Source organism: Tympanuchus pallidicinctus, unplaced genomic scaffold (assembly GCF_026119805.1).
Source record: "Tympanuchus pallidicinctus isolate F22 unplaced genomic scaffold, pur_lepc_1.0 scaffold3, whole genome shotgun sequence".
Lineage (NCBI taxonomy): Eukaryota > Metazoa > Chordata > Aves > Galliformes > Phasianidae > Tympanuchus > Tympanuchus pallidicinctus.
Window position 1 is genome coordinate 101,611,171 of NW_026294747.1, and position 261,184 is coordinate 101,872,354.

Sequence of the window (261,184 nt, forward strand, 5' to 3'; positions counted from 1 at the left end):
AGCCTATCCTTGTAGGAGAGGTGCTCCATCCCTTGGATCATTTTGGTGGCCCTCCTCTGGATGCACTCCTGCAGGTCCATGTCTCTCCTGTACTGAGGACTCCACATCTGGATGCAGTACTCCAGGTGAGGCCTCACCAGCACAGAGCAGAGGGGCAGGATCACCTCCCTCGCCCTGCTGGCCATGCTTCTTTGGATGCAGCCCAGGATACAGTTGGCCTTCTGGGCTGTGAGGGCACAGTGCTGGCTCATGTCCAGCTTGCCATCCACCGGTACCTGCAAGGCCTTTTTGGCAGGGCTGTGCTCCATCCTTACATCCCCCAGCTTGTACCGTTAGCAGGGGCTGCCACAACCCTTTTACAGTCAGCCAGACAACTTGTAGAATTCTGTGTGTTTTGATAGATATTCAAGTAGAAGCAATAGTGATAGCTTTACAAAAAAACGCAATTTAAACAAGGAAAGTTGTTGGATGGGCAAAATTATACAGACATTTCCCTTTACATCCATCAGAGGGCTTAAAACATTATTTAGTTCATGCCGATATAAAAGAAGTGTAAGAAATGGGACCAGTAACACCAGGTATCAGCAGAACAAAAAAAGAAAGCACAGCTAACTTGCAACACACATGCAAGAGGCTGGTAGTCTCTTAACCCCATGTTCTCAACCCTGATGTGCTCTCTCCTGGGTAGCTGCTGGGATTCCTCCTCGATCTTCTCTGTGTGGCATCTCCTCTCCCTTCTATGCTGGCAACCTCATTTATGTTAGGCAGAACTCATCACATCAAAATATGGATTAACTTACGTACTGTTGGGACATGGTGTATAGGCAAATATAGAGATAGTCCAGCCATAGTATGATATGGTATAGGCAAAAACTGCTTTTAACATGAGGTCATCTGGTCACAATACACATAATCATTTCATAATGAGAAAAAGGCATACATTTGCTACATACTTTCATGAAATTCAGATTTTCTACAATCATTTCTGAGAGTAAAGCTTGCTAAATAGCCATTGTTAATATTCTGTGTATGTACAGACTAATTTTTTTTCAAATCTGTAGTATTCAAGTAAGTCTAGTTTCCACATTTGGAACTATTTAGCTTGTGATTCATGAACTAATTTCAGTTTCTTGCAAATTGGTTGAACACTTAATCTGCGCATTTAAAAATAATGTATTCGTTCATAAACAAAAATATAGGATTGTCTGTTTTGTTTAAAAAATTGTTTTTAACACACATAAATCACAGTTGTGTAAATGTAATTGAAGATGTTTTAGTTTAAAAGCTACAAAGAGCTATATAGAAGAACTATGATGGACATTTTAGGGAAATTTTACCTCTATCATTGCCATTCATCCCACTGTTAAGGACTTGCGCACGCTCTAACAAGACTTCTCTCAGCCTCAGAAGTTCATCTCGAATCCTTGTTCCCTACAGAGTGGACAGATCAATTGGTTCTTCTCTACCAGAAGTCTGCAGTCACGCAGACTTGTTTCTCTCTGCTGTTGGTGTGCATCTTCATGCACTTTTCTACTTAGTTTTCTCTGTCTTTCTGTCCTTCTGTCTTATATGTTTTTCAGCACTGAATTTTTGTTCTTGTGTTCTAATGCCATGATATTTTTGCTCTGTGTCTTCCTCTGGCTTTGTGGAACTGAAAGCTCTTTTTTTTTTTTTTTTTTTTGTCCTATACCAGTCTATCTTCACTTTCCTTCTCCTTCTCACTCCATTCTTCAAAGCACAGAGCAACCTCTGTTCCTCAAAAACACTTCCCTTTCACCCTGCAGACCCTTCCTCCTCACTGGTCTCTTGGGCTGATGTTACACATTATTATAATAATTAGTGACTTGCTGCTGCTCAAAGGATGGTTCTGCCTCTTGTTTACCACTGCACAGACTCGTTCTTCTTCCCACAACTTCTGTTTTGGGACTTTATCAGAAAAGTATCCTTTAAATCCCTCTGATTTACCTCACAGTCCAACCCACATCACATGTATAGAATACTGGGCACAAAGGAAGCATTGCAACATGCAAGTGAGTGTGAGAAGTGGAAGGGTTTGGGTTAAGGTGACGCCCAGGCGCTGAATTTCTTAGCAGTAGCATGAGATTCCTACTTTTGGGATAGTTGGTTTGAGTTGGTTTGAGAATACTGACATGATGTGAGTGCAGTGCTACCAAAGGAATAAGGTCCTCCCGTACACACAGCTTCATCTCTTCATTTATGTTCCCTCCTGATACTCATATGAGCTGAAGGCTAACCTACTTGTTTCACTAATTTGGCAGAAAATATACAAAGACAACATTGGTTCTGTCATGTTGGTGAACTGAATCATGACTCAAACAGCAGGAGTGGTGAGGGCAGCCCTAGGGAAACCCAGCAGTGACTGCCTGGCTCCTCCACGAAGCCAGGGAGAGCAGGCTGCTCCTCTGAGCAGTTTTCCGTTTTCTGTCACCCAAGCTAACCCGTGTGTCTTTGTTTACATAGGAAACCATTGGGCCATTTCTTCTTATGGGTTGTCCAGAGTCAAACCCTGAATCCATGTGTACTTCGCTGTGTTCACATACATCATGTGCTTCCTGACTCCTGTCATTAGCACCGCTGCAACGTTCCTGCCTTACAGCCTCAGACGCAGCTCTGGTCTTCCTCACTAGCAAACAGTCCCTCCAACAACAGATAGCTCGGTGAGCTGCAGAAAAGGCGAGCCGTCATTCCCTATAGTTTGCTTTGTTTTACGATCCATTAAGAACCCAGACCGAAGCTTTTCTCTGTCGGCGGGGCAAGACCAGAAGCCCTTCCCGTGGGCATTTTCTGGTATTGGCGCATCTTGCCCTCACACCGCAACTTTCCGCCAGGACACGGGCAGCACTCCTCCTCCCAAACTCGCAGCAATACCCACTCGGAGCGCCTAACTTCCACCACCACCCCAACTCCCGCCTCGCTCGACCCCGTCCCCCGGCACCCCCGGATCGGGCGGGCCGCCCCTCCCGCGGCGGGGCCGGGCCATGAGGTAATGGCCGCCGGGGGTTGCGCCGCGGCCGCCCCTCGGTTGCCCGCCCACCGAAGACGCCGCGCGGCCCGGCTGCACGCCGCCGGCGGGAGGGGTTTGCGGCTGTCTGCGGGCGCCGCGCGACAGCGGGCGGCCGGAGAGGCGAGAAGAGCCGGGAGCGGCGGAGGGCTCATGCGGCGCCGGCGGGCGGAGGGCGAAGCAGCAGCCGCAGCAGCGCGCCGGCCCCAGCAGCCCCCGCGCCCTGCCCGCGCCGCTGAGGGGCCGCGGGCCGCGGGCCGGCCGTGAGGGGCGAAGCGGCCCGGCGGTGGCCGCCGCCGGCAGCCGGGCTCCCCCCGCCGGCGGGGGTGCCGCCGCCTGCGTCCCGCCGCCCAGGGGGCCCGCAGAGGGGTGAGTGAGCGGGGCGCGGTGAGCGGCTGCAGCCGGTGGGGGGGGTGCGCGTTGAGCGCAGGTGAGCGAGCGGGAGTCGGAGGCGAGCGCGCGGGGCCCGCTCCCTTGGCTGGGCGGCGAAGTGGGTCGCCGGGCGGTACGACGCGGCTCCCGCTCCCTGCAGCCCCCGGCGACCTTCACGGCCGGCCGGCTGGGAGCGGGCGGGAGCCGGGCTCTGTCGCTCGCGTGTGCTCTTTTGTCCCCTCCGGCCGCTGATGGAACGGGGCAGCCGGGTTCGGCTGCTCACCGACGTCGGGGATCGCTCGCTAAACTGGATCTGTAAATTATCGACAGGTACGGCGCTGCTGCCGTCAGCCGGGAGGATCCCCCCTAGAGAGGGAGCTTTCCTAGCCGCTGGGGAGGACTTTAAATATTGACTTGGTTTCCTTAGTGTCGGGGATTACAGATAGCTTTCAGAGGTTCTGTTTAAAATGACTAAAATATTCCATTATATTTTTAGCAGGGCTGAAGTCTCAGCGTCCGCTGATTTGCAGCTGGCTGCTTTGAACTTCGTGTTTAGATAAGCTCATGTTTTCTGTAAAATTAGGAAGCAGGAGCAAATGTACAAGGAATGGAGCATCTGTCAGTGGGTGGGAGGCCAGACTTCTCCTCCTGTGCTTGCGTTTCTTTGTGAGAAGCTCCGTGTGGACGCTGCCTTGGCAGCTGTAGCCTTATTTGAACCGTTCAGTCCACTGAGATTAAATCACAGGCATAAAGACCTTTGGAGAGCAACGATGACAAAAAACAACAGTTCTGATGATCAGGTGCATACTTTTACTGTTGTACATTACACAGTTTCATGTTTCGTGAGTGGGGCCCTTGCTTCTGTCCATACTGGAGTTGTTTAATGGCATGGAGCTGTGTCAGGAGAGGGTCAGGTGAGGAGGGTTAGGGACAGGTTCTGCATCAGAGGACAGGGAGTGTGGAACAGGCTGCCCAGGGCAGTGGGCACGGCCCCAAATGCCGGAGTTCAGGGAGTGTTTAGATAATGCACTCAGACATTGGTTCTGAATTGTGGCTGGTGCTGTGTGGAGCCAGGGGTTGGACTCAGTGATCCATGTTGGTCCCTTCCCACTTGGGATATTCTGCTGATATAACGTGATCCTACGTTGCTTCTGTTAACTGCTCTTCTGGAGCTTCCACAAGAAGTGTGGTGGAAGGTGTGTTCTTTCCCACCCCAGAAGCTGGATGCACAAAGCTGTGCCTTCTCTTAGGCACTGTGACCTGTTACAATTAAGCCTGATGTCAACAGATAAGAATAATTTTAGCAGCACATATAATATTAAACCATGATTACAGCTGTTTGTCTTCTGTTTTCCAGTGAGCATCATTGTGGAGGAGCACATATTGTAAATATTGTAATCGAAGGCAGAGTTCTCAGCCACTGTGAGCCACTGTGTTAAGAGGAGCCCAGGCAGCTGAATACATGGATAGAGTTTGCCTTTCTGTTGAAGTAAAACAAAAGTTTCTGTCAGCTGCATGCATGGGTTCTCACTTAACAAAAGATTTAACCATGTGTTGGATGACAGCAGTAGAACTAACTCTCTGGATGTAGGGCGAAAAGCAAACCAACAAAACTTCTTAGTGTGTTGAGAAAGTGTTCACGTCATTTGGCGCATGTGTAAACACCTTCGGTGTGCCTTGTTTGTGTATGCGTAAAGTCTCAGTAAAATGTGAAGCTATTGCTGCTGTGTCTGATCATTGGACTGGTTTAATCCAGAGTTCTGGCTAGTGAAGCAATACTGGCATGTGATCTGCAAGTCTTGCCATGTATTTTAATGGATGTTAATTTGGCACTTTATCAGCTTCTGGAATGCATATGAGAGTCGGTGACGTTGCCTGTGGCAGAGAGCAAGATCAGATGGAAGACACGGTCTAGAGCAGTTTGGATGTCCTGCCTGCAGGTTCCTGGTGTTCTCTGCTGCAGCTCACAGCTGAGCTCCTTGCTGCTTCATGTGTTCTCTGTCCTGTAGCAGTGCCAGCTGCTTTTGTAGCAGTAACTTGATCATAGCTTTTCCATGTCCTCTAACAGTTCCTTTTGTGTTCTGAAATATCTAACCAATCCATGTAGGGATAGAAGAGTGAGATTAGAATTGGACAAATCAGTACAGGTTAAATATTTTTGATCAAAACTGTGTTTTGTACTGTTTTCACTGTATGAGTATGAAGCAGTTAGAAGGAAAAATGCTGAAGCTTCCCACTATATCTGCCATGGTAGTACATTAATGCAAGATTTATTGATTTTTAATAGTTTAGTAGAAAGCATTCTTAGAACGAGTGCTGTTGAGGCAGTATCTGCAACATTTAAAGGCAAGAAGTTAAAAACAAAGCTTTCACTCTCTGATAGCTGTATGTGTTTTTTCTTGATTATTTCCTATGTTCTTTAAACCTTCCCTTGGGAGTGGGGAAGAAATAGGGGGGAAGTAAAAGCGTAACTTACATATTTTTTCTTGCTTTGCTTCCTTGTATTTTTATAAATGCTTTTCTTTGCTGAGTCCTTAAAATATTTTTCTTTAACTTCCAAAATTGGGTGGTTTAGCACTCCTGCTACTACCATCAGAAGTAGTATTTGTATCTCACCTTTTGTTCTGAGTTACCTGGATCTTGTACAGTGTGTGTGGTACTCAGGGTTAGGGGAGTGTTTCCTGTTTGTAAAAAAACGTTATTTGCTTCAAATTTTGGAAGAAACATTTTTCCCTCTGACCCAGTAATACTATTCTGTTTACAAAAACTGCTTCCTCTAGCAAGTGTCCAATTCTAGGCCAGTGACATCACTGGTGTAACTTCAGGAATAACCCCATTTTAATTCTTACAAAACTTATCAGTAGCTTTTAGGTGCTGTTGTTTTTTTTTTTTTTCATAAGGCAAGAACAGATACAGGAGGTCTCATTAAGCAGAACATAGAATTAGGAGCTGTATTTTAGTTGATCAGAGAACTATTACCTGTAGGCTTTTTTTTATAACTGATTGTTTCCCTTCTGAGCTGTTTTTGTTTTCAAATGTACAAGTTCTGCTGCTGTAGAAAGCTTAGCGATCTACCACGATCACAGTTATATATAGGGAATAAATAATGCTCGGATTGCTTGTAAAGTGACCAAAGGCACAGTGCCATCTTCCTGTGTGATGATCGAACTGTTCCTCGTTTCTGCTTTGAATGAGACTCACTTCTGTGTTGTGTAAGGGCCATTAAGAGGAATAGACTCCAGACAAACAGCAGCTGTTTGCCAAGCATCTTTCAGGGCCATCGTAAAAATGTAACAGATAGGATAAATACTTTCTAGTCTTTGTACACATTCGAGTTGCAGGCAGTGCACTTAATGTAGTTGGCTTTGTCATTCTGGGACTGTAGAACTGGTTTGTGATCTACCATGCCTGTGCAGTGCAGGTACATGTTTCTGAGTCATGTCTGTGTCATTGAAATTCCATGAGCAATACCACTGCCTCCTTGGAATGCTGCTCTTGTGTGGAGGGGTCAGCTTTGTGGATTCAGCTGTGGGATCAGGGTAACTGGGAGAGAGAAAAACATGGAAAACTAGCTTTCTGTTAATGTAGGTACCTCTTAGTGCCACGTGCTGACTTGAAGCTTGCCTGCCTGTCTGGATTGATTGAGATAACTAGGCAAGTTCACAAGCATTCTTATTTTACTTTATGGTGAGTGATGTGTTGTCAGCTAAATTAATTTCAGGTGTTCACCATTAATATTCTTTGTTTAAAACTGTCCTTTATTTGAACTTTGATTCATCATTTATTTGCATTGATTACAGTGCAAAAAGTCATGCCCTATAGTCATCCTGCTTATGATTGTCTGGCTAAGAAGCTTATTGATAGCACGAACAGATTAGCTCAGAGTCTTAAATTCTATTATGTTGGCAGATTTGCTTTAGTTAAATTAGTTAGTGACTGGAGTCGATTCTTTGCTTTCTTACTGCGTCTCTGGACAGGATTGTTGTCTAACCTTGCAACTTGCAATCCATTAGATGCTCTAAACCCCAACAGTACTGTGACTTGTAGCTGTCCTATTTCCTTGAGAACTCTTTCTTTCCCTTTTTTCTCCTGCCCCCCTCCCCCTTTTTTTTTTTTAAAGTATTCTGATATATACTAGAGCTCTTTTGAGTCATAAAATCATTGAATAGCTTAGGTTGGAGGGGACCTTAAAGATCATCTAGTTCCAACCCCGGCTGTGGGCAGAGCTGCCAGTCATCTGCTCAGCTACCCAGGGCCTCATCCAGCCTGACCTTGAATGCCTTCAGGGATGAGGCATTCACAACCTCTCTGGGCAGCCTGTTCCAAATTGGTTTTGCTTGCATTTACGGCAGAATTTCAGAGCAGTGGAGGAGTCAGAGAAATAGAAGAAAATGTCAGAGGAGCTTGGTGTAAAAGCTCTTGCAAAGTTTTGTTACCGGCTTATTGTGACACAAGACCATATTGCTGCCTATTGGGGCAATCTGACTGCAGATTCCCTTTCCCACCTCTTCCTGTATCACTGTGCTGGGAAGCAATTTCCATGATTTAGTTGAGAACTGTTTTTTTGTTCGTTTTTTTTTAAAGGTTAGTTTTTAATAGGATTGTCTATCTGATCTGATCCAATCCTTTGGGCAGCTGAGCACGTCTTAGCAGTGAGGCAAAGGAAGCAATAAGTGGCTGAGGCTTTGGTGTCAGGTGAGAAAGCCTTCAGTAAGCATAAGCTGATTGTGAAACTGCTACACTCTGAGCTCTAATATAATCAAAACCGGTTACATGTTGGTAGGTAAGATTTTAGTTTTAGTGGCTAACATTAGCTAGCATGTATTTGTGTGCTTATGAAGTAATCTTAGCTCCCAACACCTATCTGAACAGAAGGGGGGAAATACTGAAAGTTTTTAGGGTATACGTATGTATTTTCCTTTGTGATATGAAATGAGAACTTGCTTAAAAATTAATTTGAATATTTTAATTCCAGTAATTTTCGGTTCAGACTGTGTTTCTGAGTACCCTTTCCTGAGCAAGATGCCCACAAATTATATTCTCTGTTGTGAGTAATATTATCCTCAAACTTAATGTGTCAAATGTTTCTAGATGTTTGAAGTATATGCAAGCTAACTGAGAGACCAATTTCTTTATGCCTTCTTCATTTATTTGTTCTTAGCAAACTTATTTGGAAACATTTTTAAAAGTCAAACAAAACTGGCACAGCATTTTTCTCTGGTCTTATGGGGACACAGCCAGCCCTGGGAACTAGCTGAAAGCAATGGCCCTGTGCAACAAGAAGGGATGGGACCTGGTCCCTCCCCTCGCTAAACCTCAAGAAAGGGCTGGCTGCCACACGGGAAAGATCCCTACCTGGACGTCCTTATTTCTGGAGTATCTGGAGAGCCCTGATCCTTGGCATGGGTATGCAGATGGTCACAGTCCAGTTAAAGAAAGAAACATCTTCCTTTTTGGGGGTAATTTAGAACTGGTTATCTGCTATTGCCTTTCCTTGCAAAGGTGTTATTGAAATCAGAGTAGACAATATACACTTCTCTCTCATTATCTGGATTGTTTAATCTTAGATGCTAATCAAGTTGTTCAAGCATGAGTTTCCCTTAGTGAATACGTGTTGATTACTACTAATGACTTTCTTGTTATTCATGTGCCTGGAAATGGTTCCCAGGATGAGCTGCCAGGGATGCAAGCGAGGCTGGCAGGTCTGTAGTTCCCCACGTCTTTCTCCTTGCCATTTGTGAACATGGGAGTGATATGATCTATCAGAAATCATCAGGAGTGGCCTCTCTGTGTCGACTGCCAGCTCCTTCAGCTGCTTTGTTTTTCTGTGGCTGTTCAAAGTAATACTGGACTACCAGAAGCAGCTGTGTTTAGTCCTTCTGAAGTTAAGGGAAGTTTTCTGCTGATAGATTTCAGAAAAATATTATAAAGTGAAAGGCAGTCCTGAAAATGCTCCTTGAACAATATGTATAAACAATAGAGGGATGCAGAGAATGCCTAAGATTAGACTTAAAAATGTTAGTATTGTTCATTTATTTCTGTAGATAACCTTGTCATCTAGTTTTCTACCTCTATTACTAGCAGGAGAGGAACCACACCCCCTCCTCCTCCAGTGTAAGAATTGCAGTGCTTCAGACAAAGCAGGGAAAAACTGCTTATTGTCAGTGTTCAGTGCAGTCCATAATAATGCTACATTGATTTATCTCATCCTTTATTAGAAACCAAAGGTTAGGAAATGTTCAGAAAGTGGAAACATTTATGGATTGTAGGGGAGAAACAGTGAAAACTGTGGATAAATTGAAATTCCCTATAATTCCCTGCACCTCTTTGGGGCAGTTGTGTAAGTTGCTGTAAGTGGTGATCGCTCAGCACACGTCAGTGTTGCATGTTCATATCACCTGTCTTCCTTTTTAAATACAGGTGCTGGTAATGTCATACCGGACTGCAGCATCATGCAAATCAGGACTTTCCATGAGTTGTGGTCACAGCAGCCATAATTTGTTGTCCTAGAGAATACTGAAGCGTGGTTGTGTTTAAGAGAAGGCTGTATTCTTAAAATGACTTCTTGTTAGTAAGTGTCCATGGCTTTTTGTAATGGAGACCTTTTCACTTACTGTTTGCAGAAGTGGAACTTGTGTTATTACTAATGAGTGCCATCCCAGGAAGGTTAGTTTGACTGTTGGACTCTGCACAGCCACGTGCTTTGCAAGAAGGGCACCGTCTGCCTGCCGCAGTGAACAGAAACACTGCAGTTCAAATCCCTAAAAGACACACTGCCCCAATAGTACTTGCACAGTGAGCAGAGCTGGAAAACACCAGAATACTATCAGGATCCTCCAGTTATTTTTTGTTTTGTTTTGGACCTCTCTTGGATGGAATTTCCTTCTGTAAAGCTCTGACTGTCTGGAGTAGCTGTATTTCTGAGGGCTTATAGACATCGATGTAAGGTGATGGGGAGGAAATCAGCCTTTCTGATATTGTCATTTCTTTTTCTGAAACTTCTGTAGCACAGTAGCCACAGATTGCTCTGCATTCACAAAGAGATGATAGACTTTTTTTTTTTTCTTTCTGTAGTGATACAACACTGATGATCATTTCCAGGAAGGAAACGAAGGCTTACTACATGGAAGGGATGGCTATTGGTGTTTACCAAAACCATTACTTTTTTTAAGGCCTTTAAGGCCTACATGATCCTGTAAGAAATTCTGTACACCCTCACATGTGAAGGTCGTAGCAAGAGCAGTGCTTTTATAGCTGCATTTCCTGATTGTTATGTAATCTCATCAGGTGGTAGATAAGCACTTGTGGTTTGACCTGGTGACTTGTGGCTGATCTGAGAGCCATAAATTTCCAGTGTAAGTGATTTGAACTGAAAATATTTCTTCTGACTGTTTGAAATGTTTGTAACCTTTGATTGTTTTCATATTCCTTCCTTGAATATTAGTCCATAGCAGCTCTCTCGAAGTCATGTTTTGCAAGATAACTTCTTTCTTAGAACAAAAAGACTGAGAAAGGTTGGATGCTTCACTCATGAGGTAGAATAAAATACAGTCCCGTCCCAAAGTCCAAAGCAGTTCCTACTGTAATCCTGTTGGGTATTTGTTATGCTGTCATTTTTTCTTTAGGGAACATGAAGTTCTCTGGCAGTCACTTGTACTGATTTAATCAACTAAAGGAGATTTCATTTAGAAACAGTTGCAACTTAAATACTTTGTCCTATTGCATTGTGTAAGCTACAAAGTATTCAACTTAAACTTCTAGTGAATTGAGTTTTGTTTACTCACAGGTCAACAAAGTGAGTCTTCTCTCTCTTTGCAAAGAATGATGGGGTCAGCAAGATCAAAACACTTGACCAAGGTCATTCAGGAGTCAGTGCCAGTAAGAGATGTAAATCCGGTTCTTGTACGCCTCTGTTCTGAGCCTACCAGTCACTTAGATCAGTGTGTTGGCATGTTCTGCTGTTAGCACTGCTGGACCTGTCAAAGTGGAGTGTCTGAGCCAGGCAGCCTCAAGGGACAAGAGCTACACCTGCCTTTTTATAACACTAGTGAAATTGGTAGTGTGTGTTACTAATTCCTCCTACTACAGAAAAACTCTGGATAGGCCAGGCTCTTCTCTGAAGAGCATACAAGTTGTTCAAGCAATGGAATGCATTTTACAAAAGCTTGAAACAACTCATTTTCTTTGGGAAAAGGCAGTGCTTGTATAACAGTAGTGATTTGAGTGAAATTTATGTGGGAAGCTAACCTGGGTGTATTGCTCTGAAAAAGACCAGTGTTCCAAATGAGAGGCTGGGATTTTCAGATGCTGAGAACGCAGCACAGCCAGGACAGAGTGCCTTCTTGCTTTGCTCACTGTTGGCTGTTCTGTGTAAATCAGCCTCATAGCTTTTTTGGCCTTGTTATCTCTCCCCTCCAGAGTAAACACTGCACTCATTCTGCTCCATTCTATTTATTAGCTTCTGGAAGATACCTGCTATATGTTGCATTATAACAAAGCTTGCAATTTTATTTCATTTAATGTCTTCCTGTACTTATGTAAGCATAGGAGGAAAGAGAAGAAGGAATTTTGTTTTTCACTTGAAGTATCTGCTTCATGTAAAAAAGCTAAATGTCTGAGCCTTGGTTGAGCAGGCAGCTTGATGCCATTATGGGTGTGGATGCTAAATATAACCCCTGAAAATAGAGTGGACTTCTTAAATTCAACATTCGTTGCTTTATTATGATCTTAGCTCATTCACTGGGAGTTATTTGGATTCTTATTCTGTTCCCAGGTTATTGTTGATGATACTTGATGACAGAAAGCCTATACTAGTATACACTTAACTGTGTTTTTTTTTAATTGAAAAAAAATAGTAGAGATGCAACGTGTTACTCTATGTGAACAGCGTAGGAATTAGGAACTGGAGTCAATTTCACATATTTACAAATGTAAAATGGATTGCTCTTTAATATTTCTTTCACATTGCTTGTCATCTGGTATTTAGACAGAAGTTGCAAAATTAACATGGACAAAGAACAGTTCTTTTTGTTCATCATAAGCAGTTTTTTTCCCTTCAAGAAAGAAACTCAAAACACTTGGAGTTAAAGTTTGTCTTTCTTCCTTTGTGTCAGCTTCCAATTGTGCCAATTCTTGTATCTGTAGGTCTAGCACAGCTTCTTTACCAGCACATACGTATTCAACAAAAACAAAATCTCTCTCTGCTTGTCAGCTGCCTGTCAGTTTCACATGACAAAATCATCTGGTTGAATTGAAAGCATGGTCTCCTCGTATCTCTGGAAGAGGTCATTGCTTTCAAGCCTGGGCTTAAGGCTTGTGGAGATCCTGTGAATTCTGGCTGTACTGACTCACCTGGTGCTTCCCCTCAGCCCTGTAGTGCCATATGTAAGCACTCAGAGTGCTTAACATGCATGCTGATGATTCCATCCCACCGGGGATTACTATTCTCTTGGCAGTTAAGTGTGGAAGATAACACTGCAGCAGCACCAATATGAAAATCCTTCACATTAACTTTGGGAGGTGACTGTCTAGGAAAAGAAAGAAGCAAAGCCAAGAGTGGTTTAGACATTGGACTCTTAAGAATTGTGGTTTCCTGGTAAGCTATGGAAGCTGCAGAAGAGAGCTGCTTCCTTCTTCCCCATCCACACTACTCCTTTAAGCACTGGTTCCTGTATGGCCGTGCAGTGGGCCAGCTCAGGGAGCTGAGTTAGCTGAAAACTGCTTTAAACCAGCAAAAAGCATGGTTTGCTTTCTGCCTTCTTCCCATTTCAACCAGGTTCTTTCATTCACAAGCACTAGTGTTTGTATGGGGAAAAAGGAACAGTGGGAATATATGGCTTAAGGGTAGGTGTTTGGTAGGGCAGGGGTGTGCCTTCAGGACAGCCTGAAATGGCTGGGGAAGTGTGTGTGAGAGAGAGGCTGTGCCTGCAGCTGGGTCAGCCTGGTGTGACAGCTTGCTGCCTCTGCTGAGGATAGTCCTGCCCTCCTCTGTCCCTTTACTGCTTCATCCTCACATCGTGGTGCTGACTGTTACCAATGCCTCTGTGCTTATGTGCATGTGTGTTTGTGTATATATACAGACACATATAAGAATGCAGTAAACATCGTCTTAATAATCTTGATTAGCAGAATTCCCCAGGGAAAATGGAATACCTGGTCCCATTTCTGTTATGTGAGATAGTAGACTAGCACTAATTACCTCATCAAGAAGGCTGAAGAGGAAATTCCTAAGTACACCTAGCAGCAGGCTTATTGTTTGGATCTTGTGACCAACGGGAAGGACTTGATGATAAAGGCATGATATAATATCATAGCAAGAGAAATGAGTAAGAGGAAATAGGAGGGGCTGCATGGTCGGGATTGGCTCATAGTGTAGTCTGTTCTAGCAGGTGGAGTGCTGTGTTCTGTTTGTTTCTCAGACTTTTATCTGAAAAAGAGAGGATAAGCAAGCAGTTGTTTCAATGTGGGTAGTAAAAGATTTCTTTTGACTTAGCAAACTCTTAGACTGAACAGCTATAGAATACTTATTTCTAACTGCAGAAATCTGGAAAGCTTGAGATAAAGAGCTTCAGCCTGGTCTGGTTCTGATTTGAACCAGAGTTCTGCTGAATCCTGCAGCAGGTAATTCATTTTTCGTCTGAAGAGGAGTTGGTTGTTACTGATTGTCCTCATTTCTAACTGGAAACTGTTGTTTGTTTCATGGCAAAAAGCTAATAATGCAGTGGTGTGGCAACTTGGAACTGGCTGTACATGAAGCTAAGGAATAGACCTGTTTTTGTCACTGTGTTGTTCAGTGGTTTTTGTCAGTTATCACTGAAGATGTAAAAGGACTTTGAGATCTTACATTGTCTAACTGAATGTCAATTATGAGGAGCAGAAGACAGCCCTGTAACTCAGGAATGGTTCCTTGAGTAAATTCGAGATCGTGGGGTTGTGTATTACCAGTAAAATTTATTTATTTGTTCTTGATTTTGAGTCTTCACGCCTGCCTTTTGGGAACTGACTGCAGGAGCCAACCAAATGAATTTGCACTCTAGAAGGGAAAAAGCAGGCTTTGAATCACAGTGAATCACTCGGTTGCTACTTGTTTCTTTTTATGTGGAGATCAACCATAATGTGCCAGCTGTGAAGAGGCTGGAGAAGGAAAAAGAAATGTAGTCAAAATTGGGGGTGGTGGGTTGTTTTTTTTTTTTCAGGGAGTGGAATTTAGGAAGATCTATTACATTATAAAGTTGTGACATTTGTATCAGAATGGCTGGGGTTTTGTCTAGGAAACCTGTAATGCATCTCTGGGCTGTTCTACTTTTTAATTTTTTAAAAAACCAACTCAGTTGCTGTTGCTAGATACAGTAATGCGTCAGGCTAAATATAGTTAGTATCTCCTGTGCCTCAGCTGTGGAGGCAGAAGAGTCTGGAATCCCTGATGCCTTGGATGTATCTCCAAATCGCAGCGCCTTGGATCTTGCACCCTGCAATGCCCGGACCAAAATGTCAGCAGCTGTTTGCACATTTGTAGCGCTGACAATATGACCTTCAGGTTAAGAGATCTCCACTGACGTGAGCTCTGCCCAGGGTATGTTTGTTTTGCTCTGTATGGAGCTTTTGTACTTGCGTTCCTCCAGGTGACCACAAAGCAAATGAGAGTATGAAACAACTGAAACTCTGAAAGCTCTGCTTTGTGCACTTATGAATGGCTGTTGTAGGACTCCTGTACTGAGCTTGTGCTTTTTCTTGGTGCCCTGGGCTGTGGTAATTTGTGGTAAAGTATGCGGACAACTGAAATGAGAAGAAAGCATGAAAAGGAGGAAATGCATTTCTTAGCAGTGCCAACGCTTGTTGGATCAGCTTCTGTTTGCACCTGGACGGGAGTTTGCTTAGGAGATGGTGTAGATAGGAGGGCAGAGTTGGTCTGTCTGTCTCGTCTCATTGCTGGTAAACGCAGTTAAGCATAGTGATGCTGTCTTGGATATTTTGCCCAAGTTTTGCCTCTTGTCTACAGAGCATGGCCAGCTCAGAAATCAGTACAAAGCTGTAACAATGTGAACGTGCTCAGCACTTCTGTTAAACATTGCTCTGATATTTTTTCAAGATGATGGCATCAGATAGCATGGACTCAGTGAAATAGCTGATTAATAACTCATAGGGTTTGTTACTCTAAATTTAGCCAAGTGACTTGAACTAGAGCCTATCAACTCTTAATGTAAGTGCTCAGCTGATGTGAATCAAACTGCAGCAGCTCTGAATATTAAGGTTCTGTAAGGGGGAACTTTCCTGTTACCACGCTTAGTTGCAGCTTGGAAGGCCCCTGGGCTACTCTGGCTGCACATGCTTGTGATCTGGTGTGATTTATGAGCTTTGTGATTACAGCATTCAAACTGCTCCCACGTCCACCCTCAGTCATCCACGTGTGGAGGAAAAGACAACATTTTGGCAGTGCTGTTGGTGAGGTACGTTCACAAAAATGGGAATTGTGCCAAACTGCAGTTATTGCAGGTTACGGTAACTCTATCTATCAATGACTGTACTTTGCAGTTATACAGTGTTTGCATTGTCTGTCTTTGTTCCCTTACGTATTTGTCTTGCATGCCAACCTTCTGATTTTTCAGTTTCCTGAGTAACAAATGGCAAGTTCTATCAGGACAGCAGCTGAATAAGGTATATGTTAAAATACTTTGGAAGGGAAGCTTTTTTCTCAGAAAATGTAAAATCATAGAGATGGTCTGGAATGTGGGCAGGTTGAGATTCCTGGTATCTTCCATTCAATGCCTTTGTTCTGTAAGTGAAATAAAGCTGATGTTTGTAAATTGTACACAGACTTTGTTGTACTAAGTGAAATAATGTGAGTACAGTGTAGATGGTTAAGCGCAGTTGCAGCCTCTTTGAAAGTGCTAAACCACTTAAAAGGACTTCTTATTTTTACCCACCTTCTCCCACATAGGTTTTGATGGAGCTACTGCATGTGGTACCAGAGAGAAGGGAAAAGAGCTGGGGCCTATTGGAAGCAAGGAAATAGTTGTGTCCACTCTGAGCCAGGAAGTGTGAGCTGTCTTAGAACTTTTTTTCTGCACACTATGCCTGAGACGTTATGGAATCATGAGTTGTTAGAGCTGGGAGGGACCTTTAAAAGTCATCTGGTCCAATTCCCCTGTGTCTGCAGTAAGATCATGTTGCTCAGAGCCCTGTCCAGCCTGACCTTGAACATTTCCAGGGATGGGGCACCCACCACCTCTCTGGGCAACCTGTTCTGTGCCTCACCACCCTTATTGGAGAAGAAAAAAAACATAAACAAACAAAAAACTTAGGTCCAATCTATTTTTCCCCTTTTTTAGTTTAAAACTGTGTCCCCTTGTCCTGTCACAATAGACTCTACTAAAGAGTCTGTTCCCCTCTTTCTTACAGCCCCCCTTTGGTTACTGAAAGGTCACTCTGAAGTCTCCCCAGAACCTTCTCTTCTCCAGGCTGATCAGCCCCAGCTCTCTCAGCCTGTGCTCATAGGGGAAGTGTTCCATCCCGTGGATCATTTTGGTGGCCCTCCTCTGGATGTGCTCCAACAGGTCCATGTCTCTCCTGTACTGAGGACTCCACATCTGGATGCAGTACTCCAGGTGAGGCCTCACCAGCACAGAGCAGAGGGGCAGGATCACCTCCCTCGCCCTGCTGGCCATGCTTCTTTGGATGCAGCCCAGGATACAGTTGGCCTTCTGGGCTGTGAGGGCACAGTGCTGGCTCATGTCCAGCTTGCCATCCACCGGTACCTGCAAGTCCTTTTTGGCAGGGCTGTGCTCCATCCTTTTGTTCGTCAGTCAGTATTGATAGTGAGGTTGCTGCAACCCAGGTGCAAGACCTTGCTCTTGAGGGAACTGTTCAGAAAAATCTGCCCTTTACTAAACAAGCAGAGTTGAAGGGCATCAGGTATCTTATTTGTGGTTACTGTTACACAAGCAGCAGCACAGCTACAGACTTCTTAAATGTGTCTGATGTCAAATTTATTTTTAAAAAGCCATGTCTGGTGCCAGACTATGCTCCAGCCAGACTCAACGCTTGTGATGCAGCTTTTGCTGCTGTGGCTCCTAATTGCAGTTTAAGATTGAGATGAAATGGTTTTCCCTCACTTGTTCTGTCAGAACTCTACAGTATGACACATTCAGTGTTCTGTGAAGATCTAGAACTAGGTAGTGGTGTTGTGTGACTTCTGGTATTGTTATAAATGTTAAACTTTGGATGAAAAGGTAGAAATTTACTTAGTTCCTTAAAATTTTTTTTTTTTTTTTTTTTTTTTTTTTTTTCAATATGAAGTCAGAAATAAGAGTGTATGTTTAATAAACTTACCTGTGAGACTCCTAAAATCTATCTTGATTGTAGTGGCTCTGAGAATCATTAAGTATTAGGTAGAGGGCACATGACTGTCAGTATGTATGTCACAGCCAAACTGACTGCTGTAATGGGAACTGATCTTCTGTATTAGCCTTGTTCAGATCTCAGTGCTTCATACAAACCAAAAAGTAACCCGTTCTGTATTTTCAATTCTTCTTCCCTTTGTTGTTCAGTGATGTGATGAAAATTAAGTTACCTGCCAAATGGCTCTTACTTTAAAATAAGCCAATATTGTTGGATAGTGTGGGAATATATCTGCCTTTGTGTTTGTCCCCTCTGTCCCTTGTGGGAAACAAGAATGAAAACATTCTTAAAGGAGGATGTTAGTGTCACATATGGGTGTTTTATAGTAAACTGATCAAACGAGTTAGACTTGGAATTTGGAGCTCGGTATTCAGCCTCTTGTTACTGTGGATACAGCAATTTTTTTCTTTCTTTTTAACATCTTCCGTATGTCACCATTGCTAAAGCTGCTGTTAGTTCCTAACTTACAGCTCAGCATTATTTTATGAAACCAGCAGGGTAACAGGGGTGGCTTTTTTTGTTTGTTTGTTAATTGGGAATGATTTGCATCTTCAGCTTCAGTCTCTGGTGGGGAGGAAATGAACTTACTGAAGTGTGATGATAGCTTTGGGGTGTTTTTGTTGTTTGGCTTGTGTTTCTTTCAGGAAAAAAAAAATCAGATCACTCCAACTATAGGATCTTGTGCTTGTGTGCAGTTAGAGAATTCAGAGGGATACAAGAAGTTGGTGTAGCAGTGTGCTTTGTGAAGCCTACTAGTCTGTTAGTTTCTGATGCACATTGTATCAAAAACTAGTTGCAAATTTTATGTTATGCCTAAGCAAAGAATCTAGAGCTTGATTCTTATAGGTAACTATGAAGCTGGTGTTAGAATCATTGCTTCTGCTTCCTTTTGAGAGACAAAATACAGATCAGTCTGAGATGTCACCATTAAAGGAATGAATGAATGAATGACTAAAAGGACATGACAGCTAAAAAAGTTAATGATTCAAACGTTTGATTTCCAGAACCGTTAAATAAATAAATAGATAAAAGGACCTGAGAATGGAGGAGGTGTTTTACTCAAACATCTTTCCAGACCTGTCTGAGCTCCCAACTCATGAACCTATAACTGGTGCTGCCATCCCCGCTGCCTGCAGTGGGTGCCACCTGGGGTGCCGGCCCGTCCCCTGCCTGTGCCCGGTGAGAGCTGCAGGTGCCATTGGGGCAGGACGGGGCTGCCCCTGCACGGCTGCTGCGAGGGATGAGGTGAGGAGGGCCCGAGGAGCTGCCGCTCTGCTGCCTGTGGGTGCTGGGGAAGCTCCTGCTGTGCTGGGCCGGGTGTAAATCTGGGACTTGTGTGAGGTGGAGGAGCAGAAGTGGCAGCCGAGGGAGGGGGCCAGAGGCTGGCACGTTTCTCTGTGCTTCTGCAGCAGGTCTGGCAGGATTGCAGCAGCGCTGGCGTGGATGGCAGCTTGAGATGCTGGGTTTGCTCTCTGCAAAAGAAAAGTGAGGGAAACATTTGGTTTGTTCGCCATCAGAAGAATCTAGCAAATCCTTTTCTTCCTTTATCTATGCTACAGCAGAGTCCCAGGTTGTTTCTTCTCATCCTGTGCTGGAGGATGAGGACAAGGGGAGCCTCAAGGACTCAAACAGATTCTGTGGCTCAGAAACAGAAGACCTTTCTGATTCATACGTCTCAATTTTAACTTTTCTTGTCTCGGTTTGACGGAAGTTCTCACATGGAGGCACTTCTGTGAGCCAGTCTTTGCCCTGCCCTGTTCTGTAGATGGGAAATCTGTTTTCCAAGCAACACGAACGAAAGAAAATGGCAGTGTCTTCCCAATGTGTCTGCATTTCTTGCATATGCTCCACGATTTCAATATCATGGCTTCCACAAGGCAGTAGCTGCATACCCAGGTGGTGCTCTGCCACGTCAGCTCTCTCAGAGGCTGCTCTGTAGGTCAGATGGGGGCTAGGGGAAGGTTCTGTACCATAGGATGCTGGGCATGGCCCCAAGTGCTGGAGTACAGTAAAGCATTTGAACAGTGCTCTCAGGCACAGGGTTTGAATTTTGGGTGGTGCTGTGTGGAGTCAGGACTTGGACTCAATGATCCTTGTGAGTCTCTTCCAGCTTGAGACGTTCAGTTGTTCAGGCAGCACTCCCTTGTACTTGCCCAAAGACTGAACTGGTCTGCAGAATGCTTGCACTCCTCTTGGTGCTTTGTAGAGGTGGTCAGTTAATATGTCAGGTTACCCTTTCATGGGTGGACCTGCACACATTGCATTAATTAATAAACTGAACACATGCCTGTTGACTGCAGGAATCTACCAACATCTGTGTATATGAAAGAGTAACGAGGACATAGGGTGGATAGAAGTGTAATGCATGTAGCAGGCACCCCACCCCCAGCAAGAAATTGCTTCCTTTGTTCCCACCTTCAAGCCCTGCATATTATTTGCTACTGCACCCTTTGGCAGTAGCAATCCTCAGATTGTTCCTTATAGCATCTACATGATAAATGCCTATTAATGTCCACTGCTGGCTTGGTGTGAGCTAAAATGGACGTCAGTTTCCTGAGTTCCTTTCTGTAAGAATTTTTCTTCTTCCTTGTAACACAGCTTTTATCCTCTGTAAAACTACTTTCGAAAATCCTTAAAAGAAGGCAGTTAGAAATATTGGTTTTGAAGTTAACTAAATGTACAGGAACAGAGGGCAGTCCATGAGTTTAAAAGAGTGGATGGAACAGATAATGGCTCTGTAATACAGTTAGGTGCAATTAAAGCATTTTGTTTCTCACCCTGCATCACTGAGATTGCAGTTGTTATCTTGAGTAGCTTCATTTTCTGCAATACGAAGCGCTCCGTCAAACTGGAGCGTAATGAAAGGAGCATGGGAAAATCTGATGGAAATGGTGGCTGTTGTTAAGCTACTTGAAACGTAAGCATTTCAGCTTGCTTTCTGAGTTCATCTGTGAAATGCAAATTGAGTTGAGAATGGATGAAGGTGTCCAACTGTGGAGCATTTCTGGGCTCAGGCTGGGCTGGGGGCAGTGTCAGGAATATCACATGAGTCTGTGCTGAGGTCATTAGACTGGGGACACCAGCTGTGCTATTATTAGGGGTTTTAAAGTCTGTGGCAGATGTTCCTAGGCTCTATTCCAGTCTCCAAATGAGGTGCAGTGGAATACATGGAAAAAGAAACATCCGACTAATTGTTTTTCCATGCAACAAACAGATTTTCTTCCCATGCCACCGAGCGAGATATTTTACATTAACTTGCGTGTATCAAAAATAGTTTGAAATGTTTGAAGCAGAGGAATGAAAAAAGTGATCCTATGAAAATAAATGCAAGTGCTGTGTTTGGAGAGTATGACTCAGGGGACTAGCCAGGACTCAAGTTCTTAGGTGTGCATGATCTACCACTTGTGTTTGTTTTTCTTTCCTTTGGTTCTCCTGTTTAGGTGGGGACCATTGTTGTGTTGCATTTTCTATTATGCATACGTGATAAGATGTAAGATGAAATGTGATGCGTATAGGGAAAGAGGTATTAACAATGTTGTGATTAAAATATGTTTACAGAACTGCTGTTATGGTGATACGAAAGTTTCCCTGATTGCTATATGCTGTGTTTGTGTGTGGTAGGAAAACTATATGCATGTCTTGTTTCATTTGTCCCCTCTGGAAGCCAGTTAAACAGTTTAAAAACCCTGGGAATACAAGTCCCAGGCTGCCTAGCATTGTATGGATTTCTGATGCACTTGGTGTTGTAGAGAGTGCAAAAGGAAGGTATCTATCAAAGAGATAGGCTGATTAAATGGCAAAACGAAGATACATGAAAATGAAGAATGCCAATGTTTTCTCATAGGTAACAAGTATGTCCCTCTGTTTCTAGTATTATGGATTGCTTGGACCCTGTAAGGACGTTGTTACTAAGCATGACAGTGTATGTTTAGAGAGTTCCCCAGCATCATCTTTTCTTTTTTATCTTTAGATTGTGGGTATTTTTGAGCTGAAACAGCTCAGTGGTGTCCTGTGTTAATCATGAAATCTTTGTTTCTTCTCTTGTATGTCTTGTATATCCTATCTCAAATCAGAATTCTCTCATACAGAGATTTATTTTTTTTTTGTATGATTACAAACAATAGTACTCAATGATGTAACTTGGAATTCTTGTTGAGGCTCACATGTTTTTTTCCATGTGTTTTTTGGTAGGCACGTTCCTTTCTGGTTGTTGCAGGTACAGATCGTTCAGTTGATCTAAATATCTGAATACTCATTTTCTATATTTTATCTGATAAAAAACAATGATGCAAATCTAGTTTTTTTCTTCTTTAAGACAGTGAGGCACTGGGCTCATCTCTAGTTCTTGCCTCAATGTGATTCCTGCCCGATCCCTCCTGTCCCCAAACAGTTAGACTTAATTTCTAGTAGTGATGTTTTAAACCACTGGTAGTTCTTTCCCACTGAACTGTGGGAACAGCCTGAAGAACGAAATCTCTTGTTTTCAGCGGGATCTGTGGGGGATGTGACCCCATAAGTCTTCGGTTGTTCAGATGGAGGAGTGTGGCTCTGCAGCTTACGCTCTTGTCATTTGAGAGCGCTGCTGTATGACTGCACCCAAAGTAAGCTGCTCTGTGCTGCAGCCTGGGGGCTGATTGCTTGGATTGGTAGCAGGGAGGAATCAGCTTCTTGTTGAGTAAGACTGTGGCCGTCCACCCAGCCACACAGCTCCTGTGAAAAGAACAGTGCCTCTGGTGTTAGTGAGATTATAATGCACGACTCAGAGAAAATTTAAGAGGATTAGTCATGGCATATTGCATTAAGCCTGACTGCTTAATCAGGAGGATTTTTTTTTTTCCTGAAAATTTTGCTGGCAAAACAGAGAAAATCAGGATCTTGATCTGCAGGGGCTTATTCTGAAGGCCTGGAGCAAGTGCAGTCACAGTGTGCTAACACAACTGGTTAGAACATGTCTTCCCAGGGAAGGGATGTGCTGTCAGGTCTGCACAATGGGAGGAGGCCCTGCTAAATGTGCTTGGGATTACTGTACTTGAAAGCAATTCTTTGTTGGGAGTTAGTCCTTGTTTGACTGGAATCCAGTATTTATGTATCCTCTTACATTATCAACAACTTTCTGACTGGGAAATAATTGCTTGGATTAAAGTGCTCAAGTCTTGCACTGAGAGTATTAAGCCCTAGACAGAGCCCCCTCCCCACCCTGCCGTGTTCTGAACTTCAGCAGCCTATTCAGTTCTCTCCATGTGAGGTAAGAGGGCCAGGAGAAAAGGATTTGCTAATAGCAAACTCTAGAAGTTTCAGAAGCATGTTTTCTCTTTCATCCTTCTACCCTCCAAAGATGTTTTAGATGAACTCATCCCTGCTAAACCCTACATTCTGGGCTCTGTGCAGCTCCAGTGGTGCAGCAGTTAGGTCTTCTGGCAGAGGATGCTTCTGCAATTAATCCACGCTAAACAGCTGCCAGTTACATTCTAACTTGTCTGTAAATGTATAATGCTTTAAATATGAAGATTCTCATGTGAGTGTGCATCTTCCTGGGAAGATGGATCAACCTTTCACAGATGAAGTCTCGTCCTCTCACTGGGCACATATGCTAAATCTCTTCTGGGAGAATGTATGGGATTCTGCTGGCCAATTTCTCTTCCTCTTCAGCCTTTATCAATACACTGTAAATAGCATAGGAAAAACCTTTTGGTGTGTGTGTGTATTTAGTCATGGAAGGCTAATTTAGTTAACTGGCAGACTGATAAGTTAATACATATTCCTTCTCCTTGGGGGTATTGAAGGCGAGCTGTGATTTATTATTATTATTAATTTAATTTCTTTAAGGCTGACACTTCTTTGTTGATATCTTGCTGTACAGACCATGTTCTTGCTTCAGGTCAGCAATAAGAAGATAAATTTAATACTGAATGAGTGAGTCTTGGGAGAAGCAGATCTCTTGCTCTCTCCCTCCTCCTAGGTTAAAATGAGATCTGCTGGCCTCACAGAAGGGGCTTACATATTTTGCCCGCTTTCCAACTGCCAAGCAGAGGCTGTAGTCATGCTGAACAAAGCAGCAGCATTCCTGGATCCTTTTAATGATGTATTTAGGACTTCACTGCCTCCTGATTTAATGAGTACAGTGAATGTATTCATGGCTAACAAGAGCGTGCTCATTAAACAGCAGTAAGTTAACTGTCCTATTCTCTTCTCGCAATCTGGTTCATAATTAAATGGTGCCGTGTCTCAATACGACACTGGTTTGCCAAATGGAGAAGGTAGATGTTTTGAGAGTATGCATGGTTAGATAGGATTGTTGTAGTCTAAGTAATTTAGCACAGCTTGCCTCACTGATAGGGCTAGTTTCCTTGGTGGGGGCCTTGTATTTATTCCAACCAATTGAAACATTTAGACTTAAGCAGTTAGCCAAAACATTCGTTTCAATAGCCTTTCAGTTGGTAAAGCTTTGAGTTCTGTATTCTGCTGTGTTGTACTGTTGCTGCTGTGTAAATCCAAGGTAGCATGTCTATACTAACTGGAATCACTAGGATGTGACTGAGGGCAGAGCTGGACACTTGGTTTGCTTCAGACTGATGTATAAACCCAGTATTGGAGTCATGATGGTAAAGCTGCAACATTTAAGAATAAAAAGACAAGCTCGATGTTTTGGGTTGATGGGTGCAAGCTGAGTGAAGGGCTGTGCTGCCCAGAAGCAAGAAGGAGCTTGTTGGAATTGCCCTCAGTGGTGTTGAAATAAAAGTAAAATGCTTATAGAAGTTATCTTCTCCCCGTAAGTGTACTGATTTTGACTTTCTTCATGGAACGAAAGGTAAAAACATACATACAGACAATTTACCTTGGCTCTTATTCTGATGCCTATGCTGAAATACTCTGGCTTAAGTAATGGTAAGAATTACTGAAAAAGAACAGAGGCAGAAGGAATGTGAGGCTGTGAGAGGGACAATGTGCATGTTCTGCTTTTTTACCAGCCACCTCCTGAAACTGTTTTGGGGGCTTTTAGCGTAATCAGAACAACACCAGGCCAGTTCTCGTTTTAGAAACTGCTTTCAATCCTAGTCTGCTTGTGCTTTCTTTTATCCCTCAAACTGGCTTCATAAGAAAAGCCTCAGTCTCTGGTACCTGTTTGCCATATGGAACAGCAGGCTCCCGTGAGGATGGGGGCAGATGTCTGATGCAGCCGGCTGCAGCTGCTGCCTCTTCCCTCAGGCAGTCTGTGCATGACTTGATCCGTACTCTACAGCCAGGGAACACAGATCCCTGCAGGTCCCTGCCTTGGGAATTGTTCAAAGCCTTGCAAACATGTGCTGAGTTTTCCAATAGTCATTGGTTTTGTCTTTTCATTTTTCCTTAAGAGCTGTTTTCATTTAGTTACTCTGAATAGGCAGCCTTGCTTCACCTTTGTATCAGTCCTTTTACATTAATAAGAATGGTAAGGTTCCTTTTTAGATGTAGACTTAACGGTTTTTGATCATGCGTGTGTATGTCACACAATCTATGTATAAAATAATCCAAAGTAAAACGACTAATGCACACTCTGGAAAAACATGTTCTTTCCATCATTAGATAAGAATGAGCCACAGCAGTTGAATCAAGCTGGGAACCACTTGTTTACATGGGCTGGTGTCATGTGGAGACATGCTCACAGCCACCGGTGGTTTGTGCAACTAGTGGAGGTGCAGTGAGTTGCTGTGTGCACAGAAAGAGTCGGGGGGAGCGAGGTGCCAGGGTTTCTTTGGGTTGTTCTCAGTCCCCAGTAGAACTTCCCTGCTGCTGTGTGAAATGGGTGGATGGGGTTGTGGGGTGTCTCTTGTGCCTTGGTGGTGGAGGTGAAGTGGGGTGCGTCATGGGGATGTCATACCAGATGGAGCATGGAGTGATGTTTTGTGATTTGTGGTGCTCTGCTTCTGGCCCCACTGTGTCTGTCCCTATTATGCAGATTGGCAAAAGGTCTGGGTGCTTTTTCCCTTGTGGTGTTGATGGTAGAAAAAGACTATTTCAGGAACAAGTAGCTTTTATTTTGTTCTTATTTTTGGCCTTGAAAAGCTTGAACTTATTTACTACTGGACAACAAATGTACATTAGAGAAGAGGAGGAAAGTGGAAGCAGTTCCTGTAACTGTTTACAGTGCTCACTGCTATTTTTTGTAAGATCTTTCTAAAAGCATCCCCAACATTGCCTGCATTATGGCTTCTGACTTTCTTACAATAGCGTATCACTCACTTCATAGTTCTGGTGCTAAGGCAGTCTGCTGCTCTGCCAGCTTGATCAGAAAATCTGTTTACTGACTGTGCCTGGGGATTTCAGAGGCTGGTAAACATTCTAATTGTTCTAACTCTGAATAATAATTGATCCTGCCTACATAGAGAGCTTTCAGAGACGCTGCATTGAACTCATATTTGCTTGTGTGGGTGTGAAATGGCTGTGTAGGGGATATTCTTTGCAAAATGATGCATTGCTCTATCTGTAAGCTTTCTTGCCACATCTGTTCTGTTTGGATCTTCATATCCACCATATCTAATAACAGGACATAGAAGATATCAAAGTTACATTGCATTAGTAATGGTGGCACCAATTGTTGTTAGCACTGACAAGATATCACCTTCTTCAACCTCTCCTTAGGTTATTTTCAAAAGTCAAGGACCTTTTGCTTGCTCGCTGCCCTGGTGGTGTGCTGAAACAGTGCTGGAAGTTACACTAAAACTTATCAAAGGAAACAGTTTAGAAAGGTTGAGTTGAAGTACACTGCAGGTACAGGAAATCAGAAAAGCTTGTGCTTTGCATGTAGGGCTTTTTATGAAGATTGGATTATTTTTTTCTTTTTCTTTTTTCTTTTTTTTTGCATTGCAAATGGACTGTGAAAAAATCCATGTGCCAGAGAATAGATTTGGTCACTGCAGAGATATTTGAATAAACCCGTGAAAACAGTCCTGAGAATATGCAGTGAGTGTAGGTCATGTAGTCCTGCATTGTTTCTACTGTGGTGGCAAAATGTACTGTGGGTAGGCAAGGCACAACAAATGAATCATTTAAAGATGAATGGAACAGATTGTCTTTATGATGTGAGGTGTACAGGTCTGGCAATTCACATCCACAGTTGCACAAGCACTTCTTGTGCATGGAGCTGCTCAGAGTACATAGGAAGCAAGGAATTGTATTTCAGAATAAACTCTTCCAAATACTGAAGCTTCTGTAAGTTGCTTGGATTTGTTAGACAGTCAGTTGTAGAGTTAAATTCTAATTTATCCTACTGAATATTTAACAATGTCACAGTCTGGCAAGGGATAAATGGCCTTATTGTCTGTTCATTCGTGATGATAGTGTCAGCAAATCTTCATGCTGTTAAAGATGCATGGGCAAGACAGATGGAAGATGGCAATTACACGCACGTGCTGGAAAACTGGAAGGAAAAAAAAAGCACTGGTTGGAAAAATCCTTATTCCCAGAAAAAGGTTTCATAACTGCAAAATGAATGAGAATAAAAAATGGATTTTCATTAGATATTTTAGCTGCTGGGTTTTCAGGGAAATGTGGAAATCCGAGCTTGTGTGCGAAAGGTATGAACAGGAAATCTTTCTTCTTCGTTTTGCATGAAGATAGAAAGAAAAACTTTTTTTCTCTTAAATGTAAGCCTTAAAGAAAGAAGTGTTTCTCTTCCCCCCCATTCTCTGAGCACTGAAGTGCTGCATTTTTATATTGCTGTATACAAATGGAGATAGGAAGATGTCTTCTTTGAAACTTGAAACAGCTGCATGAAATACTTTCACTCGTGATGACTTTAAACCTCATTGCTTCCCTATTTGGCTTGAATTTTATTTCTCCTATTTCAGGGATTTGCCTTCAAGCTTATGACAATGCATAGAAATGCTCAGGAGAACAAAGTTATATTTGCAAATCTAAATTACCTGATGAAATCTACCATTCACCATATGGTGGATTTCATTCTCCTGTAACAACAGTCTGATGCTTATAACAGCCCTTGCACTTCAGTAAAGCTGCATGAGTCAGGGCTGTCATGAAGCAGGAAGCAGTGGTGTGAGAAGGCACTGGGAATATCAGCAGCTCTGCTGACGAAGTAAGCAATGGCTTTCCTATCTTAAAGGCTGGACTTTGTCCAGGCACGTGGTTATGCTCAGTCTTTGACTGAAGAATAATGGAATGATTGTAGATCAGCCTGAAAAACATGCGTGAGTGCAAGGGATTGATATGGTAAGAAGACAGTATGAAATGAGGATGTTTTTTAATATTGAAGTTGCATAGTCAGCATTCAAAGGCTGTTGTCATAGGAAGCACTGTAAATAACCATCGGTGTAGGTGTGAGCCTTTTTGAATAATTACAGCTGAATTTTGCCCAAAATGTGGATAGTGAGACAAGATGGGAGAGAGAACCATAATAAGCAGGCGCAGTTGAGAAATGCTTAAAACTGGACCATGCTGGGAGGGAGTTGCATTCCATAGCTGCAGTGATTCAAATGTTTGTTACTTGTGTGGACTTCCCCTTGGACCGCCAAGTTTATGCATCCTTTGTTTAGAAGCAGAGAGCTGGACCAGGCCACCAAGAGACCTGCTGCTAGACATGGCTGCAAACTTGTCCTGGGCGTGAGCAGCCAGGAGGTGGGCTGAGGTGAGTGGTTGTGATCTGTGTTGGACCAAGTTAAATTTGTCATTCCTGGAGAAAACTACAAAGCAGTTATTTCCAAATTCTTACAACTCAGAACTCGCTGTGGGATTGCTCATGCATTATATACAGATGGCATTTCAAGAGGGGCAGAACTTGTGTTTTCCTGTCGTTCGGAGCATAAATCCAGAACACCAGGGCTTGCTTTGTGGGAGTACTTGTGTGACTGCCAGATGAGCTCATGGCTCCATCGGTCCATCGGTGTGTCTGGACTTGCAGCAGAAACCTTTGTTGAAGTGTGTGCAGTTTTAAAGTGCTACTTGATTTTATTCTGTAGTTAAATGTTACTGCCTCTGTGAAGACTCTATTTGTGGTGTGTTCGTGATGGTAGATATTGCCTTGATTTTGCTTCTGATGTTTATAAGGAGAAGACTGCTAACCTCCGTTCTGTTCAGCGGGTGTTTGGCATACAGCTGTCTGCACTACTGTGTGCTGAAATAGAAATTTAGGACATGATTAAGAACGTAGATATTGTGAAGATCACGGTTCCAGTGCAGCAGACTGAAGAGAGGAGCAGTCTGAGCCTTTCTCTTTGACTCAGTTTGGTAGTTCGTGTAACTGCTCAGCCAAGAGAGGGCGAGGAAACTTGTGCGGGAGCCAAAGTTACAATAGCATTCAAATGACCTTACAGCATCAAGAACTCCTCGTGTGGGGAAAACGCAAATAGAACCGGCAGTTAAAGCAAGTGTGCTGGCCAAATGGTGAAGTTCTGGAGTGGGAAAGCAGACTCGGGAAAGGAGGAATGCTACGCAGATGATCAAGAGCAAAAAGGGCACAAGAGCAGGTACAGCAGTGGCTGCTGTGGAGTTGCAGTTCTCTGATGCTGTTTGAGCTCAACTTTGAGTGTAGTATGTGTGTAATGTGTGTGCAGATACATTGCTAGCTATGTTTTCAATCAACTCAGACAGAGAGCATGCAAGTGCTGCTTTTGTGCTTTTCGGATTCCCTTAGTCTGCAGTTCAGCTGAATATTGTTTTTCAGCTGTTTTGCTGGATAACAATGCCTGGCCTCTTACTCCAGTAACGCTGAGCTGCTGTTGTACTGACACACACAGCTTTTGTACTGTGGGGAAGGAGGAAAGACTTATGTTTTGGGATGCAAAAGTAGGGCATCAGCAGTTCACCGATGCTTGGAGGGGTCCAGCATTGCTTTTTATTCTTTTTCCTCCAAATTGGAGTTGTACTTCAGAGTCTGTTAGTCCTAGTAAAATGCCATTCTGCTTCAGATGCTGTCACACTAAGGTTTTTGGTGGTTTTTTTTTTGTTGTTGTTTTTTGAGAATAAAACAGTAGGAATTTGAGTTACTTAAGATTTAAAGACCGTGAAAGGAACTGCTTTGGGCATCAGTTATCTGAAGTCATGTTGTTATTATTAAACAATTGCTGTGATGGCAGCAGATAAATCCGTGCAAATTTAGTCTTTGGGCTTCAAAGAAGTTGCAGTTATTTGGTATATCCACAGGATAATTTATTTGTCACATTCCAGAATCAGCAACAGAAGTGAAGGGCAGTAAACATGTTAATATATGTGTGTGTGTGTGTGTGTGTGTGTGTATAATAATACATATATATTTATATATGCTAACAGATACATTGGTAACTACAAGCCTCGTTATTAAAGTAATCCTTGTCTGGCTGGTGTGCTGGGACTTTGTTCTGGTATTAACATGGAAGTAGAGCACAAGATGACCTGTACTGTACTGGGGTTTGCATCATTTTATTAAGCTCATTTGAGTTTGATTTTCTTGTCTGTAGTTAAATTTGAAACCAGAACGTTCAAAGAGGAAGAAAGGAAGAAAACCAGAAAACAAAATGGTTACAAATTACTGCATGAATTTCAAAGCTATCAATTATTTTTCATAGAGCTCTATTATTTTAAGAATAAGGGCTTAAATCTTGATGGATCTGAAAAACTTAATTGCTGTTGGAGAGTTAAGTGCCTGCATTCTGATGACTGGAAGGTGGAGAAAAATAGAATTTTTTTTCCCCCTAACAGTCATAGTTACTGTGAACTTTGAATACAGTTACTGTGAAATTTTAACGTAATAAATGAGGAAAAATATATATAATTCACTGTTTCTTTTTATTGCTCCACAATTTGGCTGTCTGAACTCTGATAAAAGAATGGGTATACTGAAGGAATCTGTAAGAATGGGCAACTGCTTCTAGTCAAGTTAAGGCAGGAATTAAGTTTAACTTTTTTTTTTCCACATGTTCTTTGTTACAAAACCCATTTTATGTCTGTGCCAAAACAATTTAAAGGGCCTTTGCATGTCTGGGAGCTTTTCAGCTTTGGAACAGTGCCTTTTAGTGCTGTTCCTTTCTCTGCGATTGGCCGACTTGAGGGAAGTTGAAATTCCTTCAACAAAAGCCTTACGTTTACCAGCCTTTTAGAAATGCAGCCGACTGGCATTACCTGCAGTGCTTCAAGTCCCCAGCACTCACAAAATCTCAGCGCTGATCTTAGGCATCTGCAGGAGAGCAAAGGGAAGGAAATGAAGAATTGTCAATTTGAGCGTCTGTAATATGACTTAGCAAATGATGGGGGTGCAATTGTAGTTGGCTGGAGACAGAGTTTGTATCAGGCAGAAATAATAACGCCTTCCTTGTTAGCTCCTTTTATGCTCCTCTTTCCCAGTCCCTACTAGTTCAGATAGGAATACACAGCAACCAAAGAGCACCTACATATTCTCATAGGAGCCCTTGTTCTACAGGGAGTAGACTAAATAAAAGGTGTTATTGAATGGAATTCATCAGGCAGATTTACCTGATCATTTTTATGTGACTCACTTTCCTCTTGTAAATTCCTGTTTTGCTCCCGATAATGTTTAGGTATTGTTAATTCAGAGTTGCTATTTGCCCTGTGTACTTAACTTACCTACCCTTCTGTTCCTTTCCACTGACTGTACTTCCTTTGGGGCTTCTAATTCATCCCACAGCCATTCACAATTTGTTTTCTTTATGGGAGAGCACTTGTCTTGCACTGGTGTTCTGTGCTAAAATAAGAGGTTTTCAACAGATTTTGAAGTAAATCCTCTCCTCTATGCTGTGGACTACTGTGGAAATAATATTTTCTGGTGAACTGCATCCCAGAATGTATCATTAACAGACTGTAGGAAGGCTGGAGGCAGAGGAAACCGCATGGAAGGTACTATTAGAAACTGCCCAGTGAGTGGGCTTGAGGTTTTGTTTAATGAGACTGGTTCTGGAGTGAAGGTGGCATGGATAAAAGCAAAGTAGGTCTGCACCAAAACCTGCAGGCTAGAAGGAGAGCTGAATAAATTTTAATGTGATCTTTTAAACAGAACTGGAAGTATTGGAACTAATTTATAAAACATTTACTAGCCTTTCTAATGAGGATTTTAATATGGATTATTCTGGGACAAGTAATTTCAAATATGAAATTAGAGATGGACATGTGGCCTTTTAGAGCTTGACTTCAGATTATTGCTAGTCATTATGGGGCTGTACAGCAATCAATAGGAAAACATGAGGATTCGAAGGGTTAGGAGGGTATTTCACACTGTGGTTTGTGGTGTTTTTAAATATTGATACTATTCTTCACCTGTGTTCCCTGTGATCACATCCCATCCTGAAACCCTTTCACTCTAAAAGAGGTGAAATGTGGTTCCTGGTGTCGTTAGGCTGCGCACTCACAGGGTTTCATCACAGAGCTGGAACTGGAGTTGAAAAATGTAGTTGATGAAGAAACTTTCAATACTTCCAATCACATGCAGAGAGAATAGCTGCCTACTTAGGCTCAGAAAATCATGTGAACTTGAAAGCCACTCAGGTGCTTAATTTAGTGGAAGACTGGCCAGAGCAGCTTAATATAGATAGCTCAGATGTCATGTGGAAATTCTAATTTAGACATGTATTGATATGAGAGACCTTGGGATTATTTTCACTCGTTCCTGGCTGGATTGCTTGTGTGTTTCCTTCTCCTTACCCTACTCCTTATTCTCAGGAAATACAGTATGCTGGCAACTGGTAATGCACAGCTACACCTAACTGTGCCAGGGAAAGTGAAGGGAATCGGGCCTACCAGCACTGATGCTCTTTCTGCATTAGCCAGTTCTCAGTGAATTCTTCAAGCTGTTTGGTCTTCAATAAACTTGTTTGGTTTCAACTCCCAGTAACTTTGACCCAGAAAGAAAAACAAGAAGAGACGTGTATCTGGTAATGATGTCCTTCAGCATGACAAGAAGTATTGGTGACTTCTGAACTGGGCTTTTCCTTCTAGTAAGTGATGCTCTTGAAGTGAGGAAAGAGAACATATGTGGTAGGGAAAACACCCCTGAAAGCTGAGAGAAAAGTAGGTAAGTTTTGATGCACATCTCTCAGCCTCATCCTTCCGGTGGAAAACAGAAGACATTTGAAAGGTTTATCCTGAAGTGGTGTGTTGGTTTTTGTTTTTAATTCTAGGTAACTGGTGGTTTACTTGCGTGCTTCCCAATGCTTTAACTTCACATCACAGCTATCAGCATCAAGAGCACAGTAATTTTTAACTAGGCTCTGAAAATTTTGTTTCTGGCATGGTTGTTAACAGAACATGAATAGGAAGGTCATAGTGCAACTGATGAGACTTGCCCTCCAATGAAAATGTCATGGGAAAAACAAATGGACGAATGGGCTCCCTCTGTATCTCTTGCAGCCATGGAAAATTCTGCTTTGCTAAAACCTCTTTGAGACTTTTGAAGAAAAAAACCACACTCTGAATCTTCACTTAAAATATCAACTTTTTTTTTTTAATATTTTGAAGTATCACTTCAACTCTATACAGGAATTTATTTGTGATAAAACTGTCCTGTTGGTCTGGAAGCACTTCTAGATTTTAGATGCACAATTAAAAACAGAGCACATGTTCACTGTGGAGTAACTGCTGATAGCACTGCCAGGCTTCTTAAAATTAGAGCTCTTGATGCAGTCTCAGCTTATGACATGTGACTGTGCTGATGGATATATAGCTTCTAAAAGGGTGAGTTACTCTGGGAGGTGGCAGTGGGAAGGTTACTGTTGTTTTCCACGTGAAAAATTAAAATGTCTCAACAGTGGAGTAAAATATCTCAAATACAGATACTGAGTCGAGATGATTTTATTTTTTAAGACGCCTTGGACATTTCAGATGGCCTTTGAGCATAGCTGTGCACGATTTCATGCAGTGTCTGAAGATGGCCTGCTTCATAGCATGTCTCTTTCATTTGTGTTTACCATAAAATTGAACAGAGTCTGTCAGTTAACATAAAACTGACATTATGAAGGGGGAAACAGGGAAGCAGTTATGTTATAGCTTTGCTGAACAGTATGTTGATGCTGATTAGAAATAGTTTCCTCAGATTTCTGAGAACATCTACATGGGGGGCAGCCTCCATCTCTGATTCATTTGCATTCGAAGTAGATTTTCTTAAAAACTACCTTCTGAAATGCAAACCAGATGTTTTTGTTCCATTAAATGCATGCTATTAAACACAACTCTTTTTTTCCGAAGGTAGAAAAGAGAATAAGCAACTATTTTTTGATGCTAATGCATTCTTACATTTTATGCAGTGCTGTGAAAATTTCCCATCCCCAGTTCTGACAGAAACATGCCCCACGTTGCTTTCAATTCTGCAGTCAGAACTTTGGGTGATGAAGGATCTCACGGTTTTTCCTTGGAGAAGAGATCGTAGCCTGCAATGACATAACACTCCTGGCACATGTACCGCACAGAAGCGACCTGGGCAAAACTTTTAACCTCTTCCTGTTTTGTTACCATTTTACAGTGAGGGAAATAACTTTGGAAATGTTGAGTGTTGCCTCTGGCCTATCAAATATTGTGTACTTCGTTACACGGTGCTTATATACATCCAGAGACTCAGAGAGGGCTGCAGAATTGCCATCTAATGTACATGTAAAGTGTACTGGAAGTGGTTGGTGGGTTTGAATTCCAAGTCAATTTATTGAGGTTGCTCATGAGGCATCTACCACCATGGGAAAAAATACATATATATTGTTCTGTCTGCAATGTGCATGCAGTAAAGGCTTCCTGACCCAACAAACAATTCTTCACTCTGCCTCTTTGGTCTCTCCGCCATCATGCTGAGCTGCAGGGCTGCTGTGAGGCCTGTGTGAATGTTTTCTGCTGATAATGCGTATGTCTTGTAGCTGAGGATATTTTTAGCAGTCTGGATAGATGCTCAGAGTCACCGAGGGACAGAGTCCTTGCAGAGAGCTCTGAAAGGGAGCTGCCCATGGTTTGCAGTGGGAAGGAGGAAAGAGGTTCCTTTCATCCCTGACTGTTTTGTCTATTTTTGACTTTTTGTATTTCCTGAAAACTTGCAAAGAAAACACACGTTTCTCAGGTTTGTTAGCTAAAGAAAGAGAGCACATATTGAGCTAGGAATAATCTCCGTGTTATTGAGGGAGAATTGCATGAAAAATTCCTTCTTGATTATAGCGAGGGGTTCTGGATCTTAAGAAACATAGACCTTTTAGCTAGAGTCAATCTCAGAGCTCTTCATATGTTAGTGGAAAGGCTCTGACCTGAGGCATTTTGGGTGAAGTGGGAGTGACAGTCGGTGTACTGCATTTGCTCATGCACAAGGCTTTTCTGGCTTCACAGTAACTAGAGAAGGGTGGTACAGATCGTGCCATCTCTGTCCTCCATTACGAACTTGAGTCAGGAAAGCTGCTGTTTTTTGCTGGTACCCAAACTGCTAGTGAGACTCCCCTGAATGCATTGCCATGCTTTCCCTGCCTCTTGCCTTTCAACTTTTTAATGTGTATTTTCATTTAAAATAGAGAGAATAAAGTTCAAAGGTTACCCCAGTGTTTTGATCTCCACGTGCATGGCTGAGTGAATGTGCTTGTCTTGGCTTTCAGGTTTATCTTTGCAAATAAAATGTGCAGGTAGGGAATTCAAAATAGAATTCCAGGCTGTTAGAGACTTCTCTAAATGACATTCCTGGGAACACTGCCACATAGCAGAAACATTTTGGTGATGTGTATTTCATTGCTTCGGGGACACAAAAGGTAAAGTAAAGTAAGCCATGTCAGTTGCTACTGTGCTTCGTAAAGTTCCATGAAATTGAACATTTATACGTGTGCTGAAGTAAAAGATTGCCTGGCTCTCTTTCTCTGCTTTATTGTTCATTACTCTGGTTTATGTGTTTGCGCTGTGTGTCATCTTCCTTCCTTTTGACTGGCAGGCATTGGCCATGCTCAGACTCCTGTGTGGGAGCTGACTTCTTGCTATTTGTGCTGTCTTGCCAGTTTTGTTGGGCCTAATCTAGTTGTGCAGCTCTGCCTCTGTGAGATGTTTAATTCTAGGAACTTGAGTTTTATTTTCATAGCTATTTGTAATGTGTCTGAAGAGCCCAGACCATAGTTAAAACCCAGTGGCTATGGTGGTGCCTTATGCTTGCACCTAGAGGAACTGAGGATAAATGCAAAACTGTACTATGGTAGCTAGACATTAAATATTGGGTTGAAGGCTGCTGGCATTCATATCTCTCATTGAGCTTGGTGACTGACTTGGGGAACAGACTTTCTTTCTGCCTTTGTAGGAGTGCTCTACCACTGTGCTCTGATGTGCATCTAAATTACTGGAATTGAGGTTTTTAAATAAATAAAGAGTAGAATTAAAATCACAGTAATCAAGAACTGAGCAGAACAGATCAGAGACTTAGTTGAGATATATGACTGTAAAAAAGAAACTTTCTCATAAACAGGAATAAACTTGTGCAAGGGGAAAGAAGAAAAAAAATGTCAGAATCTGGAAACCGTCTGCAGCAGCTAAATATGCCTGTAAATCATGTGTGGGTTTCAAGAGCAAGAAAATAGTCTTTAGTGATATTTATCTGCTTGGGTTTTATATGGCTTCTTGACTGCACTGTAAGTTTGTGCCTCTCTATAAAGGCCTTTGAGAAGTTGATGAATGGCTCTGTTCTTTGCTTGTGCAGTACATGTAGGTCTGAACACAATGTAAAGCTCGAGGCAGAATGGAAACCTATGAAATTGACATACAATGCAAAATTCAGGAGGAGAAAAGGTGCATGGATAACCCCAAAATGTGGTACCAGTTGTTAAGTGGTCTCTTATCTGCTGTCAGATTTGTTCTGTGTTGCTGCTTTCCCTCCTCACTGTAGATAGGCTTCTCCACAGCTGAAATGAATGCAAGCTTTTTTTACAGCCTTCTGTTTGTTATCAACATTGGCATGTTAGCACTTGTTTCCCAGTAGGACTCTGTGGGAGGCCTTACAGGTGCATGCTGTATTGTTCCCTTGCAATTTTATGGTGTGACTGGGGAAACTGGTCTCGTATCTGGCCTTTTGGCTCCTGTGCAAGCGATCTTAGCCTAAACCACAGATCCAAGTCAAATTAGTGTTCTTTCCTCTTCCAAGGAGGCTCCAGTCCAGTGAGAATCCTGCTACCAAAATGATATCTCTATTCTAAAGAAGGGCAATGAAGCTGTGAGGGTCTGGAGCTCAAGTCTTATAGGGAGCAGCTGAGGGAGCTGGAGAAGAGGAGGCTCAGGGGAGACCTGATTGCTCTCTGCAACTGCCTGAAGTGAGGCTGTGGCGAGGTGGGGATCAGCTTGTTCTCCCAGGTAACAGTGATAAGGTGAGAGGGAATGGCCTCAAGCTGTGCCAGGGGATGATCAGGTTGGGTACTAGGAAGAATTTCCAAAAGAGCAGTGAGGCAGTGGCACAGGCTGCCCAGGGAGGTGGTGCAGTCACCGTCCCTGGAGGTGTTGAAGGACCGTGTGGATGTGGCACTGAGGGATGTGGGTAGTGGGCATGGTGTGGGGATGGGCTGGTAGTTGGGATCTTTTCCAGCCTTTATGATTCTCCATTTAATAATATAAGCAAGTACGTGCACTTTTTTCCTTCTTTCCACAGTGAAGGACAGGCATGTAAAAACTGAGCTTTTCTGTGGTTGACGATGATTCATTAGGGACAGAAGAGCCCATAGAAAAACACTGTAATGTTACAAAGCACAGTTCTGAATTGATGGCAGAATGCTCTGCTGAGAGGAGCAGAACATGATTCTTAGTGGTAATGAGGTGCTGTGTTTGAATCTGGATCCAGAACAGTGAGGGAGGTGGGGATGATCTAGTGTGCCAGGCTTCTACTTTGTAGTAGGAATAACTGTAATGTTTAATTTCCTGCATCTTATTAGGGGAAAAAAAAGGCAATTTTTATTTTGGAAGACAGTCACTGCTTTTGCTAGAACTGGTGTATGATGGTTTGTACTGTGATATCTTTCTGACTGAAAGGATGCCCAGTAATTTGTTAAACAAATCCCTGGCTGCTAGTTGTTAGAGGGAAGCGATGGCCTGGAGATCTCTGCTGCTGTTGGACATGTTTGGTAATGGCAATTCAGTATTTCTTGTGGGAAATTCTCAATTCCTAGACCTCAAATCTCAGGGGGATGCTCTATGATATATCAACTTGCTTCTGCTTAACGCGTGGCTGTGCTTGGATTGAAAGATTTTCCATGTAAAGTGTAGAAGGAGTTAAATGAGTTGACTTCACATTTCAGAGAAGTCAGTGCCCATAGAGGATACAGAAGTATTTTTCTGAAAGTGTTGTTGCAGTGATGTGATGTGCAGCTGTTTTCAAGCTCGTTCTTCCCAGTCTACCAGGTTAGGTTGCAAGGAAGTGCTCCCCAGGCCCTGTTCAGTCAGACGTAGAGTTTCACATTCTCTCAGCGAAAGAGATGCAATAAAGCCTTGATGTCTGTTTCTAGAACGCAGTAGACAGAACAGAATTAATGAGGGCTAAGTAATGAAATTTGGGTTGCTCTCTCTCAGTGCACTTTTAAACTGGCTTCAGCTGTAAATCTTGGCCGCATTTTTACCTGTTTTCAATCAGTGAAAAGTTTGTATGCCAAATGAACAACCTGAATGGAGAATTTACAGGGTAGGTAAAGTGATCTGTTCCTCTCAGGAAATCCTGTGTTTATGCTCAAGATTGAACATTCAGGCCTGGCTTTCCATTTTGCTTGTTGATCCTCTGATGGATACTTGGTTGTTGGGTTTGTTTTTTTGCTTTGGTGCACTAGCAAAAGTTATTTAAAACAGTCAGGCAATTACTTGTTTTTTCTTTTTTTTTTTGTATTGCTTTATTCTGTTGTTGTAGGTTATCATCTTCAAAGGTAACCTGTGGTCCTGAAAGTCTTAAAGATGTCCTAAATCAGGGTAAATGTAATCATACGTAGTACTCAGTTTCCTAAAAATGAGAAATTTGCTTGTGATACAGTAGAATATGTGCATGAGTCAAGAATACAAATCCCAGTTGCTATTCTGCAGCTGACAGAGCCTTTGCTTTCCTTAGGCCAGTCTGCCACATGTGTGCTTTCTTTTCAACTGGGGGACAAAAAAAAGCATTTGTGATATTTTTCTATTTTTTTTTCCCAAACACTACTTTCTCTGAACTTGTAAACCTTCGTGTTTTTCTGTACTTTCAGCTTCACTCTGTGTTTCTACTATTGTACTGAATTTGTCCTGTTCCTTTCTATCACCATGCAAAGATTGTTTCTGCTGCTGTACTGAAAAGTGGGTTTTCAAAGAAATTTCAGTCTCCCAGTGGAGCTGTAAAGTACAGCAGAAGATGCTGAGCACAGGAATAACATGTCCATCAAAGAACTTCTCCTGGCTAAGAACTGGCTCGGTTGCTTGCCTGAGGCTATTGGTATACTCAGAATGCATTCTGACTGGGTGCTAAGATATGAATAAGTCATGAGGCATGCTGATAAGTGAGAAACTGAATTGACTGATTGGTGAGCAGTCTGCTTGTCTGTCCTACAGCAGTTCAGTCCTTTCTCCATCAGCAGAGGTTCGCCTTGGAGGTAGTAGGAGGCAGTTGGGCTCAGTGCTTGCCTGCTGCCTGTACTGTAACTAGTGAGTAAGGGAAATCCCATGTCCAGAACTACCCTTGGTGTATTCTGGAGAATATGTATGTGCATATAGGAATGTACCCAAGGATGTCTTCAAAAACAAAAAACAAAACCTCTCAAGTGCCCTATTGCACTTACTTTCCAAAATCAATTTCCAGACTTTTGGAAAACATGTGATCCTTCTCTAGTTAGTGACTTTAGATTCCTATTTTTGCAATCCTTTGGGAAAGCCACAGTGCTGGATTTCAACGACATTACATAATTCGGAAAGATGATTTATTCTTGAAGTAAAGCAAAACTTACAACATTTAACTTGCATTTTTACCTCTTAGCTTGTGCTCTTCTGTAGCTCCCTCCCTAAGGAGACATCCATAAAAGCTATATTGCATTGTTGCTATTGCTACGTGCATTTAATGCCCCTGGAATTTTCTTAAAACACTGTTCTGATCTTTGCTAGTGTAACTTTGACTTTAATGGCACTAAGCCACAGATGCATTGGCCCAGTTTCCTAAAATTCCACAGCCTGTTGTTAAGATAAACAATTCTGGGTTCCCAGGAATACAGATCCATGTATATGGTAATACACTGGGTATACAGAGCAACCTTTAAACAACCATCTGTTATTTGCCTGCTTCATTTTTCCTATTTCATTTTTGATGCTTGAGCACAAGCTTTGTAAGTGGGGAAAACGACTTGGGAGAGCAATTGCGCTAAATGATGCTTTGAGAACAGCTGTGGGGTTTCTCCCTTCTGCTGACTTGTATGGAGGCTGAAGGAAGGCAGTCTCACAGAGATGGCTGTGCTGAGATGCACCCTGGTTAGTCAGCAGCTCGTGTCCCAGTGCCGGGAAGTCCACGTGACCAGAGCTTGGGTAGGAGGCCAAGGATTGCTGGTTGCTTAGGTTATTTGTGGTCTTGTTGTGTCTCTCCTCAGCACTTGTACCTAAAGAGGCTTTTAAGGCCTGGGTGTCCACAAGAGTTAGAAGTCTGGCTCTGTGCTCCTTCATGAGGGCATCAATCTGCATTTCTTCCCAGCCCGCAGCTTTGGACATGGGCTGTAATTACAGAGCTGCTGCTGGAGCTGGGTTCGGTTCACACACGCCCTCTAAAACATGGTATCCTGTGTGGTTGAGAACACTGCTCCCATACCTAACTATGTGAGAAAAAAACAGCAAAAGGGGATGAATATGAGGCACTTTAACAGCCAGTTAGGAAGCTGTGGAATAGCTTCCCAACAACTATTTGCATGTTCAGGGTTATAGGGAAACCTCAAAGAGTGAGAGAGGTTTTCAGTGCCTAGTGCCAATTGCTGGAGCACAGGGAGAGCCTTGCTGCCTGTGAGTGCGGGCCTTTCAAGTTCAGCTGATCTTCTTAGTGTCCTGTGCAGAGCAGGAGTTGGTGGTATGGCCTGCCTTAGTGGTAAGCCTCTGGATTGGCACTGCCAAAATGGCTGCTGGCAGCAAGAAACTTCTGGTGCTCACTTTCTGGAAGAACTGGATATTCTTACCGAATACAGATTGGAGGATTTTGTTCTTTTGTGGATCAAGACGCTTCATTCTCACTGTCTCTGTGCAGCAAGAAGTAGTGAAGAAAAGCAGCAGCCTTGGTCATAGATAAAATACTGCATTTTATGTAAATGTTCTCTGAAAGACAGCAATCAATTTGAAATAACTACCCTTCTCCAGTCTTGTAAAACAGTACCTTTGTTGTTGTTGTTGTTTTTTGCTTTTAGTTACATCAACACTACATAGACTCTTAAATCACTGTGGAAAGTGGGAAAATTAGAAGAAGTAAAATAAAATCCTCCTGTAACAGGAGAAGAATGATTGTAATGCAAAACCAGATTAAAATCCACCCCCTCTGGTTTTAAATCACAATAAATATCTGGTTTGAGTCAGTCTGTTCATTGTGTAGAATTACTCAACTAAAACTGTGCCTTTGACTAAAGCTGTTGGCAGTTGGGTTTGTGGTATCTTTGTTTAAATAGGATCTGGCTGGGGGAACCACTGTTCTAGTCAGCTCTTTCAGCTGTTTTTCACTGTTTTCGTTTGTGCTCTCGCATCCTGAGGAAGAAAGGTTTTGCCTTGGAATGGTAATGTATTTTAATGTGAATATCTCTACGTGCTGCTCGCTGTCCCAGGCCCAGGTGTTGCTCAGTAGGGTTGCTGGTTTGTGTTTGCTTTGCTTTTTCCCTTACTCTTAGCTAGTTGGTGCATATTTAATGTATTTGTGACTTTTGTGGTCAAGTGCTCTTGCTTCTCCTTCCTGTGGGGAGGAAATAGGCCCAGGCAGTGTTTTGCTCTTCTGCTGTATTTTGGACAAGTTGTGGTCAGCCTGCCCCTCTCTCCTGTGCCTTCTCCCAGCTAATGGAAGAGGAGTAGCAAATACTTTTGTGGTCTTTGACATCTATGGAGGAGCAGAGAACTGGGAAATGTTACACTGCTGTGGTTTGTTAACAGTGCTTTTGGGGCTTCTGCTGACACTATTCCTATCTATATTTTTTGAAGACCTGATTTGCTGCTGGTCTAATAGTTTCCATCATACATGAGCTGTTTGACAGGTCTTTGATATCTGTTTTTTTTAAGTAGCACTGCTCCCAGTGTGCTGTTAGGCAGAATGTGTGTTAATGCACTGAAGCTGACATTCATGCAGTGTAGGTTGAGTATTGGTTGACTATGAGACAGGAGTTCATGCGTGCTAAATATGGCAGCAGCCTAATCCCAAATGATTCAGTGTTTCTGTGGATGGTGGTGGTAGTGGATTTTTTTGTTTTGGAAGTCATTAGGTTCTTTCCTTCACCAAGCATTGGACTGTGTCCCTTGAGCCATGCCCATCTTGCCTTGTTGTACCTCAGTGAGCACACTGCGTATCCAGGAGTGTGCAAAAAAATTACACATCCATGGTGTTTATGGCTTGCAGCGCTGCACCTCCAAGCTCTGTATTAAAATCTGACTGATCCTCCTCACTACGAGCCAGCTAGGCAGCATGTCTGGCTGATGTCTCCCCGCCAGCAGCACGATGCATTGCAAGAAAGGAGGTGTACTGTTTTCTGTGGTTTTGTTTTCGTTTTTTTGTTTTGAACTGTTTTCAGTTTATTTGATCACAAATCAGGATGGGGAAGAGGGGAGGGCAAGTTTGGTGGCCTACATTAGGTAAAAAGAGAGGGAGCCGGACAAAGCTCCTGATGTAACATGAGAATTAGACAAGGAAAAACTATTTATAGAGCCCTGCAGCATTTGCCTCGAGGAACTTTAGAGGGGGCAGCATGCATGAAGAGGCTGAGCACATGAGTGGGTGCTCTCAGCTGCCAAGGTCACAGCAGAGTTTGTCCTACCGAGCACTTCCACTTTCCCTTGCCCTGAGGGAAACGGGCTGATGGGTTCATTCTGAAGGCCAAGTCCTGGTGGTGAGAAACCTTGGTTTGTGGAGAACAGTGGGGGTTTTCAGTTATTTTTTTTCCCCTTTTTCTAGCTTTTTATTTGCAGTGTTTTAGCTTGTATTACTTTTTGAGAAAACATGACTCAGTCTCGGTGATTTATTAGTCAGACAAGGCCAAACAAGGTCACGGAAGCAGCTTTGAAGAGATAAAGGTCTTATGCTTTACATGTTTGTTTTCACTGAGACATCTTTTTGGTTATTGTTGATATTCTGGCTTTTGCTTCAATGCTTACTTATTTTTATATTCTAAATGACATTGCCGTATGATTGACTGTTAACCAGATATTGATCTCTCTTTTTTTTATTTTTTTTTAATGCCTTCATATGCTTGATCCTTGCTCGAGACTTGCATTTAAAAAAAAAAAAAAAACAAAAAAAAAACCACACAAAACTCTAGATGCTTTCAAGACTTCAGCGTAAAGTTCTTTAGTGGCTTCATATGAATAGCCATGGTTGGCAGGTGAAGTCCCTAACGACTGGAAGAAAGACAATATCACATCGACTTCTAAGAATGATAGAAAGGGTGACCCAGAGAATAGCTGACCTGTTTGCACTGCTACCTCAGTGCTGGTAAAGATCTTGGAGCAGGGCCAAGGGAATAGCAGAGGGAATAGTTAAGGAATAACCAGATGGCTTCACCAAGGACTGCGTGGTGTTGGAGCAGCAGATAGCTTTGCATGGGTCAAAGCCTGATGCAAAAACCCTATTGGGGGCAGGGGGGGGAGAGGAGCATGGTTATCTCCAGTGAAACCTTTAAAAGATTTTTCATTGAAAGGTTCTCAAGTGAGTTTGACACTTTGGATAATGGTGTAGTTTAAAGTTTTCCAAGGTGGTTGTCCCTTTAATTTGCTGTAAAATGGATCAATCTATTCTGACATCAGATATGCAGAACTTATTTTTGTGTAAGTTGCTGGATGGTAAATAAACTGCTTGTCTCTTTCTGTCACTTACAAGTGACATTTTGACTGTGTCTCTCTATGTCTGAGCAGTCAGCATTCTACATACATATTTAAAACCTAGCTTCTAAGTGGAAAATAAAACCCACCTAATTATATTAGGTTACATAATAAAGCACAAGACTAAATCAATTTATTATCAACAAATTATTTGGGATCAAATTCAGTCTTTAACTACAAGTGAGTCTACATCTTAAAGTCAGTTCTATTGCAAATAGTTGAGTTTTTATGGTCTGAAAAAGTGTGTTTAGATGGGTGTAGGCATTTGAGCCCACCCACACTTTAAGGGAGGAAAATAAAAAGGAAATACTGCACACATGCAAAAAACAAAACAGCAAAAACTTCTGTAGGTGCTCATTTATTTACTAATTCGTATTTTGCCAGCAGATTGCTTGAATTTTGTTAAGTTGCTTTGGTCAACACAGCCATTATTTTTGAAGCCCAGACCAAGGACTTCATTCTGAATTACAGGGGGATGTTAATCTATTTCATGATTGGAAAGACATCAAAACTGGCTTTGATTCACTCCAGTGTCTGGATAGAGTATTTTGCATCAGAAGAAAGTTTTTCATGTAAATAAGAAGCTTGAGGGTTCTTCTTTAAGAACTTAGTAAAACTTAGCAGACTTAGTAAAATAATTTGTTTACTGAATTTACAAAATGATGTACAAAACAGGAGAAAACCTTTCTGCTAGGACTCTTGCAACTGCATGAAAGGGAGAAGTCTGCACATCTTGAAACCCTCTGAAGTATATAAGCATCAGACTTAGCCTGGAGCTACAGAGCTCTGATCCTGTGGGTGCTGTGTGAAACTTCCTTGATTCTGTGGTACCCAGAGGCTCTGTCTAAATTAACACCCCTCAGCAAGGATGGGTGAGTAGATAGAAATTGTTGGTGCTGCAACTTCTCAAATCTTTATTATAGATTTGAGGGGATTATTTTAGATTAGATTTAGTTTGGCAGCCTGCGCTGAATGCCCCTGCTATCTGTGCAACCTGAAGCTTTCTGGAGGACAGTATTGTAGGTATGTGCTCAGATGGCCTCGCAATGATGTAGCCCGTATAGTTATTTGTAGCCTCGTCCTGTTCCTGTTTGGTAGGAGGTTGCATCTGAAGCATGCCCTGTGGCGGAGTTTTCAGGTTCTCTTCCTCAGTTCCTCACATGAATTGAGTTCATGTGAACTGAAGTTGTTCTGAGAAACCACCTAGCTCAACAGTAAAAGGTTTTGCTTCAGAACAGTGCTCTTGCTCTAACAGAAAAGTGTGAGAGTATGCAGAGCAAAAGGATGACATGGGAGAAGTGGGGAGATTCCGGCAGAAACACTAGAAAGATGCTTCTCTCCTTTTTGAAGAAAGTATTTATCTGAATTTCCAGTTGTTTGATCAAGTTTAATAATCAGCACAGAGGCAGTCTGTGGCTTTTGGACAGCATGCTTGTGGTAGGTGTTCCTGTTTTGTGACTACAGTCAATTGCTGTCATTGCAATCCAAGGTGGTAATGAGACTGATGTTACAAATTCTGCATGGCTGGCCTTGCTGTCTCTAGATAATCACAGCAGAGAATAATTCGATCTCTTTTGTGGCTCTTGGGGGAAGAACGACATTAACTCATTTGTGTCACTAGATTCGAAGCTAGGATGCGTTTAATCCTGGCTGCAGGAAAACTTGATGCCACTTGCTGTTCCACACTCACCTGATATGCTTCATTTATGTTTACTTTAAATACATGCTGCATGAGGCTCAGCCTTCCTCCCCTAAAACACTTTGCAAATGAACAGATTTTTTTTTCTAGCTGGAACATAGAAACTGCTAACTGACAAGGAGAATTGTTTTTTTCTTTACACAGAGCTACCAAATTTTGGCTATTCTCTGATGCAATTGTGTCTCAGCTTTGAACTGTTTTGCCTTAGTAATTAGAGCTGACTAACTTCTTCAATATAGAGTGCAGTGCTGGCTAGTCAATCTGGATCTTTTCCTTTCTTTTGTAGTCAGAGCTACCACAAGTACACTACAGTTCACTTTTTGGTTAAGTCTTCATTGCCCTGCAGTCGTCATCCAAATTATTACATAGATGGACTTAGTATTAGATGACAGTAGTATTTGGTGTATGTAGAATTCAAGCATTTCATGGAGCTAGTCTTGTGAACTTTGGATTTTAAGCATTTATTGGAGGAGGTCTGCAGGAGCAAATCTTCATGCTTGTATTGCTGTTCTTCTGAAGTGCAGGTTTTACAGAGCCACAGAATCATAGGAGCTGGAAGGGACCGATGGATGTGACCCAGTCCCAATCCCCTACTACAGCAGATCACAGTAATCTACTACAGTAGATTACGCAGGAAACCATCCATGTGGGTTCTGAATATCTCCAGAGAAGGAGTTTCCACAGCCTCCTTGGACAACTTGTTTCAGTGCTCGGTCACCCTCACACTAATGAAGTTTTTCCTCATGCTCAGACGGAATTTCCCATGTTCCTGTGGTGTGTGCCCATCACCCCCTTCTTCTGTTGTTGTGCACCACTGAAAGGAGCCTGGCCTCCTTATCTTGATGCTTGTCCTGTAGATATTTTTAAGTTGGTAAGATCCCCTCTCAACCTTCTCTCCCTCTGACTGAACAGCCCCAGGTCTCTCAGCCTTTCCTCATAAGAGGGATGCTCTAGGCCCCCTGTCATCTTTGCGTCCTCTGCTGGACTATCTCTAGAAGTTCCCTGTCTGTCTTGAACTGAGGAGCCCAGAAATGAACAAAGCATTCCAGGTGCAGTCTCACCAGGACAGAGTAGAGAACAAGGATTGCTTCTCTCGACCTGTTAGCCATGCACTTTTTAATGCATCCTGGGCTACCTTTGGCCTTCTTGGTCTCAAGGGCACACTGCTGACTCATGGCCAACCGGTTGTTTTCCAGGACACCCAGGTCCTTCTCTGCAGAGCTCCTTTCCAGCAGGTCAGCCCCTAACCTGCACTGATGCATGTAGTTGTGCCTCCCCATGTGCAGGGCAGGAGCTTGCTCTTGCTGAACCTCACGTTGTTCTGCTCTGCCTAGCTCTCCAGCCTGTCCAGGTCTCACTGAAAGGCAGCACAGCCTTCTGCTGTGTCAGCCACTCCTCTTTGCTTCATATCATCAGCAAACTGGTTGAGGGTGGACTCTGCCTTCCTCCAGGTCATTGATGATGATGTTTAACAAGACTGCACCCAATACCATTGCATCATAACCATAACCGCTAGTTATGGGCTTCCAATTAGACTCTGTGCTGCAGATTACAACCCTTTGAGCTTTGCCATCAGCCACTTCCCAAACCATCTCACTGCCCACTCATTTACCCCACGTTTCTGAAGCTTACCTACAACAATGTATGCGAGACAGTGTGAAAAACTTCTCTGAAGTCAAGGTGGACTACACTCCCTGCTCTCTCCTCATCTAAGCAGCTAATCATGGCAACATAAGAGGCTACCAGATTGGTCAGATGTGATTTGCCCTTCATAAATCTGTGCTAACTACTATCGTAACTTTCTCTTTCAAATCATTTTGCACAGTAAAATGACATGGTTGAAACCATTTAAATGGCAAACTTTGGAGAACTGCAGTCGTTCTGTAAACAAGATTACAATGAAGAAATAAGTTAACCTACCCCAAATTTAAGTGTTTTTTTGAGACCTGGGTCTGTTTATTAACCCCAAACTGTCATTTTGTTTAGACTGGTGGAAATGGTGCAATACAGCCACTGACTTAAATCACACTAGGTAGAATAGAAGAGTTAAATTTAAATCCTGTATGCAGACACGTCCTATGCTGCTGCTGTTCACATACATAGTAGAAGGAATTAAATGCATGGATTTTTCATCAAGAGAAGTTATATTTTGGCTTTTAAATCGTGTACTTGTTTGGCTGCCAGAAGGAGCAAATAGGAAGCAATGCAATGACATTTTTATGGTCTTCCAGTTACTGTATATGCTGTTGGGACTGATTAACAAGAATGTTAGTTTTTCATATTTCATGGGAATAGTAGTGTCTGTCTTCCTTTTTGGCTGTCTTGGGAGTATGGTGAATACTGCTCAGCTGTAACCTGTTTTTTCTATTCTGCAATAGGAGAATTTAGATGAAAGTTTAAAGGTTTGGTGGACAGTGTGCCCTTCATCCAGTAGCTAAGATCTGCCCTGCTGGGGAAGGTGTGCAAGCAGTGCCTCTGTGGACTTCATAGATAAAGAGCCCAAACAGCATTTTTCCCACTGTGTGTGGAAGCAGAATATTCCATGAGGTCTGAGGGGGAGCAGGCATATGCATTTATTCCTGCTTTGTTCCCTTTGTGATACGAGTTGCTAACATCAAGGCAAATTCTCTGCCTTAATCTGGAATCTGACTTTCTCACATTGATTTTACATGGGTTTCTGCAGCAGACTGGGCAGATGGATTTTTTGGGGGGGGGGTTGGGGTGGGTAGGGAGGGATGTAAGTTTTATTGTGTCTTTGTATTTGAAGCTCAGTTTGTTTATAGCTTCCATAAGTACCAACAGTGAAACAGCTTGTGTGAAGGAAGAGCCTGGATGGCTGTTTCTGAATGTCACTGTTTATTTGCTCATAACAGTGCAGTTATAAAAGGCAGAAGCTGAGCCGTTGGGGTATAGCCTACAATGAAGGAGGAAGAAGCTGAGTCCCATGGCATTTCCCTGATATGGATGTTAACTTGAGTGAAGGAAGGAGACAAAACTCATTCGCTGCAAACTTCTAATGCAATTCGCAGTGTTACATTTGGGTGAAGGTTGTTTTAGTCAGGATTGTATGGGATGTAACATCGTGAATCTGCAGAGACGATCAGGTATGTCAGGCTTGGAATGCCCCTGTGTCCAGAAAAGTTTCAAGTGAGTTTTGAGAATCTGAGCTCTTGTAGACTTCTACACACAGCTTGCACCTCCATTTATCAGTGTTGTTTCATTTGGTGGTATTTTTATGGTGCTTGCTCTCAGGGGGTGCCAAAGCAAGGCATGTGGAGGAGGGGAAAACATGGCAACAAGAGCATGAGTGCTCCTGTTGACCTTTTGTTGCCACCTCCCAGCCATGTCCTTGTTCATGTCAGTCTTAACAATTTCCCCAAACAAATGCGAATCGCAGCCATGCGGTAGCAACTATGACAAAATGGAGCTCATTTAGTTATTCAGTCCTTGCGTTTCCAGTGTGTTTTCTTGTTTATAGCTTAAAGTGTTTCGATCATCAGTGCAGAGAAAATGAAGCTTTGCATTTCGATTCCAACTGAATTTAAACAGCGGATTTCTAAAATCAGTCATCTCTCCTCCGGCTCCTACAGAGCCATTGAATGGGGGCCATTTAGCAGTAATCAGCACGAAGTGACCCCATTGTCCTTCGCAGCGTGTGCTTGGGTGGTGCACGGGTAATGGATGCTCTGCAGGGGAACTGGAAGATTTTCTGTTAGAACACTTGAACAAAGTTTTCCTTCCCACAGCAGCCGAGGTAGAGCAGCACCGTTTGTATGAGTATGGATCGTAAATCTACCATTGGATTTCAATTCTTCCTGTAGTTATTATGATTGTTAGAAAATCCAGGCTCTCTGAGTATGAGAATTATTTCCAGGTTATCCAGTGCCATGCAGAAGTACGAATATATGTCACTGAGGAAGATCTTACAGGATGTCATTTTGTGCATGAGCTTGCTTTTTATTTTTTCCCTACAGTTAATACTACCTTTCAGTTTTCCAGTTGCATTCAGATTTCAGTGCAAATGAGTTGTCGCTGGGACTCTCTGAGAGGAGAATTTTGCTTTGTTGTTCCTATGCCTGCAGTGAAAGGGAGGAAAAAAAAGGTTGAGAAAAAGGAGTGTGAAAACTGCTATAATTTAGTGCATGATTTCCTTGAAACTTTCCCCCAGGTCTGGAGTGCACAATCTGTGTGGTGGCTGATTAGAGGGAGATGCTTCAGTCTTGCAGTTTCTAGAAATAGTCATAGATGCTTTGGTGAAGCAATAACATTATTTACTGGGAATGCCAGAAGAAAAAGATGCCAAACTCCTCAGCATAACTTCAGAAATGCATCCAGATAATGTTATTTTACTGTTAGAGATGAAAGGGATTTTATATAATACCCCAGGCAACTGTTTTCTTCCTGTTTCTCAGTGAAGCACCAAACAGAACATATTATGTTGCTGCACATCCATATTGAATTGCGTTCATACCTTTTGCTTGCAGACCAAAGCACTTCTGTGATCTTGCTGACTTGGTCTCTGCTTTTTCACTGTAGTCTGAGTGTTCTTCCATGGCCTGTTCCTAAGACACCAGTTAAGCTGAGGTTTTAGCAAAGAGTTGCTCCTCTTTTTTCTCTGTCTAATTTGATCTCACTGGGTGCACTGATATTCTTTTTTGATGGACTTTGTGGCCTGTTGGAGGTGGAAGCACTGAGGGGCAGTGATGAACAGACTCTGCTGTAATGCACCTTTACTTCTGTTTGTGTAAAGGAAGAGCAGAGATAGAGACAGAGCAGGCAGCTCCAGGCTATGCAGGGGAGATCAGTGGAGAGAATAAGCTGAGGGGGACGATTAGTGTAAGATCCTAATCCTTTCTGTATTGTTTGGTAACAAGCAGTTTTGAATGCTGATGTTCCTGAAATATCAGTAGATGCACGGTGATGTGCAGCCTGTCTGCTGCGTGAGGTGGCTCATGCAGGAGGCTGACCTAGTTCACAGGGTTCTCTTTCAGCTTGAGTGAGAGAGAGAGGCAGGTGGTGAGCCAAGGTGGCTGCACCAAGCTTACGCCAAGTTGGTTTAGGCAAAATTAGCTGTTGGGAAATAACACTGTACAAGGAATAGCAATTTTCTACACTGTACAACCCTGCAAGGTGCACAAATAGCTGCTCTATATACTGTATTTGGCTTTCAGTATTTGCTGAATTAGTCAGGTTAAATTAGCGCTTAAGGAGAAGAAAATTCTTCTGATTTATGCTGTTTGGAATGGCTTGAATTAAGCACTTGTTCCTTTTGTTTTGCAGACTTTGTGAAGCCGACTCCAGCAAAGAGAAGGAGTTCTATTTCTGCCAGCCAGACCCAGTCTCCAGTGCTGGTCCCCCTGATGGCAGTTTGTACAACCCTCTGAAACCTGCCAAGCTGGACGCCACAGATTTGCACGACTGCACTTTGGCCGCCACTGTGCCTCCCTCGGAGCTGTTGAACCATGCAGTCCAAGCCTGTGACACAGGCATTCATGAAGAGCAGTATGTAAGCGAAGCAGTGGAAGATGATGTGCCAGACTGCAGAGAGTACAGAGATGCCTGCACCATTACTGGTAAGCAGTCATAGATTTTATCTCGAGAAGGCTGTGGAGATGTGTAGTTAAGCTTTCTTAAGCTTGTATCTGGTCCATGGATGGTGTTGGTGCTGCTGTTTTGCATGTTTTTACTTATTTAGTAGTGGGTTTCACTGGTACCTGAATTTTCAATGTCAGCTCTTTATAAGGCTTAGGGGTTTCACAGATGGGCTCAACTGATGATAGCTGTGAAACCAGGATATTATACTTGCATGCTTGGGAAGTTGAACCATTTGGAGCATGTCTGGAAGGCAAGACAACAGTCAGGAATGAGAGGAAAAGAGTACTGCAGCTTGATGTTATGTTCATCATAACTGGGATTTTTATGTTTGTGACATAAGAATTTATTTGTGGCAGAAGGGAACGGGAGAGACAATATGAAGCATCCAGTGTTTTGACTGTATATCTTTTCACTTTTCAAAGCCATTCTGTTTTTTGTCATGTTAGTCCTGAAACTCTAAAAGTTTATGTATAAGGAGGAGCTTCTTTTGCATGTTGTTTGAAAGATTAAGTGCCTTTTTATCATACAGTTAATACAAATAAGTGGAATGTGTATTTAAATATGACATTTTAAGCAGAGTTAGCTTCTTAGTTCTGTGGTCAGTTGACCCAATTCCTGTGTGGTTGAATAATCACTGTAGCTCAGTTTAGTCATGGATATGGCCATGAAATAAATGACAGGTAGTTTCCATTCCAAATGCATGGGTTTTAGCTGAGCTGAACTCTGTTAGCTGCAAGTGACCTTGTCAGTTCCAGGGTCTTCTGGGATTGTTTGGGAAGTCAGCTGAGTTTTCAAAAAGAAGAAATGTGAGCACTGAAATAAACAAAAAATAAGACCAGGGACCTTCTAATTGGCTGCTGGATAGCTGTATCCCAGGTAACTTCCACCATTTCTAGAATCTTCTGAGGCCAGAGAGCTGGTTAATGAAGTCTGTTGGCAGGTATTTCTGTAGTATACCTTAACCTTACTCAGCCTATGTGCTGTGTAGTTGTTGATATTCTCAGAAAAAGAAAGTTAGGAGGGGAGCGATGCTCTGAATACCCCTATTCTTTACATTCTTTACATTCCAGGATGCTGGAGTAGTAATGGCATACATACCCATGCCATGCAGAGGGGAAAGTGTGAGAAGATGACACTTACTGCTTTGGATTGATGGCTTTAAGGATAACTGTCAACAGAACAGTGCAGCACTTCTGTGAACACTAAAAGGGGGCTTACAGTGCCTGTTAAGGTGTTGCAGATGTAATTTGTGATGACTAGTCCAGAATTTAAGGTGACATATTAATGATGTGGTTAGAATAGCTGCTTATGGTTGAGAAACCTTCTGATTCACTCTTAGGGAAGGTTGCTTTTTGCAGCTAGCCTGCCCTCTGGAGTTGCTCATCCCTGCCATTATAACCTTTACTTGGTTCTCTTTAGAACACCATTACAGTTCTTTTTGCAGCACACATGCAGCACATCCCTTTCAGTCAGATGTGCTTCTATATAAAATTAAGTTTTTGGTAACAAAAGATAGCTCCTCAACCCTGGTTATTCCTCTATGCTATGCTTTCCAGGCTCCTTGTAGAATTATCTTTATTGCAAGTTCTGTTGGTCGTGTCCTGACCCTCCAACTCTGTTTTACCTTTTCCTAACTTTTCTTTAAAGTAGTTTTTTGTTAAATTGAGGTCAGTGCATGTCATCTTATCTCATGCTGTTTCAAGCATGACGTACTTTCTGAATCTCATCTTTTTCACTTATCAGCCAAATGTGGTTTGCTGATTGATCCTGTAATGTTTTTATATTGGATACCTGTTCTGCAGCAGTAAACTGGTACCACTTATGAGTTGGAGGCCAGACAGTAAAATTTACACTAGAAACAGTTGGTTGTGTTTTTGTTGTTGTTGTTGTTGTTGTTTTGTTTTGTGTTAGTTTCAACTCTGTTGTGCTTTGTAAAGGGGTCAAAGGGCAAAGACTGGGAGTTGGAAATTGGTCTTGTACTTGCTCTGCAAAATCTCTTCTTGGTCAGCAGTACATACATCTTGTATACATCTGACACAAGGAGAGGAAGAATTGTCAGAGCCTTTAATGTGAACTCTTTGTGTAGGTCTGGCAGGTCAGCACCACTTACGTTTTAAGATCTCCAGAGGAAAACAATTGTTCATACTAAGTCTGCATATGCTGTATTTTTTTCCCTACTGCTGAGCCTTTGCTTAGCCAGGAGCAGACAGTTTCAAGTACAACAATGGTGATCTGTTTTCTTTCAGTTGATGGTTAACAGTTGGATTTTACTGTAAAGGTTTTCTGCAAAAGTTGTTGTACATAAAGGCTTGTACACAGCAAGCAAATCCTGGGGAAATGAGTGGCAGTGCTCTGTGGTGGTGCTTTCTCAAATGTAACCAGCAAATGGCAGTGAAATTGGAGTTGGCCCGGATGTATCCTAACCCTATGAGGTGGTATGCTTTTTAATGTTCAAGGAGGCCATGGGTGCATGAAGAATTTTAAATTATTGTAGCTTTCTTTGGATCTGTTCTTTTTGCTGGCAGCAGGTGGGCACTCCAGTGCTCTGTCAGCAGTTCAGTCTTTGCTGCATGGGACCTAGGGGAAGATTCAGTTACAGCTGAAGGTGCACTGTGCATTCTGATTGTACTGAGCATGCTATCTTGGATACAAATTTGGCTTAAACATTTCCTGTCCCCAGCTTGTCCCAGCAACACGTGTGTGCAGATTTTTGTGGCACTGAGATTTTTGAGGTATTTTAGACAGCTGCTCCAGATAGAATCTGCTTCTCACTTGGGCAGAAGGAGTGATGTGGGTGTTGCTTTTAGCTGGGTCACATCACTGAGCTGCTTCATCCTGTGGCCTAGAAGCAGCTGTGCTGGCATAGCCAAGGCAGTGAGCTGAATGAGGGCAGGCTGGTGGGACTGAAAAACATAACAAAACAAAAAAGCAGAGGAAAGGTTTGCATAAGTTAATGTCAACACTGGTTGGAGGCAGCACCCTTGAAGACTTCTTCCACACCAAATTTGTTGGTGGTAAAGCAATCCAAAGCTTGTAGTTACTGTAACTGAAGTGTTACACCTGCACATTTGTACAGTCTGAAGGTGTGCTAGTTTGAGCAGAGGGGCAAAAGAAATAGGACACTTGATTCCTTAAAAATAATTGGTTTTGAATGTTTTAATAGCCATTATATTAAAAAAAAAACAACAACCAACACAAAAACAGAAACGAAACCAAACAAAACTGGTGGGCCACTTTCTCAACAATAATATTATTAAACCTGTAAATGGATTAAGTATCTGCTACATATAATAAATAATTTGGAATTGTTGTTCCTTTTTTTTTGTTACCACAGTTTGAATGAGAAGTTTCAGGTTCTGAGGCTGATGGACAGTGGGGCAGCACTGTATAACATGGAAACATCACTCTGCTACTACATGTGTGAAGCACCTCTCTTGTCCCAGTTGGATTTTTCCTTCGAACTTTTCTTTTTCTTGCTGCTGCCATTCCAGAACACAAAGATGCAAACACGAATATAGCACCATCTAGCGTTCTTCTTCACAGAAAAGGAACGAATGTGTTTCCAAAAATGCGTTTCCCTGTAGCTGCAGTGCGGGCCTGGAGGCCTCCAGTCAAATAGATGCTGACAGTAACAATGCCTCGGGGGTGGGACTTTCCCCTCCAGCACCTCTCACCTCCTCTTTTTGTAAAGAGAGAAGGGCTGCAATCTTGATAGGATAAAGCAGAGTATCACTGTAAGTGTCAGTTGCTAAATAATCCAATTATTACAAAAGCCTTTTAATCAGATCGCCTTTTCCATGCCCATCATCTGCTGTCAGACAAGTGCTGTCCTTCTGGAAGTGGAGAGTACAGTGCAGATGGAAATCTGAAATATCGTTGGAGCATAGAGTTACTCTTCTGGCATCTTGGCATCCATCACAATGCATTTCTGGCTATTAAATTTTTATTTGTTTCTCTTCGTGCATATCTCACACAGGATCATAAGCTATCTTCACTAAGTTAACTTTGTATGCTTTTTTGTATCTGAAGACTTTTTGCAGTGGTTTTGGCATGGTGTACTTTGTAATTCAAGAACTAGCTGTTTAATATGCTACTCAGGCTTTCTTCATCCTTCTCTGAAAAAGAAGAGAATGAATGGACTATGATTTAAATTGCCTAGCTCCCTCATTATTTTGCAAAATTCATTTGTTCATTATACAAATTACTCTTTCTGAACGTATGTGGGAGTGTATTCTCTGACTTTCAAATACTGGGCAATTCCCTGAGAGTTCTTGGAAAATGATTTATGGTGATAACCACTTCTGTGTTTTGTTTATGTTCAGTGCTTTTCAGTAAGCTGTATTCTTACTGAAGAAAAAAACCCAAACATCACCAGATAGATCAAATCACATGATCTCTATTTCTCTCATCTGAGAGATCTCTCTGAGAAAAGTTACGTGACTTGGAAGGTCAAATAACAGTAAGTTCCTCCTTACTCCAATGGTGGGCACTCAGCCTCCAGAGAAACCAACTTTCTCTTGCTCCTGCCAGAAAAGATTTTCCCTGGATTTTCATCGGTTTTCCTTAGTAAGGCTTTAATTATGGTCTTCTATGAAACAAATATTCCATCAAATGTTGAAAAACTCTTTGTGGGAATGACTTGGTCACATGTCCTATGGTAAGTTGTATAATTTTGACCATTTTTCTTCTGTAGTTATTTCATTCTAAAGGGCATCTCCAGAGCCTAAAGGATTTCTTTGCTGCTTCTCCTACCTTTGTGACAAAATTGTGTCTGTCTCCTCCAGCAGCAATTGCAGTTGTTGGTATAGAGAGCCCATGTGCAGCTGCTCTCAGTCATCTGTTCTCAGCACATGTATCCCCATCACTGTTGGGGAACAGAACTGTTGTTCAAGAGGTCTGCAGGGTACAGCCCTGCCTACTTCTCTTTGTGTCCACTAACTTTGGACTCCAGCTGTGTTATTCTAAGTCCCTTTTGAATCTGCTGATTGTATTACCATGTGAGTGCATGGATTTTACAGGCTGTGTACAGTGATACTCAGACCAGTCTCCAACTGGTTTCTGTCTGTGTTCTGGTTATGTAGGGTTTGAGTAATCAGTTCTTCATTCACCTTACTTACCACACTCATGATACAAAAAACCTCTGTCACTTTCATTCACCATCCTCCTCTCCCATCGCTCAGTCTTTCCTTGAAATAAGTTTGGGAATTGGTCTCTGAACTCCACACAGCTTCTCCTGCTTCTTCTGCTTCTTCTGCTTCATATCAGTTTTTGCCAGTTGTTTGTTCCTTTCCAGAACTTACTGTTCTTCTTGACTTCCTTCCTGTTACTCTATCTCCTAACCTGTATCCCAGGTTTGTGCTTTCTTCTTTCAAGTGTTACACATATTTTTTTCCAAGCAATTTTCTTCTCCTGTTTATCCAGTCTTTGTGCTGGCTTGCATCATACTAGCAAAAGGCAGGTATATGTTTTTTAGTGTAAATTGTCAATTCTAGAGTCAGCATAAAAGTGACTGCAGGAATTGTTGAAATCTGGGGTGATGCTTTTTACTAAGTTTCTGTATTTCTTGTGCTTTGAGAAGCATACTTGTGGTTCTTAAATTTGGAATTTAATTAGGGTAGGGGAGAGCAGAAGGTGTAAGTATTCTTTGGTGCTCTGCATTTGTTCTTTGGAGAATTAACTCCTGAGGGCAGATGCCTGGTGGTGGTTTTGTTTTTCTCTTTTGTGGTGTACGTAAATAGTTCTGGAAGACTAAAAAAATTATTTTTGTTTATTGGTGCATTTAAATATATGAAAATACTCTTATTCCATTATTTTGTCTCGCTGACATGCAATCAGGGTGAAGCCATGCACTCCCTGGATATACATGTATGTACACATCCTTAAGTTTTTTCCTGTTAAAGTCAACATCTGTAAAAAGCAAGTTACATAAGAATTAATCCGTGTTTTTTTTCCTTTGTGATTCCAAAGCATTATTGACAGCTGTTGTGCAGGGGCTGACACATCTTGTAGCAGGCCTGAAAAACAAGCAAAAGCAGACAATTGCTTTTCAGGGTTTTCCGTGCTCAGTGACTTATCAATGGGCTCCTTTGCCCTTTCAGGACATTCTCTGTCTGTCTTGGCAGCGAGGAGATCCTGGTGGCTAATGGATGTGTTTGTTCTTACTGCTGCTGAGCACTGTGCTGCCAACGTATGTTTGATGCATGAATAGCTTTTGTTCTTGCTCTAGAAGAATGGCTGCAGTGGTAGAATTTTCTTTTCTTTTCTGTTAAACATAAAAACAAATACCTTAATATGGCTGCGTATATGTAGGGAGAGAAACATTTCCATACTGAAGCAAAATTCGTTTAAATTGACTCCATTAAGATGCTGTAGAAGGGACCTAGTGGTTCAATGGCCTCTCCTCACCAAGATCTGTTTCATTCTTTTATACTCAGCAGGAACCTGTGTGTTGGGTGAAACCAAGCAGAGACATTCTAACCTAACAAACAATGATATTCTTCACAATGAAACTGCAGTTTGCAGAGGTTTTATCTTTGTTAGCTTTGGCTTTCCCTGTCTTTATCCACTGTGTTTTGCTCAGCCAAGTTTTTCGTAGCTTACCTCTTCAAGATGCTTAAGTTGCTTTCTTTGCCTTAGAAGCTAGTGACACGCTTTACAGAGTATGTGAGTTCAGCAGCGTTTCTAAGACTTCAGTATAATTAGACTTATTCTTGTCATCCTAGAACTGAAGAAGAATAGGAACATGGCGGACTTGGATTTTTGAGCTGTAGCAGGTCAACATGCAGAGTAATTTGTTAATTTACGTTGAAGACATGCTTGTAATTTGGACCCCAGTTAGTATTTAATGCCTGTCTCTGAGTTGGCCTTGGGAGCTCAAATAATGGACAACTGCAGGCTGTATTTCTTTCCTCAGCAGACCAGTAAGCAGCCTAAATGCAAGGTTCGAGTTTCTCTATGCTCTTGCTTTCCATTTTGTGTGGATCTGCTCATGGTACCAATGAGTAGTTCATTCCACGATGATCTAAATTAGCAGGAAACATCTGAAAACCATGGTCCCATGCTGCATTGAGAGACCACTTTTCTTGTTTTTTATCCCAGGAATGCAATTGGACTTTAGGCTTGGTTCTGATGACAAAGGAGAATGCTGATGTAGCTACGGCCTCCTGGTTGGTGTCCAGCTGATTTAGGTGACCCTTCTCTGAAGGAGCTTCTCAAGCTGGGTGGAATGGAATATCTGGAAACAAGTTTGATCATGGTGGCGCTGCTCATTACTTTACCTTTTCAAAAAGGAAGGGGCAGTACATTGTGAACCATAAATGGAGCACTTCCTATTTAAAGAGTAGAAAACAGCGCTCTGTTGTCTGAGGGAACACATAATACAGAGTTTTGTCATGTTACATATGGGGATACAAAATTCCCAAGTGCTTCCTGATCTTCGGATTCTGAGAACTGAAAACCAAAATGGAGTTTGTGTTCCATGCATGCATACGTTATTTCAAAACTTGTGGTTGAGATTCACTAGTATTTAGCATGCGATAGCCTCAGGTTGATGGACTTTAATTTCTTGTGTTCCATGTGGCTGGACTTTAGTCTCCATGCAGTAGCCCTGTTCTGCAGAGAAGCTTCCTTGTACATAACCAGTAGGTAGCTGGCACTGGAGTTGAACCATTTTCAGGTATGGTGTGCTTTTAAAGGAAGAAATAAATAAAAATTGTTACGTACTGTTGAGCTGTTTTCATACAGTTTTTAAGTTTGTCTGTTTAAAATGTTTGAGAACTATATGTCAAGGAGGAGTACAGTGTGTGGGGGGTGGGAAATGGGACATACTCATAGAACAGGGAGAGGAATGAGTAGATCCAGGAAGTAAAGCGGTGACTTCTTCAAGCTTTCTCCAGAGAATTTCCTTGTTTCTCTTATCTCTTTTTCTTTCTGTTTCTTATCTATTTCATTTTTCCACAACCATGCAGAAAGGCTGTGACAAGTTAGGAAGTACTCATTCTCTTGCTGGAACTGCAAGAATGTGCCTGAGTGCAGTTTACTGTATTCTTTATTCTGATTTTTGTATGATGATTTTTTTACTTCTTGTTTGTTTGTTTTAAAATCATTTTTCCTTTATAAGGAGAGGAAATTTGGAGTACCCATTCCTGGCTGTGGGCTGAGCACCAGCAGATGGGAGGTATTGGGATGCAGTAGAGTCTCGTGGAAGATGTTTGGGGTGGGTGAATTATACAACCTGCTGACCAAAACTTGCACTTTGAAGGCTGCCAAGCAGCACAGCAGTTCCCCAAGGCCAGACCTCGGTGTGCTTCTGTTCAGCATGCTGCTTCTGCACAGCAGTTGCTCCCTGTTTCTCACAGGAGTCATTTCAGGGTAGCAGAGCTGCTCTGAGCTGTTTGCATGGTGTTAACCTCTGTCAGGGCCACAGCTGAGGAAAATGGTGCTCCAGGAATGCTATGGTTTCTCTACAGTTTCTGTATGGTTTCTGAGTAGTTTTCTTGTAGTCTCAGAGCCTTTTAAGAAGAAAAAAAAAAAGTAATCCAGTGTGTACTGCACATGGTTAGTTTTGCAGAGCTACTGGTAGTATATGTGTGGAGAGAGAAGACTTTCATGAGAAATGGCAGAACTGTTATTTTTTATGTGCAGGTACTGGGTAATAAGGCCTTTCTTGCACCAGGTGGCAGTATCCACTGCTCAGAGGTGCTTTAGTGAACTGGAAAGCCCTTTCACCTTGACTCTGAGAGACTCTGCTTAAAAACAAACCAATTAAACCGTAAAGACTGAGGAGAGTTTGGACAAGAATTCGGCAGATTCTAAACTAAGCACTTTATATTCCGTGTGTGGGTTAGCTGTAGTGTACTGCTTCTAAAAACAAAAAATAAAAACCAGTAAGTACCAGCAAGTACTGGGCTTTGAGAATCACAGAACTTGTTTTCTGTGCTTTTATTCTTGTATGGTTTGTTTGTTTTACTTATCCCTTCTGTTATTTTTCTTCTCAGTTTATCAGTACTTTTGTGTGAAATTGATATTAAAATTGAAGACATGCTCCTTGTAAATGAATCCTGCTACGTATTATTTTTGCAGTATGACACATAATTGTCCATTCAGACAAAACTGTGAACAAGTGAAACTCAAAAGCCTGGTAGGGAATGGAGAGTGACAGATCAGCTGCTTTAAAGGAACCATGTTGTTCAGAGTGACATCTTCAGATCTTTCCAAGTGTATTTCCACAGTCCCTCCACCGCCTTTCTCATGTACTTTGTCCTTATTTTTGTCCTTATAGCTATAATTAGTAGTGGAGAAGACAGGTAATAAAAGCTAACTCAAGCTGAGGTTCAATTGCCTGGTGACAAGGTGTTGGCATAGTTCCTCCAATCCAGGATGCCCAGAGAAGTGGAGATACCCTGGTCAGTCAGATGCCAATGTCTAAGAAGATATGGAGCATGCTAAGAAAGAATGTTAATAATTACCTAAGGTAGTTAAGCAGTAAGAAAAAATGCAGAATCTAACTCAGCTGGAGTGTTCTGCCTGACTTTGAGTCTTCTTTATTGAATGGGAAGATTGGAAACTGAAGCAACAAAACATCAGCAAAAAATGAGGCCTCTGAAAGAAATTGGTTCAGTATGTTTTAGAAAATATGCAGAGGAAGGGGAGGAGTAATGTTAGAAAATACTACAAAGCACACTGAGCAACTTCCTTGTCTTCTTACAACTAGGACATGGAGAAGTTTGTACTAAAAAGAGATGAGATGGGGTGTTCCTGCATGTACCACGTCTCAGCTATGAGGATAGCAAAGCAGTGCAGCATACTACATGCAAAAATAAAAAAGATTTAACAAATTCACAGATTTTCTTTGTTTTTGTATAATTATTCCTACAGAGTACCATAAACTGTAGCTTTCTGCAGTGTGCAGGAGCCTTAGCAAACCTTTCTCTGTAACTCCTTGCTTTCGAAAGCCAAGGCTGTAATGACCCATGCTTTGGGAGGAATCGTGAGTTTGTAACTACCAAGAGAAACATTCAGCTCTTCAGATTGGTTGTAATTTGCTTATAGAAGTTTCTGTTAGCCAAGGTTGTCCAGAAAATGACAAGTTGAAAACCACTCAGCCTACAGAAAAAATACATCTGTAACAGAGCAACTTCAACTGTAGTTTCTTGAATAATTTATATTAATGAACGTTTAATTGGTTTATGCTTATGACGCTGTTTAACTCAGCAGAATGAAGTTGCCATGTAGGACGAGGAAAAGCTTCAGAATTATAAAGCTTGAATAATATCTCAGGTGCTCTGAGTGCTTATCTTGTTTATCTTTGCAATATTAATCAGAGCCATTAAAAAAAAAAATAACAAAACAGTCTGGAAGCCTTTGTACCTACTTGTGACATCAAGAGCCAGCATCTCAAAAAAGAAGGGGAAGAAGAATGAAGACTGCATGACTGGCACCGAGTGTACTGCCACGATTTAAATGGTGAACTAATGTTTAGTCATACACAACAATAATTGCTGTGTCCTGTTTTTCCTAAATAGGCAATTATATCAGACCCTGCACCTACTTCCTGCTGGTAAATGGATTTTAAAATCACAATAGAAGTTAGTAACAATAGCATCAGAATATGTTACCTTTAAAGATGTATCTTTCTCAGTTGTTAGGCTTTGAATTGTGTAGAAACACTCAGGATTTATTAGGTAGTAAAACAGAAAAAGTGTCTTGCTCCACTTGTATTACACTATAATTTTTAATTCCCTACTGTATGTCTGTCTGTGTTTACATGGATTTCTTTTCCACAATAAAACTGCTTGGATTTCTTTTGTGTGTGTCTGTTTTTTCTCTCAGATTTGAATGAAAACATCTTTTGCTTTTCCTATTTTGCTACATGCCAGAGCAAACCAGCTTACCTCTCTGCACAGAACTACTTGCTTGAAACTGTAAGGTTGCTCATTTTCTTCTGAAATAGCAGCTGAAATTCTGACATTCTTTCTTTTTCAAACATTTTTATTTTCCTGTTTTCAAGAGGACCTTGGTAAGGTTGTGCAGACCTCTTCTCAGAGGAGAAGAAACATTTCAGCAGGGAAAAAAAGAAAAGGCAAGAAAAAACAACCTTTCATTCTTGACAGTGAGAGCATTAGGTAACTCAGAGATACAGAAGACTATATACGTATAGGCTTTATGTCTGTATTTGTAAGGCTATATAGAAAAGCATCTTTTAAATGTTTAGTTTACATCAGCAGATGTTTCTTACAGTGTCAGCTGGCTTCTGTGAACTTAGATGGTTACAGGCACTGAAGTGGGACATGACCAGCATTTCAGAAGCAGCCAGGCAGAAGAAAGGTTTGTACTTAGTGTGGGTGCAGGGGAATAAGGTCTTGTTTCTCTGTGTGAATGGGTACTCTCTTATTCTGGTAAGTTGCTGCAGGACCTCTTGAAGTGATGTGTGTGGACTGATTTGCTCTCTGCACAGAGCTCCACAAAAACAGCAATGCTGCACATGAGTATTTACTTCTGCTAGTCTTTGTATATATATTTTTGCAGCGAGGTTTGGAGAATGCTTATGTGTGTCCAAAGGTAGCAGCACAGTTTGATGAAAGTAAAGAGAATTTAGATTGGTGGGGACCTCTGGACCTTCTACTCAAATGCACCCTTTTAAACTGGGTACTCAAGGCCTTGGCCAAGTGTATTCTCAGTCTCTCCAAAGGTAGAGATTTCTCAGCTTTTCTGGACTCTTCTTCCCATGTTTTACCATCCTCACAGCAAAAAAGTTTTACGTTGAAGTTTTCTACATTAAAAAATTGTTGTCTCTTCCTAAATTTAAATTACCAGTGTAAGTTGCATCATTTTCGCAGTTGTTGATGTCCCTCCGCATTCGTTTTTAAAACTGAATGTGAAGTTGATTTTCTTGTGAATGGGGAGGATTGATATCACAGAATGTATGTTGAGACAGTGTTGAAAGGTGCTCAAGAAGTTCTTGCAGCCTGCTTTAATGTGAGTCTTCAGTGCAAATTGTGACAGTTTGCTGTTGCAGCCCTGGATTTCTTCTGGGAAAAATCTGCCAGCAGTTGAAGGCAAAATTCAGCGATACTCAACTGCAATCAAGGAGGAAGTTAAGGAGAAATATAGAACTTGCAAACTAAAAATAATCTGTCAAGTAAAACTTAAAAATGTAAATTCCTGAATGCGGTATCGTTTTTTTCCATAGCCACAATTTTACTGCTCTTTTTGTTGCTTTCTTGCTCTCTATTTTGCCCCCTTCTCTAAACCATGTTCTTCAGTATATGAGTACCTGCTGCAGGGTTTATCCCAAATAGCAAACCCTTCCATTCTGTGCTAGTAGGCGTTAATTCGTGGATAATCTGAGCTAGTCTTGTTTTCTGAATAATATCTAGCTGTTCATGAGGAAAAATCTTTTTGATATCAAATCAAACTGGCATATTTCCTAGCTTATACAGTGTATAATACTTGGTTTAAAGTGGCTGACAGGCTGTCTTCTCTTTCTTTTGTCAGATGTGTGCAATAGTACCAATCTTCCTGAAGTTGAAATCATCAGTCTACTGGAAGAACAGCTGCCTCATTACAAGCTAAGAGCAGATACAATCTATGGTTATGATCACGACGACTGGCTTCATACTCCTCTCATTTCTCCTGATGCAAATATCGACTTAACAACTGAGCAAATAGAAGAGACCTTGAAATACTTCCGTAAGTGAAAAATTTATAAATTTTACTGAGGAATAAATAAAACTATACTATTTTTGTTACTGCCTCTGAGATACCTGTAATTCTCTTACAGTTGTGAAAAGCAAGAGAATTGTTGGTTTTCAAGCTTTATGGTGGTTAGTAAAGAAAGGAAATAATCAAAAACAGCAGTTGCATTTGTTAATCTGTCCATGTACTTCGTCACAATATCAAATATTGGTGGAACTTCAAGTCTTCTTTTTGCTTGTTATCTCTCTGGCAAGAGAATGAAGTTTCTATGTTTATAAAATGTAAAAAGCTTGGGCATGTTGCCTTATTTGCTTTTTTTCAGAATATTCTCTGACTCACTGTAATGCTGTCTGTGTTACTGTGTGCCTGCATCACAAAATGATGTCAAATCATTTGTCTACTGCTTGAGTTTTTAAGAAAGGCTTGTGAAGAACCAAACACTGAGCATTTAGTGAAGATGGTTTGTCCCCTTGTTCTTTCTTTTGTTCACATTTATACTATTATACAGAAAGGTACTGATTGTGCCTGAAGAGAAGGCTTGTAGTCCTGTGACCTTATGCATTTTTCATTCTTTTGTTTGAGCTGGTAGATCCTTTTATCATGGTGAATGGATTCGTGTCTCTATGTTCTTCTACTGTGGATGTTGACTTAGCTGTACAAGAAGGCCAGACAACTATGATTCATTCTTTAGTTGCTCATCAATCATGTAGTCTACGATTAAATGATTCTTCTCCCCTCCTCCCATTTTCATGTGAAAATGCAGTTTTGTTACACTTCTGAATCGTGACATGTTCAAATAGTCTGCAGAGCATCGAGCCAGTAGGTGATGTACTAAACCTGTAGTAGTTAGACTTGCATAGTAGTGGATTTACATAAGTTATAGTGGTAGGTAGTTTTAGGTAGTTACTAAGGAGCTGTGGGGCTCAAAAGATTTGAGTTACAGGACTCAACACAAGCCTTTGGAAATATGGCTTCACTGTCTTGTCATGCACCTGGAGAATTCACTTTCTAGTTCTGTAAGCTGTTACAAATACAAAGAACTGAGTTACTTCAGTGCCTCAACAAAAGGCATGAAATATAAAATATCTACTAGTGACTTCATTGAGATGTTATTGTGGCCTTCTAAGATTTAGTTTATAAACATGAGGGAAATCAAGTTTTTACACAGGTAGATAGTGATAGGGCAAGTAGGAACAGTTTTGAACTAAGGGAGAGATTTACATTAGGTTTTAGAAGGAACTTTTTTTTTAACCAAGAGAATGGAAAGGTGCTGGAACAGGCTGTGGATAGTCTTCTCTGAAGGTGTTTAAGGCCAGTTTGGATGAGGTCCTGGGCGATCTGATCTAGTACTTGATCTAGCAGTTGACCTCTTTGTCTGTGGAAGGGATGTTAAAACTGATGATCCTTGAGGTCCCTTCCACCCCAAGCCATTCTATGAGTTCTGTTCTCCACCTTCTCTCTAGTCAGACAAAAGCAGTGCAGAATGACAGGTGGTAATAAGCTGATCAATGGAATCAGTTAATTCTTGTTTCGTAGCAGATATTTAATGCAGCTGAAATGGTGGCAGTAGTTGGCTTGAAGAAACCTTCTGAAAAATCAGTTTTCTAGTATCTGTGGTAACGGGATTAATTGATTAATTATATCTATCCTTAGGATGGTCTTAAAAGGGGCTGTTGCATTAAGCACAGGAAAGATTATTTACTAGTGGGGAAAGAAGGCAGAAGTCTCCTACCTAAGATGCTCGTGTGATATGCCATTCAGTAATGATGCATCACTGTTGAGAATGGGTACTTAATGAAGCAACTTGCAACAGAGAAATCAGATAGCAGTAGCTGCTTGTAACTTGCGTGCTCAAACAATTTTATCCAGCATTTAGCTTGCAAGCATAATGGGCTGCAAGCTTTGCTATGTGCTGCAATTTCAAAACTTCACCCAGTCAAATAGCCTGAATGGAGGGGGAAAAAGAAAAAAGAAGAAGAAAAAAAAGTGATGTGTTTTCTGCTTTAATTAGTAATTAACTGCTTACAGAAAAGGGACTAAGCAAGGAGAACTTCTGTAAAGAAAGTTTGTTGCTTAACGCTAGTGTACAAGCACACGCTCAGCAGGCAGTGGCTTAAGAAGTTGAAAATGAGCAAAGTTAATCCCTAGACTGCTATCCTGCCAGCTGAGATCACTGCTTTTACCCTTGTTCAGTTGTGAACGACTCATGCAAAGCTGTAGTGCAAGATCATAAAACTTTGGCATGTTTGGAAGTTATGGCACTGTGCATAAACATTGCTTTATGACAAATGAACCGTGAAAATAAAGATATTAAATAAGTTGTCACAAAAGTGAATTGTACCATTATCACTCTGCAGAGTATTTTCTAGGGTGTGACTTTCAGCACTGTGATTCATTTTCAGAGCTGCAATCAGGGCACTCCTTTTGTACATGTTTATCTTGTTTTATAAACCTTGATGGAGGAGGAGGGGGAAGGTCAATATATACTGCAGCTTGTCTGTGTTAGGACTACATTACAGATTTCCATTTTATTCAGAACGTTATTCTTACGGTCTATGAATGTAGTTGCATATAAGAAATAGCAGAAGTGAAATTTATAATCTGTCAGACTTTCTGAAGTAAAGGAAGGATTCATTAATTTTATTGCAGCAGAAAAGGATTTCCTGCAACATAAATGCTATTATCAGAATTAAAATGTCCTACATGTACAGATTATTATGTCTTCCTAGGGTTTTTTAGAAGCACTTTAAGATGAGCAAAATATAGTTGATGTTGCAGTCTGAGCTTGTGCAGAATATTTTAGGTATGAAATGAAGTCTTTTCATTGCTTATGGTTCCTAGCATTCCAGTATCGATCAGCTCTGAAACCACCAGTATTATGAATAGTTGAGAAGTCAAAAGGAAGGGATGTGTGGTGGCTTTATTCAGGAAATGTTTGCAAACTGAGAAATATCGGACAGAGCCAGGAATGTTTGAGCATGTTTTAATATATGTAAATATTGTGCATAGTTAACATATGCAAATATGTATTTTGTAAGGCTTCCTGTTCTTTATGTAGGGCGTTTATCGGGAGGAGCAACATTTTGTTATCCGAACTCTCACCACACCACTTAATTAGTGTGTTATTACTTAGTCTGGAAATAATCTGAACAGTAATTCCACTGTGATACTCTTGCAGTATCAGTCGTTTTAATAATGTTCAGATACCTACAGTGAACTACTGGAATTAGGCAGAGGGAACACTTCTGGTTTTCTACTAGCTGTAAATGATGGCAGAGTGTTTCTTGTTTGACCATGGCGTGGTGTCATTTACTTATTTTGTTTGTTTTGGCACTAAATGAGAGCAGGGTTTTTTTGCCTTATTCCAGCTGCAGGCTTTGACCACATCTGTGGTCAGTTACCATTACTCAGTGACTCTTTAAGCTCTGTCGTGGTTCTGATCCATGTCTCTACTCTGTCTTGCCTCAGTTTGTGAGTTTTGAACAAGATGGATGTCTGAACCTTTAAATCTCAATACTGGATTACTTAAAAGTGCTTTGAGACCCATAGAAATAGGAAAGTGGGATGGGATGAATATATATATTATATATATATAATGTGAGTGTGTATATATTACAGTAGACACAGGTGTGAGTAAATATATACATGATATGCATGCAATTGATGTACAATTGAATTTGTAGTTATCCTTCTGAAAGAACTTTGATATGTAATGACAGAATTTTAAATCTCTACTCCAAATGAAAGTAGTTCCTTAAATGCTTTTTAGGTTAAGCCTTATAAAGTGCCCTTAAGTTCTCCATGGACTGACTGTCTATCTCTGAGAACTGCACTTCCAAAAAAAAAAAAAAAAAAAAAGCTGTTTAAAATCTCATTTGTATATGAATTATAGTACTGCTTTTATTAGGTATATGCACACAGATTTTTGACATATCTGAAGTATGTTCTCTAATTCATTCTCATTATCTAGCCAGTATTCCCCTTTCCTATCAAACAGTCTTGGTACTAGGAAACTTATGATACTACATACTCATTTGACCCCAATTTTTTCATTTCTGAATAATATATTTAATAAGAGAGATTGTGTGGTTGTTTTGATAGATTCAAATGTCTCCAAGGACCATTATCAGTGAAGGAACTTAAATCACTTGTAGTGACAGTATTCTCCAGTTCAAGTTCATCTGTGTTTGCATTTGGTCCCAGGAAAGGATGTATGAGAAATGCTACTTCCAAGAGTGATTCAGCTCATAGTGTAATCAGCAGCTGCCTTGCTGTCCTTTGAAGTAGAAGCATTGAAGTGAAGTAATGGAGTTTTTCTGAAGAGTTGGTGGGTGTTTGTAATGTTCTATCAGGCTTTCAATGTATACAGATACATTTTCATTCAGTTAAGAAGCAAATTAGTAGCAATTAATGCTCACCCGTACCAGTCCTGCTGTCACTGGACTGTTTCGGGGATAGAGGGAGAGAAGATAGCATTACATTTGTGCTGTTTCCATTTAAAATAGGAAACATATCACAAAGAAACACTTGTATTTAGGAAAATAGTCTATCATTTTGAGTGATGGGAGAAATTGTCTTTTCCAGATTGTGAACTGAAAAGAATGCCAGTGCTTTTAACAGGGCCACTGTCTTAATGGATGTCTCCATTTGGTACTTGATCTCCACTGGTCATTTCTTTAGGCTTGTTTATCCATCTTTTAATAGAGCATAATGGCATGCTGTACTGAACTTTGAAGGGCTCCTAGATTACCACCTGCTCTTTCTTGATATTTGAAGAACGCCATGTATTCTACTCTTCTGTAATTTCTCCTTAAAAATCAGAAGGTATTAGAAGCTCAAAGCTGAAGGGAGGAGGAAGAGCTCCAGTGGAAACACAGATTAAGGAGGTCAGTATAGGATAGGCAGGTTTTCAGTAACATGGAAGAAAAATATCTTGTGCAGCTTGTTTATAATGAGAAACTTGGAATTAAACTACTTTGACTCGTTTCCAGACTAGCAGGACTTGTCACGTAGAGGTCTGTAAAGCATCGGCACTTCTGCTACACTTACACAATGGTTGCTTGAATGCTTTATGCCAGTGATATGTGCTTTAATAAGACATTTTCATTCTCCAGTCCCCTGAACTTGTTTGACCTAGTTTTCTAATGACATTGTTAAAGCTGAGTCAAGATCTGACCCATTAAAATAAAAAAAGCAATGAGATTTTGAGGGGTGTTGAATGTGTTTATGCATATGGTGGTGGTGGCAATCTTGCACCTCTCTATTAATTCTTTCTTGACTATAGAAATCAGTCTCATTTTGTTAGATGACATAGTGCCAGTGTTCTAGGTTTGTATTCAGTAGGATTGAGAGAATACACTTCAGTATTTCCAGTCTGCACAAAGAGATCTTACTGAAGATTATTCATTATCAGTCTTGAGGGTTTTGGCTTGGTTGGTATTTTCAAAAGCAACTTTTGTGCATTTATTGGCTGCTTGCTGAACACTCAAATGTTTAGCATCTGGATTCTCTTTCCTCATTGCAGTTTGGTGTGTTACTCTTCAGGAATCATTCAGGAATCACCAAACATACCACAGAGAGTAAAAAAGTTTACCTTGGTCCTTTTCATGGGGAGGGGAGAAATAATCCTATTATGTGGAAAATCAGCTTTTGTCCTTAAGTAATTTAATCTGTCTGCTCCTATCTCACATTAAATTGTCTTGCTTCAGTGGGAGAATACTCAAAAGACTCCTATGAAGCAGAGATTTTGTCCAGGTGAGGTCGTAGGGCCCTTATGGTGTTTGGAGTCCATAAGCTCTGTCCATGTGTAGAAAGTACTTGTACCATTTTGAAGCCTTGGACAATAATTACATTTACAACACACTAAAGTGATCAAATCTGAAGCACTCATTTATTTTAAATGCTGGTTCTGAAAGCTGCTGATACAAGGCCTTCAGTATTCTGGTTCCACTCTTTTCAGGTGAAGCAGGCTGCTGTGACTTCTTGCTTAAGCAAAATACTTAACTGGAAGAGATCATTATCCTAAGATGCAGAGTTGTTTGTTGTTACTAGATGTGAATTCATGGAATTACTCTTGCTGCATGTTATTTTATCCAAATAACAGTTCACTTCAGTAAATTCAGAAATAACAGAATGCCAGCCTGTCCTTGAAAATCAGTTGTACTTTTAAATATGCTCTGTTTTCCTTTTTAATGCTCTTTAATAATTTAAAAAAGAAATAAAAAGAAAAAAGAAAGCAAGTGGAAAAACATCAACTTGCAAATGAACTGTTGTGGCAAAGTCTGATTAGTAGCAATACACATTGCATAACGTGGGCTGTACAGCAGTTCCTCTGTCAGAAAGGAGTCCAGCTGATGTTAGTGGGATGGGTAACTTTATCCCTTGTGTTGGTGGCTCTGGAAAGTAATGAGAGGATGTAGTGTTTGACTTTCAGGACCTGATTTTGTGCTAGAACCACTGGAAGAAATGCATCCCAGAGGTAATTAAATGGGAGCTAATACACTATTTTAGCCACTGTGAGTCCAACATGATGCATCCAGCTCTCATGTTCATTTCACAAGATTTTCCCAGAATTGGGAAAGTTTTGAGTAAGAAGGCTGAGAATGACTAAGCATGGGGAGGCATGATTGATGAGGTTTGAGATGAAGATATTATTTGCTTTCTTTGCCAGCAGAGATGACTTATGGCTTCTTTGCTCCATAGTAACATAGTTGTCCACCTTCCTTGGTGTGCTGCTACAGGTTTCTTGAGAAGCAAAGTTTGCAAGTTGGGTTGAGGCTATCTTTGTCAAATATTCTCTTTAAAGAAATAAAAGGATTTGTATTGTTTTGTGACCTGGTTAATTTGGGCAGTTCAATTCGGCATTGAGCCTGTGGCACAGATTCATTACAGCAAAAGGGAAGGAAGAAGAGAGCTCTTGAACTTGGCAGCCCGGCTTTTCTGCCTAAATATACTCCTTTGCAACTGCAAACTTGAGCACTCAGTCTATTTAGCTTGTCAATGTTGGCTGCCAGAATTCTTTATTAGTCTGGATATTTTGCTGTCTGGAGAACAAAGAAGTTTCTTTGTTTTGTTTAAACTAAACATGAAAAATGGCATAAAATGTGGTACCTGGAAGGGAAGACCAAGTGAATGTGAATAAACATATATGGATTTAGAATATGAAAAATGTCATTGCTTGTAAACACAAATTTAGTACCTGGAATCTTTTCATAGCTCAATTATCTGATAAGTATTAGGCAATTATCATGGTAATACTTCATTCAAATACAGTGTTACAGTACAGAGGTTTGAATACAAGGAGGTTTAATGTTAATAGGAGCAGTCCACCTGAAAATCCGGTAGATATTGCTTACATAAAGACTGATACACATATCTATATGAAGTAAGACTGGGCTGCAGAAGTTGAAAGATGTTTCTGCTGCTATGTGGCTGCTGTTCTGACCTGGCTATACTTTCATTTCCAACCCAACAGCCTTTCCAGCCTGACCTTCCTACAGCTACATTTTCTCATGTAGTTGAAGGGCTACTTGCATGTGGATACGTGGATTTATAGTACTCTGTCTGGGGTGTCTGTCTTCAGGCTGGGAAGATCACAGCATCTTTCCACATCTCTTGAGTATTTCTGAAATCATTTGACAGCACAATTGGTTTTCTCCACAGAAAGATAATGCCTTTCTGGATTATACCAGTGTGTTTTCAATTAGCTCTGCAGAATAATACCAATAAAGCTGAAAACAAGCAAAACCCACCACCAAATCCAAAGGAAGAAACAATAACAACAAAAACCAACACCAAAAATCTCATCCCACTTAGGACTACTTTTATCCTCTTTAAATGAAGTGTGTGTGTTGAGACAGGGAGGAAGGAGGAGTGAGAAAAAAAATTCCATCATATTTAAAAAGATTTCCTTTGTTTAAATTGTCAGGAAATAGAAAGGAGAAAGTCCTTGCAGCAATTTTGATCTGGTAGCCAGCATCCAGTCTTTATGTCTTAAATGCTGATTAAATAGAATTACCAACCTCAAATTACCTTTCAGACAAAAATAATACAAGTGGAACAAATTGCTTATGTGCAGAGCAATTGAGTTAATGTTGCCACAGAAACCTTTATTTTGTTCTGACAGTGTTTTAACAGCGTAGCCTTAACTGCACTTAACAGCAAATCCAGCTCTCACCTTGTGAACATACAGAACTGAAACTGTGGGGCTGAGTTAGAGCTGGAGTGCCTCTTCACATTCCTCTGTTTCAAGATGGTGTGTCCAACGTGAGGGCAGGTTGATCACATCTGGCAAAATTGCTCACACTGTTCAAAATGTTAATTATTTTTTCAGATATGTGTGTGAACTTGCATGTCCAAATGCAGCTAGTGGCTTTTATATAATCCTTTGCTATTCACTAACCTGAAATTGATGTCCACTTATTTTGTTAAAGTATGTGAAATGTAAAAAAAAAAAAAATCTAATTAGCAGTATGAAGCCAAAAATAATATAGGCCCAGTCAAAATGAAAGAAGGTTTTATTTTTCAGAGCCTTGTTATCTCTTAGTGTGCATCTTGAGTTCAGGAGGGCAGAAATAATCTGAGGAGTAGCATCTGTTGGGAAATAAGAATGATTTTTATGCCTTTCCTATTGTAAGGCTGGAAGCTACTGGAGCATGACTGTTTCCTGGCTTCTGGTTGGTATGGAGTGGCAGGAGCTGAAGGCAACAGGTTGGGGGCAAGATGCGAGTAAATGACTTGACTAATGCTCAGCTCCTTTGTTTGGAGGTAGCCTCCCAAGAATGGCTGCTTCCTACCTAGAGCTGCATGGCTGATTTTGCTCAGGTACCACACCAGCTCAGCTGTTCATCAGCAGTATCTAGTATACAGATGTTAGATCTCATTGTCTGGAGCCTGGCTGGTCCCCTGATTGAGGAGTGTAGGAGGGAGGATGAAGTACAGGGCCATAGGAATAAATTCCTTGAATTTTCACCCAGGAAAATCTCGTAGGTGCGAGGTAGAGCTGTATTTGCAGAGGAGCTCTAACACTTCAGTAACTTTGATGCTTTGAAATTCACACTAGTCTATTTAGAAAGTTAAAATTAAGTTTTTTCAGTCATGAGAAAGGTTCAAAGATTCTTAGTTTAAGACAATACGACAAGGAAGTAAAAAATCAGAGGCACATGAACTACAGAATGATAACTGGGCTGAGGTTGACACAGATCTCCAAAGCCATCTGGTCCAACTCCCGTTCCAGCAGAGCAGCCAAGAGTAGATTGCCCAAGCCCATGTCTGAAAAGAGCCTGTATTCATCTTTACATCCTCTGTTCAGGTACTTACAGATATTGTTGAGATCCCCTTGAGCATCCTCTTCTCCAGGCTGAGCAGTCCAGCTGCCTCAGCCTCTCCTCAAATGAAAAATGAGGAGTCTCTTAACTGTCTTAGATGAGCTCTCTCTCATTTGTCCATGTCTCCTCCTACCGAGGAGCCCAAAACTGAACTAAATCCTCACCAGCACTAGATAGAATCCTGAGCACATTGTCAAAGAGGTGACATTATTGTCTTCATCTCCTACAGATTTATTTATTTTCAGACTGAGAAACATATTGTTTTCTAGTGAAACAATGTACTTGCACTAAGAGTTGTCCTTGAGTTTGGCCCTGGACTGAAACTTTGGGTGAATAACATAATTCATTGCTGCTAGCTGCTAACAACGTATGTGAACAAATATCCTAGTCTGTGTCTTAGTAGCTTGTGGTACTAATAGGAATGGGAGGGTGGTTGGACTAGATGATCTTGCAGGTCTCTTCCAACCTTGTGATTCTGTGATTCAGCAAACAGTATACAAAAGAATGTGATAATCTCCAAGCTTGAAGTTACTGTAGTGATAATTACTTACACGAGTAAAACTGAATTACTAATATGGTCATTTTCGTATTACCAGCTTACGTATTTGTCTCTGTATTGCTTGACTGTTCCTTATTTTAATTTTTTTCTTTCTAATGTAAAGCTAAGTTGTGACACTCGAGGTGAATAAGCAGTAACAATCTAGAATATACGAGTGAGGGAAATTTAATAGAAACCTGCAGTGACTGGATTAGAAAGGAGAGAGAAATGAGCATTCAGTTCACTCAGAGCAGTGAAGCCCTGTCACAGCTGCTCATAGAAGAAGCTGTGGATGCCCCATCCCTGGAGGCCAGGTTGGATGGTGCCCTGGGCAGATGGGAACCAGATGGTCTTCAAGGTGTCCCTTCCAAACCAAGCTGTTGTATGACTCTGATGTCCAGAGCTGGAAGCATAAAATTCAGTGGGAGTGAATTTGAAACCAAAAGGTGAAAGTTACATATATCATAAATAATAGATATGTGGGTCTTTGCAGGAGGATGTTGAAGATGCTATAAATATTTCTAGGCTTAAGAACAGACAGGGTAAGTCCTTTGAGAACTGACAAGAGTGGAAATTACATCTGTGTCAGACTATCTTCAAAGCTGGAAAAAGTTGAGCTTGGCAGTGCAGCTGAGGGATAAATAGTCCAGGTTTCCCTTATCTATTCATGGTTGTTCCTGTGGATGAATGGAGTCTTTGCTTGGACAGGCAATTCCAAGGCCAGACACCAGCATGGCTTACCTTGTGTTATGAACATGTATTGCAACTCAGTCTATCCCAGTGGTTCTACTAATGTTCACAGAGTAATATAGTTGCTCAGAAAGAAGAAATGGTTTAAGAGTAAAGCAAAATGGATCAAATCCCTTGGCATTTGTACCTGTACAGATTCAGGCAAGCTCTTTGGATGGCTGTGCTTGCTGATGATTTAGGGCAATGTGTTCCTCAGATTCTCTCTTATTAGCTTAAATGCATTAGGTGCTGCATAAGTAAAGTCTTTTCTTTCATTTCCTAATTGTTGAACAAACATCATACTATCCTGCTTGAAGACCTTATGTATTTTTAGAAAGAGTGGTGAAAATTCATCCAGATTTCAGCTCAGATTCCTTAGATAGAGGAGGGGGGGAAGGGTCAGTAGTTCATGGAGAAGGCAAAAGCAGAAGCAGATTAGCTTTATTGCAAGACTCGATGATCTTGCAGGTTGTTTCCAATCTTGCAATTCTATGATAAGAAATATGTTGCTCTACTGATTTTTCTAATTTCTTCATTTTTTGTTTGCCACTTTTTGCAGTAACAGTGTGCTTGAGGAATTCTGTTGTATCAGTCCAGAATAACGTAACGAAGCAATAATGTTTCATTTTCCATGGGGAAGGCAGGCTTTTATCAGTACATGAGGGACAGAGTAGTAATGGACTGGCTTTTCATTATTAATGTACAGCATGTACCCAGTGAATTATGATGGCAGGATGCTGTTCAGCGAGCAGCCAGCAGAGAATTGGATCCTCTTTCTGTGGAAGGATTTTCATTTCCAGCATGGCCACTTCTATTCCGCAAAGCCAGAAGCAGCAAAATGCATTCTCTGCGTCTCCTCATCTCTTCTGGAGCCGGCTCATCTCCATGGCAACTCGTTAGGCTGAAGGGGATGTGGAGCCTGGGGAGGGATGGGTTAGAGAGATCCGGGCGGTGGTGTGTGGCCCCACGTCAGCGTATCCGCCTCTTGATAGGGCAGGCTTGGTAACACCCAGCCGAGGCTCCTGTGCAGAGCTGCTTTATTACAGCAGCCGCCAGCGCATCTGCTTGAGATATCTCCCTTCTGCATCCTTCTAGATATCTCTATAGTACCCGCCACCCTCCCCTTAATTACACCCTGTCCTCCCCCACCCCTTAGTTTAGTTGCAGCCTCATTGAAGATGTGCAGCTCATTTCTGGCTTCCCATGAGCTGCCTTGTGATGTGCCGTTTTGCACAGGCAGGAAGGCATGGCTGCGTTTCACTTGACCTTAGCAGCGAAGTGCAGTCTCGTCTGTTGCTGAAGGATACTGACTATGCAGAAATTTATTGAAGCAGATTACTATGAACTGGACTGGTATTATGAAGAATGCACAGATGGTAAATCTTTTTTTTTTTCTTTTTTTTTTTTTTCTTTTTCTCCTCATTTCTTGATGCAAAATCTGAAGCTTGTAAGACCGGAGCATTGTTATCAAATGTTTTAAAAATGAAGTACCTTTAAAAGGCAGCACATCTGTGTGGCAGAGATGCCTGCATCACTGTTGCACCTCAGCATCTCTTCTGAGCATGCTGCAAGAGACTGCTGTAGGGCTTTCTGTATTTCTAAGGGAGTGGCAGAGGAACATAGGCGCTGTATGAGAGCTCCTTGGGCAAGGGGAGAAATATTTGAAATGCTTGCTGTATGTATCATAATTGAGCTGGATTTGTATATGCATAATGTAAGGTGCTGTATTGGTTTGTGGTTTAAAGCTTTGTATTTTTCTGCAGTGCCATAATGGAAAATCTGTATAGTTACTGTGCTAATAGGCAATATGTGTTTTTTCTCTGGCTGTTTCTCTGTGAAAGATGTTTGTAACGTGACTTCTTAAAATTGGTTTACTTCTGGAATTGAAAAAACTACAAACTGTTTTTGAAGGTGATGTTCTGAGCCCCTTGTGATCTGTCTGCTTTTGCCTGGGTGACTAATTTTTTATCAGAGCACTTAATATTTTTATCAGACTTCAGATAGAATGTGTGTGAGGAAGATGAGTGCCCAAAATTTTGCTGTCCAGAGAGTGGAAAAATCAAGATTTTTCATCAGTGGCACGTGGTGGTAACCTGTAAAACAGCATGCAGCCTTTGGGAGGGCAGTAGTTGTATTTAGATTTTATTCTGGTTGGGGAGCTTGGCTTAAACTCACAATGAAACAAGGAACAGTAAGGAGTGTAGCTCCAGGGGGCTATGGGTTGTATGTATGTAGTACAAAGAGATATTTTATAGTGCTTTAATAAGTGCTAAGAGGGGACAAAAATAGTAAAGGTGTGTGAGAAAATTTGAGTTATTGTGGTCTTGTGGGTGGCACATTGTTCCATTTGAGTCTATGTACTGGATTTCTGAGGTGAGTACTGTGTCAGAAGGTTGTTAAACTTGAATTTCACTCTTTCAATGATTTTATTCCTGTCCAGATATTCAGGGGGTCAAAGAGCAAAGGTGCATATTTATTTGAAAGGCCTGACTACTTTTAGTAGGACTGAATCTATTATGTAACTTTTATCCTCTCAGTTTAACCCTAGTAAATACTGTAGCATCTGATTAATCTCTGTGATGTAACAGACTGGTTTGGCCTGCTTTCGGAAGCTTAAGAAATATGACAGTTGTACTGTCACCAAAAACAGTAGCTTTTTTCCAGGTTAAAGACAGAAGGCCTTCTTCTCATCGTTCTTTTTATGGTCTTCTTTCTGTCTGGTCTAAGTGTCGCTATGCAAAAGTTTGACATGTCTGAATAACTGAGCTAAGAGCTCCTTTTCTCATCAACTTGGTCGTAAGGTGTGCTCTGTGCTGGAGAAACCATGGCAGTTCCACAGTGATGGAATACACAACAGGTATTGAGCAAGCAGTGCAATCCCTTGTGGGATCAGGGCCTCCAGCACCACGGTGCTTGGTCTGATCCTGGGCTGACGAGTTCTCATGTGAGCGCTGGGCCCCCACCCAGCACGTTTTCTGCCAAGATCTCCTACAGAAAGTCAGCCAGTGCATGTGCCAATGGGAGAGAGCAGCTCTCTGAGACAGCAGTGTTGGATGTCTGACAGCAAGAAGTCTCTCCTGTAGGTAAGGCATAATGCTGCTTTGTTTTTGTTTTTTTTTAATTGAAATATTCCATCTGAAGTGGATGGAGTGATGGTGCTGTCAGTCTTATCTCAGCCTCTTAGGTGAGTGTCAGTCTTGAGGTTTAATGGAATTTCATAGCTTTTAGCTGTCTTCTCCTTATCCCAGTTAAATGTTTGAGAGTGTAGTAGAGGATTTGAGAGGTGCAGTGGAAGCTCTTTGGCCTCTGCTGTTGGTATTTTAATTTGGATTTAAAATAGCATCAGTATTTCCCATTGATGGAGTGAAGTATTCTGATGGTGGTGAGTGACAAAAGGCATTTTAAAAGCGTAGTAGAAAGCAGCTTTTTTGAAGAGCATGTGTGTCTTATGAGATGCCTGTGTCTTGGTGTTTGATATTCTTGCCATGTATTTGTCTTTGCCAGAGTCATCTGCCTGTGATTCCATTTGTATTCAGTAGAGTGATAGGCAGCTGCAGCTCAGCCAGCCTGTTTTGAATATCTATTTTAAGACAAAATGAAACATAGCTTATTTCTCTTCTGCACATGGACTCTCTGGAGCTCAGATTTGTATGTACATAGTATTACAAATCCTACCCATTTTGTCAGTTCTGGTAAATATATCATTGAAGGAGTCTGTGATACGCTGAAAATAATAGAAGACCTCACAAGAAACCATCCTACAGTGTTACTGTTTTCTGATGAAATTGTGCATTTGCTTTGTAAAAGCTGATGGGACTTGGATTTCCATCTAAAAGGTGTGATTTCATGTTAACAATTACTTGAGCTGTGTCAGGTTCCTTGTTCTTCCATAGTCATTCCATAATGATGCCAGCATATAAGGCTTTAGTGCTATTGCTCAACTCAATAGGAAAGGAAGTAATTCTCACTCTTAGCTCAGATTTAATGAACTTCTGTATGGATTGATACAGTAATGATGTCTTCATCTTGCGTTTGGTGGTAGTAATTTTTTTTTAATACCTTGCAGAGGCAAATGAACAGATGCTCAAAATTGACAATCCAGAAATCTTTTGAAACTCTCCAGGGTTGAAATAATGAAATAATACCTTTTATGTAATGTCCTTTACAGAGTTTATTTTTGGCAAGAGTAAATGGAATTAGGCAAGAAGGTGTTTCCTTATTTGAATATTGGATCACCAGTATTAACTAACATTATAGTAACTTGACACCTGTATTAATAAGAAATACTGCACCATGCTTTTTAGATGCATTTTCCAACATAACATTTTTGTATACTGTGACAGTTGCCACCTTATTTGGAATTAATAAAATACGTGTGTTGCTCCGTAAGTAATGCCTCCTATGTATTTCCATGGAAACTGCAACTGATACAAAGGGCATAACAATAACACATAATCAAATAGGAGGCATTACTTTCAGAGCAGCCCTGCTAGAGTAGAGAGTGGAAATAGCTGAATGTGTACTCGAGCAGGACATTCATTACTTTCTTAGCAGATTTTGAGATGGACAGTATTAATGATAGAAGAGGAAAAGGTGAAGCATTTGCAGGCATGTGTCATGAAGGAGAACAGTATAAATGCCTAGCTTCATCTCAGTTTCTGTGTGTTGTGTTTTGAAGAGGTGAAATAGATTCTTAAGGAACGCAGAACACAATTGAGGTGGAAAAAAAAATAATGCAAAAAACTCCTACAGACTCCCAAACAGAAAAAAAGCAGATAGATACCTGTAAGAGTCTTTATGAATAGCCTTCCCCGTGCTGCTCTCTGGGGCCAGCCTCCTCTACCCTCTCAATGAGCAATGCAAGAGAAATCCAGGTTGACTATGGAAGAAGTAATTTTTTCGTAGGGTTTCTCTCATTACTTATTTATTCCTAACTAAAATTCTCCACTTTGGTGCCTGAGAGTTCATTGCCTGTAATTCCAGGCGGCTTTGTGTATGTGTGAGTCGGTGTGTGTGAGGGAGAGAGAGAGATATTGGAACTTTCTTTTTTCTTTTCTTGTCCATGAACTTCAGCAGTTGCTTGTGGAGAAAGCAGCATCTTTATCCCTTTTTCTTTACCCTCACAGTCCCTCTGTGTCTCCCATTTGTCTCACACCAAAGCTTCTGTCCTCTTACATGTTTGCTCAAGTGACTTCATCTCCTTTCATGGTCATTCTGGCACTTCTTGCTCTGCTCCCCATCTTTTAACTCCCACCCATGCTTTTCTCCTGCTTGTACAGAAGTGTTTTCATCTCTTCTTCCGTCTGCGGATACTCATCTCTTCTGTTTTTTATTCCATTGTAACTTATATCAACAAGTTCCTGAACTTTCTCTTTTAGCTGGGCAATAATTAACAGTGCTAATGTTTATTCTCCTTGACCTGCCAGCACAGTTACTTATTCCCATTTTATTTGTAGCAGTGTGCCTTTGCAGATGTGAGACAGCATCCTAGTTGTCTTCTTTTGTGGCTACGTCTTTTTTTTTTTATTTTAATCACTCCTTAAAAGCAGCATTAGGAGAATATTTCCTATTCTGTGCCATGTTTCTAAGTGTTCTTGGATCTCCGTGGTTCTTCCTCTGTGCATCTCAGTTACAGGTAACCTTGCAAATGGCTGCCTGCTCTGTGGTGGCACAGTCAACTTTTAAGCCTGAAATATGGCTTGACTCTTTCTTTCTTACAACAGGAGTTCAGCTGATGGTTGAGCATTTCTGAATCCTCATACTGTCTCATATGTTTGCCTCTTCTATCTCCGTGCCTGTATCTCCGTGCTCTGGTGTTGCTCTGGATGTCATCAGTGAGCATTCTGTCTACATCCATGAGAACCTTACAGATGTGTTGAAGGATAATTCTAAACAAACTGAGCTACATTTGTGTTAGGTATCAGAAGAATGAATAGTTAATATCCTTAACTGGGGACATCCATCCCCGCTGTATTAGGTATCAGAAGAAGAATTAGTTTCCTTAGCCAGGGTCTTTCCAGTACCCGTAGGCCTTGAAGGGAAAACTAATTGATCAGGAGACTGCCGACTTGGCAAGAAAACCACAGATCTGTAAATCTTTACAATTGTATGAAAAATAACCAATCATTCTGAGGAGAAAGGACTGGAAAAACATTAACTTTGCAACATTTATGTATAAATACTGTGTGGAGAGTTTCACACGTGTGCTTGATTTGTGGGAAACCACTAGCACCCAGGCTTGTGCAATCCTGAGATTAATAAGCAGTGTCTCTCCTGAGTGTGTGCTTATTGATTGCTGCACACTGGGCGACAAATCACTTTTCAGACAACACTTGTAGCACATAGTCTTGGAAACAGCCCTTGTTCCCTAGGTATGTGGATCATTTTCTTCTTCAGGTTTTTGCTTCTTCATCCTTAATAAATGTAGTTGAACCTTGCTGATATGCATGCAATCATTGAAATAATTTTTCAATTTCCTTCTTTTGCCATGTTACTTCCTTTTCTTTATTCCTCTGTTGCCTCTATGTCTATTTAGACCTAAGCTACTGCTACTTGTATATTGCCTTTAAGTGGCTTATTTTTCAGTGTAGAGGTATAATTTCCTCTTGAGTCTGCTCAACTGCTATATTTATAGATAAGCTCTTTCCTGCTTCGTCCCAGTTAAGTCTTTCCAGAGACGTAAGATGCTGTCCTTTTGGCTGAAGCAAATTAATTAGGTGTGTTTTTTTAAGACTGGGAGGGAGGTGTGCAGAATACACAGGTGTACATTTGGTAAGCAAACATACAAATCTGTATGCATTTGAACATTTTAACTTTGTTTCATCGTATGTCCTAATGGAAATTACGTATCAGTGGCCAATTTATGCTCACTCCCTGGAAGACCCACCCCAAAACACCCGTTTTTCTTCATCAGGGTACTTTAGAACCTAGATGCTGCCATTTCAACCAGTGTTTTTAGGACTCGTTTGCCTATGGAGAAGCATTTTGTTCTAAATCCAGCATTGTTACTACTGATTAATTGTGGTGATTGTGTGCAAAAGCCTAGATGTTTTTACTGATAAAGGAGGTTAGAATATTTTGGGTGCACCAGAATTGCATGAATAAGTCAGGATAAGAGAGTTACATGCATTGTGTCCTGCCCCACCCTTCTTAAACTAACTCTGGGTTTGTTTTTCTTTTCTGTTGCAAAGTTACCAAAGGTAAGGACTCTACCTCAGTGCAGGAATTGCATTAGAAGTGTGCATGTGTGTTTGGCATGCTTATTTAGCAAGCTTCCTGAAAGGAGATGAATGTCTTCTGCTGAGTAGCCTACGTGCTGAGTTGATTACAGCTATTATACTAAATTTACTTTGCAACAGCAGCCCTTAAAAGTGTATATTTGTCCTGGTATGCTATATAAGTCCTTAAGTCTGTGTTTACAGAAAATATTAAAATCTCTTTTGAATTTTTCCTGATTAGAGTGTGTATTTTCAGAACTGTGTACAGTTTGGCTTCCGTCACTCCTTACTGTGTGGTACCTGCTGGAGACTTGCCTCTTAATCTTTGGCACACAAATATTCCTGCACCGGCAAAGGGGCTTAATGCAAAGTGCCACTAAAAGTGAGTTGATAGCCTAAGAGTGCAGTATTCATTATTTCCTCACCTACTATATATATATATATAGATCAGCATATAGTATGTGGTTTAACGATATTAGGAGAGTAGATACTGCAACACTTGTTTTTCTTCTGGTTTCTGAATGTCAGAGTCCGTGTTGTTTGCATTGCGAGCTGCAGTTCAAAAGTCAGCACGTGAGAATATTAATTATATTGCTGTCTATATTGGGCAGCAATATGCATGTTTTTGTGTGCCACGTGCTATCCTGTTTTCCTCATGAGTTAGCTGGCTAACTGTGGTTGAACACTTGGCAGGAACGTTAAAGTCACAGAATTTCAGTAGAGTTGGCAAGGGTGGAAGTTTTTGTCTCTAAGATTTGAAAGGTGCTTCTTGCATTCAAAAAGGTGTCATAAAAAGGTGTTTCAGTTTGCTTTAGTATTTCCCAGAATTTCCATTCTCTACCTATTAAATTGGTGAATTACTTCTTGATTATGGATTATGTCTCTCCACCCTTTTTTTCCCTATTTTTTTGAGTAGCCCCGGTAATTGCAGTAGATATGTGTCATTTCTTATCTGAGCCTTTGTGAATGATGTGTTTCTTAAACCATCCAGTCTTGTAAGCCTGCAAAATGGGGCATTTGGCTGAAATCTAATGGCAGGTGGATGTTCAGCTCAGTTGGACGTGTGTGTAATTCCCATTTCTGAGCAGTACCAGTTTTTCTAAGGAGCAAGTGAAGCAGAGCAGTGAACTGTCTGTAAGGAAAGGCAACCAAAGGCAGCGTTGCAGGGGAGGGGCTTGGATTTGTTGCAGGACCTGATCGTGGAAAGATCTGAGGTCTGACAAAAGGTATCGTCAGTTTTTATGTTTATTGCACACTCAGTGAAATTTGAGGATGATCACAAGTCCTGGAACTGATTTGAGGCCTGAGATGCTGGGGGCAAATGGGATTCTTACTGGCTGGTGATTGCTGTCGGTGGTGGTTTTAAATTAGATTTATTTTCAAGAGTTATGGTCCACTGTTACAGGGGAGAAATGGAGATAGTAAAGCTTTAAGAATTCAGATACGGGAAGGAATCTACATGATATTACTGATAAAGTGACGTCCTGCAGTCCCCCAGCTTGGCTGCTTCGCTCATGACTCAGGTTGAGGTGTTTTCTGTAGGAGGCAAAGGGCACCGGTCTGCCACAGGTAATGAGGGAGGTAACTTGGCAAACACTGAGTATCCATAGCTGCAAGAAGTTAAATAAGAAAGTTAATACTCCCTGTGTGTGTCGTGAAGTTTAGCAAAAGGAGTTTTGTTTATTGTTCAAGTAGAGGAAGATGCGCGCCCTTAGAGATGCACTAGGGGTGGTGTACATGGGCTTGAGGTGTTTCATTTCCCATAACATACAGTCAAGATGACTGTGGAAAACAAAGATACTTGATAGCCTGAGGCTGTAGTGTGGGTAGATGGCCACCACTGCCTGAAAGGGCCAGGGCTGAGGAGATGGCAGTGCCAGGCCTATTGGGGAAGGGCTGTCAACGTGTTCATTGCTGTGTCTGAAGCACACTGACAGCACCCCTGAGTACAAACTGCCCGCCCTCTGGGCTGGTATGAGGAACAACCTCAGTCTCACGGTAATTATTAGACAGATGGTCTCGTCACTCCTCCACCCTGTCTGTACCAGGCAAAGCTGCTGTGCTGAGGGCACACGCAGTCACTCGGGAGCTCCCTGGCTGAGCATGTGAGTGAAGAAAGATGGTACTCTGCTCTGTGGAGCCCTGCTACTGCTCTCCCCAGGGGTACCTCTGTGGGGGGAATGACATCCTGTCGCCTGTCAGACTGAGGCGCTGCACTGCATCTATCTGGGACAGCTTCAGCAATGTCAAGAAACGAAGAGGAAAGCTTTGAATATGAGTACCAGGAGGAAAATCAGAGCGAGAGCGCATTTAACAGGCAGAACCTTGAGATCTTGGAAGAAGGTACTTTCTACCTTTTTTTTTTTTTAATCTTTATGTTAGTAATGCATGGCAGTCTGCAAAAGACTTGAGAAGTGTGAGTGGATTTAAACCTCCTCCATTTTTCGATCCTTTTTAATGTGTACCCACTGCCTTCAGGTGAAAGAGTAATAAAATGGTTGTGTGGAGGTAGAATGAATCTTAACGTGGGTACATTTGTTAAAGAATACATGCATGACCAACAGATGTAGGCTATGCAATAGGTTTTTACATAATAAAACTGGATTAGAAAAATTACCTTTCTTTAGAAATGTAGTGCATTTTTTTTAATCTATGCAGCTCGTACATGTGTTGTGAGTCTGAGTATGTCAGTTTGTCATTCCCAGCAGGGCCTTCTAAAAAACGAGCAAAAGAACTGGGTGACAGTCTTGTGCTTATCCATGTACTTGAAAGCGTGTAGACAGAAATAATCCCAGTTTTGGGCCATGTGGCTTTACCTTTTGACAAAACAAATGGCCCCAAATCTGATCAGACGTTGTGGAAATAATAGCTATTTGTAGAATTGCAGACAGCTGGCCTGTTGGAGTGAGAGTGTGTAGGCTCCATCAGAAGAGAGGTGGTCAGCAGGGACAGGGAGGTGATTGTCCCCCTCTACTCTGCTCTTGTGGGACCCATCTGCAGTACTGTGTCCAGGTCTTGTACTGTCCCCCGGTACAAGAAAGATGGGGAGCTGTTGGAGAGGGTCCAGAGGGAGGCCACGAAGATGATCACCTCCCCTACGAAGACAGGCTGAGGGAGCTGGGCTTGTTCAGCCTGGAGAAAAGAAGGCTGCGGGGTGACCCCATTGCAGCCTTTCAGTACCTAAAGGGAGCCTACAAACAGGAGGGGAATCAACTCTTTGAAAGGGTAGATAACAGCAGGATGAGGGGAAATGGCTTTAAGTTGAGGGAGGGGAGATTTAGGTTGGATGTCAGGGGGAAGTTCTTTACAGAGAAAGTGGTGAGGTGCTGGAACAGCTGCCCAGAGAGGTTGTGGATGCCCCGTCCCTGGAGGTGTTCAAGGCCAGGTTGGATGGGGCCCTGGGCAGCCTGGTCTGGTATTAAATGGAAGATTGGTGGCCCTGCATGTGGCAGGCGGTTGGAGGTTCATGATCCTTGAGGTCCCTTCCAGCCCTGGCCATTCTGTGATTCTGTTGGATATTCTTTTGCTCACCCACTGTGTGGAGCATATACCTTCCCATTCGGGGGCTGCTCCCAGCCTCTCTAACCATTTTTTTAAGGGCATTGGGCACTGAAAGCTGAATCTACCACACATGTTATTTCACATGCTGTGAATTTTACTCTAAAATAACGATTTTTGCACTAGAGGACTGATACTTCCAAGACTGCTATCTTACAGCTGATATAAAGATACTTTGAAAGATTGACCTCATGGGAAGCCTAGTCCAAAGCTCGTGTGGACGTAACACTGTCATTGAACTTGTTACACAGGACTTACCTCTAAAGAATTCCTCAGAATGGTGTACTGCACCTGGATTTCAGTCATAAACTGTGTTCCTTGTTGTGTCTCTGAAGGAATTTAAGACAACTTGTCTATCTGTGCGTAATAGAACGGTGCTTAAGAGAATACTGATGGAAGAGCAGCTTTTAAATCTGGGTTTGGGATGGAGAGGAAACTGTTGTCTTCTTAGGAAGAAATACTTTGTTTCAAATTTGATTCTTATTTTTTTGTTGATGAAATGGCTTCTGAAACACATGTAATGGTGTTCTTCCTGCTTATTTTACCTTTCATGGAGATCTAAGTACATTCTGAGCCTGTTCTTGCTGATTTCAAGTGAAAAAGGAACATTGAGTTCTATCTGGGATAAATTTAGTTCTGTGTCTCTTCAGTGCCTACCACTCAGAAGCTCAGTATGTATCTGAAATGCCTTTTAAAGGTGCCTCTCTCTTCCACCTGCATGTTCAGGTCACCTACATACTTAATGTAGTAGTGATGTACATGCACAAAAATGATGTCTGATACTTCTAGGTATTTTTTCACGTGGCACACTTTTTAATGACCGAGTGTTTTTGTTGGGGTTGAGCCAATTCATCTTTAAGTAAAGCAGATAGAAACACTAGCTTGTATCCTTTCCCTGCTGAAGAGAAGAGAATCTGTAAGTCTAGTATAAGAGAAAACTGAAGAACATGTTTCACTAATGATTTGCAGTTTTTCTGTTTACTCTAAGTTTCTTAATGTTCTCATGGGAAGAAGGAGGTAAAAATTGTGCATTTAAGACTCAACTGTTCATCCTGTCCCCTGAAGAGATCTCACTACTTGGTTGTTCTATCCATGGTCTTTTTGACATGGTGTTTTTTTCCTTTCACAGCATTTAGAACTTTTCAGTCCTGTTTTTAAAACCTCTGTCACAGAACTAGTGTTACATTGGGTAGCATTACAGAATCAGTGCTCCTGATAAGTGTGGGAGGCACCTTCATATAGGTCCAGGCAGAACAGTCCCGAGAGTCAGGATGTTGCTTTTGAGTTGTAGTTTGTTCAACAGTAATGTTTGCTCTACATCTGATGGTGTTTGAGCTGACTGCAGAAAAGGGATAGTTGTTGATAGCATCTGTTCAGTTTTTGTTGGTTCAAAATAAAACCTTTCCGCCCTTCTTGGTTCATGCGCTGCTGGGTCAGCTAATTCTGAGATGAGACTGGGTTGTGTTGTGAATCTTTCTTTTGCAAGTGGGGCAGGAAAAGGCTATATTCCTTGTTCAAGACCTGTGATGGTACCTGTCATTATCATTTCAGTTTACTAATTAGATTAAAACCCCTCTATCTACCCAAGTTTAATTTTAAAAACTCTTATGATCACTTCTGAAATCTCAACTTCAGGCACACCACGGGTCTTAATTACAGAAAGTGTGAATTGTGCATTTTCTTACAAAGATGTTCACTAGAATTGAGCTCATAAAAGGGTCTGAATCTTTAACTACTAGCAGCTGACAATACATGGCTTTTAATACAACCTTGTGACTTTGTTTTAAGATTTTGAAAAGGTTTCGAATCCAGATTCTGGTTTAAGCCCTATGCACATTTTCTCATTTACTAGTTGTAATGGCTGTAGTCCAGATATTTCTTGACAAGAAGTGAATGAAGGAGAATGTCAGGATAATTCAATGAATAGTAGATGAAAAATCCTATTAGGGGGAAAAAATAGAAGTTCACAGAAGAGCTGTGATGGATTCTATCAGTAAATGATAGGCATTAAGGTTACAGTAAGTCATGGGGCCCAAACATTGGGGCAATTTCCTTAGTTTTGCTTTGTGGCTGTACTTGCCAAGGTACCACACTTGAAATGTGTATTAATAGATGGAACACCTATATGATATTCTTGTTGGGGGTGGAAATCTGTTGGTGTTGCCTACTGATGGTGTTGTTTGTCACGTTGTTGTGTAGTTGCTGAACGAGCCTGTATTGTTCACAACAGCGTCCCTTCAAACTCCTTGCCCACAGCGTGACTGTGAGCTGTGGGGCAGCGGCTGTCTACCTGGGCTGCACAGTGACCTCCCATCTGCCCTGAGTGCACCTGCAGAAGGCCGCGCTCCTGCCTCAGGAGAGGAAGGGCATGGCCACAGGCCTGCAGCGTGCTGCGTGTCAATTAGGGGTCCTGGCAAGCACGTTTTCCAAGCTCCTGTGACAAAAGTCTCTTAAGATGTTAAGCTGCTCAGGTGTATGTTCCCCGAGGCCCATCTGGGATGTACCAGACCTCAGTGGCCAGAAGCCTTTGCTTTGATTTAGCCAGGGCTGCTAGAAACTTCTCTTTAGCAGGGGAGAACCTTTCTAGCTTGTGCCAGAGAGTAACAACTAGTGGCTCTGGGACTGTAACTGTGAGTTTGGGTAATTCCTTTATGCACAGAATGCAAAAACTAAACCAGTGTGAGCTGAGGAGTCTGAGCCTGCCACAGACTCCTCACACAGAATATCTGCCAGACTGTGTTACTATACAGGTCAGTATTACCTTCCCTAAAAGTGGAACTTTATCATCTTATCTGCCTTCTGTTGACAGTGATGAGAAGCGACTAGGAAGAGGAGCAATGAGAGCTGAGCTTCCCTCTTCAGCCTTGGTTGCTCTCTTAGTTCTTCAACACAAGGATTAGGGTGGGATGTGTCACAGGGAGGAAGTGCTGGTTCTGGTCAGCTGGTACAGCCGGGGCTGATGTCACCTATGACTGCTAGCTCTGGTGTTGTTTTTCCACCTGCACCCCCTGTTTGGAGAAGGTAGCTCAGTGCAGCAGTTCCCAATAGTAATGCTGTTGCTCCCCTTCCACTCCTTGCCTCTTTCCTGCTCCTGGAAACAGACTTTTCTTTTAATCAGCGTGATGCATGGCTCTGTGGCTTTCAGGGCGCAGTCCGGGCAGGCATGTACTTTCTTTTTGGGCACCTTCCGCTTGGTTGGTGCTTTAGGCAGTGCAGAACTCAGAGCCCAAAGGATGCTTCTAGTCAGATGCTGCATTAAATGAGTGATGAGAAACAAATGCAAAGTAAATCTTCTCAATCGTAATCCAATTGAGAAGCATCACAGTGTGGATAACTGTTCATCTACAAGCCTTAAGAGAGAATGAAGATGGTGCTAGGTACTGTAGGTCAGAGGAAAATCTTGATCGGTCCATTTATGTGCTTGACTTTAAAAAAAAAACTCCAAAAAAACCCCCCCAAAAAAACAACCATAGCTCTGCTACCAGATCTGTTTGTTTTGTGCATTTAATGCAGTCTTGAAAATAACGATAGAAGCATTCTTTGTTCTTTGTTTTGTTTTCTATCTGTGACAGTAATTTCAAAGCTCAAGAAAAATGAATGCTTGTGAAATTCTATGCTCTACTTTCTAAGGATTATTATTATTTTTTTATTTTAGTGTTCTGTCTTTATTGCCTAATGGCTTTCTCCATAAACAGTGAGGTGGAAAGTACATTGGACTTGGATGTATGCATGCATGCATTTAGATACTACAGTCCTAATCGTCCTCAGGCAAAAATAATACTAGGTTGCAAATGAGCAAAAAGAGGTCAGTGAATTGGCACTGCTGGTTTTGCATTACAGAGCACTGTCCTTCATATGCTCTTGTTTTATCTACAGTTGTGTTATGAGGCTCTCATATTTATCAGAAAGCAAAGCAGGCTAGAAGCCTAGGGTGTTTTTTTCCTCTGTTTTTCACTCATCAGAGCTCAAAATAATGCATCTTTTTCACTTGGTAGATTTTTTTGACTACTAAGGAAATCAAAATCACTGCTCTAGCAGTTGACCTAATGTTAACTTGGAAAGCTTGACTGCATACTGAAACAGTTCTGAATTTTTCAAATGCTGCTGCTGAATTGCTTTCTCTCTGTTCTTTCTACCTTTTCTTCCCCTGCTGCCTGTGTTTCAGAGGGGGGGAGAACTATACCTGTTTTTAAGCTTGCCCTCTCTCCAAAAGCAATGCTTTCCTCTCCCTTAGTGTCAGTCTGTGCTGTTTCTGCTGGGTTGCACCTTGTGTGACTGTAGGATGCAACTGACAGAGGGTTTTATTGTATTCTATCTTTTGAAGTTTGTTTCCACTTGGATACTGAGAAGGATGAATAATGTATCATTTTGGCTTTGAAACCGTTTCACATCGTCAGAGTAGCTTGTGAAACCTCTGTGTTAACTGTGACAAACAGAAGGTCAGTGTTAGCTCTGAAACACAACTGCTGGTGACCAGATTGCTACTGCTCTACCAGTAATACGTCTGTTGTGACAGTTTCTCTGGTTTGTCAGCAGAAACTGGAAAGAAAATTAACTTTTATCTTATATCTGCTTGTTGGCAAGGTCGCCTTTCCCTTGAAACATAAAAGTTTGTATCTGTGTGCAACTCATTCTAGTGTTCCATGTACTGAAATGGCTGTTTAATAGCAGCAGGTTATCAAGGCAGTCAGATAAAGATTAAGTGGTAAAATCAGAAGGAATAGCTATGTGAACTGCATGGTACCAACCTTGATTTCTCTTTCGCTGCCCAAGTGACCTTATTCTGTCTGTGGGAGCACCGTGCTTCTATCAGCTAGGGTACATGTACACCTGAAATAGAACGGTGTGGAGTTGGCATGGTCACAATTGGTGGTGACTGTCAGTATTTATATCTCAAATGTAATTTTATGGCAGTAAGGGAATGCGGTAACCAAGGGAACTACTTACTGTGCCGTTGTTTTGGAAAACAAACCCTTGATGTCAAGGCTTCTGATAGGTGTTATTGCACGACCTTTGAACTTGTCTATTAATTTGCATCACCACAAAAGTGACGTTTTATTGTGAATTATCTTTTGTAAGCCCCTCTGTTTTCTTAAGTAGTTTCTATGGGAAACTTCTTACCTCCTTTGGTTAATACAGTTGATGTTCTCCTCAAGATACTACAGGTTATTTTCCTGTGGCAATCCTGTTTAGTCAGAAGCAGATCGTAGAGCTTTTAGCTTACAGATGCCCTGTTATCGTACAATACTATGGTGATTCTTTATATTGCTGTGTAATTTTGGTCAAGTTACTACTTTGAAGTGGACCTTCATCCCCTTTCCACTTTCAGGCATAGTTATTTGGATAAAAGCAGTTATTTTTTGCGTATACTCGAATGATGTTTTCTGGAATTCACTGGCACTGATGTACTCACATCACTGAAATGTTTTCAGGATTTGTTCCTCAAAATCAGAGCTTGAGAAACAGGAAAATAAACAAAATAAATGTGATTCTTGCTCTAGCTCAATCATTATTCTAATGTTTAATATGGAAAAACAAAACAAAACATTTCAACAGATATCAAAGTACTGCTATAGTTATATATTATTGATGTGCCTTAGTGCTGATGGACTGCATATTTATGTGCAGGTATCCTATATACTTGTAATTGGGCAACATTATGTCCTTATTGCTGTACCCAATGCACTTCATTTTTTAATCTTATTAGGCCTTGTTTTTGTTTCTCCCAACCCCCCTTGATGCATGCTGAAGTGGCATTAGCCAGTCTATCAGGCTGAGCTTTAACTGACATTGCCAAGGGTAAATCCCCTGAAGAACAATTGGCATTACAGCAGTCTGCTAGCCAATAGTCAATACAATCAGCTCAACTTTAATAAACAATCTGGTTTGGGTTTTTTTCAGAAGTACAAGGTTTGAGCAGCTGAAAACAAAAAAAATATATATGTGTAAGAATGGAGCAGGAAGGGCTATTGATTCTTGGGGTTATTTATGAATTTTTTAGAAAACTTGCAGATCTCTGTATAATTTTGTGCAGGTTCCTAAACAATTACTTACTTTGACATACATCCTTCAAACTAACAAAGCTCCCAGTTCCACCTTCGCATTTGATCACCAACACCCAGTTTTAGTAGACATTTTTACTGTGGCCGTGGTGTTGTAGTCCAAGTGTTATAAAAATGGGCTATTATTTTGCATGCATTTTGTGATGGCTTTGCTGTCTCATACCATACTGCTTAGATCTTTTCAATTTAATTGATGTTGTATTTATGGTGAACAATGTTATTAAAGTTATTGGAGTTGCTTATTCATGGAACAATTCTACTGCATACAATGCAGTGACTAGCTGACACGACAGAGTCCTATTCTTGTGTCTAAGAACATGTATTCACTTCTTCCTTGATTTGTTGGTTTTTTGTTATTTTTCCCCAAAAATTTGAGGCATTCCTTTTTGGAGAAGAAAATCTTAACATTTTAGTGACTTACTCTGCCACCAAAAAAACAGATTCCCATCACAAAAGAGAAACACCAGTGTTCTCAGTTTAACTTGGAACTTTGATATTGTATTTTTTTATGTTTTGATACACTAACCTGAAAGATGAAATAAGTAGTTTTCAGCTTTAAACTTATGTAAATGCATATTCTTTAAAGGATGTATTTTTCTCCAAGTCGTGTTGCCAATATTGTTAACATTTTACCTTATTTTCTTACAGTTTTATGTGCTGAAAGAGTGGGCCAGATGACTAAGACATACAATGACATAGATGCTGTTACACGTCTGCTTGAAGAGGCAAGTACTGTATCTCATTGAAGACCTATACACAGTATGAGAAAATAGTACAGAAATTATATGGTACTAATAGTGACTGCTGGTAGATGTATTTCAGACAGGGTGGAATAAGTGCCCTGAGAGTATGTAAACCTCATCTCATTGCTTCCTAATGGGTAAGGTAAATAATCTTTTTAAGTAAGGGCCATTTGTTTACATCAGTCATATGGGATTCATTACTTGTGCTTATTTTTCAAATTAGACCATTTATCTTATTCTTGGCCAAATATTTGCTCAAATGAATGAGAGGAGTACAAGTAAAGCCAGTACTATTGGTATTGGTGGATTATTATTACAAAAATAAATTCACAATTACAACTGTATTCATAATTATTATCTCACATAGTGTCTTTCCAGAGGAATGCACAGACAATCTTTTTTTTTTTTTTAATTTGTAATGCTCCATTCATCTCAAAATCTTTTCTTTGTAGCTTTATGTTTGGTTTTGGTGTTCTACCACTTCTATATATGTCGTCCTGACTGTAATCCTTGGTACTCAGAGAATGGCAAAAAGAAGTTGTTGAGCCACAGGGATGCTTATGTTCAAGAGTACCATGATAAATTGTTTGACTGGAATTACATGTTTTTCTGTAGTAAACTTGAATGATAACTTTCCAAATAACATTTAGGGAGATTTATTTAGATGAGAATGGTTGGAATTGTTGAAATATGTCTGGGCATAATTTGCTTACTTATTGCAATTGCCGTGTCAAAAATGGGGTCTGTTTGTGGTGTGTTCTTCCAGTTCTGCAAAGGGACAGGCACAGGAATGCTCCCATTTCCCACCTGCGTTTCATAACTCTGATCTCAGTACAATTTCAGTTAAAACAGATATTTTTCTGAAAATCCTTGTTCAGGAATATTCTAGTAACTTCTGTTAGTAGAAGTAACAGAAGTTAACAGTCTGTTAACAGTCTGTAACCTTTCTGCATCGTGCTCCTTTCTTCTTGTTTGCCTTGGATTTACTTGCATTTGTTTGCATGGCTTCTTCCAGCAGTGATGTGGCCCTTTGCCAAATTGTTTCCTCCCCGGAGTCCACACAGTCTATAGATCTAGAAGTTACACTCATGGGAACAGTGCTAGGGCACTCATGGGAACTTGCTGAGCCAACGTTATGAAGCATTTGATTTACTTTTCTGTCTGGATATTAGCAAACGGAATATGAAGGAACATGCAACAGTTGAACCTTAAATTAAAAGAAAGTATTTTCAGTGAGATTTTTGTGTTAGTTGATGATTGTTTCTTTTTTAACCACTTTTCTAGGCAGATGTATACACTTGCAGCTCTTTTTCCTATTCTGTAAATGGTCATCATCATCAGAAGAGACTGCACTTGTTGGCAGAAGTTAAGGTTTAACTCCTTCTGCTGCCATGACATAAACAAGAGAAAACCAAGCCCCAGAGCTTCCCCTGTCTTCCTGTTCTTATTGACTAGCTTCAAAAGAATTTATCATGAAGTTGGCAGGGTGGGAGGTGCAGCATTTTAGTGAGGGACAGGCAGGAAAGAAAAGATATCAAAACAACATGGGCATGTAGGCATTCTGAAAACCTGTGTCTGTTGCCCTTGAAAGTGAGCAAAGAGGGAGTGACACCAGGTCTATCTGGATATCTGTTAAGACTAGATAATACCAGTGAATTTAATGCACATAGAAGTCTGACCTTCGAAAATCATTTGAAAAATGCTCTTTGTTGATACAGCAGTGATCAATAACCCATCTTTTCTATTATTATGAAACTCCCTTTTTCGTGCTATGAAAGCCTCTTCATTCAAATTCATTTACATCATGTCAGCTGTCCTCATCAACAGCAGCTTTAGGTTTTGTAGATTTTGTCATGAATGTATGTCACAGGGTGGGTTTTAGTCATGTAATCTGAATACCTGTCAGATGAAATAATTAAGCCTCAGGTAGTATTTTCAGTAGATATCTGAAATGGAAAAAGCTGTTCCTCAAACAGTGTTGAAATAAAGGTAAGTGGTGAGTTGGCCAGTATTCTATTTTCCTGCTACTTTAGAGTTATAGTAATTGAAGAAGAAAATCATCAGTGAAAATGCTCAATGAACATTTCTATGCAGGTTTCTGTTATTTATCATCTTGTCCTAGGCAGATTACAATCCAGTGTATAGGTACATGTCATCAACACGATAGGTCTCTAATTTGTATTGCTACGTTTGTATGGTGTTTGTATTGGTAGAGTCCAGGTGGGTTATTTCCAGTTCCCTTGTAGAGATGTGTAATGAGTGGGCAAACATGGAATGAGAGTAACCATTTTGGGCAAATGTGGGACAAGGTGGTGGAATGTTTCTGTCAGCAGTCTCTCAGAGCCATAGTAGAAAACCAAATCTGGTTTAACTTGCATTGCCTGACATTAGACCTCAAGGCTGTGCTTTCAGTGTATGGTTCAATACTGTATGTGTCAGTCTTTTCTGAATAATGTTGGTGTTCTGTAATAGAAAAAGAAAGTTAGCAAAAAAAAACAAACAAAAACAACTTTACAGAAGTGAAAAAGGCTCTTTACTTCGTTCTGTTCCTTCAGAGAATAAAAACAAAAATATATTTGCTTTCTTTTCCTAATGCTTCACAGAAAGAACGGGACTTAGAATTAGCTGCTCGGATTGGCCAGTCACTTTTAAAGAAGAACAAATCACTGACAGAAAGAAATGAGTTCCTTGAGGAGCAAGTAGAACACATAAGGGAGGAGGTATGTTTTTTCTTTTTATCTGACTGATGTGTCTGCAGTGATGGGAAGATATTTTTTTTTATTCTTTCCCTTGTCCCTACTTAATTTTCCCATGCATCCTATCTGTAGCTGGTCAATCTGTATTATAGCAGTTCAGTCAGCCATTTTTATAGCAAGTACACTTTTAGACCAAAAAAATACTTGACCCACTGGGTCAAATCAGATGGCTGAGGGAAGAAAGCACCCAGGACTCTGAAACTTACTTTGCCACATATTTTATTTTCTTTTAAATTCATCTGCTCTTTTGGTTTTGAGTCACTTTATCCACTGTTTTCTCCTATTGATTTTGTCCTTGTTCTCCTCTATGCCTTGTATATAATTCCCCTCACTAATCTCATTTCCTTTGTGTGCAGCTCGCTCTTTTACTTGTGTCACTCCTGAATCTTTCTCTGTCCTCTGTTTTCCTCTCCAGTGAACGTTTAATTCCTTTTTGATGAACAATTTTCCATTTATACTGAATTTTGACATTAAGGCCACAGCGTTTGAGTTCTGCCAGTGCTTCCCTTCTCAAATAGAGTATGACTGGTCTTTTTATTTGTGGAGATTTCAGCAGTGCACATTCACTGAAATGATGTGCATTCTGCATTTTCCAAGCTTCAAACTGGGCCAGTTTGGAGATAAATAGGTCAGGTTGTATTTCAGTGATTGGTCATTATATTCAGTGCACTCTATATGAACTTACCAGTGTTTATAAGTGTTGGGTTTTTTGGGAAGCAAAGGGTGGAACTTGCTACCTTGTCTAGATGGGGAAGATCTTACAGCTTCGTATCATTTTGCTGTTTCTCTTTTCAGGAATTATGGTAGAATCTGTTGAAGCATGTATTGTTGGCCTGCTGCAGTACATAACTTTGAATTTTTGACTGCACTTGCCTTAGATTTTTGAATGTGTTTAAAATTTAATGTCAGAGTGCATGCACTTCTGAATTAGTCTGATCTATAGAAACATAACTGAAAACTTTGGTTGTTTGAAGTAATGACTTAGCTCTTGCACATATTGTTGTATTTCTAAGGAAATGTTTATGCAGTTGATATTTCTTACCATAGGAGTTGAATGTTCTATGTACTGGCAGGTAGTGGATGAATCTTTATTGGAACCATACAGGATGCTTTAAAAATGTTTTCTCTATAACTCATTGTCACTGTTTAAATTCTGCTGTCTTACTGACTGTGTGCTAGAGGCAAATGTTTCTTGTGTCCAGGAACAGTGATCTTGGTTTGTGAATCTTGTTCGTGTGTAGCCATGAGCAACAGGGAGCAAAATTCCACAGTTGTAGGACAAGCAGTAGAACAGCGAAACAGAGTGGATTAAAAGTTTTTAAAGTGTCTGTTAATAAAATGTTAGGAAAATATGGTGTTGAATTATATCCAAAATATGCTGATGAATGAAGTGTGGAAGGAGAAATTCTGGATGTATGATGGTGGTGGAGTGTGCCACAGGGAATTAGAATCTTTGAGTGTGGCCCATGCTTTATGGTGAGGAAAATGAATTCTCTTCTGTCCCACACTGTCGTCACATTTTGTCCAAGTCCTGTAATATGGCAGACATTTATTTGTGTGTTGGTTGATAGGCTTTTACTGGGCGAGGTAGGGAAGGGCATTCATACCCCATGCATCCAGAATGGAGGATTTGATTGAAGAAGGTGGGATCAGGGAATGGCTTCCTCTGACAGGACTAACTTTATTTAGAGGGACTCAGGAGCAGCATTAGGAAAAGGAGAACCAAAAATAAGGTTCTTCTTACCAGCTTGCTTGATATATTTGGCCATATGTTTTATCAGCATCCATCTTTCACACTGTCATTTCGACTCCTTCAGAAATTGATGCTTTTGAGGGAGAGCTCATGCTTTAAACTGATGGCATTTGTTTGTTAAAAATCTTCCTTTAGTAATTCCACATCTCCTATTAATGCTGAATTTTGAATATATGAACAAAACAGTAACTAAGACAACTGTCTCTACAAACAAGGGAAAAGAGAATTGAATAGGAGCTTTTAAAATTCCATGGAAACTACTTAAAATGATTTGTTTGAGAGGTATGTATTCGTAAGACAGAGACAGTGATGTGTGAAGTTAGGTTTTATTGGTGTTATGTCATGGCACCAGTAACCAGGGTGCCCAGGAGGGAGGCTCCAGCAGCAAAGTGGGCAGCCTGTGCTAGTGCTCTGCCACCCACAGTGTAAAGAAATGCTTCTGATGTTCAGAGAGAACTTCTTGTGCGTCATTCAGCCTGTGCCCATTGCTTCTTCTCCTGCTCCTTTAACAGGTTACTTTCTCTGGCTGTTAGCCTTCTTTTGAAGAACTGGAATGCTTGAAAATAGCAGCAAAATTAGTGGGCTCAGTTGATTTGATTCATACAGGAAGAGTATAGAAAAAGCTAGAGATGAACTAGTGCCCACCCACTGAAAATATCGAATTCCTTGCTACTTGAAGAGGCTGAGCTGGAAGGAGGGAGATTTGTTACTTTAAAATGCCTTTTAACTGTCCCTGAAATGGAGGAAAATGAATCTCCCCAGATGAATACGCTGAATTTGTTTCATGGCTGAAATGTGGTTTTGTGTTTTTAGAAATGTGCAGCTCCTTTTAGAAGCCATGTCTCAAGAGGACTTCGATGCCTTTCATGGAGTGTAATTTCTGCAGACTAGCCTTTGTCAAGTAGATGATTACGTTAGCTTAAATTCCTGCATGGTTTAAGTGCTTTATTACATTGTTTCAGCTTTTTGTTGACAATAATGCAGCATAAATCTATTTTATTGACAAACTTTTTTTTTTTTTTTTTTTTTTTTTTTTGCTACTAATAACTGGAAGTATTAATCTGTCTACGATACAAAAATAGAAGTCCAGTGAAAACAAATGTGCTTTGCAGTTTGTGCACTGCAGAGTGGAAACTGTGGACCAAATCTTGCAAGGAAAGAGGGAGGAGACATCTTTCTGATCATTTGTGTTATTTATACCTGTGCAAGGGAAAAAGAAAGAAGCTCTTAACACTAGAGTCTTAAAATGCAACTTTACAGTTGCAAAAGTGTTCCTGTATAACTGAGCCTTTAAACCAAATCAAAATATGAATTAACTGAGGTTAACTTTGTGGAATTACAGAAAATAATAACCACTTAATTAAATTTTGTTCATTTTAATTTCATGGATGAAACTGCCTCATGCTGTTCTGCTATGCTTATGTTTTGGAGTCACCAGCGACCCAAACTACACCCAGAAACTGGGTGGAAGCCAGAAGGGTGCCTGCCACTTTGTGTTGTTGTACAACTCAATAGGCAACTGAGTCCCAAAAGAACCTTGCTGCATAAGCACTGTAACAGTTTTATTCACAGTCTGCAAGGTCTATGTCTGATCCAGATGGTGACAGTCATTACGTAAAGTGGAAAGTAGCATTGCGTGGTTTGATTGTGTCACATTCATTTCTTGCTGTTTCATTTCAGTAAATTTATTTCTTTGAATGTGGATCTGGACTAATGCATTAGTGATTCAGGATTGCTTATCTTCCCTTTCTTATTAGGTGCATTTTTGTATATTTAAAAAAAAAAAGAAAAGGCCAAGGATGTCCTTTCTTTCCAATAAATAAAGGAGTGGTTTCCAGTACGTTCCATTTTAGGCCACTTGATTTAGTCTGAAGGTGGTGCTTGGAGGATGAATAACTAATTGATTGTGAGTTTACTTGACAGTGTGTCTAGAAAAGCAAGGTATTGATCTGCAAGCTATTTCTTTGTGCAGGTTTCTCAGTTACGGCATGAGCTTTCCATGAAAGATGAGCTGCTCCAGTTCTATACCAGTGCTGCTGAAGAAAGCGAGCCAGAGTCCATCTGTTCCACCCCGTGAGTTATCAATCTGCAACACCAAACCTTTGTCTGGTACTAAGCAGGCGTAGTTCAGACAGTTTTCATAGCTTTGAATGGTAGTTCAGTGATCCCTGTATAGGCTGGACCTGTAAATGGAATTCTGAACTCAGTGCATGGCACCAGCTGGAAAGATTTGCATTGCTGCTGTACTGGTGCAAATAAGTTAGGAGGGGAAAGTAGATAAGAAGGCTGCTGAGACAGCACTGTGTCTTTCACAGGAACTGTATCACTGTGGATATGAGGCCAACACTGATTCATTCCGCCTACAGTACTCTGCTGCTCCACATCCCTTTTGCATGCTGTTCTAGAACAGATCCACATCTGTGACCTTTGTGCTTGAGGAACCTGAGGCCACAGTGAAAAATGCCATGCTGTTTTCAATAGCAGAAGGAAGAATTTGAGCGTGGCTTATACTGCGTGTTCCAGGCAATTAGTTGGCTGAACAACATGGCAGGCTTTGAGGGGCTGTCTGTCCTTGCTTGCAAAGTTGTTGCTGCATTTTGGTGAAATGTGCAGAATTCTTTGTGGAGCTATTAAATTGCTATGGTAAAGTTTTTTTTTTTCATAGTTTTGGTGTATTTCATGTGGCTGTGGCTGTTTGAGACCTCTGTTCAGCCTATTTTCTTGTGAGGTTGGCCATGATGCCGGTAAAAATGAGTTAAAACTTGATGTTCTTTTTTCTTTTTTTAAATCAAGGCTGAAGAGGAATGAATCTTCCTCCTCTGTCCAGAACTACTTTCACTTGGATTCTCTTCAGAAGAAGCTCAAGGACCTTGAAGAAGAGAATGTTGTGCTTAGATCTGAGGTGAAACTGCACACTTTGTGTTTCACTTAATACAGTCGTTCATTTAAATGCTGGAATGCAGGTAGTGAGTAGTGTGTATTAAAAGGTTTAGAAGCATCTCACTAAGAGTATGTAATTCCATGAGTGACAAAGATCTCCCTGTAGTAAATCACTGTCCTCTATTCTTCCTAAATGAAGGAAAGACTGACACATAGGAGCACCATGAAGCTACATACCTAGCATACTCTGTTGGAAAGGAAACTGCTAGGGTGTACAGCATGGATGTCTCACCTTTTGTCATGCCTGGGCTGTAATAAGTGAAGAGGAATTATCTAGGACCCTGTCTAGGAAAGTTGCTCTTAAAGTAGTGCCTCCAAACTATTTCCATGGAAACTACAACCAGCACAAAGAGCGCAGTAATACTATTTGATAGAAAATTCTTGGCTACAAAAGACTTTTTGCACTATAGTCACCACTGTTAGCTATGCATTTTCACCAGTGATGAACAAGAGCCTGCATGCTGCACTTGTAACAGTAATACCAGCAGAGGTGACCCACTGGTGAAATGCACCACTAACTGTGCTCACATCCACTGTTCAGTCTCCAGAAACATTTAGCAAGTGTCAATGAATGTCTCTGGATGCATTTTTTTTCTGCATTAAATCTCTTCAACTGTTTTTCAAATCAGGCTGTTAATATTTTAATATTGTGGCTTTCTTGCCTTTTAAGTGTGATAGAATTGATATCCCTATTTATCAGAAATAACACTCCCTAATTGAATATCTAATCAAGAATTTTATATTAATTTTTTAATACAACCCTTAAACTTTGGGAGCGTATTACCATTTTGCAAACATGTAGCAAAGTATAGCAGATGAGATACTTTTGGGCTAAGAATGAATGTGTGAAAACATAGTATCTTTCCTGTTTTGTACTGCAAATATAGGGCCCATTGGAAATAGGTAGTTGTCACACCTTTGGATAAGACATCAGATGTAGATGTAGATACAGTAAAGGTATGCTGAGGATTGAGAGGACCACTGCTTCAGGATGTAATAGGAGAGCCCTGTTATAGAGTAACTTCTCTTATAGAGAAATGCAGTCTGTGCCAGTGAGGCAGTGTGCAGCCAGATCCAAAGCCTCTGCGCAGGGCCTTCTGTGTGTCTATGCATTGGATGTACATTACAGGCTCATCAGGGTGGTGCCAGACAGAGCCAGCTGGCTGGAGGGGAAAAGGCAAATCAAGAAAGGAAGCAACACTAAGGTTTTATGTGGAATATACAACTACAGTGTTAAGAATTTTCAAGTATGGTCTGATGGTTTTCTTTTTAATTTCAAGTATTTAAATTGTACATTTCATCAGGAAGCTACCTTTGTTAAGGTGACCAGATAAAAGCTTTGCATACGTGGCTTTTGTATTCTTAGGGCTTTTTATTTTTTAAATATGAAGTGCACAGGTGACATCTTGTGGAGATGAGGGGATACTGGTGCAACTTTGTGCAGTAGCATCTCTGCAGAATGTTCACCTGGCCCCTTTATCCAGAACATAAAGGAGGGCAGGCAAATGCTGTTATTTTTTTCAGTCTTCTTGGTGGAGTGATTAGGAAAGCTTGTCTTTCTAAAGCAGATGGAAATGCAACAGCATGCTGGTAGAGAACAAACATGCTAATGTAGCATATTTCTTGAATAGGCCTGTCAACTGAAGACTGAAACAATCACTTATGAAGAAAAAGAACAGCAGCTTGTCAATGACTGCGTGAAAGAGCTAAGTATGTCTTTTTCTTTTTTTTTTTTTTAGATCTTATGTCAGGTTGTTTGGTTTTAAAAAAAAGGGAAAAAAAAACACCCAACCACATCATCAGATCAGTCAGTCATTTATTCCTGCAACTCTTATTGTCATTATATAAATGGTTATGGGCAGAAAATTTCACCTGGCTTATTACAGCCAGAATTTTCTGCTGTAAATAAAATGTTTCTCAGGTGCAAAACAGTTTTGCATAGAAATTGTTGTGCTGGAGGAAGGACAGTCTGCTATGCAACATGAGCACTTTGTGTCTTTCTGGTTTTCTGTCCTACCATTTTTTCCAAAAGTGTTACTGTATTCTGGGGAAGGATTCTGTCGAATCATGTGACATTCTGAAAGAACATCTTTCTTCTTACTTTTCTGCCTTTGCACGTTGTAATGGTGATTGTAATCACTTATCTTAAAGGGGATGCAAACATACAGATTGCCAATATCTCCGAGGAGTTAGCAAAGAAAACTGAAGATGCTGCCCGGCAGCAGGAAGAAATCACCCATCTGCTCTCCCAGATTGTCGATCTGCAGAAAAAGGCAAAAGCTGTAAGGAATCCAGTTACTGGATCAATGCTGTGATTTGCTACCATTGTTAACTGGAAGATAAGTTGCAACTTAAAAGTGCTGGAGCCTGAAGGGGATTTTGAACCTCCTTATCTGAATGTCATTGTTTGATATTTAGTATATATCAATCTTGACTAGAAAGCATGTGAATGTTAAAAATACATATGTTAAATACCAAATACAGTAAGTACATTTATTTTCAGTGTTAAATAAAATTCTGCACTGAACTTCAGTAAAACAAGAGTATCAGTACAAATGTCTCAGTGAGCAGGTAGTCATTAGTACTGAGGTCTTGAGGGATTCATTTTGCAGAGTATTAGCTTATGCTGGGTACACTTGTGTTAGTTCCCTGTGTAGGGAACCTGCTTTGGCAGGGGTGTTGGACTCGATGATCTCTGAAGGTCCCTTCCAACCCCTACAATTCTGTGATTCTGTGATTCTGTAATGTTGTGTAAATGTTTTTTAACTAAGAATTATGGGCTAATATTGTTGCAAAGAGAGTCTTACAAAAAGAGTTTTCCCATTTACTTGTAGTATGTGATGTAAACATTACAACTACTGAGATGTTTTGACCTGCAATAATGTTTCTTGCTATATTTTAGTGTGCAGTTGAAAATGAAGAACTTGTTCAGCATTTGGGAGCAGCTAAAGATGCCCAGAGACAGCTCACAGCAGAGGCAAGTACACTGCTCAGTATTAAAATAGCTTAGTAGCAGGGCAGTGGGTGTTTGCTTTAACATGGGAGTTTTAATGTAAGCTGAATCAGAATGTTTCATATATATGTGCATATGAATGAAGTAGCTTATTTTTATGAAACTTGTAGGACTGCACTATTTCAGGCTTCTGCCTCTTTGCCCAACTTTGTTGAAGTGGCTGGTGAACTGTATAACTGCACACAGTGATTGCATGTGGTGTGTTTTCTGAGAAGGTCAAGCTATACATAAGGCATGGTGTTAGGCTGTTGGAAGTTATATAAATATATATATGTAAGTCTTGGTTTAAAAATCATTTGGTCTTCTGGGACACTGTGCAATATCTTGCTCTTTTTTCAAGCTGTTTGCCACTGTGGTCATCATGATGATAGTCAGGCAAATAAGAACTGCTGCAGATGATTGGGCAAAGCACACGTTTAGTTCCGTATCTTCTCTTTGACAATGACTTCATCTAGATAGAAAGGATAAGAATTGGAGCCACAAATTCCTTCTCCCATGTTAATCATCAGCCTAAAACTTTACATATTCCCTTTCTGTTACTAATCAATGTAGTTCATGTTTTTTAGTGATAGTAAGTTCACCCTTTGGACTTATTTTCCTTTATAGTGGGATATTCTTCCTTGAACCATTATTCTTACTATTGTTACAGTATTTTATGGTCTTTTCATGACTATAGTGCAGATCACAAGGTCTTAGACTGTTTTCTCTATGTTGTAGTTGCGTGAGCTGGAAGACAAGTATGCAGAGTGCATGGAAATGCTTCATGAGGCTCAAGAAGAGCTGAAAAACCTTAGGAACAAGACTATGCCAAATGCTGTTTCACGTCGGTACCACTCCCTCGGCCTCTTCCCCATGGTAAGCAGATGCAAGGAAAAAAAAAATTCAGAGAACAGCCAAACAAATGTGAATGTTTACATCTGAATTACTGCCCCAAGGATGAGATGCAGACAGGAGCATGGGTGAAATATGTATACGCAGTGTTACAGGGTACCTGAGTGCTTGATTCTGCATGCTTTTTGCTGTGGTATTATATGAAACCTTAAGCTGGCTGGGCTATAAGTCATGGGTAGCATTAATATATTGTTTAACAGTATGCATCTTGTGTATGGTGGGGCCTGGTTTTCAATAGGAGCTTCCTGGTTTTCTTATATATCCTTGGAGATGTAGCTTTTTGATAACGTAACTGATGGCTCGTGGATGTGGCATCCTTCTCATCACTTATGCTGTACCCTCTAGCTCTTCAGTAATTGTATATGCTACATAGACACTCTTGTTTTAGTGATACTGAAAATTCATTAAAGGAATAGTTGTTGTTAATGTGTGTTATGACAGTGCCAGTTATGGAGATCTCACTGGTTTTATCATTTAATTAATTGCATATTGTACATTTAAAGGGAGGAGAATATGCAGTACCCTTAACCAAATGAGAGAGTGGATAAAAACATCTAGGAACGTTCAATGCCTGGTTTTATTTGCCTATGTATCTCTAAAACGGTTTCATTACTTCTCAAGGCATTGGTACCAGTGAAATTTCTTTTGAGGTTTCCCTAATGTAATTAAACAACAGAATCTAGTCTGTCCTCCTTGTTTTTAGCCATGCCTCATCTTAACTGCTGAGAAAGAGCACAAATAGGTTGGATTATGCTCACAAGCAGAAAAATGCCTTGTTTTTTCACTGTCCCTTCTGAGGTAGAAGATAGGCCAATTTAAAGTGCAGACCTTTAATATTGTAGGTTGTGTCTGCACAAATACAGTTGAAAGCTGAGAAAAATATGCTTGTGCTCAGATACATTTGTGTGTTTTGTATAAAGACGTTTTCAAATGCTGATTCAGGGTACCTGGCATTTAGACCCTGTACTTCACTGCTTTTAGGCAGTAATGCATACTGACCAGCGGTGGAGAACTGAGAACCTGAGAAACTTCAACCCTACGGGGGAAATTTATTAATATTTCGTTTCAAGAACTCTTTTTTGTGGGTCAGTGGGTAATGCTGTAAGAGGAAAGAATATTTTCTGGTGGTTTTAAACAAAAAGAAATTAAGCAAAACATTTTACATGAAGGGAAGGTGTCATTGCGAAGGGAATTTATTCTTAAAAGCTGGATGGCATGGAATCTGTTGTTGCCTGTGCTGTTTTTTTAGAATTTTTGTCAGGTTTTATCATGTCTCCTCAGATGGTGAGCACTGTAGCAGTATGAAGCTAAGCTGTAACTTGTTACCTACTTGAGTATATTCATTAGTCTTCTAGCTTTCCAGTCTATTTTCATTTTTAAAACTAATTTTTTTTTTCTGGAATAACAGTTCACTATTTGTTAGCTATTTTACAGAACTAACCAATTGTTTTCTGCAGTGACAACCTGTTAATGCTAAGATATTTATTCTACTTTTGTACTTGTCTTTACCAGGATTCTTTGGCAGCAGAGATAGAAGGATCAATGAGGAAGGAGCTGCATCTAGATGAACCTGACTCTCCTGACTTGGCGTATGACTGAAAAGAATTGATTCCTAATTGATTGTTTATATCTGGAGCTAACTAGTTTTTGTTAAGAAAGGATATAATTGAGCTGGAGGTTTAGAACTAAATATTTCTGGAATAGCATCGGTGACAGAGGGAAAGAAAAACAAATCATCTGGTTATTGGGATGGTTATGTGTTTTTTTTTTGTTAAGCTTCCATAAGAAAACCTCCAAATAGAGGATTTTCCTTGCCTCATGAAATTTTTATACTCATTCTTGAGTGGTAAAAATGTGGTTCTGAGAATGAAAATGATGAGTTTTCTTGTGTGTTACCATGCTGGGTTTTGTCATTTAATGTTCAGAGGATGAGTTCAGTTCCTTAAGTTCTCTTTTCAGGTGTTAGAGCAGAAGGTACAAAGTAATTACAGATCTAATCCGATTTCTAGAGAGAGAACATCAATGTAGACAGGGATTTGGAGTGGTTGCGTACTTACAGTCTGATGCCAATCACACCTGTGTCAATTAGTTAGCTCACATTTTGCTAATGCTCTCTTGAATTAATCAGGAGTGGTTTGAAACAAGTTAAGTACTTACTAAGGTCCAAAAGCTAAAGTTAGCTACAGGTTGTCAGAAAAGGCTTTATTGACGTCAGTTGAATGTGTACTCCAACAGGTTTATCTCACCTAATTGAACAAAGCATGGACTGGTTAATTTGAAACAATTTAATCCTAATTAGGGGGGTCTTTTGAAGCTTATACCTTTTTTGACCTGTCATTTTACAAAGAAAGGACTAGCCACTTCCAGGAAACCTTCCAAGTGTATTTACAGACAGCCTGACATATGCTTAATCTTTTCGGAGAAAGAGTCTCAAGAACTATAAATGAGGCTTTGACAAGGAAGTGTTGGTTAGAAAAGTGTAAGGTGGAAAAGATGTGAGCGTGCTCAAGCTCAATGAGATTCTTTTGTCCTTCCAGACTAATCTAACTTCAGAATAGTTTCTTCAGGAATTCTTTTATATTGCTATGGATTCACCAAAGAACCTCTGTTAGCTTTAATAGCTTTCGAGGGTTTTATTTATTTGCTCAGCAGTGAAAACTCTGTGGGACATTTTATTGATAGATGCTCTTAGCTTCATCCTCTTGCAGACAAACAGCTGTAGACTTGGAGCCTGCACAAGAAGGATGCACCTGTTGAGCACTCATGGACAGGAGAAAAATTTGAATGACACTGAATAGTGAAAGGCGTGATGTCATTGTTATACTACTGCAGTGTTACCTCTAAGCTGGAAGAGATGGGCTGATCTGTTGTTCAGCCATTGTTGAAACGTAAAACAAAGCAGTAGTACTGCTGCACCAGGATGCAGAGAAAATTCATTTTGTCTGCTGAAGTGTCATCTGATCTTTATCTTGGAGCAGATAAGTTTGTGATATCAGGACGGTGGTGATAAAGAAAAAATTCTATAAGTAGGTCAGAAGTTATATTTTCAGCCTTGACAGCATCTAGTTCTTGCTGTGTTGTATTTCTGATTTGTTTTTTTAATGCTGCTTAAGGAGGTGGGAAATTCCTTACAGAATGGAAAGATGCAAGACTTGTTTGTCACAGAATAAATCCAGATTCCCTTTAGAAATAGATTATCCAGCTCATAGTTAAGAATTCAATAGGTGTTAGTTTTGTTTTTTAAAAACTTATTTCCACACAGTGGCTTCAAGGTTTTTTAGGTGACGTACTAAAATGCTCTTTCACTTACTTTGTGCTAATAGTTGAGGATATCCATACACGTAATTCTCCAGTAATCTGCCTAAAATATTCTAGCACGATGTGTTATGTTGATGGATTGCATGTAGTGGCCAGACTGCAATGAAGATGGGCCCCTACACATACTCTTTTACAGACACTATAAAGGAAAAGTAGTTAGTGGAGCTGTGGTAGGGTCACTGACAAATTGTTACCTGTAGATCTCGTTCTTTTTAAAGTATTAAGTGATTGTTAACTTTGTGTGTATGTCTTACCAGTCATCAGAAGCGGGTCTTCGAGACAGTGAGAAATGTAAACCAAGTTGTCAAGCAAAGATCTATGACTCCATCACCAATGAATATCCCAGGCTCCAACCAGTCTTCTGCGATGAACTCGCTCATTTCCAGCTGTGTCAGCACTCCACGTTCCAGTTTCTATGGGGGAGACATCTCTAACATTGTGATAGACAACAAGACCAACAGCATCATCCTAGAGACAGACTCTGAGAATGGGTCAGTACTGTAGCACTTAGCTTTGTGGGTTTGTTTTATTTTTGTTCTTAATTCTGGCATAGAGGCAAGGAGATTCTGTTTTCCTCTTTTCATCTAATATTGTGCAACTATCTTCAAATGTTACTTTTTGTGCTTTTAGTTCTTCAGCACTCGTGCTTTTTCAAAGCACTGTGTATCAGTTTCTGCAGTTTGCACCTCTTTGGAGATATGTCATCACTTGGTGACACAAAGAGAATATGTGGTTTTACATGGATCAATACTTATATTTATGTACATTTTCACAGTCGTACATTAATGCTATAGAGTTCCAGCCTTAGATGATGCAGCTGCATCCAACTTTGGATCTTAAAGTGGTGAATGTGTAGGAGGATGTCGAAGACCTACTATGAAAACTTATGCAGTAAACCAGTCAGTGAAGTTAGGATTTTACTTTCCAGCTACTTGTCTCTTCCCTCAGTGTAGCTCCAGCTTATGCTTCATATACGTCATAGAAAAAAACTACTTAATGTCTCAAAACAAGCAGTGAATGTTTATCATCACTGTATGCTTGTGTGACTTAATAATTTATTCTTGCAGTGCTGTCCCTAAAAGACTTGGCCTTCTCACTTGAGTTTATATGATCATAAGAGAGAAACTAGTATACATCTCTCAGTTCTTAGTAAGAGGAAGTTCTTAGTTAAAGCACAGCTTTTCCAGCCAGGAACTAGGATTCAAAATGGTTTTGATGGTAAAAGAGAGAAAATATTGGCATTTGCTTTCGAGCAGCTCTCTTGAAGTGTGGCGAGTTGTTTCTAAGCACAGTAGTGTGAAGTTTGAATGTCTCAAAACTGTCACGTGAATATGGTAAGTTTCTCAAATAATCTTTTTCCCACCCCTACCTTTTTTTCTTTTCTCTTGTCCCGTTATGCTCTAGAAATGAAGACAGAATGAAGAAGCCTGGAACTCCAGGAACACCAGGCTCCAGTGACCTAGAGACCGCCCTTCGCAGGCTGTCCCTTAGGCGGGAGAATTACCTCTCGGAGCGGAAGTTCTTTGAAGAGGAGCAGGAGAGGAAGTTGCGGGAGCTGGCAGAAAAGGGTGAACTCCGTAGTGGCTCCGTTACTCCCACAGAAAGCATCATGTCTCTGGGAACTCACTCCAGATTTTCAGAATTCACTGGATATTCAGGAATGTCTATCAGCAGTCGCTCCTACCTACCAGAAAAGCTTCAGATTGTGAAACCACTAGAAGGTGATAACAAAGGGCCTCGGCCTTTATCTGTTCTTCTAAGTGACTCTTTGTGGTCTCTTATCCATTATCAGAAAGCAGGAAATCTTTGCAATACATATTCTTTTTACTTTAGGGACAGTAATCCACGCTGTTGGTTTGAAATCTTTTAGCTGCTGCATTTTTCTACAAGCCTTAAAAGTGTTAGGAAACAAATCCAACCAAGGGAAGAAAATATTACAGGCTATACATGCATAAGCAGTCCACCCTCACATGTGAGCTAAATCTCAGTGTTGCTGTTTCATACTTAGAAAAGGAAGGTGTTTGTGTATCTGAAAATGAGTAACAGAGTGTTAGTTCATCCGCTCTCATTTCTGTAGATGTCTGCAAAGACCTTTGCTTTGAATAGACCAGTTGGTTTAATAGGACTACCTTTGTGATTAAAAGTGACCTTTGCACTTTTATTGACTGAGTGGCCACACGCGTCTCTATGGCTTTGGTTTCACATGTGAAATAGGGTTTCTTTAGCCAAATTTTCTCTACGTATTGTTGTCAGCACTAGAGCTTTATTTCAGAGCAAAGTGCAGTTTTGTAATCTGCCTAACAAAGCTGGTGGTACACAAGAATAGCATAGTCAGACTGGCTTTCTTCAGAACTCTCAGGTTGTTCTGGCAGTGCAAATTGAATAAATTCCTCCAGATTTTAAACAAAAGCCTATAGCACTGCAGAAATGACAGTAGTTATGCAATGTAGCTTTGGTTCCTTTCTGTTTTGGTCCTTCCTCCCCTCAGACAGAATTTCTCTGTTATATTATGTTGTCTGTGTCATTTGTTCATCTTTTTAGAGTTTTTTTTTGTTGTCTATAAAAAGCCTTTAGCGTAACACATACTCAGAAGCTAAATCCAACCCTTTTTGTATCCTGAAGAAAGTATGTGCTGTATCTGCCTATTCAAATGAAACTATAGCCATAGCCACGAGTCCATGCTGTTTTGCAGATTGTAGTAGTTTGTTTACATGATTGCTTTTCGGTGGTCATAGAAAGCATGTTACATCATGAGAAAGGGGATGATCCAGCTTCATTTAAGTTACTGTTTTTGCTACCGTTGTAATAGATTTCTGTCACCATCCCATTATATCTGCTTTTTTTCTTCCAATAAACTCTTTAATTCCTTATCATCTTTCTATCTGACTGTTTTGTTGGATTTTGTTTAAATAATTTTGTTTATTATTCCCACTGGGTGATTTTTTTCCTAAAAATTATCTGCTGAAGTACTTCCAGCATTTGGTTTTACTTCTCATTTATGGTATGTTTGTGTCTGCCTGTTTCATAGATTTATTGTTTGTTGTCTTTTATTAAACACGTTTATTATTTTGTTCCTCACTTCAGCACAGTTTCTTTCCCGTGTGTTTTTCATGAAGTTTGATTCTGTTTTTTGTTTTTGTTTTTTTTTTTAACTTCATGCTACTGTGGCAAAAGAGTACCTGCAAACTGCTACCAGTAGTTGTGGTTTTGTTTTGTTTTATTTTCCTAAGGATACTCATGCCCTAAAATGGGGTAAGAAAAGGTTGGTTCTGTATTATTCAGGTTAGTGCCTTCTCCTTTAAAGCAGTCACGTCCCACAGTAAAATAAATAGTGTGACAGAGGCCCTAAGGAGTGAACTATTTTTTCTTTGCATCTTTTAAGAACAGAATAGAATGTCTGCTCAAATTGACTTGCTTTAGTTACACTCTGGTGAGGTTGTTTTTTTTGTTTTTGTTTTTTTTTAACTAAACAACTGTATTTGTAGCTTCTTGTACCTTAGGCACAAAATATCACTCCTTGTGGACTATAAGAGAACTGGTGTAACTTAGGAAACTGTCTAGTGGGAGTCTGGGATTGAATATAAGACAAGGACTCCTCCCTTCATTTGGCTTTTTTTGTATTTCTTTAAGTCAGTTTACAAATGAATGTTCACAACTATTAATTGCTTTTTGCATTTGTGTTAATTTTCTCTGTGGAAAAGTTAAAGCTCGCTTACACACATAGTATGAGATTGAGGTTAAAGTAATAGAGGTGCATAGAAATGCTGATGTCCTCCTTTCCAAAAGAAATTGATAACATGTAGCATCATAAGAAGTGTTAAAACTCGAAATACAGTTATTCTGCTGAATATATTTCCTCAGCAAAGATATAAAATATTATTAACCTGGTACATTTATTCTGCAGAGTTTCTCTCAGTTTTTGTGACACATGAAGTGAAAAAGGTTACATCTTCAGAAGCTTGTTGATAGAAGTTCATTGGCAACAGGATTTTACACTTACATGCAGTACAGACAGAAATGCTGATTTCTGGCATATTTGTTAAAGGGCAGTGTGAAGGAAAGAACTTGACCTTTCTGACAATTCAGAAATAAGAACAAATTATAGGAATGTGTTTTGTTTTTTTTTACTGTTATTTATTCTGGCACAGTAAAGATCTGTGTCTCTCAAGCCTTAAGGGTACCAATCAGTCTGAATCCTCCATAGTCTCTCAAAACTTGCTAAAAATGAACAGGACCATAATCCAAAGTAGCCCAGCAGATCCAATTATTCTGTACTGTGGAATCTTTTCACGTTGAACTAAAAATTACAAGTTTTAAAAAGTGACGTAGATAGACATCATTGCAGCACTACCCACTGAGCTCAGCTATTGCAAGGGAAGATATTTTCTCAGTTTATTTCCTATTTACAATAAGCTTCCTGCAATGCAGTACGCTTTTTGAGAAATCATTTGCAATCAATGGGATTTTTCTTTCAAATGCAAAATAATGTTCCTCCCCTGGTTATTGAAGTGTGTTAGGGTTTTACATATACCGTGCAACAAATTGAACATCCTTAGTCTTTTAATGGTGGCGAGACATTGTATGTCTGTTTATTGAATTGAGTCACTGTTCTGTTTTGGGGAGAGAAGGCAGGAGCAACACCACAAAAAGCACTCTGATTTGAACTGACAGAGATGAAAATGAAGAAGCCTTGTTAATAAGACCTGGAAAGTATAGTTTTAAGCTACATGTTACACAGTTGTGACTAATAGGCACATATGGGAAAATGTTGGCTCTTGCAAGTGATGTTTAGCTGGTGTTTGAGGAATCAACCAAGGCCTTCCCTGATTTCAGTGGGCGCACCTTGGTATATCAGTTTAATCTGGCGTGTTGCTATTTGTGACTCATTGTCTCGTGTTGAACACTGTATGTTGAATGCTTTTCTTTGGAAAATGCACTCAAAACATTTTTTCTGCCAAGGATGAAGCTGCAGGTATGGTAGCACTTAGTTACGTAGTAGCTGACTGTGTGTAGCGTAGAGGCCCTGATAGGCTCCATCTGAGTATTTGGACTGGATGTATAGCCCAGAAGTCTTACTTGCTTACACGTGCTTGGAGTTGTGGCTTTCTAACACATTAGAATGCTAACTTTGCTGTGTCCTCCTGTCAGCGACCAATAGTAAATACTAGCATGTTTCTAGCACCTTTCTTAGTGTGAGCTTAATGCGGGAGTATGTGGTTTCTGTTCTTAAAGCTTTCAGTTCAACTCTTAAATATAATTTTTTTCTACTCCTGCTTAACCCTGTGAATTTAAAGAGATGAGGATAATGATGGGGAGGAGATGTGCATGTGCACAAGTATGCCACGTTCTGCCACCAGGCTTTGCCTAAGTGCTGATGTGATCAGTTTATTTCCTACTGATCTGGAAATGCTGAAGCAGCTTTGCCTTGTAGCACGTCTTTCTAGAAGTATTAAGACTGGTTCTTGGAAACTCCAAATTATTAGTGAGTCTGAGGCTTGGACTTCTGGATAAACCAAGTGAGATTTTTGGCCATTTGGATTCTGGATTGGTTACTGATTTATTTGTGGTTGTCTTTTTGTTCCCTTTCAAGGTTCTGCCACTTTGCACCACTGGCAGCAGCTGGCTCAGCCTCACTTGGGTGGGATCCTGGACCCGAGGCCCGGGGTTGTCACTAAGGGCTTCAGGACCCTGGACCTCGACCTGGATGAAGTGTACTGCCTTAATGACTATGAGGAAGATGAGACAGGTGACATTTCTTACAAGGGCCTAACTACCTCGACGCCAGTTCAGCACACAGAGACCTCAGGTGAGAGGTCACAAGCACAAGTGACTGTTTCAGACAACAAGAATAATCCCCGCCAGTCTCAGGCTTTCACAGAGGAGGTGCCGGAGTCCGCGGCTGACGATGATGAGGGGTCTGGTGAGGGAAACTCATTAAGTCCAGTAAAACTGACATCTTTACAGGATTTTGATTACTGGGCCATTCTCACATCTCTCCAGAACAGCATCCATAATATCGCTTTGTGTGTAGCATCTGCACGGTAATGTGTGCGGTGGTTAGAACGTAACCATTCTAACATTGGCTCAACAGTCCTTTCTTAAATAATCTTTTAGTTTGACACTTTTTTTCAGTAACAGAATCCGTGGTCAATATTTTACATTATTTTGATAAGAGAAGGCTGCTAAAAGAAAATGATTTATTCACAAATCTCTGTGTGGCACGTGTGGGACTTGTATGTGTACTGAGTGCACACTCACTTCAGTGTGTATTACGTATAGACAATATGCATTTTGTATGCTTACAGTGTAGATATTTTCCCAACTTTTCATAAAGGGTGATTCCATACTTCAGATTTTATATTTGGGGAGGAAAAACAAAAAAGATGAAATGATGACAAAAGGTGCATCTGAATTGCCCTTGCTGAAACAAATGGAAGTGCCTTAAAATCAAGCAAGGAAATTCTTGCGAGTTTAATTCATTTACCTCAGATACAGGTACCTGGTTTTAAATTTTCTTTGGGATAAAACTTAAATTGAGATAAACAACTAACAGGATGTTTTGGTGCCAAAAATAATGTTTTCCTCACTTCCTGCCCATCACACTATTCTTGACTTCTATCCTTCATATTTATACCACATAAAGACGTTTTGAACTGATTCAGAGCAACGTGGATTATTAGATGGCTCTGAATGGATGTTTTCAGTCCATTATTGTATGAAGTTGCAAGTTCTCAGAGTATAGATGTGTTGTGAGTTTGCATGATTTCTTTCTTTGTTGGTTTCATTTTGATTTATTAAGCTTCATAAGATTGCTCCATCTTTAAGATTTCCACTGGTAAAGAACTTTACTTAGTCCTGAACTAGAAAATTACCAGAACTCCCTTCAGACTTGTTAATTCGTAGCTACTTTAAAGAAGGATGCTTCCTTCACCCTCTTTTTTTTTTTTTTTTAGAATAAATCATAATTTATTATTTGACTGATCTTTGAAAGATCAGATGATTTCTCAGGGCTAGACAGCAATATTTCTGGTTTTTTGTTTGTTTATTTGTTTGTTTTTAAGGGTTGAATATCCATTGCTCTCATTAACAGGGCAGTTCAGTGTTGTCAACCACAGAACATATCAGTCAGTTGTAATAAGGCTAAACCTCATCCAAACCCTTCAGCTTCCCTTTCCATTTGCAAAAATTGGCTTTATTCTATGAAATTGTTCTGGTATAACAGTGTTTTTAATTTTTTATATTAATATGGATATAAATAGTGCCTCCACAGATGTGTACAGTTTTGTCCAGGTATTTACTTTTCGAAGAGTCTAAATAATAACAGCAGGAAAAGCACAAGATCTAGGAAACATGGACTGAAATAATCAAAGACCGAAGAAATTGAACTTCTTTTTGGTCTACAGAAGAAAATATTCAAGAAAAGATATGATTTATTTTAAAATGTGTTGCTACAGGGAGGAAGGGAACAAGCAGTTTTTCCATGTATTGAAGATAAAATGACAGTGTGAAAGTCTGGGCAAAGAATCTTCCAGTAACAAAAGCAGTCAACACAGGAACATGTCAAAGGTTGTGAAACTTTATTGTCATGGTCTCTGTATAGAGAGGGGTGTAGATAACAGCTTTTTATTCTTTTAAGAACAGATGAGAAAAATGTGTGTGTAAGGATTTGGAAAAGTTGTTTATTTGGAGGACAAATATGAATTTAGGCCTGTGTTATAGTCACAAATTGGCAGAGAAAGAGTTGTGTTCATCTCCGTTTCCTTTCTTGGTTATGGTTTCAGTGCCAGTCACTGTAGAACAGGCATTCCCTAGCAACTGCTGATTTTTCCTGGAAGACTTTAGTTATCTCAGACATTTAGGCATATTCCCCACATTATAATTTGTGAATAAAATCTTTGAAGTTATGCTTGTAATCTTATTTGGATTGTTTGCTGAGTAATTTTGATACTTTGCAGAGTTGGTCAAAATGATTAACTTTTGTCTAGGACAAACAAGTTGACTGAAAACTTACTTCCTGTTCTTTTTCCTTCATCCACATTGCCTGGCTGCTTAGGATTTCAGAGTATCCATAAGCTACCACGTTACCTATTTCATTGCTCAGATGAAGTAAGGATACTGCTGTGTCTGCTTTTTGTTGAAGCAACTTGTCAGGTGGCACACAAGATACACTGGATGTTTTGAGAGCAGGCACTTATTAATGTGGCAGTGTTTTTCTGAATCCACTAGCTGTCCACTGAAGAATAATTTATGGGAGCAGAAAGATGTATTCCTAGCTTGTGGCTTGATTTTGTATTTTAATATTGAGCAGCCACTCTCTTGAAAAGTCTCCTCAGCATTCTTTGTGCCTATCCTATCTATCTATCCTATGTAACTATCCTAGGTTTCTTGTTAAGAATTGCAGTGCAGGGGTCTGTATGGACGCGTGTGTGGTACCCCAGAAGGCTGTCAGAGCCACTAGTCAGCACCTCATTGCTTGCCTGGTTCCAGGAGCCGTTCTAGGCTGTGGTGTACAGAATGTGAGAGAGAATTGGAAGTAAAATAAAACAAAAAGGGAATGAGATAAATGTATTGGATACAGTGCTTGATTGCTTATGATGCAAGATAGATCCGTTGTGGAAAAATCAGATGTAAGTGATTCATGGATGGCAGAAAGAAATTTCTACAGATGCTGTTGGAAGACCACAGGAGGAGTCACTGCAGAGCTACAGCTCTACTAACCTAGAAGCAAAATATCTTCTGAAATAAACAGCCTATCAGGACCATTTCTAGCAGTTGTAAATCATCTTAGCCTTTTGGGTAGTCACCTGCTCTGTTTGTGTGTATGCTGTGAAGGTATCTTACCCTTTTGTCTTCTCTGGTGCAGTACTGTGAGGTCCTGTTCCTCTTGTGATGTTGTTACCATGTAGAGAGCTGCTCTGGGTGAATCTGAGAAGAAAACAAAGTCGAGTGTCCAGAGAGAAGAAATTCCTGGTAGTGCCAAAGATGTCTTGTAGCCAAAGTAAACATATTCAGAACAGAATATCAGTTGCATCTTGTGGAGTGATAGAGTCAGAAATTAGTGTGACTAAATAAGAAACTTCATGAAAGTTACAATCCCTATTTTTTTTTTTTTTTGTCCCACTGTTGAGAAATGTAGTACTAATTGACATGTCAAGTAACTTCCTTACCACCATATACAGATTGTATCCTAATGATGGCACTGAATATTTCAGAAGAAATTAATATGCATGCAGTTTATGATCTGTATTCGGTCTGTTGGAGCTACATATTATGTGTGGGCTCAGTAACTTGACAGAGGATTGATTATAAATTCCTGAATTGCAGATTTAGCTAATACCAGAAATAGATTGAGATTTGCATACCACTTGTATGGAGACTCTTCAGCATTTTTGGAATGGTAAAGAAGTTACAGGACAAGGCTATGGTAACGCCATCTGGGAGGGTTAACTTCTTCAGCACAAATTTTTATTAACCTCGGCATGTTTTTTATTCCTTGAAACTGTAGCATATTTTAAAACTGTCTGAAGTCTGTTGTTTGTTAGTTTGTTGTTTTAATTTGCTGCCTTTCAGGTACATGTTTCCCTTCAACAAAAAAGAAAAAGCAACAAAGCAAAACAAGCCATTCAAGCACTTAACATTCTTCAAGTTGAACTACTGTGACTGTTCTTATTTTGGAATTAAAAGGACTACTAAATTAAATTTTGGCATATATGTAATTGAGTGTTAATCTTGGGTGCACAAACTGATTTTCCAGTACTTGAGTTTGCTAGGTGCACTGATGGGTTGCTTTGCTTTCAACAGAGTATGTGTACATAACATTACAGGATCAGCCTCCTGTACTTCATTTTTAGACATAAATAATGGAGATCTTTTCAAATAGATGCCTAAAAATCACAAAAACACATCATGAATGTCTTACATTTGAGTTGTTTTAAGAAGAGTTACTATATATGCTTATAGTAAGAGGTTATCATTGTATAGAAAAGCAATAAATTGTGTTACTGTTAGAACTAAGATATGGATGCATATTTAAATATATATTTTTTTCAAATAGCATGAGTATGTCACAGATTTTTTTACTTGATCAGCATTTGCTGTCTGTGCTGTTGAAATGCCAGAATTTCAGTTTGGGGACGAAGTCATCATGTTGAAGCCATATTAAATACGTCAGAAGTCTTTTCACATCTGTATTCTGTGATTATGTGAGAAGGAGACCTGAGCCAAAAGAAAGCTAAGGAAATCCTGTCAGAAGGTATCTGCCTTTTCTGAGGTTTCAGTCTCTCTCTCTTTCCAAAGGCAGAATAAATAGGAAGTTTGAAAAGTTCAGGAAGAACTTTTGACAGGAGTAACGTTCCTGATAGAGATATATGCATTCTCAGAGGTTTAGAGTAGTCAGGCTTATTCCCAAAGACAATGTTTACCAAAGTATGTCGTTCTCAGGAGGCACTTAAACCACTGTAGCACAGCACTATGCGCACATTGTGGAGCTTTTAGTTTACCACCTAACTCTGTTGTGTTTCAGTACTTAACCCCTCTATCAGATTCAGCATATCCTATATTCTCTCTGTCATATCAGCCAGGAGATTTTGGTGCAGGTTTTTTTTCTTTGCACTGAGCAGATGGCCCATAAACCCTGAGTGCACTCAGAGTGGATCTGAAACAGCCCTGAGCTACAGAAAAATCAACTTTGTGTTTTAAGTAGGGAAGGTTCTATTTTACCACAAGATGGAGCTCTCTGCAGACAGGTTCTGGATTAGTATCTGGGTTTGGCTTTTTTTTCTTTGGTGTTTGAGAAGATGTCTTTACTGCAGCGTTTGTGCTTATGGGAGAGTTGCTGTGAGCTGTAATGTTTTGCATTTTTTCCCAAATGCCTAAGAATTTATAGAATAAAGCTTAAAAAGGTAAAGCATATTTAGTTACTACAAGCCAAAACACAATACAGCTGCAATCTAGGGGTTAATTATATTCTTAATTCAGGGGAGAAGTGTGTGTGCTATTTAGTTTGGAGCTATTCCTAATGGACAAGATTACGTGATTTTTCTATAAGTTTTGTTGAACAATTATGTACAGTTTGTTTTTCATGCAGATATGGAACTTGTGAATTATCTACTTTTTGGAAGAGGAAGGTATAAATAAAACAGTCACGGGAAACAGATTTTCCTAGGATCAAACCTGTGTAAAACAGATGGAGGAAGAGTCATTCAGATACAGTCTCTTTTAGCCATTGGTATTACAGATGTTTACTGGCAGTGCTAGCTTTGTACATTGAAAAAAACAGTTTATTCTTAAACCCCTACTGCTGTTTTCTTTACTGCTCAATGTTACAATTTTTGCTGTGTATGTGAAAATAGAATTATAAAATTACATATGACTTATTCAAAACTTTATACCAATTCAGATTATGGCCATTCTTATGAAAAATTACTGGGTTAGGAGTGAATCGTTCTGTTTCTATTTTATGAACTTTGTTCATTTACAGCCACAGGTTCTCACTCTCTTTGTATTGTGCCCAAAGGATGGAAAATGCAACAGCAGTATGATTCATCCCATTGTTGACTGTTGGAGGATGCAGCTGGTACAGAACTTTCTTAGTGGTATTTGCGGATGGAATACATCCTTGGAAATCGATTTTTATTGATTGTTTTGATTTGCTTCCTCTTACTAGAGTCAAGTGATTTCTCTACTTTTAGCAGCCTTCTCCTATCTCTGACTCATTAATAACAATGAGTCTTGCTTTTGCTAATGCAGCTGCATATCTTCAATGTGCCTGTTTCCAATCTGAGGAGATACCCAATGGATATTATGAATGAGGACGATTCACTTACTGTATTACAGCTATGTGCTTCTTTGGGTTGAGCTTGCAATCTGAACTGGCATTGCTTTATTTTGTTCTCTATTCATCATCCAGGGATAACTTTGTTTCTACTTGATTTATGTCACAGTCCTTCGTTTCCTCTAAATAACCAATTTTCTTTCATGTCTAGTTATTCGAGCTCTTTCTCCAGACTTTCTTTAAACTCTCTACAATATGGAGAGAATCATGATTGCTAGGCTGTGCTCCCTTGTAATAACTTTATAGTGCTCACACTAATCTCTAAAGCAACTGGATTCCTGAAGCGTCATAATTACCATCTCTGGAGGTGAAGTAGAGCTTGTTGTTACGTTATGCTGTGCTAACATTTGAGTGCATTAACCTGACACTCCAGTGGGGTTCATTTTTTTTTTTAATTATCCTTCTTCAATGTACAGCAATCATTCTGGTACTTATTACAAGTTAGCTTGACTCACATTGTCATATGCTTAGCCACTTCTGCTTCCACTGTTCACACTCCCTGTGCTCTGCCCTTCACACAGTGCTTATGTGTTCCTAAGGGACTACCTAAGCGTGCACATTATTTTGAGCTGTGATACTTTGTACATAGAAAAGGGAACACAGCCACAATTTAGACCAGCCTTGCTTCTGCTAAGCATCTCCGGGAGTTGGGGATGGTGTCTGATCTAGTTGGTCTGTCTTGTCTGTCCTTTGCAATGTGTTGGATATTTGTTACTGTGGTATTGAAACGTGGCTTCCTTGGGGGAATGGCTCAAGAGGATTGGGTAGAAACAAGAGGGAGGGAACTGCACACAGTTTCTGTTGCGCATGTCTTTTGACCACTGCTAAGTTTGGATATTAACAGAACCTATGCAATCATGATATCTTTGATGTAATACTTAACTCTGGGTGTTCTTCAATCAGCTTTTCAGATGCATGGCTCTTAAATTCTCTAGTTATTTTGCAATGACCATGGCTGCATTATACAGCAGATTAATGCATCCGCAGAAGTATCTCTACTAAGAGGAAGGCAATTGGACAAAGTCCATCAGCTTTTAAACTGTGAGCTTCTTTTCCCAAGTAATGATACATTAACAGAGGGAAATCTTTACAGCCACAGTTACAGGGGAAAGTGCTTTACTACTACAGTTTAAAAACTGCTGTATTGTGCAGCTGAGGACATGCATTCTTAAAGAACCTAAGCACATGCATAGGGGAAATGTCAAGATGCACAGTAGTGGATCCAAAAAATCACCACTTTCCTTACCATGGATGTGAGAAGAGAGAAACAGCGCTGTGTGTCCACCCCTCACTGCCCCGACTTTTTGATCTGTTCCTGTAGCACCAGCAAGCTGGATCCATTACTGAAAAGTGATGGGGATACCTCTCTGTGGATCAATCTCAATGCAGAAGTGCATGAGCATTCAGCAAATCTTAGTGCCCTTTAGCTGCTGGTACTAGAGAATGTTTGTTGTTATTTCCTGCCAATGAAAGTTGCTGGTTTAGATGAGGGCTAGCATTTCAAGTGTTGCCTTGTCTAAATCTGTTTTCAGCAAGACTTTTCTGCAGTGGTATTGATCATGGGGAAGCTTCAGAAGAACATCTTAGCATTGGCCTTGGAATCTTAGATATGTTTGGAGAAAAGTGTGTTATAACACCATAGCACTTGTATATTTCACTTCTCTTGCATTGATCCTGCCTGAGGTATCTCATCACTTTTTGCATCTGTCTTATCAGTACACAGAAGTTTGTTTTTTTGTTTTTTGGGTTTTTTTTTTTTTCCTGTATAAAATGCAAAGAATTTGCTTTTTTTTTTTAATTTAGTACCTCATCCTGGGAAGTGCATGTCACAAACCAACTCCACCTTCACCTTCACCACCTGCCGCATTCTGCACCCTTCTGATGAGCTCACACGAGTCACACCAAGGTAAGGGTTTCCCATGATGGCAAAGCCTTCAGCTGTGTCAGAGAGTTTCCCTATGAGGAAATGCAAAGTAATGGCATGAGCAAAAGCATCAGCCACACTGGTGAATTAGTGCACTTCTGAAATTGTTCCTCCTCTTTTCAGTTGCCTCAAGCTGATTTTATTTGGCAGGCACTTATAATGTTTTAGACAGCCAGTCAAAGCAGCTTAAATTTTATTATCTGCAGTTAAAAATATTGCAGGTTGACAAATAATGTAAGCTTGTTTCCAGTATCCAAAGCTAGCTATCCCAAACTAGCCACAGATGCTATGCACGAATGATCAGAATGTGGTGTTGACCCAAGTGTGCATCTTCTGTCTTGTCTAAAATAAAAAAAATGAAGGAGATTTTTCTCTAAAGGACAAACTGAAATCTGTAGTGTGGGACAAAGAGAGATATGCCAGTAAAGAAACATAGAGGTAGATGCTTCAGTAGTACCCAGGAAGTACATGAGGAATGGAGGAGGAAACACAGCTTAATCAAACCAGGGAGCTGTCTGCTCTATCCCTTGGTTAACTTGGAAATAAGATCTTAGCAGCCAGACTAAAACCAGTGGACTGGCTTGATAATAGTAGTTGGTATGTATGGGAAAACCCTTACGGAAGGCGTAGAGCTGAGAACTGAGGAGGGGGAGTGAATTTCATACCTAGAGAGGACAATTTCCTTCCTTAGCAAATCGGAAGTTAAAGTGTGTTTTTCTGTTTAGAAGGACAATGCCTCATTGCTTTCTCTATCCCTTTCAGCTCCTATGGGGGAGTGTACCCCTGTGTAGGTACCCATTCAGAGATGGTGTGTCTAGACTTGTTTAGACATCAGATGGGCACTGGCCACCTAAGGAACGCGTGAGAAGTAAGGGTATTAAATATGAACACCTCTGAGGTGATAAATACATGTAAAGGAAATAGGTGATGATTAAATGTAACTTTTGTGCTTCCCTTTCCGACTGTAGTGAGCTAATCGTGGCCTGGCTCGTTTTTCTTCATTCTCTCTTATCTTTCTCCTCAACTCTGCTGCTGAAGAGACCCCTTTATTTGGCTGCAATTCTATTTCATTCTTTTTATTGTTGAATTGCTGTTAACTGTGGTTGTAATAAACTCCCTGATCATGCTGGTTACTAAATCTAACAGATCAGCCATAGCTGACAGCTAAATTCAGTACATTGCCAGGTCACTTGATTACTCCAAAATTCATAACTGGTTCGGGAGGAAAAAGACCAAAATAAATGCTGTGATGTATTCAATGGGCACGTTGAAGGAGCTCCTCCTTACCGACTATGAATGATTCTTCACAGGTCATGTGAGAAGGATGAGGAAACTGCATTATGTCACGTTATGCTGAGAGGAGATGTAGGGCAGACTCTAGGACCCAGCGTGCAGGGGGTGAGCAATGCTGCCTGTGCTGGCAGGGCCATGTGGAAGGAATGCCCGTGTCTGTGGCACCAGCTAACCCCAGCAGTTCAGATACTCTCCTGACTGGTTTCATTTGAACCTGGCCTCTAACCCAGGCTCTGCTCTAACCTGACTAAATTTCAGCCAGCTCCATGAGTTGCTCGTTTGTTTGTTTCTTCTCTCAGTCTAACTCTGGCACTGTCCCTGGGCTCATTTGCTGAGCCTAGACTGAGCCTGTTTCTGTGTTGCTCTGCGGTGTTGGTCAGTTTGAAGGGGAAAGTATTTCTCATTTTAAGTAATACTGAAATGATCAACCAACCAAACAAAAAAAACCCAGCACCTACATAATACCCACTTCCTTTCAGGGATGTGTTTTTTTAACTGCACTGTAATGCATACCAGTACTGACAAATGCGTATAGATGCTATTCTAACTACTTCTGATACTGAAATCTGGGGCTGGGGGGGAAGAAAGCAATTCAAGTGCTGTAGTTTTCGTCTCATAACTAGGACATCTTAGAAGCTTCTTGTCTTGAGTTTCCAAAATGCACTTCATCCTGTCCTGCAGGAAGTCACTTCACAGAGTAAGCTCCCTTCCTCTTTCTGCTCCCTCCGTTGTGCTTTTCAAGATTTCTTTTGCACTTGCATTAGGGGAGATGCATCACAAACTGCAGTTGCAGCTGTGAAGATGTAGCTTCCATCAGTGCTTATAACAGGAGCCGTGAGCTAACTCTTTGTTTGTGCTCAGCCTTACCTTCAGAGTTTTGTGTGTGTGGGTCCGTGTGGTCTTAGCTTTGCTGGGAATCCTCCCCTGCCACTGGCAGTTCTGGCAAAGTGAAGAGGATTCCTAATGATACTTTCCTGTAGCCCAGCTGCTGCCTGTACTGACTGCCACAGCCCACAGGGTGGTGTGAGACGACAAATTTGGGGGCAGCTCAGCGAGGCTGCTTTTCAAATTATGCTATCCTACATATAAATTCTCTCAAAACTGTTTCACTACATTTTACAGGTAGGAATATGTGGGATTCCTCTTGCTGAATTGTAGGAGGAGAAAAAAAAAAGAACCTTTATAATTTTACTGCTTTTAGTAGAAGTTGTTGCACTTCAAATCATGGTAGTGATAATGTTGGTTAGATTTAGCCAGGAAGACAAGACCTGAGACTTGCTAACATCAAGTCAGTATTTCATCATTTAAGGAGTACCACAGAGATGTTAGTGCTGCTGATTCTTAGGAGATCAGTGGACTAGAGTTTGTCAGCTGATAGCTGTATGTGATCAGACAAAGCTCTCATCAGAAACTCAACAAAGCCTCCTAGGATTTCCCATTTCAGCCATAGTAGTGCTGATATAAGGTTAAATTAGTCTGTTATTATATAGGCCCTTTTGTCCTTACGGAAAAAAAAAAGATGCAATTATTTTGCCTGAGACGTAGCTGCACCTGGAAATCCAGCCAGATTATTTCAGTATGGCTGTTTGATTCATTCCTTGGTGCGGAGAACCCAGCTGCAGTTGAAGTTGCATGCTATGGCTGAACCAACACAACAGCTTGGCTCTTTGGAATAAAGAAATCCCACCCCTATCTCTGTTCCCCCTCCCGCCTGCTTGGTTTATCCCTCTCTTGCTTTGGCTTTGGTGTTTGTCTGACTCTTTGCTGAGTGCTTTCTATTTGCTAACCTGGCACGGTAATGAGGAAGATTTCCATCTTTGAGCAGTGATAAGCTCTCAGGTCAGTAAATTCTTGTTAGCATCAGCTTTTGCATTGTTAAAGACTTTGAGAATGCCACTAGAGGAATGAATCAATGCTTAAGGTAATATTACTGTGGAAATTGCTTTTTTTGTGTGAACATACATGGCGAAAACGTGATATCCTCAGCATGGTTAGAAATTGCCAGAAAACTTCTTTTTAAAGCTCCATAGAACCCGTGGGATTCTCCCCAAAAGAAGTGAACTTGAAGAGTTATGGGTGACCTACACACCTTATTTCTGCAGTGACTGAGTACACCATGGCTTGTTGATGAACGGTGTACCTTGGACTGCCACAGATTTTGAGTTGGGATTGTATGCAGGTAGATGTGTCTTTGCTGACCAAATCTGTGACTACCAAGTATTTTATTTTATTTTTTAATTTTTTTTTTTAAGAATGAGTAGTGTCAGAAACACTCAAACTTTCAGCATCTACGAGATGTCATACTATGGTACAAAGGATTTAGGATGCCTTTATACCGATAATTCATTTGAAATAGATGCTTGCATTAAGTCTTTGTTCAGATAGTTGACTTACTAGAAAGAGGATGATCTAACAAAATGAATGCTATTTGATGTGCGTTGAGAAATTTCAAACTCTAATAACCAACTTAAGAGAGAAATACTCAGTAAGACAGCAGTAACCATAAGTATGTAATGTTTGCCACTTATTCTAAATACAAATTACCAGTGTAAGATTTGCTTACCCTCTGCTTAAACATAGATTATTTTGAAAAGAAAGAACTAGATCTGGGAGGAAATTTAGCCATGTTTCAAACTGTAGAAACCACTATTTTAACTGACTTAACAGTAGAACGGCTCTTTGTCGTGCTTGGCTTGCTCTTAGTTATCAGCTACGTGCTGGCCAATCGATGACCAAGAGTTTGACTATTTTTTTTCATTTTGATGGTTGTTCACACTACTGTGTATCACCATCAAAAGTCAGGTCCCACATCCCCTTCTCCTTAAACATAGACAAATTCTACATAAGAGAAGAAGGGCTAGACCTTGCAGAAGTGCATGTTGGTGGTAACAATTCCAAATTCCAGAAGCATTGCTCACAAATGCTTCTATAGCTAATATGTCCCCCTCTTCCCTTGGCTTTGCTGTGACCCAGCAGTTAGGTGCACTCAGAAGCCACACTAGAAGACTATCCCTTTGTTTCCTTGTCTCACGGAAGCAAGTGAGAGCTTATGGCTAGTAGATAGGGAAGAAAAGCCAAAGAAGTTGATCACAAACCTCTCAGTTTAGTAGTTTATCAGAAGAAATGTTGGGGTGGGTTGTTGAGGAATGCACTAATCCCTTGAAACTGCCTGCATAGGGGAGAGATGCATTTTGTAAGAGGTGTTTGTGTTGTGAGGTGATTGCATTTGTGAGGAGCTGGGAAATTTACATTTTCCCATGCGCTCTCAAAATGGATAGAAGTCCTTTTCTCAAGGCTAAAAATCTTGCTTACAGTTTTAATTCCTTAACGAGAGAATAATTTGACTGCCTCTTTGCTTTCAGCCTTAACGCAGCACCTGCTCCAGCTTGTGGCAGCGTTAGCAACTTGAAAGGCACCCCTGTGGCTACTCCCTGTACTCCTCGGCGTCTGAGTTTGGCCGAATCCTTCACAAACCTGCGGGAATCCACGACGACAATGAGCACATCTCTGGGGCTGGTGTGGCTGCTGAAGGAAAGGGGCATCTCGGCAGCGGTGTACAATCCGCAGAGCTGGGACAGAGCCAGCAAAGGCACCCTCCTGAACACGTATTCCCCTAAGATGGCAATCATTCCTTCCACTCCACCAAACTCACCTATGCAGACACCTTCTTCTTCCCCTCCGTCTTTTGAGTTCAAGTGCACCAGCCCACCTTATGACAACTTCTTGGCTTCGAAGCCTGCTAGTTCCATCTTGAAGGAGGTGAGGAACAAAAAGAACATCAGGAACAGCGAGAGTCAGACCGACGTGTCTGTTTCCAACCTTAATCTTGTGGACAAGGTCAGGAGGTTTGGTATTGCCAAAGTTGTGAGTTCGGGGCAAGCGCCAGCTCCTCCTTTAACTGATGACCAGGGACCTCTTGTCTGTGGGGCACAAGGACAAGGGAGGGCGCTTGTTCCCAGAGGCCTGGCACCAGACACTCTCCCGCTGGGCTGTCCTGCTGTGACCAGTGCCATTGGGGGCATCCAGCTGAACACTGGCATCCGAAGGAACCGGAGTTTCCCCACCATGGTGGGTTCCAGCATGCAGATGAAAGGCCCGACATCCCTCACCTCGGGGATCCTCATGGGAACCAAGCTCCCAAAGCAAACTAGCTTACGATGAAGGACTTTTATTTTTACAGCTAGTCTTTTTAAATGGAAATACTCAGATTCTTTCTCCGGTCCTCTTTTCCTCTCCCCACCTCTTCATTGCCTCTTGAGTTTGACAAATCAACTTCGTGCCTAACGGGAGAAATGTGTAAACTTTGTATAAATGTGTAAATACGTACCAGTTCCATTGTAACTAATTGGATTATTTTACGGTTTGATTGAGTGCAAAAGGCTCTACATTACGATTGCTGTATTAGGGTTAACTTGCTAACCTTTTGAAAAGGTTTTTTAAGATGCACTGAAAAAAAACAAGTACAAAAGAACATAACCAAGACAACTTGACTAGGAAAAACATGAATTCTGTAGCTAGCCTAACTTGAGTTGAAGGTGCATGGGAAGCTGTTGAGTATGTTATGTGAGAACTCGCATTTCATCACTTGAAGCATGGGAGCATTTATGCTTTGATAAAGCACTCAGTTTAACACTTGATAGTTTTTGATTTTGCTTTTGTAGATGAGTTGAGCTGAGTTATTGGAGTGCCTGGCTGTTATGCCTGAATGGATGAAACTTTTCTGTTCTGCATTCTCCTCCTCTTCGATATGATAAACTTGAACTAATACTGTGTAGAGGTCAGCAGGCCTACTGGGTACCTGGAATATTGACATATTTCTACCACTGCTGTCTCATTTGGCATGCTTACATTCTGTGTGACTTCTTTGTAGTTTTCGTTTTTCAATGCTGCACTGGGTTGTGAAAGGGGAAAATGCTTTACTATGTGTTGCTGCCACTGAAACACGCTTTGTCAGTGCGCCCAAAGAACAGTTTTCACAACTCATGAGGTAAACGTGGCTCTGACTACCTAGAAGTTGGAGTTGCAGAGTGGATTGACAGATAAGAATGTTGTATGAGAACATGTAGCAAAACCAGTGTTAGGAAGAGGTGCGTCCTTGGAACCTCGGCAGAGAACCACATAAACATTTAGTAATGGAATGGTGCAAGATGGGAAATGCACCTTGCAGTCAATAAGCTGATCTTCAGGTTTTGTGCTGCAGAGGAACACGGTCTTATAAGCAGAGTGAGAATATTCCCTGCCTAGTTTCTGTTTTCTTTCTTTCAAAGAAACCTTCTTCCAAATTTTGACCCTAGCAGAGTGTGTGAAATGATTTATTTTGCAGTGGATTTAAATTGGAAAAACAACAAAAAACCCAACTCCCAATGCCAAATCTGTAACTTCAGTTAAGAAACTAAAGACATCACCCACCATTGAGTTGTGGCCAAATGATCCTAATTTGACTTGCAGTTTTCTTCTCCCAAACCTCTGCTGGGTGTTTTACAGGGAATGGAAAGGAACGGGAGCGGACTGGAGGGAGCTTGTTTCATTAGCTGAGCAGATCCCCAGCTTCTTTTTGAAATGGGTGGGGGGAAAGGAGCCCATGGGGCTGTTAGCTTCTGCTTTCTTCTCCTGGCAGTTCTGGTGCCATCTAAACCAAGCTCCCTGTTTGTTGCCACCATAATCACACTCCGTGTCATTGCCGTGAATTGAATTTGTACCAGACTGTTACTAAATTATTAGCACTGATAATTTCTTGTATAAATGAAGCTGTCTTTTAGTCTTTGTGACAAGAGATAGGTGATTTTTCTCTTTTTTTTTTTTTTCTTTTTTTTTTCTTTTTTTTTTTTTTGAATGAAGTAGTTTTTGCAGTAGTGCTATGGACACTAAGGATATTTTTTGAGAAAGAAAAAACACATCGGTCAGTTACTGCATGTGTTTGGAGACTTATATTTATTCTATGAACTTAAAATGTTTTAGTAAAATGTCATCAGCTCTCTTTGCTGTTGTATGTGTGCACTTATTGCAAGTAAATTTAAGTACCTTTTTATTTGAATGTATCTTAAAACAGTAGATAGAATAACAGTTGATTCTGGAGGATCATGAACTCAATGGACCATTTTATATACCCAGAGGAAGAAAGCAATACTGTATGAGAACTTAAATTGTAGAAACTAATCATACAACTGGGAAGCATTATTCAGCCTTTAAATAAGCAGTCAGAGCTGTTGGCCCACCAGAAAAAGCAATTGTACCACATCAGAAAGATGAAATTTGAATTTTCTTCACTAATATCAATAAAATAACAAAAACAACATCAACAAAAAGTTGCATTGTTGTGCATTATTCAGCTTTTTGCTGTTCTCTTATGGTGATAAATATTCCTCCTTCTCCTCCTGCTTTCATCTCTCAGTCAAAGCAAAAGGAAGAGGCCATCGCTATGTTTGGATTTTAAGTTCCTAGTTATAGAAGTGGCTGCAAAGTTCCGAGACTGGGAAACTGCCAGAACTGATGAACATCAGGTCAAAACAAAAAAGTGAAGTAAGTGCTTTTTGTTTCTATTAGAATTCCAAGAAAGAACGACCAGACATGATGTGGCTTATGCATATTAACTGGGAGAGGGATCTGAACTCTTCTTAATATGATGCAAAAGCCATAGTGCCAAAATGTGCTGGATGTGGCTCTGGGCAGCCTGGTCTGGTGGTTGGCGACCTTGCACATAACAAGGGGATTGAAACAAGACGGTCATTGTGGCCCTCTTCAACCCAAGCCGTTCTATGCTAAGTGCAGTGATGAGTAAGGAGGGACTTGCCAGGTTCTGCTGTTGGCTGTGGCACTGACCTTGGCACTGGGAGAGAAACAGCCCCCTGAATGAACTGCAGGTGATGAGAAAGGGCTGCCTTGTGGTTGCACAGTTGCTGTCAAATGACTGATCAGAGCTCTTGCTCCATGCTCTCAGCAGCATTCCCATTCACGCACAGCTCACAGTTTGCCTCCCTGCCCGATCCCCTTTCATGTCTCTCTCAGCCACTGTTGCTCCTCGCAGGGCTGTGCAGGTGCCGTGGCTCTCTGGTGACAGCTGGGGCCCTGGCTGAGCTCTGTATCTCTGTATACCACAGGAAGCATCTTTTTGGGGGTATTGCCTTTTCTACATCTTGTCTCCCTCCAAAAATAATAACTTTTTTCTTTCCTTTTTTTTCTTTCTTTTTTTTCCCCCTAACTCATCTGTACTGGTGCAAATGACAGCTTCTGCAGTGACCTAAATCCCTGGCTTTGGAAAGAACAAAAGCATGGGTTTGGCTGCTTGTGCTGTATCATTATTTTCTGACTTTTTACCTGGTTACAGGACAGTTCTGCTTCGTGGATGTGTCCCCAGTGACTGCAGTGGATTTTGCAGGATATGGGGGATATAAAACACCACCCAGTTTCTGCTTCTGTTAACAGTGCTGGTAATGGGAAGGTTTCCTGGTTTCTCACTTCAGAACCAACTTGTGCCATGGGGTAATGAAAACTGCATGAACCACTTGGAAGCTCAGCCCCTGTATTTAATGTACTTAGGTAATTTCAAAGCAGAACAGAACTAGAGCATGAGCTCACAAGGCCAAATGGGTGAAGAATTGCTGCCTGAGCACAGCAGTGTTCCTCGTATTTGCAAGATCCAAATATCTCAGAAACTCCACTAGATGCATCTTCATCACGCCACAGCAAAAACGTGATTTTCCACTTTGGGATGGTGGGTGGGAGGTAAGAGGAGGGTGTTTGCTGAGAACTGATGGAGGCAGGGCTGTGGGCATGAGAGATGTTCTTTGGGGAACATGAGTGGTATGTCAGCCTTCTGGGGTTCATTTCTCCTTTTGCATGTTTCCAAAGCACTGCATGTGGTGCTCAGGGACATGATGTAGTGGAGGGTTAAAGGTAGGGTAGTATGGTTAGATCATGGTTGGACTCAAAGATCTCTAAAGTATTTCCCAATCTGAGCAATTCTAAATTCTAAAAAATAACACAGTTGTGCACAGATTGAATGCTTGTCCTCAGCTTTCTGAATGCTTTGGTTTGCAGCTTCCCTCATTGCATCCAAAGATCCAGCACTGCTGTGAGCTGCATCCTGCTGGTATGGTCAGGGCCTGATGGCTGCAGCTGCGTTTGTGCTGAGGGCTCAGCACTGCCCAGCTGTGTGTGCTCTGACATCTCACTGCTCAGCCCTCCGGTTTGTGACAACAAATAAGCCAAATGAGTGCACAGAGCATCTAGAAAATAACGGAAGAGCTGAAAGTTACCTGAGCTGTAACACAGGCAGTGAGCTTTTAGGTGAGAAAGTCACACGCTGAGGAAATCAATAGTTTTTGTATTTAAAAGAGTATAGAGGTTTTTGTCCTGCTGGACTAAGCTTCAAGCTGTGCTGCTGAATTCAATTGCTCCTCTGTTGACACAAGCACTTAGGAATGATTAAAGCTCTAACAAGCCGACAGCCAGATTTCTGCTCTTCAAGAGGAATTTAATGAACTCAGAGGATACAAAAATCAAAGAGGAAGAGAAGCCTTTCACCGCTTTGCTAGGACATTGCTTTTCTCCTGGCCTGTGAATTCCTGCATGGGCAGGGGAAAGGAGTGCTTGTTTGGGGCTCGGGGCTGGAGCTGGGCCCTGCAGTGCTCCTCTCACTGCAGTAAGGATGGAAGATGGGGGCTGAGTCTCACCTCGGCTGCCCTTCATCCAGCCTCTTTTCAGCCCTGAGCAGGCAGGGCCCCAGGCTCTCCCCTGTTCATTTACGTGGAGTTTGCAAAGAGCTGCTCTGCTCACAGTGATGTGCCTGGCACCTGTTTGGAAACCTAATTGATAAAACTGCAGCAGAACCAATTAAATCAAACCCACAGAGACTTTAAATGCAGAAAGTTATTGGTTTGCTATTAAGCCGGTGTCCATTTAGCCCCTGTGCAAAACGTGCTTTCCTTTGGTGGTTACATCTCAGCACTCAGCGTGGAGCCACCATTCACCTGCACTGAGTGGCTGAGGCCCTCAGCCTGGAGACAAGAAAAGAAAGGAAATGATCCACCCCAGCAAGGACCCAAATCAGAAATACCACTGAGCACTCGGGGGGGATCCTAACGATCTGGGCTGGGGCAGCACACCGAGGTCAAGGAGAGGAGGTGCAGTTTTTTAAGAAGCCCTGCTGCAGCACAACCATTCAAACAGGACGGTGACTGAGAAATGAAATGGGGTTTCTCTGAGGCTCCCCAGCACCCAGGCAGTGTGCTTCCTTACAGCCATCATGCTGCAGGTTGGCTGGTAAGCAAAATAGAGCAGGGCTCTCCTAACTGCTTACACAATCAAACTTGGAATGGTATTAGAGTAGTATCAGAGGCAATTTTGCTAGTGGTCTGGCAGGGGTGGAAGCATTGTTTTGTACCTGGAATTTGCTCACCTGCTGGGGATCAGAAGGGTCCAACTGTAGTGTCTTTCAAAAGGGAGAGCAATGGCATGAAATGTCTTTATTCCTCCATTCTCCTGCCTGTAGGAAATGAGACAGGAAAAAAAAAAAGGAGGTGGGGGTTGTTTGTTTGTTTATTTGTTTCCTAATAAGAGCATCCTCAGCAGTAACATAAAATCTGTACCCACTCCCCACCACCTCGCAATACGACAGAGCTCAATGTGCAGGGGACAGAAATGTCTGAAATGTTATTTGAATGCCCCTGTCAATAAGCTGAAAGACAGTGAAGTTACTTTTAAAGAAACAATCCCCTGGGAAATGCTTTAATCTATGCATTTTTAGATTATTTGTCTAAATTTGATCTTTCTTCAGTTAAAAATATATATATATATATATATCTTGCTTGAGAAAAAGAGGTGGTACAGACTGTTTTCCCACAGGCAGCGAAGAAGACAGGGGAGATGATGCAGCTATTGAGATTTTTAGTGTTTGGAGAGGAGCTGAGAAAAGCTGGATGAAGGAGGTTGGCAAGGGGCTGTCTGGAAAGAGCTTGAGAGGAGGAAAAACGTGTGTGGGAAAGCAGTTTTGTGCTTTCAAGATGAGATCCACAGAAAGGGAGAATTCTCTGCTACCACTTGTTGAAGCGTCTCTTACACACAGATCTTTGCAGTGCTGTCTGCTCTCCCAGCTTCTGCTAAGAGCAGCTCCTTGAAATGTTATCGCTCCTGCTGTGCTCGGTGCCCTCACCAGCACCCCTCTTTAACACCCTGTGATCTGATGGCTCCGATACCTCGCCCCTTTTCCCTCAGGATCATCCTCTGTACAGCTCTCTGTGCCCCTCCCCGAAGGAAGGCCTTGCACACCACACGGAATGTTCTCTTTATTCCATCAGCAGAACTTCCACATTTAGTTCACGGTACAAAATAAATACACCAAGGAGGTGAGACACGTTGGCGTCCTTCCTCTTTTCCTTCTCCCTTTAGCCCTGGTGGGTACAGACTGCAACCACTCGGCTCTGCACAGCTGGGTCACTGTGAGGACAGCAGGACTTTTCTGGCAGTGCTGTGCTGCTGGGTTGGTGTTTGGACAAGGGCTCCTTAGAGTGTTCACAGCTATTGTGAGTGTCACAAGATTACCCCAATTGTCTGAGTACGTAACACCTGGAATATAATATGCAGGATGAAGGTGTTCTCCTGCCTCTCTGTGTATTGAGATACCCAGCGACACGCGGCCACAGGACCAGAAGGGGTAAGTGAAACCATTTTAATAGAATATCGGCGTATGAGAAACCACAAAAGAAAGAAAACATTTTTCCTGGAAAATTCTGCATATGTATGTATTGCATTGTCTTACAGACAAATTTACATCAAATACATGATATAGTTTAAAACACTGATTCAAAGAGGACAACAAATTAATTTTTCTCGTTCTGTACAGACATGGGAGTGTGATTTCTTTCCTGTTGCTATCATTTGCTGTTCTTTAGGAGGAGTACTCGTATTCTTCAGCGCTGCGGCGTCCAAAATCCATCCAGCCCATGTAGTCTCTGTCATTTATCCTGTGCGTGGGATCAATGCTCTGTACCCTGTTTCCTAGGACAGAGAATCTCCCAGTGGAACCTACAGGAAAAGAGAGTGTGAGAGAAGAAAGTAAGAAAGCAGACACATTTCCAACCATTTCTGATCTGTTCTGTATTTGTTAGCAGATGCCTGCATGATGCAGTTCAAACTGCTTGACTTCATATGACAGTGGATTTACGTGGGCTGTATAATTGGGGAAAACATCTTAGAAACACTGTGGCATTGTCCTGAAAGTGACTTCAATGCTTTTAAATTTAAAATATACAGACCATTTTCTCTCTTCTTTGGCTCCTGGGAAGGAAGAGCCACAGATGCAAGCTTGGGAACTCCTACAGTGCAAACTAAGTAACAAGAGGGGTAGAGTTAAGAATAACACTTCAGTAAAAAGTGGGAATAGCCCCAAAATTCATGAAGTTGTGTCTGGAATTCACAGCTAGGGATGTCTATTACTGCAATCACACGGGGTTTCTTACTACGTCAGCGGCCTTTCCACTGCTTTTTGAAATGTTCCTAGTACTTTTCGCTGTGGGATGGGATGCTGATCTTTGACCTCGCTTCAGCCCTTCACCCACCCCTGTTTAGGGCATCAAAAAGATTCAAATTATTTGTGGGGAGGATAATTTGATTTCATCACATTATGTAACTACAATTGCAGTGAAAGTTAAATTATTTTTCCCTATGCTCCGGGAAGAAAGCCAAAATGGACACATGCCAGTAATGAAATTGAGCATGAGCCTTGAGTGAGGAAGAGGGACAAGTCCAACAAGCAGCAGTTAATGAGGACTGAGGCTTGAAGAATGCTTGAACTGAGCAAAAAGGAAAAGGAGACCAAAGCTTACAAATCCAAATCTACACAGGTCATTAGTTTTAGAGGAACCCTTGGTGACAGTGTAATGATTTGTAATAACCATGACTCATCTAAAAACAAAACCAACGGCATTGTTTTGTTAATGGCTTATGGAGGTAAAAGTACCAAAGAAAGAAACCAAGCGTGCTTTAGGTATTTTAAACAAGATAGCAAATAAATAAATAAATAAATAAATAAACAAACCACCACAAAACAAAACACAACAACAAACTATGAAAATATGTTTGTCTACCATTAAACCCTCAATCACATTAACCTCTATGTAAATTCACATACACAGCTCAAAATACTAAGTTATATTGATGAAAATGGTTTTCTGGCACCAGGCGGGGCTAAGACACTGCAAAAGCATCACTTGGATGTTGGAGCCTGCAGTGACCTGAGGGCTGTAAACACTCCACTGATGCTATTCTGGTCTGGCAAGGGAGCAAGGGCTCCCTAGGGAACAGCAAACTGCACGTGTCAGCCACACTTCTCAATGATATGGAGCCAGATTTATGCTGGAAGCCTGTAGAAGTTAAGTGAAAGGTAGGGGTTACAACTAGCCTAAGAAATTCCCTAGGGGCACCTTAATTACTTTCCCTTAAATAACCAGAGATGTCCCCGTGGATACTTCAGCATCAACATACAAGGAGTGGTAGCATTCTGGCTACAAGGCTGCCATCTAGCCCCAGCCTCCTGGGAAAATTTAACTCTCACTGTCCAAAATAAGCCTTCCTATTAACCACAAGAGCAAATGCCATCACTGCTCATTGCTAATGCTAGCAAATGCCCAGCCTCCGTGTCCTCTGAGATGGAATTTTCTAGTGAGTGTTCAGAGAAGCTAAAACAGCAGATGTAAATGTCCTGCAGAGATTTCTGAAGCATTGCTCTGAACTTCCACGTGAAATGAGAACATAATTTTTTTGATGGGAAAACAATTGATTGGCACTGTTATAAATTAATATTGCTTTGTCGTAGTGACTCTCTTCCATACCAGCAAGTACATCTACACACTGGTGCCCAGCTAGCTCAGTCGTGCCACAATGATTCCATAATCCTCTAAGAGTCACTTTGTAGGGTTAAAAATATACATACGTGTATGCAGGCAATTCTCCTTCATATCAGTGCTTACCAAAAATACATCCTAGGTCTAAACTCTTTAAGCTATTTGGAAACAAACGTCAGCCAGGTATTCAAAGAGAATGTAGTGGCTACACAAGAGAAAGGAAAGGAAGACCTTGTAGGCTTTTGTCTCCTACAGCAAGATTCTTATTTATTAACAGCTTTAACTGTAACAGCGAATCGTGGAATTCACACAATTGTGGAATTGTGCATCTATATTGTCTTTCTATTAGATCATGTGAACTGCTAAAATACAGCACTGTGAGAATTCAGTGTGAGAAGTCCCTCCAAATACATCAGAAGTGCTTTTCTGTTGTTTCTGATTCAGCCCTCCTCTGCATGAATGTGTGTGGCAGCACATGTAATGCATAAAATGCAGGTGGCAGCTCTTTATTGCTCCACCAAAATACAGCTGAGATGCTGCCTAGCACAGAGCTCAGCAGCAAGGCTATGGAGAGAAGCAAATGATGTGCATTACAGTTGTGTGGAGAGACAGGAGAGAAGAGGACTCTCACTTACCAAGTGAATTCCATCCTAAACAAACTCCAGGGCTGGTAGTCAATTAATTTGTCCCTCCCTGTATGCCCAAGTAATCCTAACTTGTAATCTCTTTCCCTGTTGTACAGGGGATAGATGAGAGAAGCTATTGCAAGCAAACAACATCTACATAACCCCACAAGCTGTACAACCCTTTTTTCTTGAGATTTGCATCACATTCCTCCCTTGGTAGTCAGAGCAATTAGGCTGCCCATGGTGTAACTCAATTCAAATACATAACACAACTGTTTCCTCAAGCAAAGAATAAATCACACAATAAAGGTGAAGCTTTGTGATTCCCGTTCCTTACTGGGGCTTCACGATCCCATTACTGAATGCTGGGGAGGTTTTAAGTAATTGCAAGATTCTGTCCCAAAGCAACTGCTATGTAAAAACAGGTTTGGGTTTTTTTTTCCCCCCCTTAGTTTTACAGTAAGTGGGAAAGAAAATGATCTCTACTCAGGAATAGCCAGGCAAAATCTATTTCTTATCTCCTATAAGAATGCAGGAGTTAGTGCTAGATGACGGCAGGGTTAGGATGCGGGCATCTCTGAAGGAAGCGCCGCGCCACAGAGGCAGCAGCCGAGCAGTACCTTTCCGGGCTTGCTGCAGGTACTTGGCCAGCAGCGCTCCGATGGTCGCCCTCTGCTCCAAGCTGCCGTCCAGCCGCGGTGCGGGCTTCAGCGGCCCCGCCGAGGAGGGTGAGCGGGAATGCCGGCGGGGTTCTGTCAGGCTCTGCTGGAGCTCGGCAACCAGCGGGCTGCCATCGTGTGAGCCTGCGGGCTGCTGGCCGAGGGAGCTCACCGACAGCGCGGCGAGGAGCACGCAGATGCAGATCCCGCCGTACATCGCTGGGGAGAGAAAGGCACGTCAGGCGCTCGGAACGACCAGACGGAGCACGTTGAGCCTTACACCCAGCCCTGTCTTCTTCGGAGGCGCTGGGTTCTGAGGAAACTTTGAATGCAGGTAGCTGCGGGATCTGCACTAAGCTAGAAGGTACGCGTTCGCTATCTGTCGGGAAGAAGAGATAACGCCCCAGCAAACTGGTTTTAGCCTTCCTCGTGTATGCGCCGTGCCCCCCTTACGCAGTTCTTTTCTGTTTTGGAAGCTGCATTCCAGCACCAACTAAAGGAAACCTATGCAGCTCTGCAAAAATTCGCGGGGCAGCCACGTGCTTTGCTGCTGTACTGCAGTCTGCTGTTATCACAAATAACCAATTTTGGCACGTTCTGCAAAGAGCCTTTACTCTCCCACCCCTTCTTGGTTTGGAATTCAGCACTGAAAAAGCTGTCTGGTGCAAGAGAGGAAGGAACAAAGTTGTGTCACCACAGAAGAAAACCCCAAAGTCTCACACCACCCCATCACCTGATTTAACAGCACCAGGATTGATGTGCACCAGAACTGCACTCTTCTTCATCTAAACCAGAATTCAAGCAAAACAATTTTTTTACGATCTCCATAAAGAAGCAAAGATTGGATGAGACAACCCAGAGAAGCAGCACAGTTTGAGCACGGCACCTGAAACAGTACTTCTGGAAATGGGGCTGAGAGGAGAAGCGGTGCTGAGGCGGCCAACTTCCCGTTATAAAGGGCACACGAATTATCCCGCGTATGTGAAACGCGGCACCGAGCATCGCCTTTTCATTTCGGAAAAAGGGGGAAACGAAGTTCGTCCGCCCCTCGCAACGCACAGCAGCGAAGGGCGGCTGTCAGCTCCCCGCCACGCCGGCTGCTCCCCCAGCGCCCAGGTGCCGCTCCCTACCTTCCTTCTTCCCTTCCTTCCCCGAGGCGGGAGTGAGGAGGACCGCGGGAGACCGGCGTGCACCCAAGCGGGATGTCAGGGGCTGCTCCGCCGCGGCCCCTTAAATAGCGGCGGCGGTGTTTGCACAGCTCTGACGCAGCGGGGCCGCGGCCGGGCCCCGCCTCGGGGGGAGCGGGGCTCCCCCTCTCCCTCCCTCCCCGCCTCCCGGCTGTACGCTGAAGTTCGCACGGAAGCCGCTTACCGGGACGGGGAGGGCGGCGCGGGGCCCGGCTTGTCTATAAGACGCCCCTGCTCTCCTGGGAGCCACGCATGCCGAGCTGGCTACCATGGATGGAGCGGCCATTCCGCCCCACCTCGTCACCACCGAGCTGCCCCGTCGCTGCACCATCCGTGCCCCGTCCCTGCCCGCCGCCGGCCTCGGCTCGAGGGGCCCCGCTGCTCTTCGCGCGGCGGTCAGCAGAGGGCGATGGGGTCCCGCCTGGGGCCGCCCAGCGCGCCTCCGTTGACCCAGGGTTCCGGCAGCCCCTTAGGGCGGCAGGGCGGCTCCGGAGCGGCGGGACGGGACGCGGGAGGGCTGGCTTGTTGTGCCCCAGCCGCCTGGCAGAGGGAATGTTGCAGGGGATGGTGGTGTGCGATCGTTCTCGTCACGTTTCAGCCCCTGAGCAGGGTCTCTGTCGCAGAAAAGGGGGGCATAGCCGAGCAGCAGGCTGCTTGTCCTCACAGAATCGCAGGGGTCAGAAGTGGCCTTTGGAGGTCGTCTAGTTCAACCCGCTGCTAAGGCAGGTTCTCTGTGGTGGGCTGCACAGGAAAGTGTTTGGGGGGGGTCTTGAATATCTCCAGAGGAGACTCTACAGCCTCTGTGGGGAGCTTGTTCAGTGCTCTGTCACCTGCACAGTAAAGAAGTTCTTCCTCATGTCCATAAGGAACTCCCATGTTCCAGTTTTTGACCATTGGCCCTTGTGCTGTCGCTGCACGCCGCTGAAAAAAACCTGGCCTGATCCACTGACTCCAGCCATCAGGTATTTATTAGCATTTATAAGATTCTCTTTTTCTCTCCTCCACACTGAACAACCCTCAGTTCCTCAGCCTTTCCTCATAAGGGAGATGCTCCAGGCCGCCAGTCATCTCTGTGGCCCTCATCTCCCACATGAGATGGCGTTGGGTGAAGTTGCCATCCTGAGGCAGTTAGAAAAAAGAGCAAATCCCAAATCTCCTTTGAGAGCAGGAAATTAAGTTGAAAGCACATTTCCAGGGGAAGGAGCAACACTGAAACTGTTCCAGCAGTACCCATCCAAGAACCAGTTTAATGGCTGTCTCTCTCTCTGGGTTAAAAAAATAAATAAAAAATAAATAAAAAAAATAAAATAACCTAAACAACCACAAAAACAAAACAAAAAAACCCCACAAAACTGTTATTTCTGATAACTCAATTTCACTCTTTTGTTTTAGTGGAAAAAATGCTCTCTGCTTTTAGACCATTAAATAGTCAACAACGAATTGAGCCACAGGAGCCTGGGAAAAGTATCACCATCTTTCTGGGAAGGGTGCAGTGCAATAACAGTTCTGGTAGAGTCAAGACTTTGTGAAATGCACTGGAGATAATGAGTTCCCAAGGGGACAGCCCAGAGTTTAATAGAAGCGAAAGACAGAGCGCTTGCTAATGTATGCATATGCATAATTCATGTCAGAGAGGTATAAATATAAAAGCAGCCACTTAAGCCAACATATTTGTCTGGTTGAACAAGCACATGCTATAGGAGTTCATTTATGCCGAGCTGATTTTGAATATCGGTTCCATTACCGATACAACCAGAGCTGCACAAATGGGGTGAGGATTTGTGTGTGTTGATACATAGGTGGCAGCCAAATTTACTGTATTTGCTCCCATGAGCATACAGAAGGGAAGCAACATACAAAATCAAGCAGAGAATGCAGGACTGTCTCTGGACTTTTAATCACATGTATTTCTATGAGAGCTCTGATGCACTTATAGACCGTGTTCCAACGTTTTCTTGTACTTCTGAACTGCTCAAATCACTATGTTTTTAGTTGCAAGGTCAGCAAAAAATGAAGTTTTCTGCTTCATTCTGCCTACACAATCTCATACAATGACTATAAATGGTATTTTCCCATCTAGCCAACTTGGTGAATGAAGAAAACTAGTGAGGCTACAGCATGACATTATTAAAGTCAGCAGTAGTGCACTGTCCATAAGTCTGAATGTATGTTTTTGAACACTGAATTTTCCTCACCATGTTCCTTAATAATAGTACACACAGTTCTTGGAGATCCCTTTCTGACTCGCAGCATTTTCTTTGGTAAAAGATATCTGTAGCTGTTTGAAGTTGTATGCAGCTTCCAGTCCGTGGTAAATAGTTATTAATTATTGGCATTTTTGTGTTACTTTGGGCAGAGATAAGAGATGGATGAAAGCCTGTTCAGTGATATGACAGCAGGACCCTGAGGCGAGTTCCCTGCAGAAACTTAGGCTGCATATAACAATTCCAATAGAATTGGAGTTTCTTTATCCTTTGTTCCACTGCAATCAAAGTATCTCTGCTTTCAATTGTTTTCTCTGTTTTTCTGCCAGAGTTTTTCTCCCTTGCAGCGCAGGTAGCTAAAGTGTATGGCTGAACATTTGTTATGTGTTCCAGCACAAAGCTCTGAGCTGGGCTTGAGCTGAGAAGACAGCATGAGTTGTGAGGGATGCACACATCGTATTTTGTGTCTGTTTTGCGTGGAGGTGACCAGTGCCAATAGCAGAGTGCAGCAGGGCACTGTGAGCACTAATGCTTCATTCCTTTTCTGCTGTGAGATGGAGCAAAGCTGGTCTGTGAGTGACAGAGAGACAAGGTGCATGGCAGTGCTCTGCTCTTTCCTGCAGTGGTGAGCATGCATGTGCTGTGCAATCCTGTTTCGATAATGTGGATGTGACTTTTGTCTCTAATGCACATTTTTTCTTGGCCATATCACACACAGTTTGCAACTGCACAGTTATCATGTGGACAGCACAGCAACTTATGATGTCTGTTTTTGATGCCTCTTCTTCATAGCCAAAAATAAAACATCCATATGGATATTACTCACTTTGCATTGTTGTGAGGCTTTAGGTTTCATGACATATTAAATGAGGAGCTGCATACTGCCAAGTGTGAGTATATTGGGAATGTAGACCCCAAAGTCAGGCTATCCGGTGGTACTGAGGGGCCTCACGTCCAGGAGGGTAACAAGAAATACTTACTTTTGTCTGTCAAAAGTGTACTCCTGACATGAACTGTGTGCACTAATGTCAATTCATCCATTACCTTGGGATTACACACTGCCTGCATTTGTGTGAAGAAGGAAGTAAGAGGAAAATCCTATTTCCCTGGAGTTGGGTTGGATTGTTTAGGAAATCAGATTTCAAACTGTGTCCCGTGTGATTCAGACTCTTGATACAGAAGCTCCCTGCAGATCAACTGGAAAACTTACTTGTGTAGCATTTCCAAAATTGTTTCCCTGTGGTTTCAAGAGTAAATGGTGATGTGGAACAGAGAAAACTGCAGAATCACCCAATCCCAAATTGCTTGCTTTCTGTAAATATTTATATATTTTTTTCTCTGAAAGACCAAATTGATCTTATGTGGAAGTGAGCTATCTATGTTGCGAATCTGGCCACAAGATGGAGGCTTTTGTGCAAGTAGAACACTAGAAAATGAAGTGAAATTACTAGGAAAGAAATGACGAGGTTATGTAACGTATTTGTTCCTAATGAATTCTCTGTGATTCCAGCAATACTTTGAGAAGTATGGTAGAGTTTGAAAAGATGAAGGAAGGTAAAGGCAATAACACTGACAAGCAGAGAATGCAAGTGCAGTAATTGGTGAAGAATGACCATTCTGTGTAACCTCTGCTTTGTGTAATAGTCTGCTGTTTAGTCCTCACCTTTCTTTTCCTTATTGACTGTAACATACTTTGGTTATTTTGCTGTGTGCATTTCAACTAGAAGTGGGTGAAAATAAATAATGTGTAACATGTCAACATAGAAGGAAGAAGCAAAATGGTAACCTACTCTAGCTGAGCCCGAGGCAAATGAATTTATTCACTGCAGTGTTCTTCTGCTTCCTGCTCCTGTTAGGCATGCGCTTCACCCCTGAAAATACAGAAGTTACATAAACTTATGCAAATGTGGTTCATCAGAGTGGGCCGACGCAACTTGAAATACCTCCCTAATGCTCTCCTGTGACACTCATGAAAACCTCTTGTTCTTTGAACTTGTTCTTTTGCTATTTTGAGACCTCAGGGCTGTGATCTTCCAGATTTTATGGCACTTTTATGTTTACAATTCAAAATTTCATTCAGCTGTCCTTGCTTACTGTTGCTTTAGATATGTATAAAGCATCTCAGGAGAATCCTTGCCCTTCAGTGCAGAAGTTTTGAACAGACTTGTATTGTCTGCCATCAATGCAACTGCCACTTGTGTTGAAGCTAACATATGTGTTCACAAGTACTGGAAACTGTTTAATATTATTGGGATTGTTTATTGTTTTAAATAGTTGTACTTTAATCCATAACTAATATTTCTTTTTATACAGGAGAAACTAATCCAACACGCTTCAACATGTATATTAATTCATTTAATATCAAAATGGCTTAGTAGACACAAATCATAGCTTTCAAAATACTTTTTATTTTTCAGATCTCTGCTTTGCCATCTGGATCCAGAGGAAAAGCATCTTTTCTTTGTAGTAACAACAGCATACTGCAGGAGATACTGTTTTCCTCTCTTGTGAAAATGGAACTTCATTCTAAGCAACATTTATCAACCCACCTAAATCCCCAGGAAGGGAGTTCTATAGATGACAGGTATGATGTATTAGCTTCTTGTCTTCCAAACATCTGCGTGTTTCATCTCTGCTACAACCAGCACTAGAATTTAAAAGCAGCAAGCTGATTTGACACTAGTCAGACTGGAGAGCCAACGGGGTGTTTTTAGTGTCCTTCAGAAGAAAGGGAAGCTTTCTGCTGGAGACATAAGTGGATAGGATAGCTGGAGACTTGTTATTCCACTTCTGCCGTGAAATTATACTTTGTAATATGGAAAGAAATGGAATTAACCTGGATGTAAAGTATGAGTTTTTATTCTGACTATTTCTATTTGAAAGGAAATGCCAGAAACATCCACAGAAGGCATAGAAGGTATATAGCTATTTTCAGAGGCTAAAATGGAGTGAAAAAACCAGTGTCATCTTTGAAATAGCAACCTTAACTGCACTGCACTGAGCCTGTGGAACTTGTAGGAGTGCCGTAAACAAGGTCCTAGGGATTTCCCACAGGATGCAGTCAGTGCTCCTTGCATTTAACAAGGCTGCTCTTCTTATTGATGGCTTGGGAAAATCTCTGACAAGTACCAGAGGAGCGTTACCTTCCATGCAGCAGAAAACAGGACGAACAAAACCCATTAACCACGCAGCTCCGCAGTGTAACTCTTAATTTTTTGTGGCCTGTGATTTCCGTTCTCAGAACGGCTGCACCACGACCATAGCAACTGAATTACAGACTCTCGGAGATCAAATTAATTACATTTGCTCAGCTTATTCAAAAGCTGAGAAAAAAAAAAGAGTTAATTCAGAGCTTTGCTTTAAATGCATCTCAGCTGCCCCTCGGTGACTGAGATTTCCCTTTAATGCAGAAGGAAGGTTTCTAAATTAAGCTAGTTTACTGAATCATTAGGTATAAATGCATTTTTAAAGCACTGGGAACCACGAATGCACATGATAGAAATGAATTATCACCCAGATAGCATAGCTAAGTCTAAGGGGAATAATTATTTGGAAGCAAACAAATCTTTCTATATTCTGCTCACTTTATAAAATTGTTTCTAGCTGTTCATGTCTAATCTAGGATTTTCTAAAAAAAAAAATAAATATTAACCTTATTCAGAGTGGAGTGGAATTACTTCAAATCAGCTGTTCTGCACAGTGCTGTGTCTTCCATGACACATTTAATGAGACATTTAAATTAGTATGTTTTCAGGTTGACTTCCTAAAATTAACAAGACTAATTAGTGGGATTGTCCTGCATGTTAACAGTGTCACTGTTCAATAGTACCAATGTATATGTTATTTATCAACTCACTAACATTGTATTTTATTTAGCATGCTCTCAGGGGAAATAGGTAAGCTCTATCAAAAGACTTCACAGGGTCAGAGCTAACATGAGGTCCTGGTAGTACTGACCTATTATTCCTTACTGCTGGAACCAGAATAAAAGCAGTTGGAATGGAATGGCTCTGAGGTCTCTGACTCAAATTTTCCCTTTTCAACTGGGAGAGCAAGATTACTGGTGACTTCAGTGATGTGACATGCTGGCTCATTTACTTACGGTCTACTGTGAGGACCTCATGCAACAGTGAAAATGTGCTGTGAGGTGTGAAGTATGCAAAATGAAGCAGGGGTTACAGTGTCTGCATTTTCTTTTCTTCTCTGCAGTATTACGGAAGTGCACCCTGCTTCTGTTTTTTCTTATTTCTCTCCTCCATGTACTTAGCCTGAAATAAGCCACCTAAACTGAAGGTGATGTCTGCCATTTATACAGTCACTCAGCCAGTGGTTTATGCTTTCAGTATAACCTAGTTCTGGGAGGAGGGCAGTAAATGTGGGCTGGCATGACGTGGCCAGGGTGGGTGAGAATTTCCAGCTCAAAGCCTAAGCTGAGTGTGGTGATAAAGGAGTGATAAGACTGGAGATGCAGCTTCAGGGAACAGGTGGGTTCTGTAGGGAGCCAGCTGCTGGAAGTGTCCTGACATAAGAGGGTTAGGAACCTGTTGTGATTTGTTTTTAAAAAGTGGGCTTAATGTCCTGTGCCCTACATAGAATCATAGGATCACCAAGGTTGGAAAAGATCTTCAAGGTCATCCAGTCCAATTGTCCACCTACCACCAATATTTCCCCAGTAAACCACATCCCTTAGTACAACATCTAAACGTTTCTTCAACACCTCCAGGTACACTGATTCAACCACCTCCCTGGGCAGCCCATTCCAGTGCCTGACCACTCTTTCAGAGATTTTTCCTAATGTCCAACCTGAACTTCCCTTGGAGCAACTTGAGGCCATTCCCTCTCATCCTATTGCTGTTACCTGGGAGAAGAGGCTGACCCCCAGTACCCACACCACCTTTGTCCTGTCCTTTCCCCACCTGACTGACAGTGGTGGTGGTTGCCTGCATGGTGAGGTATGTTCAGTACTCATTCACACTGTTCACAAGGATATCAGTGTTCACTATATGGTCTGTGTGAGGACATACTCATATAAACGTGTTTTTGGGGAGATAACAGCAGTAGGAAGACAACAAAACAAACATGTTTTAACAGCTGTATAAGCTTTATAATAATCCTCATTCTGACAATATAACAGTTCATCTGCTGTTTAGACCAAGAGAAGTTCTGCTAGGTAGTGTTGGCTCTAGTAAGAATAGAATAAATCAGAATAATCCTTACTTGAAATATTCATACTAAATGTGTCCATTTAGTACTGGAACTGGTGAATATCTTGATGAATGTACTGCTCATTGCAACAGATAGACTGGCATTCTGTAACATTCCCCTAATAGAATTTTTTGTTGTTGTTATTTGAGATCACAAACAACATACTCTCAAATTCTTACGTGTGTCCAGTAAAATTGTATTAAATCTCTTCAGGTATGGCTGGGGGGGGAGGGCAAATATTTCAAATTCATTACTACTGTATCAGAAAACATGCAATTTCACTAAGTAATATAAGCTGCTTGATCAAAGCATTTTTAAGCTAAATCAGCCACCTGGTCTGAGGACTCTACTGAAATTACGGTTAATATCTTACATTAATAAAAATCTGATACTTCAGGCAGATTTAAACATAGTGAATTCAGTGTAGTTTATTTCTTAAAAAGCTCTTCTGTCTTATGAGTTTGAATAACTGCCTTAAATTTATTTGAAGACAATCAATCCTTTCTTTTTTAAATAATACTTTAAAAGTTAATTACTATATGTGCAAATTAAGTTGAAGCAAGTCTTTGTGGATTTATTTTTTGTATTTTGTATTTGGGTGCTTTGCACTTCTACTTTTCTCCATGGAATATGTCATTTTTTGAACTCCTTTGATAGGAAATCAAGGTTCATCACGTGTATCCCAACTGTATTTTGTCCTAATTGAGACTCTGAAGCTCACAGGAAGTATGTAAGTATGAAACAACTAAACTACAGAGGTACTGAAAGTGCTATTTGCTAATTATATGCTCCTTAAATATTCATATTTCTAAAATGAAAGACCTTTGCTTTTGGTTGAACTAAGTAAGTTTACAGATATTTGTATTTTTGGTCAGACTCACTCATGTATTTCAGCAGTTTGGGAGGTTTTTTCTTATCCCTGTATCTGCTGTATTAGTTAGGCACAGTGGGACAACATACAAGTTGCTGTGGGTAGAATCCATTGATGATGAAAGCAGTTCCTGAGTGAAGAATGCAGAGGGCCAGAATTTGCACCTGAAGACAGAAGCAGATTGCATTTCTCTGTTTTTAGAGGCAATAGGGTCAGTTTTCCACTGACAGAGGAAAGAGAAACTGGCAACATTCTGTGTGGTGGTCCTCAGTGAATTTAACAGCAAAGTGGGATTTGATGCCTCCTCTACCTGGTTTGTCAGGGTAGCAGCAACCACAGTTGTGCAGATCCTTCCAGACCTGTCTGTGTGGCTAGCCATCTATGCACCATTTTATGCTTGCTTTAAAAAATATTTATGTATCTATTTCTATTTCTATTTCAATAAATTGCATCTAAGATTTGACCATGCTTTTGTTGAGGACCAAACTGTGCTCCTTTAGAATACAGGCAAATACAAATATTCATTAACACTAAATAATGCTGTGCATAGATGTGTGGATGTGCAGGAGGGTTGCAACTAAGATTTCCTTGATGCTATTTCTTTTCAGTCTATGAAATACTCATGGGGCTGAATCTGCCTCATCCTTTCTGTTTTTCATCTCAAGCAGGATATTGATAGATATGTTTTTTCTTTGCCAAAGTGGATTTTCATTTTTACAGAGAGTAGAAGATATTTCACATTCAAATGCACTGGAAAAGTTTATGGAAATGAGAGCTTTGCAAGCAGGTTGCAATTTTACAGACTGCAGTGTTTGATATTAAATAACTTACTCAAAACAAAAGGACAAATCCTCCACTGAACTTTATTGCTATCATTATTTTGACCTGTTGAGGTCTGCTACTGTGTGCCTAGAATAAGTTAACTTTAAGAATGCTCCAGTGAACTAAGGGCCTACAAAACATTTGCTCCATGATGTAAATGTTGGAGCTGTGATACTGCTGGTGGTTAAGTGAAAATGGATCTGCAGCTCCTAAATCTTCAAGTTTTTCTTGAAGATTTCTGACTGATCTGGTTTATCATACTGCTAAAAGCTTACAAGCAGACCTCATCTAAAACCCTTCCGTAGGCATTCTTTAATTTGGAGTTGCTTTTAGTGCTGACGAGGTTTAGCGTGATTTACAAGAGGCTGCAAACAAACAATGGATATGTGCAGCAGATATTCCAAGAGGGAAAAAGATGTTTGTAGCATGATCACGTTGTCTCTAAAGTTGTTTACACAATGGAATAACAGTTCTAGCGTTGCAAATAGTGAAAAAGAGATGTTGGTTCTACTTTATATTTTGATCAGGAATATACCATAGAAAGCTATAATACCAGAAATGTAGGTCAGCAATAAGTTTGTTGTACACTTTTGTTCAGCTTTTAATTGTATCTGATGTTCCATTTGCCTGAGGATGCTAATAGTTGAGGTGGGATTTTGGATGTTTTCTTCCAAGTACAAGGAAAACAAGCATTTAGTGTGTCAAAGACAAACGTATAGACAAGAGAGAACATTCTCTTAAACATAATAATTCCTCAGTAAGATAGATGCAGTGTAAATAATTCTGCATTTGGTTTAATATTCTGCTCAGTAACAATGTAGGAAATCAGTATGGCATTTCATTATGCCACTTTCGGAACAAACTAAAGCATCTGTCCTGGTCAACTAATTATCTCTAAGACCATACATTGTAAGGCATAGCCACTCATATGCTTTCCTCATAATGTCACTAAAAGCTGTATGCTGCAGACATTGTAAAGTCATAGAATATCCCAAATTGCAAGGGACCCACGGCTATCACTGAATCCAACTCCTGGCTCCACACAGGAATACTCAGTATTCAAATCATATTTCTTTCCCTGGAAAGATCTGAGCTCCTCTGAACATGGGAGTTCTGAGTCACTGGAAAACCTCAGTGTCTCTGAAGACATTATCTGAGGGCTGCTCTGAAAGTAATGCTTCCTATTTTATTATGTTGGCTCACGATGCCACAAGTAGATGTTGGTGGTGTGGTAGTAGAGGTAGAACTTTCGTGCTAATATTCCATGAAATTTTGTTGCTCTGTGACAGATGGCAGCAGAGGGGCAGTTTGACAAAACGGTCTCTCTGTGTACAAAGCAAAGGTGCTGAATTGAATTCCTCCATGTGGAACCCACTGACACCCATTGACATTTATCAGTGCTTGCTGAACACTGATGGAAACTTGACAGAGGAGGTTAGCACAGTGAGTGTCAGATTGTTTTGGCAACATTTTCCCCACAGTAATGCCAGCATAGCAGCTGTGAAACAGTGGGTCAACTCCACAGGTGCAGATTTTGACAAAGATGGCATGCAGGCTTTTGTTCACAGCTGGTGAAAATGTATAGCTAATGGTGCTGACCGCCTTGAAAAATAGGGAGAAAATCTCAGTTGTAGGTGAGAATCTATAAAGCAGTGTTATTGTGCTCTTTGTTTTTGTTGTAGTTTCCATGGAAATAAATAGGAGGCATTACTACATAAGCGCAGATAACCTTGTGTGTATTCCCACAGCTCTCTGCTGCACAGTTCTCATTCCCCCTTGCTTTTATAACAGTTGGGCTCTTACCCCTAAACCTCTTCTAAAGCCAAATGTCATGTTTTTTCCACCTTTCACTTTGTTGTCTCACTTGCTATTTATCTTTATTAAAACCAGGCTAATTAGAGATCATTTGACATTATTACCTAACTCTGTGAAATGTACTAAGTGAAAGAATTATTAGGAATATCTTCTTAGATCAGCTTGATTTTGCTTGTTAGTCCAAGGATTTTGAAGCCAGTTGGCTTCATCTTCTCCTGTAAAAGCAGTGAGGTGTCTCTTTTTAGTCATGTGTAGTTACCTCTCTGTCTAATTAGCAGCATTTTGCATTGTGCCTGGTATGGGCTACAGAACATAATGTTTGATTGTGCTGTCCATGCTTAACTCGAGGAATCTGGATTTATTTGCTAGTAAAAGTTGAAGAACAGTAGGTATTACTGCCAGATCTAGGCTGCATAGAAACTCTGCCTATGTAAAATTGTACAGCATCAGCCATTTCTCCTTCAGCTGTGCTTCAAAACATGAACATAGATTCATGGCTTTGAGAGAAAGTCTGGAAATGGCAACTTTTAGGAGTGGGGTATGGATTCCAGATGATAAGCTATGGAAGATACCTGCCTGCAGCCTCTGAAGGAGAAAATTTAAAACACACCCTTTTGTGTACTGACTGCAGATCATTTCCTCCACTTTCTGGTTGCTGGTGATCACTCTTTATGTAAGCTCTGTATGGAAGATAGTTGCCTTACTGAGAATTTCCTCTACTTGAGGAAGCAGTAAGCTTTTAGTCAAACTGTATTATGAAGCATATTTTCTTTGTTAGTCAAGTCAGTTGTTAAGCCCACTGTACTGCTGTCAAGCCCACAGTACTTGGCTGAAGTCAACAGATGATGCTGGGCAAGTTTGAAGTATGGTTAATTTAAGATTTATCATTCTCACATCCGCTCAGGCAATTTTCCTTGCTTAGTTTGTGGTAGGGCCTGAAGTAGACAGTAAAAATATCAGTGTTTTTTCTGTAACAGGATACGAATGACTGAACATGATAAATAATGGAATTTCTTGTAATTGTATCTACATGAATATTTCATATACTTACAGCTATAAATTTATCCCATGTCTGAAAATCCTCTGCAGTATCTGACAGAGCTTAATTGTTTGCTTTTGGTACATCCCTCTCATACTAATGGCATAAGTCCATGGCTGCTTGAGATCAAATCACATTTAAAGCCTTCAGCGTGCCCATGCAAGAATGGAAAACCAGATTGAAGGCTGTGAATCTTCACCCTTTTGTGGCAAAATCTGTAACACTGGAAGTGGGAGGAAGCAAATAAAATTTGTCTCGTCTTTCTCTGAAAGTCTGCTTTCTCTCATACAGTATAGATACAATGGATTGGCTGCAAGTGTTAACTGTAAGTTTCAAAGAGCTCACAGAGGCCACTCATGAGTTCTACCTGGCAATCAGCAATGCAGGAACATGCAAAGAATTTCTCAGTGCAGGCATACATACAGTGGGAGATAAGGAGTTCATTAGTATTAGATATGTTTCCAAATACGTATTTTTAACAGTTATTGAGTAGATGGAAATTGACAAAATATATCAAAGGTGAGGATCTGGTGATGAAATTAAAATATTTTTCATCCTCTAGGAAGGGACAAAGGGGAAACAGGAAAATCAAAACTGGTATTTGGTAAGGTAGATTTCAAGAGATTTTGAGCATTTTTGGGATGTTTTGTGAGATGAGATCTGAAGGAAAAAAGAAATTAAAATGGCTCAGAGCTCCTTGATTAAATAAATTAAGGGTCCAATGTCCTACTGCAATGGAAAGACGTGTAATAAGACACCAACTAGGCTAAATCCTAAGTTCTTCACTGGCGTTTAGCACAAGAAAGGAAGTCTGAAAATCCACGTAGTTCAGATTTCTAGCACTGTGCCCCATACATCTCAGAAGGTCCTGTAGTTACAGATGTACAGATCGTTGGCACATTAGCCAACAAGAATACCCAGCTGGCACTCTAAAAGAGCTTTCTGGACTGTCTTGTGTAGTCGGATGAAAGTATTAATTTCCAACTGGAGAATTTTTGCTTTCTTTGATTTTGTCCATGCTTTGTGTTAAGCACTGCCGGTTCAGTTTTAAAAACAGTTTAGCCAGTCACATGCAGTGGCCTCTGTTTGGTTTTCTGTGGTGGTAGGCATCCAAATACTGAAGTGTAGATAAAGAGGAAATGTGCATTACCTGATATTGAACAGAAGATGTGCCATCAAGCCTATAATGAATGTTTATTAAAGCTAGGAATAAATATTGCATAAGCTTCCAGTCTTATATATAGCTATCACACTTCACTTAATAAACAGAGGAGGCTTATAGTGTTTTCCCAGCAATTTCCCAAGGTACATTTTTTACTAGACTTTGTCATGATCATCACTTTATTGTTTCTTGTGTTAAGGTCCTATATTGTCTTGTCTGTTCTCCAGTAGAGATAAATTTGCCCGAAGATCAACTGCTATGAATCAATTAAACTGTTACAGCAACACATAAATTTACAACAGCTGAAAAGTGGCTTTTGTTCTTCACAAATTGCTAACGTCATTAACTATTCAGAAGTTTTAAAACAAAAATTGTATTCATCACAGGCAGAAAAGAAGCCCTATGATTCCATTTAGTGAAAAATATACTAAAAACTTGTTTATTGTGAACTAAAGCCAAGACATTTTTGGAAATGCTACTGTATGTATATAAATGGAGAGAAACTAATTATCTTAGGAGAGAGAACACTTCAGACTATAAGGATATTGAGTAATCTCCTGATTAGGATGTGCATCTGAGATTTTAGTGCCCAGTGTTTTCAGCCTGTGCTTTGCCTGCAAGAGGGACTAGAGCCTCCTCACTGAGTTACCTAGCTGTGGAGGTGCTCCAGATGCCATCCTGTATCTGCTGTGTTTGAATTACAATCAGTATGTCTGAAAGCTATTTTTTTGTTTTGACATTCATTTCTCTTGATACAGCATAGTCGGTATTTTTTGGATGAGCTCTAATTTTACTCCAATTACAGCTGGTGTGAGAACGATGTCTTTTGCACATTTAAAAAGAAATAAAATGAAGGAAACCAGCTTGGTATCAGTTCAGAAGCACAAACGTGGATCCATGGAACACAATGTGCAAATGGTTACATTTAGAAGAGATGCTCTCTTTCTAGGCCCTTTTAACCATACAGTTCATTTACAAACTGCTCATATAAGTTCTTGATGAATGCATCAAAGTCTCTGTACACTATTATGGTCTCATAAATCCCAATTCCTGTGCAATTTCATCTGCACCGCATTGCAGCAATTGCTTAAACCAGTTTTGAAAGTCTTGCTGCTAACAACATTCCTGTGTCATTCTGATTGTTTGAATCGATTGTCTGAATGGGACAAAAATGCACTCACATTTCCCACAAAAAGGAAAAAAGAAAGGAACAAACTTAACACATACATTGAATGAACAACGAATGAAAACTGTTCTGAATGGAATCCTGGCATTAGACACCACTGAATTTCTAACAATCCGTATACGCTGTTATTTCTTGGCAGTAAATGATTAGCAGCACATCATTTATATGACTGTTCAGGTCTACAGAAATTGTTTTTAAACTGAGGGTGGAATAATATTGTGGAAATGTAGCAGAGGTATTGTTTAAACACAGGACACAACATTACTTTGGAAATGTAGCTGAGAAAGTAAATTTTTTACCTCTTTTTTTCTCCTGTATGGCTCTCATCTTCATACACATTAATTTTTCTCACCTTTAGGTCTTTTCTTTATCTTACATACGATTTTGTTACCTATGATTTCTAAATGTGTTGGATATTTCAGAGCAATGCCATTTGCACTGAGATGCCTCTACAAAGTCTGTGTTAGTGGAAGCTTAAGGCAAATCTATTCCTTGCTGTTGTGAATCTGCATGAGTGTGCTGTGCTGCAGTGCAACAGTTTTCCTCATTATAGTAAAGTCACGAAGGAAGTGTGGCAATCTTTTAGAGAGCTATCATCTCTGAATATGAAAAGACATGTCACGGGCTTGATGCAGGACATGGAAATACAGAAAAGGGAAGCAATGTCACACACAAACCTGGAATTATGTGACTGTATCTTTTCAGTTTTAATTTATGGGAAATTAGTACTTCAATATTTGCATGAAGTGTGGGGAGAGAGTTCTTGCTGAGTGTGAATTTGAGTCTGTGGCCATGAAGGGCTGACGTAACACATAAAGGAATACATGAATAGAAGTTTAATTTGTACTGGAATTGCTTTTATTATTTCAAGTGCACATTTATATACTTTTAAAATAGATTAGTGTTTGCTTTTGCATCAGATATCCCAATTGTATGTAGTGGTTGGAAGTCTTTTCTCAAAAAACACAGTGATCTTTTCAAGTCAGGCAGGTGTGTGGTTTCTGCCTCGTGTAACTTCACCTGAGAGATAACTGTGGGAGAGTGTGAGTTGTTGAGTTCTCTAGCTGTTATTTTTCACATATTTGTATAAAATATGGTTATATTCAAATGATAATCAGAAATATATAAATGTGCTGTTGTGTTTTATACATACTAAGCATCCCCAGGTTTCATCAATTTCTCTAAACAAGCATGCCATTTAATCATGTACAGACTGTTGCTGGAGAACACAGGGATAATCTTATTGAGTGAATCAGTCATTTATTAAAATCAAAATTACAAAAATGAGCTCTATCTCTACCTCTGCAGAATGACTTTGTCCTCCCAGTACTTGCTAATTATGCAGTACTTTACACAACAGCATGAGATAGTTTTTTCTTCCAACAAACTGATAATCATCAGTTACTGTCACGCTATTACAGATTCAGAAAAATAAATAATGTTACAGTATGAATATCTCCAGATGCAAATCTGCTTATGCTTAGCAAAATAATTTTAAGAAGAACTTAGTGATTGTTCTATGAAACAGTAAGATAAACTCATGCAAATTTGGCTTGTAGTGGTCTATTTTACTCCAAAGTAAGGGAGGATCATTCACACAAATCACCCAAATCCTTCATTAAACACCACTCTTATCTAAATATGAAGATTCCTTTTATAAAGCTTGATTACATCTTTGCCTGTTCACTGAACACTTTTCATATGCCACTGAAAGCATAATTTTTATCCTATCTTGCTTTTACAATGCAGGTTTTCCTCTAGCCTAATTTAATAAATCCAGCTATGTAAACAAGTTTTCAAGGACAAAGTATTTTTTTCTAGTGTGATTTTCAAGTTACTATGTTCTTCCCTCTTTTTTGCAAGTGAAACTGATGGTAATTTGTAGATTTATGTGTTGTGTTTTGTTAATAGTAAAAATGCCATTTGGGTATCAGATAAGTGAATGATAATGAGAAGGAGGGATCGAATGTTCTCTAGTGAATTCAGTTTGTGGGCATTTTTCATGGTACTGCAGAACTGGAAGTGCCTTTCCATTTACCTGCAATGAGAGGTAAGTGGTACTTGCTTTCTCAATCTGTCACAGAAAGAGGGAAGCTAATTAGCTCATCACTCTCGATCTTAGTGCCAGGCTTTGCCTGCTGGCTTCATTTTTTTGCTCTTCAATTCAATTGCTATTAAGATGAAAGCCAGGTTTAGACAAAATGCATGCTTTCTGTACTTTGTGATAGTTTTGAATGTGCTGTGTGTTCCTACACACTTTTAGACATTCTTTGCTGGAGTGGTTATAAATTGATTCCTTTCTGGTTAGACAATCAACAAAAGCACTCAGGACTTCATCTGAAATAAAATGAGATCATGGACAAGGAAAAGTTTTGAAACAGATAAGGTGTTCATGGCTGGGACTTTTTGATGAGGGGAATGAAGAATGGTTTAGTGTGACCTTTAGCTGTTTTTCCCCAATTTGGCAAATTTCCAATGCTTGTTAGGCCATAAGGTATCTACTTCAAAATACTGTCTAAGAGTAATAGGGAGATCATAGGAGAATCTTCTGCTAATTGTAAATCAAAGCTGATTTCTTTCTTTTCTCTGACTTCAGTTGTGAATCAAGACATTCCCAAGCCTTTTCTCCATAAGCTCATCCTATTTTACCAACTCAGAGTGTAATTCACTGCACTCACCATTCCGGGAACACTGGAATAGGTCTGTTCTTCAAATTGCCCAGAGCATAATTAATTCCATTATGTGGTAAGTATAGTTACTGTTACCATATTGCATTTAAAAAAATCATAATAATATGAAAGTGCTTTTGAAATGTGGCATACTTTAAATGGAGAATATAAAATTGTTTTCCTTGTAAATTGTGCTGCATAAGTGATTGCCTGTACTTATATAAAAGGGCATGGGAGTGAAGAAGGTGCTGATTTGTTTAGCTATAATCTGATTCAACACTTGATGAAGTGCCAATCCAGTCATGTTGCCTTTAACTACTCACTTCAGGCTTCTGTTGACCAAAGTGACAGACATCTGCAAAATCATTTCAAAGAACACAATCCTCATGAAATGCTGCTCCTGGAGTTCCCCTTTTGTGACACTGCTGAGCCTTGACCTTGAGGATCTTAGCTAGTAGTAGAGTTTGTTTAGTGCCCTGTAGTACTACAAGGATCATTTACTTCTCATTGAAACAGATCCTTCCTTTTGTTTCAGGTCTGAGTTCAGAATAAGGGTTTCTGGGAAATGTGTTCTTTGGAGCCATTGCTAATCCTCTGCAAGTGAAATCATCATATATTTTGCACATTCTTTAACATAATTTTGTCTACCCATACATACTCTAAGCAGGGTGCAAATGGCCATCTCTCTTGACTAGTATTTTGCAGTAGTGCTGCTATGCACATTTTGTAGCTTTCAGCAGCGTTCCATTCAAAGAAGCTTGTAACGTTTTTCTTCCTCTCTGTCCCCTGGTGCCCTCTCAACATTTCCTACCTTCTGCTGACAGTGGGCAGAAGGCTTATTTGGCACCACTCATACTAGATTGAGTGGAAATGCATCTTGGCAGTGATGCTTAGTGAACTGCGTATGTTTTGTACATGGTTCCTTCCCTGTAAAAATTTCAAATAACACTCTGCCAATTTTCTCTCTCATTTGTATTTCCTTTCCTGTGTGGTCAGACTGTGAAAGTGCACACTGGCATAATGCTTATCTTTTGCTAATTGACCTTGTGTTTAATGTACACCCTTGCTGACCAATGTTTTTGCCTCCCTCTTCTTTTCCTTGTTTGCAGAATTTTTCTGTTACACACCACTAGAAGTTTCTGTGCAAGACAACAGATTTTTACCATGTATTTTCACCCTGCCTGTGTACCCTTTTCTTCATTTTTTGAACAATGTACAAGGTTCTGTTTCTTTGAAGAAAAGAGAAAACAAAGAGACAATGTTCAGGGTTACAGTTCCCAACCTCTCAGCTGATATCCAATAGCTCTTAGTGCTGATCTAGCCTATTTCTGAATATTTCTGACTATACTGCTTCTCAATCTGTTTCTGTGGAATCCCTTTGTTTCTCTCTCATTCACAGCTCACTTGGCCAAAGAAAATCAGCTCAACTCCTTTTCCCATAGTACAAATCACAGGGGATCCATAGATGAGCAGTGCCTTCAGAGAATTCTTCCTTGTATAATTTCAAACACTGTTACAGTGGTGAAAAACTGATACTTACAAGCTGCAAAGACCTTCCATCATTCTGATTGATATTCTCTGTCCCCTATACAGACAGTTCTCTATATAACTTACTTTTAGTGCAGAGAATTTGGGAATCTATGTTTCGATGAGCTACTTCAATCTTACTAGCTTTCTTGTTTATTTGAACTTCATTTAAGTGGTGCTACAGCCTAAAAGTAATTAAATCTTCTCATTTCCAAGGGCAGCTATTCTTTATGTAACTTGTAGGAGTACTGAATGAGCATCTGCTGGTAACTCATGCTTTTTGTTGAGGGAACTATTGCAATATTCTTGTAGTTCTAAGATACATTGCTAAAATTGTTAGAATTTCTATGTGTTTAGGCTGTCTTCCCTATACTATCCTGAAGAGTCTTCAGGTATCTAACTAGATTTTCTTGTATGTGCATGCTTTTTTACAAGGATTGCCTACTGAACAGGAGATGCATTTACATCCAGTGTAGCTGTTAGCAGCACAGAGAATCCTGCTGCTCTCCTAGCCTAATATTGTTGTAATATTGACTTAAACAGATGTAGCAACAACGTGGAATTACAAAAAGTCTGTGTCACTAGTTGTCTCACTCCAACTTATAGGAGGGAGATGAGGTTCTTTTAATATCTGTATACCCGGCGTGAGATTAAGAAACAACGATTCATATGTTGGTCCGACCAGTTTATTACAAATAGACGGGGAAGGGAAGGAAGGCGATAGAAAAGATGGGAAAGAAGCAAGAATTGTGTAAAGCGGGGAGAGTCACCAGCACGATCCATCAGCGCTCCGTCGCACGGCGTTTGAAGGTCCGAGGCAGCGGGGGGCGGGGAGCAGCAGCGCGGCGGCCTTGGGCAGCGAGCGGGCAGCGGAGGCGGTTGCAGAGGCGAGCCTTGAGGAAGCAGCAGCGCTCAGGCAGCAGGCCGGGGGAGTTCGACAGCATGCAGGTGTCACCTCACGAGGAATGTGATCGTCAGGAATCCTTGATCTTCTTCACGAGGAATCTGTTGCCAGAAACCCCTCCTCATGGTTTTCGGTTCCTCTTTTTATCCTCCTCGTTCTCCTGCCTACGTGACAAGGAGGGGCCTCGAGCAACAGTCATTGAGTACCCGGAGATGGCCGTCATCCTCAGATAAGGCCACACAAAGGAGCACTTCACAGCCATTTAGCTGCAGCTCAGCTCTCTCCTTGCCCCTGGCCTTGTCCATCTTGTCCCCCACACAAAGGATCTCAGAACCCTTGCCCAGGACTTGTCCATCAAAGCTCTCCAGAGAAAGGATCTCACAGCCTTTGCCCAGGACTTGCCTGGACTTGTTCATCTGTGTCCCCAGCAAGCTTTGAGACAATGATGTAAACGGATCATCTCTTACACTGGTCTGAGCTGCAAAAGTGCTCAGGTTGGCAATGCCCTTAAAGTGTGCAGGGGATGACATTCACACGTTGCATGGTTGCTTCTGTCCAAGCCAGAAGGGAATGAACTGGTCGTGCCACTTGGGGTCTTCTGTGCATGACCACAGGCACTGTGGCCCATTCTACTCATCTAGCCGAGGGCAATTTGGGAGTGAACTGGCATGCAAGAGAACATTCCAGACCTACTGCAATGGATGGTGAGTTGTAGTTAAATTGCCATAAATGCCACAGAGGACACTTGGGAGATTGTTTTTTCTTTTTGAAGAAAACTATACTTACTGTTTTTCTTATATAAATAATTGCACAGTTGGGAAATACTTGTATTTGACTAGGAGAGGATTATCAAAAGCACAAGTGTTCTGATTTCACTCCCTTTTTGTCAAAGTTCGACCACAACTTCTGCATTTTATTTCTGCTCCTTAAAACTCACTGAAGTACCTTTTTCTGCTATGTTTAGACATGGGGAATGTGAATGGAAATTTATAAAGGATATAGTCATTGATCCCAATAATTTCCCTCAAATAAAGCTTCTCAGCAGGAATTCTACCAAGCCTTTGTTACGCGCAGAGGAGATTGCACTGCCCAGCAGTTCTGGTGTTTGGACTGGTTTTGTTTCTGTCAGCTATACATGTTACTGTAAAAAGCTAGCTGTGATTTGCATCCTTCCCAGAAAACATCCTTCCCAGTTCTTATAAGGCACGTACATATCTTTTGGGCTGGATTACTTTCCAGGTCAACACCTTTACAGGAATAACAGCTTCTATGAAGATTTACAGTAAATGGTTGTTCTAGACAAGGGCTGAAGGCAATTAGGAATACGATGATGTGACCAGCCAAAAATGTGCTGTGGCTCAGTGGGCAAATTTGATGCTACAGCTTGCCTGCAGTACCTTATATCATTGACCATAAGACCATTGAGTGTTTTGCTTTGTACTGCGTTTTTTTTTAGTTATTACTTTTTCTTCAGAAGTAATTGATCACTGCAGTACTTAAAATGGCTTGAAGTAACAAGAATATTATGATTTTATATTTTTTTGTCTGTATTTATTTTCACAACATTAACAATATAAGAACATGACTGAATAATTCATGTGTGTTTTACTGAGGCATTCTCCCCAGCAAACAAAAGCTTTCCTAATGGTTTGCCTTGACAGAGAATCCAGTCTCTGCTTTAAGTGCTTGACTTGAAGTGTCCCACCACTGTGTTGATGTGGCTTTCTTTCATATCAATCTCAGTCACATGAAATTGTTTGCCTACATTATAAACTGATGAATAATTTCCCTTCTTTGGCTCTTTTGATTCGTATGAATATTTTAAGCTGCTCTAAGTTGATCCAGATGTTCCCATTAGTGAACATACTTTTCTGACTCTACCCCTCTGATATTTAGTCAGCTCTACCATTTTTTAAGAAAACCTCAGATCACTTTGCATGCGTTTTTCTGTTGTAGCAATCCATATATGTCTGATCTCATGCACCTTATTAGCTCCACTGTCAACTACCTTACATCATGGTCCCTCATGGTCTTTTAGGCAGACCATAGTTATAGATTTCCTTTGCTGAGTATTTACCAAAAACTGTAATTGGTTGTCAGGGGAAAATGAATGTTTTCTGTCTGGCTTGTTTGTGCTCTGTATTTGAGCAGAACACTCACAAGCTCAAGCGCCTACTTTGAGCTTGTGTAAAACCTGAAAATCCCCTTCTAACTTGTAGCTGTTTTGCTGTCCTATCTGCCTCCAAGCAACACAAGTTGTGCAACAGCTTGCTTGTAGAGTATTTGTATCTCTTTCTGCCAGAAGTCTACTTTAGCAACACTTGGGACTAGTTATCTGAACTGAAATCTCTCGCTGTTCTGATATGTCCTCTGACTCAAGCACTCCATAAATGCTGTTCCTTTCACTTTCTTTGACATAATGTTACACAGAACGCGCAGTGATACGATGCTTGCTAATATTAACTGCTACCATTAACATCATTGTACTTCTCGCTGAGGCAGCTATGTAATTTCTACAATGAGTTGAAAACCATATTTTAAAAGGGGATTACCTTCAGAAACCCCTTTAAGTAGTTTGCTGCAGTGGACAAATGAGCTACATTTGCTTGCAGCTCTTAAAAAATGAGGTGGTGTGTGAAAATGTTGTATGAAACAAAGATATTCTGGTGTTTGCAGGGGGCAAGATCAGGAATTCCAGGAACTGCTTATGTTGACTGTCTCAGTCATGGTCTTTTCCTCCTGAAAAAGAAGCTTTGCAGATGTTTGTAACTAATGAAGCTTGCAAATCGATTCTGCCCTTGAATGTCTTGGAATGGGTTGTGAGAATATTCATTGTCTTTCTCATAGTCCCATTGGCTCATATTGGATTCAGGATCTGTAAAGCTACAGGTCTAAAGTCTGTCAATCTGCCAGCCAAATTGCAGAGCATGATATTCTATCCAGTGGACAGGCTAAACCCCAGAGGCAAAGGAATCTGCGTGCATATGTCCCTTTTTTGGTGTGAATTCCCAAGTGCCCGGTAAAGGCCAAGCCAAACAATGATTCAGATAGAAAGAGCAAAAAAATCAAGCTGAAATGAGTCTGCAGAATAGTTCTGCATTTTATTTATCTCCTTCTCAGTGAAAGCCAGTCCCTCAGTGACATGTCTGTAATCTTTAAACATCACTGGGGCAGAATGAGGTGCCTTAGATGAAATCACTTCGTGCTGTGCCATGATACACCAATAGCCCATTGTTCTTTCTGGAATGGAACTGCCTTGTCCTTGCTTATCGAAAGATATCTCCTGTTCTGGCCAGAAAGCTGCCAGAGAATAGATGTCAACATTGGAATTCAGTGTTCTGTCTGATTAACTTGTACAACTACAACCAGGCATTAGGTCTTAAATCTGGGGTTTGAAAATCATCACAGAACTTCTGCTTTTGATGTATATGTGAGATAATGGCTTCCTTTCCTTGAACCAGCATAGTTTGACAGCAAGCAAATGAGTGAGGCAAAGGTAAACTGAGCCTTCTTGCATAAAAGCAGTGCTGCTTGTAGCATTAATATGCTCTAAAAGTCATGCCAGAGGCTTTTAAATCTCCAGTTCACTTCCATATTATTTCATTTTAATAGTCTGTCCAAACCGATTTCATATTCCTTTTGAGTCCCTCAAGGCATTCAGATTCCACAAGCATTTGTTGTTCTACCCAAATAGTTTGAGTAAAGGCTGTGCTTAATCCAAAGAATAAGTTGGTGAAGTCTTACAAAGATTGATCTATGATTACAAAGCTGAAGATGCTTCAAGTACAGCAAGCATGGGAAGTCACAAATACATTACTTTTCTGAGAGAACAACAACAGAAATAAACTGGAGTGCCCTTTGTTGGGATTGTACAAGATGACCTATATAAATGTATAAATATCACATCAGACTCTTGTAGAAGTTCGAGTTTGCTCGTTCTGCATATAGTGCAGCCATTGGTCTCCTATCTTACTCTCCTGGACAGGTGTTTCAGATGGGGCAAGAGAGCTCCTTGAGAGCACCTTTCCCAATTAATATCATCTCATGCAGCCTAGGAAGGCTTCCTACATCCCTACCTCACTGGTCTGGCCTTCATTTTATCTTTAACTACGTCTGGTACCTTTCTCCTTGGCAGATCTTTGGGAATTTTATTAGCTGAATTAGCCTTGAGCTTTCACAGTACACAGCCTCTGTGCTCACACCTCAGTGACACAAGTAAATGCCATTTACTGGGTATTTACTGGGGTGCTGTTCTTGTCACACAGATGAGAGACAAGGTGCAGTGTGTCACATGGCTCCCTTTTGCATGCCTGTCTTTGTAAGTCATGAGTGCAAAAAGGGAAGGAGTTATGCTGCTCATGAGGGTCTTGTCTCACACAGGGCTTACTTGAATCCAGAAGACGGCAAGCATGAACTGAAATTTAGGTATGATCTGTGAGAGTTTCCAGCCCAGAACTCTCCTGGTCCTACAGCACAGTGTCCGTGGCATTTTTTGGTAGACTCATTACAACAGCTGAGAACTGAGCTGTCCTCTGTTCCCAAGACAGCACAGTAGATTGAGTTTCCTGCCCACAAGCAGCTCTGTGTTGGTGCAGTAGCATGGCTTGACACTGCTCCATGAGAAATAGGAGCAAATAGCAAGAGAGGCAGAAGCCTCACTGGTTGGAGGCAGAGCCAGAGCAGAGTGATCCAGGCAGGTCTGAAAGCTGTACACAAAGTAAGCCAGCAGCACTCACATTGCCAGAAAAGCCCATAGTGATGAAGCAGCTCCAAGATGAAGCTAGGAGGCCAATGCACAGGTCAGGGTTTAGATAAGCAAGGCATAAGGCCATGCACAGGCAACGCTGTGTCAGGGCTGAGTGCAAGAACCCCAGCTCCCTCTCAGTGACAGGGAGGGACCCCTGCTGAGGCTTCTGAGAAGAGTTCTTTGTAATTAACCTCCGCTGAAACTCCTTGCAGTTGAGCTCCAAGGCTACCAAGGCTTCTCAAATAGCTCACTTTTGTCAGCAAATTGGCCTTCTGAGCAGGCCGCTCAACTCCAAAGATGGATAAAGTGTGTACTCCAGGTCTAGCACTGTGTAAGTAGATACAGCCTTAGACTGGAGTAATATCTGTGCTCTGGTTCTGGTTCCTGGTTCTGCCTCTTGGAATGCTATTAGACTTATATAATGTATTTTTTCCAATCTGTATCTGGCTTCATCTTCTGCTGCTCCTTCACAGGTTGCCAGGTGAGATGCTGGACTTGATTCATTACTTTTCTTTAACTGGAACTCCTAATGAGTGCTGTTATCACCACCATGCTACCTGCCATGGTCAAACCCTGCTGTCATCATCTTTGGCTCCTGGCTTTTCACCCTTGTGGAATAGCTGTGTTATTCTCTCTCTGTTTTTGTTTTCTTTCTTTTTTTTTTTTAAAAAAAAGAAATATATATATATATATATTGCTGAAATAAAATAGGATGTTCTCTTATACTGAAAAAAATATATATGGTGAACCTAAAGGAAGAATGATGCTAAAGAAAAAGTGTAAACACTTCCAATTGTTCAATTCTTAGCAGTCTGAATCTGACCTAGCTTTTATTTGTCTGTGCTAATTGTCTTTGGTGGTAGGTTATTGACACCACTGTATCCAACAACCTCTTTCAAACACTATATTTCTTCTTGTTCTCCTCAGATGTGAAGATTTCCCACGAGGAGCATTTCTGAGACTGTCTATAGCAGTGATTGAGGAGTCCAGAGGAATAAATGATGAGATACTCGAACCTGCTTTCATGAAAGGTAATACTTATGCTTAAAGGAGATTGCACTATATTGGATTTCTTTTTTTCCTCAAAGGCTAAAGCTGATCATTTGTGCAAGATAAGGAGGATGAGTCTGTGCTAAATAACAACAGTTATTTATATAACTCACAGTCAATCATTATATAAACATACAGTGCACCACTCATGATTTTTTCAAGTCTCAGTGCTGGTAAATTTGAAATGGGAATGGTTTTCTTTAAGTATTTTTTTTTGTCTGTGCTGGATTTGCCTATCTCTCTGTCTTTCAAAGCTTTATCTGCATGTAGCATTGGCATTCAGCTTACTTCCCTGACCATAACCCATGGCCAACAGAATAACAACAGTAGTAAAATCTTGTTTGTGAGTCTGGAGTAACCTCTACTCTTAGAATGCTGAAAGAGATGCATAGATATTTCAAAGATGCTGAACTGCTGTTTTTTGTGACACTAAGCTCAAGCACAATTAACTGAAGAAGAAAATGGTCAAATACCATACAAAGTATATGCCCAGAAGGTCAACTGCTTTGTACCAAAAACTGCTCTGAGAGGTTTACAAAGATGCTTAGTGTTAGCCTAATTGTCTCCAGTGTGGGAGCACAGTTATTCTCTATTGGCAAAGGGCTGTTACTGATAGTGGCCATGATATGAATATAGCAAAATCTCAATCGTTCACTGAATATTTTGCTAGTAAAACTGAGGTTGTTTGAGGAAATTCTTACTGTTCATGACAGTCTCTAAGATTGTCTATATTAACTACTCTAATGCAAATTTTCAGAGTGGTTGGTGTGCAGTGGCTTTACACAAAAGGGAGAAAAAGAAGAGACAGAGAAGGACCGAAGGGTGTCCTCTGTTTTTTTCTTTAGCAGCTTCAAAGCTGCTCTTGGTGAGTGATTTACTGAGCAGAAAAGCAAGGACTTATGGGGTTGTAGAAAGAAAACCAAGTATGTAAAGGGAAAACTTTGGTAAGTCAAGTATGGAGTACTCATAGAGTCTCCTGATGGACATGAGGAGAGACCTTGTATGAGTTTCTTTCCTATCCATTAACATGGAGAGGAAATAAAGAACAGCTAATTGCTTTGAGGCATAATGTGTGGTTTTGATGAGAAGGGGCAAAATCACAGGAGTGGGAAAGAATTAAGAGGTTGCTCAGAGAGACTAATGGGTATGACTGGGTGAATGAGGAGAGGCTGGTATGCAATAAATGGAATTCAACAGAATCTCTGCAAGAGGAGAGACAGAAAGTAAGGGAGCTTTTATACAGTTATATGGAGACCTAGTATGGGAGAAGACAGAGACATGAACAATGATCCTTCTGAGGATGATAGGAGCAACCTCAGTCTTTTGTCTGAGAGACCACCAAGGGCTGTGATGGAAAGTGCATTGAACATAGGGATTCTTTGGGGAAACTGGATTTTAAAATTGAAATTTGGATAAATGTGGATCATTGGCTTAACTATCTATCAACTAGGTAATTATCAACCTGCATTTCAGAAGTACATATAGGGCAAGGGCAGTTTCAGGTCTATCAGTCTAACAATCCAGTTCTTTTATTTCGTATCTATCTTAATTGTGTACACAAGAGACTCTTAATTTCGAGCAATTAGAAGCAGATTTGTTCACTGTTCGTTGACTTAGCAAAGAAACACGTGGGTCAAAGTTTTGAGAGCAGTTAGGAATCAAAGTCCTGTGTTTTTAAAATAATCTGTAACACTGGAGTGGTTTTGTTGTATGAAATTGGTTTTCTGAAATTACCTTTGGAGGCAGGGAAGTAAACAAGCTATTGTGAGAGAAAGTAGATTGCTAGTGACTGGTTTGACTAGGAAGTTCACAAGTTGTTGCATTTTTAGGGCTCTGAATACATACCTAGACTTGCTCCAACATTCAGCAATGGGATCTGAGGCTGGTTATAGCAGTATTTCAGCTTTTTATATGGAAGGGCCAAAAATACAGAGCAGATCTTCCTTTGTATAACACATGCTTTCTGTGCATGAACATGTCAAACACAAGGACTCCGACACAATATTTACCTTTGAAAGTAAATATCTTCATTGCTAGACATCTGTATTCTTAATTCTGTTCTCTAATTAAACATCTGTTACCAAATATGTCATGCCATCTTTTTTTTCTGTTTGTACTGGTTCTCAGCTTCAGATGTTACCGATGAAATGGGGAAAAAAAACATGGATAACTAAGCAGTTCTGCTGATGACATTGTGACAATTGGCATGCATGGCAATCTAAGTATAAAAATACACTTAAGTGGATCATCCACAAATAACACCGAAGCATTTAAGAACTCAGTTTCCTTTAAAACATAAGCTAATTTTGGATGAACGTTCCTCTTCCACTGACCTTGCTATGCTCTCCCCATTGTGTTATAGAGACATTATCCTTGTTTTTTTTTGGCTTTTAGCTGACTTATTAGCATCCAAACTTAGCCTAATGCAGGAACTTGCACTGTAAAGATTACCAGGCAGGTGTATAACCATGTAACCATATAGAAGGCCTTACTACTGATCAAAATGCAGGTTGTGAACAGGTAAGATATTGATTGCTTGCAGCCTTTTGAGATGAGAATCTGGAATGTGAAATCAAAAGAAAGTGTGTCAAGGTGTAAAGAATCTGTGTAGTCCTGGTGGGCAACAAGCCAGAAATGCAGCCCTGCAGTTACAATCCTAACATCCCAGGCTGTGTTAGAAGAGTTGCCAGCAAGTTGAGGGAGGTGATCCTTCTCTTCCACTCAGCTCTGGTGAGGCCACATCTGGAGTGCAGCTCCCAGTTCTGGGCCTCATTGTAGAGGGGACAAATAGATATGTTAAAGCAAGTGAAAGGCCATGAAAATGAAAGTCATACAAGGAGTGTCTGAGAGGTAGGGCTGTTTAGCCTGGAGAAGAGAAGGCTCAGGGAGGTCTTACAAAGGTATAATAGCACCTTATTGGAGAAGAAAAGATGGAAGCAAGCTCTTGTCAGTGTTTTCCAGTGAGAATCTGTTTCGCTTTTACATTTTGGTTGAGTGTTGGAGCAATTTCCTCAGTGCCTGTAGAGCCTCCATGCTTGCAGGTTCACAGTGGAAATCCATGCTAGCTTCACTGTTGTCACAGGTACACAAAACTGGAAACACTGATGTTCATTACCTGACCTAGTGAATCCACCTATGGCTGAAATTTCACGTGTCTTTGTGAGTTCTATCTCTGATCTGAGGTTAATGCCATATAGTATGTCAGTCAAAAAAGCCTTAACATTAGCCTTGTCTTCACAGGATCTCATATTTGCACTGCTCAGGTGACTAATGTCCAAACTGCATCACACTTTCTTTTTTTAAGTGTGATTACAGGATGAAGATCATCTGCTTCCTGTCAGTGTGTTTCCTGGTGTCATATTCCTTTAAAAGAATTAATTGCAATTTAATAAATGTGCTCTCTGAATAAATTGTATGCTTGAACTATGCTCTCCTTTTGTACAAATAATGAATGCAACAAAAGTTCTTGCTATGTAAGGTTATCAGTAGTATTAGTGTTCATTGAAGCATGAAGAGATTTTTCGGTTCTCTCAATTAAATATTCTTCTCAATTGACTGGGACACTAAGAGGTGGATGAAATGGAAGCGCTAAAAGAGAACAGTCAGCAGGAATTGTGAGAGATGGTTTGAAATGTAATGAGACTGTAGTTTGTTACGCTTGTCTTGCATCTCAGCTGTATCCATGGGAGGATAACAATGACAAGAATCAGTCTTACTTCCTGTTTGCTTAAAGGCAGCAGCTCTGGAGTCTTGTCATGTTGTTCAGGTCATCCAATTATCGAAGCAGTAGCACTGAGCAGTGCCCAGCGGCATAGTGCCTTACTCTACAGCCACGTTGCTCAGGTTCTTGTGTACCACTTAGGCAGCCTCTCCCTGAGGCTTCTTCTATTTCCACTAATAGATAATTAGTCTTCTTGAGAACACGTCTTGCAGATGCTCTTGAGCAATCTCTTTCTGTGTGTAGGTGGCACTGTCCTCTGTTAACACAAGCAATATAGGAACATTCTGGACCAAATGATCCTGTTGATTCTTCTGCTTTGGTTTGAGTAGTCTTGCTTTGGCTGTAAAACATTCCCCACATCAAAGACCACTGCTTCCCTACATGGAGAAATGGAAACTGATAATTGATTCTAATATTTTCTTGTCTTCTAATATTTTCTTGTAGAGAGATTCATATTCTTGAAGGTGTAGTACTTTGAAATATAGTAGAAGCAGCCTCTGAAACTCCACTCTGTCTTCTGGCTCCACTTGACACCAAAAGCCTTTCATCAGCTTGGCTGTGACACAGCAAACCCCAAAGACTTTCCTTCTTATGCTCCCTGAGCACGCTCATGGTTTGGTGAAACAGTTCATTCAGGGTGTGAAAGAAGGAACAGAAGAAAGTTGACAACAAGCCATACTCTCTCTTCTTTCAAAGTGTCCTGCGTGGAGAGCAGGATACCACAGAATTTTTCTGCTTTTGGCTGAAGTTTTACACCTTTCCTGGCAAGTTTTCCAGCAGTACATTTGTTCAGTTGAATTTTATGTTCACTAAGAAATCAAGGCTGGACTCAGATAAGCAATTAAGATTCACTTTTTGAGAGAATGATGAGAATTTTGTGTTAAGGAACAGATGTGCACTACATTTATGAACATCCAAAAACTGCTGAAAATACAAGAATTAGAAGAGTAATTCCGTGGCAGATCATACTATGACTGAAGCCTTTCAATGAGGCAGTTCATTTGAGAGCATCACTGACAAAATAAAGGAACTTTTAGGCAAATTTTAACTGTGTATTAAGTGAAGTGTGGACCCTAAACATGTGTGATTAAGTTCTTGCTTGCTTGCTCTTTTTTTTCCATTATTTTCTTCCTTAACTCTTTGACTGTCTACTATATCATGCTTTCATATTTTACAACTAGAAGTGTGTGCTACATGAGTAAAGCTCTGGTTTACAAAGTCTGTGTACCTGCTGTTGCTTAAGAATTCTTATCAGCTGTAGAAAGCCAGTTTTAGATGGATGTCAGTGAAAAAGAATGAAACAGAAAAAGGAATTATTTAGCAAAAGTATACAATGGCGTTCAAAATTAATTTCCTGCGGGGATTTTTGTGTTTGTTTCTTTATGTGGAGACATAAACACTAAGGTTCTTCAAGAAACAAGGATTTCAGTGATATTGTTTCTGATTACTGAAGTGATTTATTATCTGGTTATAATTTGCTTTTTTCCTATAGTGATTATTAAAACTCTTGGAGAAATCCTGCAGAAACTCTAGGGGAAAAAAAGTCAGATTTATCATCTCTATAAATTGTTGTTACTGCTTCATGATATTTTAAAAATGTTTAAATATCAATAAATAGAGTACAGAATTACCAGAGAGCCATGGCCATGACAGCTTAGACTTTAAAAGTGGGACTTATTCTTTGAATGCAAACAATTTTAAATGAGGTTCACTCTAAATAACATTACTATGCTGTCCTGGTCAGATTCTGTACAATTTTCGTTCTGTGTGAATATGCTGGAGGCTCTTCTTCGATACTGTCAATTCATATGGGTTGTTCCCTTTTCAGTTATGATTCTGAAAATTAAAAATTGATATTTTATGGCTATATGCAAAGCGGTTATGAGTAAATGTAATTAGAAGTGATTGCCAACCACATTTACCAGTAGTTAACTGGGAAGGTCCCGGATGAGTGGAGATTGGTGAAGGCAACATCCATCATGGTAATGGAACAGATCAGCCTGAGTGCCAACAGCACAAGGCCAACCAGGTAATCAGACCCACATCATGGCAGGTTCTGACTAACCGTATCTCCTTCTGTGGGACGTAACTAGTGTAGTGGATGGCGGAAAGACTGTAGATGTTGTTAACATGGACTTTAGCAAGACATTTGGTGCTGTTTTCCATAGTGTTCTCCACAAGAAACTGTCCGCTCATGGCTCGGATGGATTTTCTGTTCACTGGGTAAAAAACTGGCTGGATGGCCAAGCTCAAAGGGTCGCTGTGAATGGAGTTAAATCTAACTGGTGGTTGGTCACCAATGATGCTCCCCAGGTTTCAGTACTGGAGCCAATTTTATTTAATACTTTTATCAGAGGATCAAGTGTACTCTCGATAATTTTACAGAGACCTTGTTGGGTGAATGCATTGATCTGCTTGAAGGTAGGAAGGCTCTGGAGGGGGACCCAGTTGGGCTGGAACAATTGGTTGCGTTCTGTTGTATGGCGTTCAACTCTGCTAAGTGCCAGGTGCTGCACTTGGGTCACAACAATCATATGCAGTGGTACAGGCTTGGGGGAGAGTGGTTGGAAAGCTGTCTGCAAGAAAGGCCCTGGGGATGCTGGTTGGCATACAGGTTGTTGTGAGCTTGCAGTGTGCCCACGTGGCCAAGAGGGCCCATGGGATGTACTAGAAATAGCGTGGCCAGCAGGATCAGGGAAAGGATTTTTCTCCCTGTACTCAGCACTAGTGGGACCACACTTTGAGTGCTGCTTTGAGTTTTGAGCCCCTCACTACAAGAAAGATTTGAGCTGCTGGAATGTGTTCAGAGAAGCGCAGTTAAGATGGTGGAGGGTTTTGAAAATAGGCAGCAGAGAGAGTGGGGGCTGTTCAGTCTGGAGAAAGCTGAGGGGAGACCATCTCTCTCTACAGCTGCCTGACGTGAGACCACAGTGAGGTAGTCTCTTATCAGGTGATAAGTGACAGGATATGACATAAAGACCATTGTCTGTCCAACTCTTTTAGTCTCCTAGCTAACCTTATGCAGAGCTTACTGTACAGTGTAGGAAAAGCACTGAAGAGCTTTGCCTTCAGGGGTAGTGGTTTTGCTCTCATATGCAGTGCATACTTACCTCTGCTTTGTGCCAAAAACTGACCTTAGTATCCCACAGTACATGAAGCATTTCTGGATCTACAGTAATGAATATATTTACATTATCTCAATTACCATGATAGCAGTTTTTTTTCTAATGTTAGAAATACTTGCACTCAATTTTCTTTTTCTTGGCATAAGTTTTGAGAACAGTTTATATCCTGGAGTTTTGCTGTTTCTTGATGGTTTGGGTGAGAGAACTCTGAACAGGCTAATTCTGGTGCATAATTCTGGTGTTCAGCTGAGGATTCAAAGTTCCTGTTAGAGTCATTGGAAAACTGTTGGCGGATAGTTCTCATCAGATTGATGGAAGGAAATACAGTGAGGCTGTATCAGATTGCTTAATCTAAAGAGTTTATAGCTGCAGAACTGTCTTATGGATGCTACTGCTCTTAAATAGATAGAATACTTAGGGAATAAGGCATTACAAGAAGGGAGAATTCACAAAGAGTTTGCAGCCTGGCATTTTCTGAAATACGTATTTTAGAAAGCTATAGGAGAGTTCTTGGGAGAATTCGTTGTCCTTATCAGAAACTTTAAAAGTTTCTGGGACTGACTGTCACTGTGTCCTCTTTCACTCTGGTGTGCTTGTTTCTGTGTTTTCAACCAAAACTGACATCTCTATGGTAAATATCTTGCAATTAAACACTGCAGATCAGGACATTATTTCACAGATGGCATTTTGTGAAACCTATGAGAACATTCCAAGCTTGTAGCTTAGAAAGAGACTGGAGAGGCATGGTAAGAGGTCCTTTATTTAATGAAATATTCACAGTAGTTGATATGTAACAACTTCTTTAATTTTAAGACAGTTGTCAAACGTAAAGACTCACTGTAATGCAATTAATTCATTTAATCTTGCATATCTTACATCACTGGAGTGGTTAAAGAATTTCAGATTAATACCTTTCTGTTGTTATGCCTGGTTAAGTGCTAGACATGAACATTCTATTTGACTGCTACAGGGTGCATAAATTGCATCCTTTTTATGTCAAAAACAAGACTGGGAAACAAAGAAGACTTACTTGAAATCACAGGGTAATGTAAGCTGTATTTCTGAGGCTTATGCTTCCCCAGATCTCTGACCAAACCTTAGGGAGTGTAAAATTATTGATCTGTGGACTGCATTCTGTCTCTTTCTATTGTATCCCTTTCCTTTTGCATATATGTTTTCCCATACTCAAACAAGATGACTTTGCAGTCACTCTTTTAAGCCCTTTGCTCATCCTTTTCAACTCTAATTAGAGTTTCTAAAATTGAGAATATGGAAACGTTATGCAGAACTCTGCTAAACTTTAATCTGATTTTGTTTCCTTTCTAAGTCCACCATCTGGCCTCGGCAGTTTTGAAGCCTTAGGGTGGTACAATCTTTGAATTTTGGAGTTAGGCCATTCTGTGCTGTGCAGCTTATGCATGCCTAATAGTCAGTTGAGATCTAGTTGGTACAGTCACTAAAGCACAGTTGATTCCATTATAATGTGAACGTTTAAGGGAGGCCTGCAGGATTCCACCCTGAAAATATCAATTTCTCTTTACCCATTTTAAAAAGTATATGTAGTGAATTACACAGTCGTATGCACTTAACATTCAGGAAAGTGGATCCCACCTGTAAGAAATCATGGGTGTAAAGAATGTATAGAAGTGGAGCATGCTAACTATATTTTTGTACTTTACTCAAAGCATCCACTTATAGCTACACTGACTTGATGCTGATAGAGATACTTGGGTATATGACTCCAGTATAGCTGTTCTTTAGACAAATTAGATTCAAGAAATGATCTGTGAAGGTACATGTTGTGTTCCTCAACAGACTTGTAAAGAGAACAGATAGATCATTATATCTATATGATTCCTGGCCAGAGTGTTTGGCCAGAGTGGTTCTTAAGACCATGAGTATAATGTTTTACAACATGATCAAGAGACCTTCAGTGACAAAGGGCTCATAACTCCTAGCTTACTTAAAAAGAATAGGAGATGTTTGTGTGCTTGCATAGATACATGATTTATATCATGTGATTTATATAGTTCATTATTGTTACATATCATATTTTAAAACTATGCATCATCAGTAGCATATCCAGTGCATCACACTTTCTCATAAACTTCCCAAATACTCTGTTTAGGTGAATATTACCCAAAAGTAAAGAGTATGAAGTCCAGACAGTGTTTAGAAGGATGAGTCACTGCTAAGACTCCAGTGTTTTCCTGCTAAAACCTACCTAACTTTGATGAACAGATTTATGAATCAGCAATTCTATGCTTTCCAGATCTGCAGCTTCTCATGAAAACTGTTTAGCCTTTGTATCAGTGATAGCTTTTGGCTTTATGAAAGAGGTTATGAATTTTATTCTGTGATCCTCACCATATGTGGTAGACTTTTGGCAGAGCAGATGGTGAATGCAGCAGTTGAAGACATAGAGCAAAGCTCTAGAGCAAGGGAAGGATGGCTTTCCAAAAACAGTTGTGCATCCATCTGGATAAAGGCACTTCAGGTACTGTGATTGACTTTCATAACACTCCTGAACTATTTTGCTAATAAAAATATTAAGGAGAAAAGGCTGATCCTCAAGACCTTGAGAAGTAATGCCTTTGCACCAAGTTACAAGCACAGCGTAATCTCTGTAGGGTGTTCAAAGTGTTGCTGTTACGCAAATTATAGTGACAGTGTTGACTTCTTCATGTTAAACTGTGATTTGTCCAAGAGTGAGCCTGTCACTCCCTAAAGGAACTCAATCTTTAGTGTTTTAACATTAATATTGATATAGTTTTGCTGCTGTGTGAATGAGATATGCAAAGGAAAATAAGACCCTGCTACTGTTTTAGGTTAAATTGGCTTCCACAGTTGGCTTATTGTTCCAATTAGTTTTTACAAAGACTTATGTAAACATGGAGCTGACATCCATCTGCATTCCAACCCATAAATACTCACAAAAGCTGAGGAGCATTAAAGCATTCACTAAAAGACTTTTTTGAAGGCTCGAAATCAGCAAATGCTTAAACAGAATTATAGAGGACAGCCTTAGGAATAATTAGAGACAATAATCTCCAGACATATAAAGCAGCTAAGCAAGAACATAAATACTTCATAATACTACAATACTTCAAAAACATAATTTTTTTTCATTTGATTTCCAATATAAATCTCTTATTTTGATATATTTTGATATTTTTTGATATTTCTGTTTCTTCCTTGACACCTATATTATTTTTTATTTTCTACGCACCAAGGAAAGGGTTAGGAATTATTAATAAAGGCATTTAAGAAATAGTCTTATGAATTTCTTCTTTTTTTCTGCTTTTTTTCTTTTTTTTTCTAAGATAGAAAACTGGGGAAAATTAAAGCAGGAAAGAAAAAAATGAACTATGAATACAGAAAGTTTTCCAAGAACAAATATTGTTTCTAAGTTGCTTTTGCACTTCAGTATATGTTGCAGCCAAGAAGATCTGGTAGCCCCAGCCGTGTTCAGTCATGGATGTTTTGAACCAGCTCTGAATAACTGTATGTGGCAGACAGACATGGAACTTATTTTGTAGTTCTCTGCTCCTTCAGAGCATGCATGTGTGACCTGTGTGTATTTTACTTGGGTGTTCATGTACATGCACAGCCTCATGAAGCAAATACTTCTTTCTTTGCTCTACTTCTGTATTTTTCTAATATTTTTAACCGAGTGTCCTACCTTACAGGTAGCATTCTAGCAAAGTTTTGTGAGGGTAGGCAGTTGCAAGTGTCCTATTGCTTTAGGGAAAGGGAACCTCAATCTAGCCCCTATGGTACTTTTTTGTTAGATATATATTTAAAGTTTAGAATTGCTTTTATGAAGAAAGCAGTAACGCTTATGGCAACTAAAGGAAAAGATCAATGTTCTAAATAACTCACTGAAGAGAGTAAGTGAACAATTACTCTCTTAGTGAACCATCATTGCTTCTGACTTGTCAGAAGCATTTGAAGATCTGAGAGAAAAATCTGACATCCTTGCAAACTAAACTGTGGTTCATTATGTGAGCACTGAGCTAAGTGCTTGTCTTAGGTGTTGTTTCGATCTAAAAAGAAATGTCTTCTCTGCCTTATTATCTGATAATTTTTTTGCTTGTTTTCTGTAATTATAAGTGCCAGGGAGACATTCTCTTCAACATAGTGTAGTGTTTTCAGTTCACATTACTGTGCTCTAAATGGTAAGAAAACTCAGGCATAAAAAAGCTCTAATAGTATCCATGACTGTTTCTTCAACTCTATTCCAAGAATTTCAGAAAATCAGAGCATTCTAGCTTAGTCCTTAACATGCAGTGCAGCACACCATACATCTTCCAGAGTTGTGAGGGCCATTTAGTGTCTCACCACAGGGAGCTCCAGGAGCGGGGAGCCTTCATCAAAGGGTGTTTTATAATTTGAGCCCAAATGCTCTCCTCCATTTATGAGGAGCTTTGTGTGACTTTCTCCATCCACTCTTGCATAACAGGGAAAATCAAAACATTTTTTATTCCTTTTCTATTCTTCTGCTCACAAGAAGTTGTGGGCATGCAGCTTTTCTTCTACCAGATAAAGATTTATTGCAGGCATGAGGAATTAGAGATGAGGTTGTGTATGTTTTTACAAGGGAAATATGCTCTGAGTCAATCTTGTCCATTGGTGCTTTCATCTTTGAAACCATTCTTCTTGCTGTAAGGAAGAACGTATTCAAGGTGAGAAGAGACTGCTAGATTATTTATTCAGACCTCTTGAGTATATTGGTCCATAAATCATCACAAATTAAATTGACTTGAAGAGCTTTGTAATAGTGTATCCTCCAAATAGTCTCTAGTCATTGTCAGAATGGTTTCTGAAATAGAGACCGACTTCTCTAGATTACTCTTGATGTTAACACTCTTCACAGACACAAGTCTGAGCCTTAAGCTTGATTTTGTGGTCAACTAATTTCTGTCAGAGGCAGCAACGATATAGCGGACAAAATATATACTATAGGTCTTTTGCTATGAGCTCTTTCCTTTAATTTATGAATGACTTTCAGAGATTGTTATAACTTTATTATCTTCTATGTCTTAAAAAAGAAAGAAAGCAAGCACAATACTTCAGTGTTAGTCACCTGACTGATATATTGCACAGAGATAAAACAACTTGCTTGGGTCAGAAGGTGGACCTTAAGGGTCTTATTACCCTCCTTTGTCCCAAACATGATAAGAGCTCTGCTCAGCTTCTTTCTGAATCTCTTCATTTTTTTTTAATCACTATTAAATAGTCTTCAATTGGAGGCAGGCTTTCTGCTGATTTCTAGTGTGTTTCTCCACTATCCAGTTCACTCTTCGTGTAATATGTTCTTTGTTTTTCAGTTTTTAGAAATTGGCTGTTGCACAGTACTAAAATTGCTTCTCAAATAGCCATTATATGTATGTAATATTCTTTATATAACCAGTTCTTGCACTGTATGAGTGCTTAACTAACAGAGATGGAGCTTGACCAAAATCCTTTATCAAAATAACAGTATTACCTTTCTTTTTGTGATGAGGAAGTTAATGAGAGTAAATTTACCACAGTTATCATTAAAAGTTTAGAATAGCCAGCTGTTTTAACTTGCATGTGGACATTAGTTTCCCAGTGGGAGCTGTGTCTGACATGTACTGCCAGGGTTCATATAACGTTTGAGAACAGTGTTATGAGGCAACAGATCATATTGTTAAAGGACACGGTTTTTACTACAAATTTATACAGAGGGAAAAATGGTAAGGAATTGGCCAAGCAGGAAACAGTACAAATATCTCTTAAATGATCTTCAAGTTTTGCAGGAGCAGAAGTGAATAAATTCTCATCAAAAACCAAAATAGTGTTCTCTAAGGGGAAGGAGTGAACTGGCAGTAGAAGAACGCAGACAGTGGGCACAAACAAACACAGGAAGTTTCCTCTGAACATCAAGATACACTTTTTCTCTATGAGGGTGGCCAAACGCTGGCACAGGTTGCCAAAGAGGTTGTGGAGTATTTCTCCTTGGAGGTCTTCAAAATCTGCCTGGACATGGTGCTGAGCAAGTGCCTTTTGGTGGTCTTGCTTGAGCATGGGGTTTGGAGCAAATAGCCTCCAGAGGTCCTTTCCAACACCAGCTATACAGTGATTCTGTAACATGAGGCATGAAATGGTTGGACTTAGATATCAACGTAATGAAAATGTGGTGAAGGATCTTTATTAGAGTAGAATAGGTTCTCTTTTTAATATTATATTGATGTTTCATTTCCAAATGATTTGCCAATGACATGCACAAAAAATAGATATTTCAAACCTGAGCACTACATAATGTATCATTTCCAGGTACAGCAGAACAAATTTATGAAAAGCTGTTGACTTTCTGTACTTTAAAATCTCTACGAATTGATTAATCATGGAGTTGTATTTTAAAGATTTATTAATACTTATAAAATATTTATAATAGGGATATTAATATAAAACCAGTTTCCCCTGTCATACTAGGCTGTGGGAGAAGGTATATTGATTTAATGAATGATTTATTCTATCAGTACATTCAATGAACCTAATATATTGGAAGTTAAAAAGTGGAGAAATGATATGTGATGGAGTTGTTACAGAAGCAATGCAATTGGGGATGTTCAAATCTAGAGACAGATACAAATCAACTTGTGATTAGCATAGGTGGGGCTAAACTGGGTACTGATGTGAAAGCAATGCTGTGAGTCGAGCCCAACACTTTCTCATGGTGAAGTTGAAACTCTTCTGGAGCTTCATATGACCCTTCAGACTCATTTATAGGGAGCCCCTGGAAGACATTGTCTTCCCTGTAGTTGGAAAAGAGGACGTGTGCAGCAGTACTGGTACCCAGTGACAACAGCCTTGTCCAGTGTATCCTCATTAGAATAAATTTCTGACAAAAATAATCACTGTCATTAAAATACAACTTCTGCCTGGTATTATTTAATTCCTAAACACCATACTGGACATTCTAAGCATAAATGCTGCTTGCTGGTGGAAGTTTAAATGCAGAGAAAATCTCAAGAGCGGAGGGATTGATGTGTTTTGAAGCGTAGTGATTCTTGTTTGTGTTTTGCCTTGTTTGGGACATTTTGCCCAAGGAAGAAGAAAGTTGAAAACAAAAGCCTTAGAAAATAGCTACTTTAATGGTAGGGCAGAACCTTATACTTTCACAATTGCTTTGTAATTGAAACAAGACAGATTTTAGAATTAGGCTATGGCAGTTTTCTAAACAGAAAATAGCACCAGTAATAACTGCTCAGATAATGTGGTGCAATCCAATTACATGCCTGTTTGCTGTGTTGTATCATCTTTTCATCTCAGCTATGTGTGGGTATTTTGGAGATGCCAAAATCTTCCCTACTGCTTTGACATGTTTCCTGTGCTATCTAGCCAACAGGATAACAGAAAGATGATGTTACGTATTTCCACTGTCAGTGGTGTCTAATAAACAGAGTGGGAGAAGCAGCTAAAGCAGACAGGTTCCTTGATGTTTTTACAATTCTTGGTTTCTGTAGTGGTGAGCAAAGTCCTGATGCCCTGACCTGTTGTAGTTCAAACTGTCCTGCAAAACAGCTGGTGAAAGTGAAGCTTACAAGAAGGATGCAACTAAGGAGTGCAGGGGCTGTCATAAAATGCTCCCTCCTGGTGCTAGGAATGTAAGTACTGACAAACAGAAGCATTCTTTCTTGCACTGAAAGGCACAGCAGGTGAAGAGAAGGCACATATGCCCTGGCCAGCTTTCTTGTATAGATCTAACTGTTTGCAAACTAGATTGACAGTGATGCTACTGAAGGGGAAATGCAGTGTATGATGCAGAGCCTTTTCTTAGTCCTAAAAAAAAAAAAGGCCACCCGAAGTTCCTATTAAGATGTTGTACAGTTTTTTGATAAAGCTGCACGTGAATGAACACTGTTGAATGCTTTAAATGCTCCTCCTGCTTTTTCTGTGTGAACTTCAACAAAAGGAGACTAAATGCACCACCATTAAAACAGACGAAAAAGCCTCCAGGAGCACATTTGCTGGCTGCTTTAACAAACATCCATTATTAACACTACCTTGTGAACTAAGAACAAAGCTATTTTGCAGGTATGGCAGACATAATGTGTGTAGCTCTGAAGCATGCTGGTAGCATTCTCTGCAGCAAGTATTGGTATTCAGGAATTATCTTTGTTAATGCTTCAAATTTATCCTTTTTTTTTGTGGCAGCGCAGGAGGAACACTTAATGGAATTACTCAATAGTTAACATATGGGGTGGCAAGGACAACATGAACAATCAAACCTATTTGTAAAGGACTTTATCTATTTATGTGAGTCCTTTTACTACTGCATGAGTAGTACTGCATGAGATTTTGCATTAATCCCCACTGTGCCCTTCCTGTGGGTCTGAAAAGTACATTCCTTTGATTCTGGAGATTCAGAAGCTGAGAACGTTTTCTCTAAGTCTCTATTAGCACTTAAAGCCAGGTTCTTCTGTAATTTATCTGGAAAATGTCAACAAAATGGCCCACTTACTGAAACTTAACAGTGCAGCAATATTGACTATCTAATGGATCAGTCAGGTAGGTCTGTTGGTGGGCTGTATTTAATCTTCATGTCAGAGAAGCAGTTCCATGAGAAGGACCTACAGGTCTCAGAGGGCAATAGATTGAACATAAGCCAGCAGTATGTCTGACGGGAGGATGTAACAAAGAGCATGACTCCTCCTGGTGTTGCCCAGTGAAAGGACAAGATGTAACAAGTAGGAACACAAGAAATTCCATCAGAGCACAAGAAAATACTTTTCTAAACTAAGGATGTTTGAACACTGCGTCAGGTCTCATTCAGAATTTGTGAAACCTCCATATTCTCAGTATTATGAGATGCTGAAAAACCCACCTTGACACAGTCCTAAGCTACTGCAACCTGCTCTCAGAGATCAAGCACTGCACAGTGGGGGCTGGACTACGTGATATCCAGAGATCCCTTTTAACCTCAGCCATTCTATGGGTCTATATGCACCAAGCTCCAGGGTAAGGCAGTATTGTCTGCTTTCCTGACAAGGCGGTGTTTTTCTTCCAGCCCGTTGCAGTTTATATGCATCAGTTTTATAGGTGGGGATGGTAGCACACATAATTTCTGGAGTCTTTGGACATTTCCCACTATCTGTCATTAGGTTCTCATGGTTTGCTTTTTTTTTTTTTCCTTACTACAACCTGCCAGACTGCATTAAAAAGTATAGTTTACACATCTTTAATATTGCTGCTCAGTCTTGCGGGGTTCTTTAGACTCTTCATTGAAAGATCTTGGCTTGAGAATGAGACTGCCTCATTCATTTCATCTAGGAAGACTGAATAACAACATTGTTACAAAAGGCAGAGGGGTGAAATTCTCCTTTTTTGAGGAAGATGACATCAAACTGCTAAGGTAGCATACTTCTGTAGGTCTGCCTCATTCCCCACATCTCTGTTGTGAACACTATTCCTAACCCCACCCTCCTTCTTCCAACTTGTATTTTTCTACCAGGTATAAACATTCCTAACTGATGAGCACCCTACGATGCTCAAGTGAGGTGTCCAAAGTGTCTTAAAAGTTAAAGTAGCATACAGAATAATCACTATATTCTGTTCATTGTTTTATACCATATACATTATGAATCAGAATATTTACTTAATGATTTAGTTCTTATATATCTTATATATATATCTTATATATCTTATATATGTTACAGTCAGATTGGTAGTGGTTAGCACGTTACCTGAAAGATGGTTTAGTTTCTGGTAGCAGTGGTAATGAGAAGATGGTTGGACTTGATGATCTTACAGGTCGTTTCCAACCTTATGATTCTATGAGGGTACGGAGAAGAAACCTGACAGAGAGTTCTCTGTAATTTTCTGAGATGCTGCAGTGGTGTTCTACAGAACCAAAAAATGCAATAGTTTTAATGAAATTAAATGGGCTTGAATTTCACTTTGTATCTTGTCAGAATAAAAGGCAAGCTAAAGTACCCTACATATGAGAATATATGATAGAGTATTCAGAATGAACTGTGCTTCACTGGACAGCAACGTGTAGTTCTTTAAAATGATATGAGGACAACATTGTTGGTGCTCTCAAGAGAGTTGTCCCATCACTAGCACTGTAACTAGCTTCAACAATTTAAACTACAAAATGCAAAAGACTTGTCTTTTTCCTTTAATTAAAGGTTGAGCATAAAGGCAGGCTGCCTGGGAAGGGTCTGTTCTTGTCCCAGTTTAACGAAGGTATCCTATTAACAAGTTCTTTTGGAGAGTTTGGCAATTAAAAAGGACACTGAGATAAATTTTTCTAGCATTCAGAAAAAACATTCTAATGATAAGAACATACTCACTGCCTTTCTTCCTATCTCATTTCAAATGCTTCAAAGAACTGGGACTTTATATCTGCATCTGTTGGCTTCAAAGGCAAAGTTTTGGTACAGGACAGATGATGAACAGAATTAAGAAATGGTTTCTCCTTGAAAGACTGTGTAGTCTGCCAGTCTATCTTTCAAGTATGATTAATTCTCCTAGCCTTTTTAACACATGTCTTATTGGAGGAGTATTTGTCCCAGAAAAGGATGGAACTGCATGACCTCATTATCTGACCACATTGAGACAGCAGGCAAAACTTTTCTACTTGTGGCTGTGATGATCAATATAGGAAAAGTTCCTCCGGATAGAATTTTGGTCTACAAGAGTGTCTTTGCTTTTAGTACCCAGAGAGCTGAACTGATCTGTAACTATGTGTAGGTGTTTGAATAAAGCACAGTTTGGGTGTCTGACGGACTGTCTCACTAAGATGCCATGAGTTGCAATTGAATTTGTTCTTTTATTGATCATGAATCAAGGCCGGTTTCTCACTCAAAATGCGAAGGGCCAATTTTTCCTTCCCGAATCATCATTGCTATTCCCACTTGCTTCCATAAAGGCTCTCATTTGCACCATCTTCTGACAAGATTCTTCCATTCCTTTTGTCTCTGAACACCTTTAATGTTAAAGCTGATGCCAGAAGCAATGGAAAAGCACCTGCTGAAAGTATGCTTGCAGTACTATTATGGCCTGCTCCAAGCAGTGAAAGAGTTAACCAAGGCATAGATTTACATTTACTCAGCAGATGCTTCTGATGGCTAAAGATGTAACAGTCATTTATCCACACCAAAACTTGTTTGCACTTTTTGTACTTTTGCTGAAATTAATCACCTCTTCTGGCTCACTGACAGAAGGGAATTTGCAAGTCTTCCTTCTCACTGATTCAGTGTAAATTTCACCAAATTAATTTAAGCTGCTGAAAGAGATGGTTTGAGGTAAGCTGTGACACTTGCAACCATTTGCTGATCAAATGTTTTCCTACATCTAAACTGGGTGATGATTAAGAAGGTGAAGTGTGAGAATCACAACCTCTTCTGAAGGGGCTCTGGGTTTAAATATAATGAAGTTAGTCCTGAAGCCATCCTGAAAATGAATTTATCCTCCAAGAAACTTCAGCTAGAACTCTCTCTGTTGATCTACTCATCTTAAATATAACATTCTCTTCCAGAATGTTGAAAAATGACTTTCTTAGATGTAGACCAGGTGAGAACAAAATGTCACACAGGAAAAAGGCAGAGAGAAAAAAGGGATTCTTTGTATTCCATTCTATTGTTGGGTGGTTTTTTTTTTTTGTTTTTTTTTTTGTTTTTTTTGTTTTTTAAACAAAAAGGATTTTTCAAAGAGCCTGCTTCAGGAATGGTGATATTTGGTGCTTCAAGTACTGCAAGTAGAGAAAGCTAAAAATTATATAAGATTAAAAATATTTTTGGTTTCCTATCTTTGAATAGATTCCTCAACATTATTATTGAGGTAGAAAAGTGTTTATCCCAGCTGAACTTGTCTTACTGTAGTTAAGCCAAGAACTGTCAAAAATGGGAGCATGTAGCTGTGTGAATTTTGTTGAACTGCTGAGCATCCAGCGGCTTCTATAGAAGATAATGGAAGTTATGTTTTGAAAAAATAACTTCTGTCTATGTTTGCAGCAAACACTGCTTCAAAATTTTGTGCTTTCTAAATTCTTGAACAAAGTGCTGAAGTCCAGTTCTTGCCTATAACTAGATGTTTTTCTTATATGGGTATCTTCACAAGCTGTCTCTAGCTTTTCCCAACAAATCCCAATCTGTATTTATTTTAAATAATCACTAGTAAGCTGTAAATGTGTGCATGAAGTCCAAATGAAGCTTAAAACCTGTCTGTATTCAAACTGTGAGTGTACGTGTCAGAGTGAAACAACACAGTAACTTATTGCTGGATGTTGATTCTAACACTCTTCCCGCACAGTGATTTACTGAGAAAAGCTTCCTTATCATGCTATGTTGCTATCAGTCTAGCCAAACTGTGGATAAGTAAGCAAGCAGTCCAAAAGAGTCTATAGAAGAGTAATTTGTCATCATTAGAACAAGCTAATGACATGCAAGGGGTGTAGAACTTCCTCTTAAGTTAAAATGTACAAAGATCCTTTGTCAATATACAATGCAGTGCAATTTCAAGAGAAGGAATCATTCTCACCCATACTGACAATATGGAAGGATAAGCAAGGATATGCTGAAGCTTTGATTGTAGCCATTTTTATCCAATGTTATTTGTTGTTCAGGCAAGCAAAGACCAAGAGTTTCTGTGTATTAAGGGAATTAAAAAATATATTAATCTGCATTGGCTAAATACTAGACTTACCAGATGCAATTTAATTTTTTTTTTTATATATATTTAAAGAGTAGAATTTAATGTTATGTGGCTTGCACTTTTTGGAAAATAAGGATAGCTGGAAAAGGCAGTTTTGTTCCATGGAAACAGAGAAATCCAAAATTTTGCTTCAACCTGCTATATACAATCAAGTGGAAAATTTTCAAAACATTTCTTCCTCCTTCAGAGGGAGATTTTTCTGAGATTCTGTGTGTGCAGTAGTCTGAGTGATGTGGGCAGATAACCTGTGTGAACATTTCTTGTTCTCTGGGGTTCAGTAGGTGCTTTGCAAACAACACTACTTAGGCTCTCCTGCTTTCCTGGCAAGATAGAGAGAAAGTTGAAGCTGCTTAGCTGTCACGTTGCTCAGTTGCTCAAGCCTGCAGTATGCAATTTGTGGCACAGTGATCAGAGGCTCTGCATTGTTGTAGGAAGGCTGCTGTTGAGCATGGACCAAAGAAGTCATCCTAAAAATAGTCAGTGACATCAGCACAACTCTCTGAAGCATTTCTCTTTCAAGAGGTAAATGTTTTGCACAAATTTCTGTTTTTTGGCTTGATGGAGAATTAAGCTGTAGTTTAATTTTTTCTCTCACTTGTATGGCTTAGTAGTCCTCAGTGAAAAAATGGAATTAAAAATGGAAACTAGAAGTAGCAGCCTCTGCTTGCCTTTTGTATGTGGAAGAAGTTACAATCACTTCTGATCCTGTGTTTGAAAAGGATGTCTGTGCAGCTTCAGACTGCAAATTTATCTAAGTGCAGACGCATCTCTGTCTTAAAAGGACGGTGGCAGAGCTGGTTAGGAAAACCAGTTAGACTGCTAATCACCTCTGGTAAGGATGTAATTTTATGTAGTACTGCAGCATATTCCTATCATTCATTTGTTGTACTCGTTGCCGGACTCAAAGGAGAAGTGTAATGCAACAGTAAATACTATTGGATACAGCTTTCTTTGAGAAAGGTGTAGCTTGTATAAAACATAAACACTGTTGAAGGCAAAACTATAAGCCTACGGGAAAAAAACCAATCTTTGCATTTTCAGTGAATCCAGCATTAAATGTATGTTTCACCAGGTGGAGGTTGTGCCTGCTCTTCAGGTATGGGTCACACTTTAATTCTCTGCGTTACACTCAATCTGCAACTTGTGATGGTGATTGTGTCATGCCCTCCTTAATACATAAGATACACACCCTTTCTGTGTTACAGTCATACAAATTGGATCAAACTGCATTTATTTGCTTTACTGTCCCTGCTTCATTCTGCCTTGACAACCAAAGTAAAACACCTGTTTTTAATGGCCTGGAAACGCAGTCATAAAAAAGAGTCATTTGTAGCTGTCACTGTAAACAGAATGGTAAAATGAGTTGGTAGTGCTTAGATCTTTTCTTATTAGGATTAAATTGCTTGGGATGCTGAAACCAAGAATGGGGGGTGTTACGCTGAGAAGAGATACATCCTTCATTCTCTGTTAATGAACTAAGTTAATCTGATATATCCTACCCAGTTTGAGAGATGCCTAGCAGAAAATTTAGACAATACATCACAGAACTACAGAATGGTTGAAGTGAGAAAGGTCATCTGGTCCAACACTGTGTTCAAACAGGGCTACCTAGAACTGCTTGACCAGGACCACATCCAGGCAACGTTTCCAAGGAGGAAACTCCACAGCTTTTTTGGGCAACCTGCGCTGTTGCTATTTTACCACATGGTAAAGAAGTGTTTCCTGGAAAATGATTACATTCACTTAGTGGATAAGCAGAGGTGCTTTGGCTTCATTATGTTTATCTCATGTCCATTGGTCATCCTGTAATTAAAGCACGTTCTTTTACAATGAGCACAGACCTGACCCTAGGCTTGGCCTTTGTTTCAATGATGACCTTAAAGGCAAAAAAGGCCTCTGTCGCCATTGGTCTACATAACTGTAGTCTTACTGGAACAAATGTTTTCCTTTAGTAATTGGCATGTCAGGAAGTTAATGGCAGGTTATGTCATGGTAAGATACAAAAGATGTTGAGATTTTCAAAAAATCTGCATCATAAGTGATTTTAGAAAAGCTTCAATTTGTCTTGTAAGTATAAAACATAATATGCCCCAAAAATTTTTAAAAAAATTAAAGCTCTAAGAGAGCAATTGCATATTTTGGATGTTCTGTGTCAGTATTTGTGGTTAACTAATATTTTCTTTCTTTTTGAGTCGTGATGATAAAAGACTGTTAAACAGATGATGGAAGCACTGTAAAACAAAAAGTGTAACTAAGTGAAAATACCTTTCCTTGGAGTACCTGTTTTGTATTTCTAAGAGCTTCAAGAGGAGCAAGGTCTCACCAAGGGCAGGAACACTATTCATTCATTCATGTGAATGACTGTTGAGAAATCCTTATGTCATTTGCTAGCTCCAGGAAGCCTTTAAAAAGAACAAAACCAAAATGCTGAGCCATACAGTTTGATATCATCAGACCTGACCTGATTTCTGTTAGTAATGCTTTGACTACTGAAGAAAAAGTTATTGTCCCTGTCTCCAATTAATCCAGTGGCTCAGGGAATAAAAGCAATATTGTTCAAGGGATGACCTCAGTTAAAAGGTGGAATTCAATCTCAGAATTAAGGAAGACTTAAGTTGTGAGAAATAAAAATTTCCATCTTCCAGTGTTGGAAGAAAAAGCTGTAGGTAATTCTTATGGAGCTCTGAGAAAACCTGCAAAGTTAGTTTATTTTTAATGTGAGAGCAAAAGAACTTTACAGCGGGAAGGTAGAAATAAGGGAATTGATAGCAGCTTTTTCTTATTGTTGAACAACCAAATGAAGTGGCTATTGTGGACATCTGATAAGCTGGTGACAGGGAAATGGTGGGTAGGATGGATTTGGGAGAGACAGATTGCAAAGAAAATGAAAAATTACCTGAACTTAAGGTGGCAGATGAGTCACTAATTTGAGACTAAGGGGACTTCTGTGCAGATTCAGCTACAAAGTGTACAGGAGTTCAGAAGAGCTGGACACACAAAATGATGATATCACATCAGTGGATTAGGGCTAGAATTCTGTCGTATCAGTTGGGGGTTGAAAGATCAACTACACAGAGAGAAAATGCTTAATCCTAAGTGAAGATGAGTGAAGGGAAAGGTGCTTCCTTGATGTAGTCCTATGTGGTGTTGAATATGAAATAGTCTATTGTAGTCAATTTTACTGAGGTTGTTTGTGTCAAAAATAATTGCTTTATTTAAGCCAGTGAAGTATTTGTAGAAACAGCTGCTTGGACTACATTTTAATGCTAAGCAAGAAGTATGAAAACATTACATGCATATCAAGGATTTATAATCTATTAAGATCAAGACAAGTTGCAGTCACCTTAGCTCTTTTTAAGGGTCTTTATCTATTAGCATCAGCCATCATATTTGCTTCAAGTCTTCCTCAGGGTAGGTGCTTAAAGGTTCTTTGAAAACTTACCATTCCTGAAAGAGTGAATTGAATGAAGAATAAAAGAGGCTGTGTCACAGCCTTTTGCCGAAGGTCCTTTTGTAAAATTCTCAGCAATAGAAATAAAAAAGAAGAAAGTGCAAACAAAGCAATTATCCAAGGGGATGTACTAAAGGTGTTAAGATATAGTCATCCCTGGTGTGAGCACTGTAAATAAATGGTGGTTATCAATATTCTATTTACTCTGAAATTATATCAGAGCAAGTGCAAAATTATCCTTATGTGACTGTGCATCCAGAATCCAGCTTTCCTAATTTTTTCCTCAGAATTATGTGGATTTTCAGATAAAACATATAAAGAAAAACTACAAATATATATATATATATAAATATATTTTCAGATAAAAATATTTTCAGATAAAATATAGTTCAGACTAAACACTTGCACTTACCTATCCTTTGCAAGAGTAAAAAGTATCAGATAAGCTTCTAAGTGTGTATTTTATTTTCTGGATTGTTAGTAGAGAAGTTGACAAAGTAGATGCATTAGGCTGATTATGAAGTGTTGGAAAAGTTTCTCATAATCAGCAGTAGCCCTCTGTTAACTGACCTACATGCTCATATAGTTCTGGGCGATGTGAATTCTGCAGCCTTTTGTTTTATCTTTGTGCTTTCCTGACAGTCCAGGTGACCTCAAAGTTGTAGCACCCTTGTTCATTGAAATGAACCACATTGCAAATGAGGTTTTCACTGTGCTACATTTCTATGTATTAATGTTGTAACCGTTAAAACATTAGAAATGAGTTGCGGTGACCCAGAGGAGAAGCATAACAATGCACCAGCCAGGGTAAATTTCCACTCATCATAAATAATTGTTTAAGGCTGGAAATAAGAAGCCAGACCAATGCAACTTCTTTCTTAGGCACCGTTTTCTGGAGAGTACGAGACTTCATAAAGTTTCCTGTATTTAGCAGAGCTTGTATCCTGAAGAGTTAAACTATTCTTTGTTTGCTGCATTTCAGTGTGTTTTCTTATACTTAAAGATTGAACCAAAATGAAAACTTGGCCTAAAAATGCTACATGTCCATAGCGCTTCTGGAGGTTTCACTGTGTTTTGACCCAACAACAACAAAATTGAATTCAAGAGCTTTGTCTTGTGGTGAAGTAAACTCAGCATAAACCTGTAAAGAAAATGTGAATACAAAAAGTATTTTCATCAGTTATTATTTTATCACATCAAAATTATTTGTTAACAATGTCGCAGCATCAGAAATGTCTTTATTTACCAGCCTCTCTGCTGTTCATCAGCACAAAACAGTATGTTCTTCAAGCATACTAGTATGAGTTGGGAGAACAGATCCCATTTGACCCTAGGTTGATACGGCTCCACTTGTTCCATAGAAAGTGTCGGAGCAGAGGATAGCCCGTGAGTAACTCATGGATGTCCACTTTGGAACAGTGGACATCCATACTTTGTTGCAGTCTCTTCGTTTTTGTAACAGATTGAAATTAATTTATTGTAGAAACGGGAGAATCTACACAGTATACATATAAACATATTCAAGGGATGTGAAATAGTCTTATGCTTTTCCAGAGTTTTACCAGGAGCATGATACTGACTTCAAATGAAATTGCATGAGGGTCAGACTAGGGAAGTTTTAATGTTAAATTACTGGGGCAAGAGCTGGTGAATAATGGGAGAGGCTGTACAAACATCACATTATTGGAGTTACACATCTCTTTATGAGAATCTTTGCTACAGTCCTCGTAGGTTAAGGTACAGCTCAGTGTAGGCAACTGTATCACACTGTAGTTGTTTATGTACCTGTGGCAGCGGAAATAGAACATAAAAAAAAATATTCAGACTGTAGCCCTTGGAGTCAGAATCTGGAAATGTCCTGTCCAGAATCTCCATCTTATATATCATCTTGTGATTATTTCCTGTACTGCATAGGTGAATAATATTTGATGGATTATTGTTGTTTGTGACAGCCAAATAATGGTTGGAGAGATACTGAAATTTACTCTCAAGAAGAGCTTTTGACTGGTTTTCATTAGAGATTTCTAATGACTGGATAGTTTTTTGTCTTGTTAAGTACTGAAGTAATCGATTTCATAGAATCACAGGATCATTTATGTTGGAAGAGGCCCTTAAAACTCACAAGTCCAACCATCCACTTAACACTACAAGTCCATCTCCAAATCATGTCCCTAAATGCTGAGTCCACATGTCTCTTGAACATCTCCAGGGATAGAGGTTCCATCACTTCCCTTGGTAGCCTGTTCCAGTGCCTTACCTCCCCTTTTGAGGAGGAATTCTTCCCAATATCCAATCTAAACATCCACTGGTGCAACTTGAGGCCACTGCCTTGCGTCCTATCACTTGTCACTTGCAAGGCAATCATTTAAAAGTTGAAAAGACAAAATAATGGGCCTTACTATAAACAAAACAAAAACAGAACAACAACAAACAGAAGACCCAGAAAGTTGAGATAATTTTTTAAATCTTATTCTTGAAAATATCTATAATGTACTGCACATATTTAAATAATGAATAAAGGTTGTTACTCTCAATAAATAGGCTGCTCGTATTCACACTCTTTATTGAGAAATTTTGCACTACCTCACAGAGGACGTGCTATAGCCATATCATATACTTATGTGTACTGCTTAAGCCTCCTGTAAAGTAATACTGTTTTGTGTGTAAACAGTATAAATGCTAACCTCATATAATGCCACAAGAAACACTTATGATGTTATGATACCATCTGAAATGGATGTGAAAGGTTCCTAGCATGAATGGTATCTATAGACTTCAAACTTGGTTTAAACTACATTAGAACTGATTATAATACAACATTTTAGCTTATTTTATCTATAAGCCAGGTTTTTATCTTCTATGCCTTGCTCTATTGGTGCCATCAGAAAATTCAATCATATTGAAGTCAACAGGAGTTTGCAATTAACAGGCAGAGTCAGAGGACAGGCAGCACACTGGATCTTTTTGGTTCTGATTTTGCCTGAGTTTCAAACCATCTTTGATCAAGAAATGTTTCAGTATGTCCTGTTGTATTTTGTCTGCTTTCCATTTCTCTAGTTATAAAATCTAAATCTGCTTTGAAACCAGTCTTGGTGTGGATATCAATTGAGCAAGAAAATAATTCATTCTCTAGACAGCCTATTTGTCTCTGGAAGGTCCCAGCCTGCAGGGCTTTCCTTGGTCTACGGCAATAGTTTTCTAGTAACAGTCCATCACATATAATAAGGAAACACTGGGAGTTTCTTAAACCTATGTGAGGTGGATGTACTGTGATTCATTAATTTGAGTCTCCTATGACTGTAACACGGATTTATCTGAGTACAGTACAAACTATAATTGGCTGGCTTGTTATAACACAATGCAGTTTGTTTTTCATTTGCTTGGAATATGTCTTTGAAGCATACGCTCTCCCTGCTCTCTGCCTTTCATACACATATGCAATTTTTTGCCAGCCCGTGTCATCCCTGTCTTAAACAGCCTGAAGACTAAAACAGAGGCAGATTTGTAGTGGTAAAGGTCTGTCTCACTTCTGGTAAAAGTTAGCTGTTGTCAAAGGAAAAAAAAAAAAAGAAAAAAAAAAAGGATGAAGAAATACAACTGCCTTCTATTCTTCTGTCAGATTCTGGCACCATATTAGTGGACTCCGTCTCACAGGGGAGGATTAAAGGCTGTTTGGTAATGAGGTAGCGATGAGCTTAAAAAGAAAACATCATAAACACTTTTGGCAGCTGATCAGCAGTACTGACTGGAAGATACTAAGTAAGCTGCATGGAGCAGGCACATCATGGATTTTCCCCACATAATTGTATGCAAATTTGTCTTTGTAATTTAAAAATCGAGACTAACTGAAGATGCCTTTGATATGTTTTGAGAGTACATTTGACTTATTTGCCTATTTTGACCTAAATTGTCTGTTGATGATTGTAGAATGGCTTGGTTTGGGAGTGACCTTACAGACCACTTAGTTGTAACCTCTCTCCCATGAGCAGGGCTGCCACCCACCAGAGCAGGCTGCCCAGGGCCCCATCCAACCTGGCCTTGAGCACCTCCAGGGATGGAGCACCACAGCTTCTCTAAGCAGCTGTGCCAGTGCCTCACCAACCTCTGAGTAAAGAATTTCCTCCTAATATTTAACCTAAATCTCCCCTGAGTTTTAAATCATTCCCCTTTGTCCTATCACTATCAGACTGTGTGAAAAGTCAATCTCTTTCCTGTTTGCAAGCTCCCTTTATGAGCTGAAAAAAAACCAAAACAACATAAGACAGCTCCTATAGAATACTCTTCAGATGCAGAATGCATCCAAACCGGGTTACTAGGAACCTGCTGTGTGTAAATCACTTCTTGGATTTAGGGTGGATACATCATCTTACTATAAACGGAGAGCACCTCTACGTGGATTGTATAAATGATAATATCAAATGTACAGAAAACAAATAGATTCTTGCTGTTTGCACACTGTGAATTCTGTTTGCTGTGGCTGTGCTCCTTAATGGAAACTACAGTTGCAGACGTTTTCCATTAAATGTTTTACATAAAGCCCTCATGCTGGCTTTGCAGGGCTTTGCACAACATGTTTGCCAATAAACAGCACAAGCAAATGTAACCATAATATGTTTCTTTTCCAGGGAATGGTATTTAAATTATTGATTAGAGAGCTAGTGATGAGTTAAAAGGCAAAGGTATTATATGGCAGGTCAAATTTAAGCACTACATAATCCACATCTAGGTAATTACTTTCATGTGCCTTTCAGCGGCAGATGCCACTTGTGTGCTTCAAAATCTGTGGATATTGAAAGAATAGCTGATTTTTCTCAGTGGTGTTTCTTATTGCATCATTTTTACTTTCCTTGATCTTATTTCTTGCAAGGACTCTCAGAACTGTTCTCTCTAACTGGCTTCTCATTCGTTTTCCATCTCCTTTGAAGCCTGATGCAGGGCTTTTTGACCACATAGTCCAGGATCAATATTCTCTCTGCATCTGTTTCTCATGCCTTCTCTCTCCTTGTTATTTTTATGCTCTTTTTTTTTTTTTCCCCCACAGGTCTGTTTTCAGGTAGTCCTCCTCACCTCTTTGTAACCTGTTTGCATCCTTCCACGTTCTCTATCTAGTGAAAAAAAAGAAAGAGCTGTGTGTTAGAAAAAAAGACACAAGGGTGATGAAGACAGAAGGAGTGGGAATTGGAGAAGGGTTCAAGACAACAGACAAATACTGGACTCACTGCATAAGTTCAGATACTATCTATGTATCTCTTAAGCATATTTGCTGCTTTGTTACTATTTACTGCGACAGTCTGAACTCCTCCAGATCTTAAATTTGAAGGTCCTGAAAAATAATTCATTTTCACCTGGGAGATTTTTTTTTTAAAGGATCTTACAGGGTGAATCATTGAGAAGTCTCAGAATCAGCCAAGCAGAAATTAGGGCAGTTTGTATTGGTATAGGTGAGAGGTTCCTTTTATTTTTTTTTTTTAAGTACTTTGAGATGAAAAAGAGATGACTACTGTGGTTCTGCCCAAAGACATTCTCTGTGTTCAAATCCATACTGTAGGTTCTGTGTTTTCATGGGAATGGTGAAGTATAATGGTTGAGAGATGGAGAGCTGAATAGGTAGGGCGTAGTGATGAAAAAGGGGATAGAGATGTCCACAGCTGCTTGGAGAATACTGGCAATCCATGCAGGTTGTGCCGGATTTTCAGGGAGAAATACACAAGAGCCTGCAAATTTACCCTTCTTTTGGGTTTTCACAGTGCAAATCCAACCTCAGTCAGAAGGCCACAGGGTAATCATTACCAACACCTACATCTTTCCACAGTATTTATGTCTGTTGGCAACTGCTTTTCTCTCTCTTCCTTTGGGGCAGCAGGCCCTGTACCATCTGTTCCCTGCAGTTCTAACTTTCTCCAGCCATTGCAACTTGTTCTTGCAATCCATGCTAGTTTCAAATGGTTTGGGAAGAAATTCAAGCTCAAACAAATAAGATAAATTTTAGTAAGGGTAGGATCTCTGAGGTCATGGAACTATTTGTCCATAAAAAAGACAAATGACATCACATTAATGTGCTTGGATAGAGCAGAGCACTAGAAATCAGGGTAGAGAAGATGCTACAGTGAGTAGCACCCCATCACTGGCAGGATAGATTACATCAGGGCCAGCAAAGATTGTGATTTCAGATGTTAGTTTTGTTTCCTAAGCTAGAAGTGGGAATACCAGTACAATATCAGCAGGTGTTCCTCCTCAGAGAGGCAGGATGCAGCTTGTCAGCTGGAAACTTCTGTCTCTCCCAGGTGTCTCTGACAGACTGATGTGGGACTCACCACAGAGTTTTGTGCTTTTAGGTTGGCACAAAGGGAGCCTTATCTCACACACATGCTAAGGTTATTTCTCCCATTCATTCCTACGTACAAGGCTCACAAAATTTCAGGGTATTATGAGGAATTGTATTGTTTGCTGGACGCTGTTACCCCATGGGATTTCCCTCTAATCATCTCAATCCACAGCATCTGTTGCAGTGCCTAATCACCCTCTGAGTAAAGAATTTCTTCCTAACATCTAACCTAAATTTCCCCTTTCAATTGTCCTATCACTATCAGACCAAGTAAAAAGTCAGTCTCCATCATTTTTTATGGAGTCCTTTACATACTGAAAGACTGCGATGTGGCCTCCCCAGAACTTTCTCTTCTCCAGGCTGCACACTGCATGCTGTAATATTACGTATAATTTGTGGCAAATGTGCAAAGGGAACATTATAAAAAGAAGTCTCTGCTCACAAGACAAAGCATTGGTATCCAATGTGCTACACATAGTGTAGAAGAAGGGTATTCTCTTATTTTACTTCAGTACTACAATCATCATTTCATGTTCTATTCAAAAACTATTGAGGCCACTTCATAAGTGAGAACAGCACAATGTTACTTGATTTTCAAGGAAAGATTAGAGGTTCATTTGTACAGTTTTATATGCTTTCTTCTGTGTTGAAAGTAAGTTTTGACTTGCATCAAGCAAAGGAGGTAATTCTTTGGCAAGTACTCTAATCACTGAAGCAGCCATTCTGTTCTCAAATGTGGTTTGGACAAAAGGAACCGGGGCATCTGACAGTTGCCTCTTGAAAAAAAGATGTTTAGTAGTGCTGAATGTCACCACGTGTGGAATTGAGTTTTAGTTTATATTTCCATAAATAAAAAGTTTTGCTTATGTAAAACTGACCAAAGGGAGATACAGTTTCCTCCATTTTCTTCCATCTCCTTTCCACTTTCACTAACATTTTTCCTTCTCCAATCAGCTCTCTTCATGATGCATGTATCTTCTTTCAGTTACACAACAGGTGCTTTACTGGAATCCTGTCTTCTTAACAAAGTTTTTTGGGGGTGTATTTGTTTGGTATGTTGCCAAATGTTAGAAAGCAACATGAAGAGTCTTATTCTTTACTACACAGGACAGAAAGATTCAAGTTTTTTCTCCTCTTTAATAGTCTCTTCTATTGAGTAGATGAGTGATCAACTCAGCAACTTTTAAAGAGTTCCCATTCACAAAACCAGTAGCTCAAATTAATGTGATACCTATGGGAGCTCAGACCTTTGCATTCCTTATCTGGTTACCTGCATGTCCTATTGACCATACAGGATCTTTGCAAAATTGCCACCTATGTGGAAAGCAAGTCTTTTGATGGTAACCAGATTATGCATTTCAATTTAGACGAAGATTAATAGCCTTGAAAGCTGAATCAAAATGAGGAGTCTAATGCAAAAGTAGTATTTTCTGTATTTTATCAATGCCCCAATTACGTTAACATATTAACAATTAGTGACACTGGTGTTAATCTCTGCTTGCCATTCTTTTGGCATGTATATGAAAGGTCTTCTACCAGCTGTTTCAAGCTCAAGAGAAGCATTCCCTTATTTATTTAATTTGCTTTTTGATTTAAGTTAATATTCTTTTCTGATGTAAACGCAGTGTTTTTCATAAACCTCTAGGGCTGATGTAGTTACTGGAGATTGAGTTCTTTGTTAACTCAGTCCTTCTAATGGCCAGAAGATAGAACTGTAAGAAAAATCAGGAAATTACACGTTATCAAGTATTTGTTCTATGGGAGCACTAGAAAAAATGCTTTAAAATTCAAGGTCCCAATACCAGAACTGTAAATGATGCTGTGACAACATGCATAATGGGGAGGTAGTCCTTATCTCCACATCACATTTTCATGCAAGGCAAAATCACAGGTGAAAACTGATGCAGGAACTGCTGAGAATTATCTCATATACTTGCCTAGATCTTATATTTCTCTTATATTTTTATGGTTGGAAAGATATTAATGACTGAAACCAGGCACGGAATTCAAAGATAAAGAAGGCAGTGATTAATTGAAACCCCATAACTCAGATGTTAATGTCTTACAATTCACAGGCTTCATTCTACCCCATCAAACCAGGAGATAAATCCAAGCTCCTGTCCTTCCTCTATCATCTATCAGAGCAATGTGAAGCTTTGTGCTCACTCTGTGAATCAGCCTCTGCAGTGGCATTATTAATGGCAGCATGAAGGTACCTCATACACTTACTGCAACCCTGAGTTTCAGGCTTCCTTATTGTGCTTAATGTCCTCATCCCTGTGTCTGCCAGTTTGGAAATCACCTGCAGTGTGGGAGGGTCGAGCATTTTCTTTTTCACCCTTCCAATTTTTTTCCTGATTGACATAGCCACTGTGCCGAGTTGTTAAATACATTCTTTTGTTAGGCCTGGATGGAGACAAATCCTTTAATGGCAGCAGTGAGCACACATGCTTTTTAACAGATGCATAATTGTTATTTTTATTGTCTTTTAAGAGCTAGTTTGGTATTAAGGCTGGCAGGCTGAAACATGAAGACATCTGAGACTGGGAGGATGCCTGGGAGGATGTGTAACTCCATTACACTTTGATTTAGAGGAGCCCTTTAGCAGATGGTATCACAACCATGTGATGAATTTCCTTCATGGCCTCCCTTGCTGCTTTTTCTCTGATCAGGATGTCAGCTTTCCTGTGAGATCATGGCACTGTCCCCAAGAGTAATAATGACTTGAGTTCTTTTCTGCTCAAAGTCACTCGCTTGTTTATTTATCTACTTCGTTTTAGTGTGGCTCTGATTGTTGTTTGTGTTAGAGTCATGTAGTCTTGGAATAAGAATGAAACAGTTTGGCTTCTGTGATGTTAGGCTCAATCATTTAGGAAAATCATTTGCTTCTCTACATAGTCGCTTCTGTTTTTGTTAACATGAATGACCCACTGAGCTTATGACCCAGTGAAGTAAACTGTTGCACTCTTGGTAACTAATGATCCAACTGGCCCTTTTAATGTTGCAAGTGAATACTCAGCTTCATTAGCAGCACAAGATTATGCTTCAGAACTACAGGGACTACCTTTTTCCTAAGAGTGTCAACAAGGGGCAAAGCAATAGAAGAAAGTGACAAGAGAACTTAGAAGATACAATGTTCAGATGGGATTATCCTGCCTGAGTTAAATTTACTTCTTAATAAGACTTTTTTTTTCTTTTTCTTTTTCTTTTTTTTTTTTTCCAGTAACAAGAGGCAATTGAAAACGGTGACATTTCTTGCCCTGATGTTCATTAGAGCATGGTATCTACTGTAGGCCACATGGACTGTTACAGGAAGAGAGAAGGAAAAAATTCAGTAGTGTTTCCCTGCTGCTGATACAGAACTTCTACAAAACAAAGAAACTGCATTTAGTCTGGAACTAGAAGTTAGAGTTGTAAAACTTTCCTAAGTGAAATATCATGAGATATCACTTGTAGCAAATTAAAGAAAAATCCAAGCAGGAAAATGTTATAAAGAAGGACTGGAAAGAACCTATTATTTTTTCCTTTTTCTTTAAAGCAGCTCTTCAGCTTGTAAAATGAGAACCTACCACAGATAATACCTTTTTCTGCTTGTTTTGTAGTGTATAATATCCATAGATGTTTTAGAGCTTACTCAATGAGAAAGAACTCTAAAATTAGATTATTTTGAAGGATTGCAAGTTCTGGATGTTCTGAGTGCAAGTAGAATCGAAGTTAACAAATCAGAAGGAGTTCATAGTAAATTACAGGGAAGTGATAAGATAAATAAAATATAATACTTCCAAAATTTTAAAAATGTTGAATAGATTTTATAGGAGCAACTACTTGTAGTGTTTAATACATCCTATTCATTTCTGTATTTCTCCAATACAGTTTTCACACCTGTATCCATTACAAGATCGTTGTATTAAAGTTACTGGGATCACTAGGAAAGATTTTGGAAGTGTGAACCTAACACCTGCCTTCAGCAGGTGTGTAGAACTGAAATCCTAATCCATGCATCATGTCAGGAGAGTGAAAAGTAGAGTAGCAGAATGGCTTTTTGATGAAGTTTGAGTTAGTAACTCTGATAACAACTTAGTTAAATGCGTGTTGATAGCATGGTTCGAATAAGCGGTCTTAAGCTAGTTTTTCCTGATGAGGAAGGGTAGAAGAACACACATTCACCACTGTTAAATGCACATTTCATGTTACCATTGCCATTTCTGGGATTCTGGGGTGACAAGGGAGAGCTGTTCCCTTAACAGCCTGTTCCATTAAGGCTGACAGGAATTTATTTTTTTTTTAGCATATGGTTCTAGCCTATCCTTTATAACAATCAGTAGAAATGGGAGCATGTCCATCAATTTTCCAATAAACTAAACTGAGCCTTGAAGAAAGATGCTGAACTCAACAAAACCCAAGAGCATAGAGGCATTATCAAAATGTCCTCTTTTCTGGAGAAGGAGAAAAAGCTCAAACTAATTGGGTAAAATCACATAAAAATAGAAACAAACTGAGCCATGAGTTTTGCAGACATTTTTAGAAAGACAAGATGGCAAGCTCTCTGTCATGATGCTATCGATGTGGAACGCAAATCTAAATTCAATGTCTCTGTGGGAGGTCAGTGTGACCTGACAAACCATTAGGCTATTATTCAATTTACAATAAAGTATAGATGAGGGAAGAAAAAAAAAAAAAAACGGACAAACTATTTCAGATAGGAATTCAGTATATTTCAGTTAGCATCCTCAAGGATGCTAATTTGGGGTGAAATGGCCTGCCAATTTGCTGCTGATGCTAAATTGCAGTTGTGTTAAATATAACATGACCCAAACAGAAAATTTTCAATTGCTCATGTCATCAAATTATGGAACTTTTCTGGATGTAAAGTGTGATGAAAAGCAATGGAGCTTCTGCAACTTTTTCAATTTCTTCTTCTGGAATATGTGCTCAGTGCAGCTCACTTCTTGATGGGATTGCTGGTGAACAAAGGATGACCTCTGTTTCCTGTTTTGCAGCAGGGGAACTTTGGTAAGCCATGGAGTCTTCACATTCTCTTTCTACCCACACTCTAATGAACAGAGTTTGCATCACCAGGGCAGTAGCATCATGTACATATGAACTAGGCACTTTAAGCAAGAGAACAGAAAGGAAGACACAGATAAAAATGTGTGACTTTTTCAAGGCCAAACATGGAGATGACCTTCTGATTTATTAATATTCACACTCTCCAATGTGACTATAACGTTTGCCTTGGATTGGAGGCTAAACTGCTGACAGCATCAAGTGAACATATTCAGAGTGTCTTCATGATCAAAAGAAATTTTTTTTTTTCTCCCTCCTTTAGAAATATTTGAATTTGCCTGCTTAGATACGTTCAGTAAGTTAACAACAGGTTATATTGTGGGTGCCCAACATTTCGTCTTCTCAGGGCTGCACTGAGTGAAGAGGAAGAAGGCTGCATATTTTTTGCTGTTCAAAGGAGTGTGTTTAGCCAGTGTATCAAACTGCAACACAATTATTTGCCATCACTTGAGTTAGTGCTGCCCTGTGCTCTCCCCATGTCCTGGTGTCAGCTGGGTGGGACGTGGCTGCTGTAACCACTTCTGACTGCCTCCCAGGGAGGGGATGTCACTAATTGAAACAGAAATGTTTTGCTTTAGTTATGTGTTCGTCCTGACAAATGTCGATTCTTGTTTTCAGTTCAGGTAGATACCTGTTCATTAACCGGTTGGTTGTTGAGAGGACGTGAAATACTGTGAGTTTTCTGGTTCTGCAGCTCAAGAGTAAAAAGGGCCTCTTTCCTATGTTCTTGATGATGTGTGTGTGAAATATCTCTGCCCTGTAGCAGAGGGTGCTGAGGCAGGGCAAGGGGCAGCCCCAGCGGTGTGTGCAGTGCGGTGCTGTTCCTCGGGCTGGCAATGAGGGCAGCGTGTCCTGCTGCGGGGTGCGTTCTGTGTGCGGGAGGCAAGGAGGGGACGCGGGAACCTACGTGCAAACTGTAAGGTTCCTAAAGCACAGACACAATCAGTGCTTTTCTTTTTAAAATGAAAATGTGTGTATTTTGTTTTGTGGTTTTGACTCTTTTATTATTTTGTATCACTGTTTTAAATGGTTGATTGTCCTGTCTTGAAAGAGAAGTCCAAGCAAAGCATCTGGATTGAATCTTCTTGCTGAAGTTGAGCACTTCTTTGTGTCCGAACCAAAGTGTGGCTCTCCCCAGAATCAGCTGCCTCTGTTCCTTCTTTGATTTCTCGCACCCTGTGCAGGGATGAGGGAGGAGGACGGGAAGGATGGACTCGCAGGAGCTTTGGCTGTCAAAAGAGAAGGATGATGAGGAAATAGAGGCTCTGTGTGAGCCCATGGGATGGCCCTGAGTTGGGTTCTCCCTCCCACCTAAGGGTAAACTTACGGGATCCTTGCACCCCTGCAGTGTTTGTGGTCCCTCAGCACAGCAGCTCCGAGGATGGCAGTCCCTGCCCTGCCCTCTTGCTCAGGACTTGGTGAAGAAGAGATGAGAGGACTTGGGAAGGGACGAGGGAGGGGGTCGGGAAGGAAGGGCTCGTAGGAGCCTTGGCTGTGAACAGAAGAAGGACCAGGCAATGGAGGCTCCCCGTGAGCCCGCAGGATGGCCGTGAGCTGGGGCTCTCGCGGGTAAGGGCAAACTTACAGGACGGGAGGATCAGCGCCGGCGTCGAGGCGGCCGTTTTGTGGGAGGTGGACGGATCCTGGCGCCCCTGCGATGAAATTTGGGGCGCGACCTCTTCCTGGTTGGCCTGGCAGCAGCAGAGAGATGGCCGGTCTGCCCCGATGGAGGCGGATCCACTTCCATCAGCTCATCTGCCACGGGTGGATCCACCTCCATGGGCTCCTCTTTGCTGCCAGGCGGGTCCACCTCCATGGGCTCCATGTCATCAGCCTCTTCCAGCAGCCACCTCTTCTTTAAAGGTGGCTGCTCCATCCAATCCTCAGAAATAACAAGAAATGCGAGGTATCTCTTGGAGAGAGCCTGGAGTGCTGCTGTCTCCTGCAGTGTCAGCTGAGGGACTGCGGTTGAGGGCAGTTGGGTGCCCATGGTGACAGGATTCTGAGTGCCACTGCAGGCCCAAACATGGTGGCTGGCAGGTGGGGCCTGCGGCCATTTCTGGGAGGCAGTGGCAAGGATGTAGCAAGAGGGTCAGTGGGGGCAGGGGCTTCTCCAGCACCCTGCAGCTGCCTGGGGTGGAGGAGGAGCAAAGCGTGCTGACACCCCACAGGCAGCCGAGGGAGAGGCAGGATATCCATGGGGATATCTGACCTTGTTTTTGTGACACTGATGCATCTGTCTGGTTTGATGGCATTGTCTGTAATTCTCATTAAGTTCTTCAGATATTCATTAGAGATTTCTTTATGAAATTTTACTCTTTCAGTGCTTTGTAATTGAAAACACTTTCTCAGAAATGTGACTACAGCTAAAAACAATTACAGGAATAAGACATGATTGTGAATTTAGAGGCATTTCTTTCTGGTCAGATTGGGCTTATAAAGTTACGATAAATAGACACAGTCAGGTTGTTGAGTTGAATGTCTGATTGCAGCTTTGTACATTCCATTTGTAAACGTGCAGAGAAAGTATTTATGTCAACTGAGTCTTCCATCATGAAATAATTTATTCTTTTACTGAGAAAAACAAAGAAGCCTCCTTCCATGCTGAGGGAAACTTGGGCTATTTTTATGCTGCCTTATCACAGAGATTCTGTGTCTGCTTGGGGAAGCTGGCTGAGAATGCTGAGAATAGCAATTAAGAGAACACATGGTGAAGGTGCACAAGGCCTGGGCTTCAGTTATCCTTCTGCTATTCTTTAAATATGCCACATCACCCTGTAAGGAGCCTAGAATGAAGTACATGAAAAATCACTGTATTCCAAGGCACCTTCCTGCAGAGCAGTGTGCTCTGCGTGGCTCTCTAAACAGGGAGCATCTTCAGCTGATAATGTTCCATTTGTGTCTTGCAGAGTTTCCACTATCTGAACATCTGTCTTACCAGCACTGCTTTTCAAATAGCCACCTTCCAAACTGAAATCAAGTCTTCTCAAATGAAATAAGTTGCAAGAATTCTGGCCTCTTCATTCTCTATCCCATTGCCATGACAAGTGTTTGTTAGCAGAGAGGTCAGACATGTATTTCTATCCATTGTAAACGACAGATAGTCATTGAGATTTCTGCTGAGCTGTTCAGAATCCAATAGCCTTGGCTTCTGTCAGCAGGTGAAAGACCATGTATGGTGTCCCTGATAGCAGCCAAATTTGGACCAAATATCTTAAAGGTAAGATAGTGCTTAGTAGTTTTCATATGCACAAGGTTTATATATCATTGAGTCCTAAAAGTGAGTTGTTCACAAAACAACAGCAAAATTATGCCTCACCCTCTGAAAGTGAGAAAGTTCTGTTCGATCTATTTATGCAATCACTGTACATTATCAAAATTCATTTTTAATTAACTGCAGTGGGAATTGTACATCTATGGGCTGGAACCCATGGGAGAAGACATGTAGGAGGCACTTATTTGGAGTAACAAAATCATATGCATGCCTGTTATTCTGAGATTTTTCATACTGATTAATGTCTGAAGAAGAAAAGACTCCTTTATTTTTTGTGATGAAGGAGGAGAGATGAACTGCTCAGCTGTCTACACTACAGAATATATTGTTCCATGGACCCACTTCTCTTTTGACAGTTAATACATATTCTAGGCCCAGTTCTAAGGTGCACAGGTGTATCAGGTGAATGAGGAGTGCAAGGCTGACTCATCCATCCAGCTGAACACATAAAAAATATGTTATATATGTCCCTCTGCTCAACACAACTAAATCAAAAACACCTCTCAGGAAAATACATGAAAATGTGTGACTGAAGATTTGCAGAACTGGGATTGCAGAGCTCCGCCCAAAGCACAGATGTACTTTTCTCTAAATTGGAATCATCTTGTGACATCTTTTTGATCCAGCTATTCAGCCAGCTGCTCCGTGGCTCCTCTAGCTGCTGCTTACTGTTAAGTGACAATGTGAGTGGCAAGCCTGTCATCATCGCAGTGAGCACTGTGGTTCCTCCTGCTTCTGAACGCTCCTGATATGCTTCTGTTTGAGGAATCTGTCTTTTCCTTTTGCTGCTAGGAAGAAATAGGTGCATTCTGCAGTTACATCTGACTGGTGTCAGACCTGAGGTGTGCTTGGAGGAAGGCTGGTGGGACTGGATCCCCTTATCAAGGTGTGTTGCTCCCTCTTGTTCTCGAGTAGTTCGAAGTCTCGGTCTGTGGCCTCTGAAGGCTCATTTTGCTTTAAGGCCTCTGAGACTTCAGCCAGAGCTGCTAGTTTTGGAGCAATTCATTAGCTACACAGTAGCAATGTTTCTAAGAGCGGTCATAACATCCCTTTCTGCGGTGTGAACTTGACCAGCCACCTCTGCTTAAATTTCTTCGGAAGGTGACCTTATACTCCAATGATTTTCATTAAGACTGGAATTCCAACTCCATTTACTTTGAAGAAATTCAGAGGTGGTTTTATAGCTGATTATTCTAAATCAATCTGACTGTTCATGTGGTCACCAATCATCCTGCTTCTGCTCCAGACAGGTATCCTCCACATAAATTTGCAGGGAAATTAATGCTGCAGATGCTTCTAAGCAATATTAGTAATGACATATATAGAACTAGTCTACAATTTTAATTAAAAAAAAAACCCAAACAAACACATTTTTCTCTGTCAGTAATTAGATGAACGATTGGAAGTTGGGCCAACATAAAAGGCTTCTTCAGATAGTGTTAGCATCCGTCAAGCGTCAATCCATTAGTGTCAATATCTATCCAGGAAATACATATATACTGTAAATTTGAAGTAAGGCTTCGTATCACTTCTACTACATTTACTGTTGATTACATGAATAAACATGAGAAAAAGGGTTTAAATTGTGCCCAACTTCTTTGTTGATACTTCTGTGACACACAAAAGCACTTGATTTCAGGAAAAACATGCTAAGAGGAAATCTCATCTTTGTTATAGAAAATGTAAGGACTACATGGAAAATAAAGAACAATCTCAGCTTTCTACTTTTGGCAGGTTGCTTAGAGGAAGGTTTCATATTTAATGCACAAGCCAAACCTTTGCCGGTTCTGAAAGCAATTGAAAGAACCCTGAAGTGAAAAAATATTAGTCTGCCTAATTAAGATACCATCATTAAATCAGTGGAAATATTGTGCTTTTCTATAGCTCTCATTCTGTCCCTAAGTGTTATCCCGTATGCCATAACTGGGCTGTAGGTTCCCTATGGGAGAAGAGAGATGGTACAGCTGTGATCTTCCCGTTGTGTCCTCAGGGATCTCTTTTGACAAAACGCCAGGCCGTTTTCCTTGAGAAACTGCAGTATTGTTAATTGATTTATTGCATATAAGAAATAAGATTCCTTGACACAAATACTTCTCAATTTTAAATGCAAATGCCACCAAATAAGTTCTTGTTTATTTATGAATTTTGTTCTGCAGTCATCTGGCCTATTTCCTATTCTTGGCATACAAGCCAAGAAATGTACATTTAAAATAGTAAATAAATGCTTCACAGTGCACAAATGACTTTACATTGAAGCTTGCTCAAGTTTTTCTTTGGTAGCAATACCGAGGTAGCACGGGGCCCTCCAGGGACTGTCCTTTCTGTATTTCCTCATGCACAGTTTCAGTTGCAGGATTTTCCTATGTAGCAGACCTAAAATTAAGAGAGAACTTCCTTTTCACAGAAGTGTTGTTAAATCACCTTGATCCCTACTTCTGTTCTCCATTTCATGTTTCATGTTTGTTCAGTTGTGTGTCTCAACTGCTGAAGTAGAAAAATGAAACTCACAGCACCTTTCTGGTCCGTTGCTCTGCTGTACAGCTAAAAATTAAGTGACATTAGTTTCACTTTATAATAACCCGTAAGACAGCTAAGAGTTGGCATGTCTAGGCACGTGGAGTCAGTCAGTGGCAGGTCTTAGGAAAGGTGCCACAGCACCTAATTTTGAGGTTGCTGGCCTACATTGAGACCTGTCATTTCACAACCTAGTGCCTTATGGGTATGAAGCAGCATTAACTGATTGCAGTGTGAATTATGGGGTTTTATTATCTTTACCTTTCCTCTGCCTTTCTGTAGCAACTGAAAACACCATAGTAAGCAACTATCATACCAGGGACTGGGTAAATCACTAATAGACATGCAGTTTTTACTTAGAACTTGCAAGTCCACAGAATTCTTACACTGCAGTAGATGCCATGTTCCTTCTAATGGATATGGAGTAAAATTGTTGTATAGAATGTTTCTCCTTTTGCATATAAGGCCAATACTCGGCTTTACAGACCAGTTATTCTCAAGGCATGCTATGGCTGTGAAGTACTTTATGTTCCTTACATATTCTTGTTAAACCTACCTTAATTTGCCCTCCACAGTGAATGAAGAGTATACCTCTGTGACCACAGCATTTTGCAGGCAGTTCTGTCATGTAATTTAAAAGCCATATATATTAAAAACAAAACAAAAAAACTGGAAAGCACACAGTCAGAGTTTCTTGATTTACCGTTAAATTCTGAAGAATTGAAGCATATAAAATATGAATGCATGAAAACAGTATTTACCTAATCCAAACCAATCTAGAGACTTATTCTATTGACAGTGTTGATGTAACTGTCCAATGCTTTTCTCCTAGTTGTTTTGCTGGTTTGATCTGTTCATTGATGTGAAACTGCAGTCATTTGCAACGTTACATTTTCATTCTGTTTTTATAATGTAATGTTGGATTGGTCTGCCTAGGTGTAGAAAATAATTGCCTGCTTTTAATATGCTTCAGTCTCAGCTTCAGCATTTATATACAAATAAGGAATTTCGCTCCTCTGTGGGCTGGTACCCTGCAGAGTGAGACAGGCCATTTTACCATTTTATGACTGAAGCTAACTAAATTGCTACCAGCACTTTTCCTTTCATATATAACCCTTGCTTTCTGTAGTGTTTTAGCACATCTAAGATTTGTATTTAGATGCGCTTGTGAAAATGGAGATTTACTATAACAAACCTTAGAAACTGTGCTGTTGTCTGCCAGCTAGAAATTGGTCACTAGGAAGTATCAAATCTGTTACTAACCATCAGTGTACTTCCAGCTGTCAGGTTTCAAATCCATGGAAGGTTCTCTATTGTTTTTCTCCTGATCTCTGCTCAGTTTTGTGGTTTTTTTTCTAACTTTCCCCAAATTCTGTGAAAATGGGAATGTAGTGGGAGTGAGTTTGGGTATAATGAGAGTCAATGGTGAAGAAAACTGATGTTTTTTCTCTGTTTTCTTAAATCTGTAGTGACAAATCTTTAATGAGCAATTAAAGCCATATGTAATCCTAAAGAGGTCAAACGGTGCAGCTTTGGGAAGTGGGCAAAGAAAGCCTGCTGCTTAGGCTGGAAAGTTTTGCTCATCGGTATCTGAACAGGGAAGGCACTCCTTTAGGGTGAGAGTGATTTATGGATGGCGTGAAGAGTTAGGACTAACCACCTCCAAGCCTGAAACTTGTGAAGAATGTCAGCAATGCTTTCTGAATTCAGCCACGAGTTGCTGTTCAGTCTGTAGTACGTCTGTTAGAAAGACAGTTGCACACAGCTTAAGGAACCCCTCAGATCCACATGTGAATGAATCCAATGGATAATTACCATTACTGCTGCTAGTTACCAATTTTCCAATTTACTTCAGCTCCAGCATGGCGTAACTTTGCAGCCACTGGACTGGAGCTTGTCATGGCTTTTTTTCCTGAGATTAATCTACTCTTACATTCGAAAATCCCTTCTGTAAGTAGATAGCTTATACCATGTTCAAGTCATCTTGTTATCTGCCAATAGAGATTTTAGAACTTCCTAGCTTTCAGGACTTCTTGTTTGCCAGTCACTTTATTTACCACCACCTGTGCAGCTGCCATTGAAGCTTTGGAAACATTAACACTCTAATGATATTTCACACTTCTGAATTGAAAAAGTCAAGTGCATAATGGAACACTTAGATTATACTTAGCTATCCAACAGCTTTTCAACTGTTTCTAAGCCTGCAACTTCCAAAAAGACAGAGAGAAAAATATCTACTGCATGTGATTTTGTTCCTCAATTTTTTCAACTATGATTAAGGTTGCCTGAAAGGTACTTTACAGCAAATTATACAATATATCCTTCATGCTGTGGTGTCTGCTTTTACTTCTGCTGCTTGCAGCTTGCTTTCCTCTTTGCCTGTCTGTGCAAGATCTATAGAAAATAAACAAGTTTAAAAAGTATTTTTGGAGCCATCTGTTCATACTGAAATGAGAAAGATACTTCTCCTGACCAGAGCTTTACAGAAATGATAATCCATTTTTCTTAGAAATCTAGAGGAACAGTAACTGAAATGAAAAAGTATATAACAAATTGTTCTGAGGGATGTAGATGATGTAGAACAGACGTGAGACTGAGTCTTCCATATAGCCACAGGGATGAACAGGTGATGTCACGATGGATGTGAATCTTAGAATCATAGAATCACCAAGGTTGGAAAAGACCTAAAAGATCATCCAGTCCAACCGTTCACCTATTCTCAATTGCTCCTACTAAACCATGTCCCTCAATACAACATCCAGTCTTTCCTTGAACACCCCTTCTACAGTATGCTTAAGACAAAATTTCCTTTTTATTCTAGTTTATCAGAAGGCCCCTGGCTATAGCTGAGTGTCAAACAGGACTTTTTGAATAAGTCATTGTAGTCTTGTTCAACAAAGATATGCTTTCTCCAGAGAGCAACATTAAGGAAATTAGTGATACATGGCTTTTGTACCTATATTGTGTAGAGTTTTATTGTCCTGTAGCTGACGTTGTTAATGTTGCTGCTGTTAAGTGTTGTCTTCTGGACCATATTTAAGAGGACTGAACAGTCCTGTCTGGCCACAGATCTCTGTAAGAATATATGCTGACAGTGAATTTTTTCCATGTCCTTAGCTGAAACACTTGAAATCAAAAGGTTGGTTAATTGATCTAAGAGAGTAGTAACCCATGGGTCGTAGTCTGGTGTCTGGTAACAAGTGCCTCAGGTGTGTATGCATATTCTCTTTAATGTCTTTTTCAATGGTCTGGAGAAGGCAGCTGTCAGGTTTGCACATGACACCAGATCTGGATTTGAGGAAGGAATATGGTCATCCCTTTTTTCATACAGCAGTAGCTCCGAAGAAATAGAAGTCTGACCATTTATTCACAATGCTGGAAATTGTTATGATAGCTGTGGGGGAGAATAAACTCTTCTCTGTCTCAATAACTTCCAAATCTAATTGGTGGGAATTTGGTAATATAACTTATGGTGCACAGGAAAAAATATAGTTATGACTACCATAGTAATACCATTAGTACCATAGTAAATACCGTTAGTAATAATGCTGACCCAAAGATGTACTGAGAATGCAAGCAGATTTTAATCCACTTTTAAGCGTTGCTGATTTATAGGCAGCAATGCAATTCTGTAAAGAATACAGAGCAGATGGGCCATGGCCCAAAACAGTTATCATTTGCTCAACTTCTTCACGAAAAATTGCACTTATCTGAGCCATTGCGTACTCTGTTAGAATGAATGCAAGTAGCAATGGCAAAATTGCAGCATGTAGTGAACTTGCTAAAAGAAACACAGGGAATTTTTCTCCCCAGGTAGAGAACTCATGGTTTCTTTCCTCTGGTGTCTTTCTGAGCTGTCATGTGAAGCCCATTGATTTCAGGGATCTTGAATTTGAACATCTGCTGCTCATATGATTTCACATTAAAAAAAAACAAATCCAGGGTGATTCTGAGTGCTTGAGTAGGTACACAATACTTCGTTTTAGGATAGAAAGTTAACATAAGATATGCTTTTAATCTGCCTTCAGGTTTGCCAGACAGTAGTTCTCTTAGCACATTCCTGCTGTAACTACTTTCCTGGAGGTGAGAAACAGCATGCTGTACCAGCATTTTAGCCATTAACTCAGATCTGATGAGGATTTCTGTGATGTTTTTTGATGGTAAAATCTTTCAGAAGATCCTTCATACAGTATTTTCAAAAGAAAAGGACAGTCAGTCAGCCCTCAAGGTACAACTAGCTCTCTTTCTTTGTTCTGAAGAGACCATCTACTGGTATACCTGAACTGAAAGATTCTAAGAGAGTAAAGATGAAAAAAGCAAATAAGAGCAACTAGGGTGAGGAGGGAGAGCAGGGAGGGAATGGGATAGGGCACAGCACAATGATAAAAGAAAGAACAAAAAATACCCACCTGGTTGTTTGAAGGTGGTGCCAGGTTGCCCCTGGCTAGCAGCCAAAATCTTACCCAGCCACTCACTCACTCCCTGCATGTCTCAGTGGGACAAGGGGGAGAAAAAAGGGAAAGTAAGGAAGGATAGAGCTTATGTGTTATGATGAAGACAGGTCGCTTTCCAGTTACTGCTGTGGGCAAAATGGACTCAACTTTAAATCGCTGATGATTAAAATAATTATTTCATGTTTAGTGACTGGAAACAGATAAATATTAGAACATGCAACAGAGGCACCTTTCCTCTCCCCTTCTGCCAGGCTTAGCTCCACTCGAGCCCTCTCTCTTCTTCATTGTTACTGCTGCAGGCACACTCACTGAGTTCATGGCAATTCAGCCAAGCTATGACCCACAAAAGGGAGAGTGGTATTGATTATATTCAGTACACAGCAGTTTCTCTCTGCTGTTTCTTTGTGACGCTTTTTCCCTGCTCCTACCTTGGCTCTCCATGAGATAAGTTACTTAAGGAATACCTATGTGCACCAGTGCAGCTCCTCCATGGGCTACTTGGCAAGATCTGCTCCACCACAGAGCACTTCCTCCTCCTCAGACCTTGGTGTTCCTTCTGCTGTTTCTCACTCTTTTCTTAAATACATTTTCACAGAGGTGTCGCCAGCTTTGCTGATGCGCTGTGGCGTGAGGTAAGCCACTGGAGCCAGCTAGAAATTGTTATATCCAGCACAGAGCAGCCCTGGGCTTCTTCTCACAAAAAGCATCCCTGGTGCCATGTTGTTTTCTGCATCTGACTGCTTGCATCCAATACAAAGGTAAAAACAAAAAACAGCAATACAGTGTCTGAATAGATACTTGTCAGTCTTTATTGTGATAAAGGTTGCAAAAGTCATCTTGACGTCTGTTGAACTTCTCACAGTACTAAATAGCACGCAGTTATGTTTTTAGCTTTGGCCCTTAGGTTATTCTAATTCATGTGTCCTCTTAGCCAAGACATTGGGATGCTAAAACAAAAAAATCTTTCATGCATAGCATACTGTTAATCATCATTTTATTTTCTCCCTTATCAATATAAACTTCTAGTGTGCATCTGTTCAGCTTCCCCAAGACATAATTTATTAGTGATACATAAAATGTATGTCCAGCTATGTGTAGTGCACGAAGCTCCACCCTCGAGTTGGCTGTTAGCTACTGAAGCTGCCTTTCACCTTTCAGTCTTCAGGATCTGGTGCAATAGTGCATGGGGAGAAGGGAAAGATCAGTTATGATGTATTGGACTACTTTGCCAGAATGTTTGGCAGCATATTTAGCTAAGAAGCATTCACCATCTGTTCAGTTTTGGAAGGAAGGCAGAGAAAAATAACTTCCTGAAGATTTAGCCTTTGTAAATATTTTAAAGTACTCTTCAAACAGTCTCCACTTTAACATCTATTAAATGTTTGGTTGACAACAGCTATCCAGTAGTATAGAGGGTACATAAGAGATTGTCAGTACTTTCTGACCTCTCAGCTCATGTAGCTGTTTGGATGCTCAATTGTGCCTACTGAATATGCTCTCCTTAACTGTCATTCTGGAACTGGGTTTATGCCTTTGTTTCATGATTTGAACTGCTTTGTCATAAGTATACTTCTGGTCTTCTTTTGAGGTCCATTTGTCTGTAGGGGAACACACTGCTGCAGTTACTAATTATCTAGTCTCTTCCAAGGGCTGAGTTTTGAGTCTACTTTTTTTTCATCATTTCCTCCAATTTCATTTGTGTATGAAAAGTTAAAATGTTATTATCTTTTGCAGTTATTTCTTCTCTGGCTGAGTGAACTGAATATTCGAGATCCAACTGTTGCTAGAAATATTTCATAGAATCATAGAAAAAGGGGTTGAAAAGGACCACAGTGATCATCCAGTTCCAACCCCCTGCTGTGTGCAGGTCGCCAACCAGAAGACCAGGCTGCCCAGAGCCACATCCAGCCTGGCCTTGAGTGCCTGCAGGGATGGGGCATCCACAGCCTCCTTGGGCAACCTGTTCCAGTGCCTCACCACCTTCTGAGTAAAAACTTTCTCCTAATATCTAACCTAAACCTCCCGTCTCAGTTTAAAACCATTCCCCCTTGTCCTATCACTATCCACCCTTGTAAACAACCGTTCCCCCTCCTGTTTATATGTGCCCTTCAAGTACTGGAAGGCTGCAATGAGGTCTCCCCAAAGCCTTCTCTTCTCCAATCTAAACAAGCCCTTCTTCATTGCCTTTCTCCATAGGAGAGGTGCTCCAGCCCTCTGATCTAGCAGTTCTTCTCTGGACTCGTTCCAAGTACTCTGCATTTTTCTTGTACTGGGGGCTCCAGACCTGGGCACAGTACTCCAGATGGGGTCTCACAAGAGCTTTATTTAATTTTGTTTTATTTTTCAGATCTGTAATTTTATTTTGGTCAGTGTATGACAGCTACATAATGACTCACATTCATGATATTCCATCACTGAGGAAAACTGCTAAGAATGGTCCTTGTGTGAAATAATTCCGTACAGAAACATGGAGTTGGAAAAATAATCACTGATTAGACCTTAAAAATAGTTCACTGCGTAACATGACAAAAAGCACAAACAAAGGCTCGTTCAAAAATCACAGTCATTGTTCTCCTACACTGTAATAGTTATAATTTCAGCATGATGAACACCAGACATTAAGATTAAGCTAAAACTGGTGCTTTCTTCTGCTTTTTTTTTTTCCTCCTTTTTAAAAACAAATTCATGTATAAGTGCATGTCACTACAGTAACACCCATAACAGATCAGTTTTGTTACGATCACTGTTTGGTAGAGCAAACGTCATCCCTCCCCCCTACCCCTCCCCCCCCCCCCAAAAAAAAAAAAAGATTAAAAAACTTAAAATTTTTGAACACTATTTTGTCATAGGAATACATAGCATCTACAGTGTCAGTTAATAAATTTCAAGCTATTGTATAAAAATACGACACCAGTATGCACAATACTGTATCAATAGAGTAATGGAGCAGTAATGTATTTATCTAAGGTAGTTTCCCTTTGACTGCAGGTAGACATGAAATTAGATTTACACCTTTTGAAGTTGTTTTTAGTATGGGAACCTTAACAATGATCCATCTGTCTATTTCCATTTTAGTGCCATTATTGTACAGTGCTGAGCAATCAGTCAGCTGTCAGGAAGGGATCTGCTTCTGTTTCTCTTTCTTTCTTAGAGCTGTGCAGAACAACAAGCACTTTTCCATGGCACATGCAGTCAGCCTGAGAATGCATGTCAGCTATATTTACCCCCATAGATAAGTCCATTAAGGATCTGGTAGTTGTAGCATTATGCATAAGGCAATCCAGTACATCTCTTTTTGGTGATGGAAGAACTCATTCATTAAAAGTGCTCATTTCTTTTCCAAGAACAGATTTCTGAAAGTATCACCAGTTGTAGATCCAGCTGAAGTTGAGTGAGGTTAATCCTTTCCTTGGAAATTTCTCTCTTCTCATCTTTGAGAAGCTGAATCCAAAGTGGCACAAGCAACAACTGCACAGCAGGTTGGTAGCAGAATATGAAGGGAGTAGCAGTGAAGGAAAGAATGACAAAGTAGAGGCAGAATGGGGAAAAGAAATGAAAAGGCAAAGTGAGAACACTGGGAGAAAGAAAGCAAACAAAAACTGAAGGATAACTCCATGCTTTATGTAGGAAAACATGTAAAAGAAAAATATTCTAAGAACAGAATTGAATAGTTAATTTCTTCTAGAAACTTCTGAGCTGCAGCAGTTGCTTTCAAACTACAGCACTTGAAGGGAAAAAAAATAAACTGTAGAACCTTAGAATCCTGGTTCTTAATTGTTAGCTTGCAATGTGACTGCTTTATAGGAACTTGTTCTTTAATATAATTCAATGTAATGAGATTGCACCAAATATAACTTGAAATAGAATTTGGTTTATTATTTCCCTAGTTATTGGCTAAGAAAATTGAATGTGGGGAAAGAATCACATCTGTCATTATTCTTGTGATTTATATCACAAATTGCCAATTAAAAGAGTGGCAGGGGAACAAAACACGCTTCCTTTCATTCTCAAACATGTCCATTCCACTTACATTCCAAGGACTCAAATTAAACAATACAGGGCAATTTCTTCTTGTTAGTGGCACTTCATATCATGTAAATCAATACAGATTTTGGCTTGTACTAATCTTCAACTTCTTTCATTGGAACTGTACAAACTAAACCTTGCACGGCTTAGTTGTACCTGGCTCGGTATGGATAGCTGTGAAGTTGTGATAGCACGAAGTTCTGCACAGACCAGCCACACAAGTATTCAGTCATCATCTCTAATGACTTTTGTGTGAGCTCTGTGCTGCTGCTGTTGCAATGCTAACAATTCTCCTAGCAGAAGCTAGATAACACATTAGGTGAAGTCACAGCAATGACTAGTCACTGCTGACATTGCCCAGGGCAGAACAGACAAAGAATCTGGTTCAAGAACCAGGGAGAAGCAAATGGTGATTTCACTTTAGAGTCTCTCTCATGAAGTTTATCTATTACTTCTGAGATGAAATGTCTTTAACTGAGTGATTGGATGCTTAGTTCCATAGAACAGTATCTGACACCTCACAATCATGGACACATTTTTTCTCCTCTCCTTCTGTGAGTGAACTCAGTACTAGCATTACTGTGCTGAATTTGGAAAAATGGAGCAGGGAGAGACTACTTCCAAGGCCACATGAAGAAATTGCTTTAGATGGGGTTTTGAGCAACTTGGCATAGTGGAAGAGTCTCTGCCAGCAGCACAGGGGTTGTAACTAGTTGATCTTTAAAGATTCTTTCCAGCCTAAACTGTTCTATGACTCTACTATGTATAAATTCAGCTTTCTCTGAAGAGTGATCCAGATTATGAGATTGGGGCAGAAATCTAAACTTGTAAAGACTTCTAGAAATGTGAAAGCCAGTAAGCGTTACATATCTGCAAGACACATAAGTCAGAAAACATTTATTCTTACCCCACCTGGGTTCATGTTGGGCTAGCTTGAGTATCTTCATCCAGAACAGTATAAAACATGTGAGTTACTCCAATCAACAGATAATTTTCCTCAGTAGAAGAGTGAACTTTAGAGTTTTTTTGTCTGGACATATTTTCTCCTTTATATGAAGGGGAAGCCATTTTCCACTTCCTTTTTGCTGTGAATTCTTCCAGCTGAAAGGAAACAAAATAGTTTTACTAGTATTCTCCCTCTCTATGGCAGGACCAGACCCCACAGGTCCAAGGATGTTCCTCTTTAAGGGGGAATTTTTTGTGCAGTGATAATGTATCATAGTTTACTGCAGAGTTTACTCCTCTTGTACCTGCTGGTAAGGGGCTTTCAACCCTACAAACATGAAAGAATTAGTAGATAAGGTGATTCTGATCCATTTTATCTTTCAGGAGTATCTTGTTGGCTAAGTAGTCAGCTTAGAGATCACAACATTAACACAGAAAATATGAAAAGTTTTGGTTTTCTTTTTTAAATTATCATTTTTAATAATAAATACACGTATCAGAATGCTTACAGCTTAAAGTCCACCTGGTTCAGATTTGATTTACACCAGAAATACCAGTAAGGGGGATATTCTAGAACTGATTCCTCCTGATTCACAACAAAAATTTTTTCTTCCTCAAACACCTGCACAAGTGTTCAGCAAAATGGGAACTGTCTCTATCACTTTTTTTTCTTTCTACTAGACTTAAGTTACATCAAAACATGACTAATATTCTCTGTTACGTGCATCAACACAGCTAGTCCTTAAAAGTCATAGTTTGGATTTTAGTCCCCCTCCTTAAGGACCAGATTCCCAAATCCTGCGTCTGAAAAATGTGTTTCATAATGTCTTACCAAGCCTCCCTCCTACAAATATAATGTGTCTGTATACATCATTATCCAGGGATAGCTGAGCCTTACAGCTGAAGATGCTCAAAAGGATTGCTTATGTATGTGGAATAAATTATGTTCAGTAAAATGATTTTGCATCCATCTGTTGCAGGGAGTAATGCAGGGCAGCAGAAATCTGCTTAAAACTGCTCTTTCTTTCTCAAACCATTCTGTCTGTGGGCGAGTGGTTGTTATCCTTGTAGAAAAGAGAGGGACAGAAGAGCCTTGCTTTCCACAATCAGTGTGGTCATGATAGCTAATAATCCCTTTACTATATAGTGTTACAGGTTATTGTAAATCAGCAGCTGAGAGCTAAGGTAAGGCTGACCGATCTCAAGAACTTCAGAAGAAAGTGTGCAAGTTCTGCTCCTAACGCTTCTAAATATGCACCGTGAAAGAGCAATTTCTAAGAAGTTTGCTTTGCAAACCTCTTCTAAGATATTTGTCAGACAAGCTACCAGGTGTCATTTTCCCTGTTTTTCACTGGCAGCCTTATACATTTCAGACCTTAGCACTTTGAGGTATTTTGAGCTATATCAGAATAATAGATTTAGCCGCTTTCAAGCCTGTGGGATCCATACCTTCCTGCTGGGCTCCTTTCCTGAACAGATTTTACTGGTTCATGACATGAGAACAGAAATATTTGATATTACATCTACAAGGGACTGACTTGATTATGATTGCTGTATATCTCTGTAGGGGTGAGGACAAGCACAACCTCCTCACCAAGCCTTGTGAATAGGATTGTCTGAGTGCTCATCATGTTGCTCCTGTCCAGAAAAACAGATGACTTATGAGCTGCTGACATTTAGATTGTTTTACTCTTCACTACTTTGTAATTTTTAAGCTCAAAAAAAAAAAAAAAATTTTTTTTTTTTAAATGGAGAGAGCAAATATTTTGCTGCATCTAGACCTAACTGAACATTTCAGACAGGGATACTGTCTGAGAGTTGGTCATTGATTCCCAATCCCAGCCCTGATCCTGTTATTGCCTCTTTTTTTATGCTCATTATAGAGACCAGATTTGTAACCTAAGAGTTGATTTCTGCTTGGCAACTTTCTGAAGGCATCTCTTGATCTCTAGAAGTTACTGGTGTAGAAGATTGTTTATTGAAAAGCCTTTTCTGAGTACCTAAAGTTTTTTCTTAGTATGCTCAAGAGAGGTGGGTTGTGAAAAGCAGAGATTGAGGAAAAGGTCAAGAAGAAAATTATTCAGTCAACTCAAACTGAAGTGGAAAACTTTTGGTGTTTCCAAACAAGGCAAGAGAGACAAAGCACGCTAGTTCTGTGTTCAGATTACACAGCTTACCTGACCAAAGGGTAAGTGATGTTCTAGCTTAGGAGAACTTAGTAGAAAGTTGGGATGCACGCTATAAGGTGAAGCCCTGTATAACTATTGCATCTATTTGAAGAAGAAGCAAAAAACAATTCTGTGACTTAATCAGTATTCCTGGCTATTCATGGATTTAATGCTAGTGCACTTTTAATTTTATATGTAATGCACATTCTTTTCCTATTTACTAGTTCCGTAGTGAATTATTTTTCTTGTTTTCTTTACAGAGTGGAATCTTAATGCTGGAAGAAGCTCTTGTTTCTTCAGTCATCCTTGAGGGATTTAAATGTCAATATAAAGAGAAAAAACAGCAGGATATTGTTCTTAGACAGAAATATTTGGGGTCTGTTGTGGAGAAACAGTTCTGAAAGCAGACAACTTCGCGTGTTTTGTTCCAATAGGTAAACAAGGAAAAGAAATAGTTTCCCAAGCAGTTGGTACTGGGTCCAATCTTGTTCAACATCTCCAGCAATGACCTGGATGAAGGAATAGGGTCCACCCTCAGCAAATTTGCTGATGATAAAAAGCTGGGAGGAGTAGCTGACATGCCAGAAGGCTGTGCTGCCATTCAGCGAGACCTGGATAGGCTGGAGAGGTGACTCTAAGGAGGTTCCACAAGAGCAGGTCCTGCATCTGGGGAGGAATAAGCATGTGCATCAGTATAGGGTAGGAGCTGACATGCTGGAAAGGAACTCTGTAGAGAATCTCTATGAATCAACTCAAAAAGACTAGGAGCCCAGTGGGAAGCCTGGGTCATGTGCATGACTGTCAAGGCAGGTGTATGTCTCTCTTTGTGTGAGGAATTGAGTGGAAGACTTTTGCAGAAGTTTGACACTCAGGACTGACTTTCTTTTCTGAGGACAGCAGGATTAAGAGATACTTCTGCTTCTGATTACTACAGGGCATTGAGGAGCATGCCACAGCTCAGTATTCATAATGGGTTAGCGTTCCAGCTAAAAGGAGTTATGAATGCAGTGTGTGTCGTCACATTTTTTTTTATATAAAGGCAGGTTTAGCAATTGAGTTAAATGTGATCATATGGGTAAAAAGCTGTTTTATAGAACAGCCTAGAAAAACAATCTTTAATGCATGAGGACTGTCTTCATATTGAGTTAAGGAAATCACAGCCCAGACCCGTCTACAGAAGTAAACCTAGACATGGTAGTCTTTGAAAGAATAACATCACATTCATCTGCAGGCAGCTCAAGGGAGGCACATTCTCTCTCATGCTACAAGGCTGTAGACCTGAAGCAAAGCAGGAGGGTAATACATGGATAATGTTCACATTCCAACTCACCAATTTGCATGTTTGTGAATAAAGAGTTTTTTATTATAGCTATTAAATCTGCTATTTTCTGCAAGTGCTTAACTCAAAATAATTTTCAAATTATGAGAGAAGGAGAAAGCACTAGTGACAGTTTACTTTAATATAACTCTAATATCTTTAGCTCTCTTCTGTTTATTTATTTATTTCTGTGTGTGTGTGTTGTTAATCCATGGCAGCACTTCTTGGGAATGAGTGTTGGAATAGCTGTGTAGCATATGCATTAGTGTTTGCTCTGGTGACCATGAGTGGATTGAATCACTCACTGCTCTAAGTCAGTACAGCTGCTCTGAGTTCAGTGTGACTTTTTTCTTGCTGAGGCTCTGCATGCAAATTCCAGTACTATTCTCTTCAATTTTAATCCACATAATCTCACATAATCTAAATCTTTATTAGAATTCTAAGCTGAAGCTGTCCTATCATACGTGATCTTGTTGTGCTGTTTGAAAAACTAGCCTTCTAGGGAACTTTCCTTATAAAGAAATGGAGGGGCTCAGCCCTCTGCATGGTAAATAGAAATAAATAAATTGATACAGGAGGAATTTTGGAGCTGGTGGTCTTGCTGTTGTTGTTGGGGTTTATTTATTGTTTTCCTTTTTTTTCTCAAGAGTGACTCTGATTTTTGTAACTTGAGGTGAATCCCCAGGAAACTTTAAAAGAAAATGGAAGGATTCTGTCTATTGAGAGTATATTAACTAACTTCTTCCATTAAGTAGTCCCTCAAAGAAGAAAAAGCCCCTTATTTTTCAGTGTCGTACTCTGAATGTCAAATTTTGTATGTGAAGTCCTTCTGCTCTGGAATCAGTGCTATATTCTCTTTTCAGTTAATATCTAATGTTTACCTACAGATACTGCATTGCTTTGTGTGTTGTGCAGTAGTTTCCATAGGTAGGCATGAGCACAGCATGCATATCACCAAGGTTTCTTTTTTGATGATTTTAATTTGCTGAGGAGTCACCAGCTACTCAGTTTAATGAGATACTTTTTTGTAGTCAGTTTTACGCCACTGGATAACTTTGTCTCAGTACTAAATTATCCCATTTATTCCAGGACCATTCAGTAACCCCACCAATCAAAGCATGGATGCCACGGATGACCTCCTCCATTTTGAAAACTGATCATGTATGTCTATCCTTCCTCAAAGATGATGATAACATTTTATAAAATTTTAATCTCTATCTTACATATCCCTTGATAACTGCATGTATTTAAAAGCACTTATTAAGACACCTTTTCAAAGCCTAATAGAAGTGCTTGTAAACCATACCAGCCAAACCATTCTTATTTAAATGCATGCTGATTCCCTCACAGGAGGCATTATTTCTTATGTAAACCTACATCCCATGAAGGATTTTGCTTTTCCTCAGTGTATCAGCTTTATCAGCCTTGTGTCAAATGAATTGATCCATTATTATTGTTTCCATCAACTTACCTTTTGTGGAATTCAGACTTCCTGGGTGGACTGTTTCCCAGATCTCACATCAAGCTCTTTTCCAAGATGATTGTCCACCTGTGGATGGTACTTTCCCTTAACTGAACTGGCTCATGGTTAACAAAGTGTGGTTAATCTTATCCACGTGACAGTTTATTTTGTCTACTATTGAGCAATGTCCTGAGAAACAAGAGCTTGGCGGGCTTTTAAGTGTATGAGGAGGAACTTAGAATTATAATATATTCTGGTTCAGTTCTATAGTCTTGTCATATTTCCCCCTTGGAATTAATCAGAAGTGTATATAGCCACGTTTGCCCAGATGCTGCCCTTTGTTATTAATTTGTTTTGCAATCTGTTCTTCATTATTTTGGCAGACATAACACACTGTTTTCAGCTGTCTACTTAGGAATCTTTCATGCAAACCCTAACAAGTCTCTGGTGCATTTTTCTTTTAATCTGCGTCCTTACTGATGCCCCAGCTCTTACACTGCTTCAGCGGATCGTGTTCATTGTGGCTGTGTTCCAAGAGATGGAAAAACTCAAGTGATGACAGAGAACATATGTATCTCCTTTGCCCTCTGCCCTTGGTTGTTCAGACCATGGAACAACTTGAAAATGACTGTATTTGAGAGTTACTACCTATCTGAGTCTTGACCCTAACTACTAAAATTAAGCTAATGTGAAAAATCAGACTAGAACTTCCAAGTGGATTTGTCATTGGGCTGCAACATAATCCTGTCACAAGCAGGAGAAAGTTAAGGTACAGATTTAACTGTCGAGAATTTTCTTATGGAGGTTTAAAGGAAGGTACAGTGTGTTTCTGTGTTCTTCCAAATGTCTTGCACCTCACTTATTTTCACTGTTTCCTTCTCAAATTGCCTTATATATGTGGAAATTTTGTGGGGTTTTTCTTCTCGTGTCATGCTTATGGCAATTTAAATACCTCTGAGTCAGAAATATTCTTCTGTCTCTGATTCTGTGCACCAGCTGGTCAGTGCAAAGCAGACATGGTCATTGCTGTTTGTTTCAATGCACTACGTACTGGTCTATGTCTAAATGCATTAGCAAATGTCTAATTAGTCTCTGAGCATCTGAAATAAATCGTCACCTTGCACGTTCAAGAGATTGTCTGCATTAGCCCCATTCGTTTCCTTGCAGAAGTTAATCCTTCTGACATAGACCACCACTGCTTTCAGTGGTTTGAACTCTGGAAATTTTCCACAGAGACAGAAAACTGCATGTTCCATCCCACCAGCTGAGACGTGAGAATGTAAACACTCATCTGGGAAAGCTGAGTTAGGCTGAGCATCTGACAAAGCTGCTAATGGCATCAGCTGGTTTGAGGGCTGTCCAGCTCTGCCCTCAGATATACGCTGTTCAAAGCTGGGGTCATGGTTCTGTTCTCATTGCCACCTGTGGGAACTGTCAGAACATTGCCTGCAGCTCGTACAAAAGTGGGGACAGTTGTCCCTGAGAAAGTGTGCACTGTGCACTGCAGCCACCAAGGAGAGCCAATCTCCTCTGGTCTGCTTCAGTCCAAGAGCAATGACCTCAATCAGCAGATAAAATGGTTAAAAGAAAAATAAGCGTTATGATAGGGTATACATTTTTTAGCTTGCTTAAATACAGAATGTGCAGGTGTAGAAAACCGTGCATTAGTGCTATTTAATGTATGCAGCAATACAGCTTTCATGACAACAGTTAATCTATTTTGTGCAATAAACTGTCCTCTTTATGTGATGCAATCAGCACTAATTACTTTTCCATGGGATGCGATCAATATTTACAAGTCAGTACTGCTAAATCATTCCTCCCACAAATGGTAATGGAGAAGCAGATCATAAAATGCCAGAGAATCCTTTCTCAAGAAGAAATAAAACTTTGTGAAAAACAGAACTTTTTCTTTTGGGCTGCAGTGAATTATGATCTTGAAGTGAAAATAGATTTTGAATTGAACCACTTTGGGCTTTTGCTACTACAGTCATGGAGGACTGATGCAAGTAACATCTTGCATCTGGAAGGTGAGACATGGAAATGTATTTAAAAAGGGTCAGCACATCTGAAAATCATGTGTCTCTTTTGAAAATGTGTTGCCTGTTTTTAAACTTTGGAAAAAAGAAGAAAAGAAAACCAGAAGCATCTGCAGTTTCTCAGAAAGATTGTTCAAAGATTAAGTAGCATATACATGAGACTGAGCAGCCTTCTGCCTGAAGTGCCTAGGAGCTCTTAGACCTCTAAAAGTGATCTCTCTGCCTGGTGTGTTCCAGTGAGATTTCCATAAGATGTTCCTGTACCCCTACTAGCACATCCCCACACAGCTGAAAATCTCTTTCCTGACTTCTGTCTTCTGGGGAAACAACAGCAGGTAGACTGCAGGGAAGAGGCATTAGGAGCACAAACTTTCAGCAATGTCTTCAAAGAAAATGAAAGTATTTAATAGCACTGCTGATAGGTATAGTCCTGATATCATTGCCCATTGTCTGAGAGACTGAAACCTGATTCAGTATGGGCAGCTGTATCACAGCTGTACCTTCTGTCTCATAGAGAATGAGATCTTACTCAGTAGCACCTAAGAGAGACTCTTGTTTTAAGTTCAAGGAATAGACACCATCATCATTTGACTGAAATATTCTGAATTTTGTTACAGCAAAAAGCTAGATGGATCAATAAAACCTTGTGTTCTTTCTACTATTATAAAAGGCTACTGGAAGATGGTGAGATATCACTGCATATAACACATATAATTGCATGAAATAGTATTTTAAGGTACATGGCTCTCCATTTCCCTCTTGACAAAAAAAAAAAAAAAAGATTTTTTTTTACAGAAACCTTTCAATTCAATCACTAAATTGCTTCAAATGCCACATCTTAATCCTGTGGTGAATACAATCAATCAGAAAGTATAGAGAGAACAAAGCTGTGCCAGGCTGTTTTAAAACAAACATACCTGTAACAATATTGTAAAAAAGTATTTCATTGAATACTGGACTTCCCATATCAGCAGGGACAGCTACAATGCAGCACAATTGATCAGCCTGTAATCCAGAATGAGTAAGAAATTTACTCTGTGGCCTTGTGTTCCTGGCCCATTAATTTCACAGACTATCATCGTGTGTTTATGGTATCCTGATGTCAGCATGCATCTGTGCAAGAAAACAAAGCAAATAGTCAAATATCAATGAAGATTAGGGCAAGGATATGCACTGCTTAGTGTTTACAAACATCAAAACATCTTTGCAAAAGAAAGCAGACCCCTACATTTTCAAAGACACCAAAACAGACATACAAAGCATCATCAATCTTATCACAGAATCACAGAATGGCAGGGATTGGGAGGGACCTCAGAAGATCAAGTCTAACCCTCCTGTTAAAGCAGGTTCCCTACAGTAGGTCACACAGATAGGTGTCCAGATGAGTGTTGAAAACCTCCATAGAAAAAGACACACAACCTCTCTGGGCAGCCTGTTCCAGTGCTCCGTCACCCTTACCGTAAAGAAGGTCTCTTCACAGTATTGTATTAAAATATGGTTACAACACAGATTTGTGCTGCTATATATAATTATGTTTTCTGTCTTCTTCTTGGTTCCTTGGTCCTACTAACTCATAATATTGCATTTGCTATTTGAACAGCAAAGTGAGCTTTAACAGCACTAGCATTTTTCCCAGTTTCTCCAGAATAGCTGGAGTTTATCCAGTGGCATTTTAAAAGTAGCAAATTTAAAACAAATCAGAAGAAGTAGTTTTCTGTGAGTGTCAAGAAGTTACGCAGTGTAACTCAGTGTTCCTAGATGTCATGGAAACTGTATTTACAGAGAGATCCTTCTCAGGCCAAGACCTACCAGAGGCAATAGAATTGATTTGAGCCCTAAGCTGCCAAACACACACTGGGTACTGACTGATGCTAAGGCATCCTCCAGCTGACAGAACATCCCTGCAGTCTGGAGCAAGGAATAATGAGAGAATGGGGGGGAACAGCACAGGAACTGCAAGTGGCACAGGTTGGTTCATCCCTGCAGTTCTATGCACTGTGTTGCATTTATTTGGCCAACAGCATGAGTTGATGCACAGAAGAGCTCAGTACACCAACACCTACACAAAGCAACTCAGGTTTTGTCAGATTTGATCCCTTCCTGGGGCGAGTATCTCACTCGCTAACCATGGAACACCTATCGAATACACGTTTACTGTCTCAGAAAATCAGTGGCAAAATAAATAGATTGTACTAACTGTACATAGGTCCTGCAGAAACTTCATCTCAGTTTGGAAATTGCTTCTACGTCAAAGCATATTCCCAACCCATTCATTTATTATCGTATATTCCCATCTGCTTGGTTTGTTCAGTTTAAAATAATATTTAAAAGAAGCAGGAAGAAATAATGATAGCAACACAATAGATATTTCTTCTGGCTAGGTCTAATACGGATCATGTTCGTGGTTTTCCCCAGAGCCAAAGCAATCTCTGCTTGACAATGACATTATCAGCAGCTCAGGAGAGTGATACCTCCACTAAATATCTGATAGGTTTTTTTTTGTTATATCAGAAGACTGCTTCCAAAGAAATGAAATTGAATCTGTACCTGGAGCACATACATATGTACCAAGAGCAGCCTCTCCAGAGTGTCTTCACATTCAGAAGGATTTCAACTTGGGCACTAGCATTGCTTGCCAGATGAATGGGTATGAATGAAAAAGGAAGGAGTTCTTTGCTCTGTTTGCAGCATCAGCATGGAATCTACTACCTGAAACCTTTTTTTTTGTTTGTGTGTGTTTGTCAAGCTGTTCTTTTTGGTAGTTGCTTCAGTATGTTTCATGTCAAGAAGCTGCTATCATAGAATCACATAATGGCTTAGGTTGGAAGGGACATTAAAAGACATTGAACAGGGCTGACACCCACCAGATCAGGCTGCCCAGGGCTCCATCCAACCTGGCCATGAACACCTCCAGAGATGGAGCACCACAGCTTCTCTGGCAAGCTGTGCCAGTGCCTCACTGTCCCTTGAGTAAAGAATATCTAACCTAAGTCTTCCCTCTTTTAATTTAAAGCCATTCCCCCTTGTCCTAACACTATGAGATAATGTAAAAAGCAAGTCTCCCTCCTGTGTGCGAGCTTCCTTCAAGTACTGGAAGGCCACAATGAGGTCTCCCCGGAGCCTTCTCTTCTCCAAGCTAAACAATCCCAGATCCCTCAACCTTTTTTCATAGGGAGGGTGCTCTATCCTTCTGGTTGTCTTCGTGGCCCCCCTGCTGTCCCAGTCCAACAGCTCCACATCCTTGTAATGTGAGTCCCAGACTTGGACGCAGACCAGGAAGGAAGAGCTCTGTCCTGAGAAATTCAAGTTTAAACAAGAACGTTAGTGCCTGTGCTTTGAGATGACAGGCTGGCGATTAAATCTGCAGAGTTACTGAGGTTATAGACTCAATCTCTTACCAACTTTGTTTTCTTTATTCAGTTTGTCTGGCAGACAAACAAATACACAAAATGTTTCTTGTGACATTCAAAAAACACAAGACAGGGTTCAGAGGGACTTTTTGTTTTTTCCAAGATGTCTGCCAAAGGTTTGGGCAATCCCTCAGCAAGGTGATTTCATCTCTAGTTGATTGCTGTTATTAATCTCCATTAAAATCAGCGTTTCCAAAGAGATCAATTGATAAATCTCTACTGGCTTCAAAGAGAGCAGAGTGCTAGTGCTCTTGAAAAGCTTGACTTGACCTAACCTCAGAGATTAAAAATGATCAATTTAGCAATTTGATGCTGTCTTTTCTGCAAAACTTATTTCAGTATGATGACACTATTACTCTAGAAGAGATCTCCACTATGACTGGACATACTTTCATGTACTGATATGTATGTTTATGTTCTAACCTTTCCAAACTGCAATCTGCAAAACAAGAATTGTTCCAGTCAGACAGTTTAGTCCAGGCAGTAGACCTGGAGAGGAGGGGAACTTTGCTCTCAAATGGAAAAGGCCATCAGAGATGTAGAATAAGACAAGCTATGTGTATGGAAACTGCTGAGTCACAGCCTGAACCACTGATTGCTCACCTGAGGCGAGCACTGAGTCAGCCATGGTTGCACAGGTGAAGGCAATTCAGCTGTGTGACCGAAGGGTGGAGCCTGGCTGCACCTCTCCTAGACCCATTTAAGAGCTGAACTGGGGAAGGGTCTTTTTCTGGAGATCCTTCCTTTTGGAGTTTTCTACTGGAAGCATAGGATACGGGTGAGCATTTCATTTTTGATTGTCTCTTTCCACCGTGATTATCTTTCTAACTATAAACCTGTAAAATGCCATCCTAACCACACCATTCTTCAAATTGTGCATTTGTTAGTTGTATGCTATGGAAGGAGAAACATGGTGAAAAACTGAAGGTATAGTGCAAAGTACCTTAGAGAAACTGCAGAGGCAATAAGGAGCAGCTGGTTCATATGAGATCGTAAAGCTGGATTTCAAAGCAGAAATCACTATGAATTCCCATGTACTTTTTGCTGTGTTTGTTGCTGAAGAAAAGAGGGCTAAAATCTTCCAAGTTCTAGATTAATGATAGACCCAAAATAGAACCTGTGAATCTCTAAGATATATCATACAGGAGAGTTGTGGGGGATTGTTCACTGAATAACCATAGGTAGCTTGCTGTACTGTCTAGTGGAGGTGCTACAGAATTGCTGGGGCCTTCTGATGCTCCCTTTTTTTCAGTCTGTGTAGTGCTGAATCTTCTTACGTGGTTTTATGCGCACTATGCTGAGTGCGTGTGATGGGGTGAGAGGAAAGGGCCCTCTGAATTACGTCAAACATGGACAAGATTCTGGTCACGGATTCACAAAATTGCTGAGGTTGGCAGAGCCACTGGAGATCACCTGCTCTAACACCTCTGCTCCAAACAGGGTCGACTAGAGTAAGTTGCTTGGTGCCGTAGCCATTCAGGTTTTAAATACTTGATGGGCTACTCTACAACTTCTATAAGCAACATGTGCCACGTTTTGATGACTCTTACAGTAGAAAAGGCTTTTCTTATGTATAAGGTGAATCTCCTGTCCTTTTTGAAAGAAATGAGAGTGTCACTGGGCTGATTGGTTTCTCAAGTTAGGCAGGTCCCTAGCCAGAGTGAAAGGCCAAGCTAATAATAACTGCCTATCAAATGACAAATTCTGTCTGAGACTGTGGAGCAAAGGAAAAAGCCATTTTTCCTCAAGGGTGAATGCTCTCATAACAGGCTTGACAGATATAAGTATTTTATAATAAATGAGCTATCCATAACTGTTCAAATGATTGCTATGTGGTGCTTGTGAATTTAATTATTTTCACCTGGTATTTAATGATTTTCACCTTGTGAAGGATCTAATTTTACTAGGATGCTGTTGAAATCACAGTGTAAACAAAGTAAATGAGTCATGGTACAATAACAATTATCCACCAAGATGGACAAGATTCTGTAAATTGCACATTAACTGCAAACTTCTGTTTGGTAACATATCTAGGGATTTTGGTCTGTGAGAAGATCAGAAATTATGATGAGAAACTGATCTTGTGTATTAGGTGCCCTATTTTTGTACAGCTTATGCTGCTATCCTTAAAAGAATTCCATATCCATCCTGGAAATGTGGTAGCTTACAGTTTTAAATATGATTCTTTGCTAAGCCAGAATCTATTGCCTTTATTATATGGTGGTATACCAGTTTCTCCGTTTACTTCATGAGCGTTTGTGAGATCACTCACCTTGCTAATCCTATGTAAATGTAAGTAAGGCAGCAGACAGTGGGCCTACATGACCAAATGGGAAGGGATAAATGAGCCACCAGGACAACTCATTTTCAGTCCCTGACTGCTGTCAATCATAGCATGCAGAGAGCCATAAGGCTGCAGTTGTGCTGGGCTGAAAACAGTACATCCACACAAATACTGTTAGTGAGAATAGTGTGGGACAGAACAAAGGGAGGAGCACGAGTCAAACTGTCTCAACTGCACCCTTTGGTCACTTGCAGTTATGTGCCCTGTCGTCCTGGTTTTGAACTAGGATTGCATTAAGTTCCTTTGTAGTAGCTGCTACAGTGTTATACTACAGGTTCAGGATTAAAACAGTGTTGATAACATGCATACGGATTAATTGTTGCTGAGCAGTGCTGTACTGAGCCAAGAACTACTCAACTCCTCACACTGCCCTGCCAGTGAGGGGCTGAGGGTGCTGGGAGGGGATGGAACCAGACAGCTACCCAAATTGGCCAAAGGTATGTCCTGTACTATGTAGCATTTGTTGAACAATTACAGCTGAGGTGAAAGAAGGATGGGACTGGGGGGATGTTCAGAGTGATGGCGCTTGTTTTCCCGCTAAATTGTTATGTGTGATGAACTGTGCTTTCATGGAAATGGCTGAGTATCTGCCTTCTGGTAGCAAGCAGAGTGAATTCCTCATTTTGTTTTGCTTGCAAGCACAGCTTTTGCTTTACTTTCTAAACTGCTGTTATCTTAACCCATGAGTTCTCACACTCCCTATGCCTTAATGATTCTTTCCCTCCTTGTGGGAGGAGTGGTTGTGTGGGGCTTAGCACAGCACCTGTGCAATATCTTGCTGTACAGCACTGTGCGATCGTTTGCCCTTTGAATGTATTGAGTAACTGTCCACACTTTGTAATGCTATTTGGATAATTGCCTGTGTATGCAATGATTTATTGAGCATCCACCTAGGGATACTTTATTGGATAATTATTTGACAGATGTATTGTTTCAATCAATACAAGTTGGTTGTTCTGCTTCATAGTTCCTAGAACCATTTTTGAGTGGAGAAAACTTCCTCTGTATTGGGCAGTCTTTTGAGCCAGATCTCTGCCAGGTTCACTCATTTCTTCTTCCAGAAGCTCCTTTATCCCAAAGCCAACTTCACAGCCCTGCTACCAACACCACCTGATGTTAATTTTTTTCTGTGAGGTCTGAATACTTCTCACAACTGTTCCCATATTCGCCTCAATTGTCTTTTTTATTGAAAATTCTGGGCTTACGAAGAAATTGCTCTGATCAGAAAGCTGTTCGTTATTCTTTTTTTGTACTATTCTTGTATCTGAACTCCTGAATTTTGGTTCCAGTACTTTGCTGCATAGGGCACTGTTGGTGTATGTAACCAATGTATTTTGTCACTGAAATTGAGGAGAATTCAGAGCTATTTCCATCGCACCTCAGGTCTCTGGCAGGTTCACGCCATGAAGCTTAGCAAGCCTTACTCTCTCCTGCTATAATGGAGGTATTATTCATCACTTCTCATTGATTAAAGGCTGGATACATTTCAAAAGCAAGATGTCTTATGGGAAAAATATTCTCAACATTATTTTTTGGAAAGAGTAGTCTTCTTTAAAATATGTTACCATCAGTGCAGCCCTGTGTTGTTAAGTCCTTCTTGCTGTTCTTTGCTTATTTTTAGTATGTCAGAGTAAATCTGATTCATTGGGATGTCAAGCCTTCCTTCAAAAAAAAAAAAAGCAACAGAACCATACAAACCTATTATTCATCATTGTTAATAGCAGATATAAATTGACACAAGACAACTGTGAGATGTCTGGAGTTTTTTTATTTGGGATTAGCAGTTCATGATCATCATACAGGTATTGCTTGTTCTCTGAGGCAAAGCTGGGTGACTATTGGTCATCCAGCAGTCATGCACTGTGTGCTTATGAGGTTGGTTATATTCAGTGCTCTTGCTAAAACCCAGCTTGCTTTGTGCATTTGTTATTTGCCCAGACTAATGCCATCTTCAGTTTTGGCAGTATCTATTGTTCTTTGTTGCTCCCTCTCTTTTCTGTTCCCTTTCAGTTGTGGTGATTCAGTTCAAGGATAGCTCTGCTCTAGTGATGAGAAATATGCAGAGATGCTTACACTTGTATTTCTGGCAAAATAAGGGTTCCAATAAACATCACAGTACTAAAGGAAAAATGGCTAATGACATTATGAGTGATGATGGGGAAAAAAAGCAGGCTGTCTGCTGTCTGAAATGTTATGTATAAAGTTGGAACACATTGTCCCATACCTAACAGATATATGGAGCAGAAAGAACAGAGTTCTTTGTTTGGGGTTATTGATTATCCTCTGCTCTCCAGGGAGAACAGCTGATGCTGTCTCCTGTGCTGATGGTGTAAGCAGTACTCATCTCACCTACATAAGTAATAAGGATGGTGTAGGAGAGCTGGGACAAACATTCAAGGTTAACAAAGCAAGACTGTACCTCTTCTCTTTCTGAGGGGTAGGTACAGTGTGCACTGCTTTGTCTGTGTTCTATACAAATAAGAATGGAGGCAACAATTAAAAAACATTAAACAAGCTCCCTTTGTAACAGAATGCGTGTAGGAAAACCAATAGGTGTGTACAATCTATTTCAATCAAGTAACCTAAAGGAAACTGTTACACTGAACCAGATACATTGATTTATCACAGGAATAGAATAACTGAAGGCAGGGGTCTTTTCTGAGCTGGAATTGTTTATTTAATCTGTAGTGGAATCAAGAAAACTAGCAGAGATGGTATGGACAGACAGGTCCAAAAGCTGCTAAAGGCAAGAAAAAAAAAAGCAGCAGCACATTTCCTGAGAGGCGGTGCCAGACAGTCTTTCTTTCTCACCTGGTAAGACCTCTCCAATTAATGTTTTAAAAGTCCCAGTGAAAGTATACTAAATATTTTATCAGGTGAGGTGACTGTTTTACTTTCCTGGTAAATATTTTATTTCATTCACATGGATTCAGCAAATGAAAGAGGTTCCTATAGTTCTTCTACCTGTCTTGGTGCTTGTGTGAGCTGTCCCAGCTTTAGCTCTTCTGTCCAAACTGTAAAGAAGTAAACTCTCCAGAGCTTTTTTTTTCTTTTCTTTTTTTTTTTTAATAGCACTAGTGAAATGAGAACTGGGAAACTACCACACCACACTGAGTCTTGTTCCTCCATGTATCAGCTTTGGAAATATGGGACTTCAGCCACTGAGCTTTGAAGATTGCTGCCAACATTTTAGTCTAGTTCTGTATTCTGGCCTTATCAGAAAAGGAAGGAAACAACAGAGTACTAGAAAGTCCCCCTGGCAAAATCCCACATCTTTTCAAGTGAAATACAACTTTTTTTTCTCCCAGAAAATTTCGGGTAACTCCTATAAATTCTACTTACTCTAAGACATTATAGTGGATCTCCAGTATGTTGTGGTCTTTACACATCTGAGTTTCAGGTAATTCTTACAAGTTGTTGCAAGTGGGCAGATCTAGGCTTAGACTGAAGAGGCAAATGATGGTGATATTTTCTGGTGATATTTTAATATGCCTGCACACCAGTACTCGCTTTGGGAAAGTTACTAGTTGGTATGTGGATGTTGCTCTGATCCTGACCTTGCAACAGTCCACGTAGCCCTCAGTTTTTACATCATTATTACTTTAGACAGGCTCTCTCCAGTAACAGCTGGAACAATGAAATAACGTAGGTATTGCAATGCTAAGTGTTTGTATATGAGGTTACTGCTGCTTACAGGAATCCACAGAGTCAAGTCATTGTTTGGTACTTCTAGTTCATGTAGGGAAGATCAGATACAAAGTGGGATAGTTGGCTTGAGCTGCTAGGTGTGCTATCTAATCTACTCAGTGGTGAGAGGAGAATGGTTAAATCCCACCTTTACGAGCAAAATAACCACTATCCCAAAGTTCTGGTGCAATAAAAAAGAGTGCCTAATATCTCTAGACAGCATCTGGCTTTAAGGTGTGATTATAAACAAGCAGCGTGAGGAGGAAAAACATGCATAAGTATCCTATATTCCTCTTCTCTAAACATCCGTTCTCGCTTTAAGGAGGATCAGTTCAACCACTTTAGATGCATGTCCCTGAAGTATCTGCTCTAGTTAAGCCCTCCACTGCATATAGTACTCGTGCAGGAGAAGACCTAGCTGCATTTCTTGGATTTCAAGTTCATTCATCTCATCATATTGAGTTTGTCTTGCACAGATGACCCTTGTCGCCTGTTGAACTGGATCTTCCTAGTCTATGCCATCCAAACAAATAAGCTAAAAGGGAAAGTAATCAAATGCCAAAATCTGAAGATTAGTTCCATCAGAAGACAAAACAAGATTCTTCTGACCTAAGGCTACCTCCCTGTTTTACTTACTGAAATGTGACGTGTTACACAAGAAGGTGTGGAGTCCTTTCACTTCACTTCAGTGAGTCTGATGTCTTCTCTTGTACTGTCTTGCCAGTTAGTTCTTTTGAAATGTGGGTTTGAATCTCCTCAGGAAGGAGAAGGAATTAAATCTATGTGTCTCTGGCTGGGCAGGATTATAGACTGTTCCAAAAGAAAGTGATTATTCATTTTTTAATTTTTAATTTTGGCAATTTGTCCCGAAGTCCAACCTTTGGATGACTAGGTTTATCTCTGAGACATCCCAAATGAAGAAAACTTGCTTTAGAGTTCATGCACTTTTAAAATTATTTTTGTAGAGAGCACGTTCTCATTAAAAATGACTTTTTTTGCATTATTTTATACTGTTTTTGGTTAATGGAACTCTGACTTTTTTTTCCATGTCCTTGAGGAAAATAATCTTACATCAAAAGTATAAGTTCTTTGTTCCATTGTGGGGTTAAATGTCTTGAGAAAGGTGGGGAAAAGCCTTCAGCTGTTACTTGTCTCTGGGATAAGTTGCATTACATTCACTTATTATTTAGGTTGCAAAAACTCAGAAAATGCAAATGTAGTTAAATAAAATTTCAGAATGTATGAAAACTGAGCCCTACTGTACCACGAAAGAAAGAATTTTTCCCTTTCCACTGCAGGATCAATCAATAGTAATTATGTCAGTTACTGCTTGACTGGCTGAGCTACATACAGTAAATCCCTGGTGCAAAGAGATGGCTAATTCTGAGTTCTAATAGGAATAACACTTGTAGATTTCTTTTTCTTTTGCATCTACTTTTTAAACGTGGATCAAAACAAAGAAAATTGTTTTCATCTTCAATTTTTTTCTTGATCTGATTGTTCACAGCTTTCCTAGTGGCATCTTTGAAATCTTCCCTTACTTTTAAGTAAGGGAATCATGTTGTGTGGTAAGCGGAGCTTCTAGAAAGAAATCATTCAATCCAATGACATATTTCACCTTGTGCTGTTGGGCTAAGGGATGGTTTTTATGTCACCTGCAAATGTGCCTACCTCTGTGTTCCCACCCTCAGATATCCTGGTGAAACTTATGATGTCAGTGAAGGTTTAGTGAGAAATGGCTAGGAGGAGAGGCTGTTGAGAAACGGTTTAGCAATGCTTATGTTCCTAATGGAGGGAATGAAAATTATTTTAGCACTGTGAAGTGAAAAACAAAGCTTTAGTGTAAAAAGATGTTGGAGAACTCCATAGATAAATTTTCTGATGTTCCTGAGGATAATATGAAGTGCTAAAATATTCCATTTCTTTGACAAGTCTGGACTGTTATGCAGAACTATGGAAAAGAGAGCCACTGCATTTCATACAGATTTACTGTTTAAAAATCTAATTTAAAAAATGTGAGTGAATGCAAGTCCCTTTATCTATATGAAAATGAATGGAAATATATTCAATGCATTTATGGCATATGAAAGGTTATATTTAATGTTATCTGGTGTTGACCTTTAGACTGAAATTTGCATTTGATTTTCAGTGCCTCTGTGAAAGCTCTATTTCCTGCTCAGACCCTTTCTAAATGACTAGCAATGCGCACCATGTTGCAGAATGGATCGTTTTATGGTGATGAGGGCAACTCTTTATGGCTTCATCAAGTCAACTGCTGTTTTGAAGTGAAATGCTGAATTGCATATCCAGTGGGGTTACACTGGAAATAGACTTGTTCAAACTTGAGACAGACATTCTGCTCTGTTCTATCTATGGAGAGTGGATCTGCTCTTTGGGAATGTTTATCGTAAGTCCTAGCCTGACCTGAGTTCACACCATGGCATTGCCTAAAAAAAAATAAAATACACTATATACAACAAAGACTATTGAAATTTCATTTTATGATCCCTTGGCTGGCAAGACACTTAATAACACCACTCACCTACTCTTAAGTACTGATGTTCATTGAATGTCACGCTGCACTTCCCCATGCCATGCATGTTCATGCAGAATTTCATATTTCACAAGTATTCAATTTATTTTTCCCCTGCCTTTGTCTCCTCACCCTGAGGCACAACAAACTTACCGCCTTCATCTTAGCAATTCACTTGACTGATCTAACATTCTCAGATCCAGAACAAATTCTCCACTCTTACTGATCATTAAATTCAGCTCCAGATCTGAAGAAGGGTTTGCATGCCTACTGCTGCTTTGGTTTCTTTTTCCCCAGTCATATTAATACTGATGTATTTTATTTAAATGTGTCATCTCCACTTTAAATTGCTGTCATTAAAAAGTAGGGCTTGAGAGTTGGGGCTTCCCAAAGAGCACAGGAAGTGCGTATGTTCACCCACGATGTTAGCATTCTGTGTAACTTCAGGTTTTTGGGTCTTTTATTTCTCCTGCATTTTTCTGCACGTGTAGGACAGTGTCCTCCAGTTTCCTGGAATACTGCATGCAAACATACTATCCAGTGGTCCCAATGTACTCCCTTTCCCCATCTCTATGCCATCGTCTGTGCCATCTTCATCTTGGTGCCAGAGCAAACCAGAGGAAAGCACAATCCGCTGAACACAGTGCCTGATTTTTCTCCCAAAGGAAAGAATGATGCATCAATCTGCAGCAGTGTTTCAAAAAGTTGAGAGCATTTTGAAGTATCTTTTTCTATTCAGCTGTGAGTAAGATACACCAGGGAATTAAATAATGATCCTCTGCCCTCTTTGGAATCATCAATTTGATGACCAGCATCGTTAGTGCAATGAAGTTAGTGGGCTGCTGTGTTAGACAACAAGCTGCATCATCTTGCATTGCACTTGGGTTCACTTGCATCTCACAAGGGGAAGAGGGACGTTCTCAGAGCCTGGGTAAACTTGCCAGTTCAGATCAGGTCTTGGTTCAGAATGCATCAGAAGTTGTTTAAGTTCATTAAAATATTTGAAATTATACATTGTGCTGATAGCAGAGTAGTGTCTAGATTATTGCATAATGACATAAAGGTCAAACAACAAGGGGAAAGGATATGTATTTAATAAATGTAGTTCATGATTGGATAATATGATAGCCCAGTGGAATAACTTTTTCAGTAAGTATCCCTAACCCTCACTGGATTTGTTCTATCAGGAGCACTAACAGTATAGGGTTTATATATTAAATCTAGAAAAGCAATCTGTAATGTGTATTACTTGTCATGATAGTCATATTTACTGGATAATGTAACTATAATATAGCATAATAACTATCCCAGAAACTATCCAGGAAAAAGCAATCAACTAGAAAAAAAGTTATACCACCTTTTTTAGAGACATTGAAACATGTAGATTAATATCACCAATAGAATATTGTTGGGTGAGAAGTCAGAGAGCTGCAGTGCTTAAGGTCTCTACTTTGCCACTCTGCTCTTCAAAGACTGCCCTATAGGAAGATGAGAACATGCAGTGCTACTTACAACGCAATGCCTATTTTTTTTGTTTGTTTGTTTTGGAAATAGTCCCCTACCCTTGTCTTTTACCTAGGAGAACCATATGGAAACTGACCATGAAATCATAAGCACTACAGCAGCCAAAACTCAACTGTCAGTGTTAAGGGCCAGGATTTACAAAGCTGAGCCTAGCATTGAAGATCTCTGCCTACTGCCTGGGGAAGATACAGGTGTGATGTGAAGCTTTATAAGATGTACTGCACAAATACGGTGGGGAGGCAGTACAAACCCATCAGAAAAAAAGAGAAAGAATGTTGTGTGGTGAGATACCTGGTTTGTATGCTGCACTTCTCCCCATCTCAAGTTAGAGCCCTTGTTCATGGAGCAAGCAAGATGTGTTCTCATCCTGCCATAGGCTTTGGCTATAAGTGCTCCCTTATAGCTGCAAGTTCTGAGCTGATACTGGGCTAATAGGGCCGAGGGAGAAGAGTAGCAGCATCATAGCAGTGTCCCTCAAATGTATAAGAAGAGATCTAGGGGTGGTGGCTCTGCATTATTTCTGCATGTCTAATGCAGGAACAGATGAGGAAATTGGAACAGACCCCAGAACATCTTCCTGCTAGTAGATATTTAATTGCTCTGGCCACGTATACCACTCTAATATGCTCCACTCTAATGTATGGAGTGGTTCCTCAACCTTATCTCCCATTTGTTTTGCTTTCAAGTGAGCCAGCCTCTTTTTGAGATTTTACTTTTCCCAGGCAGTCACTCCTGTAGTTAGAGCAGCTGTGATCAACTCCCTAAAATCTGCATTGCACCAGTTTGAAAGGAACCTGCACATTCCTAGTCTCCTCAAGTTTTTGTCTGTCCTTTGAAGAAAAACGACCCCACAAACACAAAGCAAGCACCAAAAATCACAGTTCCCTGCTGGTCCTGAGGTACTGCTACACTTCTCTGAGCCCTTCAGCGTTTTTTGATTGTTCCAGTATAGCATCTTCCTGTCCTCAGATGAGGGGTTATCTGTCACAGTCATTTGTGTTATCCCTCTTTTTCCTTATCTTTAATGTTGCTTAGCCTTCTCTCATCTGCTCTCTTTGCCCTATCAAGCTACTTTCAGCAGCTACTTGTGGGTGAGTGACCTCTCACATTTTCTGCGTGCTCTCTGCTATCACCTCTCTTCCTTGCATCTTTGTTGCTTTTGTGCTGCAGCAAACCAAACCAACAACAACAAAAACGGCCTACCACCCAACCTCCCATGAAAATACCTACTTGCAGCCCTCTGTGTGCTGACTTCCTTTCACTGAGCCTCAGTATCTTGACATGAGTGACACCTTATTGTGACTGAACATTTTCCTGACTCTGTGCATTCTGTCTTTCTAATGTTTCTCCCTGCCCTCAAATGCTGCAAACTCTTTAACATCAAGCATAAATTAGCAGAGGGAAAGTGCCGTTGCTTCAGTATCTACTGTTCCTTTTTCTGCTGTCCAGCATATGGCTAAATAATACCTCCTGTAGAAAAACACACTGCTGGTGTTGGAAAAACTGCACATTTTAATGATCTTTCATTACTCAGGAAGCGGGAGTCTCACTACTCAATTAGACCGTGTGTGGTTTGCAGACCTATTTGGCTAAATTACCACCAGGTTCTGTTGTAGCTCACGGGTGTGGGGAAACGATTGCTTTGTATGATAAGAATAAGCAAAAAAGGAAAACCAAACAATCCCCTTTCCCAGACTTCTCAGCTCATACTCTCCTGCTAAATCCCAGAAGAGCTGTTCCAGTCATGGCAATATTTCATAAGCTTCAGCAGCCTTTTCCATAAATAACCAGACTGGGATATATGGGATAACTGGGATATGCAAGTCTTTGCCACTTAGAAATAATGTTTAATTCCCCAAAGGGAATAGAGGCTCATTTTTAATTGCCATGCATATGTAGCCTTCCAAACAATAGTGAATGCCCATCTTTGTCAATAAAACATTTTCACAGGCTTAGAAAAAGATCTTAAAAAAAAGTTCAGTACACGTTGCAACAAGAGACAGGATACTATTAAAAGCTTGTGCCTCTTTCACTTTGTGTTGAGTTTTCTTCTATCTGGAGACACTGCAGAATGGACAACTGGCTAGTGACTCATTTGCAAGGGGAAGCAGGTTTAGCATTATTTTCAGGAAACGATGATTGAATCAATCATTAATTATTTTTGCTCACCGATTTGATCTCTTCCCAACCTTCTTCAGGAATGTCTGCTAGAATGCTTTAAAATTGTATGCGTGCTTTAATGCCAGCAAAGCAAGGCTTTGCCATTGCTTGTCCATGCACTGTGGCCAAGAATCACTTACAGAGAGGAAAACCACAGCAGTAATAAAAGGACAGTTTAATTTTCTTCACACTTTCGCTCTGTTTATTTTTCTTTTCCTCTGCTTCGTTCCCTCCCTGCTTCTTGTGTTGATGCAGTGCATTGGTTAAGAAGTACTTTATATCCAAAATGAGTCCCTGTCATTGCCTCCATTTTTCTTGTCCTGATGGGGCCACTCTGAGGAGTGCCTATCTCATTTCCCCTATTGCATCACTAAAAGCATGCAATCTCTTTAAACTCCTTTTTGCAAGATATCATACTCCTTACATTTCTTTCATGTTGCTTCTTTTCCCCTCTATCCCACCCTTCCTTCAATTATATTTCTTGCTCCCTACGCTCTTGGCAGCTCCATTCCCAATGGCACATTCTGGAACCTTTAGCAACTTGAAAGTTCACAAGACAGATGCCATAAAAAGCAAGGTAAGAAACCAGGTCTGAATACAGTATCTATAATTGGCCAAGAAATCACCAAAGGGGAGTACCAGAAGGAAATAGGCATTGCCTGTAACCACAACTGCTAGAGAGAAACCAGAAGACATGGTTTTGGAGTCGTGCAGCCCCTTGTCTATCAGAAGAAAGAGCAGAGTCATCCAAAGTGGTGCTTTTGGAGTGAACACCTTTCTGGAGAGCTTCCTTCCAGCCATGGCGATGCTTGTGGCAACATCTGGGCCTTGCTTGGAGGCAGGTGGTAGCTAATGCCCATTTGGAAGGGGGCCAGCGAGCGGAGGCTGTTGGCAGCATGGCCAGACCCATGTTTGTGCTGGCAGCAGCTGTGGTACCATTTGCTTGTGCCTAGCATCTCTGGCCAATTCCCAGTGCAAATGTGGCAGCAGATCATTCTCATCTGTGAGCCAAGCCTGTTACAGCAGGGCTTCCCTGCTCTCTTCCATCTTGGTCTTCTGTTGCTCTGGAGAATCCATGCAATTGCCACGATTGCAGATGTAAGTGTTAGTTTCCAGAGGTCTCCTTAAAACCACATGAACTATAGGAGCCATAAATTACCTCTCTGAAAACATTAGATGGAGGTAAAATGATGGGCAACTTCTCAGGTCTGTCAAAGTATGTCAGCCTTTTAAACTCTTCTGATATCCATTGGGTAAGTTGCTAGGCATAACCTATTAATGTGAGGTAATAATTTCTAAGTGTATTAATAGGCTTAGCAATGTTAAGGTATGGGATAACCATTCCCCTCTTTTTTACCCTAAATTTGGCTGGACTATATCATTCTATCCAAAATAGCTGCTGGAATTCTTGTGTGTCATCTATACTTACAATTTCTCCCTTCATGGTGGCTTGTAAATGTATAGAAATAGCGAGAAATTATGACTGTGTACTTTCATTTTTTTTTTACCACGCATTTCTTTGGTGCTACCTGTTGCCCTATATAGATGAGAAGGATAGTGACTGCCCATGAACTTCCAAGTTGCCCAGTGCTGGTGATGTCTTTGGTTATTGGTGCTGAATTTGGACATTTTCCTTCTTTCTAGTCCTGATGGAGACTGAAACCGACAGGGTGTATTGTCAAGGGTTTCTTCTTACAAAGCAGACCACAAACCATCTGTCAAAGACTTTTCAATTGCTAATTTAAAGGAGAGATGGGTCACTGCTAAAATAGCTCCTGCTAATTAAATTTGTCAAATAAAACTGTCCAAACCATTCCAGGCTTTGCTTGAAAATGTGCTTTAAGCAATTCCTGAAAAAATAGTCTGTGAAATAGATAAGATAACAAAAACAAATGAAATCCATCCATGTGAAATCTCAAGAGAACATAGGACTTTCCTCCACAAATCTCAGCAAAACTACTCTGCTGGCCTTGGAGCCTTCATAAACGTTTCTAAAGGAACCCTTCTAAACCTTAATTGATAATGCCTTGCTCATACCAGGATGGAATTGTTCTCTTATACCCCAATGAGATGTTTCCTGCAGAGACAAAGCATGCTGTGAAGAAAGTGGCAATTAGGTATGGAATCCCATAATGGCAACAGTTGTAAGTGAAAGTTAGTCATGCAGTTGCAATGAGAATTGTTTACTTATTAAATTTTAAAATCTGACCTTAGCATTATTGTTACTATAATCTCCTAAATATGCAACAAAATTTTATTTGCTGTAAAATGCTTTCGTTGAGTTGGTTTGTGTGGAGCAACACTTACACATGCAGAAGTACATCACATTATTGTTGTCCTTGTGTTAGTTCATCATCAGATGTACATGGGATTGCATCAGAGGTTCTCTTTTGTCAGTCTGTCTGGTTTACAAGTAATATTATGGATACTAAATCAAAAGAACTATGGGCATCGATTACTCCAGAGAGCATATGTACTTCAAATGCTGCTCTTCAACACATCACTTCCCACTTTATCTCCTTTGACCACTAATTGCAGAGAGCAATTCTGCTGGGCAAGAATTATTTAGAAAAGATTACACGCATATGACTTTGATTAATTTTTTAATGCTACGTAGGCAAGAACATTAAACCCTGCAGGAGGTTGCTGTGCTTGTAATCACAGCTTGAAATGCATTTAGTGTAGCAGGTGACACCGTGTATCACAAATATCAAATGCACAATATTCTTTTTGTACTTGACTGAGACTAATGAAATCTTTGAAAATGCCGTGAGGCATATTCTGGTAGCAATACGTTTGCCTTGGAACTGCAAGTCTGCAGAGCTTTCATACGCACATCTTATGTCAAGTCCTTCTGTCATGAAAAGTGGGTACCCGTGGCTGTGCGTAAGCGTGTGTGCGTGCGTGCATGCATATGCTGGAGGGAAATGTCAGTTCTGCCTTTCCCTTAGTTTTTGTAAGGCTGAGATAAACTCTCATGATCTCCTGCTGTTTCCTGTGAGTAGACTGTCAGAGGAAAGATATTTATTCAATGCCAAATATAATTTCATTTTTATGTCCTTAAGGATGCGTTTGTTGTTAAATTTTAAGGATGAGTTTTATCATCCACCAGAGCTAAAATTTTAGCTAGTATAAATGAGATTAGAGCTTCTGAGATCTGTGGAGTTGCAGAGCAACAGATCCACAGCTCTTCTTGTGGATATAATGATGGAAAACTTACATTACATGCTAGAAAAAGAGTAATAGCAAGAGAAAGGAAGAAAAAAGAGCAGAGGGGAAGAGAGGAGTTTTTCTCCTAAGAGAAAAGATGTTGAACATTTTGAAGGATGAAGAAATATTTAAATAGTGACTAGCTGATCCAAAGAAAAAGGAAAAAATAAAGTTGTGGGAGCCCATCCTTGTTCAGTAACTGGCTGAGATAAGCAGAGAATAAGCATCTGGTTCTGATATAATAGAGAGGGTCATACTGGGAAGTTTTCATTCAGATTAGCCAGAGTACAAACAGCTCAACTTCCACCTGCACCATCAGCTATGAAGCTTGTTAGGGTGGTGACAAACATGAAAAGCCTGTCATGCAGAAATCAGAGGAAGTTGGGTTTTGTTACAAGGCACAGAGAGGTGGGTACAGCCGATGTGATTCACTGAAGCTCAGAATTCCTCTGGCTTGCCTGAAATCCAATTTCCAGGTGAATCTAAACAAATGAGTCTTTGAAGAGTTATCAAATACTGAAAGAGTCTAATGTTGTTTCCTCTGTCAAATAGGAACTTGTGATGAATTCTGTTTTGAGATTGAAAGTAGAGCTGAGAAAAGTTCTATGATGTTTTGTTTGAAATGGCCAACCTGTAGTAACCAGGACACATGTTTGTAAGGACACATCAAATGAAACTTTCCATTAAAACTGTGAAAACATACGAATTTCAAAGCCCTTGAATGTTTCAATTAATCGTTGCTAAAATGTAAAAATCACTGATTTTCCAAATTGAAACAGCTTCCATCTTGAAAAGTTGGGTATTTCAAGAGGTGGCTACAACCTGAAACTCAGCAATGATTGTTGTTTTTAAGTTGTCCAGTGCTGTCATTTTGTTTGAGTCGTCTGTTGATTAAAACCTTTAAGAGCTTATGGTGTCACCTGATTTGTGACAGGAACATTTTTATTCATGTAGAAGCTTGTGCATCATGGGATTACTTCTTCCTCTATTGCTGTAATGATTAGCTCATCTGTTAACTGAAAAGCAGGGCTTGCCCCATCAGTCAGGAGTTTATGATATGGCAAAGTTCTCCTAGTAGTTCTCACGCACCTGCCTTCCTTTTCATTGGATTAGAGAAAAGGTAGAAGGCTCTGTTACACATGCAAGCAACTTGCCTCCTAGGCATTAAACAAAAGCAATAAAGTTTAGAGGCATTGGGCTGGTTTCACTGCTAACTTATTCCCTCTGATCTGATGGCAGGTCCTTTGTGTAGCAGGTAGCACTGGGAAATATGCTCTCTTCTAAGCTGGACCAGCAGAGAGACAGCTACATTTCTGAGCATTTAGCCTTGACCTGTCCCATTCCTGGTTATATAATTGAATAAGAAATTGCAAGGAGGCAGTACTTAGCCTTGAGTTCATTTTCGATGGACCGGCCTCCCCGTTCCTTTGATGATGTTTCCATATTTCTGTGGCCAGCATTCGTACCCTTGGTTTGAAGCAATTGCCTTGTTACCATGCCCTGATGAGCCTTTCCTGTTGCCATTGTAGCCAGGAAAGCTGGAAATTGCAAGTGCTGCAGGTGGTGAGCAGCAGGGTTTGATTAATCCAAATTCCAATTTCACATTATTGAAAAAAGATGGGACAAGAGGAATGCTCTGCAGCTGAGTGTCAAACATAGTTAGAAATATTGCAGCCATGGGGATGATGATGTGGGTCATGCAGTAATTATTTTGAGCCAGGAATATAAAGTGAGACCATACCAGAAATTTGTCAGAGGGCATTGCTTTAACTCATGCTTATATAAGAGCTCAGTGAGAAGGCTAAACTGCAAGACAAGTGGCTTTTTGTCCTCTGTTTTATTAAAAATGTGATTTTCATCAAAACTATGCTGGACTAAAGGCTCTTAATACACAGAACTGACACGAATTTGGTGCACAGCTCTGTATCAGATCGTGCAGTCTTCATACAAGCAGAAAAACACTCGCCTGCTGGCCATGAATTACAGCCTTGAAGTGAAAATAGTACCCAAATGTAACTGTGACCTTCAGAAATAACAATGGCAGCATCATCCTTTTCCTTATTTCCACCTGCTACAGATTCACTAAGCTTGTGGCTTTGGTTTGCATTTTTTGGCTATGGCAGTTTAATCCCAGATTTCCTGTTCTTCTAGATCCATCTCTGTTGCTGCTATCGTACCTTCTCAAGAAAAGTAGGGTTTTGTTAGTGCCATTCCACAGGTGGCTGAGAGGGGAGTGTGCTTTATTTCAAGAGGGAGCAAAATATTCAACATGCCTGGGAAATAGAGGAAAAACGTTTTATTTTTTGATCTGTAGATTCCATGAATTTTCTCATTTCTGTGGGTAGGAAGAAAATGGCAGAAATAGGCACCAAATGACACTGTTCTGTCAAGAAATTGATGGGACTGACATCCTGCTATCAAATCGCTTCGGATTTGAAACTTACAGATTTGCTGTGGAAACATCCGTGTATTTGGGACCTGTAACGTTGGCCTCAAATTGTCTGAGGGAACCTTGAAATTGTTTTAAAATGCACTCTTTTATAAAACCTTTCCTGTCTACCATCCTCAGGGTAATTCTCTCAAACTGAAATGTAATGCTTCTTGCAGTTCCAAGGCATGCAAACAAAAGCTTGCAAAACATCGTACACTGCCAGAGCCCTCTTTGAAGAGGCCACAGTTCGGTATAGTGCTTACAAGTCATGCTGAATTCAAGCACGAGCCAGGTTGGTGTAACCTCAGTTGCCAAGGCTGAGTGCTCCAGGTTTGATTTTTGGTCTCTGTCAAGCAGAGTCTTGCAGACAGTGACAGTGTGAGGGGCAGGCTGCCTTTGGGGGGCTGTTCATGGCAATTGGTCTGAAGCAGGCTACCTTTTGTTGGGATGGGATGGGGCTGACCTTCTGGTTTTAAGCCATGTTTGAATGGGCCTGAAGGTGGGTCATGTCTGGCAAAGACTCAGTTGGTGTGGTTTTACTCCACGTGGTCAGCACTGGGATTCCTCCTGTGGCATTTTCCTTGCAATAAACACGTAGCAAGTAAGCAAGTAAATTGTGTCAATAAATACAAAGAGGCTTGGGAATGCTGGGCAGCTTCAGGCTTCATCACAGCGGTGTGGGGAGCAGAAGAAGCTGTTTTGCAGGAATGTTTTCTCTGGGTTGGCCTGGGTCTCCTTGTGTTTCTTGGCAGCATGCTTGGCAAAGGTATTACACACTACTAGTTGGCTCCTCTCCTCTAAGCTGTCCGGCTTCCGATAGCAGATTCCCCTCATGTTCATCCATTGCTATGCTGCCATCTCTGCTGGCTGTCATTGAGGCCTTGGAATGTATTCAGAGAAGGGCAACGAAGCTGTGAATGCTCTGGAGCACAAGTCTTATGGGGAACTGCTGAGGGAACTGGGATTGTTCAGTCTGAAGATGAGGAGGCTCAGGGCAGACCTTATTGCTCTCTACAACTGCCTGAGGGAGGTTGTGGTGAGGTGGGGGTTGGTCTCTTCTCCCAGGTAGCAGTGATAGGGTGAGAGGGAATGGCATCAAATTCTAACAGGTTGGATGTTAGGAAGCATTTATTTTCAGAAAGAGCAGTGAGACAGTGGCACAGACTGCCCAGGGAGGTGGTGATGTCACTGTCTCTGGGTGTTCAATAAATGTGCAGATGTGGCATTGAGTAACATGGTTAGTAAGCATGGTGGGGATGGGCTGATGGTTGGACTAGATGATCTTAGAGGTCTTTTCCAACCTTAATGATTCTAAAATTCTATGTCTGGGGCATGAAATGGTGCTGATTAGATACAACTTCCTATTTCCTTTAGGGCTTCTGTTCAGCTGCAACTGCCCATCAACTGTCTCAGTCAGGCATCAGGTTGTGTACTTGTGTGTAATCACAGCACAGAGCAGCAGCCAGCTTTCAATGTGTGATTTTAAACAGACTATGTTTGTTTGTTTTTTTGTAGCTCCTTTTACCATTAAATAGTTTTGCAGGTACACATTCTGTTTGGAACTATACTCTGAGGAGGAGAAGCTTTAAAGTGGCAGTATTTTACTTACTGTGTAGCATCTTTTATGGACATTTACCCTCCTTCTTTCAAGGAAGGCAATCCCTTCCTCTTCTTCTACAGCCCATATTCAGTATTAAAGCAGCAGTTTATTTAGGACAGGGATGTTGCAGAGTGACTGCTGTTAACGAGAAAGTTTAAACTCACATTGCTTTGCATGTGCACAGAAAGAGTGTCACACTTCTGCAGATTAACATAATGTTGGTATTTCTAGCAGTCTGCAGGTACATCTCAGTGACCGTAAAGTTCCTCTCACACAGGATTCATTTTCCTCCTCAGCAGTGGAATTTCTAGAACAAGAGAGGAGAAACAAAGCAATACCTGTTAGGTGGGGACAGCAAGCAGATGCCTGTATCCACAGGCGTTCCGAAGTGAGCTGCCTGTGGCTGGGCCAGCTGGATGTGCTGCTCACCCACCCGGGCCATTGGCTCTGCTGCATCGCTTGCACTGCCACAGTGTGTTTCCTCATGGGATGTGCTGAGCCTCAGCTACACCTTTCCTATCCAAACAGCTCATTTTTCTCTGTCAGTGATTACAGTGACCCTCATGTGTCAGGGAGTGAGCATATGAATTGATGCTGGCAGGGAGTGTGGGATAAGCAAACGAAGAAGGGCAGGGGCTAATCTCTTACTGAGTACATCAGTAGTCAAAAGAGGAAGATAAATCAATCCTCTGTCAGTAGGTATCAAGGAATAAGCCAGGGCTCTTAATTCATAAACATGGATGTACATCAATTAGGAGTCCTGCCACCTTCACACACAGCTGTCCCACAGAATATGGAGAGGGCAGGAATCAAAGATAGACAAATATACTCCACATGAAACACACTTGCTGTCTTAAAAAGTGAATGTCTTCACTCTACTGTCTTGTAAAAGCTGATACAAGCCTGGAAGAGTGCTGTGAGATCTCTCATTTAGTGGAATTTTCCACTCAGTTTCTATACATATGCATGCTATGTGCTGCTGGGACGCTGGTAGAATGGCTGCAGGTACTATAGGAAAAGTAGCTTTCCTCAATGGTTTGAAAGGTAGGAGAAAATGAAGGGGAGAATAATGAGAAATGGCTTATAAAACCTGGCTATTGAAAAAGCAGTAAAATAGCATTAATCCTGGGAATGAATGCCAGGGCTTCACAAACGGCTTATTATCTGAGGCATCGCTGATCACATTGAGATGGTGATTTTGTATTCCTATTTATTTCAATTTCTGCAGCTACTAGCACTGATATAATATTTTTTAAAAACAAACAGGCAAGCATTTTTGGCGCTGTCAGCAAAGAACAGCACTTGAACCTCATTTTTCTCTGTGCCAGCCAATGTCAGATAGCCATCCTAGGGCAAAAGAAGGCACTTGAATGTGCTGGGGCAAGGTGAGCACTATGGGAGGAACTGATTGTCTGTTCCCTACTAACCAAGTCTTGTGTAAAACCTTGAGCTGCAAAAACAAATGCTGGCAACACTGCAGCACACTTGAAATCTTATGGCAGTGAGCCAGGGACCACTGAGGAAAAAAGGGAACAGGGAAACTCAAGGGATATACTTGAAAAGTATTAAGGAATTATCCTCCAAAAAGGCGAGAGGGTCAGCTGTGCAGCTGAAGTGTCTCTGCACCAACACACACAGTTTGGGAAACAAACAGGAGCTGGAAGACACTGTGCTGCTACAAAACCATGATGTCGTTGCCATCACTGAAGCCTGGTGGGATGATTTCCATGACTGGAGTGTGGTTATCAATGGCTGCAAGCTGTTCAGAATGGGCAGATGAGGAAGGACAGGAGGTGTTGCCCTGTAAATCAAGAAAGGAGTAGAGTGTGAAGACTATCCCTGAAGAATGGCCATGAGCAAGTCAAAAACCTATGGGTGAGAGTTAGAGACAGGGGCAACACAGGCAGCCTTGTGGTTGGTGTCTACTACAGGCTGCCTGATCGAGTGCAGCCTGTTGATGAAGCCTTCTTCCCCCAGCTGCAAGAAGCATCAGGATTGCAGGTCCCATCCTGCTAAGGGACTTCATCCACCCTGACATCAGCTGGAAAAGTATGTTGATGACCTGTAGGCAATCCAGGAGGATAACTTTTTGAGCCAAATAATAGATAGCTGCACCAGGGACTTGTTGCTCACTAATGCAAGTGAGGTGATTGGTGACATCTGGATTGGAGACTGTGATCATTGCAATGATGGAACTCACAGTCCTGAGGCACAGACAAAGAATAAAATAAGGATGCTAAATTTTAAAAAAGCCAAATGCCATTTCTACAGGGAGTTGGTCAACAAATCCCCCTGGGAAACTGTCCTCAGGGACAAGGGAGGGGAGCAGAGATGGCAGTTCTTTAAGGAAGAGCACTCAAGCTCTCCATCTTCAGGGGTAGGAAGTCAGGAAAGGAAGGAAAGAAACTGGCATGACTGAACCAGGACCTACTGGTCCAGCTGAAGAGTAAGAAGAAACTGCACAGGCAGTGGAAGTAGGCACAGGTATCCTGGGAGGAGAAGCCTCATAATTACATAGCTGGTTAACTAATATCAGCATCCAGGCTCCTCTAGGACCCTGCTTACATTTCTGACTCGAATTATTTTCTAGCTTGCTACTTTGGGAAGCAGTAATAAAAAAAGTTATACTTGTCAAGTGATGTATCTGCTTTGTTGTGTTCGAAATTTGACACAAGAAGGCAATTTAAAACCTGAATTTTTTAAGCTAAGTCACTAAAGCTACCTTGCATACAGGAAAGAAAGACAACGGAATGGAACTCAGCCCTCCTGTCTCCTACTGATGTCAACTTCACGTCTGCAGTGAGCTATTACATTCCTTTTGAAGGTCAGATCAACTAGAAAAGCAAAAGCAAAGTTTCCTAAGTGAAGTTTCCCAGTCTGTGTCCAGGAGCCCTGGCTTGCACTTCCACTTTGCTGTAGATTAAAAAAAAAAGTTGTGCTTTTTCCTTACTGTTCCCCTTATCTTTTGCAGTGCAGTATTTCATTTCAATTCATTTTTTGTAACTTCCTTACCAAAAGCTGAAGATACTACAGATTGCAAACAACAAAATCTCCTGCTGAGAACCAGTTCTGCATACCGACTGTTGTACATATGTGAAGATTTTAAAAAATGAGGTTGATCTGCAACTTCTGAGATACATAAAGGAAAAGAAGGAAAATGTATTCTTTTACTTATTTTCTATCGTATCCTCTTTATTATTCCTTATGGATAGAGAAAGAGTATTTGGGATCGTATGCTACTTAGGGTCAGGAATCTTCTTAATATGAAAACTGAAATCTTCCTGCAATTCTAGGAAACGAAAGCAAGGCTCCAATTAATAACCTATACCTACATCTACACATATTTTTGAGATTTATATATAATCTACAGATCTAACTTACACACTATAGAGATATATATTGTTATGGGTCTATATAAGACATAAGACAGGCTGTGAAAATGTTACAAATTGGCAATGCTTGAAATTCATGCTTGCACCTAGAAATGATAAAAAATAAATATTGTTTTGATCTAGAAGAATCAGCCTGGTAAGGAAGTATTGCTTACATTCAGTCCTTTTCAAGCAGTTCCTTAATTAAGCACTTTGTATTGCAGTAGAGCCTTCAGCTCTCTATGAAGTGCCTATAATTCTAATGCCATTTTCAAGGTCTACAGCTTGCACTGTTAATAGGTGTTAGAGAAGTGTAATATATAGTAGTACAGACACATAAGTAATAGGGCAGGTATTTTAGAAGCACAGACGAGCCACAGGAAGATTAATGGAATTTGACAACGTGACAGAAAAGCTCATGCACAACTACATCTATCTGTAAGCTTTTTGTTATGCATTGCTGTAAAGGAAACGATATAATAATCCTTTCATGAGTGTAATTTGGTAACAATTTGCACAACATGATAACGTGTCTTCTTAATTCAAAGACATTTGACAGAGACATCTTGACATTTTCATTAAGGAAGCTGCCAGGATTAATCTGGAAGAGAACAAGAATCATATTGGAAAGTGCCTACGTATCCTCAGTAATCTAATAATCTGCACTAGTAGGGTCAAGTCATTTTTTATGATACAGCCTTTAATCATCTATCAATTACAACTTTTAATTACAGCCAAGCTGCTGAGATATATCGAGATCTTGCCATGATGAAATGAATGGCTGTAGCACTGCTCTGAGTACTGCTCTATTGCCAGGGACAGCAGTTCCCCTCCACCACTGCTCCTACACTGACATGGCTGTGAAATGAGCTCCTGACACATAATGCTAAATATCTGGTTATGTCATTACGCTTATGCATGACAAACTGAATGAAGATGATGGGAAAAGTTTTCACTGTGGTATTTATAACCATTTATTGTCATCCATTAACATTGCTAGCTAGCTAGCTATATTTACAGCCGTAAATGTATATAGACAAAAATAGATAGCATTTGTCTACATGAATATGAACATCTGCATAGACAAGGAAATTTTTTTCATGTCAGTGACTCTGGAACCAAGAGGCTCTGCTGCAGGGAGAAGGGAACACCTCATCCAGGAGCCACAAAGGTCTGCCGAGGGCAGGGCATTGTGCTTCACCTCCCTCAACAGCACGATCCAGGTCACAGTGTTCATCACTGGCACTGTGTGGGGTGGATAAATAAAGGTACACAGCATTAATACCCCAAAAGTCAAACTGTCATAGCTCACTCACTACCCTGAGGAACAGAAATTCATCCTTGATTTCATAAAACATAATTTGCTGTGTTCCCTAAAGGCCCCTGTGTCTTGTTGCTCCTTGGTGGCCCTATTTTTCTATTGATTCTATGGCATTAGAGGGCTTCGATGTCACGAGCACAGCAATAGTTTTACTGATTCTACAGGCTCGTAATGCAAGAGGCCAGCTGCTCATAAAGAAAACAGTGAAACAAATCCCCACGTACTTTACATCAAGCGAAAACTTCATTTTCCACTTTCTCTAAGTGTAGGACACTTCAATCTAAAACAAAGACGCATAGAATGACCCTACCAACAAGATCAGGGTAATTTAGAGAAAAAAATTAATCTGCCAGGCGTGTGGGGGGGTTTTTTTTGGTCATTTGACATCACTATAGTCTCTTTTCATCTTCAATTCTTTCTCCTCTTTGTTATCTTCTATAAAGAGTTTTATTTAGAGGAGGAGATTGATAGAGGAGTTTATGGCTCCATTATTCAGTGGTGGATTTTCATGCTGGGGCAAAAAGGACAAGAAGGATTCTGATGGCAGAGCAAAATGAATTAAAGATCAGAAAATTTGCTAGATTTGGCTGAGAGCTTATGAATGAATTTGCATACTTCTGATTTTAATGTCAGTGACTTGTTTCCTGCTCTGCTGCTGTAGGTTTTTTTAATTTTTGTTTTCAAATTCAATCACTTGTGTATTCATTTTCACACTTTTGGAGACAGCGTCCCTGTGAGATCTAATTTAAGGAGTGTATTTCCTCTTTGGAAAATAAGAGATTATTTCAAAAAGAAAAAGAAAAAATCAAGAACAACAGCCTCTTTGAAATAACGTACTGTGAATAGCATTTATTTCCTAGGGCTTCTGAGGAGGGGTTAATGGCTTTACAGGAGATTTGCAGAATACATTTCTCAGACTCCCACCAGGCCGTGCAAAAGGCCAGAAGAAGCACTGCAGCACTGCTCAAACTTGTGGTTTTACTCTTCCACCTTCACCAGAGCACCTGAGTACATTTTCAATGTATATATATGATGTCTCCTTCTTTCTTACAGCCTCCCTTTAGATACTGAAAGACTGTTATTCGGTCACCTCAGAGCCTTCTCTTCTCCAGGCTGAGCAGCCCCAGCTCTCTCAGCCTGTCCTCACAGGAGAGGTGTTCAGTCCCTTGTGTTGTTTTTGTGGCTCTCCTCTGGATGCTCTGCAACAGGTCCCCGTCTCTCCTGTACTGAGGTTCCCAACTTGGTTCTCCCCTTCTTTCCTGGGCTAAAGCAACCCAACCCCATTGTAACTAACACAACAGTGCTGCCACTGAGGGCAAACTTCTTTCCTTCTGAAACTAGTATTTTTTGCCAGGTGACACTTTCCTTGTTCTCCAGCAGCTGGATCACCTGTGAAGTGCTGCATACCTTGAGCACAAGAAGTACAAACAACTGCTGACAGCACAGGAAGACCTGTCCAGAAAGCCCCAGAATCTGAAGGTATAAAATATGTTGCACCTGAGTCAGGAGGAAAAAATACCATGATTCACAATTCTGATCTTGAATAGGGGAACCTCTTCTGCTCTGCTGAGAATACACCTCAGAGAAAGCGCTTCTCTGTACCACTGGAAATTAAATTCATGAAAAAATGCATGTGTTTCTGATAACTGAAAGCACTCCATCTCTGGAGAGGGAATGAAAGGAAATGACTTTTCAGTTATTTGACCTCGGTGGGACTCTGAGGGCTTCAGGCTACTCCTTAATCCAGACGGCAAAAACTTTTGTCAAAATACAAGAGAAATTCCCATTGGGGTCAGATTTTTACAAGGGCATTTCTGGCAAAGCCAGCAACAAAGGCTTTTCTGAGCTTCATAGGAAACTTTGGATGATGGCACTTCCCTTCCTTTATCAGTTTAGTCTGCTGGTTGGCCTAAAATCTTTGGGATTGTGGTCTGCCATGCCTCAGCTCTCCTGGCAGCATTGTAAAACCCAGCAAAATTTAGGGTACCCGTATATATATGAAGATTGGTTGTGCAATGTCTTATTTTAGGGCCAATAAATTATTTTCTGACAGCTCCTGGGAGGAGATTCACACTCAAAAGTTATTCTGGAAGAGATGATTTTTGCAGAGCTGGGAACACTGATTCACTGCCACCTCACTCACTCCTCTCAGCGTCTGGTACGTGATGCAGAAGTGAGGTAGAAAGAAGGCAGTGATGTCTTACTTTTGCTGTGATAAAAATCGGGGCTGGTTTGTGACTTGGCTCTTTTCCTGTACGTTTCCATCATGAGATGAGAGACTGCAGCTAGAGAATTGCAAATAACTGGCTGCTGGTACATAAAACAGAAAGGCAGAATTTCACTTTGCTTTCTTACAGACAGTTGCGTAAAATACTGAGACCATGCAGTCCTCAAGGAACAGAAAGATGAGACATGGCCTTCTTGTACTAAATCTTGCGTAGTTAGATTTACAAATGTCACCACGCAACAAGATGAGTTCAGACACTTACACAAAGCTACACTTCCAAAGAAGAGCTCCTTTTCTCACTTTGATTTTCCTGTAAATGTTACATCTCAGCTCCACTGCTAAATGCTTTGCATTTGCTGGTGGAAATGCTCCAAATTTTTTCCTTGCATCTTGCTGTCCCATTGCTAAGGTGCTGCCCTTCGAAGTAACTCAGCTGAAATGAATGCAGTGACTTTGGGAGGCAGCAGTGTTTACAGCAAAGAAAATGTGAGAAACTGCATTCTTCAGGCAGCTGAAGAAGGAAAAGCAATTTTAAAGAGCTGTTTGGAATGGCTGATGCTTTTATCTTGCACAAATGAATTATTATTTTTACATCTATGTATGAAGAAACCAATTTTAATGTCTGTGACTACAGGAATGCAATTTTCTGGTGATAGTTAGAAATATGCTTAATAATACTGGGAACAGAAACAGCATTCTAACCACAAATGGAAAAGGGATCAAACCTGTAATGTGATGAATTCCTCAAAAATACCCTCGGTGATGTCTTGCAATGGAAAACTGCATCTCCTGGATTTGTTTTTCATACAAAAAGATGGGCTTGAAGTACATATCAATTGTTCACAAGGGTTACTTTGCAGTGCAACATTTCTAAAAAATATACTCACTCAAAAATTATGACCTGTCATAGAAAAACAGAAATCCAGCAGGAATATACTTTTCTGTATCTATTTTAAAACTAAGGGACTTTTAAATTTTTCCAAACAATACAGAAAAGTGTATGTATGTATGCAAAGAGGCTACTAAGAAGCTTCTGAGATTTTGCATTTGGAAATGTGGTTCCTGGTAGCTGTGCATTTAAGGTCAGAGATCTTTGTGTGGAGTGAGTCAGTTGTATCACCAAACTAAATCTTACTTATTGACTGCCCTCAGAGATAAGCTGAGAATGCAGAGAAGCTTCACAAGCCTGCCCCCAGAGAAATCAAGTATTCTAAAGTAATGTTACAAGCTTGTCTCTCTTTTTCTTTGGAAGTTAATGACTTATAAGCACATAAACAGTAAGTAAATGGAAAATAAGACAGGGTATGCAAAAGAGAAGTGTATCTCCCCATAGTTCACATCGTAAACTCAAAAAAATGGCACCTCAGCCGTTGCTGTACAATTGCTACCCTACTAGATCTAGATTTTGGCTGAGTTTCAAAGGGCAAGCTCCAAAGAAGATTGGAGTGCATCTCCAGGGAACCTTGACACGAAAAAGTGTTTGTTCCTCTGATGTTTGGAACAAAGGCAACAGAGAGGGACTTGTTGCAGAAATGATATGTTCAGGCACTAAATATTGCTCAGAGTAGAAAAGTACAAGCTAATACATTTTTTGGGGAAAATAACAGCTAGATTCCAATGGGAGGGAAACTGTGCAGTTATGGACTTCAGGAGGAGAAAATAATGCACAGGAGAAATTCCACTGTTCCTCTGTTGCAAGGCAGTAGGAAGACAACCCCTTAATTTTCAGGACATTTCACTAGTTTCAGCTGTTAAGTCCTAGCTTGGAGTGGCTGCCAAAAGGTTACAAAGGGCTGATGATGTTATAGAGTAAGGGAAATTCAGAAGTACTTAGGGCTGAACTCTTATTTGGTAAATTGTAAAAAGGTTAAAAAGGTTAAAAAGGAAAGGGGAAGGGGAGGGGAGGAGAGGGGAGGGGAGGGGAGGGGAAAGGGGAAGGAGGAAGGGGAAAGGGGAAAAAAGAAAGGAGAAAGGAGAAGGGGGAAAGGAAAGGGGAAAGGGGAAAGGAAAGGGGAAAGGAAAGGGGAAAAGGGAAAGAGGAAATGGAAAGGGAAAAGAGGAAATGGAAAGGGGAAAGGGAAGGGAAGGGAAGGGAAGGGAAGGGAAGGGAAGGGAAGGGAAGGGAAGGGAAGGGAAGGGAAGGGAAGGGAAGGGAAGGGAAGGGAAGGGAAGGGAAGGGAAGGGAAGGGAAGGGAAGGGAAGGGAAGGGAAGGGAAGGGAAGGGGGAGGATAAGGAAAGGAAAGGGGGGGAGAGGATGAGAGGGGAGGGGGGGGGGAAAGGAGAAGAGAGGAGAGGAGAGGAGAGGAGAGGAGAGGAGAGGAGAGGAGAGGAGAGGAGAGGAGAGGAGAGGAGAGGAGAGGAGAGGAGAGGAGAGGAGAGGAGAGGAGAGGAGAGGAGAGGAGAGGAGAGGAGAGGAGAGGGGGAAAGAGAGGGGAGAGGAGTGGGGGAAGGGAAAGGAAGGGAAGGGAAGGGAAGGGAAGGGAAGGGAAGGGAAGGGAAGGGAAGGGAAGGGAAGGGAAGGGAAGGGAAGGGAAGGGAAGGGAAGGGAAGGGAAGGGAAGGGAAGGGAAGGGAAGGGAAGGGAAGGGAAGGGAAGGGAAGGGAAGGGAAGGGAAGAGGGAGGATAAGGAAAAGGACAAGGAAGGGAAAGGGGAAGAGGGAAGGGGGAAGGGGGAAAGGAGAAGGGGAAAGGAGAAAGGGGAAGGGGAAAAGGAGAAAGGGGAAAGGAAGAAAGGAAAGGGGAGAGGAGCAAGGAGAGGGGGAAGGAGAGGGAGAAGGGAAGGGAAGGGAAGGGAAGGGAAGGGAAGGGAAGGGAAGGGAAGGGAAGGGAAGGGAAGGGAAGGGAAGGGAAGGGAAGGGAAGGGAAGGGAAGGGAAGGGAAGGGAAGGGAAGGGAAGGGAAGGAGGAGGGAAGGAGGAGGGGGAGGATAAGGAAAAGGGAAATGGAAACGAAAAGGAAAAGGGAAAGGAAAAGGAAAAGGAAAAGGAAAAGGAAAAGGAAAAGGAAAAGGAAAAGGAAAAGGAAAAGGAGGGGAAAGGGGAAGAGAGAAGGGGGAAGGGGGAAAGGAGAAGGGGAAAGGAGAAAGGGGAAAGGAGAAAGGAGGGGGGAGAGGAGCAAGGAGAGGGGGAAGGAGAGTGAAAAGGAGAGGGAAGGGAAGGGAAGGGAAGGGAAGGGAAGGGAAGGGAAGGGAAGGGAAGGGAAGGGAAGGGAAGGGAAGGGAAGGGAAGGGAAGGGAAGGGAAGGGAAGGGAAGGGAAGGGAAGGGAAGGGAAGGGAAGGGAAGGGATGGGACGGGACGGGACGGGAAGGGAAGGGAGTAGCCAAGAAGACGGTCCAGAGCCAGACTGAGGTCTGGTGCATGCATAGAGGGGAGAACAATGGTATGAAGTGTGTGGCGACTCAGACAGAGTTACCATCACGAGATGCTAGTGTGCAGGTCACTGACTGTGAGGAGTGCCACAGCCTGGCCTTTGCAATGCCACATGAAGGAGGCAGCACTTGTACAAGGTGTGAGCAATTGAATGACTTGCTCAGCCTTGTGATTAGCCTGAAGGAGGAAGTGGAGAGGCTGAGGACTATAAAAGAGTGTGAGAGGGAGATTGACTGGTGGTGTCAGTCCCTCTCAACCTCAGGTTCTCGGCACACAGACGAGGCTCCTCATGGAGCACATCAGCCCCTGCCACCTTACAAACACCTGGTAAAGGGGAACCAGCCAGCTGACAGAGTTTCAGCGAGCCCCCTGTCCTCTCTTCCCCCTAACAGCAATTTGAGAAGGGAGGAGGAGTGGAAACTGGTACCTGCTCGGCAGAGGGAGCATCCCCCATCCCGACCATCCCCGGCTCCCCAGGTGCCTCTGCGTAACAGGTTTGAGGCCCTGGAAGTCGAGGGGGGGACGAGTGAGAGTGCGGAGACAGGTTCACCTGTGAGGTTGCCTCAGGCGAAGCGGTCACCCCCAGCCCTCAAGACTGCTTCTACCCACAAGGACAGGAGGGTGATTGTCATAGGCGACTCTCTTCTGCAAGGAACAGAAGGCCCTATATGCCGGCCCAACCCTACCTGCAGAGAGGTGTGCTGCCTTCCTGGGGCACGGGTCAGGGACATTTCAAAGAAAATTCCTGGGTTGATTCGGTCTTCGGATTATTACCCACATTTAATAATTCAGGCTGGCGGCGAGGAAGTTGATAAGGAAAGCCTGAGGTCTATCAAGAAAGACTTCAGGGGAATGGGGCGAATACTTGAAGGAGCTGGGGTGCAAGTGGTCTTTTCTTCTATCCCCGTGGTGTCAGGGAAAGGTACAGGGAGGATCCAAAATACCCAACTCTTCAATAGATGGCTTAAGAGCTGGTGCAGGCGCAAGAATTTCGGCTTTTTTGACCATGGGGCAATTTACACTGCACCTGGCATGATGGCTGCTGACGCATGCAGCCTGTCCCTGAGGGGTAAGAGGATCTTAGCTGAAGAATTAGCTGGACTCATTGACAGGTCTTTAAACTAGGAATGAAGGGGGAAGGGGACAAAATAGGGGCTACTGGGGTTGAACAGGTCATTCGAGGGCTTGTACCAAACTCCATGGGCAATGACGGCAGAGTGCATAGGGAAGGACTAGGGCAGGGGGATGCTGGGGATGCTGCTGTTCTAGGGGATCCTAGATCCCTTATAAAGGTGGCGAGACGGATAGCCCGGCTGAAGGGCCTTTATACCAATGCACGCAGCCTGAGTAACAAGCAGAAGGAACTGGAAACTGTGATGCACTCGGAAAGTTATGACCTTGTTGCTATCACAGAAACATGGTGGGATGACTCCCACAATTGGGATACTGCCATCGACGGCTATAGACTCTTTAGGAGAGATAGGCGAGGTAGGAGGGGTGGGGGAGTTGCTCTCTATGTCAGAGATTGGATAAACTGTGAGGAGCTCCCTACGAGAAACAGTCAGGAACAGGTTGAGAGCCTGTGGGTTAGGATTAAAGATGGGACTAATATAGGTCAGCTGGTGTTAGGGGTATACTACAGACCACCTGATCAAGGGGAGGCTGTTGACGAGGCTTTCTTGCTCCAGATGCGTGAGATGTCTGGCTCACGGGCTCTTGTCCTGGTGGGGGACTTCAACCATCCGGACATCTGCTGGGAAAACCACACGGCGAGCTGCAAGAGCTCCAGAAGGCTCTTGGAATCCATTGATGATAGCTTTCTGGTTCAGGTATTGACCAGACCGACCAGAGGTGAAGCACTGCTAGACCTGCTGCTTACCAACGCCGAGGAGATCATCAAAGGCGTCAAGGTTGGAGGCTGCCTGGGCTCCAGCGACCATGCCCTGGTTGAGTTTGTGATCTCAAGCGATGTGGGCTTGGCAAAGAGCAGGATCAGGACACTGAACTTTAGAAAAGCAGACTTCAAGCTACTCAATGGATTGCTGGCCAAGATCCCCTGGCGCGCTGCCCTCAAAGATAGGGATGTTGAGGAGAGCTGACGGCTCTTCAAAGATGCCCTCCTGGAAGCACAAGAGGTCTCCATTCCTCTGAATAAGAAAGTGGGCAGGCGAGATAGGAAACCGGCATGGCTCAGCAAGGACCTGCTGAGAGAACTGAGGGCGAAGAAAGGGGTGTACAAGCTCTGGAAACAAGGCTGTGTCACCTGGGAAGAGTACAGGGATGCCGTCCGGACTTGCAGACGTGGGATCAGGGAAGCCAAGGCGCAGGCAGAACTGAACTTGGCAAGGGACGTGAAAAACAATAAGAAAACCTTCTACAGGTACATTGGCCAGAAGAGACAGGCCAAAACAGGCGTACCTACTTTGGTAAATTTAAAAGGAGAACTGGCTTCAACAGATGAAGAGAAAGCTGAGGTGCTGAATGAGTTCTTCACCTCGGTCTTCACTGGTGGCCAGGATTCTAGTCTTCTTCACGTCCATGAACCCTGCATCCCCAAACCTCTATGTGGGGACCAAGGAGGTAAATCCCTCCCCACTGTAAGGGCAGAGCAAGTCCGAGAGTACCTCCTTAGACTGAATGAATACAAGTCTATGGGGCCAGATGGCGTGCATCCCAGGGTCCTGAAGGAGCTGGCTGAGGTGGTTGCCGAGCCGCTCTCCATCATATTTGAGAAATCGTGGCTGTCAGGTGAGGTCCCGGATGACTGGAGGAAGGGTCACGTCACTCCCATAGACAAGAAGGGGAGCAGGGAGGACCCGGGGAACTACAGGCCGGTGAGTCTCACCTCCGTGCCTGGGAAGATGATGGAACAGATCCTCCTGGACAACATGCTCGATCACATAAAGAATGAGCATGTGATCCGAGACAGCCAGCACAGCTTCACCAAGGGAAGGTCATGCCTGACTAACCTTGTGGCCTTCTATGATGGAGTGACGGCATTGGTGGACGAAGGGAAGGTGACCGATGTCATTTACCTGGACCTGAGCAAGGCCTTTGACATGGTCCCCCACCACATCCTCATCTCCAAATTGGAGGGAAGTGGATTTGATGGGTGGACGACCCGATGGATAAGCAATTGGTTGAAAGGCCGCAGACAGAGGGTGGTGGTCAATGGCTCTATGTCCAGGTGGAGGCCGGTAACAAGTGGTGTCCCCCAAGGGTCTGTCTTGGGACCGGTGCTCTTTAACATCTTTATTAATGACATCGATGAGGGAATTGAGTGCACCCTCAGCAAGTTTGCTGACGACACCAAGCTGAGTGGTGCGGTTGATACGGCGGAAGGAAGGGATGCCATTCAGAGGGACCTCGACAGGCTGGAGGGCTGGGCTCGGGTGAACCTAATGAGGTTCAACACGGCTAAGTGCAAGGTTTTGCATTTGGGCCGGAAGAACCCCAGGCACCCGTACAGGCTGGGAGGAGTGGTCCTTGAGAGCAGCTCGGCAGAGAAGGACCTGGGGGTCCTGATGGATGACAGACTGAACATGAGCCAGCAGTGCGCTCTGGCAGCTCGAAAGGCAAATGGGATCCTGGGCTCCATCAGGAGAGGGGTGGTCAGCAGGGAGAGGGAGGTGATTGTCCCTCTCTACTCGGCTCTTGTGAGGCCCCATCTGGAGTACTGTGTCCAGGTGTGGAGCCCTCAGTACAAGAAAGACGTAGAGATCTTGGAAAGGGTCCAGAGGAGGGCGACTAAGATGATCAGGGGGCTGGAGCACCTCCCCTATGAGGACAGGCTGAGGGAGTTGGGCTTGTTCAGCCTGGAGAAGAGAAGGCTGCGGGGTGACCTCATTGCAGCCTATCAATACCTGAAGGGAACCTACACCCAGGAGGGGAGTAAACTCTTCAGAAGGGCTGACAACAGCAGGACTAGGGGAAATGGATCCAAGTTGAGGGAGGAAAGATTTAGGTTGGATGTTAGGGGGAAGTTCTTCACAAGGAGAGTAGTTAGGCCCTGGAACGGGCTGCCCAGGGAGGTTGTGGATGCCCCGTCCTTGGACGTGTTCAAGGCCAGGTTGGACGAGGTCCTGGGCAACCTGATCTGAATGTGTACGTTTGGTGGCCCTGCTAGGCAGGGGGGTTGGAACTACATGATCCTTGAGGTGCCTTCCAACCCGGGCGATTCTGTGATTCTGTGAGAAAAGGAAGGGGGAAAGGAATCGGAAGGGGGAAAGGGGAAAGGACAAAGAGGAAAGGAGAAAGGGGAAAGGAAAGGGGAAAGGACAGGGGAGAGGAGAGGGGAGAGGAGAGCACAGGAGCAAGGAGAGGGGGAAGGACAGAGGGAAGGAGAGGAGCAAGGAGGGAGGAAGAAGAGGACAAGGAGAGAGGGAAGGGAAGGGAAGGGAAGGGAAGGGAAGGGAAGGGAAGGGAAGGGAAGGGAAGGGAAGGGAAGGGAAGGGAAGGGAAGGGAAGGGAAGGGAAGGGAAGGGAAGGGAAGGGAAGGGAAGGGAAGGGAAGGGAAGGGAAGGGAAGGGAAGGGAAGGGAAGGGAAGGGAAGGGAAGGGGGAGGATAAGGAAAGGAAAGGGGGGGAGAGGATGAGAGGGGAGGGGGGGGGGGAAAGGAGAAGAGAAGAGAGGAGAGGAGAGGAGAGGAGAGGAGAGGAGAGGAGAGGAGAGGAGAGGAGAGGAGAGGAGAGGAGAGGAGAGGAGAGGAGAGGAGAGGAGAGGAGAGGAGAGGAGAGGAGAGGAGAGGAGAGGAGAGGAGAGGAGAGGAGAGGAGAGGAGAGGAGAGGAGAGGAGAGGGGGAAAGAGAGGGGGGAGGAGTGGGGGAAGGGAAGGGAAGGGAAGGGAAGGGAAGGGAAGGGAAGGGAAGGGAAGGGAAGGGAAGGGAAGGGAAGGGAAGGGAAGGGAAGGGAAGGGAAGGGAAGGGAAGGGAAGGGAAGGGAAGGGAAGGGAAGGGAAGGGAAGGGAAGGGAAGGGAAGGGAAGGGAAGGGAAGGGAAGGGAAGGGAAGGGAAGGGAAGGGAAGGGAAGGGAAGGAGGAGGGAAGGAGGAGGGGGAGGATAAGGAAAAGGGAAATGGAAAGGAAAAGGAAAAGGAAAAGGAAAAGGAAAAGGAAAAGGAAAAGGAAAAGGAAAAGGAAAAGGAAAAGGAGGGGAAAGGGGAAGAGAGAAGGGGGAAGGGGGAAAGGAGAAGGGGAAAGGAGAAAGGGGAAAGGAGAAAGGAGGGGGGAGAGGAGCAAGGAGAGGGGGAAGGAGAGTGAAAAGGAGAGGGAAGGGAAGGGAAGGGAAGGGAAGGGAAGGGAAGGGAAGGGAAGGGAAGGGAAGGGAAGGGAAGGGAAGGGAAGGGAAGGGAAGGGAAGGGAAGGGAAGGGAAGGGAAGGGAAGGGAAGGGACGGGACGGGAAGGGAAGGGAAGGGAAGGGAAGGGAAGGGAAGGGAAGGGAAGGGAAGGGAAGGGAGTAGCCAAGAAGACGTTCCAGAGCCAGACTGAGGTCTGGCGCATGCATAGAGGGGAGAACAATGGTATGAAGTGTGTGGCGACTCAGACAGAGTTACCATCACGAGATGCTAGTGTGCAGGTCACTGACTGTGAGGAGTGCCACAGCCTGGCCTTTGCAATGCCACATGAAGGAGGCAGCACTTGTACTAGGTGTGAGCAATTGAATTACTTGCTCAGCCTTGTGATTAGCCTGAAGGAGGAAGTGGAGAGGCTGAGGACTATAAAAGAGTGTGAGAGGGAGATTGACTGGTGGTGTCAGTCCCTCTCAACCTCAGGTTCTCGGCACACAGACGAGGCTCCTCATGGAGCACATCAGCCCCTGCCACCTTACAAACACCTGGTAAAGGGGAACCAGCCAGCTGACAGAGTTTCAGCGAGCCCCCTGTCCTCTCTTCCCCCTAACAGCAATTTGAGAAGGGAGGAGGAGTGGAAACGGGTACCTGCTCGGCGGAGGGAGCATCCCCCATCCCGACCATCCCCGGCTCCCCAGGTGCCTCTGCGTAACAGGTTTGAGGCCCTGGAAGTCGAGGGGGGGACGAGTGAGAGTGCGGTGACAGGTTCACCTGTGAGGTTGCCTCAGGCGAAGCGGTCACCCCCAACCCTCAAGACTGCTTCTACCCGCAAGGACAGGAGGGTGATTGTCATAGGCGACTCTCTTCTGCAAGGAACAGAAGGCCCTATATGCCGGCCCAACCCTACCTGCAGAGAGGTGTGCTGCCTTCCTGGGGCACGGGTCAGGGACATTTCAAAGAAAATTCCTGGGTTGATTCGGTCTTCGGATTATTACCCACATTTAATAATTCAGGCTGGCGGCGAGGAAGTTGATAAGGAAAGCCTGAGGTCTATCAAGAAAGACTTCAGGGGAATGGGGCGAATACTTGAAGGAGCTGGGGTGCAAGTGGTCTTTTCTTCTATCCCCGTGGTGTCAGGGAAAGGTACAGGGAGGATCCAAAATACCCAACTCTTCAATAGATGGCTTAAGAGCTGGTGCAGGCGCAAGAATTTCGGCTTTTTTGACCATGGGGCAATTTACACTGCACCTGGCATGATGGCTGCTGATGCATGCAGCCTGTCCCTGAGGGGTAAGAGGATCTTAGCTGAAGAATTAGCGGGACTCATTGACAGGTCTTTAAACTAGGAATGAAGGGGGAAGGGGACAAAATAAGGGCTACTGGGGTTGAACGGGTCATTCGAGGGCTTGTACCAAACTCCATGGGCAATGACGGCAGAGTGCATAGGGAAGGACTAGGGCAGGGGGATGCTGGGGATGCTGCTGTTCTAGGGGATCCTAGATCCCTTATAAAGGTGGCGAGACGGATAGCCCGGCTGAAGTGCCTTTATACCAATGCACGCAGCCTGAGTAACAAGCAGGAGGAACTGGAAACTGTGATGCACTCGGAAAGTTATGACCTTGTTGCTATCACAGAAACATGGTGGGATGACTCCCACAATTGGGATACTGCCATCGACGGCTATAGACTCTTTAGGAGAGATAGCCGAGGTAGGAGGGGTGGGGGAGTTGCTCTCTATGTCAGAGATTGGATAAACTGTGAGGAGCTCCCTACGAGAAACAGTCAGGAACAGGTTGAGAGCCTGTGGGTTAGGATTAAAGATGGGACTAATATAGGTCAGCTGGTGTTAGGGGTATACTACAGACCACCTGATCAAGGGGAGGCTGTTGACGAGGCTTTCTTGCTCCAGATGCGTGAGATGTCTGGCTCACGGGCTCTTGTCCTGGTGGGGGACTTCAACCATCCGGACATCTGCTGGGAAAACCACACGGCGAGCTGCAAGAGCTCCAGAAGGCTCTTGGAATCCATTGACGATAGCTTTCTGGTTCAGGTATTGGACAGACCGACCAGAGGTGAAGCGCTGCTAGACCTGCTGCTTACCAACGCCGAGGAGATCATCAAAGGCGTCAAGGTTGGAGGCTGCCTGGGCTCCAGCGACCACGCCCTGGTTGAGTTTGTGATCTCAAGCGATGTGGGCTTGGCAAAGAGCAGGATCAGGACACTGAACTTTAGAAAAGCAGACTTCAAGCTACTCAATGGATTGCTGGCCAAGATCCCCTGGCGCGCTGCCCTCAAAGATAGGGATGATGAGGAGAGCTGGCGGCTCTTCAAAGATGCCCTCCTGGAAGCACAAGAGGTCTCCATTCCTCTGAATAAGAAAGTGGGCAGGCGAGGTAGGAAACCGGCATGGCTCAGCAAGGACCTGCTGAGAGAACTGAGGGCGAAGAAAGGGGTGTACAAGCTCTGGAAACAAGGCTGTGTCACCTGGGAAGAGTACAGGGATGCCGTCCGGACTTGCAGACGTGGGATCAGGGAAGCCAAGGCGCAGGCAGAACTGAACTTGGCAAGGGACGTGAAAAACAATAAGAAAACCTTCTACAGGTACATTGGCCAGAAGAGACAGGCCAAAACAGGCGTACCTACTTTGGTAAATTTAAAAGGAGAACTGGCTTCAACAGATGAAGAGAAAGCTGAGGTGCTGAATGAGTTCTTCACCTCGGTCTTCACTGGTGGCCAGGATTCCAGTCTTCTTCACGTCCATGAACCCTGCATCCCCAAACCTCTATGTGGGGACCAAGGAGGTAAATCCCTCCCCACTGTAAGGGCAGAGCAAGTCCGAGAGTGCCTCCTTAGACTGAATGAATACAAGTCTATGGGGCCAGATGGCGTGCATCCCAGGGTCCTGAAGGAGCTGGCTGAGGTGGTTGCCGAGCCGCTCTCCATCATATTTGAGAAATCGTGGCTGTCAGGTGAGGTCCCGGATGACTGGAGGAAGGGTCACGTCACTCCCATATACAAGAAGGGGAGCAGGGAGGACCCGGGGAACTACAGGCCGGTGAGTCTCACCTCCGTGCCTGGGAAGATGATGGAACAGATCCTCCTGGACAACATGCTCGATCACATAAAGAATGAGCATGTGATCCGAGACAGCCAGCACGGCTTCACCAAGGGAAGGTCATGCCTGACTAATCTTGTGGCCTTCTATGATGGAGTGACGGCATTGGTGGACGAAGGGAAGGCGACCGATGTCATTTACCTGGACCTGAGCAAGGCCTTTGACATGGTCCCCCACCACATCCTCATCTCCAAATTGGAGGGAAGTGGATTTGATGGGTGGACGACCCGATGGATAAGCAATTGGTTGGAAGGCCGCAGACAGAGGGTGGTGGTCAATGGCTCTATGTCCAGGTGGAGGCCGGTAACAAGTGGTGTCCCCCAAGGGTCTGTCTTGGGACCGGTGCTCTTTAACATCTTTATTAATGACATCGATGAGGGAATTGAGTGCACCCTCAGCAAGTTTGCTGACGACACCAAGCTGAGTGGTGCGGTTGATACGGTGGAAGGAAGGGATGCCATTCAGAGGGACCTCGACAGGCTGGAGGGCTGGGCTCGGGTGAACCTAATGAGGTTCAACACGGCAAAGTGCAAGGTTTTGCATTTGGGCCGGAAGAACCCCAGGCACCCGTACAGGCTGGGAGGAGTGGTCCTTGAGAGCAGCTCGGCAGAGAAGGACCTGGGGGTCCTGATGGATGACAGACTGAACATGAGCCAGCAGTGCGCTCTGGCAGCTCGAAAGGCAAATGGGATCCTGGGCTCCATCAGGAGAGGGGTGGTCAGCAGGGAGAGGGAGGTGATTGTCCCTCTCTACTCGGCTCTTGTGAGGCCCCATCTGGAGTACTGTGTCCAGGTGTGGAGCCCTCAGTACAAGAAAGACGTAGAGATCTTGGAAAGGGTCCAGAGGAGGGCGACTAAGATGATCAGGGGGCTGGAGCACCTCCCCTATG

The 261,184-nt window shown here is 41.1% G+C and overlaps 2 protein-coding genes across 10 annotated transcripts; one reads left to right on the forward strand and one right to left on the reverse strand.

Moving 5' to 3' along the window:
- Nucleotides 1-3,308: 3,308 nt before the first annotated feature.
- Nucleotides 3,309-127,924, forward strand: TRAK1 (trafficking kinesin protein 1). 9 transcript variants are annotated; one of them, XM_052694289.1, is made up of 18 exons: nucleotides 29,116-29,250; nucleotides 50,715-51,007; nucleotides 63,525-63,719; nucleotides 91,804-91,884; nucleotides 94,506-94,618; nucleotides 98,380-98,480; nucleotides 99,201-99,309; nucleotides 100,979-101,057; nucleotides 101,499-101,629; nucleotides 102,250-102,324; nucleotides 103,078-103,215; nucleotides 104,764-104,840; nucleotides 106,827-107,060; nucleotides 107,974-108,290; nucleotides 112,160-112,375; nucleotides 120,206-120,308; nucleotides 121,637-121,724; nucleotides 124,982-125,103. In XM_052694289.1, the coding sequence occupies exons 1-18, from the start codon at nucleotides 29,165-29,167 to the stop codon at nucleotides 124,985-124,987; spliced, it is 2,442 nt and encodes an 813-aa protein (XP_052550249.1). In that variant the 5' UTR covers nucleotides 29,116-29,164; the 3' UTR covers nucleotides 124,988-125,103. The 9 variants fall into 9 exon arrangements, with proteins under 9 accessions (XP_052550248.1, XP_052550249.1, XP_052550242.1 ...); XM_052694288.1 differs by lacking the exons at nucleotides 29,116-29,250; nucleotides 121,637-121,724 and adding an exon at nucleotides 3,309-3,391 and having other exon boundaries at nucleotides 112,160-112,489; nucleotides 124,982-127,924; XM_052694282.1 differs by lacking the exon at nucleotides 121,637-121,724 and having other exon boundaries at nucleotides 112,160-112,489; nucleotides 124,982-127,924.
- Nucleotides 127,925-132,270: 4,346 nt separating this feature from the next.
- Nucleotides 132,271-137,008, reverse strand: CCK (cholecystokinin). Its single transcript, XM_052694321.1, has 3 exons — nucleotides 136,874-137,008; nucleotides 135,705-135,962; nucleotides 132,271-132,641 (listed from the first exon to the last, which is right to left on the reverse strand). The coding sequence occupies exons 2-3, from the start codon at nucleotides 135,958-135,960 to the stop codon at nucleotides 132,505-132,507; spliced, it is 393 nt and encodes a 130-aa protein (XP_052550281.1). The 5' UTR covers nucleotides 135,961-135,962; nucleotides 136,874-137,008; the 3' UTR covers nucleotides 132,271-132,504.
- Nucleotides 137,009-261,184: the final 124,176 nt, after the last annotated feature.

Excerpts from the sequence above, each read along its gene's own strand:
- TRAK1 (XM_052694282.1), top strand. The coding sequence starts at position 29,165 with ATGGTGAAGTTCTGGAGTGGGAAAGCAGACTCGGGAAAGGAGGAATGC. Across the intron at positions 101,630-102,249 it reads TGCAGAAAAAGGCAAAAGCT|TGTGCAGTTGAAAATGAAGA; the intron begins GTAAGGAATCCA and ends GCTATATTTTAG. Across the intron at positions 107,061-107,973 it reads GAGACAGACTCTGAGAATGG|AAATGAAGACAGAATGAAGA; the intron begins GTCAGTACTGTA and ends GTTATGCTCTAG.
- CCK (XM_052694321.1), bottom strand. The coding sequence starts at position 135,960 with ATGTACGGCGGGATCTGCATCTGCGTGCTCCTCGCCGCGCTGTCGGTG. Across the intron at positions 132,642-135,704 it reads CCTGCAGCAAGCCCGGAAAG|GTTCCACTGGGAGATTCTCT; the intron begins GTACTGCTCGGC and ends CTTTTCCTGTAG.